The 288,358-nt window shown below is 39.9% G+C and overlaps 1 protein-coding gene and 2 pseudogenes across 3 annotated transcripts; 2 read left to right on the top strand and 1 right to left on the bottom strand.

The window, feature by feature from the left end:
- Positions 1-9,276: 9,276 nt before the first annotated feature.
- Positions 9,277-9,880, bottom strand: LOC149164026 (gamma-glutamylcyclotransferase 2-2 pseudogene; annotated as a pseudogene).
- Positions 9,881-104,903: 95,023 nt separating this feature from the next.
- On the top strand, positions 104,904-108,471 carry LOC149164025 (uncharacterized). 3 transcript variants are annotated; one of them, XM_089431926.1, is made up of 4 exons: positions 104,904-105,166; positions 105,494-105,792; positions 105,991-106,387; positions 106,520-108,471. In XM_089431926.1, exons 3-4 carry the CDS (start codon positions 106,094-106,096, stop codon positions 108,122-108,124), a joined length of 1,899 nt encoding a protein of 632 aa, XP_089288052.1. In that variant the 5' UTR covers positions 104,904-105,166; positions 105,494-105,792; positions 105,991-106,093; the 3' UTR covers positions 108,125-108,471. The 3 variants fall into 3 exon arrangements, with proteins under 3 accessions (XP_089288052.1, XP_089288053.1, XP_089288054.1); XM_089431927.1 differs by having other exon boundaries at positions 105,494-105,916; positions 106,108-106,387; positions 106,520-108,470; XM_089431928.1 differs by having other exon boundaries at positions 105,494-105,921; positions 106,108-106,387; positions 106,520-108,470.
- Positions 108,472-114,868: 6,397 nt separating this feature from the next.
- Positions 114,869-224,412, top strand: LOC149164024 (sucrose synthase-like; annotated as a pseudogene).
- Positions 224,413-288,358: the final 63,946 nt, after the last annotated feature.

The following is a 288,358-nucleotide window of genomic DNA, read 5'->3' as shown; positions in this document are numbered from 1 at the left end:
TTCTTGGATAACTTTAGCATTGGAGGAAAGAAGGGAAAATAAAGACAAGGAAGAAAGAGGAAGCAAGTATCAAGTAAGGAAGATCATGATGATGCGGCTACAGTGGAATTACTTTCAGGTATCGAGCTGCATGTACGATTTCCTTGCTAGTTTTGGTATGCATGGTACATGCATGTGTGTTTATGGTTCTCTTGTTGTCACTAGCATGGCTTTTTCCTGGTGTGATAGTGTATTTCATCCCTGCCTTGCCATTTTCAGATAGTCATGATGTGATGCAGTTCTCTTTTTTGGTTGAGTTGTATTTTTGGATGGATTCAAAGTTGAGTGGGGTGGTCTCAGGATTAATCACAAGGCCTAGGAATCCATTAGTGGGATATGTGATAAAGCCTAGTTGTGAGCACCCTTGATTAGGCCTAGGAAAACCTTGACCAGTAATGGCAGGATACACAATAAAGCCTAGAGGTGGAGACAAACAAATTTCTCATGGTTTAGGTGGAGAGATCCAGATGCATCCATACTTATTTAGGGCCTAGTGATCCCTTAACCATTATATGGTGGGTTTCCGGTAAAGCTTGAGGTGTATATTCATTATTTGGGCCTAGGAATCCCTTGGTGGGATATATGTAAAGCTCGAGCAAGCCTTGATTGGTTTTGTTGTGAGTCCCACATTCATGCTTGGAATATGGCACGAGGGTGATTGACTGAAAGAAACATTTGGTTCAACCCAATCTATGGTCGGGTAGTTCATGGAAGTCCTTGACTTGGTTGGCTTATGCATACATTAATAAGAAATCCTTTTCCTTTGTGTTGTAATAGCTACAACCACCCTCCAAAATTTTTCCTTAGCTTCGTTTTGCAGCCTCCATACCAACCATCCTCAGCAACATGTCTTGCACTGTCAAGCACATCAGCTTCAGTTGTTTCATAGAGTCTTGTCAGTCTGTGCATGCAAATTTGTTTCACCCCCTTCATAGGCTCCTTTCCGGACTTAGTGTTATTTGCAAGTTGAGCAGATCCCTCTGGGAATTATCCAATTCTAGAGGGGAACTAGCCTTCCCTCTAGAAATTTCGCAAACCCAAATGGACACCCAGCTGGGCTTCAGAATTGTGCAATTCATCCTAACAGTATTCATCTCAAAAATTGTGTAAGTCATCCCAAGAAAGCTACTTAGCCTAGGAATTGTGCAATTTTGGGTAGCAGCTACCTGCTGATCCCATAAATTGCGTAGTCCCTCTAGGACAGCTAGCCCAATAGCTAGCAGAAATTGCACAAATCTAGCCAGGTAGCCTGCTGGGCTCAGAAATTGCGCAATACAATCAGATAGGCTTCCTTGAGAAAATTGCGAGGTCTGAGCGAGGACAATTGCTCAACTCAAAAATTACGAGATACAGTCAGACAGGCTTCCTCGAGAAAATTGCGAGGTCTAACCCAGGACAACTGCTCAGCCCAGAAATTGCACAATCCTAAGAGACAGTCACCTGTTCCTCCCATAAATTGCGCAGATTTTCATCCCAGGCTCGTAGACCGATGCATGTGCCTTCAGGTTGACCGGTTCCCTCTGGGACCGAGAAAAACTAATTTGCAAGCATGGATTGCTTCTCCCAAGGCAGCATGCAAAAGCATCCCTTGATTCAGGGATCTATTTTGAGCAGCTGGAGGGTACATGCAATGATCATTTCAAAAACCTCCTGTCAAGATTCACTTTTCCTAGATTTGTGGCATGCACGTCATAACCTTGATTCTATTAAAACTCATCAACCGAAAGGTGTAGATTTAATTCTTCACATCAACTTTGTAGCTCTGACATCCCACATTGCATCTAGGAGTCGTTAGCACATTCAACTCAGTTGTTTCGGGGTAAGCCTGTTTTTCATGTCTTTCATTTTGTTTCTTTAAATTTTTATGTTTCGCTTTGTGTGATTGTTGTCTTCTTGATTTCAGTGAGCGCTTGCTATCATTTTGATGTATGTTAGCTTGTAGAAGCACCATTTCAATTTTCGTTTACATCTCACTGTTGTCGCATGCATGACATTGTTTTTGCATGAACGGTCATCGTTGCAGCGACTCACTTCACACACATGCATGATTTCATGCTTTCTGAATCCTACACTTGCTTTTTTCATGTATGATCATTCACTCTTGTTTGCACTCAAATCATCATGCATTTGAACTTCTCATGTTTTTAGTCGCCTGTCGACCAATATGGGCTGCCTTGGCCCAGACTGTGCCTTGCTCGGCTAGTACTGCGCATTTCCAGAAGCGAAGGCTCTTCCTTCCCTCTAGAAATTGTGCAATTCTGGCCCAGCACTGATCTCCAGGCTTGCATTGCGCAATTCTTAGAGGCAGTGTCCTGTTGGCCACAGAAACTGCGCAATGCAGTTTTCTGGTTGCATGTCATTGTTGACTGAAATTGTGCATTGTGCAGTTTCAGTCCTCGGCAAGCCAGGTTGGATTGTGCATTGTGCAGTCCCAGTAGTTAGTCAGCCTCCTGACAGCTTGGACTGTGCCTTGCGTAGTTTTGAATGAAATATTTATTTCCATGAGTGTTTCTATGTCTCCAAGCATCACAGGTGTTCGTCTGTCTCTGAACAGCACAAGTACAATGGCCTTCAGGAGAGCAGAGTCAAAGGACACCATTGAGAACACAATGGGGGTTATAGCCAAGCAAGTGTCTATGAGCTTGCCTACCTATGAAGACATCAAGTTGTTCGTAGACAAGAACATCAATATAATATGGTAGTAGCATCATAGCGAGCAACACCATCAGCAGTAGCAGAAGGAAGCACACCTACATGCAAAGAATGCAAGAGAAAGGTTGTTGACAACACAGAGATGGAACAAAGTTGCAAGCTCAAGAAGATCCACTTATGATGAAAGAAACTTTGGAGACTAAGGTTATGAGGTGACGGCGCGACACGAAGATCGCGCAAAGGCAGAGAAAGGAACAGAGAAGGAGTTGCATGTGTTGAAGCAGCAACTCAAGGAAGAACTGAAGCTACACAGATGAGAGAATGAGTTGCAGTAGGAACATGTACAACAAGGGGCACAACATGCACAGACGGATGAAACTGCACACACACAAGCTATAGATCCATCCTAGCAGCTGGCACGGAGCAGACAAGGTGAGTAGTGATGTTGATCGCATGCAAGGGAATTTAACAGCATGCATGTCATTGTGCATACGCATACGATCCCACACATTTGGCACACTCACCGAGGTGAAGACAGGAAGCAAGTCTGACTGGAGTTGAACATGTACTTCTACAATTTGATGTGCATGGTCTCTAGCACACACTTGGAGATCAGCACAGACACTATGCATTAGTATGTTGCTGGTCCAGCCACACTCAAGATGATGATGTGCATGCTATCAAATGAGTTGGACTGAGGGGCCATATCAGTGTACCTAGATGCAATGGAGGCAAGAGTTCGCTTTTAGCAGGATGTCACCATTGAGCGCACAAACACCATCATGGACGACCAAGCTTGGCATCAGTTCGCCACCATCGACCATCACAAGGATGTCAAAGAGTTGGTCTCACCACAATGGTCCGAGTGTTAGTGATGTCTTGCATGGCTTGCTCAAGCTATTTTGTCTCACATGGGTACATGTGCAGATTGTATGTAATGTCTTGTCAAGTGGAAGTTCAAGTGTCGATAGTTGAATGTAACAGTCATAGAGTAGTTGAAGAGTCATGAGGATAGACGAATGGTCACAAAGAGGAATGTCAAGGGTCACCCCACCCTTTGCTAGAAATAGAACCTCATAACTCATTGTAAAGAATTTTGGTTAGCCAAGCTTCTGATAACAATATCTTAGAGAAAGCTTGGACAATATTATAATGAGCTTTGGCGTCTCCATTGTGTAGAGCTAGTATATCTCTTTGGAGGAGCAGGCGGTTATGATTGTAACGTTCTGCTATCGGAACTAGTGGCTAGACATGGATGTATTGTATGATTAGAACTTACACTTCTTAATATAACAGAGCCAACACATTTCATGCATATGTTGTATTGTATTCCAGCTATCTTGTTACTCTAAATGATATATGTATCTTTTTGCTTGCACATGCATGTATGGACTATTTTGTATGAGTATGTATGAATCTTACTGAAATGTGTTGTTGGTTTAACCATTGCTTTGGATTGCTTGCTAACTTTCTTTCTAGTTTGTGACGCATCTTTGCTTGTGTGTTCCCTTCCAAGCCATGTGTTATCACAGGTTTCCAAGGGCCACACTCACCTCACTTTCCGTGTGTTAGAACCGTTCATGCACCTTCCTTGACTTGCCGCAGCTTTCACACCCTTGCTACCAATAGGGACATCTTACTTGCCTCTGTGCGAAATGACAGTGAAGGCAATACTGCACTGGGACTCCTACACCAAACAGTCTGAGGTCTAATTGGGAATTCTTACCAGGGAGATACCCTGACATGTTGGCGAGTCCAGCACCATCAACATTTTTGGCGCTAGAAGGAGGGCCATATGACAAGCTGAGTCCTCATCATCTGTTTGAGTCTTCGCACATCTATCATGGAGTTTGTTATAGTTTTTCATCCAAAATGTATGTCCAACGGACATATCTTTCACATCAAGAGGGAGTTCTGGGATCACTTGTCACAAATCACGTATGATGGTGAAGGCGAAGTGGCTTGGCCTGTGCACTTAAATGGCTTCTATGCGATCATGGAGGGCATGGAAGATTTTAATGAAACAAAGGTTTGTTCGCTGCTCGCACACACACTTCGCAACCACCCATCATAATGGTGTGGCACACTACCTCATAACTCTGTGCACTCATTCAAGTAGTTCGGTGACCTAATCGAATCTGTTTTCCACCATTTTGATCCTGAAGTACTTGATAAAAATTTTATAAAACAACAGAAAGCCTTGCATGAATCACTTATGGATTTTTTGGAGCGCTTCCATCTATTCATGTTTGAAGGACCGAAAATTCAAATGAAATTTCAATATCTCATGGGCAAATTTGAATATTCCCTTATCCAATCTATCAATCCCAAGAAGTTCAAGCTCAAGCCCCATGTAGGGCGATTTAATGGTATTCTAAATCCCTATTATTTAATTTTTCAAACCGGGGGTTTCATAAACTTAGAAGAAAAACAAAATATATGGGACCTCAGATGAAACTGGTGTAGGAAGCTTGTTTAGAATGTAAATTCAAATTACAAATCTAAACTATTTTGAAAATAAAATATTTAGATCTATTTTTTGAAAGCATAAAAATGTTTGATCAATGGAATTAGTTTACTTTAGAAGATAAATAAGAGTCTCTTGTTCAAGAGTCCTGGTTGTCCTTCTACAATCTTTCTATAATAACATTTCAAAACATCTAAGAAAGTTGGAAAGAAAGCATATGAATGAAAGCAAGTAAATATTGCTTTTAGTTCAGTTCTTAGCTCATGGAGAAGAGTCTCCTAACTTAGGAGGTCCTGGTTGTCCTTCTCACATAAAAACTAGTTGAAAGGAAATCAATCTTCACATAAATTTAAACTAGGAAAGCATATAAGAAAGTAAATCTTGTTTCAGTTCAATCTAGCTCATAGAGAAGAGGCTCCTAACTTAGGAGGTCCTACTTGTCCTTCTCACATAAAAAATAGCTACTGAAAGGAGATCAATCTTCACACAACAAAACGTGTCCATAACATGAATTCATACTGAGATTATCTCAAGTATTTACAACAAAGAAATAAGATGAACATCCAGAATTAAAACTAGTATATTCACAACTATGAACATTACTCTACAACAAAGTGTACTTATCTTGGTATGGGGATCCTTCTATTCCTCAATGAGCACACATGAACAACTATCACACCTTAAGAATCAAACAACACTCATAACTCATGATTTTGAGAAAATGATATTATTCATGCTGAATGAACAATCATAAATCTGAGGCTAATGAATAACTGACAACTGTTTTTTTTTCTTTGAAGGATGCTCCTTTTATTTATACATGAATTAGGGATATCTACTCAATAAATGTAGATCCCTTAAATATCTACTAGATCCATACTTGTCTCAACTTATCCCTAAATACTAGATACAAATCCCATGACACATCAAAATCTCCATGATATTTCTCTTTGGAATATGGTCCACCTCTTGAGTTGAAATTCGAATTTGATCTTGGAAGGCCAAATAAGGCTGCCTTGGAAGCTTCCAAATGATCTACACATATCATCAAACTCAATCCACTTTTAGGTATAACCAAATACATGTTATTTCTCTAAATTTTAATCATAAATTTACTCTAAATACATGAAATTAATAACTTTGGAAAATGTAAATGTGAACTCATGTAGTAATGATAATGTAGGTTTATGTAGTGACAATATGATGGAATGAGGTGACAAAATGAGGATAAAGGTGAAAGATAGAGTGAAAGTGAATGTTAATTTTGGAACCCCAACATACCCCCCAACTTAAGTTATTGCATGTCCTCATGCAATCTATTGCATTGATTCACTTTATCATGATTTAATATTTTTGCATTGTCTTGCTTTTATATGAACTTTGGCTGATATCAATTTTTTTTAACTTCACATATTTTTCTTTTTGACAATTTTGTTCTTTTTGCAAAGTGTTCTTTCTGAAAAACATTCGATTGCAACATATTATTTTGGTTGGTTCTTGTGTGACAACCAAAATTTGATTAGTATTGGTTCTTGTGTAACAATACTTTTGTTGTTTTTTTGTTGCATCAAAATACTTTGAAAACATTTAATCAACCATTCATTCTTCGATCATTATTTGCAAAACATGTAACGTTTGAATCATAATGCAATAGTAGTTGTTTGGAAAAAGTATGTCGGTTAGGATGACATCTGCATAAAGGACATATATGACATATGAAATGTGATAATGGAATATGAATGCAATATATTTATAACGAAATGTGAATATGAGGTATGAACATGAAATTGCTAAAGCATTTTCCAAAAATTATAATTTTAGTTTTAAAGGAATTGTATGGTAAAAAGCTATAAAAGAACATACGCTTACTTACCTAAGTGAACAAACTGTGTATATGTAGAAAAATGTATCTCCTGCTGTTGAAACATGGAATGAAGAATACAAGAATGTGATATGTGTCTTGCTTGTATACATGATGAATGAAGTCGTGAATGTGGATCCTTTATTACTACTACTGAATCTATTCCAAAGTATAAAATACTATTGAATCTGCTACCGAACCATATAGTCTTCATGTCGTCCCCTATCGTGGCACAATTCTTTCCATGTGAATAAATGTGTCTATGTTGAACATGGAAAGAATTCATTGGATTACCGGTCATTGATGAATGTCATTAACCAATGAGAGGCAAACTCACCATTAATGTCAATGAGTGCCAAGGTACCTAAGTACATCTTGCGAAGTGCGAATACATGAGCAGACGACGAGCCACTTGCAAGATCCAAAAAACAAGGGACATCAATGTATTCCCATTGTTTGTTGGCAAGAAGACTTGCCATTAAGGCATGCAAGCCTCAAGATACTAATAATGACTCTAGTATTTACCCTAGATAAGGCGTTGAGGTCGATGGGTCAAGACTTGTTGATAGGTTGTCCTTCAGGAATCCCACATCAGTCAACATGAGTTCGCATAAAATGATTGATAGGACTATAGATAAAAGATGTCACAGTCAAATAGATTTTATGGCAAGGAAAACAAGGGAATGTAGAGAGATGGATGGTTTATTCGTGAGGCAAAAAGATGAACAAAAAAGTAGGAAAAAATGTATGCGACTTAGAAAAGTAGACATATATGAAGTCATGATGGATAAGTCAATGAACCAGTGGACTCCAAAACAGATGATTGGTGAGGCTTTGAAGGAGAAGTGTGGGTAAACATATCATGACACAAAAGGTTTCTGTCTAGCGGCAAATGTCATGACATATGTAATTAACTCCTTCAAGCTTTCAATGATGAATGTGATTTCTGGAGATCACATTTGCATGAACTTGGATCGTCTGCACACTTGTAAATTCTTAGTACAAATCCTGCATGAAAATTGTGAGAGATTTTTGAAAGACATAAAATGCAAGCATCAATGCTAGCAACGAAATAAAATAAAATGAATTTCTTTTACCTATTGCCTTTGCGTGCAAGTTCCTTTGAAGTAACTCCAAGAAAGCAAGTTAGCATAAATTGTTTTCAAGAGTTATGAAATGTCCATTTGCAATTATTATTATTATTATTATTATTATTATTATGATTATTAATTTTTATTTGTTTTTAGTTGTTTTGATTTTATTTGTTTTTAATTTTTATTTGTTTTTAATTGTATTGATTTTTAAATATTTTTTTAACTGTTTTGATTTTTAATTTTTTGTCATGCTTTAAGATTTTAATCCCAAATTAATCATATTCAACTTAGTATACATGCTAATTTTCCATTTATCTTGAATTTTTGAAAGAAATTTAATGTAATATAAGGCTAATTATGATGTTTTATGTTAAGTAACAACTAGAGCAACTAAAATACATGGAATAGGAGGTTATATTTGTTTTCATTCTAATAGGTGATAAGTGTACAAAACAATTACAACTAAACGAATATGATTTCTTCTGAAAACTTATTAACAGGTAAGGTTTGTGTTAAGTGGCCACGCAGACAGAAAAACCTAGAACCGACATCACACTCCGCATTGGACAGTCCAGATTGTTTTCATTCTCTTTCTCTTCTCTCTGTCGTCCGATCGATGGCTATGCAAGGCTAAAAGTATGGTTGGTGTCAGTCAAAGGCAAAGCAAGAAATCTCATGCCTCACTCTCTTTCTGTTTTGTCGTAGCCTTCTCTTTCTCACGCTTCACTCTGCTCTTCAACGGTTATGACAGGAATAGACTCATCCTCGGGAGGCGCACGCATCTGCTCCAGAACCTGGGAAGTATCCTCATGGCCTAATGCTTCTTCAACGGGATTCTCTATGATGTTTTGAACATCTCGGGCCTCAGCACCAAAAACATTAGTAACTGATTCGCAAGCTTCACCATTTTCATCATATAAAAAATTCTCTAATTCAATTTCTTCTGATTCTTCTTAAGACGTTTCATCCTTATCAAACATTTGTCCAAACACATCAAAATAATCATCTAACTGTTTGTGTAAGCCATCAACAGTGTCCACCTGAGCCAAATCTAGAGACCTACATGTTACCGCCAGCGCATTACCAGCTACAAAATCCATTTCTTTTGAAGTAATAATACCTCTGAATTCCCAACCATGGGAAATTGTGGGATGCCAGAGCTATTAGTATTCACGTGATAGATGTAAAACGTCATGAAAGCCTCCAAGAATTTTCCTCACTTCATTTGCAAGCATTATCACTCCCTGGTCTGCATGGCCAATGTTGTTCATGGCCTGTTCCAACTTGAAAACATAGTCATGGTTATTCCCACATGGGCCAATAGCTTTAGCAATTTTCTGTGCCATTTCTTGTAATGGGGTTGGGCCCAGATAGTACTTGTCTATGCTTTCATTTGGAGTTGATATGAATACTAGGACTCTAGTCAGAAATGAGGTTGCGAATTCTCCTTCCTCTATGTAGAAATCTACAGAGGCCTTAGGATCATATTCACATTCTCTTCTCTCCAGATACTCCAAAGCCAATCTTTCCTTCTCTGGCCCTCCTCCCATACAGTAAGCTCTACCCCAAGAAATCACTCCTTCTTGTGCTTCCAATGTACAGGTCCGAGTTGGAGATTGTGGAGTCCCACGGTGAAAAGTACAAGCTAAATAAAAAACTCTTCGGTAACCCTTGATGTATCCAACGAATTCTTCATCAGCCTTAAAGCCTGGATTCCACACAAAGAACCCATAGCCAAAAACCCATAGCACCATCTTGGAAAATAGAGGAAGATCATTTTCTCCCAACCCTGAATAGTATCTTCATTCAAAGCAGGTCTTTTTTTCAAGTCGATGGTCCAAGCTTTCTTGCTACTTCTCCCAAAAGGACCTAATAGATAAAATACGTTGGGATTTGGGGATACAGGAAATCCTGTGAAATCGGCAGGAGATCATAGGAAATCGAGAGGCCGACTTTACATGAATTTTGAGGATTTTTCTCTAATTAAGTTTAGCAGATGCGTGAAAAATTGTGGGCAGTTGAAACCGTCATAAAGGAATTTTCAATAGACAGATTGAGATCAATGTTGTCGTGTGGGTTCTTCGTGTGAGGAAGGCCATTCCAGTAGCGTGGATGGTTTAGTGGGACATTCTTGCTTTCAAATCTTGCTGACTCGACAAACAGGCAACCAACCGCTTCTGAACAAGCTTGTATAAAGTGGAGATGGCAACGAAACATTCATGGCTCGAAAGTAGGTAGCCACCAAAAATCTGAATGGATGAGGCCCTGTGATAATTTTTAGCGATCTAGAGGGCAGATTGTTGAGATCCTGACGTGGATCCGAGCCCATCATCTGAGATATCAGTCAGACCATAGATTATTATTTCTTACAGGTTGAAAGAAGAAGAACCCGAGCAGAAATCCAAAATTGAATTCCAACTTGCAATTTCGCATGGTTTTTCTTCAACGGATTTTCTCCAGCACTATGACGTTCTCTGTGCAGCACAATTTTCGATCCTTGTTCAATTTTTATGCAATGGATTTTTACATCAGGTTGGGTTGCATAGCGTTGTTTTTTTTATTATGTAGTATTTTGTTGTTTTTTTTTTTTTTTTTTAAAGAATAAATTTTTTTTATTTTGTATGGTATAAAAAATACAACAAATTAAATCATATTCTTAATTATTATTTTTTTTTAAATTAAAATATTTAAAATGAATTTAATTAATTAATTTATTTGTTTTGTATTTATAAGTAGAACTTCGGCGTAAATCACATAAAGAGAGACATTTTTCGATGCGTTTTGAACCAACCAGTGTGGCTCATCATCAGGACAAGTTGAAGAAACAGATCCAAGTTGAAGAAACAGATCCAGCTTTGCATGCTAAATAGTCTGAGCAGAGCCTCCAATGGCTATCTTGATGAACGACTAATTTTGAGTTATGGACTGTAGTCAAAAAGTCAAAAATGATAATTTAAAGAGAGTTAGTTAGATTATATAAGAAAGAGATGATGATTACACTATTAGTTTAATAAAAAACCGTGACTTGTATGGGAGTTAGTTAGATTAAGGACCTGACTTATATCATATATATATATATATATATATATTAAATAAATATATAAATAAAAGTTAGTTAGATTAAGGACCTGACTTTTATATATATATATTAAATATATTAAATAAATAAATAAAAATTAGTTGAAAGGTATGTTAGTTGAAAGGTATGATTTAAAAATAAATTGTTTTGTATTGTTATTAAAAATTTTATAAATGAAATTTATTTTGTATTGTTTTTTTAAATTAAAATAAAATTGACTTTTTTTTTAGCGCCAAAATGTAGGGCGATTTAACTGTATGCTAAATCCCTGTCATTTAATTTATCAACCCAGGGGTTCGTAAACTTAGAAGCAAACCAACATATATGGGACCTCATATGAAATTGGGATAGAAATTTTGTTTAGAATGGAAATGCATATTACAAATCTAAACTATTTTGAAAAGAAAATATTTAGATCTATTTTACGAAAGCATAAAAATGTTTGATCAATGGAGTTAGTTTACCTTAGAAGATAGAGAAGAGTCTCTTGTTCAAGAGTCCTGGTTGTCCCTCTACAATCTTTCTATAATAACATTGCCAAACATCTAAGAAAGTAGGAAAGAAAGCATATAAATGAAAGCAAGTAAATATTTTTTTAATTTCAGTTCTTAGTTCACGGAGAAGAGCCCCCTAACTTAGGAGGTCCTGGTTGTCCTTCTCACATAAAAACTAGCTACTGAAAGGAAATCAATCTTCACCTAAATTTAATCTAGGAAAGAATATAAGAAAGTAAATCTTGTTTAAGTTCAGTCTAGCTCATGGAGAAAAGGCTCTTAAATTAGGAGGTCTTGGTTGTCCTTCTCACATAAAAACTAGATAATGAAAGGAGATCAATCTTCACACAACAAAACATGGCCATAACATGAATTCATACTGAAATAATCTACGAGTATTTACGCCAAAGAAATAAGATGAACATCCAGAATTAAAAGTAGTATATTCACAACTATAAACATCACTCTACAACAAAGTGTATTTATATTGGTATGGGGATCCTTCCATTCCTCAATGAGCACACATGAACAACTATCACAAGTTAAGAATCAAACAACACTCATAACTCATGATTTGGAGAACATCATATTATTCATGCTGACTAAACAATCATAAATCTGATGCTAATGAATAAATGACAACTGTTTTTTTTCTTTGAAGGATGCTCCTCTTATTTATACATGAATTAGGGATATCTACTCAATAAATGTAGATCCCTTAAATATCTACTAGAACCATACTTGTCTCAACTTATCCCTAAATACTAGATACAAATCCCATGACACATCAAGATCTCCATGATCTTTCTCCTGGGAATATGGTCCACCTCTTGAGTTGAAATTCGAATATGATCTTGGGAGGCCACATAATGGTTCCTTGGAAGCTTCCAAATGATCTAAACATGTCATCAAACTCAAGCCACTTTTAGGTATAAGCAAATACATGTTATTTCTCTAACTTTTAATCATAAATTCACTCTAAATACATGAAATTAATAACTTTGGAAAATGTAAATGCGAACTCATGTAGTAATGATAATGTAGGTTTATGTAGTGATAATGTGATGGAATGAGGTGACAAAATGAGGATAAAGGTGAAAAATGGAGTGAAAGTGAATGTTAATTTTGGCGGCCCAACACCCCGCTCAGCATACTTCGGTGATGGAGCTGCTCAATCATAGATGGACACGGTCATTGTCACAAGTGACCGTCCATCGTCCCCTCATCAAACAACTCCACCATCGCAGAGTGATGTGGGAGAGCATGAACACACGTATGTTCAACCATCACATCCTCCCGACATCTCTTCTTCCGATTTTCATGCAAGCTTGGTTGTGAATCCATTGGGTTATCACATGTGTTTTGTACCTCAACCTCTGTCTTTGTATTCTGATCATCCTCCGGATTGCACTATCTTATGTTCTTTTATTCCAGACTCTAAACCTATTCTGAATGAGGATCGATCTATTGAATGAGTTGGTTTTGCACAACCAACATGCGCTGTCATTCATGAAGAGTGTGACTAGGAGCTTGAAAATCCACCTGCAGGAGAGGACCATCCCTGTCTTCCCATCCCCCCTACATTTTCTCATGACATCCTTGATGATCCTGCCATCCTAGATTTTTCATGTGTATCCCTGTCCATGGATGCACCCATTGTTCATAATTCACAGGACACACCGAATGTCAGTCCATCAACCGACAATGGAGAGGACCAATCATTCTTTAAACATCCACTTGATTTTTCATCTATCTTTTATCGAAACACAGAGGATGAACATTCTTTCTTCTCATCTACCCCTCTGTGTGATTCATCGAATCATGAGGATGTTGACCAACATCCTGAATTTTCTGATCTTGGTTGTCGTGATCTCTTTACCTCATCATCTGATCACAATGTTGATTCACTCGTTGTTAATTCGTCTAAACTATAGGTCTATGGTGATCCATCTATCAACAAAGTCGAAACCCCCCAGACTATCAAGGCACTTCAGCCCAAGCTGATGGTTATGTCAGGCCCTCGCTCTCCTAAGGTTGGTTTCACTTCTGATCAGGAAATTGTCCCAAGGCTCTTCATCACTCATATGTATGCACTCAAGAAAAATCCAACACTCAGATTTCACTTCCTCCACTCGAACTACACGATCCCATTGCTCATGCATTGGAGGAATCTTACTTAGCAAGCACACTTGCACAACATAAGTGGTCTACCTTCCTAACATGTTCTTGCATTTCATAGTCAAGAGTATTCGTGTGCTCAGCACCTGCACGTAGGGTCACACATCATCATGATATGTCCACAGACTACAGTTCATGCACTTCCACTTGTTTTTGTTCTGTGGACTCATTTATGCTCAAAGTGTGTCTGTCTTCATTGGTGTATCTTTCACATCTGTTGGTTCACACAGCTATGTTGTTCGCGAACCATGCCTTCACTAACATGGGTCAACCAATGCACCAATGGCTACATTGGAAATATCACTTCACATGAGACGACCCATGCACTGCTAGCTTAGGAGTAGGAGTAATGTTTTATTTTTGAGTTGTTTGCTTGCATGCATGTTTGCTTCTTTCTTTGTGTGTTTGTTTGCTTGCTTGTTTCTTTTCTTAATCGCTTTGCTTTCGCATTTTCTTCTACTTCTTACTTTGCTTTTTGGTTTGTTTGCTTGTTTATGTCCATAGGTTAGTTTCACATGGAATGTGTGTGACTCTTGAAACAATCCTGGGTAAAGTACAAGAGGACATGTATAGCTATTAACATTTGGTTATCTGTTGTCCACTCTCTCATGAAGAAATTTCTACTTTCAGTCCATGATACATGTTGGCTACATGGGACCTGACCCAGGTTCAGTAGTAAGTTTAGACAAGCAAATCCTGGTACTACTGGCCCTTTCGGCTTCAGTCCGCCAAGCGTGGACTGAGGTCTCACCCGAAGTAGTATGGGAGGGTGTTGGAACCAGGTCTTACACCCTAGGGATGTCTTGATGAAGGTTTTGGAGGTTCGTGATCATATCCTATGCGTTGCGCTGCTCCACGCAGCTTTCTATCCTTCGCAACCCGTGCGCACCTTTGTAAATACAGTATTATTCTGATATGATCTTTACTGTGTTATTGTATTAGTGATTAACTTAGTTTGTGCGGGCCCAATATTCTTATTACTTATTCAACTTTCAGATAAACGTGTGTACTCAAAAACAATATAGATGCATAAAGATAACCAGAACATATAAATACAGATCTACAAACAGATGCACAATATTCTGAATCAATCTTTTATTAATACTCAAGTTCAGTTACAATCCTGACTCCGCCCTATGCACTTAGCTGCAAGGGACCACACACTCAGCTGCAGACTCTAGTAGGCCTCTGTGCACTCAGTTGTAGAGCCTGTACCTACTACTACGACCCACTACCTTCAAATCCACTTCTATCCTCTAACCATGCCTTCGCATCTATCTATTACTTGACAAAAACTCAGAATTCTCTTTACACTTAGAGTCTCGCTCTATTTATACAATCCAATGGTCCGTGGACCATGGGTAGGCTGACATGACTTTACATTAAATTATATTATTTTAGGGCAGACAACCCTATGACTCATCCTATGCTTTCGCACTCCGCGCTCGTGCTTTGCAGAGTCTTTACATTACATTGACCAAAACTCAGGATTTAAGCCCCAAAAACATGTTGTGGGGGGATCCGCTGCCTAACAGGCCCCCAACACAATCATCGTGACTTGTTCCGAGTCACCACTAGTGCTATGATCTTTGCACGAAGCCCCTCCAACTGTGTCTGTGCTGTGCGAAGGTTTGCAGCGCACTCTTCTGCCTTTTGCTGGATCTGCTCTACTCTTTTGGTCGAATGCTCGCTTTAAGGGGAAAATCCCTGTCTTAAAGCATGCATCACCTTCATTTGTGTGATCTTTCATTCGATATCGGCACTGATGTGGAAAGCCTCATCAATCCAATGTTGGATGCATGCTTTAAGTACAACCTCTTTCTGTCACGCAACATCCAACTGTTCCTTCAATGCCTTCGCCTGCTGTAGCTTCGCCAGCCACTGGGTTAGGACAACTGTCTGCGTCGTTCCACATGCACTGTCATACTGTACTTGAAGCTCCCACACCTCTGTTTCCAGGCGTTGTATGGTGGGGTCCTCCTGTAAGGAAGTGAGGACCACGAAGGATTCTTCCAACATACCCGTACAGGTCTACACTGCCTGTCTTATTTCCTCCAACCCTTTTTGGATAGTGTCAGCGCGCTGTTCTCGAACTTCCAGAGGCGTGGATGATTACGCCTTTAATCGCAGTTCAACAATCTATAGGTTGAGGTCCATCTGGATCCTCGTTGCTTCCTCCTTTACCTCACGGAATCCACTGGCCAATTTGTGGATCCGCAGCCCTACTGGTAGGTCTTTCGCAATTTCCAGCTCTGGGGCACAGTGACATGCTTCCTCTACAATCTGCTCCAGCTGCTGGTTAGATCCTTGTCGTACCGTGCTTAGTTTCCTAGTGCACGATAGGACAATCGTCCCCACACAAAGATCCTTGTACATGGCCCTAGAGGCCCATCGTACCGTTGGTACGCACAGGTCCCAATCAATTCGTCTGGCCTGGTTAACCTTGTTTAGGATCCCGCATACCTTCTTGAATGCTTCTACGTGGAACGCTTGTGGCACACGTCGCTTTTCCTGCTGCTGTGTCTGGTTCTGATTTTCAATCCTTAGTCGGGGGTGTGCTTGTGTGGACTGTACAACACACGTCTCCTGGTAGTTGTCGTCTTGTTCAAGTTGTCTATAGTTGTTCGCGACTTTGAAGGCTCAAACACCGCTTGGTGCTCAACACTATGGGCTCTCTGTAACAGCTCAAATCTCAAACAAACAAGTGTTGTCTCATGGCCAACCTTGGTAGTTTTATAGCATCTTTCAAATTTGAATTTGACTGTTCCCCCCATTTCTGAGTCATTAATGCATTCTTGGTGGCAAATCATCCCAATCTAGTTCCGACTCCATGTCTTAATTGCCCGCCGCCTGCTCCTTTTTGTCTTAAATTGGATATCTTGTCATGAATAGTGACACCAACAGTCACTTCCCAGCCTACTTGTGCGGCAGTGCAGCCCCCTATGCGCGAGCGCGACCCCTATGACATACTAACCCTACGCGTAACCCCCTTATCGCGCAGTCCCCCTATAGACTCTTTTATAGTCTCGCGCTTTCTTTCAACTGCTTGGAGCACTGAGACTGTGCTCCATACGAATAGTCAGGTAGTCGCACCACTTATGCGAGGCTTCAATTCAATTTCCAGCCTAGTGTTTAGTCAATTTAGTATGTCCTAAATTGCTACATTAATTATCAATCTGGGAGTCGTAAACTGATGAAGTGTGGCACACTATATGTGCAAGACAACCTCTTTCTTACTTTTTATCAATTTTATCTTGTTTTTGGGGGTTTTATCTCAGTTTGTCTCCTAATGCAAATGATAATCCTATTCCTAAGTTTTAAGAATACTTTAGAAGGCAAGTTTGGGTATAGATTTTAAGGCAATTATGTCCTCTATAATGATTTCCAGAACTTAACACTTCAGAAGGTCTTAGAACATACTAGTGATGAAATTAATACTTGAACAAGAATGAAAATGTGCTGCTATTCAAATCAAACAAATAATGAACTACTGATCATGAAATCATTATCTCTGCTGCTTATCTAAATACAGAAAGAAAAATGAGTTAAGCTACTGCACCCAACAAATCAAAAAACTGCAAGCTAATAAAAGTAAAATCAAATCGCATCATTCATAGTCTGATAGCTCGCCAAGTAGTCTAAGCTATGGCTTTAGGAGATAACGTCAATGATATGAGCAGTTTGATATCTAATTGCAGAAAAGTAAAACTAAAATCAAATCACATCATTCATAGTCTGATAGCTTGCCAAGTAGTCTAAGATATGACTTTAGGAGATAACATCAATGATATGAGCAATTTGATATCTAATTGCAGAAAAGTAAAACTAAAATCAAATCACATCATTCATAGTCTGATAGCTCGCCAAGTAGTCTAAGCTATGGCTTTAGGAGATAACATCAATGATATGAGAAATTTGATATCTAAACTAGCTAACAAAGCAAGTGAATAAGACTAAAATCAAAGCATAATTGGAATTAAAAAAACTAAGAAAAGCAAAGTCAGCAGAGAGGCTAATCCCATGTCACTAGTTATTGCAAAAATTGTATGAAAATGCCCGGGCCTACTCTATCCTAAAACACACACACACACTGATCAGTGTTAGCAACAATATACAAATCTTGAAAAATCATGTACAGGAATGAAATTTTAATACCATAACAAATGAAATATACACAGGTGGATAACTATGAAATATGTGCAATGGAAATCAGGAAACAATACATAAAAACTTTATAGAAATAAGGAAAACAAAACCTCAGCGTGCAGGGGCCCTCTGCACGGCCTTGGTCAACACGTTATCAGTCTGGAATTACACCCACACAGTCATATAAAACAGAGTCTTGATATATTGCAAAACAGATGGAGACTCCTCTTGTTACAACAGCAAGACCAGTTCACGGCACAGTACAACGACTAACAGCAAAACGACATCAAAAAACTAACTAGTTCTATGCATATGCAAATGCATTATTTATAGGGAAAATTACATAACTGTTTTCTTATGAAACTACTTCAACAGAGGACACGTAAAAGGACAGCGTCCATGAGTTTAGCATAATGGTTGCCAAGATTATTCAATCTATCGAAAGTGGTTGTTGGATTCGCATTGTGGGGCAGTCTACAACTGTCAACATGACCCCAGGGATCTAGGAATGGCCACGAATCCTTCGCATGTTTGAAAACAGAGTCCTGTTGCCATAGGACTCCTTTGTTAGACCACCATTTGACCACCATTGACCACGGCTTTCCTTAATGAATCCGGCTAAACCAATAGGACTTGATCCATGTCCAGGTCATTCTTGAATTGCCCACATGTCCTGTTTTTCCTGATGACACCTGCAACCTATAGTTTAACAAAAACAACTGCAAAAAGTTGAATCAGCGGCAGAAAGTCGCTGCATTCCGCAGCTAATGAGAAAAATCTAATTCAAATAGAAAACAAAAAAACATAGTTAGAAAGCCACTTAAATTCTCTTTTAGAATCAATATGCAATGAACTTTGATAGTTTATGGGGTACTGGTGAGGGGAAAAAGTCTAGGAAAATGTGTAGGAGAGATGTAGTTTCAGAGCTCAACACCTAGTCTGCGGGCACTCCTCAATTTCCCTCGCGACAGTGAGCACCACGTGTTCTTCCTTATGCAGTGCGCTCCCCAGGTTACTTTGTCTAGTAATGTGCAATTGCAGCCATGGTAGTAGAGCCACAAATTCTCAGCGGAAATCTTCTAATGCAATAATATTTCAGCCCATATCTTTCCCGGTCATTCTTAGTTTATTGACGCAGCATGCTTGCATGGATTCGGTTTCCAGTTCTTTGATTTTTGCATCCATTAACACACTTTTCTTCCTCAGTCGTACCCAATCTTTGAGATCGAGAAACTTAAGGTTCCCCCAGCGAATGGCTTCCTAATCCTTCATATGTTCAACCTCGCACGGCTGCATAATTCCTTCGTCCTGGTCCTCGTGTATTGTTCCAACTATGTGAGCATACCTTCCTCCCAAAACTATGGCCTCGACTCTGTCCGTCATCTTCGGGATCATCCCCACGCTCAGATCCTTGTACATGGCCCTAGAGGCCCATCGAACCACTGGTATGCACAGGTCCCAATCAGTTCGTCTGGCATGGTGAACCTTGTTCAAGATCCCGCATACCTTCTTTAATGCTTATACGTGGAATGTTTGTGGTGCATGTCGCTTTTCTTGCTGCTGCGTCTGGTTCCGATTTTCGATCCTTAGTCGGGGGTGTGCTTGTGTGGACTGTACAGCACACGTCTACACCCAGCGACCCAGGTGGGCACGCAAGCTACTTCGTCCTAGCTGCCAGACTCTCATTCGACGCTGGGGGCTTCCAAACTGTAAGCGCATTTGCCTTCTACATTCACACCAATTTACAATGGTCTCCTGATGTGTACTCCACCATGCATTGTACCGCTACTGTTCTAGTACTGTGCTTTCAAACTTGTCCAAGAATTCATCCACCGTTGTCACTCCATCATATGTTGGTAGTTCCCTGGCCTTTGTTGTCACGCAACACAGTGATCTAATCATCATGTTGCAATTTAGTGTTGTCACTTCGTGCAACTGGTTCTGCCAGTGCTCTACTTCTTCGTCTGAGTTCGAAGCACAGGAGCTGACGTGCTCCCACGAGATTCTCCCATCTGCAGTCGGGTTCACCCGATCCTGGTGCTGTGCTGTTATCTAGTAAATACAATCCAGTTCATCGTCGTGCATTGGTTCAATGTACCGCGCTCCTTCGGCTGGGTCTAGCGGGACTACTACGCATAGGGACTTCTTCTCGAAAATCATCTTCAGCTTCTTCAGGTTGATGACTCCATTCATATCAGTGGCCCAGTTTATTCCTAGCAACGCGAGATAGGGATTGCTGTCATCGACAATCTCTATTATTTCAAAGTCTATCTGTTTGCTTGTGCCCTCGATATCAACTGTTACCCTTGCAACCTTCCCATGGGGAAAATATTCTGTTGGTTTTCCATTCGTAACTGAATAGGGGACCACTACAACGCGGGCCTAACCATGCATTCCCATGTTTGATTCGGTAACACATTTGCGTCCGATCCCAGATCTAGGATGACTTGATCCATTTCGTACTCTCCAATCTACGCCATCAATCTCATTTCCCTCCTGGTGCACAATGCATGCTTTCCCAGTTTCCGAACTACCTGCGCTTCCCCTGACCTTGTGCACCTGGTGATCAACTCGTGTAGTCCCTTAACTGCCTTATTGTCGCACAACAGTTTCATGCATGTCTCCAAAAAGGTAGTGAGCATGGAAGGATATATTCTTGTCTCTGGTTGATCCTTACTACCTAAAGTGGAGGCCTCTGTGAATCTCTTCTTAGCTTCCATGAATGTCTCCTTTGCGTGTTCTAAGTCAAACTCAAGTTCCTTTCCGGGAGCCTTACAAACCCATGTATCTTGCTCAGGCTGCTTCCCCTTATCTTCCCCTGTGGTCGCACCGCTTCTGAGCATCATGTTCACATTTAGGTCTTCTTCGTGTGGTTCAGACCTCATCATTTGGATATTCTAAGTCGGAGGAGGCTGGAGTACCCCTTTCTCACGCATATGTGCGATCAACGTAGGACAATCCATCATTTCATGATCAAACTAGGCACAGTATGAACAGGATGTTCTTGTTGAGTTTGTACAATTGCAGGTGTAGTGCCCTGGTCCTCCGCAATTGTAACAAATTAACTGTCTGCGGCCCCTTCCTGGTCCCATTCCTCCTCGCCCTCGACCTTGCCCATGAAATTTAGCACGCGCCATCCCCGCAACTGGGTCGAGGGCTCATGTTTCTATTTGCATCCTATAGGCTGCGGTATGATCCATCATTAAATCGTAAATGCGACAAGTGCGCTCGTCGTGGCCGAATGACCTGCAAAAATTACAAAACAACTGCTGGGGAGTCTGTGTATACTTCTGCAAAGAATGACAATTATACGTCATGTGTTTTCCTCCTATTTGATAGATCGCACACCATAACATGGGTGTCGCACTCGGCCCTGCCTATGCCTCTAGTCTCAACGGCATTGGCCCCCTTCCTACCAAGTAGTTCGCGAATACCGAACAGTGATCCTTGTCATGGCCCTGGCCCTTGCATTTTATGCACCATACTTCCTTGCGCGCCTCTGGCCGCAGTGCCCTATCCTGCTTCAAGCTCTGCATTTCCAGGCAGAGATTCTGTAGTTGCACGTAGATTTGTTGAACCCCCAACCCAGGATCTTGTATCGGGGTCTCATGCAACCTCATCACCATTTCCAATGCTTCGGCCTGGGTTGAAAACTTTTGTTGTGACAGCGTCGTCCTCAGGTGCGGTGTCAGAGATGCCATAAACCATGCATGGTTTTGCGCATCCATTAGCATCATATTAGCCTCAAGGATCGTACTCTTCAGCCGCTGATCCAGATCCCAGGGCGTCTCGCCTGGAAGCATCGTGATCTCTTTAAACCCAATAATTAACTATTTCTCTAATTTTGGCCGGCTAAATTCTTTGTTCAACGCATTCTGGATCTCTGCTATCCCTGCGTTTGGGTGGTCATTAGAGTGCTTGATATACCATGTCAACGTGCGATTTTGCAGCGTGCTCACCAATGTATCCTTCTTAATGTTGTCGTTCGTGACCCCTTGCGCTTCACACGCTTCTCTTACCATGAACTAGAGCTAGTCTGGATCTTCAATCCCTACTCCTCTGAATACAGGTAGCTTGATTGGGCTCGCCATGCTAAATTGCGGGGTTGGTGGAGGTGGAGTGGGTGGGGATGGAGGTGAGGGAGGTGAAGCGGGTGGTGGCATGGGTGGAGGTGGTAACTACAGAATTCGCTGCCTTATCAAACTGATGCACTTCTGAGAGAAACCCGAGTGAGCTCTTCCTCGCTCTCTCGCAAAGGTGAAATTAATGGGTTGTTTGCTAATTCCCCGCTACCTTTGTAGATATTTCTTCTCTGCATCATCCCAAACATTAATTTATTTGCGTAACCCGTTTTTCACATAACAGCATCTTAATCCAGGTATTCAATGATTTAATATACTTACCTTGCGGTCCCTTGAGAAAACATCATTCTGCCTCGATGTAGCTCATGGTCGTGTCCACGGTAAACTTAGTGATAAATCCCCCTATTATCCAGTCGAGCCAATGGTCCACAGCTCGCGCGATATTGTCTTCTGATGCCTCTAATCTGTGCACTAATTCCGGAGTCCACACTATCGGTTGGTCGAGCTTACACCTTCCCTGGCTATTGGCTAATCTCGCAATCCACTCATACATTTCATAGGGAAAGGATGCAAAGAAAATCTCGTGGATCTCTATATACACGTAATGATCCAGTAGCCTTTTCTCAAATACCTGCGGAGTTCTATTTTCCTGTGTCGCGAACTCATGAATCTTCTTGTCCAACCACTCTTCAATTTCCTTCTTTGTTGGGTTCTAATGGCACGACATTAGACATCCCTTAGGCAGATCCCGGTCCCGGCAATGGAACCATTTGTTGGCTACGTGGGGCCTGACCTAAGTTCAGCAGTGAGTTTAGCCAAGCAAATCCGGTACTACTGGCCCTTTCAGCAACAGTCCGTGGAGCGCAGACTCAGGTCTCACCCGAATTAGTATGGGAGGGTGTTGGAACCAGGTTTCCGCACCCTAGGAATGTCTTGATGAAGGTTCTGTCACGATCCTATCTTGCGCGCTACGTTGCTCCGCATAGCTTTCTAGCCTTTGCAACTCGTGTGCACCTTTGTAAATACAGTATTATTCTGATCTGATCTTTACTGTGTTATTGTATTAGTGCTTAACTTAGTTTGTGCGGGCCCAAAATTCTTATTACTTATTCAACTTTCTGATAAACGCGCATACTCGAAAACAATATAGATGGCTAAAGATAACCAGAACATAGAAATACAGATCTACAAACAGACGCACAATATTCTGAATCAATCTTTTATTAATACTCAAGTTCAGTTACAATCCCAACTCCGCCTTGTGCACTCAGCTGTAGGGGTCCACACAATCAACTGCGAACTCTACTAGGCCTCTGCGCACTCAGCTGCAAAGCCTCTACCTACTACTATGACCCACTACCTTCAGATCCACTTCTATCCTCTAACCATGCCTTTGCATCTATCTATTACTTGCCAAAAACTCAGAAATCTCTTTACACTTAGAGCCTCGCTCTATTTATACAATCCCATCGTCCACGGACCATGGGTAGGCCGACACGACTTTACATTAAATTACATTATTTTAAGGTGGACAACCCTATGACTCATCCTAGGCTTTCGCGCTCCGCACCTGTACTTCGCAGAGTCTTTACATTACATTGACCAAAACTCGGGCTTTAAGCCCCAAAAGCATGCTGTGGGGGGATCCGCTGCCCAACAATACATCAATGGAAAATATGTACTGTTCAAAGTGAACCTTGGTGAAAACACAATGCTTGCATGCTAACTAGTATCACCTACTCTAGTCGGTTGCCTTTGGGTTAATCCTTGTCAACTCAGTCAAGTAGAGAAAGGTGAGGGGGAAAACCTTAACAAGCACGTTGGAGATATATATAAACTGCTTTGAAGGAACAAACTCTTCTGCTCCCAATAAGTCAGGATCCCTCTTCCACCTCTGAAATGAATAAGTGCTATGCACAATTATGAAAATGAAAAATGAAAAAGTGAAAAAGTGAAAAATTTTGAAAAAATGAAAAATGAATAAGGCAAAAGAATAGAAAGGCTTCCTGCGCAGAGAGGTGATACAAGTAACTCCGTCGGGGTACTGACCAGGCTCGCTGGTAGCAGAGTGATGCTTGTGTTTCTGCGTGACTCCGCTGGGGTACTGTCCAGGCCTACTAATAGCAGAGCAACACCAGAGATGAAAATAAGACTCTGATGATTATACTGCTTGTGCACCAATATACCCCTCATGATCTAAAAATTGGGCTCTTAGGCTTCTCGTCTAACTTACAAGAACCTCTCCCACTTCCAAAGCTTGAATGTTCCCAAGTCCATTGATTAACCAATGAGGAATTGAGAAATGCTTGAAAATATAGGTGTAAGCTTGTATTTGTTTTAACTGATTATGTAATTTAAAATCTGTTGTTTGTGCTGATATGTGAATGTGATTAAACTGATATATAAATGCATATAATAGTGAATAATGCAACAACAAAAACAAACACATAGAAGCAGCAATTTAATTAGGAGTTCACCCACAAATCTTGGGTGCATCTCCATGAGCTCTTGTCAATTTGACTTGGCTCTCTGGGATTATGGTGTAAGTCTTTTTACAAGCTATTTGGCTCAACTCCTACTGTTCTACACATAAACAGTGGGTTCAGACACCTTTTTATCCCTTGGTTCTTGAAGTTCTGGCTTTTGGCTATGGCTCTTGGCCCTGGCTCTTGGCTCTGGCTCTTGGCTCTTGGTTCTGGTTCTTGGCTCTGACTCTGGCTCTTTGGCTCTGGTTCTAGCTCTTGGCTCTGACTCTTGGCTCTTTGGCTCTGGTTCTTGGCTCTTGGCTCCTCTGTTCTGGCTCCTTTCTACCTTCTGCAACCTTCAGCTCTCTGGCTTTCCCCTTAAACTTCAAGTGGCCCCAAAGGCTCCCTCAGCTGCTTTTCACTTCTCTACTGCCATTACTTTCAACATTTAGCAACAAACAACAACTTGGTCACCAACAATAACTCAGCGGCTCTCTGTCTTTGACATTTCATGGCTTTAAAGCCAAATCGGTGTTGCCCGTTGGTTTTTCCTTTTCAGGCTCTCGGTCTTTGAGCCACTATCCCTCGATTTTCCTCCTATGAGCGTTAGCAGTCATTGCTAAACGCTTCCTAGGATGGATGCCACATATTTGGCAACAGACAGGGAAATCGGCGCTTAAAATTCCTTTGGAACAGTCGTTTTCTGCTACACAGGAAAACGCTGCAAACACACGGGAAAAATCCGTAGAACACACAGTTCTGGACTTCAAAGTTTTATAATCCTGTTTTATATCCCTATCGGGTCCACTTGGGGATTTCTTATCGCAATCGCAATTGGCCTGCCCCTTTGTTTTTCGTTTAATAAAAGAAACAGGCAAAATACATTAAAAATCGAAATTTGGCGGATTCCAAAATATATATGTTTCCATTTCAGAACCCTATCAAGTCTAGGCATATCGCATTGCTAGTCGCAATGGCCCTTTGGCTTCCCCTTTGGTATCACCGACACTGATTCGCTGATATCAGCGATTGCAGTCAGACTATCGCACATATACATATAATATGACCGCTCCATTGTTCGCCGATTTCGGTGATCGCTCCATCACATTGCCCCTGTCCATCGCGCCATGCCTCCACTCTGACCCGCCAATCACTGCCGATGCGATATGCTGATCATATCTGGACCGTTGATCAGCTAGATCCGACGGCCCCTGTGAAACCACTGTTCAAGCCTCCAATTAGGCTCATGTCATGGTTTTCTTATGTTTTTTTTAAGGCTCGATAGTGTAATGTGATAAGTCCAAGACTTCTCCTCTCTCGGTGGTCTCGCCCTTTAGGGAGATTTGGAAGACTTAGAGGGTTTCTAGACCCATATTTCAAAGGATTTTTGCCTCTTTTTCCTTTAAAAAAGGGCAGCTTCATTTTATGGTAGCTTTCCCATCTGAAGTCTGTTTTCGCCCATTTAAGTTGTGTTGGATTTAGAATGGAGGGATCCCTGCAATGAGACTATTTCTGAGAGTAGCCTGTGACTTTCATTTTCCTCTTATTTACAAACGATAAGTACCATTTGGCACTTTTCACCTCTTGCATGAAGTCTTTTAGACTTAGAGGTTTATCTAGGATCCATTTTTGGATCACACCTTCCCATTAAAAGAACTTTTGGTCTCCAAAATACTGATATAGTGATCTGAACAGTAAATGAGAGTGACTCACCCTCTTCTTTCAGCCTCCCTACACTTGCCTTTGCATAGTGCCTCTGAACCAAATTTTTTGACCACTTCCCTCCTTTGGATGGGTTGGTCTTCCTAAGAAGAACTCTCTTCCTCCTTGCCTTCCTACAGAACTTCTACTGAAATGGCCATAGAAGGTGGTTTGAGCTTATTTTGCCTTGATCATTGATCCATGGTGGCTCAAACAAGTGTGAAGTACATATGCTCCACAAAAATTTCATTTGTACCTATTTGACAAGCTGCCAACAACAACTATTAACAACAATAGGCATACAGACAACAACTAGATGGACTAAACTCTTGCTTCAACAAAAGAAACAGATTTTCACAACTTATGAACACCTCCATGTCTTATATCTGCATACAAATGATGGACTAGATAACAAGCCCACAAAACATGCCTTTAAACAAATGACCCTTCAAGTCAAGCATGTAGAAAAAGACCATTAGGACTCTTTTTCCAAAAGATGAAACTTTCATCTTTGTCTCCATTTGGAGACCAAGTTAACTTCTTTCAAGTCAACATGGAATCACATGCAATGCATGCATTTCATCCCTCAACTTTCACTTAAGCACACTGTACTTTCAAAGATGAAATGAAATATAATGTAGATGCATCAATAGACATGCAATCTCAATCGGATAAGAATTCTAACTGTTCCTTACCAATCCCTTTCAAAGGTACTACCTTTGCCTGCACATCAGCATCATCATGTGAATCATTTTGAGACACATCATTCATGGAACCTTTACTTCCATTTTTGCCATCTTCTCTTTCCACTTTCTTCAGCTTGGGTGGAAGCATTGTTGGATTTAGTGTCCAACACTTTGCAGAAAGATGTCCTTGCTTATGGCAGTAAGTGCACTGCATGTGCATCCTCTTGATAGCATGATTTGCCTTGTCCAATGGACCTTTGGCTTCTTGCTTCTTTTCCTTCTTCTTCTTCCTGTATGCAGCCATTTTCTTCCAACATCTAGAAACATCATGGTTATCCAAACCACAAAAGGAACATGCAACTCTTTGCCCATACATATGTGGAAATTCATCGTGCTTTGCAAAATCAAAAGGAATGTGTTTAGAAACAGATTTATACCTGCCTCTTTCACCTTTATTGCCTTCATGAGGAGGTGAAGCAAATGAAGAAGTGGCTCCCTTTGGAACACCATAAAACTCTTCAAGGCTGTTAGAGTCTCCCCAACTCTCTAGTTCAAGTGTGTGCTTCTGAACACCTGCATCCTGCAATTGATGTTTCAAGCTATTGTATTCCTCTTGGATACAACCTTCACACTTCTGAGATAGAGGACATGAAATGAAACTCCTTCTTGGGACTGTTTAAATGGCTTTCATGGCAGCTTTGGAATTCTCTCCATAAGACTGTCCATAGCTAAGACCCAAATATTTAGGCCTTTCCTCAACCATTATTGGTTCAACAATACCTTGTGCATCCTTTCCCAAGCCCTTTCCTTCATAGCCCATCTTGGACATTATCTTGGAACCTATGCCTTTAGTATGTTTCTCAAAAGAACCAACATAAGCATTCTCAGAGGAATTTGATTGGGATGGCTTACCTCTTCTTCAAGCTAGTACTTGACTAAGGCTTCTTGGGCAACAAATAGTTGTGTTTCCAACTCATGCATCCTCTTCAGGTTCATATTTGCAATACGAAGTTGCCTCTGCATTTCTTGCAATTTGTTAGCAAGCAACTACTTCTCTTCCTTCATGGAATTCAGTTGCTTTCTAAGCATGCTGCTCTTTCTTCCATCCTCATACATTTCTCTCACCATATCCATCATGGTGGAAAATTCTTGCTTCATGTCTTCATCAAAGGGTCTTGTGAAGAGAGTAGAATTCGAGGACTCATTTGTAGAAGTTTTCATTATGCCAATGACTTCTTCTTTCTTCTTGTCCTTCTTGGACTAAGCTGTCAATAGCTTTCTCTTCACCTCTGTAAACTTAAACAATAGTCAGTCTGCAAAACAAGCATACAATCAACCTCTGGCTGTTTAATCACCTTTTAGACAAGAAATCTTTGCTCTATCAATCAAGCATTCTGATATAACCTTCTTTGAAGGCGTGGTCAATCAAACATAAGCTTGATACCACCTGATCTGAAAATGGGGCTCTTAGGCTTCTCATCTAACTTACAAGAACCTCTCCCACTTCCAAAGCTTGAATGTTCCCAAGTCCATTGATTAACCAATGTGGAATTGAGAAATGCTTGAAAATATAGGTGTAAGCTTGTATTTGTTTTTGTGCTGATATGTGAATGTGCTTAAACTGATATATAAATGCATATAACAGTGAATAATGAAACAGTAAAAACAAACACACAGAAACAACAATTTAATTAGGAGTTCACCCACAACTCTTGGGCTACATCTCCATGAGCTCTTGTCAATTTGACTTGGCTCTCTGGGATTATGGTGTAAGTCTTTTCACAAGCTAGTTGGCTCAACTCCTGTTGTTCTACACATAAACAGTGGGTTCAGACACCTTTTTATCCCTTGGCTCTTGAAGCTTTGGCTTTTGGCTCTGGCTCTTGGCTCTTGGTTCTGGTTCTTGGCTCTGTTACCGGGAAAAGTGTCTATTTAGAACTGCTCTATCCCACTAAGGTGTGACAGCTGCCTTAGAAACAAACAGAGAAAACTATTTTTGTATTTCCTTTATGAATTAAAGATAGAGGGGGATAGAAAGAACCGACGTGTTTCTTGCGCTAATCCTTTGATCCAATCCCTCTCTTCTTCGACAGCTACCTGATCCCTTACTTGCCCAGCTTCACCAAGTACCTGTAAGATCACAGAAGAAGGAAACTATACAAAGACATGGATCTATATTCATAAACAGCTTAGGATCAGATTCAAGCTAACCATACAAATGTAACAAGCATCAATGATACAAAAGCATGGAGGAGAAACTCAAATAGTTTTTATTGATATACAAGAAGATCCAGGAGGAGTTACAACCGATGATTCCTAACCCAGCATCAACCTCCCAGCAAAGAAGCCCCTCTTCACCTCCAACAAAGCATAAGTCACCCAATACTCTGATCTCTGTCTCAAAACCAACAACAATTCCTTACAATGTGCAAAATTCTAGCCTCTGGATCTCTGGGATGAGGGATCCATATATAGATGTATGCAAGGAGGATGAGTCAGCTTGTGATTTGACTAGTGTCTTCTCTCTGTCAGTTCTTGCTTCCACTTGGAGACTGAAAGCCTCTTACTCATCCTTGGTCGAATTCAGTGAGGCAAGTGTCATAGGAGAAGATTCTGGAAGCTTCCATTGTCTTTCCACCTCGCGGAATGGCACTGCCATTTGTCATTTCTCGCTCAACGCACCCTCATAGTGCATTTATGTGCGTTGCAACGCACCCAGCTAGTGTGTTTAGGTGCTATGCAACGTAGCTAGCCAGTGGAGCAGCTGAAATGATCCTGTTTTGACTTATTCTGAGCAGTTTCTGGTGGAGAACTTCTGGGAGAAGCTGTAATTTGTTGACCTTGTTCCTTTAGGGGTTGGAACAACACTTTTAGGGACTTAGGAGCCCTTGGTTTATGGACATTTCATGCTTGGAGCTGCAAGGCACAAAAATGTCTATAACAGTTGCCCCCTAAAGTATGAGGCCGTTAATCAGGTGAAATGCTTTATTATGAGGATCCGAAGTTCTTTCAATGCTGGGAGGAGACCTGTAATAAGATACAATACAATACATTATCTTCATACTGTTTTTCATGATCTAGCTGAGGCGGGCATTCCCATTCTCAGCTTTATAAATTCATTTTCATGTACATAGGACAGACAATCGTCTGATCGTAGACAAATGATTCTGATAGAGGCACCATCCTTTTGGTAGGATGATTATCTGTGCTGCAATGCTGTACATTTAATGTCTTTATTTCCCTGAATATATATCGCAGCCCGGATGGATGAAACTAGATCCAGGGTCTTCAATCTCGTCCGATCTTCACTCGAAGTACAAGTCGATCCATGTGAGAAATGTTTTGAAGTCGAACATGGAAAGACATCGCTTGATTACTAGTCAATGATATAAACTGTTAACAAGCGCGAGAGGAATCACCGATAATGATAATGACCCTCAAGGTACTATAGTAAAATTCACGTGGTGTGAATAAAGGACTTGGCGTCGAACACCACACAAAATCTTTCGGTCGAAGGCCATTGATGTAAACCTGTCGCTGGAAGTGAGAAACTTGCCATTAAGGCATGCAAGCTTCAAAGTACTGAATGGGGTGTTCCTAGACCATCTTCTTGGATAATGAGCTGATGTCGACAAGAAGTGATCCGTCAAAGGAGGGCCTTAATGAATCCCACATCAATGACACGGAACGGAGCAAATGATTTTGATGGAGGTGAAAACAATCTGATGATATACGATTCAGGGTGGCGGTCATGAAAGGATGGAGTATAATGTATGGTAGTGGGTGGGACACAGGTGACTTCTCTGGATGACTTCTCTTGAACATGTCGGCGACACTTATGTGATGGATTGGTAGCATTAACCCCAAATGTGGATGGTATGGTGTGACCATGGCGATGTGACCGGTGAATGAAACAACCCAACCCGACTCGGACACCGAGTGGAAGTGTCATGTTCAAGAGCGACTTGCTACCAATAAAGATTCTTTGAGTTTTCTTCCCAATTTTTCCCCAGTCATTGCTGACCAGTACCTCTTCATTTTTTTCAAGCTTGAGGAGGATAACATATGCTTGTTCTATAATTTGCCCTTCGGGCAAACCCATCGCTATGTTTTAACGAGCTTAGCGATAGTGAAACTCGTTCTCGTCTAAAGACAAGTTTGTCACTATTAATATTTTTAATGAGTTTAACGACAAAGATAACTCGGTCCTTTTCATTTTTAGAGAGTCTGAAAAGGTACGTAAAGGTAACTCCAAAATTCCTTTTTCGTCATCTAATCCCTTAAGCCAGAAAAAGTATAAAACAATACAGAAGGGATGAATTTTCGATAGTTTTAACGAGCCGAACAAAACAAGCACTCGATCTTTTTGTGTAATAATCCCTCGGGTCCAAAAAGATTAAAATCTAGAGGAGGGATAGCACTTCCTGTCCCTTTAACGAGCTGGAGAGGCCAATGGCTCGGCAATCTTTTCATATTTTACGAGTCAGTTGAAAAGAGCTTAAAGGAGACTCGTCTTTTGAGGAACGAGTGATAAAATGGGTAGCAGTTGATTCCAGGTAAGGCTTGGAATTTTCCAATCACGGCAGTGTCACAAGGATGGCTAGTGAAATCACTCTTCGCAGCTGTTCCTCAAAATGGGTAAACAATCAAATGGAGGTGAATGATTAGCCAATGAAAAAGTGGAGGTGACGGTGCAAACACGACCAAGGCTTTAATGGCTGAAGTACTACATTCACGGTGGTTATTTACCGGGGAATAGTTCATTTTTTAACGAGCTTAAACGCGGGTGGAAACATTTGCTCGGTGCGGGTTTATTTTTTAACGAGCTTGAACCTTGCGGTAACACTGCTCGATTAATCCAGTCGTATGATAAGAATGTCTCATATAAAACGGCAATTTTTAGAGTTTTTCCCCACATCCTTTCTTTATGCAAGTTAGGAAACGACTAATCCTACGGGTTTAAAGGGTTAGAGGTCCTAAAAATTTAAAAAATAAATAATCGATCTTCGCTTGCACGCCAAAAGGCTTACATGCCCCCAGGTATAAAACAGGGTTTCAAGGTCACCCTCTATTCGAGCTGACAAAACATTCGTTTTATCAGGAAGGGTAAACCTCTTACAGGTTACCCAAAGATTGTTCTATTCGCGGCGCAAACAAAACACTTCTTCGGCGATGTCTACCAAGGTAAACAAAGGTGAACGGATGATATAGTGAGACCATCCCTAACATAACTTTGACAAGAGGATCCTGTACTAGAATAACCCCCTCTTCCACTCACGGACGGGGGTACAGACTAGGCATATTCTCCCGCGGAAACCTGCTCTATACTCGAAGTTTTCCTGCCGAAGCAGACCAGGATGCATGCCCCCTGGGTTTCCGTCATATCCCTCCGAATTACTCGCATTCATCGGGAGGACGGACTGGAGATTGAGACAATTCTTGCGTGAAAAGACCATTCAGGGATGGTATATGACTATTTGCTATGCGTGATCCGGGAAATGAAAGTTGGTCTACGAGCTTGACCACTCTTCCTTTGTGTGGGAAACACATTATTCTAAAGAGTGAGGAGACAATTGCTCCCATGCAATAAATATAGTCTCGTCCAAGGAGTAGATTGTAATCCAAGGGTCCTTGAACTACCATTACGTTCATTTGAACTGTTTTCCCTCTCAATGTTATGGGCACATCGGGAAGGATCCCTAAAGGTCGACTGGTTCCTTTATCAAAGCCTGTCAGATTTCTCATCTCAGGCAAAAGCGATGGCAAACCAAGCACTTTCCAAGAAGTTGAGGAAAGGATACTCACAGAAGCCCCCTCATCTATGATGGTACCAGCCATAACCATTCTATATATTTGGACGATAATTCGGAATGGTATGCTTGCTGGTAAACGGGGTCTGCCTAGTTGATTCCAGTCGAAGGAGACAACTAGGTTGCTTGGAGGTGGGACCGAATAGACGGCCGGGTACGACTCTGACAAACTTCCTTCCTGCGGTAAAGGAACGGGTGAATTTCCCTCATGTTCGTTGGAGTCTGTGCTTATGAAGAGAATTTGGACGGTGTCATCCTTGTTCTCTTCAGTGACTGTATCATTTGAAGATGAAACCTCTAGAGGCAAGACCGGGTCAACTGCCGCCTCGACCTTTTGACTTTCGTCTGGTATGGGTCCAGATGGTTTATCTTCAATGATAGGTGCTTCAGCCGACCACCTGAGCGGGCCAGCCGGATTTTCAACTAGTGATGGACTCGGCAAGAGTTTTTTATATCCAGGAGGAAGTCGTAACGGTGAAACCGGACGATCATCCAAAACTCTTTTAGCTTCGTCTAAGAAGGGACAACGGTGGACGGCATGATCGCCTTCACACAGTTTACAAGGAAATCTATATTTTCCTTTCTGTCCTGGGACTTCACTTTCACTAGTCGACGATGTGCTTTCAACATGATTATCAGAGGTTGACGACACCGGGTTGTGCAATCTAGGAGGCCAGTCCCTTAATATCTGGGGGATGCAAGGACAATCTCTGTGAAAGTGGTCTCCTTTGCAAATGACACATGGCGATTTAGGATTGGTCGGTGCAGTGTGTGGATTTTCGTTAGACGACACTCATTTTCCCCCATTCGCCTTTGGCTCCTTCTTCTTCTTCTCTTTCTTCTTCTTTTCCTTCTTCTCCTTAGGAACTTGACCTTTGGCTTTACCAGCCCCATCAAGCGAAGAGGAAGGAGGAGAGGAAGAATTAGAGGAAGTAGAAGGTTGGTGGGAAACTCTGGACTCGTCTAATTACTGATTCGATTGTTCAGGAATAGTGGTGTTCTGAACGACAGAGGTAGAGAAGAGCCATACAGGCAAACCAATTGTCAGTCCTGGAAGCGACAATGTGGCCATATGGGGCGCACCAACATCTCCCCAAGAGGAGAAGGGACTAGGATTTCCTCCAAGGGGAATTCCTTGGTTGGTAGACTCCATTTTCTCAACCCAAGATCAACGTAGGAAAGGGTAATGAATATTTCGTTTAAAATAAATTTTTAGACGCTTTGACACAACTTGTTTTTTCAGTTTTTAAGAGTCGAGAAAAAACAAAAGATGACTCTAGTCTCCTTCGATTTTTAATGAGCCTAAAGTGACAAGTGCTCAGATGGACCTTTTCCGTTAAAGAGTCTGAAAAGGAACGAAAGGGACTACTCTGGAGATCTAGGTAGAGGGAGTACCAAACCAATCACAAAACTGCAGAAAACTTTTTACGGTACGGCAGTCAATCTTCCCGAATGCTGTGTTCAGTGCATTGCGATCGATAGGGCGGCAGACACGGCTTCCTATGGATAAAGGATTTAAGCCTATAGGGGTCTCCCAAAATATACTAGACGGTATGTGGGAGCACAAGTCCGTATTGGCACTTATCATCTCAAAGTGGAGGAATCACCCAACCATCAGTGAGGAAAACAGTTACCAAGCTTTACGACGCCGGAATACGTCTCTATCCTAGACCTCTAAATGTTGCGCGTTAAGTTCCAAAGCGTTGTTAGATTCATTGAATTTATTTTAAGTTGATATTTCTTATGAAGTTTTCCTTTTGGGTTCACCACGAGATGTAGATGTAATTCCTAAAATGCAATCTAAAGATGATAAACAAACTTTTATCTCTTTTCTGCAATGAAAATCCTAGCTACTAGGGGAAAAGAAAGACACAATCTTTTCACAAAGAGCAAAGAGCACACTGTAAATGCACTTTCCTAAATCAAGCCAAACAGACTGTCAATATGCAAATGCACATGTGCATGTATTTGTTTTCGACTTTCTTAGTATTGATGCTAAAAAGAAAGTTGATGTACAAATCTGAATTTGCTTTCAAGCGACAAACACAAACAAGATTCTTTTCGAAATCAAAAGATAAAGACGATTACGACACTTTAAGATTTTGAAATAAATACTCGTTTTTGACACTAGAAAGTCACAAATTCAGACCAAAGGCAATAGTAAAAGTATAATCGACCATCAACAGTAATCAAACTTTCTCCTATGATCGAAATCGACACTTGCGACAGATCTAAATCAAAGGACGATAGTACGACTATTCTACTATTGCAATGGAAAACTGTAAACGACTCAACAAACACACAAAAACATCTACAGTTCTTTTGTACAAAGGAGGCGGAATAACAGCAAGGAAAAGGGGTTTTTAAACAAGCATATATTGATCACAGGCTACAAAAATCAGAGACAAAACTGGAAAGAATGAAACACAAAAACCTCAGCTGCACAGGGCTAGTCTGATCAGCGCACCTGCAACACAGAGAAACTGGATTGCAGCGCAGGTTGCCCTTTCGGGAAGTGCGCTGAAATGCAGGAACTCTTAACAGTACCTGCGCTGGGCCAGAAACGAGAATCTGTCCGGGTTCTGGGTCACGGTTTGCATTTTAGTCTTTGGTTTTTGGCCGAGTAAAAGCAATCAGTAACGCACAATTAGGGGTAGATCTATGGAGGGTCTAAGAGCTATCACAAAGGGCAATCAGATCATTTGTGAATCAGCTATTCAAATCATAAACAAATCCAGTGAATGGATTGAAGCAGCAGATGTCTACTTTGCATTTGTTATGGAAAATGCAGTTCAAATGCTACTTATAAGTTTATGAAACAAACAACAAAAGATACACAAACAAACTAATTAGACAATCGTCCCCAGTGGAGTCGCCATTTTGTTACCGGGAAAAGTGTCTATTTAGAACTGCTCTATCCCACTAAGGTGTGACAGCTGCCTTAGAAACAAACAGAGAAAACTACTTTTGTATTTCCTTTATGAATTAAAGATAGAGGGGGATAGAGAGAACCGACCTGTGTCTTGCGCTAATCCTTTGATCCAATCCCTCTCTTCTTCGACAGCTTCCAACTACCTGCTCCCTTACTTGCCCAGCTTCACCAAGTACCTGTAAGATCATAGAAGAAGGAAACTATACAAAGACATGGATCTATATTCATAAACAGCTTAGGATCAGATTTAAGCTAACCATACAAATGTAACAAGCATCAATGATACAAAAGCATGGAGGAGAAACTCAAATAGTTTTTATTGATATACAAGAAGATCCAGGAGGAGTTACAACCGATGATTCCTGACCCAGCAAAGAAGCCCCTCTTCACCTCCAACAAAGCATAAATCACCCAATACTCTGATCTCTGTCTCAAAACCAACAGCAATTCCTTACAATGTGCAAAATTCCAGCCTCTGGATCTCTGGGATGAGGGATCCATATATAGATGTATGCAAGGAGGATGAGTCAGCTTGTGATTTGACTAGTGTCTTCTCTCTGTCAGTTCTTGCTTCCACTTGGAGACTGAAAGCATCTTACTCATCCTTGGTCGAATTCAGTGAGGCAAGTGTCATAGGAGAAGATTCTGGAAGCTTCCATTGTCTTTCCACCTCGCGGAATGGCACTGCCATTTGTCATTTCTCGCTCAACACACCCTCATAGTTCATTTAGGTGCGTTGCAACACACCCATCTAGTGTGTTTAGGTGCTATGCAACGCAGCTAGCCAGTGGAGCAGCTGAAATGATCCTGTTTTGACTTATTCTGAGCAGTTTCTGGTGGAGAACTTCTGGGAGAAGCTGTAATTTGTTGACCTTGTTCCTTTAGGGGTTGGAACAACACTTTTAGGGACTTAGGAGCCCTTGGTTTATGGACATTTCATGCTTGGAGCTGCAAGGCACAAAAATGTCTATAATAGGCTCTGACTCTGGCTCTTTGGCTCTGGTTCTAGCTCTTGGCTCTGACTCTTGGCTCTTTGGCTCTAGCTCTTGGCTCTTGGCTCCTCTACTCTAGCTCCTTTCTGCCTTCTACAACCTTCAGCTCTCTGGCTTTCCCCTTGAACTTCAAGTGGCCCCAAAGGCTCCCTCAGCTACTTTTCACTTCTCGACTACTATTACTTTCAACATTCAGCAACAAACAACAACTTGGCCACCAACAATAACTCAACGACTCTCTATCTTTGACATTTCATGGCTTAAAAGCAAAATCAGCGCTACCCATTGGTTTTTACTTTTCAAGCTCTCGGTCTTCCAGCCGTTGTCCCTTCATTTTCCTCCTCTGAGCATTAGCAATCATTGTTAAATGCTTCCTGGGATGGATGCAACCTATTTGGTAATGGACAGGGCAATCGGCTCTTAAAATTCCATTGGAACAGTCGTTTTCTACTACACAGGAGAATGTTGTAAAACACACGGGAACAATCCGCAGAACACATAGTTCTGGACTTCAAAGTTTTATAATCCTATTTTATATCCCTATTAGGTCTGCTTGGGGATTGCTTATCACAATCGCAATTGGCCTGCCCCTTTGTTTTTCGTTTAATAAATGAAACAGGCAAAATACATTAAAAATCGCATTTGGCGGATTTCAAAATATATATGTTTCCATTCTGGAACCCTATCGGGTCCGGCCATATTGCATCACTAGTCGCAATGGCCCTTTGGCTTCCCCTTTCGTATCGCTGATGCCGATCTACCGATATCGGCGATCGCAGTCGGACTATCGCACATATACATATAATATGGCTGCTCCATTGTTCATCGATGGCGATCCACTGAATTCAGCGATCACTCCATCGAATCATCTCGATCCATTACGCCATGCCTCCACTCTGACCCGCCGATCACCGCTGATGCGATATGCCAATCGGATCTGGACCATTGATCGGCCAGATCTGACGGCCCCTGTGCAACCACTGTTCAAGCCTCCGATTAGGCTCATTTCATGGTTTTCTTATGTTTTTTTTTTAAGGCCGATAGTGTGATGCGATAAGTCCAATACTTCTCCTCTCTCAGTGGTCTCGCCCTTTAGGGAGATTTGGAAGACTTAGAGGGTTTTTAGACCCATATTTCAAGGGATTTTTGCCTCTTTTTCCTTTGAAAAAGGGCAACTTAATTTTATGATAGCTTTCCCATCTAAAGTTTGTTTCACCCATTTAAGTTGCGTTGGATTCAGAATGGAGGGATCCCTCCAATGAGACTATTTCTGAAAGCAGCCTGCGACTTTCATTTTCCTCTGATTTACAAAGGATAAGTACCATTTGGCACTTTTCACCTCTTGCATGAAGTCTTTTAGACTTAGAGGTTTATCCAAGATCCATTTTTGGATCACCTCGACACCAATCGAAACAACTATATTGGCTTGTATTGGAATGTGTGTCAATCAACCAAGATCTTGGCAGATGCTGCATCTTACAATCAAGCAAGTGTGGAAACCAAGATGGAAAGAGAACTAAAAAATGCTTCCAGACGTGTTAGACTTGTTTTTCATGAACAAGGTCCATTCATAGAGCTAGAGTTCTCCCAGTGTGTCACCAAGTGTTGTAGCGGCTACAACCACCCTCCGAAATTTTGCCTTAACTTCATTTTGGAGCCTCCCTACCAACCATCCTCAGCAGCATGTCTTGCACTACCAAGCACATTAGCTTCAGCTATTTTAGAGAGTCTTGTTAGCCTGTGTATGAAAGTTTGTTTCAACCCCTTCATAGGCTGCTTTCCAGACTTAGTGTCAGTTACTGGTTGAGTAGCTCCCTCTGGGAATTGTACAATTCTAGAGGGGAACCAACCTTCCCTCTAGAAATTTCACAAACCTAGTTGGACACCCAACTGGTCTCTAGAATTGCGTAATTCTTCCTGATAGTCTTCCTCTCAAAAATTGTGCAAGTCATCCCAAGACAGCTACTTAGCCCAAAAATTGTGCAATTATGGGCAGTAGTCACCTGCTACTTCTAGGAATTGTGCAATCCCTCTAGTACATCCAGCCCAACAGCTAGCAGAGATTGCCCAAATCCAGCTAGGCATCCTGCTGGGCTCAGAAATTGTGCAATACAGTCAAACAAGCTTCCATGAGGAAATTGCGAGGTTTGACCCAGGACAGCTGCTCAGCTTAGAATTTGTGAGATACAGTCATATAGGCTTCCTTGAGAAAATTGTGAGGTCTGACCCAGGACAACTTCTCATCCCAGAAATTACGTAATCTTGGAAGACAGTCACATGTTCCTCCCAAAAATTGCGCAATCCCTTTGCGAAAACCATCTTTGCTCAGCCCAGAAACTATGCATATTTTCATCCCAAGCTTGCAAATTGATGCATGTGCCTTCAAGTTGCTCATTTCCCTTCGGGATCGAGAAAAACTCATTTGCATGCATGGACTGCTTCTCCCAAGACAACATGCAAAGGCATCCCTTGATTTAGGGATCTATTTTTAGCAGTTGGAGGGTACATGCAAGGATCATTTCAGAAACCTCTCGCCAAGTGTCGCTTTTCCTAGATTTGTGGCATGCTCATAACCTTAATCTATCAAAAATAATCAACCAGACACTGCAGAGCTCATTCCTCACATTGACCTTGCAGCTCTGACATCCCACATTGCATCTAAGAGTCGTCGACACATTCAGCTCAGTTGTTTCGGGGTAAGCCTGCTTTTCATGTCTCGCATTGCATTTCTATCTCTTTTTGTGTTTGACTTCATGTGATTGTTTTCTGCTTGATTTCAGTGGGTGCCTTCTTTCGTTTTGATGTATGTTAGCATGTAGAAGCACCGTTTCAGTTTTCGTTCACATCTCACTATTGTCGTATGCATGACACTGTTTTTGCACAAATGGTCACCGTTGTGGCGACTCGCTTGACACACATGCATGATTTCCTACTTTTTGAATCGTGCACTTGTTGTTTGCATGTATGATCATTCAATCTTGTTTGCACTCATCTCATCATGCATTCGGACTTCTCATGTTTTCAGTCGCTCGTCGTCCGGTTTGGGCTGCCTTGGCCCGAGTCATGCCTTGCCCTTTTAGCACTACACATTTCTAGAAGTGAAGGCTCTTCCTTCCCTCCAAAAATTGTGCAATTTTGGCCCAACACTGACCTCCAGGCTTGCATTGTGCAATTCTTGGAGGCAGTGTCCTGTTGGCCCCAGAAACTGCGCAATGCAGTTTACTGGTTGCATGTCACTATTGACTAAAATTGTGCATTGCGCAGTTTAAGTCCTTAGCAGGCCAAGCCGGACTGTGCATTGCACTATCCTAGTATTTAGTTAGCCTCCCGACAGCCTGGACTATGCCTTGCATATTTTTGGCAGTCAGTCTCTCAACCTCCCGGCAGAAATTGCGCAACGTTCATAATCAATCACACAAGTATGTTGCAAGTCAGTCCTCAAGTTTGTTTTTGTTTTCAACTAACAGATTTCTTTCCATGAGTGTTGCTATGTCTCCAGGAATCACAGGTGTTCATCTATTTCTCAGCATCACAAGTACAATGGCCTTCAGGAGAGCAGAGTCAAAGGACACTATTGAGAATACAATGGGGGTTGTAGCCAAGAAAGTGTCTATGAACTTGCCTACCTATGAAGACATCAAGTTGTTTGCAGACAAGAACATCAAGATAATATGGCAGCAGCATCAAAACAAGTAGCACCATCAGTAGCAGAAGAAAGCAGGACACCTACATGCAATGAATGCAAGAGAAAGGTTGTTGACAACACAGAGGCGGAAAAAAGTTGCAAGCTCAAGCAGGTCCACTTGTGATGAAAGAAACTTTGGAGACTAAGGCTATGAGGTGACAGTGCGACACGAAGATCGTGTGAAGGTAGAGAAAGTAATAGAGAAGTATTTGCATGTGCTGAAGTAGAAACTCAAGGAAGAACAGAAGTTGCACAGACGAGAGAATGTGTTGCAGCAGGAACATGTACCGCAAGGGGCACAACATGCACAAAGAGATGAAACTACACCCACACAAGCTATAGATCCATCCTAGTAGCTGGCACGAAGCAGACAAGGTAAGTAGTGTTGTTGATCACATGCAAGAGAATTCAGCCATATGTATGTCATTGTGTGTACACATGCGATGTCACCCATTTGGTACACTCACCGAGGCGAAGACAAGAAGCAAGTCCGACAAGAGCTGAAAATGTACCTTGACAAGTTGATGCGCATGGTCACCAACACACACTTGGAGATCAGCATAGACACTATGCATCAGTATGTTGCTGGTCCAGCCATACTCAAGATGATGATGTGCATGCTATAAAACGAGTTGGATAGAGAGGCCATATCAGTGTACCCAGATGCAACGGAGGTAAGAGCTCACTTTCAGTAGGATGTCACCATTGAGCACACGGACACCATCACGAACGACCAAACTTGGCATCAGTTCACCACCATCGACCTGTTGACATGGCGAATTTTTGCTATACCAACAAGGGGAACTAACCCAATCACAAGCCCCAATTAGGCCTGCTTTTGTTTGGAATGGCTAGTTCCAACGGGTTTTAAGGGACCCCATAAACTGTTAAATGAGTTGAAAGATTTCTTCTGGGAAGAAGGCTTCAATTATATCAACAAAATAAAACAGCTAACCACTATGTATTGAATCCTATCTAGACTTCTTCTAACTACTATAGTCTATGTGCTCACTATCCTAAACTATCTTGCAGGAGCATGACAAAGAGAGGTTAAACATCATATATGAATTCCAAGTCTAAATGAATCAATTACTAGTTCATATAAGAACAATGCTACATTAATTCTTAATTGCAATCCAATCATTCATACAGGAATACACATTGCATTTTATGGAAGAAAATCTCGCAACTGATGTCCAACATAGTTTCGAATCAGCAACCTTTCATGATTTAACCATGATGTTGAATCATATTCAAATAACCAAGCATAACCATGAACTGTAAGTTATCAATATGCACAAGAAAACAAATATACATTTGCATTTATGCCAACAACAACATTCTGATCAAAACACATAAGAGAAGAGGAAAATCAATCTGAAACATAGGCTCCTCATTGAACCAAACAGTCTTTCTTTATTCACAATAAATCAAAGCTATTCTTTCCAAACAAAAAACCCTTCTCTCCTATCCGGAGGTAATACTTATGCAGTCGTGAATGACCCTCGGTCTTCCATGACCTTTCTTTTCCCCTCTTTTCATTACACAAATCAGCATATACAGATGAGAACGGTCGGTGACACTACTGACACGCCGAGGTCACCTTTGGTGGAGCATTATACTTCCTGGGGAATGAATGGATGCCTTTGGAATAGAGAATGACTGCATATCATTCCTTTGCACCTGTGTGGAGTGGCTATCATTCTTTGTCATTTCCTGAAGGAAACTGAAGATGCTGCGCTCGTCATCCCACATCTGGCATGCTTTGTGATGTATCTAGCAGTGATGACATCTTAATGGAACAACACTATCATGAGTGCTTCAACTGAAGATAGAGAGTGCCTCCATCATGCACTATGGTAGTCCGTATTCCCTTTAGCGGAGTGTGTTTTGCAATACTGACACTGGTGGAGCAGAGGTGTCATCATGACATAACTCACATTTATCCATTATCGGGTCTTCTCGGATTTGCTTGCAAAAATAATTCATATCAGCTATGACTGTGAGAAATATGGAAAACATGCCTACAAAACATGAATCTTGCGTTTACAACATCAAATGTGAAAGAATCCCCCCTTATTTTTAATTTATGCATTGATTAAGTCCCGTGAATGTAAATCTGATTTACATTGAAAATCCTCTCAAAACACTTAGTGAAATCCAAAACCCGGACTTGAAATACTATAGGCAGGAACCTATACCCTATCGATTCCGTCATATCACATCGCATCGTGCCATGTGTTTGGGCTTAAAGCTATGCTGATTGTGCCTTTCGGTTGGTCGGACCCGACATACATATATGTCATGGTTCATAATTCCTTCGAGTCCATCGCATAAGGCTTCCCTTTGTAGAACCTGGACTCTAGCGTATTATCGCAAATACAAGGGAAAACATGGAAAAACACGTGGTTGGCTGTAAGGCCGGACTTCAAATATTATGTAATCGGGCATATAATCATCGCCGGGTCTGGCTATCACCCCTCCGCTAACTGCATAACCCTCAAGATCCACCGATTACGATAAGCGATCGGGGTAGGCAGACCCAAAATATATATATATATATATGACACTTAATAGTCCTGGCGGGTCCGCAATGTATGATTTCCCTTTGAAAAGTCCCAACTTCAATGTTTTTCGAAAACACAAGAATATATGGGAAAACCCCGTGTTCGGCCATAAGGCCGGATCTGAAATGTTATGTGCTCTAGTCTATAATTATCGTTAGGTCCGGGTGGTAGCGGTATGTCTTATATAAAAACCCCAGACCTTGTCGATTGCGATATGCGATGGGGAAGCAGACTCGAAACCCACATATGTATTATGCTTGATAAAGCCATTGGGTCTGATTATCGCATTGGCCTTATGTATGGGTTCCAATCCGAAATGTATATGAAACATGGTCAATAATGCCATCGGGTCTGGAGTATAGTGGCACGCCCTATATATAAATCCTAGGACCCCACTGATAGCGATATGCGATGGGGCTCCGGACCCGAAATATATGCATTTGGGTTAATAAAACTGTCAGGTTCGGAAGCCATGTATGCGTTGTGTTTTAGTGTTGATTACGGTTAAGTGAAAAGGGGTGATTTATGCATATTGATGAAGGATTTTCATTACAAATAGTTATAATGTAAATGAGGTGCGATAGAAGGTTTTGGAGGGTTAGGAAGGGTTACAGTGGAGGTAATGAATGGAGGGTTTGGAAGGGCTAGAAATGAATCATGTGGCAGATTTTTAAAGAGGGGTTTAACCATTAGGAATTGGAGATTTGGCTCGGCAACAAGTTAAACTCTCTGGAATAAAATAGATCATTCGGAGAGGTGGAAGATCAACTTTAGGGGACCCATTCAAAATTGCTACCAAGGCAGGTTTTGATAGGGTGGTAGTTGTGGCCACAACAAATGGCGAACCACTAGGCGAACTAGTTATCTTTGTTTCCAAATAAACCTCAGATCAATAAAACATCAGGGTGTTAAGATAAACTTGAAATGCAAACTGTACAGATGAACATGCATGGGTTCCACTTCAACATTAATTGTTTCAGGCGGGATGAAGACAAATAGCTTATTCTTACTGATAAGGTTTTGACAGGCATTCTCCAATGGTTATATTATGGGGTTTATTGACCTTCCTTTACATGTTTCCCACTTTCAAAAATCATTTTTGGGCCATCATTGGTCTGTCCATACCTATTTAGGTGTATACCTCAGCTCTTTATTGCTCATCAAGCTTGATGTGGATATGTTTATCTGCACTTTATATAAGAATTTCAGTGCTATATTTTCATATGGTTGAATGGGGCGCAGTCATGGATCATGCCATATTTTTAAACCACTTAAGCAAGGTTAGGCTTGCTGTGTCAACCGATACTCTGAGCCCAACAATAGTCCCTACTCTAATCAGCTTCCCAAACAACCTGTCCTTCCAGGTTGGCACAAGGACTTGAAATTTCATTTTCTTTTAAATAAGTCCTTCCAGCTTCAGGCACAAGGACTAGAGCACAATTGGATTTGCCACAGGGTATATGATAGTGAGCTCAGCCCATGAAAGGAGGTTTACTTGTACATAACAGGTATTGGACAATTTAGTGTGGTGGATGGGGCCAATGGAGAATGACTGTAAACCTTACAGGCAAGTATAGTGTTATGAAACTAGCTCAAGAAAAGATAGAAAAGATAGATCAACGCCTTAAAATTCAGCCTCTTCGAGGGGGCAACCTCCTTTACATTACATAAATGAACAATTCTTGGATGATACAAATGAAAAGACCTCCTTTCTATATATAGGAGTCTAAGGGGTCATAACATAATCAGAGCTAGCATAACAATAATAATGTAAGGGCACAATAATAACAATAGTGGGCTTCTATAGGGCACAATAGTAACAATATGGGTACTACATGGGTACATCAATATAATAAGTGGGATGTACTAATAACAATAAGGGGTTACACTAGTAGTATAGGGGCCTAACATGCCCCTCTCCTTCAAAAAGCGTTGTCCTCAACGCTTGAGTAGTTCTTGATGCTTCTGTATAAAATTCTTGTCCTCCCTTGTGGAATCTTCAGCAGGTAAGTTCTTCCAATTGATGAGAAACTCTGAAATTGATCGATTTCATAGTTGTCAAGTTCTTGTTTCTGTGACTGCTCCAGGTTCCAATATGATTTTTCCTTCCTCTTCAATTTCTAGCAATATTGTTTGAATTGGGATCTTTTGCAACTTTTGAATAAGTGGCCATACTTCTTCGTCCTTCTTCCATTCATCCCTTGCTTCGTTTATCCAATCTGGTTGGATAATAGAAATAGCACAAAACAATGCTTCCACATCCTCATCCTTGAAGAGTCTTCCCATTCGGTAAGGTCACCATTTTTTAAGTGCATGTAGTATTGCCAACATTTCCTTCTCATAAATAGATTGCTTGAGATGTAGCAATAAAAATACCCAATCACCTACATCAAAACATTTTTCACTACGATGTTGACCTACCTGTTGCTTCGTTTGATTTTGCACCGAAGTGGTGTTATCCTTTAAAAGTTGGAGAACTTCTTGTTGATGCTCGATGTGATCTTTCACTGCTTGAACCTTTTTCTTCTTGATATGTCCTTCTATCTCTAGAGTTTGAGGAGTGGCAATTTCTTCCAATCCTTTACAAGATATGGTCGGATTCATTTCTTGATGCTCGATGTGATCTTTCACTTCTTGAACATTTTTCTTATTGATATGTCCTTCTATCTTGATAGTTTGAGGAGTGGTAATTTCGACCAATGAATTACAAGATATGGTTGGATTCATTTCTTCTTTCTTGATGTGATCTTTCACTTCTTGCACCTTTTTCTTCTTGATATGTCCTTCTATCTTGAGAGTTTGAGTGGTAATTCTTGCCAATGCTTTACAAGATATGGTCTGATTCATTTCTTCTTTCCCTGGGGTGGGGTCCTGGCATAGATCCTCTTCTTTTGATGTTTTTTGATCATTTCTTCCTCCTCTTCATATTCTATGTAAAATAATTTCTTCTTAGCACATTTATGACCTTTAGTGCATTTTCTATAACAATTGTAACAAAGCCCTTTTTCTCTTTTTTCTTCCAATTGTTATGGTGTAACCCTTGTAGGTTATGGAAGGCTAGGAGAAACAACACTTCCATCTTTATAGTTTTGAGGGGTATGCTTCCTGGTTTCCATGATTTTTCTTTCCACTATGTCACAAAGCCCTTTTACTCTTTCCAATTGTTGTGGTGTTGCTCTAAAGAAGGTGTTGCTCTTTGTATCCTCATAATGTGCTATCATTTCCTCCGTGAAAATTGACCACGTAACAAGTCATTTACGAGAACAAAGCCCTTCATACCATAAAAATTGATCAGGTTATAAATATGAAGATGCAATACATACCTTTTGTAATAGTGGTACACCATGTAGATCAAAATATTGCTCCATCTGAAGTATCCAATTTACTGGATCCTTGCCATCAAACTTCCTCATCTTGCTTTTTCTTGATTTTAGGAGCTCAATCTTGAAACGATTGTAACTCTGTACTTTCAGATATTTAAGTTCTGAAATTGTGACTTGCAGTAGCCCTCTGTGTCCTCTTTCCAATGCCACCAGTTTGATCCAAATTGGATTCTCCAAGAAAGAGTTATGTGAAATCTCCCACAGTGACTTGATTATAGACTAGTTTAGTAAAGCGAACTTGTACGACATGCCACAAGTCACTGTTTCGACCTTTGGATCTGAAAAATGCATACAAGAAACTAAAGTCTGTCCTCTTTCTGTACCTTCTTATGAAATTTCAATCCGATCCCTAGAGAGAAAGTTATGACGATTTTCCCCAGGTCACCTGTTTGGAATGTAATTCAGGAGTCTGCAAAAAGACCAACTTCCTCAGATCATATCTCCACAAATATAGCTCAAAAAGCTTTGAAATTCGGAACCGAGGTTCAGTGCAATTTCTTCTCAAATGGGTTTTTTTTGCAACTTCTGAAACATCCCAGAAAAAAAAAAAAGTTATAGTGAAAATGCCACGATGACCTGTTTGGAGCAGCGAAACCCTAGAATCCAAAGCTCTGATACCAAATGTTATGAAACCAGCTCAAGAAAAGATAGAAAAGATAGATCAACGCCTTAGAATTCAGCCTCTTCGAGGGGGAAACCTCCTTTACATTACATAAATGAACAATTCTTGGATGATACAAATGAAAAGACCTCCTTTCTATATATAGGAGTCTAAGGGGTCATAACATAATCAGAGCCGACATAACAATAATAATGTAAGGGCACAATAATAACAATAGTGGGCTTATATGGGGCACAATAGTAACAATATGGGCACTACATGGGTACATCAATATAATAAGTGGGTTTTACTAATAACAATAAGGGGTTACACTAGTAGTATAGGGGTCTAACATATAGGCTAGGTCTGAGTGGGATTTACTTGAAATGCAGCGTTCCTCCATGCCAGTCCAGCTATAGTTACACATTTTTTGTTTTATAAACATGCCCCGACATGCTCCTGATATCCAAGTTATCAACAGATCTCACCTAGTTCCCAACAGATGCCAATGAGTGGCTTTGGTTTGAATTCCACTGTTGATTTACAAGTTCTCATGGGCTGATTGAAAATTTGTTTGACTTGCAAGGTAATGATGGATTTAGGATTAGCAGACTCATCAACAAGTTAAGGAGGAAGGGAAAGGCTGAAGGTGGTGAATGAGGGCAAGTATGAGAAAGGAAAAAACAAGACGAGAGGACCGAAATCAGTTGGCTGAAAAGGACTGCAATTCAAAACAACAAGACAATAAACTTTGCAGAAAAACGGAAAGGAAAAGACAGAAGTGCAAGTAAACTAACGACAAAACTAAAATGAATTCTAACCTACTCAGGAGGTAACCACCATGTGGTGGCTACTGGAAGTATCTCTTCAGATGTTGGCCATTAACAGGGAGTTTTTCAGTCTCTCCCTATAAATTTTTCAACCTGTAAGTTCCTTGGCCAATTTTTTCCACAACTTGGAATGGGCCCAGACATCAGTGTTGGAATTTCATGTGTTTACCTTTTGGCTCATTTAACGTGTCCCATTTCAGGACTAGCTCTCCTACTTGGTAATCTTTGTCTCCTATTAGATGGCGATCAAACCACCTCTTTACAATCATTTGGTGATTTTTGAATTTAATTCTAGTTTTATCTCTCAATTCCTCCAACCTCATTAGTTGGTTGATCCTTTCTTGAAGCAAGGCTGAAGGGGTTCCTCTTGAAGCCTGGGAGAGCTGTAAGGAGGGAAGGGTAACGTTTGGAGGCAAGATGGCTTCCTGTCCATAGACGAGGAAGTATGGGGAGTTTCCTAAGGCCACTTTAGGGGTGACCCTATCGGCCCAAAGGGTATTAGTTAGAGCATTATGCCAGTTCCTCCAGTTGTCAGTGACAGATTTATGTATTATGCGTATGAGGTTCTTATTTGAGGACTTTGCAACTCCATTTCCCTGGGGATAATAGTTTGAGGCATACCTTATGTGAATTGATTTATCAATAGCAAATTCGGTCAATTTCAATGAAGAAAAGTAAGAGGTATTATCAAATATAAGAGCGTCAGGAATGCCATACCTGTTGATAATGAATTTCTCAATAAATGATATTACCTCATCCTTGTTCACCTTCCAAAGCGGGATGGCTTCAGTCCATCTGGTGAAGTAGTCGGTCGCTGTGAGTATATACTTATGCTGCTGTGAGGATTTTGGAGTGATCTCGCCTATGATATCTAGGCCCCACTGCTGGAATGGGCGATAAATCATAACGGGCTTGAGGGGAACAACTGGCTTTCTTTCTCGTCCTACGGCGGTTTGACACACTTTGCATTTGCGAGCATAGGCATGTGAGTCTCTAAACACTGTGGGCCAATAATATCTAGCTCTTAATATTTTGTGAGCAGTGGTCTCTCCGCCGTAGTGACCACCTGCTGGGCCATCGTGCATTTCTTTCAATACATGGTCGGCATCATCCTTTTCCAAACACCTCAGCTAGATTCCATCATAATTTTTTCTGTATAATGTGTCGTTGGCCAAGTGATACTGATTAGATTTCAATCTGAGTGCTCTCCTCTGTGATGCATCCATGTGTTTAGGACATGATCCCCATGTGAGATAGAAGCGTATGTCGTAATACCATGACTCAGGATCCAAAAGGGCTTCTGACACTTCGTGTTCATATATCAGCGCTTCATTAATCCATAGGGGCTCCTCCCTACGTTCTACTTGTTCATTTTCAATGTTGTGTGCTTTTGGTTCTTCGGATACCCCTTCTCTATCTGCCAAGGCTTCTGCTGCTAGCCTGCACAACCCCTGCCCTCGAACTATCTTTGCTGGCTTAATCTCAAGGTTGAATTCTTGAAGTGCGGTGATCCAATTCCCTCTCCATTCACCCATTTCTTTCTGCACAAAGAGGGATCTCACAGCAGGGTGGGGAACGATTACTTTAGTCCTACCCTTTAATAAATAAGGGAGGAAATTTTTTATGGCCTTAAAAACCGCAAAGCCTTGTTTCTCCATGTCTGGGTAGTTTAGTTCTGCTCCTTGGAGATTAGAACTGATGTAAGAAATAGGGACTTCATTGCCATCATCATTTTTTTGAGCGAGAATTGCGACATATGAAAGATCAGAAGAAAAGGTGTACAAGAAGAATTCCTTGCCGAAATTGGGGTTGACCAATGCAGGAGCTTCTACGATGGCTTCTTTGATTCGTTGAAATGATTTCTTAGCTTCATCACTCCATTTATACACAACGTCTTTCTTCATCATCAGCTGCATGGGGCGCACTATTTCCGCGAAACCTGAGACAAATTTTCTAACGAAATTGATCTTCCTGAAGAAAGATCGCATGGCCTTCTCATTTGTAGGGGGGTGTATTCTCATGATGGTCTCTATTCTTTCAGGATCAACAACAATCCCTTCTTTAGAGAGGATATGACCTAGTAGTTTCCCTTCTGTGATTGTGAAGACGCTCTTCTTGGGATTCAATGATATTCCATACCTTCTGCATCTTTCGAAAATCTGTCTCAGGTGATAAATATGATCCCTTTTGTGATATGAATACACAGTGATGTCATCCATGTAAACCACTACTGATCTGTTAATCAACCCTTGGAAGGCTATGTCCATAGCTCTCTAGAATGTGGCACCCATGTTAATAAGTCCAAAAGGAATTTTACGATATGCGTAGGTGCCCCATTTAGTGTTGAAGGTTGTCTTCAGCTGATCCCCACTAGATACCAACACTTGATTATATCCTGAAAACCCATCTAATAGGGACAACATTTCAGACCCAGAAATGCACTGAAGGATGTGTTCCATAGAGGGGACAGGATAGTTATCCTTTTGTGATGCTTTGTTTAGGTTTCTGAAATCGATACACAGCTTGATATCTCCATTTTTCTTCCTTATTGGCACTAGATTGGCTACCCAGCGGGTGTGTCTGACCGGAAAGATGATTTTATCATCCAGTATCTTGTTTAGTTCTTTATTCATCAATGGTTCTAGGCTTGGATGCATCTTGTGAAGCATTTATTGGTAGGGCTTAGCCTCCTTTTCTAAAGGAATCACATGGTTCATAATGCTGGTATCAAAGGTTTTTAGGTCTCCATATGTCCATGCAAAGACGTCCTTGTATTATTTAAATAGCTTGACAAATGCATCTTTTTCTTGTGGAGAGCACCCCAAGCCCAAATTAACAGTTTTTGGGTCTTCTTTGGTCCCAAGGTTGACCGATTCGTACTTCATGGATGAGCTATGCATTTTGCAATTTGTTGGCCTTTTGAATTTATCATATAGGTCATACAAGTCCTCCATCTTAACAAATAACTTGGGAATTGTATTGAACTGATCCTTTTCCTCACCTTCCCTCTCATTCATAAGCCTGTCATGCTCCTTTTCATCAATGACTGCATTCTTGAATGTCTTCTCATAGTGTAAGAACTCAAGGATTTTCTTGTCATCTTCGAACACCTACCAATTTGAGATGTTATCAGGCACAGATGGTCTGAAAATCAATTCAACAAAACATTTATTTTTCTTCAATCTAAAATCAGGAAAAGGTGTAGCATCCATACTAGCCATCAGATCAGCATCTTGGTTTTGCCCTCGAGGTATGTATGTGATATTAAAAGAATCAAAACTGTCAATTAAGTTCCATACCTCATGCTGGTACCTTACCAAGTGTGGTGAATTGTAATGTATCCTTTTCCTTACCTGATCCACGATTATCTGTGAGTCACCAAAAAATTTTAGATTTTTTACCTTCATATCAATGCCTTTCTTCAGGCCCTGCAGCAAGCCTTCATATTCCACTGTATTGTTGGTGCATGCAAACTCTAACCTGCTGGCCATCAAATGTTAGTTCCCTTGCGGGTCAATGAGAATGCTCCCAGCACCTGCACCTTCAAGGCAGTTAGAGCCATCAAAATAGAGTGTCCAAAATATAGAATCTAATGTTACATCAATTGAACTAATAGCTAAGAAATTAGTCCTATCATCTACTATAATACAAGATAATTCATTAGTTGGATTATGGGAGGGAGCTTCCAACTCTGTGTATGTCAAAGTTTCTTCAACTGTTTCTACATGGAATTCTCCAAAACAGGTTTCTGTACCATAAACATTGAAACTGTAGTTCCCAAGGATGGAGTTGGTAAAAATTACAAGTTCATTGGGACCATTTAGTTCCGTTAGCACATACTTCATGTATCTTTCTCGATCAACTCTCAGCATATCACCTTTTCCCTTTTGAGGCAGCAAGAGATGGGACCAATCAATTGAGAAATATCCATTGAGTTTTTCTAACCAATCCCTACTAAGCAACATTCCATAAGCCTCAGGTATATTGACTACCACTATATCAATAACTTATGTGTATTGTGGTTTGGCAGCCATCCGAATCAACACATCTTTCAGTTCCCAAATCACTTTCACATTTGTCCTGTCGAATTGCATAATTTGAGTCCCAGTTTTCTTGGGTATCGCATGTATCTTTTGGAAACAACATAAGGCATCACAGTGGATGAGGCACCGGAATCTACCAAGAAATTGTGTATGTTCATGTTGAGGATTTCAAATGTGATAAGGAAATGTGGAGTCATGGATTTTGATTTCCTCCCTATCATGGTTGCACTTACATCATGGTTTCGATTCATTTTAGACAGAGTGGCTTCCATAGTTGATGGTATTTGGGTTGTATTGGAGGTGTTGACAGGTCTGGACACTGACTTCTTGGTTTGGCTACTTGGGATGGTGGGACTTTTGCAATTTCGCTCATTCATAGCTTTCAAGAGCAGATCTCTTTGTTGCATTAATTTCAGCAAATCAAAGTATGTGATATTGGCCCTAGATTTCTTAAGATCATCCACAATATTGTAATCACTATTATAAATAGGATAGGGTAGAGTAAACATACCAGTTTTGTTGTTCTTAGGTGGGAGTTTATCATTTGGAGTCACCTTCATTGCAGTGGGAGCTGTGTTCTCTTTCTTTGGATGGTTTTCCACTGGGGTATTCTTGGACTGACCACTTGGTCTACCCTTCTCAACAAGAACTTTGGGAGCAGGTGCCTTCAAAGGGTGGACATATTTCTTTATTTGGTCTACAGGCTTCATCACACGTACAAGCGGCCCCTTACTTCGTGTGCGGATTTAATTAGTGTGGATTTCTGCCATACTATCTCCCTTGTCATCATCATCCTCATTTGTATAGAAATCCCACAGTACGTTGATCTAAGATTCTTCGTCTATGGGCTCTTCTACTTGGTATTCCTCCTCATTTTCTTGTTCTGGCTCCAGCTCCACTATAGGTTCTTCTTTGTTAAGGAGTGATCCAATAAGAGCCAACTCCTCCATATTTAGGTTCCCTTCATTGGGTGGAGTAGGCAACATAAGTTGACCATGACCACCTTCTGTCTTCTTGTGAAAGAAAGGTTTGAAGGGTTTTATGTTGTTATACTCTCCTCCACTCTCTCCAGAATTCCTTTTCATATCTATGACTGTGTTTGTCAATTTCTTAATGATTCGATGCAAACCTTCCACATCCATGGTGTCCCTTTCTTTGCCCTCAGCCACTTTGTTATCATTCCCACTACTTTTCTTGGATGATTGAGAGGCTTTCTTTCCTTCAGTCGTATGATGACATGTTGTGAGACTGATCATTTCATTCTCGACTTTTATTGCTTCATCGATAGCACCTTGTAAGGTTTGTGCGTTACTTCTCTTGACCCACATCGCAGTAGGGACAGGGAGAGCAGAGATGTAGAATTCCATGAGCACCTCATCAGTAGGTCTAGCGGTAGCCAGGATTCTATTGAACAAAGTATTGAACCAGATGTTAAAATCCTTGACCCTTTCTTTGGTGTCCATTTTCAAACGGGATAGCTCTAAAACTAAGGCCACAGGTGTTTTGTAATTTCTGAACTTGTCTAGAAAGGCTTGCTGAAAGGTAGCCCACGAGGTGATCGACTCTATTCTTAGGCTAAAGTACCATGTGGAGGCTGCACCAATCAGAGTAAACGGGAATAAGCGACATATCACATCCTCATCGACTACCCCCAACATGCACATGACTAGGAAGAAAGAGTGAATATGGTTATCAGCAGTGTCTCCTCGGTCAGGGTCGAATTTAGGCAATACTCTTTCTACGTTCTTGGGTAAGGGATGTTGCTACCCAAGTACCGCCATGACATCCTGTGCAAGCCAGGGAGGGAGTGCTCCTGGAGGTGGTGGAGGCTGATTCCCACCTGGAGGGGGAAGTAGTGGTTGATTCCCACCTGGGGGAGGAACATTAGCCATGTTATAGATATGGAGGTTCTAGTTGAGGGTTTCTTCATTAGGATTTTCCAAATCAGGCTAGGGATTTCCTTTAGAATGGGAATCCTCAGGAATTTATTCCCAAGGAGAGTCGATACTCTGCAAAGAATCAAGCACAATATCTTCAAGAGAAGGGGCTGCAGATGTCTCTTTGTTTATGTCATAAACCCTTGCCTTTCTTTTTTCTATCGGAGGTAAAGACTGAAAGATAGGGAGCTGTGATAGGGAATGAGCACAAGCCCAAGTAAGTCTTCTGACTGGTTGTTCCTGAGTGAAAGGGTACTCCCACAGTCTCTCTTCCTTGGGTGACCCAGAAACATGACTTAGAAGGGTCTTTGTTTCCTCGAAATGAGGCTCTTTCACATGGGAGGAGTGGTCTTTACGACCTCTATGATCCATACATTGATCCTTTTGAATCCATGCGTGGCACTTATAGATGAAATCTTGAAAAGCTGTGGACGGCAGTTCAGGCCCTCCTTCTAGTGCCAATTTGTTGACATGGCGAATTTTCGCTATACCAACAAGGTGAACTAACTTGATCACAAGCCCCAATTAGACCTGCTTTCCTTTGGAATGGCTAGTTCCAACGGGTTTTAAGGGACCCCGTAAACTGTTAAATGAGTTTAAAGATTGCTTCTGGGAAGAAGTATTCAATTATATCAACAAAATAAAACAGTTAACCACTATGTATTGAACCCTATCTACACTTATTCTAACTACTATAGTCTATGTACTCACTATCCTAATCTATCTTGCAGGAGCATGACAAGGAGAGGTTAAACATCATATATGAATTCCAAGTCTAAATGAATCAATTAATGGTTCATATAAGAACAAGGCTGCATTCATTCCTAATTGCAATCCAATCATTCATATAGGAATACACATTCCATTTTATGGAAGAAAAGCTCGCAACTAATGTCCAACATAGTTTCGAATGAGCAACCTTTCATGATTTAACCATGATGTTGAATCATATTCAAATAACTAGGCATAACCATGAACTATAAGTTATCAATATGCACAAAAAAGCAAATATACATTTTCATTTATGCCAGCAACAACATTCTGATCAAAAAACATAAGAGAAGAGAAAAATCAATCTAAAGCATAGGCTCCTCATTGAACCAAACAGTCTTTCTTTATTCACAATATATCAAAGTTTTCCTTTCCAAACAAAAATCCCTTCTCTCCTATCCGGAGGTAATACTTATGCAGTCCTGAATGACCCTCAGTCTTCCATGACCTTTCGTTTCCCCTCTTTTCATTACACAAATCAGCATATACAGATGATAACGGTCGGTGACACTGCTGACACGCCGAGGTCACATTTGATGGAGCGTTCTACTTCCTGGGGAATGAATGGATGCCTTTGGAATAGAGAAGGACTATGTATCATTCTGTTTCACCTGTGTGGAGTGGCTATCATTCTCTATCATTTCCTGAAGAAAACTGAAGATGCTGCGCTCATCATCCCACATCTGGCATGCTTTGTGATGTATCTGGTAGTGATGACATCTTAATGGAACAATGCTGTCATGAGTGCTTCAACTGAACATAGAGAGCACCTCCATCATGCACTATGGCGGTCCGTATTCCCTTTAGCAGAGTGTGTTTTGCAATAGTGACACCGATGGAGCAGAGGTGTCATCTTGACATAACTCACATTTATCTGTTACCAGGTCTGCTCATATTTGCTTGCAAAAATAATTCATATCAGCTATGACTGTGAGAAATATGGAAAAAATGCCTACAAAACATGAATCTTGCGTTTACAACATCAAATGTGAAAGAATCCCCCCATCTTTTTAATTTATGCACTATTTAAGTCTCGTGAAGCTTGCCATGTGTTTGGGCTTAAAGCTATGTCGATTGTGCCTTTTGGTTGGCTAGACCTGACATACATATATGTCGTGGTTCATAATTCCTTCGGGTCTGCCGCATAAGGCTTCCCTTTGTAAAACCCGGACTCCAGCGTATTATCACAAATACAAGGGAAAACACGGAAAAACCCATGGCCAACCGTAAGGTCAGACTTCAAATATTATGTAATCAGGCATATAATCATCACTGGATCCGGCTATCACCCCTCTGCTAACTGCATAACTCCCGGGCTCCATCGATTGCGATAAGTGATCAGGGTAGGTGGACCCGAAATATATATATATATATATATGACACTTAATAGTCCTGGTGGGTCTGCAATGTATGATTTCCCTTTGAAAAGTCTTGACTTCAATGTTTTTCGAAAACACAAGAATATATGGGAAAACCCCATGTCCAGCCATAAGGCCGGATCTGAAATGTTATGTGCTCTGGTCTATAATTATCGTCAGGTCCGGGTGGTAGCGGTATGTCTTATATAAAAACCCCGGACCCTATCGATTGTGGTATGCAATGGGGAAGCGGACCCAAAACCCACATATGTATTATGCTTGATAAAGCTGTCGGGTCCAATTATCACATTGGCCTTATGTATGGGTTCCGAACCCGAAATGTATATGAAACATGGTCAATAATGCCATTGGGTCCGGAGTATAGTGGCGCGCCCTATATATAAAGCCCAGGACCCCGCCGATAGCGATATGCGATGGGGCTCCAGACCCGAAATATATGCATTTGGGTTAATAAAACCGTCGGGTCCGGAAGCCATGTATGCGTTGTGTTTTAGTGTTGATTGCGGTTAAGTGAAAAGGGGTGATTTATGCATATTGATGAAGGATTTTCATTATAAAGAGTTATAATGGGAATGAGGTGCGATAGAAGGTTTTGGAGGGTTAGGAAGGGTTACGATGGAGGTAATGAATGGAGGGTTTGGAAGGGCTAGAAATGAATCATGTGGCAAATTTTTAAAGAGGGGTTTAAACATTAGGAATTGGAGATTTGGCTCAGAAACGAGTTAAAGTCTCTGGAATAAAATAGATCATTCAGAGAGGTGGAAGATCAACTTTAGGGGACCCATTCAAAATTACTACCAAGGCAGGTTTTGATAGGGTAGTAGTTGTGGCCACAACACGACCATCACAAGGATGTCAAAGAGTTGGTATCACCACAACGGTCCAAGTGTTAGTGATGTCTTGCATGGCTTTCTCAAGCCATTTTGTCTCACATGGGTACATGTGCAGATTGTATGTAACGTCTTGTCAAGTGGAAGTTCAAGTGTCGATAGTTGAATGTAATAGTCATAGAGTAGTTGAAGAGTCATGAGGATAGACGAACAGTCACAAAGGGGAATTTCAAGGGTCACCCCACCCTTTGCTATAAATAAAACCTCATAACTCATTGTAAAGGCTTTTAGTCAGCCAAGCTTCTGATACGAGTATCTTAGAGAAAGCTTAGACAATATTGTAATGAGCCTTGGCTTCTCCACTGTGTAGAGCTAGTATATCTCTTTAGAGGAGCAGGCGGTTGTGACTGTAATGTTCCGCTATCAGAACTAGTGGTTGGACATGGATGTATTGTATGACTAGAACTTACACTTCTTAATATAACAGAGCTGACATGTTTCATGCATATGTCGTATTGTATTCCAGCTATCTTGTTTACTCTAAATGATATATATATATATATGTTTGCTTACGTATGCATGTATGGACTATTATGTATAAGTATGTATGAACCTTACTGAAATGTGTTGTTGGTTTAACCATCACTTTGGATTGCTTGCTAACTTGATTTCGAGTTTGTGATGCATCTTCGCTCGTCTGTTCACTTCCAAGCCGTGTTCTATCATAGGTTTCCAAGGGGTGCACTCACCCCACTTTTCATGTGTTAGAACCGTTCATGCACCTTCCTTGACTTGCCACAACTGTCACACCCTTGCTACCAACAGGGACATCTTACTTGCCTCTATGTGAAACCATAGTCAAGGCGATACCGTACAACCCACTGCTGGGACTCCTACACCAAACGGTCTGAGGTCTAATTGGGACTTCTTACTGGGGAGATCCCCTGACATGTTGGCGGGTCCAACACTGTCAACACTTTGGTATTTGATGATGTGTAAATGTACATGTTAATATGTGGTTTTTGTGGTTGTTCTATCTTGGTTATTTTTTTGGTTATATGTTGGTTATATGTTGGTTATAAGCATGGTTTGTGACATAATTTTGTTATGGATCCTATCATGCTTTGATTAGTACATGCAATTTTAATGAATATATGACCTAATAGATGATAAAATAACTATTGTGATAAGGCATCAATTCTTCTTGACGATTCTCAGATAAGTATGAGACACCTATGCTTAGATTTGTCATTATGACCTGTAGATTACATGTTAATAATATGTTTGACGAAATGCCTGTCATGGCTAGTAGGGTTTAGGTCAAGTCCTTGTACCAATGTTTTCATTATTAGCCTTAATTCATTGTTATTTATCATTTCTAGAAGTTTCATGAAGTTTTGCGCAAAGGCCTAAGACCTAACCCTAAAAAATTAGCAGAAAATATGGGGTCATTGGCTCAAAACTTCCTGTAAAAGACCATAGTTCCATGCATGCTTTGATGTGGGAGTGATTGGAGGTCTAGCTTAGTAAAATGGAAAGTTGTCTCAAGGGTTAGGAGCCTGGAAGGATTTGTTGTCTCCTAAAGTTTCTCTAGATCCTAAGGAAGGTCATATTGGTCTTTTCTTATCGTTCCACTTCCTTAACTATACATGGGGAGTTGAATCACATCATAGAAAATCGTCATCACATTTTTACCCCATTGGACTGATTAGCTTGGGTAAATGTGGGAGGAGGGTATTACATCCTTCCATCCCCAGACTGGTGGCGAAACAAAGGTCATCAACAGGTTGATAGTGCACATACTTCACATGTACAACTCCAAGCATCCATGAACCTAGGATGGCATCCTTTCCTATGTGCAACACAACTATAACAAATATCTCCATAACTCGACTGATCGCAATCCCTTTCAAGTGGGTCTGGGATTTCAACCATTATGTTTGATTGATGATGCCATGCCTCATGCGACTACATAGACATAATCCACACGTGTATAATTTGAGGCTGGTAAAGCATCCAGGTTTATTAAATTCATCCATCACATCTTCCACTAGGTTCATGACATCTTGGAGAAGTCCAATGCCAAGTACAAGCAATGGCATCATCAACATAATGTGCCACATAAGTTACAGCTAAGCAACAAAGTCTGGTTTCATTTTCATAAAGAATGCCTTGCCAGAGCTCATCAGATGATTCAACCACTATGATATGGGCCTTACACAATCACCAAAGCTATGAGTGACAATGCTTTCTAGCTCATCATTCCCCCATTCCTTGTCCCGCACCCAGTTTTCAATGTGGATTGCCTTCCACTATACTTTCCACTATTGTTGGATGCATCAGACATTGCAGAACAACTAACACCAACATAGCTCAACCTAGACTGCATGGAACATGCCACAACTGATTAGATTATGGACACATAGATCAAGACCATTAGCCAACAGAAGATCCAACTATATTGGGTTATTAAAGTTGGCCAACTCCTGCACCAAGGCAAGTGGCTCACTACGGACCAAGTTCAACAAAAATTTCCCCATCTCATGGAAGCACTCAACGTAATGGGGACCATTTCTTCCTAAGCAGGGAGGACTAATCCAGATGGATATTGGTGGCCACCCTCCTATTCCACTTGGACCCCCACCATTGTTTCTTTCATTTTCCTTAATTGTACCAAAACTTACTATTTTTGGTAGTTTTCTAGTCATAAACTTCCAGAGTCATTTTGAGGGCCTAAAAGACATATTTTTTGTTAGAAAAATGGAGATACTAGAAATGTGTAAGACCAATTTATTGGTGTTTCTTGGCCTCCTCTTAGAGATCTTCGAAACAAGGTATAATGATAGTCAAACAGAGATTGTATCCCAAAGTTACGACCTTGGGAAGTTGACATTCCAACTAACCCCAATGATGCCCACAAACTTTTGGCGCTTCATCTCCTAGGGTTAGGTTTTTGGATTTTTCGGGTTTCCCATTGTTTCTTAATGATAAAAAAATCCTTTGATCCTCATTGTAACATAGTTCATAAGGCATGTAGCCACCATATCTGTTCTCAGAGATAAGCTACCATCACCCGAACTAGTTTATTTCCTTTATGCATGTAAAAAATTTTAGTACTTTGTTATTAATGAATTAAAGTTTTGTTTTTGTTGTATCTTTGTGTTTTTGTTTATCTCTATGTTTCGTTTGGTTCCTACATAAATCCGTATGACCTTGTGTGTGAATTTCATACATTCATGACATGTAGATCTGACCACATGGTCCCGTGTGACTGCAAGATGTAGTGGACCAAGCCATTATAGAGTGTGAATTCCATCATTTGGTTATAGGTATGCTAGCTAATGGTGGATAAATTTGGTGTGGCTTCACCTTGAGTCAATCAGAGGGTACTCGATATTTAACGACTAGTTGAGGCTTGTGTTAGGTCGACAAGTTGGGACTCGTGTATGATGGAAATGTGTATGATTTCCACAATGAGGGTTTCGTGCTAGTTTGGGGCCTTGGCGGGAGGACCCAGATTGTTGGGAACCTAATGATGATGAAGTAGCATGTGCGGTGTAAAAGTCCTTGAAGTGCATGTAATACCTTCCTTGTTGACAACATAGATGAATGTTTCAACTAGTTGTTAGCATTAAGTTCCATTGGCCTCGAATAGGGTACTGTCCAGTTGAGGTAAGTCGATAGGTTGAGATTTGACTAGTTTTTCTAGTCAAAGTGAGTCAAATAGCTAGGTGGGATCCCCTAATGTGGGTAAATTTCCATGGCCAATATGTACTAGAAGGAATCTAGAATTAGATAAGTGGTGCACAATTTTGTTCATGCCAAAGCCCAAAAACAACTTAAGGGAAAATCTTCTAAGTTGAGACACACTCATAATATAGGTCGAGAATTGCTTGTGGGAAATTTCGGGTTGGGGTCAGGATAGTCATCTAGATCAGGTAAGTTGGGACTGAAAGTGAGTCATACTTGTTTTTGGCTTGATGGGCCCTAACCCAAGTTCGGCGTTAAGCAACCAAGCAAATCCCTACACTACTGGCCCTTTCGGCATCAATCCAAGGAGCGCGGACTGAAGTCTCACCCGAAGTAGTATGGGGGGATGTAGGAACCAAGTTTCCGCACCTTGAGATGGTCGTGATGTCGATATTATACCCTAACCCCTATCTTTGTGCAGATCGATAAGCCCTTAGGGCTTATCGATGTTCCTTCTTCTCCGACCTTCAGAACCTTCGCGAAGGTATACGACTGACCTTTGTACAGCCCTAACCAATGATCTAGGCATTTACGTGACTCTGTAACTACGTATGGTTATAAGTTCCCAAATTACCTTAAGGGTTCTCCAATTTTAGCATGCAATTAAGGTTATCTTCCGCATAAACATATATTCTTACTTGCATTTAAATAACAGATAGAAACAGATACATTTGCACATCAAATTAGCATTATAATGTAAATCTGGAACTTAACATAACATAAATGGATGCAATAATTAGAGACAAAATACACAACAATTTCATAATACTTCTCTTTATTGATGATTCAAGTTCCCAATACAAACTGTATCTGCCCTATGCACACAGCTACAGGGGTCCGTGCACTCAACTGCGGACTTCTACCCTAGGCCTCTGCGCACTCAGCTGCAAAGCCTCTACCTACGCTAAGACTCTTGCTCTTAGCTCTCCTATGACCCGAAGAACTTAGAACTCTACTTCTTTCTCTACTACTTTCTTTAGAACTTACTTTCTTAGCTTCTTTTTATACAATCTCTTTACAGATGACATGATTCTTTACAAAACAAGGGTAGACAACCCTTAATGACTCTTGACATCTTCGCGCTCCGCGACCACAAAATGCGGATACTTTACATTTCTTTATACAAACTTTGGGCCTTCTGCCCCAAAACTTGGGTTTTTAACACCAAAATTGAGCCCCAGGGGACCCATTCCCAATCAGCCCCCAACACAAACATGGTGACTCTCCTTGAGTCACTCGGCTGGTGTGAAGATCTTATTGCGAAGACCTCCCATCTCGGCTTGGACAATTGCTACCTCGACGGTGCACTGCGCGACTACCTGCTTCTTCTCCTCGACCAACTGCTCGGCCACTGGCCCTGCGGTATCAGCCTAAAGCTTCTACTGAGTCTCCTGCAGACTAGCCAACTTACCTTCAATGGAGGCCATGATCAAGTAGGCCTCATCCAAACAAGGCTTCAAAAGAGCCTTCCACACTGCCTCCTTGTGAAGAGCTGGATCGACCTGTTCTTTCAATTCCTTGGCCTCTTACAGCTTCGCGAATCTCTGCGTGATGATGACAGTGCGTGTTGTCACTTTAACCTCGTCCTAGTGCTGCTATAGTTCCCGTGCTTCTATCTCCAGCCTCTACACATTGGGGTCTTCTTGCAAGCTGGTGAGACATCGAGTGACTGCTCAAAAAGCATCGTGCAATCTGTCATTGCACTCGCTACTGCCGCTATTACATCTGTCACGGCAGTCGCGCGCTACTCCTTGACTTTTGGCAGAGTCGAAGGTTGGGCCTTCAACTGTAATTCTGCAATTTTGAGGTTCAACTCCAGCTGAACCTTTTCCAACTCTGTGCGTGTGTCGCGCACTCCCGCAACGAGTTTCTGAACCCGCACATCTACTAGCTCAGCCTCGGGAATGGCCAGCTCCGGGACAGTTTTGCATGCCTCATCCACAACCTTGATTATGCATTGATTTTTTTTGGTTAGGTATGTCACAAGGTTAACAATGGAGTCTCTTTGCACAGTCATCTGACCATTGTTGACCTTTTGCTCGCTGATCACCTACAAAGCGTGCTTTTTGAGGGCCCAAAGTTTTGATTTCACACCATCCTGCAGAAGGTGAAGCACCTTGCTAGGAAGCACTGCCAAGTTAAGTCCCACTCCCTTGAGGGCACTAATAACGGTCCTATTAGCTTCAGTCTCTGTCGTCAATGCTCCATCTGGCAGCACTATGGCCAAGGGTCCCTTGCGTGCAACATCCGTGTGGCTTCTGAGGTGCCAAGGGCCAAAGTAGTGGATGTCGCGCTAGTATGAATCTCTGATGCATGAATCTACAGGTCAGGCAGACCCGTCTGAATGGCCACCAACTCTTGCTGTTGCTGCTGCTCGAACTGTTGCAGCAGTTCAGCGGTGGCATCCTACAATACATCCCCTATATCATTCAGATCCCCCTTTGTTAGGGTGATTGGATCCAGAGACGTCTTACTAGCCTTGGACTTCTTCTATGGCCCTACCTTTTCTGGTCCTCTGGTGTGTTTGATACGGAACAGAGTAATCTCTAGGTCTGCTCCTCCCAGCTCTGTTTGCTCATCCTCTTCTTCGTCTATTTTTGGTGAAGGCAACTTTTGACCTCCATCAGATCTGCGCTCCTCTTCTCCTGCCTGCCCACCCGACTACTGCGTGGCAGTGCGCTCTACCTTATTCTTGTCGTCGGCCTCCTTTCTCTTTTTCGTGGCCAGCTATTCCATCTTCAGCTTGGCCTCCTCCTTCTTGCGCTATGTGGCGGACTTACTCGATTCGGCGACCAAGTCCGAGGAAGTGCGCCACTCTACCAGCCAAAAGTCAAGGACCGCGTCGATCATGTCATCTATTTCTAAGTAGGGCAATTCATGTCACTTCTTCTCAGGGTCCTTCCGTGCCCATATTGAGACGTGGTGGAAGTTAGCCTTGAATTCCACGTATTCCTACAATCTGTCAAAATTGGTAAGCGACAACCACGGCTTGCAGTTGATGGCCATATGCACATTCATCTCCATCAAGATCTAAAAGATTTTGTTGTCCTTTATCCGCTGAGGATCCTTAGTCACCCACAGCGAAGCGTACTTCGCTGCCTCTGGTAGGTCTGACACAACTGGAGGAAACTGACTGTCTTTGGGTAGCTCCCATGCTACCAACACTATGGACAGCAAGAGCCATGCATAGTGGAATGGCTTGCTGAGATCCTGTGCCTTGCGGCAGTTCATGAGGAACTCACCGCAGAGGTAGCGCGCCTAATTAAATTGAACTCCCTCCACGCATTGGGCCGCCAAAGCTATGACTGGTGTCGACACTTCATCTGCGCAACACTTCCGCATGACCTTCCCTGCCAAGATTTGGGTTGCCACTTTAACCACAGGGTCAAAGATACTCATAATGGCATAGCCTCGTGGCTTCTTTACTAACTTGAACTTTTCCTTCATGGCCTCCGTGAGGGCATGCTCGCCAGCCTTTCCGCCAAATGTCATGGCCAGATTTTCCCTTGTATATGGCAACTGCATGATCCTATGGATTAGCATATCAGTGATTGGTATCAGCTCCTCTAGTCATAGACACCCATCATGTACCAAGCACATCAGTTGCTTGATTACCACCATTGTGATGGGTGCGCGGTTGTAATACGGCACCCATAGCAGGTTGAGTAGTCATACCTTATCCACGCCTTTCAGCAACTTCCTCAGCTCCAACGTGGTTGCTCCAGTATTTTTGTGGAACCCCAGGTGCATAAGTTGGTCTGTTGCTAAATGATGGAACCGCTCTATGTCCGCTAAATCCCAGTCTTCTAATTTTAAAAGGGGGACACGCCCCAAGCGCGGTCCTTCGAACACAATTTGGTCCAGTAAGAGGGGTGTGTGCAGGGTGACCTTACTCTCATCAATGTCTTTGGGCACCTTGGTCTTGCCCTTATGCAGAGGAACGTACTCAGGTAGCTTAGTGATGGGGTCAGACCCCTCAATTTCAACATCCTCTGTTTCCACCCCAACATCCTCATCATCCATTGGGATATCCTCAATCTCTTCTTCTTCCGGCTCTAGGTTAATCATCTTGCCCTTTTCCTATGCGGTGGGCTTATCCTTCTGTGGGTGTTTTCAGGGAAATTCTCACACCAACTGCGATGTCATGGCCTGCTTACCCTTCTTGTTCTTGGGACCCTCCTTGGTTGGGGTAGGCCTTGGTCTAGGCGACCGTGGAGACTTCGGTACTTCAGCTGGTATCTCTGCAGGCGCAACCTCTAGGGCATTTCCTTTTGCTGCCATAGCGACCTCCGAAACAGCTCCCTCGGCTGTCATTGCTTCAACATCTCTGGCTGTTGGTCCTAGAATAATGTCACAGATGATTTTGCGGTTAGTTTTCGAAAATCGATCGAACACTGGGAAATCAAGTAGCTCTTCGAAAAATGTGTGGTTCATGCACAACACATAGCACAACTCACAATTTCTCAATATGCAAAGTGTTTTCTGCTATGTGGCCACATGTAATTTATAGGCCATTTTGAATTCAAATCTGATTGTTCCCCCCAAAATCGGTTCATTAATGCTATATTGGTGGCAGATTTTCAAAGATCTTGCCCATAAATTCCAACTTAAATGCCGCCCCCACACTCCATTTGGCTATTTTTTCATCGTCAAATCATTAATAGTGACTTTAACGCTCACATTCCATTTGCTCTGCGCAGTTTCTCCCTTGGTAGTGCAGCTCTCTGGGTGTTGTTATGGACTATGTGACATTCCCTCGTTCCACGCAGTTCTCTCCTCACGTAGCTCTGTAACCAGGGCAGTGTAGTTTATAATCTCATGCCTCCTTTCAGTTTCCTGGAGCACTAAGACTATGCTTCCCTCATATAGTCACCTAGCTGGATCACCAGTGTATGGCTTCAATCGGTTTCCATTCACCTTCCCTGGGAAGGGTTCTCCATTCAATTTAACCGGCTGAACTACTCCACCATTGGTAATCTCCTTGATGACATATGGCCCTAGCCAGGGCATCTTAATTTTCCCTGGAAATTTATCAAATTTACTGTCATATAACAAGACCAGATCATTTACCTTGAAGGTGCGCAGTTTGATGTGCCGATCGTGCCATGCCTTTTCACGCTCCTTTTAAACTTGTTGATGAAATCCAGCTAGAAATTGATCCTCCTCAAGCTCTGCTAGCTGCGTGAGCCTCTCTTCCAGGGCTCCACGGTCTACCATTCCTGTGAGTGCTGCCTTGTGCAGACTAGGTACAATGTATTCCATTGGCATCACAAATTCTACGCCATACACGAGTCTGAAAGGTGTTTGCCCAATCAGCTTCTTGCAGGTCGTTCTATAGGCCCATAGAACCGCGGGTATGCGCACATCCCAGTCATTTCTCTGAGCATTGCAGATCTTCGTCAGTGCGCTCTCTAGTATCTTATTGAATGCTTCCACCATCCCATTGGCCTGCGGATGATAAGGCATACTTTTCTAATGATACACTTGAAATTCTTCTGTCAACGTGCTAATTGTTTCGTTAAGAAAATGTGTACCTCGATAGCTCATCAAGATCTTTGGACAACCAAATCTTGTCAACACATATTCAAAAATAAAAAAATTTGTTGTTGTGCCTATACAGTCCTTCATAGGATGTGCCTCCGCCCACTTGCTCAAGTACTCAATCGCGGTGATGATGTACTGTGCACCCGTCCTCTTTCCTTGAGGCTGAATTGGACCCACAAAGTCAATCGCCCATTTCTTGAATGGTTGCAACATCACCTGCAACATTAGAGGCAGTTCATCGCTTTGCGAAGGCCTGCCAGTCCTTTGACATGTGTCACATGCCCTACAATATGCTTTCGAATCCTTATGCAGGGTTGGCCACCACAACCCAGCACGTAGAACCTTCTGTGTTGTTGCTTTCCCTGCATAATGTCCTCCTGCAGCTCCTCCATGAGCCTCAGCAAGGATGCTACTTCATTCAAATTCAAGCACATAACATTGCAATATTTCATCTGACCCCATTTTGTACAAGTGCCCTGCAATGATAGAAAATTCTGTCGTGCGCACTACTAGTTCCTTCTTCTGTTGACTTGTATAACCTTCCGGAGCCGATCCTGTCATTAGGAAGTGGATGATATCTTCAAAGTGACTATCCATGACACGTACTGCAAAGAGCTGTACGTTAGGCAGCCCTTCCTCCAAATTAGTAGGTTCCTCTCCCATTTCAATGCGCGACAGATGATCAGGTCCCGCATTCAGTCGTCTTGGATTCACAATAACTTCAAAGTCGTACTCTTGGAACAACAACAACCACCTACATATTTCTCCCCCCAACACAGGTTTTTTGACCAGGTACTTCAACGCGGAATGATCTATATACATCTTAAAGTGTCCGCCCAAAAAATAGTGCCTGAACTTCTCGAGTGTGTACACCATAGCTAATCCTTCATGCTCTGTGGTGGGCTCCAGTATTGTAGCAATAATGCTACAACTCCTGGAGCTTCCTTCTCTAATTTTATCAACCCGGTAGTTCGTAACAAAATTGGAAGCGACGGTGTTGTATGCACAAGTACTAGCTCTTGTCGCAGCTGTCACTTGGTAAACTGGCACAAGTCCGCTAGGGCTCAAGCCAACTTCTATATGTTCTCAGAAGAAGCCTTTTAATTGATGAACGAAAGCTATCTCAAAGGAAATTATCCTACTTTGCAAGAATGAACTGAAAGCCAACAAAACATAGAAACCCTAGTAAACCCTAATTTGACCAGCTTAATCCTTATGACGCAATGGTGGGAATGCAACCTCTAAAAGTGATGCCATTACTTATATTGAGATGAGATGCATGGGTCTAAACTACTTTTCATCTGAAGAGAACATGTTTTTGTACTTTTGTTCAAGTGGTTGGAGTTATTATGACTGTGCTTCTTACTGGGTCTTGACTGTGCAGGGGTAGATCAAGGGGAGGAAGGCTTGGAAAAGTTCAGGAGGACTTCTGAGAGGATCTAACGGATCCCTTACATCATTCCACAGAAGTTCACAAAGTTCAGATGCCTGGAAACCGTGTTTGCAAGCTTCTACAGGATGTCTGCAGGGGATTCTACAGGAAGTTCAGGATTTCTACAGGAAGTCTGCTAACTTCTACAGGATGTTCTGCAATAGGATTTTTGGGTGATGGGTGAGTGAATGAGCTGTAGGGGTGGATAGAGAGGTAGGAGGGGAGCTTGTGATGGCTTATGGACAGAGAGATGAGATGGAGAGGGAGTGTGTAAAGCTGGTTGGTCTAGAGGAGGGTAGGGGCAATGGAAGGCCGAAAAGATAGAACAACGTGGAGGATAAAAGAGTTGGGAGGCAAATGATCTAGCTGGGAGATAAGTAGATGGCTCAAGCACGGCTCAGAAGGATAAGGAAATGATAGAGTGGTGCTGCGCAGTGTAAATGAAACAAATCACCCGTGTCTTGCACAAAACTGAGAATTCATCAACCTATTCTAACTGTTTTATTAGAACCCAAAGAACAGCAATGTAGTTTAAGGGAAAATCGTGCATGGTGCTGAAACAAAGAGTTATTCCACAAGATCTAAATGCATGGACACTTCTTCAACTGAAAATATTATGTTAAAGCTTGCATGAACATACAAAACTGTGTTTTTGGTGGGTGGCACGGGCTGCACTTCCGGTCCCCAAACAGAGGTGAAAGTGAGGGTGCATTCAACCCCTTTTTTGGAACTCTGATTAACTCCAATCCTTACTCTAATCTAAACTACTGAAAGCAACCTTGTTCATGACACTAACCTATGTAACCACACCAAGAAATCTGAATCAGTAAACTGTGTTTCCAAGTGTATGTAAAGGAAAAGAAATATAATGTTGAACGAAAGAAAAGTAACAATACAAAGAAAGGAGGCCTATTGCTCTCAGGTTGGGCCCAACCCTGAGAGCTATAGCTCCTCTAAGAACTCAGAGCTGCCTCAAATCTGTCTACTTATTCATTAAGAGATAATAGTCAAAAGTCTGATAACATGCCAAAAATGGCTTACAAAAAGCAAAGCAGAGCTATCAGCTCGTAGTCTAGAATGAACAACAAAGTTTCAAAAGTTCCCATCGAAGGCTACAACCTCAATATTTATACATTATGAGGGCCAAGCTGGCCTCCTAAATTAGTGGGGCTTGGCTGACCAACTAAAAGTAAACTGTTGTTCCCTTAGAATCCGTTGGCTGCCTTCTAGCTCGGTGGTGATAGCTGTTGGAGCTCGGAGTTGAGGTGGAGATCACGAGGAAGGCCATTCAAGGCTGTGGACAACCTTCCTACAAAACCGCAATGCCACCTTGGCTGTCTCCTTGCCTCCATCTGCGTGGTTTTGCTCCATTTAATGTCAAAAAAACCTGAAATAAACATGTATTAGCCACCTAGGAATAGTGACTGCCCTCCTTCCTACAAATAACATGAATATACTAAGAAATGATGCATAAGTGATAAAAAATGAAGGGTTGAGCAAGAGTAAGTAGGCCAAATGAGCCCAAAATGTTACCAAATTTGGGGCTCATCATCACCCCCCAGCTAAAATATTTGCTCATCCTTGAGCAACTAGTCCAACTCCTCATCCTTCATTGCCTTTACTGCCACCCTTACATCCCAAGCCTCTGTAGTAGTGTCCTCCTTGCTGATATGGAATCCAGCCTTTCTGTTCACCTCTTCCCACTGTTCATTATCATCTTCCTCTGTGTTGCCTTCCATTAATCCTAGCAGCAGTGGTGGGCTTAGTTTGAGGCCAATCCAGCTGGCCTGGAGGTTGTGCATGGATTTCTTATAGAGGGCCACCCGTACTAGAGCTTCCCTCATCCGAGTTGGGGTATGATACTCTCTGATTTTCAGACTGTGGGCCAAGGTATTCCATCTGCGGGTGCAAGCTTGGACAGCGTTGTCTCCTAACAGTCTCTCCATGTCCTAAAAATGTGCTATGGCTTGGGCCTGATGATCCATATATCTCGATGAAGCTTGAGGGTCAGTGGACAAGTGTTGGTGTGCCGAGATTAGTGCAACTGGATCCCCTGGTTCTGCTCGAATTAGCAATGGCTCATTCAGCTCCCGGTTCATGAACGCTTTGGCTTCTGCTACTCTTTTGTCCTCATGGTTCAACCATGAGGCAAATGCCATTAATTGCATATCTCCTAAGGCCGTATTGGGATCCCATGAAATTACATTAGGCAGGTCAAAATTATGGAGGTAGAACTCCGCTAATTTGGCCTTATCCTCTGATGAACTAGTACTGCATACTTCAGTGAATTGTTGTGGGTCTTGGAGCTGAGAGATACCTCTTTGCGCTAAGGTATTAATTTGAAATTGCAGCCATTGGTCTTTCAGGTACAGGCCATAGGATTTGGCCGGCTGTCTGCATTGTATAGCATCCATGGCCCAACTGGCCATGCAGGCCAATTGTGCCTCTTTCTGCTGCAACTGTTGTCTGAGAGCTTGCACCTCAATTTGTGCTTGCTGTTCTGCTTCCTGTAGATGTGTGGTTGGCTCCCCAAGACCGGTTTGTAGTTCCTTTTTGCCTTGTTGTTCTGTTGTGGTGTCATTGGAGGGTGTACCTGTTCCTGTCCTCAGCTCCTGTAGCTGCAATCTAAGCTTTTCGTTTTCTTCCTGTAGGAACACTCTTTGGCAATTTGCCACGTGTTTAGCCATGGCTAATTCACTTCTGGCCTCCTTGAGTTGCTCTTGCAAGGGGCCTATGTCCGCCACACCCTTTGACTTGGCTATTTTCATCCACGTGTGTGTACGTACTCTCTCTTCCTCCAATGCAAAGAACAGTGGCACAGTGAATTTCTGAGGTATAATTTTGCCAGCCTCTAAGAAGTTGTAATATGAACTCAAACTTGGCGGAGGGCTAGGCTCTGGAATGTGCTCTTTTTCTACTTCTCTTGGTGGCTCTACTTCGCCCTCCCTCGGTGGTGATGAGGGTGCTTCTCCTTCCATTCTCTCTGTTTCTTTAAGCCTGGCTAAGGTTTCCTTTAGAGCATCCTCAGCATCCTGTAGCCGAGCTTTTGAAGCCAATTGGTCTAACCTTTCTTTCCAAGTAGTTTTCTTCGGGTTCCCCCTCTCATAGGTGACTGATATCCTTGAGGGGGACCTCTCCTTGGGTGAAGTAGGGGCATCATCTATAGTGATTGGGCTGCTGGACAGAGGCTGTGGCTTGCCCGTCTTTATTCTCACACTTCTCCTAGCTTTAAAATATAGAGGGGTCTCCCTCTTTCTCTTCTCCTTTGGCTTAGGAGGTGTGCTGAGGGCGGCCAGCACAGCTGCTGCCTCCCTTGTAAGAATGTCAGCTTTCTTCTCCTCGGGTTTCGCTTTCTCAGGGCTTCCTGTAGAAGACCCGTTTTCGGTTGATTTTGGGCTTCCTGTAGAAGGCCCTTTTTCAGCTGATTTCGGGCTTCCTGTAGAAGCCGGTTTCGGTTTTCCTATAGAAATAGGTGGCACCACTTTAGATTGCTTTGCTGAGGGTGTTTTACTTTTCGACTTGGGCAATGCTGCTGTTGAGGTGCCTTTGCTGACGTGGACCTGCTCAGCCTTGTCCACTCTGCTTTGTAATCTTTTCTCTCTTGCCGTCAAAATGGGTGTGTCATCCTTCTCTTTGGCACCCTTTTTCTCTTGTTTCTTCTTTTGCTTTTCCTTCTGCTCTGTGGTCGTGGTCTTCTGGCCTTTTTCTTTCTTCCCTGCAGGCACTGACTCTTTCTCCTCACTGCTGGATGAATCGAGCTCTTCGGTCAACATCTTTACATCACCATCCTTGGTCAAATTTCTGAAGGCTTCCCATGAGAGAGGAACCTTGTATGTGTGGAGCGCATCCTCCACGAGGAGTTTAATGAGTCCATGGTGTGCTACCTGGTCTGGTGTGCCTTCTTTTAACTTGGTGGCACATTCAATCATAGACTGTAGTAGAAAGTAGGGGATACTTAGTTTGTTTTCTACAGGTAGGTCCATCTGGTGCCTTAATTCCGTGAGTAACCGAAAATGGTACCCATATACAATGCTAAAACGACCTTCGCAGGTGATGTACTTCATAATCTGGAGGCTAACTTCACTCCACAGTGGCAGTAAGCTGGTTCTATGAACCCCATTTTTATATTCTGAGAATTCCTCCTATGGTGGAAAGAATTCTTTCTTAGCCTGTTGGCCCAATTTCCTTTCTTCTTTATCCCATGGTAATCCCATTGGGAGCTCAGTAACTCGGCTGATGAATTGTGGAGTGAGTCTGAGACTCAAACCCCTGAAGTTAATGGTGGCCAATGTTTTGGATTTCGGCTTCATAGCTTGCAAAAACTCCTCGACCACCTCATCGTCATAGCCCTGCAATTTGTCGCAGAATGACATCCATTGCACTTGCGTGAACAGCTCCACCACCTCAGGATTCTCTCTTAACTTTGTTGAATCAGTTGGTTCCCTTTTGATGAACCCACCCGGCATGGTGAAAAGTTGTTGCGTTAGCTGGAGGTGGTGGGTGCGGAAGAAAATTGGCCTACTGGGACAGAGCGTAGAATTACACCTCTGCCACGCATACAATTCCCAAAAACTTATCTCCCGAGGACCTTAACACAGCTTAATTATACTGACATCCTGTAGGATGACAATTCATGCAACGACAGACAATACTTGCAAATTTTTTTACGACCAGACTGTAGAACGTCGACTCTGCCACCCTCGAAACCAATTGCATGGAAGGTTCAGGCTTACCTTTTTAATCCGCCACCTTTTGACGTGAGGAATCCAATTTCCTGTAGAAGCAACGCACGAATTCTGGAGGATACTATAGTGGGTCTGCGCTCTCTGTGCTGCTTAACAGGCGTTCGAATGGCCAAAGACTTAGAGTGTCGAGCTTCAGAGGAATCTGGATGCTCACTCGACTTTCAAACGACGAATGATAAATGCGTGGGGTGGCAATCTAGCCGATTAGATTTGAATCTGGCGGAATCCGTGGCTCGGGGGTGAGCTGTCCCTACCGGACCGTTGGACGATGTCACTCCATCATTCTTCTGCAAGTTCCCTTACTGCCGCATCATTCCCCGCAGATCCGCCGCCGTCATTTCTGTTACTACTCATTTCTCCCCGATTGGATGGCTCTCACGTGTGAACTGCCCATTCCTTTTGCCACGACCACCGCTCAAACATCCGACTAGACCACTGACTGGTCGACGTGGCCAGTCGAATGGCCATACGGCCGCTCAACCCATTCACTTCACACTTCGCAAACATTTTCAAAGTAAAATTCATGCAATTCGACGGAAGAAAGGGTCAAGGCACTTACCTGTGCGGCTGCGACACGATTCTTCAGGCTTTTGGACGACGATGAGTAGATTTGTTTGCTGCTGGTGGATTGCACAGGCCCGGTGGTTCCTCTTCACAGGCCGCTGACGATTTTCTTATGATTCAGCTGCATGTGCCTGCGTTATCCTTGCATGTTGCAGGCGATGGAATGGTGTACACTCTAGTTAGCTTAACTGCTACGATACTCCTCCAGGATGTCCTGTATCAGTTTTTCCTCCTCGGGTGCATGCTGCACGACGAAGACAGTGGCCTCACGATCACGCTCACAGAGATCATGGATGGCTGGGATGGATATGGTATGGCATCTCAGCGTTTTTTTTCATTTTAAAAATTGCTTTCTCTTGATAACTCAATGATCTACTTTGATGGTGCAGGTATCTTCATTGCATGTCGACAGGGGTGGTAGAAAGAGGTGACAGTAGTGTGTGAGGGAGAAAATGGTAGCTTGGATGCGTCCATACCGGACCTTGGTCGTTAGATCTCCTCATATAATCAGTTCTGGTCCGTCCCAAACTTCTACAGGAAGTTTCCTGTAGAAATACAGAACTTCCTATAGAAAGTCTGCACCTTCCTGTAGAAAGTCTGCACCTTCCTGTAGAAAGTTTGTGCCTTCCTGTAGAAGACTTAAGCTGTGATGAAATTGTGCCCATACCTTGGAGAAGATGAGTATTCTTGGAGGAGGTGCTAGTGAGGTCTCCTGGCAGCATGATAAGGATCCTTGACTTTGAGTTGAGAGACCTCCTCTCCTTCATAGAAAACCTGCAACCTGCATGCATTTCCACACTATAAACTTGATGTCCCTGTCTTTTTTGCTTCTTATTTTTCTTTATTTTCTCTTTTTTTTTTTTTTTTTTTTTTTTGAAAGATAGCAGGGGCGCCTCAATGAGGTTTTCACCCTTGCCATCTGCCTTAAGCGCCTCAGAGAGGTTTTCACTCAAGGATCTTTCTTCAAATCTTTTTTTTTTTTTTGAAAGACAATAGGGGCGCCTCAATGAGGTTTTCACCCCTACCACCTGCCTTGGGAGCCTCAGAAAGGTTTTAACCCAAGGATCTTTATTATTATTATTATTATTATTATTATTGGATCTTTCAGGGTATGCCCAAAGCAGAGGCAGAACCCCTCTCTATGACCAACACTGATTTCTCCACAGTTTTGATGAACTCCTGTCTTGAGAGAGGTTTCCTATAGATCTTCAGTCGATGCCCATTGACAAGCATGGGGATGGACTCCTCATCAATGGTCCGAATAAGAACAGATCCATTGTCATGACATTTTTCCACTGCATATGGTCCCAGCCATCTGGTTCTCAGCTTCCCCTTGAAATCTTTGTGCCTGGAGTCATACAACAGTGCCCAATCTCCTGGCTGGAATTGCTTGTCACTGAGGTGTTGGTCATGCCACACCTTTCTCTGAAGTTGAACCACTTCTGAGTGAAGGAGGACCTGCATTCGGTGCTCGTCCATTCCATTCAGCTGCAATAACCTTTCTTGTTGTGCATGGCTGAGATCTAGGTCCAGCTGAGCTGCCATCCTCAAAGTGTTGTATTCAAATTCAATGGACAGCAAAGCTTTCTTCCGATAGACCAGCTCATAAGGTGTGAAGCCGGTTGTGGTCTTCCAGGTGGTGTTGTAAGCCCATGTGGCCTCAACCAGGCGATCTGCCCAATCTTTCCTACTGCTGCTCACCACCTTAGTCAAAATCCCTTCCAATGCTCTGTTGGTGACTTCCACTTGCCCATTTGCCTGTGGATGATAGGGGGTGGAAGTCCTATGCTTGATTTTGTGATGAGCTAGTAGGTCTTCAATTAAGTTGGATGTGAACTGGCTTCCTTGATCGGTGACTAGCTCTCTTGGGTAGCCAAATTTGTATAAGATGTTCTCTCTTAAGAACTCAGCCACCTTTCCTTCTGTTGCTGCTTTGATTGCCTTAGTTTCTGCCCACTTTGTCAGGTAGTCAGTGCACACAATGATGTAAGACCTTTGCCTCGAAGGAGGGTTGATTGGACCCACAAAGTCCATACCCCACTTCTCAAATGGCTCAAGAGTCACTTGAGGTTGGAGAGGCATCTCATCCCTTTGATTCGGTTTCCCCATTCTTTGGCATCGGTCACATTGGCTGATATACCTTCTGACATCTTGATGAAGTGTGGGTCAATAGTATCCTGCCTGTAGGATTTTGAAGGCAGTCCTCTTTGCTGCAAAATGTCCTCCACAAGGCCCATCATGACAGGTGACAAGGATATCAAAGACTTCCTCCTCCCTTACACAACGCCTTAAGATATGATCAGGGCAAAGCTTGAACAGGTTGCCCCCGATCCAAGTAAATGAGGCACTTTTTCTGATGATTCTGCTCTTCTCTCTTGCGGATAGGTGCGGAGGGAACTATGCTGAAACAAGGTAGTTTGCTATATCAGCAAACCATGGAGAGAGTACTGAGATAGCAAACAGATGTTCATCGGGCATCTGGTCATCCACTGTTCCATCCTCATCTGCAGATAGATCCAATCTAGATAAAAAGTCAGCAACAACATTTTCTTTACCTGGTTTGTCAACAATGGTCAAATCAAACTGCTGCAACAAAAGTAACCATCTAATAATACGAGCATTCACATCTGGTTTATTCATTAAATATCTAATTGCAGCATGATCAGTATGTACAAATGTTTGATAGCCAGTGATATAATGTCGGAACTTGTTCAGTGCATGGACCACAGCCAAGAATTCTTTCTCGGTTACAGTGTAATTCAGTTCCGCTTTGGACAAGTTTTTGCTAACAAAGTAAATGGTGTTATAGACATTTTTTTTCCTTACAGCATTGAGCATGAAATGTCCATAATCTAAGGGATCCAAATTCCCTAAACATGTTGTTCCTACCCCTAGAGGAACAAGGCTAACAAACCACAGCAACTCACAAAAGTTCTCCACCTGAAACTGCTCAAAAACAAGTCAATTCAGGATCATGTCAACTGCTCCACTGACCATCTGCGCTGAATGTCAATGGCTCCACTGGCTACCTGCGCTGAATGTCAACTCCAACACTGGCTACCTACGCTGAGCGAGATTGGGCAAGTGGCAGACTCATTCCTCAAGGTGTCAGAACCCAGGAAGCTTCCAAAATGACACTTGCCTCAGGGAATTCGACTGGTGATGAGTAAGAGGTTCCAAATCTCCAAGTGGAAGCAAGAACCTCCAAGTGGACTCAAGAACTGATAGAGGGAGAGGACACTAGTCAGATCTCAGGCTGACTCATCCTCTCTCCAAACATCTATATATGGATCTCTCCTCCATGAGATCTAGGGGCTAGAATTTTGTAATTGCAAAGAATTGTTGTTGGTTTGGGACTGGAAACATTGGGTTCTTAATGCTTTGAAGGGAGCTGAAGAAGGAATTCCATTCTACTGGGAAGGAGATGCTGGATTGGAGCCCTCTGGGTTGTATCTCTTCCTGAACCTTGTTATCAATTAATAAAGCTATCTTGGTTTTCTCCTATATACTGGTGTATTTGTATGATTGCATTAGTGTATTTGATTTACTTCTAATCCTGAATCATTTATGAATATGAATATTTGCCTTTGTGTTGTGTTCTTCTCTTGTCGCAAGTAGCTGTTCTCTTGTCACAGGTAGCTGTTCTCTTGTGATCTCGTGGGAATCAAGTAGCTGTTCTCTTGAGCAAGCGAGGAGGCAAGTAGCTGTGGACACCCAAAGAGAAGAGGATCTAGATTGAGGGACAAACGGAAGACAACGGTAAGTCTATCGATCTCCACTCTTTCACATTTCATAAAGGAAGAAACTAGTGTAGCTGTATTCGTTTGTTGCTAAGGCACTGTCACACCTTAGGTGGATAGGATTGTCCTGCATAGGCATTTTTCCCCACAACAAATTGGCAACTCCGCTGGGGACAATTTGTTTATTCATTTATTTTGTGTTTCTGTCATTTGTTTACTTCATAGACTTGACAGCAACTATCGAACTGCATCTTTCCCGGATGCAAAGTAGAAAGTTGCTGCTTTGATCCAGTTGCTGGACTTGTCTATGATCTAAACAATGGATCCACAAATGATTTGATGATCCTTGTGATAGTCTTTAGTACCCTCTCAAAGCATCCCTCTGTTTATACCTTGCTTGTGTTTCTGATTTGGCTTGAAACAGTTAATTTTTGAGCATTTTGTGACCCAGAACCCAGGGGAAACGAGAGTTTCTCCTTCAGCGCAGGCACTGTGAAGGCAGTCTGCATTTCAACGCAGGTCCCGTGAAGGCTACTTGCGCTGAATGTCAACTCCACAGTGTTGGACTTACGCTGAACTAGTTTAGCCTTGTGCAGCTAGGGTTCTTTGTTGTCTGTTGCCCTGTTTTGATCTCTGTTTTTTGTAGCCTTTAACCAGCATAGGTACCAGTCTGATAACTCCTTTTCTTTGCTTAGATTCTGCCTCCTTTTGTACAAAAAGACTGTGAATGTTTTTATGTGTTTGTGGCGTCATTTACAGTTTTCCTTTGCATGAGTAAAGTAGTCATTCTGTAGCCTTTGATTCAAATCTGATTGTTTGTGATCTTAGAAGAGAGTTCATTGGTTGTTTGCAGATTGATTATAGATTTACTTTTGCTTATTGGTTTGAATTTGTCTCTTTTGAAGTGTCAAAACAAGTCTTTATTTCGAAAATCGTTAAGTAGTGTAATCTCTTCTACCTTCTCTGATTTCAAAGAAAGTGAACTTGTTTGTATTGATCATTTTAAAAGCAAATTCAAAGTTGTGCAAAAAGCTTTCTTTGTAGGCATTTATACTAAGAAAGTGGAAAACAAACACCTGCATTGTGCATTTTGCATTTGATAGTTTGCATGTTGGATTTAGGGAAAGTACATTAGAGTGTGCTGATTGCTCTTTGAGAAAAGATAGTGTTTTTCTTTTCCCTTAGTAGCTAGGATTTTCAAATTTGAAAAGATAATAAAGCTTGCTTATCATCTTAGACTGCATTTAGGAATTTGTATCATACATCTCGTGGTGAACCTTGAAAGGCAAACTTTAAAAAGATCAACCTAAAATAAATTGAATGAACCTAACAATGCTTTGTAACATAACGCACAACATAGAGGTCTAGGCTAGAGACGTGTTCCGGCGTCGTTAAGCCTAGTGACTATCGATCTCGTGGAAGGTGGGTGATTCCTCCTGAGGGACGATAGCACTAGTACGGATTGTGCTCCCACGTACCGTCGCGTATATATTGGGAGACCCCTATAGGCATATATCTTTTATCCTTAGGAAGCTGTGTCGGCCGCCCTACTGATCGCAATGCAGTGAACACAGCATTCACGAAGATTGACCGCCCGTACCCTAAAAAGTATTCTGCGGTTTTGCGAAAAGTTTGGCACACCCTCTGCCTAAAACTCCAGAGCAGTTCCTTTTGGCCTTTTTCAGACTCTATAACGGAAAAAGTCCCTCCGAGCATTTGTCACTTCGGGCTCGTTAAAACATCGAAGGAGACTAGAGTCATCTTTAGCTTTTTCTCGACTCTTTAAAATTGAAAAAGCAAGTTGTGTCCAAGTGTCGTTAAAATTTATTTTAAACGGAATAATCATCACCATTCCCTCGTTGATCTTCGAAGTTAGTCTACCTTCATCACAAAGTTCTTGTAGAATTGCCAGAAAATCTTTTGGATAGACTAGATATGTCTGAACAACCGTCGACATCCAGGACTGTGTCATCCGACACAGCAGCGGCAGAGCCTCCTGTCGCTACTCCAACGATGTTCACTGGTATACCATCTGTCCCGGAAAATTGTCAACAACAAGCTAGAGTCCAATCAGAGACTGTTTCGACGACATGGTTAGTTCCTATTTCTTCATCCGGATTATCATCTGGTATTTCTTATGTTGAAACTCAACGAATTGATCCGATGTGTCTTCAAAGGCCAATCTACCCTTTAAGTACTGGATTGCCAACATATGGAGGACAGTATGCCTTTTCATTGTTCCCCCCCAGAGAACAACCATATGGGAGTTTACAACAAAATTCAGGTCAAACTGGAATTACATCCAGCGGATGGGTACCAATACTGCCTCAACAACCAAGGGTTGCATATTCAATGCAACCAGTCCACCCTGTGTCGAATGTTGCCACTATACCTAGTATGGTGATTGCGTCGCAAGTACAAGCGCTACCTGTGGCATGTCAACCCCAAGTTTCTCAGGTTGCCATACAACAGCCCCTTGTCTCGACAACTCAATCGCAACCTCCGGTTAGTGCCTCCTTATCTGGAGCGACTCAGGCTCAAACAAGTACTATGACTCCTCATCTTGGTCAATCATCCAGTATTGGACAACAGCAAATGGTCCAACAACCAGAGCTAGTTCAAACTTATCAACCCCCATTCCAGTAATCATATCTAGGACCTGAGCAACAAGTCTTTGTAAGTAATGGACAATCGCATTTCCAAAGCGGTTATCAACAACCATATTATAATGGTTGTGCCCATCAACCTTGTCAAAGTTGCCAGCATCAAATACATTATACTGGTATGCAAATACCCACTGCTCAGGCGATTCCATCTTATCCTGGGTATGCTTCGCCTAACCTGAATCAACAGTTGCCCTTTGTAGCAACTCTAGAATTACCAGATCTAAACCGGCTGACGAATGATCCAATTGCTTATGCCCCTTGGTGGCCAGCGATTCCACATAAACTTCCATCAGATATTCCTAAATTTAATGGAAATCCGGGTGAAGACCCGTCGAATCATGTGATGAAATTTCATCTGTGGTGTTCATCAAACACACTGAATGATGATTCGATAAGGCTTCACCTTTTTCAGAGGACGTTAACCGGTCCAGCGGCAAAATGGTATATTGAATTGCCTAGAGCTTCGTTCGACAACTTCAGTACCTTAGCCACAACCTTTTTAACCCATTTTCAATTATCGATAAGGTATGAAACAGGAACGGAACTCCTAACCAACTTCAAACAGACAACGGCCACTCACATATCTTATCATATACATGAGTGGCGACGTCGTCGTAGGATGGTAAAAACGTACGTTCCCGATCAGCTATTAGCTGAATGGTTTATCAAGTCGTTACTTCCTGCTATAACGGAAGATGTGGCAAAGGGGGGAGTCGTAACGGAAGAGCAAGTTATCGCTCGTGTGCAATATCTAGACTTGGTCTATACTTAGTCTGGCACGCTCTACGACAAAATACCTGACGCCCCTAGACCGGAATTCTCAATTCCTCCTCCTCCTAAATCAAACAGTGACTCTCACGCCGGTGATGGCGTGATTGGCACGACAAACGCGAAATCGACAAAGGCTACGTCCAAGAAAGCCCGTAAGATTTCAGATCAAAATGCAAAAGACGAAATTCTTGCCTCGGAAGTAAACGCCATGTCGACCGACAAGGGCAAAAAACTGAAGCAGCCAGGGGACAAGAAGAAAAAGAAAGGGAGAAAAAGGAAACCCCCTGCGGGGTGTCATATATGCGATGAGGATCATTGGACAGCAGATTGTCCATACAAAGCTGAGCTTAAAAGATTCTTTAAGAGTTCGAAAACCTCAGCTGTGTTGACTGATCCGTTTCCAAGCCCGGGAACCGAACTGGTTGCTAATCAAAATGCTTCCCGATCCCAAGTGCTTATGTTGTCTGTATCAAAGCGGCAAAATGATGCTTTGACGAGGAATAAAGATTACAGGAATCCAAAGCTGTCGAACAACAAGGCTAATGAACAACCTAGTATTTCGACGACAATTTTAACCAAATTTGTGCCACCCATCATTCCTGAACCAATGATAAAGTCGCCAAAGGGAGTAGTACACAAATCGACATTTAATCCTCATGCCAAAGTAGCACAGAATTATAATATAGTAGAGGACCTGGCCCAATCGTCGTCCGCTATGTCAACACTTGAGGTACCGCAAAATTGCCTCTCCCAAGAGCAAGCTTTATTATCAGCAATAGGTGGGATTGGCCCAATAGATTCCAATCTTGTGGCCTTTGATCATAAAGGATATGACCCTCAATTACCAGCTCAACTAGCTTTCCTTATTCAAGTGAAAGCCCTCAACAAAACTGTTCATCGAACAATTATTGATGAGGGGGCATCTACATGTCTTATGTCGATGAGTTGCTGGAAAGATTTAGGCTCACCACCCTTGTCGAAATCGTCAACGACGTTAAAAGCATTTGATGGACGATCATACACTCCATACGGGATTTTAAGTAACTTGCAAGTTTAACTGGGGGGCAAAACAGTAGGAATTGATGTTGAAGTAATTGATGGAAACCTCGATTACAACATCCTACAGGGAAGGCCCTGGATCTATGCCATGGCCGCGGTTGTGTCGACCTACTTCAGGAAGATTTCATTTCCCTTCCAAGGAGGAATTACAATCGTCGACCAACAAACTTTTCTCCACAACAGTTCACAAGTTACGGGAAGCATTCCAATGATCCATGGAAGCAATAATTCGCTCCAAAATATCGGAGTAGGTCTCCTAAAAGACCCTGCTTTAATGGGTACTTTTTCCCTACTGCCTCCAAGTAATCTGGCGGAAGTGGCCACAGTGGAATATGAAACCTTCTACATCTAATGGATTTGGACTCCGAGGACAGTTCTTATCTCGTGTCAACCTCGTTAAAAAATGAAACAAGGAGTCATGAGGATAGTTCTTTTACTGTGTCAACCTCATTAAAAAATGAAACAAATCCCCTTTCCAAGTCTCAAAGGTAAACCTTCATTCCAACCACCGAGTTGAATGCAATGAAGCTTGGGGGGCATGCACCTCGATTTGCGTTATTATGCTGGGGGCATGCAAACTTATCATCGAGCAATTTTAGCACAAAGTTCATGCTCGTTAAAAAATAAACGCAAGATCTGAGCAGTTTTAACGCGGAATTCATGCTCGTTAAAAAATAAACATAAGCTTGAGCAGTGTTTTGGCGCATTCAAGCTCTTTAAAAAATGAACCTATCCCGGTAAATAACCACTGTGAATGTAATATCATCAGCCATTAAAGCCTTGGTCGTGTTCGCACCTGCCACCTCCACTTTTCATTTGGCCGATCGTTCACCTCCATATGATTGTTTACCCATTTTGAGGAACAGCTGCGAAGAGTGATTTCACCTAGCCATCCTTGTGACACTGTCGTGATTGGAAAATTCCAACCTGTACCTGGAATCTGCTGCTACCCCTGTTTATCACTCGTTCCTCAAAAGACGAGTCTTCTTTAAGCTCTTTTCAATTGACTTGTAAAATATGAAAAGATTGCTGAGTTTTGGCCTTCCAGCTCGTTAAAGCGACCGGAAGAGCTATCCCTCCTCTAGATTTTAATCTTTTTGGACCTGAGGGATTATTGCACAAAAAGATCGAGCGCTTGTTTTATTCGGCTCGTTAAAACTATCGAAAACTCATCCCTTCTGTATTGTTTTATACTTTTTCGGACTTAAGGGATTAGATGACGAAAAAGGAATTTTGGAGTTGACTTTATGTACCTTTTCAGACTCTCTAAAAATGAAAAGGACCGAGTTATCCTTGTCATTAGACTCGTTAAAATTATTAAATAGCGACAAACTTGTCTTTAGACGAGAACGAGTTTCACTATCGCTAGGCTCGTTAAAACATAGCGATGGGCTTGCCCGAAGGGCAGGTTATAGAACAAGCATATGTTATCCTCCTCAAGCTTGACAAAAATAAAGAGGTACTGGTTAGCAATGACTGGGGAAAAATTGGGAGAAACTAAAGAAAACTTTGATGGTAGCAAGTCGCTCTTGAACATGACACTTTTCCTCCGTGCCACAATCGGGTTGGGTTGTTTCATTCACCGGTCACATCACCATGGTCTCACCATACCATCCATATTTGGGGTAATGCTACCGATCCATCGCATCAGTGTCGCCATATGTTCAAGAGAAGTCGTTCAGAAAAAGTCAACCGTGTCCCATCCACTGCCATACATTATCCTTCATCCATTCATGACCACCACCCTGAATCATATGTCACAGATCGTTTTCACTTCCATTAAAATCATTAGCTCCGTTCCGTGTCACTGATGTGGGATTCATTAAGGCCCTCCTGTGATGGATCGCTTCTTGTCGACATCAGCTCATTATCCAAGAAGTTGATCTAGGAACAACCCCTTCAGTACTTTGAAGCTTGCATGCCACAATGGCAAGTTTCTCACTTCCGGCGACAGGTATACATCAATGACCTTCGACCAGAAGATTTTGCGTGGTGTTCGACGCCAAGTCATTTATTCACACCACGTAAATTGTACTGCAGTACCTTGAGGATCATTATCATTATCGATGATTCCTCTCGCGCTTGTTAACGGTTTACATCATTGACCGGTAATCAAGCGATGTCTTTCCATGTTCGACTTCAAAACAATTCTCACATGGATCGACTTGTACTTAGAGTGAAGATCGAACGAGTTTGAAGACCCCGGATCTAGTTTCATCCATCCGGGCTGCGATATATATTCAGGAAAGATAAAGACATTGACATGTACATCATTGCAGCAGATAATCATCCTACTCAAAGGATGATAATTTCATCAAAATTATCAGTCTATCATCAGACGATTGTCTGTTCTATGTACATAAAAATGTATTTATAAAGCTGAGCATGGGAATGCCCGCCTCAGCTAGATCATGAAAGCAGTATGAAAAATAATGTATTGTATTGTATTGTATTACAGGTCTCCCTCCCAGCATTGGATGAACTTCGGATCCCCCTGATAAAGCATTTCACCCGATAAACAGCCTCATACTTTAGGGGGCAACTGTTATAGACATTTTTGTGCCTTACAGCATTGAGCATGAAATGTCCATAATCTAAGGGATCCAAATTCCCTAAACATGTTTTTCCTACCCCTAGAGGAACAAGGCTAACAAACCACAGCAATTCACAAAAGTTCTCCACCTGAAACTGCTCAAAAACAAGTCAATTCAGGATCATGTCAACTGCTCCACTAACCATCTGCGCTGAATGTCAATGGCTCCACTGGCTACCTGCGCTTAATGTCAACTCCAACACTGGCTACCTGCGCTGAGCGAGATTGGACAAGTGGTAGACTCATTCCTCAAGGTGTCAGAACCCAGGAAGCTTCCAAAATGACACTTGCCTCAGGGAATTCGACTGGTGATGAGTAAGAGGTTCCAAATCTCCAAGTGGAAGCAAGAACCTCCAAGTGGACTCAAGAACTGATAGAGGGAGAGGACACTAGTCAGATCTCAGGCTGACTCATCCTCTCTCCAAACATCTATATATTGATCTCTCCTCCATGAGATCTAGGGGCTAGAATTTTGTAATTGCAAAGAATTGTTGTTGGTTTGGGACTGGAAACATTGGGTGCTTAATGCTTTGAAGGGAGCTGAAGAAGGAATTACATTCTGCTGGGAAGGAGATGCTGGATTGGAGCCCCTGGGTTGTATCTCTTCCTGAACCTTGTTATCAATTAATAAAGCTATCTTGGTTTTCTCCTATATACTGGTGTATTTGTATGATTGCATTAGTGTATTTGATTTACTTCTAATCCTAAATCATTTATGAATATGAATATTTGCCTTTGTGTTGTGTTCTTCTCTTGTCGCAAGTAGTTGTTCTCTTGTCACAGGTAGCTGTTCTCTTGTGATCTCGTGGGAATCAAGTAGCTGTTCTCTTGAGCAAGCGAGGAGGCAAGTAGCTGTGGACACCCAAAGAGAAGAGGATCTAGATCGAGGGACAAACGGAAGACAACGGTAAGTCTATCGATCTCCCCTCTTTCACATTTCATAAAGGAAGAAACTAGTGTAGCTGTATTCGTTTGTTGCTAAGGCACTGTCACACCTTAGGTGGATAGGATCGTCCTGCATAGGCATTTTTCCCCACAACAAATGGCATACAGAAGTTTTTGTTCAACTTGTCCTAAGGCTGCCCCTATGGCTTTGTTCGAGGCATCAATGTGGATGTGGAAAGGTAGGGCCCAGTTGGGACCTCTCAAGATTGGGGCAGACACCAACTTGTCCTTTAATTCATTCAAAGCCCTCTGACAATCGTCAGTCCATTTAAACTCCACATCTTTTGCCAACAAACCAAACAATGGTGAGGCTAGCTTGCTGAAGTCTTTAATGAATCTCCTGTAATACCCCGCTAATCCTAAGAAACTCCGAACATCCCTTACCTTTTGGGGAGGTGGAACCTTCTTGATGAGAGCAATTTTGTTAGGATCCACCTATAACCCTTGGCAACAAATGGTGTGGCCAAGCACGGTCCCTTCAGTCATCAGGAATTCACATTTTTCAGGACTAAGGGACAGGTTCATCTCAATGCATTTGGTTAGGAATTTTCCCAGATTGGACAATGCTTCCTTGAAGTTGGACCCATAAGGAGTGAAGTCATCCATATAGATTTTCACCGCATCATGGACCAGCTCAGAAAAGATGCTCAAGACGGCTCTCTGGAAGGTAGCAGGAGCATTGCATAGCCCAAAGGGAAGAACTCGGTAGGCAAAGGTACCCCAAGGACAAGTGAAGGTGGTTTTATCTTGGTCTTCCGAGCTGATTTGGATTTGGTTGTACCCGCTAAACCCATCCAGGAAAGAGAAAAACTTCTTTCCTGCCAATCCATCCAACACTTGATCTATGAAAGGTAGAGGGAAATGGTCTTTCTTGGTAGCTTTGTTCAGTTCTCGGTAGTCCACACAGATTCTCCACTTCCCATTTTTCTTGGGAACCAACACCAGAGGGGACACCCATTCGCTATCTGAGATGGGGTAAATGAATCCGGCATCCAACAGTTTTTGCAATTCTTCCTTGACAATGTCCTTAAGGGCTGGATTCATTCTCCTCTGGGGTTGCCTAACCGGTTTACAATCCTCCTTGATGTAAATGTGATGGGTACAGACCGAAGGATGGACTCCTTTCATCTCCTTATAGCTCCAAGCAAAAGCATCTAGATGACTGGCCAACAGACTACACAGCTCCTTCTCCTGGGAAGGAGATAGGGAGGAGCTGATCTTTAACGTTCTCTCAGGGCCGAACTCCACATTCTTGACTCTGGGAGTGACAGGGTTGGTTACACAAAGGTCCACTAAGGTGCTGGCTTGGGCATCCTCCACCAATTTCTCTAAGGATAGTGCACTGGGAGGTGGATTCTGGATCAAGGTCTCAATCAAGTCATCCTCGGTTGGGGGGTCTCTTCTAGTGGTGTCTAGAGTGCACACAGGTGCTGAGTACACCTCATCTTCTTCTCCTTCCTCCAACCAAAGTGGTAAGCCATGCTCTAATGAGGGTTGGGCAGGAGGGTATAGGACTAGCTGCTTGGACATAGGACCATTTTTGATGGTCATGTTTCCTGCACGGCAACTTATGTAAGCATCTGCAGTGGCTAACCAAGGCCTTCCCAAAATAAGAGGATATCCAGTGAGCTTTGCCTTTGGTTGCAGCACCAAGAAATCTGCAGGATATTCCCAAGAGTCAACAGAGACCAAGACATCCTCCACAATCCCTTCGGGAGTCACGGTGGAGCGATCTGCTAGTTGCAGGACTGTCGAGGTCTTCCTCAAGGAACCCTGAAGGTTGAGTTTGAGCATGGTATCCCTGGTCATTACATTAATGGCAGCCCCTAGATCAATCAAGGTGTGAGGTATGATGGTGCCATTGATGTGGACATCTACTACGGGACTCCCAGGATCTAGGTACTTTGGGCAGATGACTTGTCCTAACATAAGGTCAGATAGTTGTCCTAAGACCTTGATGGTTGAAGCATCCCTCTTTCGCCTGCCTGGGTGTTTGAAACACTTTTCCTTAACCATTTTGTTGTATATTGGCACATCCTTGATGGCTTGGAGAAGTGGTATTTTCACACACAACTGCTTGAGCTCTCCCAGAAGCTCATCCTCCTCTGGGTTGGGTTGTGTGGTGGCTGTTAGTCTCTCAGGAAAGGGTGGAATAGCCTTTGGTTCACTTTCCTGTTTGTCTTCCTCGTCCTCTGGGGGAGGAGGTTGGCGCTCCGGAAGAGTCTTTCCAGATCGAAGATTGATCTCCTAGATCTCCACAGCATAGGTAGGGCATGATGTTTCCCCAGTGTATACCTGCTGGGCCTGTCTGTTGTTGGGGTTTGGGTTCGGTTGAGCAGGCATTTGAGGTTGCCTTGGAGGAGCAGGAGGTAATGGTTGAGGTTGAACTGGTGGTGGAGGCAAAATGGCGGGAAGAGTGTTGTACTAGGGCCTCCACCCCGACTGAGGTGCATTCCACTGAGGCTGTGGCTAGGCATGTGAGCGATATGAATGAGTAGTGGGTTGAGTATGGTACTGAGGTGGATAAGACCATGGAGGAGGCACAGACCAGGAAGGATGAGCAGGGGGACCCCAGGAAGGCATAGGAGTAGATTGGTTGGGGCTGTAATAAGCTTGGGGTGCCCCTTGCATCCCCTTCTGGTAAGGTCTAGGTCCTTGTGGCCTCCTTTGGTTGAGGAAATAGAGAGGTTCAATGGGGGCTTCTGTCCCTTGGTACATGGCTTTAAGCCCAGGTAAGGTTGGACATTGATTTGTGGGATGGTCCTCCTCACAAACGAAACATACCTCAACCGAATGTAAGGGGCATTCGTTCTTAGGGTGTCTCGTTGTACACCTAGGGGAGAATATAGCCAAGGCCCTCTCATCTTCTTCCTTCTTCTGCCGGATCCTGAATGTATCCAGTTGCATGGCAATGGTCTGTCTCACCTCACTTTTGAGATCCTCTAATTGATTCGCAAACTCATGTTTGGAGAAAGGAATACCAGCTGAGAGGAGGTTTCCTCTACCTCGTTTCCGGGCTACCCTAGAGTGGTTTCTAAACACAATCTTTATGTCCTCATAAGGCAGTTGGTAAATATCTCCTCCAGCTAACATGTGAAGGGTATCTAAGAGGTCTTCGGGGACTCCTCGGAGTAGGAACCTTTCCTCATAATCCTCTTAGGACTCATCATTTCCCATGGTCATCCGAAAGATTTCTCCCTTGGTTTCCTTGGACCTACAGTAGTCCCGGTACTTGGTATTGAAAGCTTGCTGCATCTGAGCCCAAGTGGTGATACTATTCCCAGGTAAGCCCATGAACCAGCGTAATGCTGCATCCTTAAGAGTTGAAGGGAAGAGTTTCAGCTTCTACTCATCTTCAGTATAGTCATAGGTTCGACAAAGGACAACAAACTCAAACAGAAAGGTATCAGGATCTTCAGTAGTCAGTCCATGGAAGTGAGGTAAAGCGAAGGGGCTAATGTTCTTCATTTTCATGTCTCCATTGGTCTCTCAGATGGGGAAGGCACCTTCTATTCTCTCATCTTCCCCTCTATTGTCAGCCATGGCTTTAGATGGAATGGTTTCTAATTCTTCTTCTGCTATAGGATCTTCGTATATCTCAGGAGGTTCACCTATAGGTTCTTCTGGATCACTGTCACCAAAGAAGAGAGAAGGGTGACTCAGTGATGTGGTGGGGGTGTTGGGTAAGAATTTGCCTGTTTTATCTCGCTTCCTACGAGGCATGAAATGGAAATACTTTTGATTGCTTTTGTTTTTTTTTTCTGGTACCTGCAAAAACTGAAACAGATTGATCTACAACTAGCTATCTTGCTGAAATGAAAATGCAGAAGTGAAATGAAAGCAGGAAAGAACTAATCTACTTTGCTCAAAGGAAATTGCAGGAATGGAAATGCTAGTCTACGCTTGCAGAATTGAAATGCTAACCTATGCTTGCAAAATTGAAATTGCGGAATTGAAATGTTAATCTATGAAAGCAGGAAATGTCTATGCTACTTTTGCAGAATGGAAATGAACTAAACTACTTGGCAGAAGGCGAGAGTAGGAAAATAGAAGAAAAGAAACAATTACTAATACTCTGACGCTTCCCCGGCAACGGCGCCAAAAAGATGGTGGGCTCCAGTATTGTAGCAATAATGCTACACAAGGATAATTTTAGGGGCGAATGTTCGCCCTTTGGCGAAATTAAGGGGTTTTAAATTTTAGTGGGCGAATATTTTGTATCATAGTACATTTTTACAAATCACCTCAAATAGCCCACCTTATTTTAAGGGAGAGGGTAAAAAAGGTAAATTTAGCCCTTGAAATTAGGACTTACAACCTTCCATTCGCCCATTTTCAAGAATAGGTTTTCTTTAAGTGAATCCATTCGCCCATTTTCAAGAATAGGTTTTATTTAAGTGAATCCTATGGGCCAAATACCATATTTATAAAAGAGGTACGGTAAATTAATAAAAATATAAATAAATGAGAGGCATGGTAAATAAATAAAACATTTTTTATATTTACTCCATAAGTCACCTTATATACATGTAAGGGTGTAAACAAATAAAAATATAAGTAAAGTGGAGGTATGGTAAATAAATAAAACGTCTTTTTATACTTACTCAAAAGGTATGATAAATAAATAAAAATATAAATAAACTAGACGTATCGTAAATAAGTAAAACCTATTTTTATATTTAGTCCATAACCCTCGTTCTATTTATGAAGGCTCAAGAAAGAGGTTTTATTTAAGTGAATCCTCTGGGCCAAATACCATATTTGTAAAAGAGGTATGGTAAATTAAAAAAAATATAAATAAACGAGAGGTATGGTAAACAAATAAAACATTTTTTTATATTTACTCCATAAGTCACCTTATATTTACGAACACTCAAAAAATGGGTTATATTTAGGTGAAACCTATGGCCAAAATACTATGGGACAAATACCATGGACTATATTGTTATTAATACCATGCAAAAAACCATTATTAACCCTAATATTAGAATTAATAAAAATAAAAATGGCACATGGTATTGACCCATGGTATTCACCAAAATGGCACATGGTATTGACCCATGATATTCACATGTAGCCTATGCTAAGATTCACTAGGAATTTACAAAGTTTTATTATTTAGTGAAAGACACGCCAAGATATTACAAGATTTTATAATTGAGTAAAATATTCGCCATGCCTGGTGAGAGATTCGCCAAAAAATTATATATACATATTATATTATTGATAAAATCGCCTTTCATTTTTCCTATATACCATGGAGATTCGCCCATTTATTATATTTATAAATTTAGGGGGGGTTCTTAAAATTTTCCCTGATGCTACAACTCCTGGAGCTTCCTTCTCTAATTTTATCAACCCGGTAGTTCGTAACAAACTTGGAAGCGACGGTGCTGTATGCACATGTACTAGCTCTTGTCGCAGCTGTCACTTGGTCAGCTGGCACAAGTCCGCTAGGGCTCAAGCCAACTTCTATATGTTCTCAGAAGAAGCCTTTTAAGTGATGAACGAAAGCTATCTCAAAGGAAATTATCCTACTTTGCAAGAATGAACTGAAAGCAAACAAAACATAGAAACCCTAGTAAACTCTAATTTGACCAGCTTAATCCTTACGACGCAATGGTGGGAATGCAACTTCTAAAAGTGATGCCATTACTTCTATTGAGATGAGATGCATGGGTCTAAACTACTTTTCATCTGAAGAGAACATGTTTTTGTACTTTTGTTCAAGTGGTTGGAGTTATTATGACTGTGCTTCTTACTGGGTCTTGACTGTGCAGGGGTAGATCAAGGGGAGGAAGGCTTGGAAAAGGTCAGGAGGACTTCTAAGAGGGTCTAAGGGATCCCTTACATCATTCCACATAAGTTCACAAAGTTCAGATGCCTGGCAACCGTGTTTGCAAGCTTCTACAGGATGTCTGCAGGGGATTCTACAGGAAGTTCAGGATTTCTACAGGAAGTCTGCTAACTTCTACAGGATGTTCTGCAATAGGATTTTTGGGTGATGGGTGAGTGAATGAGCTGTAGGGGTGGATAGAGAGGTAGGAGGGGAGCTTGTGATGGCTTATGGACAGAGAGATGAGATGGAGAGGGAGTGTGTAAAGCTGGTTGGTCTAGAGGAGGGTAGAGGCAATGGAAGGCCGAAAAGATAGAACAACGTGGAGGATAAAAGAGTTGGGAGGCAAATGATCTAGCTGGGAGATAAGTAGATGGCTCAGGCACGGCTCAGAAGGATAAGGAAATGATAGAGTGGTGTTGCGCAGTGTAAATGAAACAAATCACCCGTGTCTTGCACAAAACCGAGAATTCATCAACCTATTCTAACTGTTTTATTAGAAACCAAAGAACAGCAATGTAGTTTAAGGGAAAATCGTGCATGGTGCTGAAACAAAGAGTTATTCCACAAGATCTAAATGCATGGACACTTATTCAACTGAAAATATTACGTTAAAGCTTGCATGAACATACAAAACTGTGTTTTTGGTGGGTGGCACGGGCTGCACTTCCGGTCCCCAAACAGAGGTGAAAGTGAGGGTGCATTCAACCCCTTTTTTGGAACTCTGATTAACTCCAATCCTTACTCTAATCTAAACTACTGAAAGCAACCTTGTTCATGACACTAACCTATGTAACCACACCAAGAAATCCGAATCAGCAAACTGTGTTTCCAAGTGTATGTAAAGGAAAAGAAATATAATGTTGAACGAAAGAAAAGTAACAATACAAAGAAAGGAGGCCTATTGCTCTCAGGTTGGGCCCAACCCTGAGAGCTATAGCTCCTCTAAGAATTCAGAGCTGCCTCAAATCTGTCTGCTTATTCATTAAGAGATAATAGTCAAAAGTCTGATAACATGCCAAAAATGGCTTACAAAAAGCAAAACAGAGCTATCAGCTCGTAGTCTAGAATGAACAAGAAAGTTTCAAAAGCTCCCATCGAAGGCTATAGCCTCAATATTTATACATTACGAGGGCCAAGCTGGCCTCCTAAATTAGTGGGGCTTGGCTGACCAACTAAAAGTAAACTGCTGTTCCCTTAGAATCCGTTGGCTGCCTTCTAGCTCGGTGGTGATAGTTGTTGGAGCTCGGAGTTGAGGTGGAGATCACGAGGAAGGCCATTCAAGGCTGTGGACAACCTTCCTACAAAACCGCAATGCCACCTTGGCTGTCTCCTTCCCTCCATCTGCGTGGTTTTGCTCCATTTAATGTCAAAAAAACCTGAAATAAACATGTATTAGCCACCTAGGAACAGTGACTACCCTCCTTCCTACAAATAACATGAATATACTAAGAAATGATGCATAAGTGATAAAAAATGAAGGGTTGAGCAAGGGTAAGTAGGCCAAATGAGCCCAAAATGTTACCAAATTTGGGGCTCATCACTCTGTAGTGGAATAATTTTTCTCTACTTTAGACAACTTCCTACTTGTGAACTCTATAGGGTGATCCAGTTCTCCCTCATCAGTCTGTGTTAGCACGACCCCCAGCGCAATACATGATGCGTCCATGTGCACATGAAATTCCTTCTTCCAGTCTGTGAAGAGTAGGATTGGCGCAGTGACCATTTTATCTTTCAGCACGTCCAATATCTTTTGACATTCATCATTCCAACAGAACGTAGCATCCTTTTTCAACAATTTCTCCATATGTGCGGTGATCTGGGCATAGCTCTTGATGAACTTCCTATAGTATCCGGTATGCCCTAGAGTTGCACGCAACTATTTCACATTCCTCGGCGCCTCCAAGTTGATTATCACCACGATCTTCACGGGGTCTACCATCAATCCTTTTCTGCATACCACATGACCCAGCAAGATCCCAAAGGGGACACAAAACAGACACTTCTTCAAATTGAGCGCGATTTGGTATCTCCGACATGTATCTAGAATCAAGCGCAGACTTGCCACATGGCGCTTGACCAATCCAAACACTATCCAATCATCAAAGTATACCTCTAGAAATTTATGAATGAAGTCTTTGAATGCCACAATGACTACGCGCGAAAAGATTGTTGGCACATTCTTCAGCCCAAAAGGCATTACGGTGTACTGAAAACATCCCCATTCAGTCACGAAGGTCGTCTTGCTTCTATCCTCAGGCGTGATTTTGATTTGATGGTACCCAGAGAACCCATCAGTGAAAGAGTATGCTTCTTGGCCGCCTACATTATCCAAGACCTCGTCAGTGAACGGGGTCAGGAAAGGATCATGCACACAAGCATCATTCAATTTCCGGAGATCCACGCATATCCTTATTTCTTCTTTTTGTTTCTTTTCCTGAACCACTATCGGGCTTACCCAATCAGATTCTTCCACTGGTTCAATAATTCCTGCCGCGAGCTACTTACCTAACTCAGTGCGGACCCTTTCCTTATACTTTAGATTAAGGTGGTAAGGTATTTGTTTTATAGGTTTTGCATCTGGTTTCAGGGTGATCTTCATGACACCTAGGTCTCCTATTATTCCCTTCAGATCAGAAAACTTTGTGGGGAACAAATCCTGATATTCACGGAGGAGCTCAACGACCTTGTCTACTGTCGCATCATCCCAATAGTCCCCAATATTTGCAAATTTCAGCTCTGCCTCTATGCCAATGTTGACCTGCCTAGTTCTCAGCAGCGGGATTATGTCTAGATCCTCTATATGCAGACCTTCAACATTGTGGTGACCCTTGATTTCCAGAATATTAACCTTTCTGGGATCCTCGTCTTCTTCTTCAGCAGTCACGTTATAGCATTCCAACGCATGGTTCAGCTAGGTAGTCCAATCAGGTTGAATCATGTCCAAAGGATCCTATGGTAAGATCATTGCTTTAACCTCCTGTAGCACTGCGTTAATACAGTCAAACCCATCCTCGAAGTTGAACATCATTATAAACCCCTAGCACAAGATGTCCCATTCTTCAGCTCCATGGCAGAGCTCTGTTTCCAAGTACCAATTCATTGGTATGACATCCAGTGTATGACAAAACAGATGCACCCATTCAGGCTGGGGCTCCGCTCCATAAGTCTTAGTCCATTTGGTCAGGTGTTCATGCTGATCATCCCTTCCATCATACTTGTTTGTCATCCGCACTTTCGGTTGTCCAAAACGTATTATCATCATCCTCCTATAATCGCGCCAATCACTAAAATTATCCTTGTGCGTACCCCACCATCTTGCGAGTGTAGCGCGTAGTACCCAGTCCAAGGGCTAGAAGTGATGCTTCTCCAACATTTCTCTCTCAAATGCATACAAAAAGCGATCAACATCAGTTAGCTCATTATAGTGAGGCAAATTCCTTACTTCTGATTACACGCAGCACAATGACTTGGTAATCATATTACAACGCAGCGTAGATACTTCATGTAGCTGGTTCTGCCAGTGCTCTAATTCTTTGTTCAAATCTGATGTGCAGGGCTCTCGCGGTCCCATGTGATACAACCGTATATTTTCGGATTTACCCAACCTTGGTCTCTCCACATTATCTTGTAAATCTGGTCCAAATCGTCATCACTTTCATAATCGCGGACTGGTTCTGTATAGTGCGGTCCTTCTGCAGGATCCAGTGGCACCACTACGCGGAGCGATTTCTTTTCAAATATCATCTTTCGCTTCTTCAGGTTGATTACCCCATTCATGTCAGTGGCCCAATCGATTCCAAGGAGCGCAGGGTAGGGATTGCTATCATCCACAATCTCTATTACCTCAAAATCTGCCAGTGCGCTCACGCCTTCGATGTCAACTGTCACCCCTTGCAACCTCCCCATCGGGATAATTTTTTGTTGATTCGCCATCCTTAACTGGATTGGAGACCACTGGAGCGCAGGTCTCCCCATTCTTTCCCATGTTTGTTTTGGAAAAATATTCGCATCGGACCCCAGATCCAAGATAACTTGGTCCATTTCATATTCCCCTATCTGTGTGGTGAGCCTCATCTCACGCCCAGTTCATGCCTTATGCTTGCTAATCTTTCTGACTACGAGCATTTTTCTAGTAGCGTCGTCCTTGCCAGCGCACCGATTGATCAGTTCCTACAGGCCTTTCACAGCCTTACTATCATGGAGCAGTTTCATACAGGTCTCTAAGAACGTGGTAATCATGGATGGGTCCATTTCTTCAACTGGTTTCTCCTGACTTCTAAGGTAGAGGCCTCATTGAAGCTTTTCTTTGCTTCCATGAATGTTTCTTTTACGTGCTCCAAATCAAACCCAATCTCCTTTTTTGGTGCTTTGCGGACCCATTCACCTTCTGCAAGCTACTTCCCTTTATCCTCCCTAGTCGTGGTTCCACTCCGCAGCATAATGTTTACCTTAGGGTCTTCCTCGCGAGGCTCAACCCTCATCATTTAGAGGTTCTGCATTGGTTGCGGAGGTTGTGCCCCCTTTTCGTGAATCTTAGCCAACAATATAGGGCAATCCTCAATCACATGGTCAAACTGAGTACAATAGCAACATGACAGTCGTGTCGAATTCGGACAGTCCCTCGCGTAGTGTCCTGGTCCTCCACATTTGTAACAAATAAGCTGCCCTCAGCCTCTACCAACCCCCCTCCACCTCAGCCTCGACTGCACCCCTGATACTCACCTCGTGTTCCCCCAATGCCTTGGTCTTGAGGCTTTGTTTCTACTTGCACCCTGTATGTAGGTGTCCTGTCCATCATTAATTTGTAACTATGACAATTGCACTCGTGATGTCCTACTTATTGAAAGAAATTGCAGAAGAGTTATTGTGGTGTCTGTACGAATTTATGCAGCAAATGGCAATTTTCAGTCGCATGTTTCCCAGCCACCTGGCATATAGTGCACCATAGCGCAAGCCCTGCACTTGGCCCTGCCGCAGCCTCTGGTCGTAGAGGCATTGGTCCTCTTGTTGCAACATAGTTCACAAAGACTGGATATTGATCCTTTTCATGCCCTTGACCTTTGCATTTTAGGCACCAAACTTCTTCACGCGCCTCTGGTCGAGCTGCTCTGTGCTTCTTCAGACTTTGCATTTCGAGGAAAAGGTTCTACAACTGCGCATGAATCTACTGAACCCCCATGTTAGCATCCTGCATTGGTGTCTCATGCAGTCTCATCGCAATTTCCAGAGCTTCTGCCTAGGTCTCAATCTTTTGTTGTGATAGCGCAACCCTTAGGTGGGGCAGGAGCGAGGCCATGAACCATTCGCGATGATGCACATCAGTTAGGTTCATGTTGGCTTCATGGATTGTACACTTCAATCTTTGATCCAAATCCCATGGAATCTCCCCAAGCTTCATCATGATCTCCTTGAATCCCACAATTGCTTGTGCTTGCGACTTAGGTCTACTAAATTCTCTATTCAGTGCAACCTAGATATCTGCCAATGCAGACGTTGGGTTATCAGTACTGTACTTAATGTACCACGTTAGTGTGCGGTCCTGCAAAGCACTAACCAATGTGGATTTCTTAATTTGGCTGTCCACGATACCCTGAGCTTCCCATACAGCCTTCACGACGAACCAAAACTGGTTCGGATCTTCATTTCCTACGCCCTTGAATATAGGTAGCTTTACAGGGTTCGCCATTTTGAATAGTGGGGGAGGTGGGGGTGGTGTGGGCGATGGGGTGAGTGGTGGGGTTGAGGATGGAGGCGGTGTGGATGGATGGGATGACGATGGAGGTGGTGTAGGTATTTGAGGGAACCCTTGTCTTATCAGCTGAACAACGCTCAGTGGAGAACACTGCATTGCTCCTTCGTTGTCACTCAAAGGACGCTTGATTAGCGGGCTATAATCAGGACCTTTTCTTCCTCTGTCCCTGAAATAATTTCCACTTCGCATAGCTCCAAACATCAAGGTAACCGCATGACTTGATTTTCACATAAGAGCATCTTAATCCAAGTATTTAGTGATTTCAAATACTTTCCTTGCGGTCCTTTAAAGAATCGGCACTCTGCTTCGCTGTAACTAACAGAAGTATCAACCGTGAACTCTGTCACAAATCCTCCTACGATGCAGTTGAGCCAATGGTCGACAGCACGCGCGATCTTATCTTCAGAGGCTTCCAATATCCGTACTAACTTCGGTGTCCAAACAATCAGATTGTCAAGCCTCCACCTTCCTTGGCCATTCGCCAAATTCGCGACCCACTCGTATAACTCAACCGGGAAGGAACAAAATAAGATTTCTTGTATTTCTGCATACAAATATCTTTCCAACCACTGTTCTTTCGTCAATCGCGAATTCTTGTTCTCTTGCGCTGCAAATTCGTGGATCTTTCTATCCAACCAGTTTTCGATCTCTTTCTTAGTCGAATTCCAATGATACAACATCACACATCTCGTTATGCAGATCTAGGTCCCGGCAACAGAACCATTTGTTGGCTTGATGGGCCCAAACCCAAGTTTTACATTAAGCATCTAAGCAAATCCATACACTACTGGCCCTTTCGGCATCAATCCACGGAGCGCAGACTGAAGTCTCACCCTAAGCAGTATGGGGGGATGCAGGAACCAAGTTTCCACACCTTGAGATGGTCGTGATGTCGATCTTATACCCTAACCCCTGTCTTTGCGCAGATCGATAAGCCCTTAGGGCTTATCGATGTTCCTTCTTCTCCGACCTTCAGAACCTTCATGAAGGTATACGACTGACCTTCGTGCAGCCCTAACCAACAATCTAGGCACTTATGCACCTCTGTAACTATGTACAGTTATAAGTTCCCGAATTACCTTAAGGGTTCACCAATTTTACCATGCAATTAAGGTTATCTTTCACGTAAACATATATTCTTACTTGCGTTCAAATAACAGATAGAAACAGATACATTCGTGCATCAAATTAGCATTATAATGTAAATCTGGAACTTAACATAACATAATCAGATGCAATAATCAGAGAAAAAATACACAACAATTTCAGAATACTTCTCTTTATTGATGATTCAAGTTCCCAGTACAGACTTTATCCGCCCTGTGCACACAACTGCAGGGGTCCGCGCACTCAGCTGCAGACTTCTACCCTAGGCCTCTGCGCACTCAACTGCAGAGCCTCTACCTACGCTAAGACTCTTGCTCTTAGCTCTCCTATGACCCGAAGCACTTATAACTCTACTTATTTCTCTACTACTTTCTTTAGAACTTACTTACTTAGCTTCTTTTTATACAATCCCATGGTCCGCAGACCATGGGTGGATATTTATAGCCGACATTATTCTTTACAAAACAAGGGCGTACAACCCTTAATGACTCTTGACATCTTCGCGCTCCACGACCACAAAATGTGGAGACTTTACATTTCTTTATACAAACTTTGGGCCTTCTGCCCCAAAACTTGGGTTTTTAACCCCAAAATTGACCCCCAAGGAACCCATTCCCAACACTTGTTGACTTATCACAAAGAGTCTGCTAGTTGTGGTCAGGTCAGTAACCTAGTTGGGCTTGTTAACCAATTGACAGGTCAAGGTCGGGGCTTTGGAAAGTGTTATGTATGATGTTTGGTGAGATGGGTCAATTGTTGACTGTCCACAAGCACCATTGCTCCTTGTGAGTCTAACCACAGTGGTAGAGTGGCCACTCTGGCACCATGTAAGAATCTATCACTGATGTGGTAGGCTTAATGGGACTAACACTAAATAGCCATATCTGTCGACCTATAAGTCAGGTCTGATCAAAGTTTATATCACCAGGAAGGTCTCAATGAGACCAATGTGACAATAATGTTTGGCTAGAGTTAAAGAAGTTGAAAGAATCAGGAATTTTTATGACCCCACTCCCATGATAGAACTAACTTCCATTGAGCTAGTTTAGGCTAGGTGGTGGAAGGGAGCATTATATATTTGATAAATATACTCAAATAAATGCAACAAGTTAGAACTTCAAATTTGAGCAAAGCAAACACATTTATTGTAATTTATGACCCTCTAATATACTATGACCTCAAGGCTCATTATAGTTTTTATGACTCTCTTACAAGTTGGAGTTCTCATGTCTTAATGATTTGGGGTACGTCCATGACAACCTCCGACTATGGATGAGACAAATTGATAGAACATCGGATTTGGATGTCATTTCCTTAGACAATATTGATGTATTGTCTAAGTGTAGGGTGAAGTCTAAGTAGCCTATCATGGAGGAGCCACTTAGATGGTTAGTGTAGGGACAATAAGAAGAACATGAGGAGTCAAAGGAGGAGGAGGATGTAGGATGCGGCAATATCAACACCACGTTTTATAGAGATTGATGAGCCTAGTTCTACACCCACCAATCACCATCAGACACTTGTCGCAGTGTCAGTACCTTCTGATGTTAGGGATAGGCCTGGAAAACAACCCATTATCTTTTCCGGTGAAAGGGGAAGAGGGTTGCTAGCTGAATGCTAGTTTTGTTTTCGTTGTTATTGTACATCTACTTCATTATGATGAACTACATTTATATATGTCATGTCGTTTTCTATTGGGTCTTTATTTTTGAGCCCTTGATTGAACAACTATCAAACTTTATTGTTGCTTTAGTTTTGAGTCCTTAATGGTTGCTTTATATGTTTAGAATATAAAAATGAAAATAAATATATATTATGTATTTTTTTTATATTTGCTAATTTTTTCAAGATTGAAAATCATATTATCAAAATATTCATAATTAAGGATTTTTTTTTTTAATTTAAATAAAATATTAGTGAAAAAATTGAATTTATTTAGAAAAAGAAATTAAGTTTATTTTTTTTATTAATTCGGTTGAGTTTATATTTGGGCCCATTCAAATATTGAATAAAAAATACTATTCTCAATTAAAAAAATTGTCATCAAAATTGTGCCAAAAATATTCATTTATGCTCTTTAATAATATTAAAAACCTTTTTCTTAAAAAAAAAAAAAACTAAATTTTTTCAAACTAAATAATTAATAAATATTTTAATTTATTTATTTTTATAAAAAAAAACCTAATGCTTTTATGGTGTGTAGTAATATTAATGTAATATAATATTTATTTATTTATTTTAACTATAATCATTATAATTTATATTTAAAAAAAAATGTTTTTGTGAAAGTCATTACAATTACAAAGTACTTATTTATAGTTTCAAGTAGAGTTCCTCTAAAGAGTTGCAATAGAATAAATTTAAAATTAACTTTATTTTATACGATTTATACTTGAAAACATCGAACTTAAAAGAATAAGTATAAAAACATCGAACTTAAAAGAATAAATGTTGACTCTGAGCTTTTTCTCCGATGATTACTTGGTGTCAATTAACCAATTCAACATTGCCCATTTCCAAGAATCTTGTTGACTAACATGCAGCCCCACTTCCAAACACATTGAAGCCACAACAACATCCTTTTTAATTTAATTTAATTGCAAATTAGAGGGTCTGGTAGGAGTCTTGTTAACCAATATGCAACAACAAATCTAGAGTAATCTTTAAAAGAGAAAAGCTAAACATTTTGGAATAATTCCACTTTAATTTCAACTTTGAGATAAATAACATTTTGGAATAATTCCACTTTAATTTCAACTTTGAGATAAATTTTAAGTGCAGTGAATTTTAATTTAATTTTAATTCTGAAGAGAAATGAAGAAGTACAAATTTATGATGAGATAATATTTATTTTTAAATTATGTTTAATTAGTGATTACTTGGATTATTATAATATTAAACTACGTTAAATTAGTGATTGATTAGATCACTATAACACCAAGAATATATCTAACAATTCACAAGTTAGAATTGAAATATCCAAAATATATAACTTGAATTCATTATCATTAAATAAATTAATGATAATATTTATTTATAAATTATATTGAATTAGTGATTGGTTGAATTATTATAATACTAAACTATGTTAAATTAATGATTGATTAGACCACTATAACACCAAGAATATCTCTGACAATCCACCTGTTAAAATGGAAATGTCCCAAACCCTACCCAGAAAAGGAAACTTACTCTTCAAACTTATTAAGATGTTCCTCGCTACTCAACGAAAACCCAGAAAACAAAATCAATTAAAACCAAGCTCTAAAGAATGTGGGATAAATATTAAAACCAAGGTCTAAAGAATGTGGGATAAATAAAGAGTCCCGCCAATCAAATTAAAAACTCATTACCACTTGTTGTTTATATCCTCTACCATTAAATAAATCAACGATACCATTGCTATAAATTGAAACAAAGGTCCACGGATGTGGATAAACAAAGAGTCCCCAATTTAAAGGGAAATTGTTTGTTCCTTATGCAGTTTTTGGTTCGCTCAACATAGGGGATATTATATACCTTCGAACATTCTTTTTATTTCAATTTAGAATATCTTATGAAGCCTTTTAACTGGAAATTGTTTGTTCCTTATGCAGTTTTTGGTTCTCTCAACACATGGGATATTATATACCTTCGAATATTCTTTCTATTTCACTCATTTTAAAGAGGTGTTTCTTAAGATTAACAATTTAGATTTTGATTGATTTCTTAAATGCCAAATGATTTTGTTGATTTTATTTAAATTTGAAATCTTGAATATGTTAAACGGCATTAGTGTTTTTGGAATATTAAAGTGTTAATTTCTTATTTATGTAATATTTATTTTATAATTTTTTTAAAATTAAAATTTAGTTATTATAAAATTTGGTTATAGTCATAATTATGTTTTACAATTCAATATGGAGTATATGTTAAACATAAATGTTTAATATTTAACATATAATAAATTTAATCTAATGTTAATGTCGACCAGTATAAGGGTTTGTGTGTAGGCATAAATGTTTAATATTTAATATTTATATGTCCACTCAATTAAAAAACAAAATATTAAAAGTAATAAATAAAATGTTAAAAATAATATAAATCTTGTATATATTTAAATGTTGGCTCAATTAATAATAAAAATTTAAAGTTAAAGTCAATTTGTTATATTTTGATTTTGTTATTAACTTGTGAATAGGTTTTGTTACCATACCATGGGCCAATACTATGGCTTATCAATACCACATGCCCAAAAACCATAACTTTTTTCACAATCAAAATATTTTATAACAATATGACATGATTATTAACCATGGAAATTCACCCTACTTTACCATGGATATTCACTCCCACTTTACCGTGGATATTATTAAAATGTAAATAGGCTTTGTCACAATACCATGGGCCAATTCCATGGCTCATCAATACCACATGCCCAAAAACCATAACTTATTTCACGATCAAATATTTTATTTTAATTTAATTTTATAAGATTTTTTTAACTAAATCTAAAAGGAAAAAGGTTATCGTTACATTTGAGATATATCTAAACCCTCCATCATCACAACGACGAAAAAGATTCTCATAGAAATTAAATAAAAGTTTCAATAAAATTAAAAATAAGAATATTTATATATATAAAGATGCAAAATATATAATATAAATAATATTACTAAGAACAAGCATAGATTCATCTTAATTGAGGATCCAAGCAATGAGAACAAACAAATTGATTAACAATAATAGAGGAAAGATAATGCATTATTGTTTTAAGTTTTTTATTATTGTATTTTCTTTGACATGGTTGATCCAAAACATAGGTTTAATATTTTACAACCAATTGAGTTTTTATAATTTAGATAATTTCTTAAACACAATATCATGGAAACAAATTTAAGAGGGACAGGGGGGGGGAGATAGTGACAAAATGGGAGGGCAAAGAGAGAGAGAAAGAGAGGGAGAGTGATGGGCAGAGAAAGAGAGGGAGAGAGAGGAAGGAAGACAGAGAGGAGGGGAGAGAAGGGAGAGAGGGAGAGAAAGAGAGATGGATTTGGAGGGGGAGAGAGAGGGAGGAAGGAACAAAGACATAGAGAGATAGAGGTGGAGAAAGAGAGGGAGGGACAAGAGAGAGATGGGGAGAGAGTGAGGGAGAGAGGAGGGAAGAAAGAGGAGATGTGAGAGAGAGGGAGTGAAGGGGAAGAGAGAGAGAGGGAGGGAGATAGTGATAGAGTTAGAGGGAAGAGAGAGAGAGAGAGAGATGGTGGGGTGGGGAGGAGAGAGAGAGAGGTGGAGGTGGGAGAGAATGAAAAAGAGATGAAGGAAGAGAGAGAGGACTCAATAGAGAGAAGGAGAGAGAGAAAGAAAGGGAGAGAGAGGTGGAGTTGGAGGGGGAGAGAGAGGGAGGGAAGAAGAAAGACACAGATGGAGAAAGGTAGAGAGAGAGAGAGAGAGAGAGAGAGAAAGAAAGGAAGAGAGAGGTGGAGTTGAGGGGAGTGAGAGAGGGGGAAGAAGAAAGACACAGAGGGAGAAAGGTAGAGAGAGAGGGAGTGATAAAAGAGAGATGGAGAGAAAGTGAGGGAGAAAGGAGAGCGGGAGGGAAGAGGGAGCGGAGAGTGAGGGAGAGAAGGGGAAGAGGGAAATAGAGAAGGAGAAGAGAGAGACAGACATATAGACAGAGACAAAGGGAGAGAGAGATGGATACAGAGAGGGAATAAGAAAGAGACACATAGATACAAATATAGATATTATATAGTATTTTATAACCAACCTAGATCCATCTTAAGCCCAGATCTATCAAGCATAGAAAGCAATCAAATCTCTTGAGGTGCAAATCTTTCCTCAATTTTTGCACTCAAAAAAGAGGTTTGCACCTCAAGAAATTTGATCCCTCTCGGCGCTTGATAGATCCTAGGTTAAGATGGATATAGGCTGGTTATAAAATTTAGTTTTAAATTTTAAGAATGAGACAAATTTTGGTCATAGTTATAAGTATAAAGTTTAGTCTTAAATTTTAAGAAGGACAAGAAAGTAGACACTGATTCACTTATGTTTTTATGGACAAGAAATAAGACATTGGTTCACTTATGTTTTTATGATGGTACTAAGAGTTAGATATCTTTATGAAAATTGTGTCTTACTTATTAATGACAAAATTCTATTTTTCACTAATAAATTAAAATTTTGGCAATAGCTCAAATAGTTGAGATAATAGTTTTCCATCCCATCTACCTGGGTTCAAGTCTTCGGTGACATGGCCAGTCATAGTAAGACTAAAAGAATAAGTGTCATGTTGGAGTCTCAACTTCGACGTCTCGGCCCTAGCCTGAACTAGTATGAGTTTCTTATAGTGTTTAAAATATTTAATTAAAAAATGTATGTATAGTCTAACTAATAAACAAAAATACGTCTTTTAGTGAGATTAGAAACCAAGTGGAGAAGATAACATCTTATTGTACCAATCACTTAGCCATCCCACAAAGGGACATGCCATTTTTTTGTTTAAAATGTACTTTTGAATGCATGAATGGATCCAACACCCTAGCAAACCCACGAGGCACTTGAACTTTGTAAATTAAACAATTTAAATTTATCACTCTTAAAAATATTTACAAGAATTTGAGCAAAATTGATGAAAAAAAATGCCCAAAAAAGAGTCATTTCATCTATTAGCTTGACTAAGTATATACCATATACATGTTCTTTATTGTTCAAATTTTATCTAAAACTATACATCCAATCATTAACAAATTACTATTTTAAGTGATGCGTTTTTCTTTTAAAATAATAATGAATAACTTATATTTATAAATAACCATCCCATATTAAATGTCTTACTATTGGTTTGAAAACTAAATTATAATATATTTTCTCATTATTTTAATAAAAATAAAATTAATTAATATGAATATTTATTTATATGTTAATTATTATAAGTAATAGAATCTACAATTGGATGATTCTACCCACTACTAATATAATCTCGAGATTTCATCTACTATTACTATAACTACTACACAACTACACATAACAATGGATTAATCCATTACCACTAAGTGTGAAATAAAATTCCACTGCCACTGTAATTGCCAGTCTACCCAGCTGGCCCTCTAAAATAAATATAGATAAATAAAAATGATGTGAAATGAGAATTTATTTCATAATAACATGCTTAATAAATTTTAATCTTTAAATATTGATTTTTACCTAAACAATTATTTATAAAATAATATTAACAGTAAAAAGTAAAATTTAATCAAAACTTTAAATCCGATGTTAACACAAATTTTAATCTTTAAATATTAATTTTACATTAATAAAATAAAATTTAAGCTAAACTTTAAATCCAACGTTAACACGAGTGGCTTCTGGCAGAGCAGACTTCGTGTTGTGTTGGTCAAATGGAACGCGTTAATACGTTAAAGGTTGAGTCGTTGGATAACTTTTATCGAGAAAACGCTGTAAAGCATATCGCACGGGATAAGAAAAGTAAATATTTAAATAGAGTTTAATACTAAACTTGAAAAGTTAGGCACCCGTTATTCGGGGATTTTTCTTTCCCCAGATTTAGCAGTTATTGACTTAGCGCGAGGCGGTCGATCGCTTAGCTGTGATGGATATTTTTGAGTTCAGTTCCGTGTGGTAGCCAATTCAACACCTCCTTTAAATTAGCGAAATTACTGAAAATTTAAACACAACAATTTATTAGAAGGGAAAAGAAAAAGAATTGATAATAAACGATGGAGAGTACTCGCTCTCCATCGTCTGTTTAAGAGATAATCGCCACCTCGTTTGTTTATAATTTTCTTGTTGTTGTTGAGAATGCCAGTACTCAACCAAGGCAACGCAAGCCTGGACCGATGGCAGGAAGTCATGATGGAGCCGATGAAGGCCGAGGATTTCATTGAATTCGTAGAAACTATGGGATGATCGAATAGGTCAGAAGGACAGAAGTGGTCTTCCCGCTAAATTTGCTGGTAAATTCATCGAGTTCTTCACTTTGAAACGATTCGTTGATAATTCTCGGTCTGCGAGGATTCTTGTTTTTATTTTTCGGGTCAAATAGGGATTATTTTGTTCAAGACTGTGTCTGAGAAGATCACTTTTGTTAAATTTACCAAAATTTTGCATGAAGATTCTTTTTGCGGCATTATAGAAATGGTTTTGGCCTTTCAGGTTTCTAATTCCGGCCATTTCTGGTGGATGAATTTGTAGTAGTTGGAGTTTTATTTTCCTTTGTCGATTTATGCATCGAGCGCCGCGTTTCTCATGTTCTTTTTGATAAATACGCCGAAAAATTGCAGGACACGGACTGCTTTTTTGGTCTTGATCGGAAGCAGTGGAAGAATATCTTCTTGCCTGCTTCCGGTGAATGATTTTGCGATTTTCCAAGGCAAATGCTCCGGTGGATTCCGTCGTCTGAGCGAAAATCTTCGATCGGCTACAAAATTTGCAGAGAACATTAATGATCAGCATGCGATTTGCTTCCTAGTGGCCAGCGTGCAACAGGTCGTTTCTGTAGCGGGTGATTTGCCAGCGGTGTTTGCACTGCTGATCGTGTAGAGGCAGAGGCACTGCATGCGGTGGATGAGGTGTCAAATTCGTAAGGAAATCGGATTTCTTAGTTTATGCCGTTAAAGGCGTTCCAAGGGCCACTATAGAGTGAACATTTTCATGCGGTATTTGAAATCCCTGAGTAAATGATCTCGGGCTTTTCATTCTGAACGGTTAAGTATGCAGTCGCCATTTTCTTTCCAAAGAAAAAATGGTCATTTAAAGCTTATGTTTTATTGAAATGCAGGGCGTGTGTATCCTTTCCTGTTATAGCCTTCATCCAGCTTTAAAGGCTTATTGATTCGGTCTGTTTTAGGAATTGCGGAGGTGAGTTTTGATTTTTTCTGGCAATGGATGATTCCAGGCTTCAATGGCAGAGGAGCTTTAAGTCTTTGTTGTTTGGAGAATCCAGCTTCGGTCACAGGTTCCATTCTTGGCCGGAACATCTTGTTCGTGAGAGAGATCGTTTAAATAAAGATGCAACGAATTATTCGCACCCTCGCCACAACGATATTTGTCAAGGGATCGAGTCCTGGGAGAATAATTCATGTGAAAGATCATCAAGAAGATTAATTCTGCGAAAGAGGAGGAGATTTTCCTTAGGTCACCCTTTGAATTGGATGAAGTGCAATTTCTTGAGCTCTGTAAGTCTTTATAATCCTTTAAAATCTGATTCTAGCCAGCATTCTTGTTTTAAGGTTGTTCCCAAACATGAGGTCTCGCGTTCTTTTCAAAAGATTAAACTCTGTGTTGAATCTGATGCAAAAATAACTCAGGTCTCAGGCGAACTGGGATCAGATTCTGCATTGAAAAATTCTGAGGCCGGTTATTGCAGTGAGGTAAATTCGCCTCCTCGCGCCATGGGTTGTGTTAATGATGATCATAGAAATGAATTTGCGACTTCGTACTGTCCTGGCGAAGAAGTTCGTCATGCTGATCACCGCATTGATGAGGAAGAGAGCTGTGGTTACAGAGGCCATCGTCATGCCGTAGGGTATAATTGTCGTGAAAAGGATCAACATGATGAGGAAGATGAGCTTAACAAAGATGAATCTGTTCTCACAGGTTTTGATGTCAAAGAGGCTTTCAGTAATGGAGAGGATTGCGAGGAAGACGAGGAACGATATGACGAAGAAGAATCTTCATGGGCGAGCCTTCTTGCGGGTGTAGGCAATTGCTCTGAACAATATGATGAAAATCACGACGATGATAAAAGGGATTCTGTGCGCGCAGGCCTTCAAAGCGGAGAGGCTTGCCGCTTTGTTCCGCGCGGAAAAGACGATGAGAAAGATGAAGAATATGGCAAAGATGCTGCCAAACAGGGGAATGAAGAGGGCTCTCTATGTAGAAGGAGTCATGAGATTAAAGCTGACCCTGATGAACAGTGCGGGGATGATGATGATGCAGATGAGAATGATGAAGACAACATGGAAGGTGAAGGTCTTCTTCCTACACAGGATGGCAAAGATTGTCGAGAAGAGTATAATGATGAACAGGGGGACTTTGTATACAGAGACCTTCATGCTCGCTTCAGTGGCGAACGCGCAAGGCAGAGGAAAAATGAATTATTAAGGAAGTTCCCCCCTCCCCTTACTACTCTGGTGAGGACATGTAATTTACCCTGCCATATGCCTTGGGTTCTCCGAAGGTCCTACCGAAGCGATGGGAGGCTGGTTCTACAACATGTCAAGGTACAGCATCATGAATTTTTCCGTGCGGTACGTTCCAATGGGCGTTTGACTCTGCATTTAGTAAGGCATGATCAAGAAAAGGCTCGAGCACATCAAGCCGAAATGTTCAATGCAGAGGTCCACGAGACAGTTGGGCAGGATTTCCATCCAAATAAAGAGGAGAGAACCGCGGTGGATGAGGTGCACGAGGAAGAAGTCATTAAGGTTGGCAAAGATATGATCAGGAAAGAAAGCGCTGGTAAAAGTTCATCTATGGGAAAAAATCATGGTAAGGATATGGAGAGGCTGACTATTGAGGTTTCCAAGCCATGGTCCCCTAGTGTGTTGAATAGAGCTGAAACAGCGCCTCGTGATTCAGGACACATGCAGAGGCCATGCTTCTCTCACCCAGCTAGTCTCCATTTACAGGGCAGGTCCAGCGCAATTGAAATGGGCAGTAAAGGTGTAGGGAGCCCCAACGCATGGTCCCCTAGGCTGTTGTTGAATAGAGGAGAAGCAGCGCTCCGTGATTCAGGACAGATGCAGAGGACACTCTTCTCTCACTCTACTAGTCCTCATTTACAGGGCATACCTAGCCCAATTTCAACGGGTAGTAAAGGTGTAGAGAGCCCTGCGGGATCACGTTGTCCGCCAAAATCCAATCCCTTGTTCGGAAGGTCATTACCAACAATTAGGCCAATCCTTGGTTGAAAGTTTTGGCCATCAGGTGATATAATTTTGTTCTCTTCGTTTGCATTCTTTACCTCACAAACTCAGGATAATATTTGCTTATTAGATGATTTCCTGCGTATACCTATATTTTTTCAGACATATTTCAGAGGATGCTTGAGCTGTCCATAAATGTTGAGATTTTTATGTTTTTAATTTGCAATGTCCAAACTCTGTTCCGGGATGATATTTGCTGTTTTATTGAATTCCTTTCCCTTTTTATCTCCATTTGATGAATATGAGATCAGTTTGTTGGGAAGACCTACCCAAGTTTTTCCTTCAATATCAGGAAGTGTTGAAAGTTTCTCCAGCTGTATTTATGTTTCCTTGAGCAAGTTTTTCCTTAAATATCAGAAATTTTCTCCAGCTGTATTATGTTTCCTTAGCATAAAATGAAAATCTCAGAACCACCTTATACCTATCTAGAGAGAATTATTTCCCTGCAGAGTAAAATCAGATTCACTATTTCCTTTAATCTTTCCAGCAGAAGGTGTATTATTTCCTTGCAGAGAAAATCAGATTCCTGTTTCCCTTGCTATTTAGCGTCAAAACCCAAGCCTCTGTTTTATGTACTCTCATATACAGTAGCAAAGTGAAATATTTCTTCTTTCATGTTTTCTAACACAAATTTGTGCCTTTTTTAAATTTAAAACCTGGAATGTGCCGAAGAATCTGTGACATGTTGAATACATATTTTAAAAGAAGGCAAATATGTGGCTATAGGAATGTAAGCCAACAGCGTAGAGATTCGGAAAACACAGGCGTCTTACACAAACAAAAAGCACAAAAGGACAAGTAGGTTTTTTTGCCAACCGAGCAAGAACCTCAAAAGCTTTTCCACCGCACAAATTTCCCTCATTATTGTATCAACGCCTCACAATGTTAATGGCTGCCAAGTGTTCGGCGTGGGCGGCGTTGTGTCCGTTTCTTTCGGCTTTACCGCTGGCGTCATCATCAATACATGCTGGCAGTCTGAATAAGCAGCCTTAGACTTTCCCTGGTTATGAAGTTTCTCGCATGCATTCCATTTTGTTAAATTTTCAATAAATCGTTTTTTAGATACAATTTTTTAAAGCGTTTGTCCTAATTATCCCAGGGTTTAAGTAGAATAAGCATCTACTAATTTATTTTTTTAAAGACATACTAACCCCGGTCCCACAGCCTAATTCGAAGTCGTGTTCCTTCGCTGGACTTTGATTTGAAGTAGAATGGAAGGCGCTTGACTATGAGTTGAGACGGTCTGTTTAAAGGCCACATTGCTTTCCTTTAAACCTTTGCGTGAATTGACTATGATCGCGCTGTTACTTTGATTTTTCCATCAATTTAGTTTCCTTACTGCCACGTGATTATGAGTTGAGATTAAGTCTAATCATAACAATGACTGGCTGCTTTTTTCCATCAATTTAGTTTCCTTACTGCCACGTGATTATGAGTTGAGATTAAGTCTAATCATAACAATGACTGGCTGCTTTTGAGGAAAATGCATGTATCCTATCATATATGAAAAAAAATTAAAAAAATTACACCAATATAATTTCTTATAATTAGATTCACAACGATTAATTCAATTTCATTTACTTTTAATAATTTTGTTAAATTGCAACGAATTTATTATCAATTATATAGAAATTATGGAATTAAAAGTATGATTAGAAATATGAATCTAATATGATGATGCATGACATTTATTAATATGAATTAGAGTTCATCAAATGATTCTGTCAAAATTGTATTTATTCAGTTGAATAATTAATAAATTAAATAAATAAATTTTCAGATGAAAATAAAAAAATCCCAAATCCCCATGCATTAAAGGATTTGCTCTCTATTATTATTCCCGACTTCCCGACTTGCCGACTTCCCGACTTGCAAGTTCCTGACTTGCGCATATTATTATTCCCGACTTGCCCAAGTTGCCATGCTTAGAAAACCAGGAAACCAAACAGCTATAAATAATAATAAAAAAATTCCATTGTCGAGTAAAACCAGGAAACCAAGTAATTATAAATAATAATAAAAAGATTTCCAATTGTAATAAGTAGCTATAAATAATAATAAAGAATTTCCATTTTATTATTAGTTTTGACGTGTACGCGGGTTTGGAAAATCATTGTAATAAGTAGCTATAAATAATAATAAAGAATTTCCATTTTATTATTAATTTTGACGTGTTAGCGGTTTTGGAAAATCATTGTAATATGTACTTAAAAATAATAATAAAATATTTTATTTTATTATTAGTTTTGACTTGCAAGTTGTTTTGGAAAATCATTGTAGTATGTAGCTGAAAATAATAATAAAATAAAATAGGGTAGTATGCAGGTAAAAATAATAATAAATTATTTTATTTTATTATTATTTTGAGTAAATTGCTTTGAAATGTTAAAAATAATAATGGGGGATTTCGACAATTCTATTATTATAGAATAATAGCATGATACTATGGTAATAATTTAATAATTTAAACAGAAAAGTTCAAATAAACTAAATTATTTAATAATTTAAACAGAAAAGTTCAAATAAACTAAATTTATATGGTGAATTTCTTTATTGCATTGTTAATATTCTTATTTTTATATTTAATTAGATTTATTTTGTATTTTTATATTAGAATTTGTGATATTAGAATGATAAAATGAGAATGAAGAACATTTTAATCAATTATTTTAATGTTATTTGTTTTAATTGTATCTTAAATTATTATTATTGTAGATATATGTGGTTTTTAAGCTCTTTCATATAATAGTGTAGTTTGAATTTTTTTATCTATTTGAGTGCAGTTTGGACTTTTATCTACTTAGGTTATGTTGTTAGGTATGTTTAACAAAAAATTATAGTGGCAAAGTTTCGTAACACAACTCCAATACTATTACGTTCATCAAGATTACTAAACTAAATGAATAATTCCATTTTTCATAACTTTTAAAGACTCTTATTCCTTGAAGAATTAATATAAGTTCTAGTCCCTCTACTAACCCAAACTAAACCCTATGTCATAATAGCAGTTGTAAATACTCTACATACTATGTTATTTCGAGGATAAAGATAAAATAGAACTATTTCTACTAACCCAAACTAAACCTATGTCATCATAATAGTTGTAAATACTCTACATTCTATGTTATTTTGACGATAAAGATAAAATAGAATGAAAATGATTAGATCCTCACATATAAATGAAATCTATGAGGCTTCCAACATAAGGATCTATCGAAATAAGTTTTTCAAAGAAAGGAAAGCTTCCTGATCACTCTTTCAAATAGACACCTACATGCAACTTTCAAACTATAGATTTTGATTTTATTGAATTTATTGAATCTAGATTATACAATTTCACAGGAAGTGAAACAGTGGAATTATTCAAATACATAAATCTCTTTAGTTGCTTAGAAATTAGATAATATTGCTAGATATATCATTTCTTTAAAAGATCAAAATGGAAACATTCGAGAAGTTACCAATAATGTCTGTAGAAAAGTACAACTTTTTTGACATACCTTAGAAGAATGGGAGGAGTTGAAATCAAAGTTACAACAACTAAATTTTATAGATCAAAAGTTTTGAGATTAAGAAGATGTCATGAAAATGGGGTTAGTAGTAGTCAAAAAAGAAACTTAGGATTGTTTATAATTTAGCTAAACTATGTACCAATCAAGCTTTAATGGAAAAAAATTATAAAGACAAACCTTTAAAATATAAAATTTTGATTATTTAAGATCTAAGAGAATATGACCATTGGATCCCATAGAGAGAACATAAAGTTGGAGATTTGTCCTAGGGTTTCACCAAAAATATAAATGCCATTAAAGTAGAAATGAAAATAGAAACTTTCGATTATTGAGAATATAGGGAGACAAAAGAAACACTATAAGAAAATACTTGTCCACGAAAATCTAATTGAAAAAATATGAGAAATTAGTAGTTGGTTGCAAATTGGTTTGAAAGCATGGTCCTCCACTATCACATAGGCCTTCATCTCCTTTCCACTCTACAATGACTTCTCTCTTAGATGCTTTCACTATGATAGATTTAGATTGCAATAGTCCCTTAGAAATAAAAAGGACTTTGCATGCATGTGAAGGTTAGGCTAAAGCACAAAAGGCCTTTTCACATAATAGATTCACTAATAAAGAGTTATCATTAAGGATAACTTTGGGGTTCACAGGGATCCTAGCAAATTGGTGGTTCCAACAATGAAAAACCATTAGATATATCTTATTGATGGTGAAACTCCTTTACAAAGTTTACTTTTATTAGTAATTAAAGCATTTTATGGAACAAACATAAATAATAACAACCATAATGATAGTTTACTTTTGAATTAAAAGTTGTCTAATTTGTAGTTAAGAGAACAATATTGTTAGAAACCTAATCCATTAGGGTTGGTGTGAAAGAATATAGACCGTCATCAAGTGTCCAAGAGACCTTATAAGTTGAATCCAAAGGTCATAAACATTGTATTTATATGCCTATCATCTTAATAAAAAAGTATTCTATGCTTATCATTCATTCCAACTCCAACTATCACGCCCCCAATTATTTTTTCGTTAAATTGGCTGGGTGCGGCACCGCCTAAGTAATTAACATCTTCCATTGTTATCTTACTTTACGAACTACGCCTTAACATTCATCTTTATACATGAATAACATATTAATGTGCGGAATCCATTAATATCATAACAATATAGAATAGCAGCATGAACACATTCATATGCAAGTAAATCTTTTATTATATGAGAGAGAGTTTTTACAAATGACCAGGAGTATAACTCGACCGGCGTTACACCCGAGTCGGGTGCCTACCTGTGCAAGACTGCACGGTGGTCTCACCACAACCCAACAATATACAACACAAGTTTCTTTGCCAAGATGGGTGGGCGTACACGTGCACGACGCTTGCCCAAAATACAACCCAAACTCATTCACAAGACTTGGTTGGCAGGTGCCTTAGAATGCCCTCCACCCGCACCTTCAATCGCTTCCAACTTCGTGCAAGACTTGTGTAACCTGCCTGGAAACTGGGCGCATGATCTGCGCCTTTGCTGTGGCTATACTCCTTTACTCACACCCTTGTTCGTTGGTTGAATACCAATGCCAAGTTCGATGTCAAATGTCAAGCCTCCACCACGTGTTTATATGCTACCTCCGTGTAGCATTATGCCTTCGGCCGACCCTTCGTTTATTCCTTCCAACCACGCGCCCTCAAATGTCACAACGCCTTTGTGTGGGTTGGCCCGCCCATGGCACGGGACCACCCACCAACATCACTCCACGTTGTCTTCGCTCCTCTGTCGGCTTGTGTGACGAGCTCCCCAACTCGCCATATAAGCCGATTGAGGAGCAAAGGCAATGTGGAGCAATGTTGGTGGGCGGTCTCGCGCCATGGGCGGGCTGACCCACACAAAGGCGTTGTAATGTTTGAGGGCGCGCGATTGGAAGGAATAAATGAAGGTTCGGCCGAAGGCGTAATGCTACACGGAGGTAGCATATAAACACGTAGTGGAGGCTTGACATTTGACATCAAACTTGGCATTGGTCTTCAACCAACGAACAAAGGTGCGAGTAAAGGAGTATAGCCACAGCAAAGGCGCAGGTCATGCGCCCGGTTGCCGGGCAAGTTACACAAGTATTGCACGAAGTTGGAAGCGGTTGAAGGTGCGGGTGGAGGGCATTCTAAGGTGCCCGCCCGCCAAGTCTTGTGAACGAGTTTGGGTTGTATTTTGGGCAAGGGTCGTGCACGGGCACGCCCGCCCATCTTGGCAAAGAACTTGTGTTGTATATTGTTGGGTTGTGGTGAGACCACCATGCGGTCTTGCACGGGTGGGCGCCCAACTCGGGTGTAACGCCGGTCGAGTTATACTCTCGGTCATTTGTAAAAACTCTCTCTCATATAATAAAAGTTTTACTTGCATATTGTTGACACCTAATCTTCATAATTGGGGAATTTGTAAATAAATAAATCAGGAATGTGAACAGTCATCAGAAGATGAACTGAACAATCACTCCTAATGTATATAACAATAACCTACCTATGGAATAATCAGACGAATAATTTTTTTCTGCCTTTGGAGAGTTACTGCCTAGCCTGACATGGTATCAAATCCAGTTCTAAAAATAGTTGTAACTCCCTTCATAGTCTGCCACTGCCTCTGTTCTGAGCACTGCCACTGCCTCTGTCCAGAGTGTTGCTCTGCCTCTTCCTCTGCCCAGAGCGTTGCTCTGCCTCTGCCTCTGTCGCTCTCTGAACAGTCAGAGCCATGTCATAAACGTTTCAAAAAAAAAAAATGTTATTCTATGTACATTCCATTGGAGAAACGGTTTCCTCTTCCACTGCGCTACATCAATGAATCGATTTCAGAGCTGTAGCCCTGAGCATTGAAGCGTGCAGGCCATTCATTATTAGTAGAAGAAAAAGAAATAGAGGGTTTCTTTCTTGTACTTGTTTTTGACGTATGACTGTGATGTGCACTGGTCCGACCTGCATACTCTCTGTGCGCTGGTCAAGTTGGCGTTCAGCATGAAGCTCTTTGCCGTGTATTTCTACCACTACGTCTATTTTTCGTTTCAATGACCTCAAGTTGGCATTCAGCATGAAGCTCTTCGCCGTGTTGGAACTCTGCGCCTTCATAAAAATCTACGACAGTCAAAGGGGTTGCACAGAACCGATCTGCATCCAATCAAACACTTTTGCTTGGCCTTTGAGTTCTCGTCTGCGTTGAATTGGATATGGTAGGTTTCTTTATGGGTTCCTCTTCATTCGAATATTTCTGGCTTTGTGGTCTGTCTGTCTATTTCTTGCCAAACGGCCCATCTTTTAAGCTTGATTGCAGTTGTGGTATCGATAATATTCCAGAGGTCTCCACGGATGCCCACTAACCGTTGTGACACTTTCTAAACTTCAACTAAAGGGAGAGCAATTGTATGAATACGTTTCAATCAGTTTGCACAACCTTTTAGTGCTCGATCGGTGCCCGGATCCACCTAGGCTGCGCTATACGGTCTTTTGTGGTGTGTTTTCGCGCTCTGGGAGTCCAGGTGTGGGGAAACCCCTATATTCTTTTTATATCCCTGAGTCTGTTCAGTCCTATAACTAGGAGCTGCAGTCGATAATTGCGACATCGATTTTGTTTTTGTTTTTTTCAAAATTGTAAAAGGAAGTTTTTACTATCAGCTGCATATATAGTAAACGATTTTCTGCGCCTCTTGAATAAGCGGGGCCGAGGCTGGGGCTCCACTGCATGGTATCATTGTAATAAGTATAAGGTGAAACCGAGTTTGCATCATTGTAATAAGTATTCAGATAATCTTGTAAGCATTGAAGTTATGTATGGATGAACAGCTGGTATTATTCTGGATGCTTTTATCTAACATTAGAGGGATTTAAAGAAAATATAGTGCATAAAGTTGTAGCGTAAGGAAGAGATTCAAATCCTTTGAGAATGCCTTTTTGAGTGCAATTTCACTTTTTTATCAGCAAAAGTTTTTTATCAACAAAAGTTTTTTTATCAGCAGAAGTAATTTTTTACAGAATGCATTCAATCATCTCTATGGTAGGAATAGTTTTCACTAGCAAGGAGAACTATCCTAAATGGTCCCGAATGATAAAACACACCCTCATCTTCAATGAGTTGTGGAAAGGAGTGTGTGTCGGAGAAGGAGACAATGACCCAGTGCAGCCTACATCAGACAAAGAGCTCATCATTTGGGAAAATAAGAACAGCAAAGCCTATGCATTAATCGAAACATTTGTAAATGAAGAGGTGAGTCGCCATATTTCATCGTATTCAACCTCCTTTGAAGCTTTACAAAAGCTGAAAGAACTCTATGACTCACATTCTGCACTTGAAGTTGTTCAGCTCATGATTAAACTCTTCACTCTTGAACTGAAAAATAATGATCCTCTTGCTCTTGCATTTGAAGTAAAGTCTATAATGCATGATATCAAATCCACTAAGGTTGAGCTGGATATCCCTCTTATTGCTTTTCTCAAGGCACTCTATCCTACCTACTCCAATTATCTTGAGTCTTTACAAGCAAATGGAAATCTTAAAGATATAGCCTTTGACTCTCTTGTGAAAAAGTTTGCTGAAAGAGAGAAAGCCTTTGGAAAGAAGACAACCCCTAAATCTTCTGAAGAGACTGTGTGCCTTGCTCATAAAGAAAAGCATCCTGCTCAAGATTCTACAAGAGGAAGAGGTGGACGAAGAGGAAGAGGAAGATACTTCAGAGGCAGGGGGCAGACATTCTCAAGGAGAAAAGGCAGATCTGCATTGCATTCACTGCAAACGAAATGGATCACATGATGCTTCTACATGCAAGCTACCATGGGACATGTTAGCTACCTATACCAATAGGTTTCATATTTCATGATTGGCAATGAAAAGGTCCAAATATGCTCTGCTTTGATGATGCAAAGATCACATATTTCCAAGAGAATACAATCTGTGCTTGTAGCTTGATGTGGACTCAATTTTGATGGATGGTCCAACAATCTAATCTGGATCATGCCATGTTTTAAATTTTCAGTTGTAGAATAGAGAAAGAAGTCTGTCCAAACTGTGTAATCTTGGCAGACAAGTAGTTTAGGTAGAGAAGAAAGGCTCCCAACTGCTTAATAAGGGACCTTGGAGGAAATAAGGGTAGAAGTAGATAGAAAAACAAAAGGAAAAAGCCAAAGAAAAGAAAAGGCAGATAAGGGTCTGCAAGTCCAAGTGCACCCTCCAAGAAGAAATAAAAAATGCTAGGCAAGTAGATGGGTAGGCAGTTGGGGTTGCAGAAATGTCACTCCTTACAAGTGAAGGTATGTTAGCTTTGTTCACAAAGCAAAATCAATGAAGTGAGAAGGTGTTCCTCTCCATCAGGTTGCAACAAGAAAAGAAGCATGTCTAACTTCCCAATATTCCCCTCTCCATTCATTTCTAACATCCCCTCGTCAGTTGATATTCATGAAATAATTGGTGGTTTTTTGTGGTTCTTAGTCCTATTAGAAGCCACATTTCTTGTCTAAAACTCTTTTCATTTTGATCTACTCCTTAAGCTAAGTTATTTTCAAATAAACTTAGTGTTATCTCCCCTCATCAACTCCTTTCATCCATATTAACCCTAACTCTATTATATAATTCCCCTATGATTCCCTTTCCCCTAGTATTATAACACCATGGTGTATAAACCCCAAGCATTGTATAAATATCCCTCCCCTTGGCATTATAGCCAATAAATCCTCTGTCAGGGATCAAATTGGCATCTGGTCACTTTGATGAACCTAAGTCTAACACCCTCCCCTCTTCTGAATTCATTTGGCCCCTTAAAACCCTCATTTGCCAAAGAAAACCTTATAAAAAACCTTGCTCTACCTATACCCGCTTTGATTTGCAAAAATAAACAAAAAACCCATTTTTTTCATTTATCCAAAGTATGGGCGCCTTGTTATTTTTATGTTAAAAGGGCATTGAAAAACCTTTATAAATCCGCCAATACCAAAAGGTCTCCGCCAAACACAGATCCCGAAATAAATATTAAAATAACCCCCGCCCCCTTCCGTAATGTCCGATCATTTCACTAACCCGACAACCGTCGGATCAGACCCCTTTGATACGACGGTCCTCATTCATATCGGAGTAGCCCCGACGTCCGACAGATATCTTCCGATATCTGTCAGAAGGTGACGTCAGGCCTCCGCCACCCGTCATCCCCACAGCTCATCGGAGGTACGCCTGACAAATCCCTCTTCCGTATCATAAGCGGTGCGATGAGAAACCGCTAACCGCTCCCGGTTTTCGGTCGATCCGCCCAGCCAACGTCACCACCACGTCACCACCACGTCATACCCACGTCAGTGCCACCCCGCCGTCGCGTCAGCCCCTTCGTCCACCCCCGCGCTGATATGTCTGCCACCTCATCATATCCGTGGACCAATCACAACCTGCCACCTCACCCAATGACGTCACGCTGACGTCATCCGACCTTGACCCCACCTGATGACGTCATGCTGACGTCATCCAAAAAACGCGCCAATATGCCAAAAATCCATATTTAGGCAAATTTTCGCGTTTTTTCATACTTTTTGCCGCAAGAGTTGTTGCTTTCTCTGCATGATTTTACGTCTAAAATTGCACCACCTTTGCTGAAATCAATTCGGGGACCTCCGGCGCGCCATTTCCTCAATCGTTCGTGACCATTGCTCGCTCTTTACCAGGTATTTTCCATTATAAATCCTTCATATGCCTACTTTGTCTGTGAATTCCCTCAAAATAGCTTAAACGACAAAAAACTCGCAAATTCACCGGCGAAATCTTGGTGCCTAGCCCCCATTTACAACTGTGAGCTCGAAAAACACCAGCTGAGCCTTGTTTGCCCACATTTTCACAAAAAACTATACTTTGTTCGCGCAATCGCGAAACAGCTTACTCAAACTGTATCTACCTGTTAAAAAAGACAGATTGAGACCACACATTGGTCTTATTGGCACTTCAAGCAGTATTTCAATTGCTGCAGCTATCTCACTCACCCTCTGTTCCATACAATTCACCTTTTTCGTTGAAGAAAACTCTTTGTGTTGCTCTGCATAGCAACTCCATCCATAATCTTAGGAGAAATCATGGATCCACCAGTAGCTCCAATAGCATTGAACGTTGCTCCATTAAATGCCCCTCAGAGACAATTGGAATGGCAGTCTCTGGCAGACATGGACTATCAGATTTCAGAGGAAATGCTGATGAAGACTAAGTTCCACATCCACCTGCTCAATGAATTGAAGGCCAAGCATGAGACTGGAATAGATGTGCTAGGCATATGTGACTCATTCCTTCCTATTTTTAAGCTCCCTCAGGTCAGACAATTCCCTGATTTGATCCATCTGTGTGCTGAAAACTATGACCCCACTCAGAGGGCAGTTCTTGACCCTTCAGGATCAGCTGTGTTTTATGTCACCCCAGAAGCTATCAAGGATATGCTCTGCTTCAGGACTGAGAAGAAACTGGTCCCTCTATCACTTGTAGACCTGATAAATCAAGGAGCCAGAATGACAGATGCTCAGGTCACCAAACTAAACCACCTATACATTGGCTCTGACTCTGTGAAGTATCCTCCTATCAATCAAGTATACCTCAATCAACTGGGCAGAGATCTGGAAGACATGATTAGTCCCATTTTGGGCTACAACTCCATTGAGTTTGTTGATCAAACTGTGCTGGTAATCATGCTCATGTTTGCTCCTGGCAAGTCTCCTATCTGCTATGACTATGCCACCTATATAGCAGACAAAATACATGAGCAACTAATGAACCTGGCAAGAGAAAGAGTGTTCAGATATACCTCTTACATTTACCACTTGATCTTATATCATCAACATCAGAAATTCTCTTTTCCAATCAAAAGAGAGGATGCCCAAGGCAATCCAAGATCAGTGGTCTATTGGTCCTCTGTTTTCCACTGTAGATTTGAATCTCCTTATACTTATTGTGAGTTCATAGATCAATTCATCCACCCAGCTATGTCAATGATGATGGGCTCACCTCCTCCGAGGCTCACTGATGAAATGCAAAGGATCATGGAGTTATCCAAATCATACAGCATTGGGGACTGGTACTTTTACCAACACCACACCGTCATCAGGATGTATGGGTGTGAATTGCCTCCCTACAGACTACCCAAATATGTGCCTATGAGGCTATTTGCCCTAGAATACTTCAGGCAGTTTGGCAATGTTGATGTGCTTCACTTTTCAGGAAAAGGCAAGAAAGCACAGTTGAAAGTCAGGAACCAACTTGGCCGCTTTGTCTATAACCAAAGGGAGGAAGGTTGGAGAGAAGCAGACAGGATGCTTGAGTCCCTTGGCCTTCAAACCAGTTTCCTCTGGAAACCTTATGACCCCAACCACTTCATCACTTTGAGAAGGCTCAAATATAAGCTCTCTGGCTATGATCATGTAAAGATCCCTCACATTGAAAAACATGCAAACCAAGCAAAATGGAGGAGAGGAACCCTAGAAGAGCCGGTTACACAAGAAGAGCTGAATCAAAGAGCAGTGAGGAATCTAAAAAAGATGGCTGACCTTGAACTTTGTTCACAGGTGTTTTCATTGCCAAGCACACAAGTGGGAGCAGTTTCATCCTCCTCGACTGTAAATCAGCAAGCACCCAAAGCCACTGAAGATATATCTAGCAAGGGCAAGGAAAAAGAAATGGATACTGAACAACCACTGCGTGAGAAGGTGCAGCAACAGCACCAGCAGGTAGAACAACAACAACAACAGGAATTGCAGCAAGAAGAAGGGCAGCATGACAAAGATCAGCCCCCACAGCAAGAAGGGGCAGTTGAGGCCCCAATTTTCATAGAACAGCAGGCACAAAATACGGTGCCTCCTAGGCAAGAAACATCAGTTGATGCATCAATCCTCCAAACTCCACAAAAGGAGGATACTAGCAGAAAAAGGGATAGAGAGACTCCCTTGACCACATCAGAAAGTCATGGTGAGAAAATACAGAGATTGAACCCTTTCTCTGATGAGGAAATGCCAACAGGGCAGTCTCTGGGCATGGGCCCACCTAGCAGGGAAACATCTGCAAGTTCCTTCCAAGAGGAACAGAACATAACTGTGGGAGGAGAAGTCAGCTCCTCTAGCCAACAGAGGGAGGGTGAACTGAGCATCAAACAGCAGTTCATTGACATAAAGAAAAGGAATGAGCCCATAAAAATATAGTTGTACAATCATTTGCTGAAGATGGCTCCCACCAACCAGCAAAGACTGATGTCTGCTTTTGATGTCAGTGAAGGCAAGATGATCATGAGTCATTTCTTACCAGCTGTAGCACAGCCCCAGTCTCATGCAGATTATATAAGGACCAATCTTGAGGTCCTTGCCAAAGACATCCACCCAATGGATAAAATTGAGTTGCACAAACAAACAGGTGAGATGGTCTATGCCTCCTTGGCAGACAAAACATTGGACAATTATAGGCTGGAAAATAGCCTTAATAATACAGCTGCCCAACTTGAATTGGAAAGGGCATCCTCACAAGCTAAGGACAACAGAATAAGGTCCTTAGAAGATATAATTATTGAGATTGGGCATGATCCCAAAGATATCAAGGGCATCCAGGAGATATTGAAGTTAAGGGATGCAGACATGGCTGCTTTGAAGAAAAAGATCAAAATGCCAGCCACAATTCACCCTCAAACAGATGAGGTTGCCCAGCAGAGGCATGATCAAGAAGCCTCAGCCTTGCTGGTATCCCTATACAAGCAGTTAATCCAGACACAGGAAAAGTTGGGAGAATCAGAGGCTGCATAGGCAGCACTACAGGCAGCTTTGAAGCAAAGAGAAGAAGGTCAGACCTCCCAGCCTCCTCCTGAAGTAATAAACCTTGAGGAAACTGCTCCAATTACTGTTCCTCCTCCTCAGCAAACAGAACAAGCAGCAACATCCACCTCAGCAGCACCACCAACAACAGAGCAGGCCCCAAGCCTGGACATGCAAAATCTGAGGAATGAGATCCAAGCCTTGGAAGCACAAATGACAGAATTGAATGAGGCCAAGGAAAAAATAGCCAAGGTCAATGAAAGATATGACAAATCCAAGCAGTCTGTGGCAGAAAAGGGCAGGGAGATAAAAGCCCTCAAAGACAGGATCAAAGAGCTAGAGAATGAGCTCAAATTAGATAAGGTTGTGGCTGAGCTTAAAATAGTGCTGTGGCCTAACATTGGCCAATCTATTAATGAGCAATGGCAATATATTGAAACAATCCATGAGCAGTTAGAGCTCATTCCAAAAGCACAGACTGAGATTCAGAGATCAAGAGCTGCTCTAAGCAACATGCCTGAGATAGCCACCAGGATGATTATTGTGCTTAACAATAGGACAAGCACTCAGTTGGCTGCCATGGGAATTTCAAACAGAACTGAGCACATTCAGTTAATCAAGAGGGTTCTCACACTGAGAAACTTAGTGAAGACATTGGAAAGAAGAACACAGGACATGCAGACTGAGGTGAACAGGTTTATGGAGAAATTTCAGGTGTTAGAAAACAGAGGGCTCTCTAGCTTACTGAACAGCGCAGGGAGATTGTTCACACATGACCAGTATGCAAAAAGGGTTAATACATTTGCCACTAGTCAGATCAACGAGAAGCCCAGCACCTCAGAAGAAACAGGGCCAGCCACAGGACAGACTCTCTACAATAGAGTAGAAAGTTTATTTTTTATAATGAATGAAATCAAACACCTGTTTGAGGTGCCTCCAAATTTTTACAAATATACAGAGGCAGAGGAGACCATGGATGCAATTCTCAGGCATCAACTACCTACACTAGAATGGTGGACCAAGGCCATACAGACGATTTTATAAACAGGATGCCATTCAACAAATTTTGTTCATGGAAAATGCAAACTGTCATACACAGGACAGTTTAAAAAGAATCAGCATACATTAAAGATAAAGGCTGAGCCAACTCAGCAGAAATTTCGGCCAACAAAGCAAGGTAGGGAGCTACAGGTGTCCAAGCCGAGAAGCTACAACAGGATAGCTCCAAAAGCGCATTTCTCAGCATTAATGCAGATCACTCCAACCGACTCAGTGGCCTCCAAAGGCCAAAATATCTTCTGACAAGCATAAAAATACATTTACTTTGTATTAAATGATGTAATAACTTTCTTATCAAAATATCTTGAAAAGTTGGTGAAGATATTTCATTTCTCAGATGACTCAACGCCTGAGATATTTTGTAATACTGTTTTGTATATATTTGCCCCTCGCACAAGCTTGGAGGGGTTGTTGTTGTTTCCTCTTGAAGAAGTTCTTATGCTATAATCCTTTCAGAGTTTAATAAAGAAAGTGATGGAATTTCTCGGAGTTCTGAAGTGTTGAATGCGTTCTGGTGTCTGTTAAAAACTGCAGGATTCCTGTGTACTTCACAATACAATAAGTTTCTGTAACTCTCTTTGTTATGTGTCTTCAATCTTTTACAATCCATATATGTTTCTAATTTCTAAGTGTTTGACAACTAAGAAAAAGAATAACCTTCAGGACTTATTCATGCAATACCCTGAGTTCAATCTATGGTGTTAATGGATGTTTTTCTTCAGCTATAATCTTGATAAGTGTAATTCTTAATTGCTGCGCTTTTAGAATATATCTTCCACAGTGACCTTTGTTTCAGGAATTCAAGTTTGCTCCTGTGCAACATGTTTCATTTTCACATCACCAGCTTAATAGAGAATTCTTAATTGCTTTCTGTTGGCTGACCATACATCACCACTTAAGTTTAAATTTTGTTTGTTTAAGATACTCAATAGGCCCTGCAGTCTGAACATCATCAGTCCAGCATTTCATAACATTTCACAGCTCTAGACTCCATTGCCCAATGATATACTACTGTCTGAACATTACACCTTAAGCACTGAAAGAAATCCTTCAACCAAAATATAAACCAAAACCTGAGCATAATAACTAGCCTAAAATACTATCAAAACAGAGACAAATTATAAAGAGAGAGCCCTCTCTGATTACAGTTTGGCTAGAAACTGTAGTCCAAAGATTGGTTAGTGGTTACCCCGGCCGTATTCCCTTGGGAGTCATAGGGAAAAACCTGGGTGTTAACATAATTGGCGACTCCGCTGTGGACCTCTTAGGATTTTCCAATTTCTATACATCTCTCAAAGCTATAAATCAAGCCTGAAATCAGTCAGGAGGCCTTCAAAACTGTTTCTGTGTCACATTGACAGCTTTAGGGAAGAGCTTTTTCAGTGAGTCTTTATCTCAGCTTTGAAAAATATATAGCCATTTCAAAATCTTTATCCAGTCCTTGCAGATATAAAAACTTCCTATAAAATCCTAAAAAACAGTTAGAAGCTGGCTCCCAAGAAAAATCCATGGCATACTAGGGCAAATCCCGACCCTAATCCACCCATCATTGTTGATAATCCAAATACCATCCCTAGAAACATTAGGAGGTAGCAAAGGCAGGAGCAGCCTGCTGATTTAACCTCAGATTCAGATCATCCCAGCCTTATCTGTACTCCATGCAAGGTCCTTTTCCGGTCTACCCCTAGTTCCCCGAGTTCACCATCCACATCTCAAAGTCCTCCTCTCACATCTTCATCCACTGCACATATCCCCTTGACCAACACTGTAGGTTCACCCTTACCTATTACCCCTGTGGTACCCACTGTTCCTATTATCTCAGCTGCCCCTGTTAATCCTCTAAACCCTGTAAATATGGCTAACAGATATGCACCCTTGCAAATACCAGCTAATGCTGCAGCTCTACCCCAATATTACCAAACAAAAATCTCATATTTTGACTCCAATGGCCCTCTGACAGCTGTCCAGCATGCTAAGAGGATGCAAGACCATTTTGAGACCTATGAAATAGATGATGACAACGTCAGAATGAGGATGTTTGTTCAAAGCCTAACTGGGGATGTAAGAACTTGGTTTAGATCCCTGAATGCAAATTCCATCACAACTCCTGATGAACTGTATCAAGCCTTTACTAGCAGATGGGAGAAGAAGAAGGATCCTCTGCACATACTTGGGGAATATGACACTATCAAAAGAGGTCCCCAAGAGACTGTTTTGGAGTATTGTGCAAGATTTAACAATGTATATAACGCAATCCCACAAAATTTAAGACCCCCTCCTGGTTTAGCTTTGTACAAATTCCCTGATGGTTTTGACCCTGACATGGCCTATCAGTTAAAGGAAAGAGATCCTCAATCCCTTGCAGAGGCCCAAAGGGTTGCTGTTACAGTGGAAGCCAACCTAATTGCCAAAAGAAACAGAGCAAGGTTGGAAAAGAGGACTGTTTTCAAAGAGGAACCCTCTGCCTTTGATCAAAAGCTGGATGCAATACTCACTGGAATGAAAAGATTGGGTGATAGGGTGGAATCGGTTGAGAGAAAATCATCATGGGAAGCACCACAAAACAACCCTCCTAGGAATCCAAATTTTAGGAGAACTCAAAACCCAAACGTTGGCAAGACCAGTGCTGACCAAGACATAAGATCCCCTTTCCAAGAAAATTATGCAGAAACGTCCACATCAACTGAACCCAATGAAGATTCTCAAATTAATTTAATGGGTCTAGATGGTGAAAGTCAAGTTTTCTTAACACAAGAAGACCATGAGGATGATGAAATCAAACTGTTCCAAACTAAATAAGGTGAATCCTTTGACTTTAAACAAGGCTATGACACTGTTGTTTATGAAGTCCATAAACAGTACAAGCTAAGGAGCCGAACTGTGAATGTAAATCAGCCTGAAAAAATAAAGGATAATCAGCAGCCTAAAAGAACCACAGTCACAGAGCCTAATGACAAAACAAATTCACCTGCAGAAGAGGAAACAAATTCACCTGCAGAAGAGGTAATTATTGAAGAGATCACTGAACCACTGTCCTTAAAACAGCAGCCTGTGGCTACTTCATCCTCTCACCCTACTTTAAATGTTACTCCTCAAGAGATGAGTAAAAAAGACAAGTCCCAAAATCAGGATAAGAATCAAGAAGAAGATCTAGTGAACAAGGAAAGGACTGTTATCCATAACCCCAAGACCCAATCTGAAAAACCCTTTGACCTAGAAATTGAAATTGGCAAACTAAAGATAGAAATTCCTCTCTCAGAACTAGCGAAGCATGACATCTATAAAATACAGATCAAGAAGTCCCTTCAACTCACTAGCAACAAAGATGATGTCAATGTGCTGGATGACACCCTAGAACTGCTGTTTGGCCCAGAAGTGAATGGAAAAATAGTAGTCACAGGGGTACTACCTTTCTATGTCAGCTTACATATTCATGATAAAATATTACATAATGCAATGTTTGACTCAGGTGCCTCTCACAATCTCATGCCAAAAGCGGTCATGGAGAGATTGAATCTAGATATAACAAGACCTTACAAGGACCTGTTTTCCTTTGACTCCAGCCAAGTCAAGTGTTTAGGTCTCATAAAAGACTTATGTGTGTCTCTGGTTCAATACCCAAACAAAAGAATTCTGATGGATGTTGTAGTTGCTGATATCCCACCTAAATATGGGATGCTGTTATCAAGATCATGGGGAGCTAAACTCCAAGGTTCCTTACAATTAGACATGTCATATGCTACCATCTCGGTTTTTGGGCAACCAAAAAGACTATACAGAGAAACACTCATGAAATACATGGTCAGCAGTGAAGAAAAGCCTCAGAACTTTCCCATATATGCTGTCCATTCAGACATAGACTCATACATTCTCTTCAATGACAGCACAATTCTCTCAAAAAATGATGTTGAAACCAAGATACTCATACAGGAGGAAGACTCTAATGAAAGAATTACCACCCATGAAACAACAGTCAATCAAATGCTAGACACTGTTGTTGCTCTAAATATCAAGCATACCCAATCAAATGATGAAACTGTCCTAGAAGACAAGCCAGATGAAAAACCAATACTTCTACTTACATTGCCAGCCCATGAACAGATCATTAAATCTCCTTCCCAACAGGATATTCTATGGTTCCTTGAATTTGATGGCTCAGTCAACAAATTAGGGGCAGGAGCTGGAGTTTGGGTACACAATAAAGAAAATAGTCATGCAGAAGGCAGAGCCTATAGATTAAACTTCAGATGTACAAATAATATGGCAGAATATGAAGCTCTTTTACTAGGCCTCAAGTTAGTAAAGTTCTTACAAGCTGCCAGGGTTTCAATCATGGGTGATTCAGATTTAGTTATCCAACAAGTGAAGGGAAATTTTGTCACCAATGACAAAAGACTAAGGTCTTATAGGTCTGCTGTTGCTGAGTTACTAAACTTTTTCTCTGAATTCCAAATCACTAAAATTCCTAGAACGCACAATCTGCATGCTCATAGTTTAGCCACATTTGCTAGTACCTGCAAGCTGCCTTTTGAGCCCCATCATTGTTTTACAGCTGAGGTAAAACATAGACCCTCCATTCCAAACAATATTAATGATTGGCAAGTATTTGAGGATGACATGCAAATGAACCATTTTTTAACTCTGCAACAAGAATTTGCAGGATTAAATATTGACACTGATACAACAAGTCAATCACAAATACTTGATACAGCAAGTCAATCACAAATACTTGATACAGCAAGTCAATCACAAATACTTGAAGGAGCAAGTCCATCACAAATACAGTTTCAACAGATTACTCATCCAATATCACTTAGAACAGCAAAACAAATGCTAAACCCAACTATTTTCAACAAGGAAAGCATTCAACAAATTCAACCAATCAGTTGTGAAGAAGTAGCCAATGCTGAAACTGAAATCATAGAGCTGAAAGACAACTTTCTGCCAACAGGCCTAACTCCACTAGAGGACATCTTTGATTCAAATGATATTCCCAAAAAACCAAAAATGCAGCCCTTAAATGCATCCATTGAAGAATGCAACATTGGTACCATTGACAAACCCAAAATAATAAAATTGTCTGCATCTCTACCTCCTGATCAAAAGCCTAAATACATTGACCTCTTTAAAGAGTTCCAGGATGTCTTTGCATGGAGTTATGAGGACCTAAAATCCTATGATACCTCTGTTATCCAGCATACTATCCCTCTCAAGCCTGATCAAAAACCCTTTAAACAAAAACTGAGGAGAATCAATCCAATGCTTCTCCCAGCAATGGAACAAGAGGTACAAAAAATGTTCAAGGCAGGCATCATAGCACCAATCAGATTCTCTGAATGGATCTCCAACTTAGTCCCTACAAGAAAGAAAACTGGTGAAATAAGGCTCTGTGTGGACCTAAGAAATCTGAACCAAGTATCCCTCAAAGACAACTATCCCTTACCCAAGATGGATCACATTCTCCAAAGAGTGGTAGGGGCCTCAAGGATCTCACTACTGGATGGATTCTCAGGCTTCAATCAAATTCTGGTGCACCCTGATGACCAAGACAAAACATCATTCACAACCCCATGGGGAACTTTCAAATATGTAAAAATGCTTTTTGGATTGAAGAATGCAGGGGCAACATTTCAAAGAGCAATGGATATTGCTTTTGCCAAGGAGATTCATGACTTTTTAGTCATCTACTTAGATGACCTCACACCTTTTTCAAAATCTGACCAAGAACATTTAAAACACTTAAGGCAGATTTTCCTAACATGCAGGAAATATGGAATTTCCTTGAATCCCAAGAAATCCATGTTTGGTTTAGAGGAAGGTAAACTCTTGGGCCACATCATTTCTAAATATGGCATTAGAATTGATCCAGACAGGATACAAGCTATCCTACAAATGCCCCACCCAAGAAATATCAAAGAACTGCAAGGATTCTTGGGAAAAATCAATTTCTTGAGAAGGTTTATCCCCAACTGAGCTGAACTAATCAGATTACTAAATAACATGCTAAAGAAAGATTCAAAAATGAAATGGACAGTTGAGGAAAATCAAGCCTTTGAAGGTATAGAGCTGGCCCTTACCCAAACCCCGGTCTTGACCAATCCTCAATTTGATAGAGAATTTATCATTTTCTCTTTTGCCTCCCAGCATACCATTGCTGCTATTTTGTTACAGAAAGATGACCAAGGAAATGAGAAGCCAATTGCTTTCTTTAGCAGAGCTCTTAGAGATGCACCTTTAAAATATCAAATCATGGAAAAGCAAGCTTATGCTCTGGTCAAAGCTATCAAAGACTTTAGGATTTACATCCTTTATTCACATGTTATAGCCTATGTACCAAGTCCTATTGTTAAAGACATTCTCACCCAAGAGAATTTAGAGGGTAGAAGAGGAAAGTGGATTGCCAACATTTTGGAATTTGATATTGAGATAAAACCTACAAAACTAATAAAAGGGCAAGAGTTGGCCAAACTAATGACAGAAGCAAATTTCCAAGCCTTAGACATCAACCAGCTGGACAGTGAACCGGTGTTGGCGACTCCAAAGATCAATGTAGCCTTTGAACAATCCCTTTGGTACTCTGATATATGTTATGTATTGCAAAACCTGTGTGCTCCCCCAGGATTGTCCAGAATTAAATGTAGGTTCTTAAAAATGAAAGCTTCTAAATTCTGCGTTATGGATGGAAATTTATTTTGGAAAAACCATGAAGGGATATTGCTGAACTGCCTAATTGAGAATGAAACTGACAACATCATAAAAGAATTTCATGTAGGTGACTGTGGTGGACACTTGTACTGGAAGTCCACTGTAGATAAAATATTAAGGGCTGGTTACTACTGGCCCACCATGTTCTCTGATGTCAAGAAGTTTACAACCTCATGTCATAAATGTCAAGTGTTTGAGGGAAAGAGATAGTTACTGCCACTTCCCTTAAGGCCTATTGCAACAGAGAGACCTTTTCAACAATGGGGCTTGGATTTCATTGGGGAAATTCATCCCTCATCTTCAGGCCAACACAGATGGATCTTAACAGCCACAGACTACTTCACTAAGTGGATTGAAGCTGTTCCATGCAGACAAGCAAATGATTCCACTATCATTCAGTTCTTGGAGAACAACATATTGGCTAGATTTGGATGCCCTGACAAAATAATAACAGACAATGCTGCTGCTTTCAGATCCAAGAAAATGGTGAACTTCTGCCACAAATTTCACATTACCTTAGGCCATTCTACTGCATACTATCCCCAAGGTAATGGCCTTGCTGAGTCATCAAAGAAAAGCCTGGTAAACATCATAAAGAAAGTGCTAGAAGAGAACAAAAAGAATTGGCATAAGAAGCTTGGAAATGCTCTATGGGCAGATAGACTAACAACCAAGAGATCAATTGGGACCAGCCCATATGAGTTGGTTTATGGATTGGAAGCCAAATTTCCCTCATCACTAGGGGTACCTGTTATGAAACTTCTTCAAGAAAGCCAAGCTGAACCAAATGATATGCAAAGAAGGATCAATCAAATAATATGTTTACAACAAACTAGGGACCAAGTTTTCAGTAGAGTTCAAGTTCTACAAGAAAAATTAAAGAAGGCCTTTGACAGAAGAACTAAGGCAGAAGATTTCAACATTGGTGACAAAGTCCTCAAGTGGGATTCAAGAAGAGAGGATAAGGGAAAACATGGAAAATTTGATTCCCTTTGGAGAGGACCATTTGCTGTCCAAGCAGTACAAGGAAACAATACTTATTTCCTTAAAAGTCTTAATGAAACTGATTTGGATGAAGGTCCTGTGAATGGCAGGATGCTGAAGCACTATTTTGACAACTACCCATAAGTGCAGCATGAGTTTCCATTGTACATATCAAAGTGTAAATATTACTTTCTGAAAGAATGTAAAAATGCAGTTTTCCAAGTTTATTAACTATCAGCAAAAGGAAAATAGGTTTAGAGGTCTACCAAGAAGGGAAGTACACAATTTTGGCATTTCAAAGCAGCAAACTTCAAAATTTTGATAAAAACAGTCAAGGGCCAAGGCAATCTGACCTGCTGTTCTTGGTCTTTCAAAAGAAAAACCATCCCCATGTGGAGCCACTGTTAGCTACCTATACCAATAGGTTTCATATTTCATGATTGGCAATGAAAAGGTCCAAATATGCTCTGCTTTGATGATGCAAAGATCACATATTTCCAAGAGAATACAATCTGTGCTTGTAGCTTGATGTGGACTCAATTTTGATGGATGGTCCAACAGTCTAATCTGGATCATGCCATGTTTTAAATTTTCAGTTGTAGAATAGAGAAAGAAGTCTGTCCAAACTGTGTAATCTTGGCAGACAAGTAGTTTAGGTAGAGAAGAAAGGCTCCCAACTGCTTAATATGGGACCTTGGAGGAAATAAGGGTAGAAGTAGATAGAAAAACAAAAGGAAAAAGCCAAAGAAAAGAAAAGGCAGATAAGGGTCTGCAAGTCCAAGTGCACCCTCCAAGAAGAAATAAAAAAATTCTAGGAAACTAGATGGGTAGGCAGTTGGGGTTGCAGAAATGTCACTCCTTACAAGTGAAGGTATGTTAGCTTTGTTCACAAAGCAAAATCAATGAAGTGAGAAGGTGTTCCTCTCCATCAGGTTGCAACAAGAAAAGAAGCATGTCTAACTTCCCAAAATTCCCCTCTCCATTCATTTCTAACATCCCCTCGTCAGTTGATATTCATGAAATAATTGGTGGTTTTTTGTGGTTCTTAGTCCTATTAGAAGCCACATTTCTTGTCTAAAACTCTTTTCATTTTGATCTACTCCTTAAGCTAAGTTATTTTCAAATAAACTTAGTGTTATCTCCCCTCATCAACTCCTTTCATCCATATTAACCCTAACTCTATTATATAATTCCCCTATGATTCCCTTTCCCCTAGTATTATAACACCATGGTGTATAAACCCCAAGCATTGTATAAATATCCCTCCCCTTGGCATTATAGCCAATAAATCCTCTGTCAGGGATCAAATTGGCATCTGGTCACTTTGATGAACCTAAGTCTAACACCCTCCCCTCTTCTGAATTCATTTGGCCCCTTAAAACCCTCATTTGCCAAAGAAAACCTTATAAAAAACCTTGCTCTACCTATACCCGCTTTAATTTGCAAAAATAAACAAAAAACCCATTTTTTTCATTTATCTAAAGTATGGGCGCCTTGTTATTTTTATGTTAAAAGGGCATTGAAAAACCTGTATAAATCCGCCTATACCAAAAGGTCTCCGCCAAACACAGATCCCGAAATAAATATTAAAATAACCCCCGCCCCCTTCTGTAATGTCCGATCATTTCACTAACCCGACAACCGTCGGATCGGACCCCTTTGATCCGACGGTCCTCATTCATATCGGAGCGGCCCCGACGTCCGACAGATACCTTCCGATATCTGTCAGAAGGTGACGTCAGGCCTCCGCCACCCGTCATCCCCACAGCTCATCGGAGGTACGCCTGACAAATCCCTCTTCCGTATCATAAGCGGTGCAATGATAAACCGCTAACCGCTCACGGTTTTCGGTCGATCCGCCCAGCCAACGTCACCACCACGTCACCACCACGTCATACCCACGTCAGTGCCACCCCGCCGTCGCGTCAGCCCCTTCGTCCGCCCCCGCGCTGATATGTCCGCCACCTCAACATATCTGTGGACCAATCACAACCTGCCACCTCACCCAATGACGTCACGCTGACGTCATCCGACCTTGACCCCACCTTCCAAAAAACGCGCCAATATGCCAAAAATCCATATTTAGGCCAATTTTCGCGTTTTTTCATACTTTTTGCCACAAGAGCTGTTGCTTTCTCTGCATGATTTTACGTCCAAATTATACCACCTTTGCTGAAATCAATTCGGGGACCTCCGGCGCGCCATTCCCTCAGTCGTTCGTGACCATTGCTCGCTCTTTACCAGGTATTTTCCATTATAAATCCTTCATATGCCTACTTTGTCTGTGAATTCCCTCAAAATAGCTTAAACGACAAAAAACTCGCAAATTCACTGGCGAAATCTTGGTGCCTAGCCCCCATTTACAACTGTGAGCTCGAAAAACACCAGCTAAGCCTTGTTTGCCCACATTTTCACAAAAAACTGTACTTTGTTCGCGCAATCGCGAAACAACTTACTCAAACTGTACCTACCTGTTAAAAAAGACAGATTGAGACCACACATTGGTCTTATTGGCACTTCAAGCAGTATTTCAATTGCTGCAGCTGTCTCACTCACCCTCTGTTCCATACAATTCACATTTTTCGTTGAAGAAAACTCTTTGTGTTGCTCTGCATAGCAACTCCATCCATAATCTTAGGAGAAATCATGGATCCACCAGTAGCTCCAATAGCATTGAACGTTGCTCCATTAAATGCCCCTCAGAGACAATTGGAATGGCAGTCTCTGGTAGACATGGACTATCAGATTTCAGAGGAAATGTTGATGAAGACTAAGTTCCACATCCACCTGCTCAATGAATTGAAGGCCAAGCATGAGACTGGAACAGATGTGCTAGGCATATGGGACTCATTCCTTCCTATTTTTAAGCTCCCTCAGGTCAGACAATTCCTTGATTTGATCCATCTGTGTGCTGAAAACTATGACCCCACTCAGAGGGCAGTTCTTGACCCTTCCGGATCAGCTGTGTTTTATGTCACCCCAGAAGCTATCAAGCATATGCTCTGCTTCAGGACTAAGAAGAAACTGGTCCCTCTATCACTTGTAGACCTGATAAATCAAGGAGCCAGAATGACAGATGCTCAGGTCACCAAACTAAACCACCTATACATTGGCTCTGACTCTGTGAAGTATCCTCCTATCAATCAAGTATACCTCAACCAACTGGGCAGAGATCTGGCAGACATGATTAGTCCCATTTTGGGCTACAACTCCATTGAGTTTGTTGATCAAACTGTGCTGGTAATCATGCTCATGTTTGCTCCTGGCAAGTCTCCTATCTGCTATGACTATGCCACCTATATAGCAGACAAAATACATGAGCAACTAATGAACCTGGCAAGAGAAAGAGTGTTCAGATATACCTCTTACATTTATCACTTGATCTTATATCATCAACATCAGAAATTCTCTTTTCCAATCAAAAGAGAGGATGCCCAAGGCAATCCAAGATCAGTGGTCTATTGGTCCTCTGTTTTCCACTGTAGATTTGAATCTCCTTATACTTATTGTGAGTTCATAGATCATTTCATCCACCCAGCTATGTCAATGATGATGGGCTCACCTCCTCCGAGGCTCACTGATGAAATGCAAAGGATCCTGCAGTTATCCAAATCATACAGCATTGGGGATTGGTACTTTTACCAGCACCACACCGTCATCAGGATGTATGGGTGTGAATTGCCTCCCTACAGACTACCCAAATATGTGCCTATGAGGCTATTTGCCCTAGAATACTTCAGGCAGTTTGGCAATGTTGATGTGCTTCACTTTTCAGGCAAAGGCAAGAAAGCACAGTTGAAAGTCAGGAACCAACTTGGCCACTTTGTCTATAACCAAAGGGAGGAAGGTTGGAGAGAAGCAGACAGGATGCTTGAGTCCCTTGGCCTTCAAACCAGTTTCCTCTGGAAACCTTATGACCCAAACCACTTCATCACTTTGAGAAGGCTTAAATATAAGCTCTCTGGCTATGATCATGTAAAGATCCCTCACATTGAAAAACATGCAAACCAAGCAAAATGGAGGAGAGGAACCCTAGAAGAGCCGGTTACACAAGAAGAGCTGAATCAAAGAGCAGTGAGGAATCTAAAAAAGATGGCTGACCTTGAACTTTGTTCACAGGTGTTTTCACTGCCAAGCACACAAGTGGGAGCAGTTGCATCCTCCTCGACTGTAAATCAGCAAGCACCCAAAGCCACTGAAGATATATCTAGCAAGGGCAAGGAAAATGAAATGGATACTGAACAACCACCGCATGAGAAGGTGCAGCAACAGCAGCAGCAGGTAGAAAAACAACAACAACAGGAATTGCAGCAAGAAGAAGGGCAGCATGACAAAGATCAGCCCCCACAGCAAGAAGGGGCAGTTGAGGCCCCAATTTTCATAGAACAGCAGGCACAAAATACGGTGCCTCCTAGGCAAGAAACATCAGTTGATGCATCAATCCTCCAAACTCCACAAAAGGAGGATACTAGCAGAAAAAGGGACAGAGAGACTCCCTTGACCACATCAGAAAGTCATGGTGAGAAAAGACAGAGATTGAACCCTTTCTCTGATGAGGAAATGCCAACAGGGCAGTCTCTGGGCATGGGCCCACCTAGCAGGGAAGCATTTGCAAGTTCCTTCCAAGAGGAACAGAACAGAACTGTGGGAGGAGAAGTCAGCTCCTCTAGCCAGCAGAGGGAGGGTGAACTGAGCATCAAACAGCAGTTCATTGACATAAAGAAAAGGAATGAGCCCATAAAAATACAGCTGTACAATCATTTACTGAAGATGGCTTCCACCAACCAGCAAAGACTGATGTCTGCTTTTGATGTCAGTGAAGGCAAGATGATCATGAGTCATTTCTTACCAGCTGTAGCACAACCCCATTCTCATGCAGATTATATAAGGACCAATCTTGAGGTCCTTGCCAAAGACATCCACCCAATGGATAAAATTGAGTTGCACAAACAAACATGTGAGATGGTCTATGCCTCCTTGGCAGACAAAACATTGGACAATTATAGGCTGGAAAATAGCCTTAATAATACAGCTGCCCATCTTGAATTGGAAAGGGCATCCTCACAAGCTAAGGACAACAGAATAAGGTCCTTAGAAGATATAATTATTGAGATTGGGCATGATCCCAAATATATCAAGGGCATCCAGGAGATATTGAAGTTAAGGGATGCAGACATGGCTGCTTTGAAGAAAAAGATCAAAATGCCAGCCACAATTCACCCTCAAACAGATGAGGTTGCCCAGCAGAGGCATGATCAAGAAGCCTCAGCCTTGCTGGTATCCCTATACAAGCAGTTAATCCAGACACAGGAAAAGTTGGTCAGACCTCCCAGCCTCCTCCTGAAGTAATAAACCTTGAGGAAACTGCTCCAATTACTGTTCCTCCTCCTCAGCAAACAGAACAAGCAGCAACATCCACCTCAGCAGCACCACCAACAACAGAGCAGGCCCCAAGCCTGGACATGCAAAAGCTGAGGAATGAGATCCAGGCCTTGGAAGCACAAATGACAGAACTGAATGAGGCCAAGGAAAAACTAGCCAAGGTCAATGAAAGATATGACAAATCCCAGCAGTCTGTGGCAGAAAAGGGCACGGAGATAAAAGCCCTCAAAGATAGGATCAAAGAGCTAGAGAATGAGCTCAAATTAGATAAGGTTGTGGCTGAGCTTAAAATAGTGCTGTGGGCTAACATTGGCCAATCTATTAATGAGCAATGGCAGTATATTGAAACAATCCATGAGCAGTTAGAGCTCATTCCAGAAGCACAGACTGAGATTCAGAGATAAAGAGCTGCTCTAAGCAACATGCCTGAGATAGCCACCAGGATGATTAATGTGCTTAACAATAGGACAAGCACTCAGTTGGCTGCCATGGGAATTTCAAACAGAACTGAGCACATTCAGTTAATCAAGAGGGTTCTCACACTGAGAAACTTAGTGCAGACATTGGAAAGAAGAACCCAGGACATGCAGACTGAGGTGAACAGGTTTATGGAGAAATTTCAAGTGTTAGAAAACAGAGGGCTCCCTAGCTTACTGAACAACGCAGGGAGATTGTTCACACATGACCAGTATGCCAAAAGGGTTAATACATTTGCCACTAGTCAAATCAACGAGAAGCCCAGCACCTCAGAAGAAACAAGGCCAGCCACAGGACAGACTCTCTACAATAGAGTAGAAAGTTTATTTTTTATAATGAATGAAATCAAACACCTGTTTGAGGTGCCTCCCAATTTTTACAAATATACAGAGGCAGAGGAGACCATGGATGCAATTCTCAGGCATCAACTACCTACACTAGAATGGTGGACCAAGGCCATACAGACGATTTTATAAACAGGATGCCATTCAACAAATTTTGTTCATGGAAAATGCAAACTGTCATACACAGGACAGTTTAAAAAGAATCAGCATACATTAAAGATAAAGGTTGAGCCAACTCAACAGAAATTTCGGCCAACAAAGCAAGGTAGGGAGCTACAGGTGTCCAAGCTGAGAAGCTACAGCAGGATAGCTCCAAAAGCGCATTTCTCAGCATTAATACAGATCACTCCAATCGACTCAGTGGCCTCCAAAGGCCAAAATATCTTATGACAAGCATAAAAATACATTTACTTTGTATTCAATGATGTAATAACTTTCTTATCAAAATATCTTGAAAAGTTGGTGAAGATATTTCATTTCTCAGATGACTCAACGCCTGAGATATTTTGTAATACTGTTTTGTATATATTTGCCCCTCGCACAAGCTTGGAGGGGTTGTTGTTGATTCCTCTTGAAGAAGTTCTTATGCTGTAATCCTTTCAGAGTTTAATAAAGAAAGTGATGGAATTTCTCGGAGTTCTGAAGTGTTGAATGCGTTCTGGTGTCTGTTAAAAACTGCAGGATTCCTGTGTACTTCACAATACAATAAGTTTCTGTAACTCTCTTTGTTATGTGTCTTCAATCTTTTACAATCCATATATGTTTCTAATTTCTAAGTGTTTGACAACTAAGAAAAAGAATAACCTTCAAGACTTATTCATGCAATACCCTGAGTTCAATCTATGTTGTTAATGGATGTTTTTCTTCAGCTATAATCTTTATAAGTGTAATTCTTAATTGCTGCGCTTTCAGAATATATCTTCCATAGTGACCTTTGTTTCAGGAATTCAAGTTTGCTCCTGTGCAACATGTTTCATTTTCACATCACCAGCTTAATAGCGAATTCTTAATTGCTTTCTGTTGGCTGACCATACATCACCACTTAAGTTTAAATTTTGTTTATTTAAGATACTCAATAGGCCCTGCAGTCTGAACATCATCAGTCCAGCATTTCATAACATTTCATAGCTCTAGACTCCATTTCCCAATGATATACTACTGTCTGAACATTACACCTTAAGCACTGAAAGAAATCCTTCAACCAAAATATAAACCAAAACCTGAGCATAATAACTAGCCTAAAATACTATCAAAACAGAGACAAATTATAAAGAGAGAGCCCTCTCTGATTACAGTTTGGCTAGAAACTGTAGTCCAAAGATTGGTTAGTGGTTACCCCGGCCGTATTCCCTTGGGAGTCATAGGGAACAACCTGGGTGTTAACAGGACAAAATTGAGCAGAAAAGAAACCAGAAGAAAGGTAAAAATGATGATACAGACAAAGGTAAAGCATCTGAATCCGCTCACTATATTGAGGCATAATGTAACATTGGAGTAAATGAAGATTTGTTTAATGCTTCACTTGGTTCTTCAAAAAATGATTGGTTGCTTGATTCAGGAGCAACTTGTCACATGACTCATAGAGAAGAATTTTTTTGAACATTTCATTGACAATCTTGATGGAGCGGTATACTTTGCAGATCAGTCAAAAATCAAGCCATCAGGGCTTGGCACAATCAGGCTTAAACTGCCTGGTCTTCCAGACTTTCTTCTGGATCATGTTCTATATCTCCCACATCTCTAGAGAAACTTGCTATCCTTGGTCCACATCTGCCAGCAAGGTCACTCCATTCATATGTTTGATGGCAAGCTTGAGGTAAGAAAAGCGTCTGACCACTCACTTGTCATGAGGGGAATAGAAGAAGAAAGACTTCTCAAATTGCAAGGAACCTTTGCTCATGCACAACATTTCTCATATATTTCTCATCATGAAGAAGGTACACTTCCATCAAGTTTATTATGGCATGCTAGATTTGGACATTTAAACTATGACAGTCTCTGCTTATTGAAGAAAAATGGTGTTGCTGGTTTGCCTACAATTCCTAGGAAACATAAGCAATGTGATGCTTGCATTCTAGGAAAGCATAGCAAACAGTTCTTTCATGATTCACATTCAAGAGCACATAGGAAGCTTGAACTCATTCATTCAGATTTATGTGGTCCAATGCCTGTTCCTTCTGCAAATGGAAATAAATATATCATGACATTTATTGATGATTACACCAGAATGTGTTGGGTTTATTTATTGAAGAACAAATCTGATGCCTTTCAAACATTCAAGAATTTTCATAAATGGATTGAAAATGATGCACAATCTCATATTGGGTCTATTCGCACTGATAATGGAAAAGAATATACATCAAATGAATTTGAAAACTATCTTCGCCAACATGGGATCAAACATCAAACAACTGTGCCTTATAATCCCCAACATAATGGTGTAGCTGAAAGAATGAATAGAACAATCTTGAATATGGTATGATCCATGCTTTTCTTCAAAAATGCAAAGATAATGTTTTGGGCTGATGCTGTTCTATGTGTTGCATATATAAAGAATAGATGTCCATCTAATGCTATAAGAAACAAGACTCCTTATGAATTGTGGTATGGACATGTTCCTTCGGTAAAACATCTCAGGATCTTTGGTTACACCTGTTATGCTTTGATACCAAAGGTACATAGAAACAAACTTGGTGCTAGGATTCGTAAGTGTATCTTCCTGGGGTATTCAAACACCTCTAAAACATACCGCCTCTATGATGAAGTAAATAGAAAGTCTGTTGTATCTAGAGATGTCATTTTTCTTGAATCATCCAAATCTGACAATGTTGTTGAGTGGCAACTTGATCACTTGGATAGATTCGCAAAAACGAAATCATTTCAAGAATTTGATAATCAGATTCCACATCTTGAAGGGGGGATTCCTATACTAGATCAACATGTGGAATCTTCTTCTGAAGAACAATCTCCTCTGCATGAAACTCCAACAACGGATGATGATTTAAGTGATGTAATTGATAGAATTGGGAGACTCAATCTTGATTCAGTCCCAACTCAATCAACAGAGCAGCCTGGACCATCTCAGAAAGGTCCCCCAATGTGGCTGACAAAGAAACTTGAAAGTGTTCATCCTGATGAAATTGGAAAAGCAGGAACCAGAAATTCAAACCGACAAAATGGAGGTGATGTAGATGACTCTAATTCACCTGTTGATATGGATGTTACTTATGATTGTGAATTGAACTTGTCTACAGATTTTGAACCAACTTCCTTCAAAGAAGCTGCTTCTCATGATGAATGGAAATAAGCGATGCAAAAGGAGTATGATGCCCTCATAAAGAATGGCACTTGGAAGCTAGTTTATCCTCCATTTGGAACCAAACCAATTGGCTGCAAGTGGGTCTACAAGAACAAGTACAAAGCTGATGGCTCACTTGACAAGCACAAAGCTAGGCTTGTGGCAAAAGGTTTTGCACAAAAGGAAGGGGTCGATTATGAGGAAACTTTTGCCCCCACAACAAAATGGGCCACCATCCGGACACTCTTTGCAATAGCAGCTCAGAACAGTTGGAAAGTCCATCAAATGGATGTAAAAACTGCATTCTTGAATGGAGATCTAAAAGAGAATGTTTTTATGTTCCAGCCTGAAGGATTTGCTGTGAAAGAACATGAACATAAAGTATGCAAACTTGTGAAGTCCTTGTATGGCCTCAAACAAGCACCGCGAGCCTGGTATGAAAAACTAACTAAGCATCTTCTGAAACTCAACTTCAATCATTTTGATCTTGATGATGCAACTTTATTTGTCAAGAAAGTTGGAAAAACAGTTGTGTATCTTGTGGTATATGTAGATGATCCTTTAATGACAGGGAACAATGAAAGCTACATTGCATCCATAAAGAAGGAATTGGGGAAAAGTTTTGAAATGACTGATTTGGGCTATGTTCATTACTATCTTGGCATTGAAGTAACCCAACATCCAACATCCAAAATCCATATTTCTTTCTCAAAAGAAATACATTGGAGATTTGTTAAACAGATTTGGCATGACAGAGTGCAATCCTCTTTCTACTCCAATGGAACAAAACTTAAAGCTCACATCTATTGAAGGAAAGGAATTTGAGGATGCAACAAAGTATAGACAGCTTGTAGGAAGTCTCATCTACCTCACTACTACCAGACCAGACATTTCATTTACTATTGGAATCCTCTCTAGGTTCATGCAAAAGCCTTGTGAGGGACATTGGTCTGCTGCAAAAAGAGTTCTAAGGTACTTGAAGGGACAAGTACAATCAACTCCACTCATGATTGATAACACATCTGCAATAAAGTTTGCCAAGAATCCAAAGTTCCATGATCGAACAAAGCATATCAATACTAAATATCATCTGATTCAACATCATGTTGAGGCCAAAACAATCCATCTCCGTCATTGTTCCACAAATGAGCAAATTGCAGACATCTTCACCAAAGCACTTGGAAAGGAAAAGCTTGAACGATTCAGAATGATGCTTGGACTCACCAACATCCCTTCAGATTAAGGGGGGAATGTTGACACCTAATCTTCATGATTGGGTAATTTGTAAATAAATAAATAAGGAATGTGAACAATCATCGGAAGATGAACTGAACAATCACTCTTAATGTATATAACAGTAAACTACCTATGGAATAATCAGACGAATCAGTTTTTTCTGCCTTTGGAGAGTTACTGCCTGGCCTGACACATATGAATGTGTTCATGCTACTGTTCTATATTGTTATGATATTAACGGATTATGCAAATTAATATGTTATTCATGTATAAAGATGAATGTTAAGGTGTAGTTCGTAAAATAAGATAACAATGGAAGATGTTAATTACTTAGGTGGTGCTGCACCCGGCCAATTTAACGAAAAAAGAATTGGGGACATGACAGTTGGTATCAGAGCAGGTTCACAGGGAGTGAAGCCGGTGTATGATGATAGACGCAGGGAACGGACATGTATGCAGGGAAAATTTATGGAGAAACCATGGATGAATAGTCTGGGTTTCGTGGACTTGATGGTTCATGGCAAGACCATTCAATCTCTGGTGGACACAAGGACCACTCATAACTTCATGACAACACGGTTGGCAAAATAGGTTGGACTGATGATCTTCCCGTCGAATGTGGAAGTCAAGGGAGTGAACTCTAGAGCTAAAGTGGCCGGTTTGGCACATGAAGTGCTTGTGTAGATAAAAGACTGGAAGGGTCAGTTGGACTTTACAATGATGGAGATGAACGACTTCAATATGATATTGGGGAAAGATTTCTTGAAGGGCAACAAGGCAATTGTTGTCCCCTTCTGTGATGAGGTGGTTCTGGTTGGACAATCACAAACTTGGACTTTGCCCACTCATAGGCAAAGGAGGGAAGTCAAGGTGCAACATGTTTTTCCATTGAGTTTGGAGAAGGCTATGAAGGAGTCAAATATGGAGACACATGCAGTGATGTTCAAGGATGTTGAAGGTGATGGAGTGGGGACGCCTGTTCCAGCCGATATTTCTGATGTACTGACCAAATATGCAGATTTGATGCCTGATGAGCTACCGAAGAAACTTCCACCAAGGCATGTAGTGGACCATAACATTGAGCTTGAGCCAGGAAAGCAACCCCCGGCTAAAGCACCTTGTCGGTTGTCAGGACCTGAGTTGGAGGAATTGAGACGACAACTGAAGGAGTTAGCTGATGCAGGTTTCATTAGACCTTCATGGTCCCCCTATGGTGCTATGGTATTGTTCTAGTGGAAGAAGGATTTGAATGACCTACGGATGTGCTATGATTATCGTGCATTGAACAAGCAGACGGTAAGGAACATGTATCCTTTGCCATTGGCTGCTGATTGCTTTGATAAGCTTGTGAAAGCCCGAGTGTTTTCCAAGCTGGACTTGAGGCATGGGTATTATCAGGTGTGGATAGTTGAAGGAGACGAGAAGAAGACCACGATAGTAATGAGGTATGGTAGTTTTGAATTCCTTGTTATGCCATTTGGGTTGTGTAATGCTCCTGCTACGTTTTTCACTTTGATGAATGATGTCCTACGACCATACTTAGATTCGTTCATAGTAGTATATTTGGACGATATAGTGGTGTTCATTGACAACATGGAGGATCATAAGAAGCACTTGGCGATGGTGTTCGAGGAACTGAAGGAAAATCAGTTGTTCTTGAAGAAGTCTAAGTGTGTGTTCACTTAGACTGAGATTTTGTTCCTTGGGCATATATTTAGTCAAGGGTACATATAGATGGAGCCGAGTAGAGTGAAGGCGATCGAGGATTGGGTTGAACCGAAGAATGTCCATGAGATGAGGGTGTTTTTGGGCATGACCAACTACCAACGGAAGTTTGTAGAGGGGTACTCCAAGGTAACATCATCACTGACAGACCTATTGAAGAAAGACAAGAGATGGAGTTGGACGGATAAATGTCAGGTGGCATTTGATGATTTGAAGAAGAGGATGGTTACAACACCGATACTAAAGTTTTCGGACTTCGAGCGACCGTTTGAGGTATAGATAGATGCTTCAGGTTTTTCCATAGGAGGGGTTCTTATGCAGGATGGGCATCCAGTGGCATACAAGAGTCGGAAGTTGCAGGATAGAGAATGGAGGTATCCGGTCCATGAGAAGGAGATGACTGCAATCATTCACTATTTACATGTGTGGAGGCATTACCTAATGTGGAATCCATTAGTTGTCAAGACGAACAATGTTGCAGCAAGTTATTTTGCATCACAGCCGAAGCTTTCTGCGAAGCAAGCTTGTTGGCAGGACTTCTTGGCAGAATTCAACATGACTATCGCATATAGACTAGAGAGACACAATGCAGTAGCAGATACCCTTGGAAGGAAGGGACAACTTGCAACATTGGAGGAAGGAGAAGATCGGGCAGCTAGGAGTAGGAGTCAAGTTCACATGTCAAAAGAGATGCAGAATAAGATGAAGGAAAGTGTTGAGACCAATACTTAGGCGTAGATTATAGTGAAGTAGGTAAAGGAGGGGAAGACACAGAAGTTCTTTCTCCGAGATGGATTCTTGTTCTTTGGAAACCAGCTTTATGTTCCAAAGTCATCTAGGCTTAGGAGGCACCTTTTGAATGAGTTCCATGACTTGCCATGGGCTGGCCACCTAGGGATGCGTCGTTCTTTGGCATTGTTGGAGAGAGGATTCTTTTGGGAGAAGATGCAAGAGGATGTAGAGGAGTATGTACATACGTGCATCATTTGTCAGTAGGACAAATCAGATACTCAGAGGCAAGGAGGTCTGTTGCAGCCTTTACCGATCCCTGAGAGACCATGGATGAGTGTCTTAATGGACTTCATCACTCGTTTGCCACAATTTCAGGGATATAATGGGATAATGGTCATGGTTGATCATTTTTCCAAGTATGTTGTCTTTGTTCCAACAAAGATACCTTGTGGAGCTGAGCGGACTGCGGAGTTGTTCTTTAAGAACATAGTGAAGTATTGGGGGATGCCACTAAGCATCGTGTCAGATAGAGATCCACGTTTTATAGGAAAATTTTGGACCACATTGTTCAAGTTAGTCGGGACAGAGTTGTTGATGAGTTTGAGTTACCATCCATAGACAGATGGGAAAATCGAGAGGATCAATGCATTGCTGGAGGATTACTTGAGACTTTATGTGATGGCTGATCAGAAGAATTGGCCTGAACTCTTGGATGTTGCTCAATTCAGCTACAACATTCAAGAGTTCCCCGACGGGGTACAATCCATTTGAGTTGGTGAATGGAAAAATGCTAGTCACACCACATACCATAGTGATAGGAGGTTTCTTAAGGAGCCCTAATGTGAAGAAGTTCATGAAGGCTTGGGATGAGACCTTGGAGCTGGCACGGTTGCACTTGCACGAAGCTGCAAGGAGAATGAATAAATGGGCAGATAAGGGAAGACGGGATGTGCACTTCAGTGTGGGAGATATGGTGTTTCTCAAGATAACAGGAGAGTAGTTTCAGGTACCTAAGGGGACTACGAACAAGCTAACATGGAAGTATGAGGGGCCATTTCGAGTAAAGAAAATAATTGGGGGCGTGACACTAATAGTCTAATAGTGGTATAAGAGCCTAGGCACTCTCCAAAGGCTGTCAACTTTGCGCCTATTAGCTTTTCCATTCCATGCCAATTTCAACTTTTCTCTATCAAGAAACTCTCATTCTAAAAACCCTACTAATATCTTTGCATTAATCTAACTAGTAACAACACACTTTCCACCTTGTTGTATTATACCATGCGAAATTTACATAATCTTGAGTCCTGTCGCTGCTTCTTAGGTGTTACCTTACATTCTCCATGTGGAGTAGTATTACACTAATCTTGTGAGTTTTATCCTACAAATAGCCTCTCCATTCACGTTTCTACACTCATCATATCTACATTGTGTGCTTTGAACCATTGAAATTTCAGCAAAGTTTGCTTTCTAGTTGTGAAATTGGTAGTATGCCTACAAATTTGTGAAACAATGAAGAAACACAAAGCTAAATTTGGCTTTTCCTTGTCCTCAAAAGTTTACTCACTAACAAATAGAGAATCGATACACTTTTCCACTTATTTTGTGGTTGTTGATGGGTCCCATCAATAAGTATATTTTGAGGTTCATTGCGCTATCCTCCAGCCCTTAAAACTCTAATTTCCTCACATTATTTCACATGTTTAGCCATAATATTCTTTTTGAGGAGATTAAAGGGTGTTTGTAATATTGCATGGCCTAATGTGATTAATATGCAGGAAAAAAAGCATTTTTGGAGATATTTACCATGCAAGGGATTGATGGAGACAACCAAAGAGAATATAGGAGGCTTGTCCACCTCATTAACTTTCCAAATTAGCTTGAGATTCAAAAAAACTCACCAATAGCTCAAATTCATTAGCAGCCGAGGAAATCCAAGTACATATGAAGATCCAAGGGAACTAGATCCACAAATATCGAGATTTTGGAGAGAATCACTCCTCTTTTCATGGGAGCTACCCTCAACTACTTTTTGTATAAATAAACTAGCCAAAAGGCTCATTAGGATTCAAATTTTTGTTGTAGATAAGAGTAGTTACTGAGAGCCTAGTGCTTGAAATTTTTATTCTCATATTCATATGATGTTTTTGACTCTTATTTTCTATTAATGGGAAGTTCACTATTGGTTTTCATATGCGTTAGTTTTGGAGGGTTGAAACCCTTGGGTTTGGGCTCAACCTAGAGGCTTCAGTCCCTCTCTTGTATTTATTCCTTGCTCTTCTTCAAGTCATTGCAATTATTTATTTATTTTGTTATTTTGTAATTTTTTTTTCTTCTTCCATTAGGTATTATATCATAAAAACTTGTGATTGCAAGTTTTCCTATCACCTCTCTTGTGGGAAGAGAGATTAGAAGATCTACAATAAAAACTGAAAAATGTGTGTTTATGATTTCTTGGAAATTGTTAAGTATTGGATTGCAATCCTTCTGCATGTTTAGTTCTGCAACTTAGAAGTTAGCAACATTGGTTTGGAAATTTGAGTTTTGTTGCAGGGTAGAGTAGATTTTAATAAAATTCAACTCAACTTTTCCATGTTAATTTACTTTGTTATAATAATGATTATTTGATGCATGTGTAAGACTGGTTTGCAAGGATTTTGTTGACCTGTAGGGGTGGGCCCATCTTTCTACATTTACCTAGGCCACTCTATCTCTCCCCTAGACACCTCACATTGCCTCCAAACTCTTCCACTTAGATCACTCTGCTAAGGTAAATGGAGGAGACTGTGGGCACAAACATTGGTGCAAGATAAACCTCTGAGGGGTACTAGGCTTGGACAAGGGGCTCCCAAATCCTTCACTCACTTTATTTTACTTTCATCCACCTTCTTCTACCTTCAATACACCATTATTTTCCTCAAAAATCTCTTGGACCCCTCCTGTGGCAAAACATGCCTCTTGTAGCAATATAGGGCCTCCCGTAGCACTTCCTATAGTAGACCTGTAACATTGTTTTCTTCAACCATATTCACTCCAGATTTCAGCCCTTGGGTATTGAAGTTGAATAATGCCCCATAAGCCTTGATTTCATGATCTGGGAAGATTCTAAGACTACTCCAACCCCATTTTCTCCTCACTGCAAACATAAGACAACAAATAGAATTAGAATTAGCATTTTTTTTCATAATTGTGTTGAAGGTTGAATTTATCATTTTCAAGAAAGTGAAAATAGATAGATGATTCATGCAAGGATGATGTTACATTAATTAGGTTTGAAAATATAATAACATGGTTTACTTATACACCTAGACTAACCTTTTTTCTTTCATGTAATTTCAATTCAACATTTACATTGAATGACTGGCACTTACACTACTATAGTTAGAATCATGCTCCTCTCCTTGCAATTGTGACATGTTTTTGTCTTTGAAGTTAGCTGAAGGAGTGGTATCTAAAAACATTGATTTGATCTCATGACTGAGGGTGACATGAGTAGAACATAACCTGTTGTGCATATAACACTATCACCTCTAAGTTTTTATGAGCCGCAGGTTGATAATTTAAGTTGAGAAGCCCTTGGTAGTTGCCACATCCTTGGTGCAATACTAAGGCTAATCACTTTTTGGCATCATTGCTGGGGAGGTGTCTAAGTAGGTGTTGTTTCTACTTAAGAGTAGCTTGTTTTTTTATGTCTTGCATCAGTCTTATTGTTTTGAAAAAAAGTTAAAATTTCAAAAAAACTAGTTATTTCATGCTTTGTAGGAGTAGGGATAACCAAGGGAAATTCTTACCAAAAACTCCCACCCCCTCAAGTAGTCAACCTTCATTCTTCTTTGGTGATTATGAACTTCACTCTCTAACTACAAGGGAGCTAGAAGACCCCCTAGTTGAGTAACCTGAAAATTTTGAGGAACCCATGGAGGAAAAGGAACCTATCTCACCTACCCAAACTGTGGCTAAAAGTAGGAACAATGATATTTTCCGCATCAGAGAAACCAATGGAGATGCCAAAATGAAGAATATAAGCCCTATTTCCCTTACAAATTTTCATGGCCTAACCTCTGAGGATCTTGACACCTTCGTGTTTGAGTTTGATGTTGTTTGTAGGACCTATGACTATGCCTATGATGAGCAGAAGCTAAAGTTGTTTCCTTATACCCTCAAAGATGCAACCTTGCATTAGTTTATGAGCTTACATGGAGGTATCATCATTACCGGGGCCCAAATGCAACAAGCCTATAATGAAAAATACAAGAATTACTATAGGTCCAATGAAACAAAGGAAGAAATCATTAGGATGACCCTTGGACCTAATGACTGCTTAGAGGATTATGAGGTAAGATTTCAACTCAATTATAGGAGGGCCAACTGCACCCTTGATCTTGAGTCACTCAAGCTAGTTCTTCTCTGAGGGATCAAGGAGGATGCAATGGAAACCCTCAACATGCTATCTGGAGGATATATCTACCAATTTCCTTATGATGACATCAAAATTGTATTCAAGAATCACTCTAGGGCAGTTAGGAAAAAGGGCATATCTAGCCAAAGCCTAGTTAGTTCCTCTCCCTCTACAACAACCATCAGGAATGAGATAGAAGTATGTTTGAATATTTTAAGAGTGAAATGTTACATACTTTTTCCCTGCAAATTGATACTATGTAAATCAAAAGGAAGCAAGAGGAAGTAGAAAGGGCACTAGCTATCTTTTGCCTTAGATGTACTAAGAGACATCCTAAGAATGAGTTCCCATTGAATGTCATAGAATTTTGCTCAGTCTGTGAAGAGAATCATGCAACAAAAAAATGTCCCTCTCTACCAGGTCTAAAGGTTGTATAACAAGGAGAGGTGGAAGGCGAGTTAGAGAAGTTGTGCTTCATTAACCAAAGGAGGCCTCCAGGTCCTCGTCCATATCAACAAGGCATGCAAGATTCACATTATCCTCGTTACAATCCAAATCAGAATGCACCTTTCCAACCTTGGTACCCTTCCACTCATCCATCATGGTCCACACCTCCTCCTTAGCCTTATGCTCCTCAATATCCTCCTCATCTTATCAACCCTTCTTTTCAGCCATATCAACCCTAATCTTCCTAATGGGGCAACCCCTCACTAGGGTGGAGGCCTCAAACAACCCAACCTCTTGCTTTACTGCCTCCACCTCAACCTAAACCAAAAATTCCTCACCATACTCCACCTAAGAAACCTCAAATTCTTGCCCAAACCAATCTGAACCCAAACAATAAGGGGGCACAACAATTTTACAATGGGGAGACATCCTATCCTTCTTATTTTATGGAAATCCAAGAGATCAACTTTCGGTCTAGGAAGGTGCTCCCAGATAATCACCCACATTCTCCACATGGAGAGATTGAAGAGGAGAAGAAAGAGACTACTCTTCAAGCCAATGGACCTCCTTATCTTGAAAGGTTGGTCCACCCTAACCAACACACCAGGAGAGGCTACACTTTTGGGAGAATTGAAGAAATTGTGTGTCAAGATACCCCTTCTCCAAGCCATCAAAGATTTTCTCATTTACAACAATATTACTAAGGATACATGTTTCAAAAGGCCTAGGAGGAGAATAAAAGATACCCCCACCATAAATGTTTTTGGAAAACTATATGATTTGATGCTTGGAAGAGTAATCTCCATGAAGTACTTGGATCCTGGTAGCCCAGTAATGGGTGTGCACATTGATGGCATTATGGTCCCTAATACCTTGATTGATCTTGGGGTTGTAATCAATGTGATGACCAAGGAAACTATGTTGAAGCTCAATCTCCAAGGGGATTTGAGGAAGACCATTAAAGTGCTGCAACTTATAGATAGATCCATAGTAGCTCCTGAGGGAGTTACTGAGGATGTCACGGTCTCCATTGACTCCTAGGAGTACCCCATTGATTTCCTGGCCCTCTAGCCCAAAACCAAGTTTAATGGTTATCCTCTCATCCTAGGAAGACCTTGGTTGGCCACTATTGATGCCTACATTAGTTGTAGGGCTAGGAACATGACTATTAAGAATGGACATTTATCAAAACAACTTGTGTTGTATCCTCCTACTCAACCCTCTATTGAGCATGATTTACCCTTATGGTTAGAGGATGAGGGAGAGGAATTTTTTTTACCATGCATCCCTCTACCCAGTCTATACTTTAGATACTATTATACGAGGGGGGAAGCTTGATGAAGATGATCTTATTGACCATATCCTACAGAATCATCCCCCCACTACCATACTAGTTAATGAACTGATGAGGTAATATGAGAGTAATCATTGGACATATTTGTGATATGTTGAATCTAGCCTAGAACATTCCAAAATTGTAGATATTGGCCCATACATAACTCTAAATATAAACCCATCTCTCAGCTGAGAAGGAAGAACAATTATGCAGCGTTCTGAGGCAAAACCTAGATGCTTTTGCTTGGGATCATAAGGAAATGAAAAGCGTGCATCCCTAAGTTTGTACTCATAATATTTACATCAAAGAGGGATGCAAACATGTGCATCAACCCCAAATAAGGATGAACCTAGATCTTAAGGACATTGTGAAAGAGGAATTACAAAAGCTACTCGATGTAGGGTTCATATATCCCATTTTAGATAGTGAGTGGGTGTACCCTCTTGTTTTAGTCCCAAATAAAAATGGGAAGTGGAGGATATGTGTTAACTATTGAGAGCTTAACAAGGCTACTGTTGGGTGTAGTATAGGGCTTATAAATGTACCAACATTTAATTTGTCAATCCGGAAAGTTTGTGAACTTCGAGACGCAACACTGGAAATGCTAGAGAAATCCCCTGGAAACTTGTAAAACAAATGCTACTCTATCTTGCTTATTAATCTCATCAATAAATGAAACCTTGCACTAATAGAGAATTCGAGAAAACACCAATCCAAACAATTAAATCATGCGAGAAATAAAAGGAAATTAACAATATGAAATGACATTCAGAAAGGAAATCATAACTGGAAACCAAACAGTGTCAACACAATATTGAGAGACTGTAAATGCTGGAAGGAATTCAAAAGCAATTGAAAATCATTCTGCCTATACTAATTTTGTGTGAAATTAACTTGAAAGCATCGACAAGTAAATATAATGCGTAAATAACTTATGAAAGAAATTAAATTAGTATGAATCTCTCGCCTTCCTTGTCCCTGAAAATGAATAATGTAGAATTGTCCTGAAGTTAAAGGGCAACTACAATACTAATTAAACATTATCATAGTGCAATATCCCTTTTATACATGTTGGCTTTGCATTATAGAAAATCAAAACTTTGGATAATATAAACTTATATGTGATCCCTGCTTAATGATGCACGCGTCAATGATTAAATGATTTCACCATTTCATAATTATTCAAATGCATAACATGAAACCGATCAAATCACAAACCCGTCGATTCTCGACTAGAGCAGAGAATTCTTATTAAAACTTGTAAAGGAAGGATGTTGCAGCATAAGCCAATATTGTAAGTTCGGATAATCTGGAGGAAGCAATCATTATTTAAAATATTTCAAGTGAAAATATAATTAACAATGTAGCAAACGAAATAGTGTGTAGAGGAACAACTTACAACAAACTAACTTTAAAGCAGAGAATAAAAGATTGTAGCAAATTGAATTAATTCTGGAACTAGAAATAAAACATCTGCAATAAATTAGATAACATCAATTGAAGGCAGAAAGAAATTGTAAATAAAAAAATAAAATTCACAAAAAAATAAGAATTGAAATGCTATTTAGTTTGAAATATGAGAGCGGTGTCGAGCTCGTTTGGCAACCAACCCAGCGAGCGCGCACCCTCTTTGAGTGCCTAGTTCACACAGAAATTAACACCATTAGATGCATAAAATAAATAGACAGTTCATGGATAAAAATTTCTTCAATTAACTCCTGAAAACAATATTTTACATGATGCAGACATCGGCTTAACTCCAGCAAGTAGGAGAAGCGATCCACAACTAGAATCCACGTGATGCTACATGGGGACAACTTCTCCTCCCTTCTACGCTTCCTTCAATCCCTCTGCCTGTCTGGAAAGCTCTCTTAATCGATTAGTTAACTAATTAAGATCTTATTTTCTGCTCCAGGAAATCTATTTTATATGCATCAGATTACAATTTGGGACTCTTAATTAGCCAATTAAAAACACAAGAGACAGATTATCGATCATAACAATTTTCCGTGAATAAAATTAGTTTGCAACTGAATGTCAAAACAGGGATGATTCTGGCGAATCATTCCTCTTTTCCTAGAACGGTGTTTTTTATGGACTCCACGTAGGATGGGTGAAATGTTGCATCATAACCACTTGGCATAGATGTGGACATGGCATTGCATTGACTCCAGTGTTGATGTGGCTGCCATTCTATAAGCATCAGTTTTGATAAATTCACTAAGGATCTTAGCTTCAGTATATTGAGGGTAACCAAAATCCATCATCTCATCTAATAATTCATACACAATGACAAATTTATCTCTCAAAGACTCTTCTTCCAGCTCCTCAAAATAGTGCTTGAACATGTCCATGACCTGGTGAAGAAAGAGCAGTAGGATGGCCGCATTGCAATTTTGTCTTGAAGCAATCATTAAATAAACATTGTTATGTTGAATGAACATGTAATTAATTCCATTGTCATGAACCACCGGATTGTGAGATGTAGGATCGACCTCTTTTTCGATGAGTTTGGAGAAGAATCATTCAGCATCAGATGAAGAAATGTCTCCATGGTATTCCCTCCACACTAGTACTCGCCCTTTCATGTCTAATAAAAACAAGGATGAGGCCGCACCTGCCATTATATAGTGATTTAATTGAAGTCATGAATGATCTAGTCTTATGAAACTTTGAATATTTAGGGATCAACAATAATTAGATAGAGAATTGTTCGTTATTTAAAATATTTCAAGTGCAAATATAATTAACAATGCAACAAATGAAATAGTGTGTAGAGGAAAAACTTGCAACAAATTAACTTTAAAATTGAGAATAAAAGATTGCAACAAATCAAATTAATTCTAGAACTGGAAATAAAACATCTGCAACAAATTAGATAACATTAATTGAAGGCAGAAGGAAATTGTAAGTAAAAAAATAGAATTGACACAAGAAATAAGAATTGAAATGCTATTTAGTTTAAAAGATGAGAGTGGTGTTGAGCTGGTCCAATGGCCAACCTAGGGAGCTCACACCCTCTTTGAGTGCCTGGTTCTCACACAGAAATTAACACCATTATATGAAAAAAATAAATACACAGTTCATGGAAAAAAATCGCTTCAGTTAAGTCCTAAAAACAATCTTTTACATGATGCAGACATCGGCTTAACTCCAACAAGAAGGAGAAGCGATCCACAACTAGAATCCGCATGCTGCTACATGAGGACAACTTCTCCTCCCTTTTGTGTTTCCTTCAGTCCATGTGACTGTCCTTAAATATCTCTTGGTCGATTAGCTGACTAATTAAGCTCTTCTTTGCCACTCCAACAATCTATTATATATGCATCAGATTACAATTTGGGACTCTTAATTAGGAAATTAAAAACACAAGAGGAAAATTATCAATCATAACAATTTTGCATGAATAGAATTAGTTTGCAACTGAATGTTGAAACAGGGATGATTCTAGTGAATCGTTCCTCTTTTCCTAGAACAGTGTTGTTGTTGGACTCCATGTAGGATGGGTGCAACGCTGCATCATAACCACTTAGCATAGATGTAGACATGGCATTGTGTTGACTCCAGCGTTGATGTGGCTTCCATTCTATAAGCATTAGTTTTGATAAATTCACTAAGGATCTTAGCTTCAGTATATTGAGGGTAACCAAAATCCATCATCTCATCTAATAATTCACACATGACGACAAAGTTATTGACGAGCCCCAAAAATGGATAATTATATGGACTCATTCAACCTCCTAATTTGACTTAATTCACCATTCTCATTAGTTTATTGCATGTTTTTGATTATATTTATGCTAATAGAGTGAATTGGGTTAGTCATTATGCCAACAAGTCTAATGTGTGCTTTGTGTAGCCTTTTTGGTCAATTTGGAGACAAAATCAAAGGTTTAAATGAGCACTTGGTAGCTAAATTCGTGGAGAGCATTTTTAGGAAGGTGTTCCCTTCATTTATGGGCCCTTACCTTGAATTCTCCACCATCAGCTCGGAGTTCAAGGGCCACCAAATCGATTATCACAAGGGCAGCCAAGCAAGTCAAGTAGGACTGCTGTTAACTGCAAGTTTTGGGTAGCCGAGTCCCTAAAGTTTAGGAGGACTATTGGGGTCCTCAATTTGTATAAATAAGAGGGCTTAGGGCCTCATTTCAGTCAGTCACTTTATAGTCATTTGGTAGTCATTTTTTCAGTCATTTTTACGCAGTAGATTAGCTTTGCTTTCAGCACATTTTCAAGTTCCCCTTGTGGACAGTTTTGATGTAACTCTTCTTTTCTTGCTCAATAAGGATGAATCCAGCTTCGCACCAGCTCTAAATCTCTATTAGGAGGCTGTAGCTCTTGGGGTTGGGCCCATCTCAAGTGCCCAGTACCTCCTTTGTTTACTTTCATGTGTCTTTGCTCCATTCTTAGAATAAAATCTGCTATTTAGATTTAAATATTGTGTTGTTGTTTAGGTTGCTTTTGATGATTAAAAAGGTTTTTCATGTTTAGATTTACTTGATAGGTTAATCATAGAGAAGATCTTCAGAAAAAGGCTACCAAACACCTTGGATCTCACCTCCCCCTCAGTGGAATCATGAGTTGGGACCAATGTGACTTTACTGCCAACAAAAACGCTGTTTTGCTTTGTCATGTAATTCTTAGTGTTGGAATCCTATTTTGTAGATGCTGATATTAGTAGTGTTTAAATTATTTAGTTGATGATTTCTTAGTGGCATAAGTTATTTCACGCATTTCATTTCGAATAAACTGTTGTTCATTTCCTTTTGTTGTTACTTAGGTCAGAAGAGAGTAAAGTAACTAGGTCATAGGTTTTATAAGTGTTTGTTTGTTCAATTTGAAAAACCACTTGCAGAGTACCTATTACCCTTCCTTACCTGCACATACTCCATCCAACCTACCTGTTTCATCCCTCACTTAGAACCCTTACCTTACATTTACCTCATTCGCTTACTTTGCCATGATTCTCATCTCCTTGTGCAACATCATTTCATCCCTCCTTGAACAAATCTCACCATCTGTGCCACTCCTCGGCTCCATCCTCCAAGTCTTGAACTCCCCTACACCCCTATTTCACCTCCATACTCATTCCTCCACCTTTTTCCCTCCATCCATTCTCCAAAATCCTCTTTTCGGACATCCTGTAGAAAAATTACAGAACATCCTGTAGAAATTCTTGAACATCCTCTAGAACCCCTGTAGACTTCCGGTAGAAGCTCACGAATGAGGTTTCTTGATAGCCAAATTTTGTGAAACTCTCTGGAAGGGTGTTAGGGACCCCTTAGGCCCTCTCCAAACCTTCCCAACCTCCTCCAAGCAGTTCCTCTCGCCAATCCACCTCTGCATAGTAAAAAACAGTTAAAAGCACATGCATGATAATTCTAATAACTTATTCAAAAATACAAAAATATGTTTTCCTCAGGTAGAGGTAGTCTAGACACATGTATTTTACCTTCATAGAAGTAATGGCATCCCTTCCAGTAATTTTCATTCTCTCCTTTGCATCAGTAGCACTAGCTGGTAAAATTAGGGTTTGCTAGGGTTTGAGTTACTTTTTGGCTTTCGGTTTCTTTCCGCAAGGATATTAGCTTCCTTTGAAGTTAGCTTTCATCCATCAGCTAAAAAGCTTCTTCTAAAAGCTCATAGAAGTTGGCTTAAGCCCCTAGCGGACTTGTGCCAGTTGACCAAGTGACAGCTGTGGCAAGAGCTAGTACTTTTGCATATAGCACTGTCGCTTCCAAGTTTGTTACGAACTACCGGGTTGATAAAAGTAAAGAAGGGACTCCCAGGAGTTGCAGCATTATTGCTGCAATACTGGAGCCCACCATATTTTTGGCGCCGTTGCCGGGGAAGCGTCGGAGTATTGGTGATTGCTGCTTTTCTTCTATTTTCCACTACAACCTTCTGCTAAGTAGTTTATTTCATTTCCATTATACAATTTCGTTTCTGCAAAAGTAGATTAGCATTTCCTGTTTTCATAGATTAGCATTTCAATTCCGTAATTTCATTTATGCAAGTGTAGATTAGCATTTCAATTCCACAAGCGTAGCCTAGCATTTCATTCCTGCAATTTTATTTGAGAAAAATAGATTAGTCATTTCTTGCTTTCATTTCAATTCCGCATTTTCATTTCAGCAAGAGAGTTGCAGTTCAATCTATTTTAGTTTTTGGAGGTACAAGAAGAAAAATACAAAAATCAACAAAAAATATTACCTTTCATGCCTTGTAGGAGTAGAGATAATTCAGAAAAATGATTGCACAACACCCCCACTGCTTCACATAGCCAACCTTCTCTCTTCTTCGATGGCTATGATTAAAGAACCCTTAGGTGGACAACAAGACATATTTGAAGAACCTCAAGGGAAGAAGAAGAAGAAAACATTCCTCTGAAGCAAATGGCTACAAGCAGCAATGTTGGGAGTAGTATCTTGTCCAAAAACGAATTTGAAAATCAGATGGAAGATTTCAAGAGTGATATGAGGCAGTTTCTTGCCAAGAAATTGGATACCCTACGGATCCAAAGGAAGCAAGAGGAAGCCAAGAGGGCTTTGGCCATCTTCTGTCCCAGGTGCACTAGAAAGCATCCTAGGAACGAATGTCCATTTCACTCCATAGAAGTGTGTTTTGTTTGTGAAAGAGACCATCCTACGAATCAGTTCCCTTCCTTGCTCGGAATCAAAGCTGCCTATCTGAGGGCTAAAGGAACCACTGAACCACTCTATTATATGAACCAAAGGAGGCCACATGGACATAGATCTTACCAGCAGGAACTGTAAGGGACATCCGAGACCTATTATGACCCTGTTGTGGCCACCAACAACCCCCCTCCTTGTTTAGTATTAGCAATAACACTAAACAAGTGGGGACCCTTAGTAAAAAATTCAAAAAAATTTATAATTTTTTTTTGTATTATACTGAAAAATACATCGCACAGAGAAGAGTAAAACATTTCTTTATGAGTACAATAAAAAACTATGAAGAAGCGACGCGAGATTCATCGCATCGCATACATTAAGAAGTGCCCATAAATGAAGATCTTAAGAAATCTCCGATGGCCGATATGCAACATCGTATATCGCAACATCGCATAAACAACACACAATAACTTAACAAATTACAGCGATCTGTGATCTGCGATCTTGTAATAAACGCGATGCTGCGATCTTGCGATAACGCGATAGCGTGATTCTGTGATAAACTGATCAGGAAACTCTGCGATGACACATCTTGATAATGCGATCCGCGATGCTGTGATGCAAGTCGCAGAAATCACCCATCACAAATTTTCCTCGGCTCAACATTCAAGAAAAGTTGTCCCTAAACCAAAAATTGGCCACGTGCCTTAAAGGAAATTAATGAATGTACGCCAAAGTATTCATGAAGGACAGTTTTGTGTTTTTCGAAGAGTCAGTTCACTATGGGTGTCATGATTTTATACATTCGTAGAGCTTAGAGCTTTAGTGTCAAAATTTATTATCATTACTCTTTTCCTTTGCGTGAACTGCAGGAATGAAAAATAGGAAACAACATGAAGCAATGTGCAGGAAAGATCTAAGGAAAAAGGGAAAGCATCAATGCTTGGAGAACAGAGAAGAGATGTCCTCATAAACGGATATCGCATGCAACAGAAATGCAGATTTCAGAGTATTACTGAACAAATGTTGATATCAATAGGCGATTCGACACTCAAGGTCAAAAGCTCACAAAAGCAACACATTTACAAAATTCTGAAGCTTCTGCCCGGTAAAGGAAAAAGCGCTAAAGGTGGAAAACGCACCAGAAAGGCCCGGATCAAAGAATGGAGGCAGTTTTTGATCGCTAAGAAAATTGTTCAGAAAGCAAAGTCTTAACTTGCTTAGTCATCCACGAGTCCGGAAACCGAGATAGCAAAAGCAGAAGCAATTTGAGGGAAATTTGGGTTGTTACCAAGTATATACGTAGTAAATTCACCCAGCCAGAGGATGATTCCCAAAAATATCTTCTAGTTTACTAAAAAAGTGGTGCCAGCGCTTGTCATTTCTATTTGCGTAGCTCAAGCAAAAGCAGAAAACAACCAGCCGACTCTTCCCAGGCAAATGTTGAATGCTCACAACATTAAGGAGCAAATGCAGAAATAATTAGGAATTAGATTCAATTTTTAGAAATAAGTTTTCTTAGATAAAGGGCGGTCATTTAAACCGTATCCTAAATTTATGTAATTAAGTTATTTAGTTAGCAGTATTTAAACCCTTCTCATGCATTTAGAGCAGGGTCCAGAAATTTGTCAAAAACTTGTCCTCAGAACATGCACTTTTGCACCCTCAGAGGTGGTTTTGGTGAATGAATGGATCAAGGTTTATTGATGTTTGCATTTGATATCTGCTACTGATGTTGCACTTCTGTACTCTTGGTAGATATTAGAACAAGGAGAGATAAATCATTGTTGCTTGAAGCTTATGAGTAGGACCAGTCATAAATGGTACTTTTATCTCTTGACCATTTCTGCTTATATTCTTAAAGTGATATACAATTTTTAGTTGTTTATATGTTATTGCATGAATGTTTGAGTTACCATTTGGCACTTTTGTACGGTGGAGCCATTTATTTATGTTTGATATATGAATAACTTATTATGCGATATGCTGTTCACAACTGCTTTGCCTAACTTTTTTATGAAAAGTGGTTCATCTTAATTGATTTCCATTCTTATGATAGCTGAATGATCTTTATTACGAGTTATTATTTGAAATCTCTTTAGATCACATAATAGAAGAAATACATCCCGGGTTAGCATAGATTAGATGTGCTGTTTTCATTAGATTACAATAGCATAGAATTAGATTAAAGTAGCTTAGATTAGAACTCTTAGATCAACATCATCCAACTCTGCACACACACACACCCTTAGATTGGGAAACTGGTCCCATTATCCCCAGTCGGACCCGCTATACCAAACGGATAAGGAGCTGTCAACCAAGGTCCAGACCAGGCGGGTATCCCCCTTGTTTTCGACCCGATTTTCGGGGCTTCAACATATTTTGCGCTAGAAGGAGGGCCTGAACTATGAATGGCACCTAAATCAAAATATAAATATGATTCTGAGAGTAAATCGCCCTCATCATCTCCCGCGACTTCTCCAGTATATTTAAATCCAGAGTCAGAAGTCGCTTGAGTATCAATCGCTGCTACACACCCTGATATTTCAGACCAATCTACCATTAAACCTCCTGGAGTTGAATCTTTGATTCACAAACTTCGGGGATTTTCCATTTCTCCTCAGAGGTCTGATAAATCTCAGAGCAGTGTGACTTCGCAGTACAATCTTGCTCATCCCCTAACCAGGTTAAAGAGTGAAAAATTTGGCATCCAGCCAACTGAGTTGCCTCTTCCCACTAGGAAAAGAGTGAGGAAATCACCACAAGAGTCTGACAGTGAGACTCTTTCGTCTACATCGCCCATTTCAACTACCTCACCGCGAAGTCAACCACCCACACCTCCATTCCAAACCATCATCCATCTGTCTATCGGAACTCCCACAACCCCTCTTCAATCATCTACGATCATAGTATCCTCATCTTCCCAGCCACAGAGATCATCTTCTGCACTTTTCTCTACTAGCAGCTCAACGATGGCCCAGTCTCCATGGAACAACCCTAGGGCAGTTTTAATGCCTGCGCCCTTGAGTCAAATACCAGCCCATCCTGAGAAATGGCTGCCCAAATTCAATCCAGAAGTAGGCATGCTAGCAGAAGAACACATAAACAATTTCATGCTTTCTATCAATCTCAACGGAGTTACTAACGAAGATGTTGTTGTTAGGCTTTTTCCCTATACACTGCAAGGGACAGCCGGGTCATGGTATTTTTCATTACCCTCCGGGTCTATCACAAGTTGGGATATCTTCCAGAATCAATTCCTTATCAAGTTTTGTGATGACAGATCAACGGAAATATTAATCAATGACCTATCCAATCTTAAGGCCCAAGCTAAAGAACCTATCAAAGATTTCAATTTACGGTTCAATAAAATTCTCAACAAAATTCCCACTACTTCCCAACCCAGTGAAGAAGTACGATGTGAATGGTATATTACTGCTTTAACATCAAACATAGCAATCTTCGTGGATAGAGAAAATAAAACAACCTTAATTGAAAACATGACAAAGGCGATAGCAGCAGAGAAATGCGTAATAGCCTTGAAAAAGAGATCCGTGATAGAGGAACACAAGTCTAAAAAAGCCACCTTCAAGGAAGACTCCAAGAAGAAACAAACAAAAGACCCTTTCGATTTGGAAGGATTGTAGAAAGTATTAAAGACCATGTCTAATGAGATGGTTGACATAAAAAAACAAGTAGCAGAAACTTCTTTAAAAAAGCCCTACAGAGCTTTTAAAAGAGGTCCTTCAACGGATGCAAAACCACCCAATGCGATCTCCAATGCTGAAACTGAGGAAGAGGAAGAAGAAGAAAGTGTCATTGAAGGGCAGACTGATGACGAAGAAGTTGTGGAATTACAAGGAATGTGGGATTTCATCCTCCCACAAGAAGAAGATCAAGAAGTATTTCCAGTTAGCACACGAAGCAAAAATCAGCTTGATCCTCCCCAAACTACCCCTAAGCAGAAGAGCGCAAGCCCTACAACAAAAGATAAAGTCGCAACAAAGAAAACAACCACTAAAGTGACTCAATCTAGCCTAGTCCAAGCAGATCAAACAACTCCATCAAAAACACTGATAGTGTCGGATGAAATGGAGTACAATATTATTGATGACATGAAAAAGACTAGGGCTAATATTACCCTTTATGAATTGAGCAAATTGAAGCATCAACAGAAGATAATGATGAAAGAATTACATGCCATGCCTATTGTACCTTTGCCTACCGTTGTACTCTCTCAAGCTTCCCACAACATGGGAAGACCTCCAACTAACGCGATCAATAAGATTGATCCAAATGATATCGCCTTGATTGGAGGAAGATCAAGATCTCACATTCCCCCGTTTCTTCTCACTTATGAAATTTTCAATAAAAATGTGCACAATTTTTTGGTAGATTCCAGTGCTTCATCGAATATTTTACCCTGATTAATATGTGCTAAGTTAAATGTTCAACCACAAAAATCTGCAATGCGCATAGTTCAGCTTGATCGATCTCAAGTCGAAGTGATTGGTGAAATTAATCAAGTAACCATAAGATTGTCATCTAACCCCAAGGTATGTCAGGTTATTGACATTCTAGTGGCTGATATCCCAGAATTCTATGGCTTAATTCTTAGCAGGGATTGGTCCGAGAAACTCCATGGATACTTTGCAACCGACTGGTTGCACATGTGGTTACCCTACAACGGTAAACCGAATCAAATAAAGGTTTAACGAGAGTTACACCAGAAGTACATAGTAACAGAATTAGAGGGAGAAAATGAAGCAGTATCGTATAACAACAGTATCATAGGCAATTACTCGGTAGATTCTTTTCTCAGTAATTTCAATGCTCACAGATCACCTTACTTAAAAAATTTAGTATTGTTCCAAGTCAAAATTCTTTCCCAAACTGATAGTTCAAAGTGTGTTAATTTTGTAGATAAACCTGTAAATACATCTTTGTTTTGGAAATTATATTTCGATGGCTCTAAATCTAACGAAGGAGCAGGAGCAGGATGCGTTCTTATTAGTCTAGAAAGAAACAAGACCATGCTTACGTGCAGACTCGAATTCAATTGCACAAACAATACAGCAGAATATGAGGCCTTGGTGCAAGGCCTGTACAAAGCAATCGGGTTAAACGTCAAGTATCTTCAAGTCTTCGGAGACTCTGAGATTATCGTCAAACAGGTACATAACACTATACATTGCCTATCAGGTCATTTAAAACACTATCAATCTTTAGTACAAGATCTGACTGAGCATTTCATAGCATTTAATATTTCTTCAATCCCGAGACTCCAAAATGCAAGTGCAGACCTTTTGGCTAATGTAGCCTCTAGGCTTATTCCCTCCGAAGATTTTAGTCCAGATAGATTCTCAATAGAATTAATCTTTAGACCGTCCATCCCTGACAACGTTACAAATTGGAGAGTATTCAATGACGATCCTGATATTGTAAATTTCCTCACTTCTGAAGGATCCTACTCCAATCAGATAATTGACGAAGACCATCACGATCGACAAATACAACAAAATAGCACTGATAATGCTATATCGAAATCGGTGGTTAAGTTAGAAGACTTATACAATTTGAAAAATCGGTTTAAAAGGTCTACCAATTCAAAGCTCTACAGTCCAACTCTGAACTACGAATTAGTAAACCTAGGAACCGATGATAAACCACAAAACGTTAATCTAGGCATCGGCTTAGTCCCTGAAGAAAAACTAGCGTATATTCGTCTTTTGAGACAATATAAAAATGTTTTTTCTAGGAATTACGATGAGCTGAAGACGTACGACACTTCTATCATTCAACATACTATTCCTATGATTGACAACAAAAAACCTATCCAACAGAAACTGAGAAAGATCCACCCCAATTTAGAAAATCAGAAAAAAACTGAGCTAAATAAGTTATTAAAAGCCAGAATAATTTTCCCCGTCAGACATTCCAAATGGGTCTCCACTATGGTACCCGTTAGAAAGAAAAATGGAGATATTGGAATCTGTATCGATTTTCGGAATCTTAAAAAAGCCTATCAAAAAGACAATTTTCCTCTTCCACCTATGGAACAGATATTACAGGTAGTAGCAAGGTCAGAACTGATGTCTTTCTTGGACGAATTTTCAGGATATAATCAAGTGCTGGTGCATCCCGATGATCAGTTGAAAACCACATTCAGAACTAAATGGGGCACATATGCATATTGGAAGATGCCATTTGGTTTAATTAATGCTGGCGCTACATTTCAAAGAGCCATGGACATCACATTTAAGGGTTTAGTCAATAAATCTGTAGTAATTTATTTGGATGATATAACAATGTACTCCAAGAAGCGAAGCGACCATCTCAAAGATTTAAAACAAATCTTTCAACGATGTTTAAGGTATGGGATTTCACTTAACCCAAAGAAATTTTTTTTCGCATTAAGTGAAGGAAAACTTCTAGGATTCATAGTGTCAAAATCCGGTATTCACATTGATCCTCATAGAATCAAAGAAATCTCTGAAATATCTCTACCTCGTAATAAAAAAGCCATGGAATCTTTCCTTGGTCAAATCAATTTTGTAAAGAGATTTGTCCCAGATTTTTCACGAATTGTGTCTCCTTTGCAAACCACGATTAAAAAGAATTCAAATTTTAAATGGGGTCAAGATGAACATGAAGCATTCAACCTGATCAAACAAGCTATTATTAATGCTCCATCTTTAGCAACCCCGAATTTTTTAGAATCTTTTGTTTTATACACATTTGCCTCAGAGAAATCATATGCTGCGATTCTAACTCAAGCAAATCAAGAAAAAGCGGAAGCTCCAATTGCGTTTTTTAGCTCAAATTTACAAGGTGCTGAACTCAATTATTCAGACGTGGAAAAACAGGCCTATGCTGTTTTCAAAGTGGTCAAATATTTCAGACCTTTCTTACTTAAAACCCATACTAAGATCCCAGTACCGTTTCCAGCGGTAAGAAATCTTCTAGTACAGAAGGATATGGGCGAGAAAAGAGCAAATTGGATCACTGCTTTACAGGAATACGACCTTGAGATCAAACCAGCAAACATTGTAAGAGGTCAAGGCTTCTGCAAAATGTTGGCTGGAGCATCGCAAATCTCTGAAATTTCATCTGAAGAGATACAAATGTATGAGGTAAGCGTAAACGATGTAGAATCATTGTATGTTGATATCATTTATTATCTTAAGAACGGGTATGCTCCATCACACCTGGATCACACTAAGAAAAGAACTCTGAGATTGAAAGCTAAACAATATCAGCTCATAAATGATATTCTTTTTAGAAAGAATTATGATTCTGTTTTTCTTAGATGTCTTGAAAAAATTGAAGCGAAAAAAGTTTTGCAGGAACTCCATGATGGACCAGTAGGCGGACACTATGCTGGAGATGCTACTGCACATAAAATTTTATGTGTAGGATATTACTGGCCTACGCTGTTCAAAGATTCACACAGTTACGTGAGGAAATGTCAAGTCTGCCAAACTACTGCTGGAAGACAAAAGAAGCCGTCCCTGCCACTATAACCGGTAAACATCGAGCAACCATTCAGTCAGTGGGGCTTGGACATAATAGGTGAGAACATTCCTCACTCTTCTAAGCAGCATAGATACATCCTCACGGCAACAAATTATTTTACTAAATGGGTAGAAGCAGTTCGTCTCAAGACAGCTAATTCTGAAAATATTATTGAATTCATAGATCAATTTATAATCACTAGGTTTGGATTGACAACGGATTTAATGTTTGATAATGCATCATAGTTTTCTGGAAATGTAATGACTGAGTTTGCACTTAAAAGAGGGTTTAAACTAAAATATTCGGCCAATTACTATCCGCAAGGTAATGGGTTAGCTGAGTCAACAAATAAAAACCTAATCAGGATTATTAAAAGAACAATTGACTAGAACCAAAAGAATTGACATAAAGCTTTGGTAAATGCTTTATGGGCAGATAGAATAACAAAAAAAGCTTTGATCGACACTTCCCCCTTTAATTTAGTTTATGCGAAAGACATGGTTCTTCCAACTCACTTAGTCATTCCCTCTTTGTCTTTAATACAATACATTGATGAAGTACCTACTTCCTCCATACAACTAAGACAAATGGAAATAATTAAATTAGAAGAGCAATGAGAACAAGCTAAGAAAACCCATGCTCATCATCAAGCGCTAATAAAATCCTCTTTTGATTCAAACATAATGACCAATTTTTTTTTTTTCAGATGGGAGATTTAGTTTTAAAATGGGATAAGGCTCATGAAGAAAAGGGCAAACATACAAAATTTCAAAAGATGTGGCTTGGTCCTTTTCAGATTGTTGAAGTCATAGGTCCATCAACGTTTGTCTTACAAGATTTAGCAGGTAGAGGGATTCTTTGCCTGTTAATGGACAAATCCTTAAAATATATTTTCCATAAAAGATTATTCTTCTATTTTGTAGAATAGTTTTATTTTTCTTTTCTTTTTTCATAATAAAACCAGTTGTAAATGGTTGCTACCGGTATTCACGAAAAATTCTCTTTCAGATTTTGAGCTTTTCGTTTGTATAAATAGAAATTTTTTGAAAATCTGATCTTTATTATTGATAGATACAGTTAAAAACTTTAGCCTAGATATGATACTAGTTTCAACTTCAAAAAATTTGATGAAATCAACCTGTAGCGAAGAAATTCTTTTATATCAGCACAATGAAAGGTATCAATAACAAAATAAAGATTCTCTGTAAAACTGCTGTTTTCAAACTCTATTATTGTCGTCCAGATCTTTCTTAACGAAAACAATAATTTCCTCCCTGTTAAAGAAAATCACAACATTCAGAGGGAGAATCCAAGAAACACTATATCTCAAAGAATAAGAGGTCTCATCACGAGCCGGATTATCATGATCACAGATATTATAAATTTGCTGACTTTGCCAAACACTGTCCATCAAAACAGGGCAATGACTCAAGATTGTTGAAATCAAAAGACAAGGGGTCTCATCACGAGCCAGCTTGTTCAACAAAAGCGTAAATCAAGTGAATGACTGTGTCATAATTTGGCTACCAAACCAAGACATTGTTCTTTAAGAATAAAAAAGGAAAAAGTGTCAATGTGGATTTTTCTTTTAAGGTTGTAGATAACCTTAAGCAGGATAAAGGATCATTGCTGGGTAACAGGTAACCCTGTCGAGGCTATGGACGCCTGCTGGCAGCAGAGGCTCTACTTACGACAAATGAGCATATTTTAAAGCTAGCACACAGAGAAGACTTTATTTTATCTTTACAAGACCAAGTAATGGCTGATATAAATACAAGGACAAGCCTGAGGAAGCAAACAATTAGAATAGAAAGAGGTTGAAACAAAATATCATTGATAGAATAAGGCATAATGTATTCTATCTGTCCATAACAAAGTTTAGATTTATGAAATTTTTTCCATTTTGGAAGTATAAAAAATTCAATAGAAAAGCAGAGATAACGGGTTCTTCCAAGTGAATCGCCATTGTTGTGGCCACCAACAACCCCCCTCCTTTTTTAGTATTAGCAATAACACTAAACAAGTGGGGACCCTTAGTAAAAAATTCAAAAAATTTTATAATTTTTTTTTTGTATTATACTACTTAAAAATACATCACACGGAGAAGAGTAAAACATTTCTTTATGAGCACAATAAAAAACTGTGAAGAAGCGACGTGAAATTCATCACATCGCATACATTAAGAAGTGCCCATAAATGAAGATCTTAAGAAATCTCCGATGGCCGATATGCGACATCGCATATCGCAACATCGCATAAACAACACACAATAACTTAACAAATTGCAACGATATGCGATCTGCGATCTTGCAATAAACGCGATGCTGCGATCTTGCGAAAACGCGATTCTGTGATAAACTGATCAGGAAACTCTACGATGACACATCTTGATAATGCGATCCATGATGCTGCGATGCGAGTCGCAGAAATCAGCCATCGCAAATTTTCCTCGGCTCAGCATTCAAGAAAGTTGTCCCTAAACCAAAAATTGGGCGCGCGCCTTAAAGGAAATTAATGAATGTATGCCAAAGTATTCATCAAGGACAGTTTTGTGTTTTTCGAAGAGTCAGTTCACTATGGGTGTCATGATTTTATACATTCGTAGAGCTTAGAGCTTTCGTTTCAAAATTTATTATCATTACTCTTTTCCTTTGCGTGAACTGCATGAATGAAAAATAGGAAACAACATGAAGCAATGTGCAGGAAACATCTAAGGAAAAAGGGAAAGCTTCAATGCTCGGAGAACAGAGAAGAGATGTCCTCATAAATGGATACCGCATGCAACAGAAATGCAGATTTCAGAGTATTACTGAACAGATGCTGATATCAATAGGTGATTCGACACTCAAGGTCAAAAGCTCACAAAAGCAGCATGTTTACAAAATTCTGAAGCTTATGCCCGGTAAAGGAAAAAGCGTTAAAGGCGGAAAACACACCAGAAAGGCCCGGATAAAAAAACGGAGGCAGTTTTCGATCGCTAAGAAAATTGTTCAGAAAGCAAAGTCCCTAACTTTCTTAGTCATCCACGAGTCCGGAAACCGAGATAGCAAAAGTAGAAGCAATTTGAGGGAAATTTGGGTTGTTACCAAGTATATACGCAGTAAATTCACCCAGCCAGAGGATGATTCCAAAAAATATCTTCTAGTTTACTAAAAAAGTGGTGCCAACGCTTGCCATTTCTATTTGCGTAGCTCAGGCAAAAGCAGAAAACAACTAGCCGACTCTTCCCAAGCAAATGTTGAATGCTCGCAACATTAAGGAGCAATTGCAGAAATAGTTAGGAATTAGATTCAATTTTTAGAAATAAGTTTGCTTAGATAAAGGGCGTTCATTTAATCCGTATCCTAAATTTATGTAATTAAGTTATTTAGTTAGTAGTATTTAAACCCTTCTCATGCATTTAGAGAAGGGTCCAGAAATTTGTCAAAAACTTGTCCTCAGAACATGCACTTTTGCACCCTCAGAGGAGGTTTTGGTGAATGAATGGATCAAGGTTTATTGATGTTTGCATTTAATATCTGCTACTGATGTTGCACTTCTGTACTCTTGGTAGATATTAGAACAAGGAGAGATAAATCATTGTTGCTTGAAGCTTATGAGTAGGACCAGTCATAAATGGTAATTTTATCTCTTGACCATTTCTGCTTATATTCTTAAAGTGATATACAGTTTTTAGTTGTTTATATGTTATTGCATGAATGTTTGAGTTACCATTTGGCACTTTTGTACGGTGGAGCCATTTATTTATGTTTGATATATGAATAACTTATTATGCGATATACTGTTCACAACTGTTTTGCCTAACTTTTTTATGCAAAGTGGTTCATCTTAATTGATTTCCATTCTTATGATAGCTGAATGATCTTTATTACCAGTTATTATTTGAAATCTCTTTAGATCGCATAATAGAAGAAATACATCCCAGGTTAGCATAGATTAGATGTGCTGTTTTCATTAGATTACAATAACATAGAATTAGATTAAAGTAGCTTAGATTAGAACTCTTAGATCAACATCATCCAACTTTGCACACACACACACCCTTAGATTGGGAAACTAGTCCCATTATCCCCAGTTGGACCCGCTATACCAAACGGATAAGGAGCTGCCAACCAAGGTCCGGACCGGGCGGGTATCCCCCTTGTTGTCGACCTGATTTTCGGGGCTTCAACAGACCCCTATCAAGCCACTTTCATGCCTTCTTGGGGTCCCTCTTCTCATCCTTCCTGGTCTACACCTCCTCCTTGGTCATATCCTCCTCAATATTATGCCCAACTAGCTGCTCATTCGTTTCACTCTTATGCTCAGCCACAACCTCAATGGAATGCACCTCATCAGGGGTGGAGGTCCTAGTACAAATCTCCTCCCACTCATTTTCTTCCACCACCTGCCCAACCAAAACCCCATCCACATCCATCTCAAATACACACCCCCACTCAAGTACCCATGCCACCATTTGCAAACCCGCACATTGAAATCGCTCAATCCAATTGCAATGTTGATACACAACATGTCCAAATGACTCCTCTTGATCCGAATGGAAAATGGCATCAACCCATGGTACTCATCCACCCATATTATTCATCGACCCATGGAATTTACCCATGGTATTGTAAATGGCATCTGCCCATGGTATTGTAAAATCCACCCATGGTATTCATTCACCCATGGAATTTACCCATGGTATTGTGAATGGAATCTGCCCGTGGTATTGTAAAATCCACCCATGGTATTCATTCACCCATGGAATTGACCCGTGATATTGTAACTGAAAAAACTATAAGTAACAAGTCACATTTTGTAAAAGGACAGAGGGTCCGCCACAATGTAGCCCTTACAATTATTATCAGTTTTAATAAAAAGTTTCTTTGTGGTTTTTGTTTATTGGGCATTCTCCTATTTTTTTTCTTCTCGTAATTTCAATCTTTTAGATCTTGGGGGCCTTTCCCCTAAGATCCATTTCAAGTTTCAGATCTTGGGGGTGTCTCCTCCCAAGATCCATTTCAATATTTTAGATCTTGGGGGCCTCCTCCCAAGATCCGGATCAGTGGTATCAAAGCAAGTTATGATTCCATGGGAATGAGGGTTTGATGCATATTTCAGTTTTAAATTTTGCATCAATATTCAACAAACTTCAGGCATGTGCTACAACCTCCATAGAGCACTTTCTTGGGTCAAGAAAGAAGAATTTTTCTTTTCCATTTTTTTGCAGGATTTTTTTTTTGGGGCGGCGACTTTGCAGATTAGATCTGAAACATTTGGTTCAAAATTTACAAAAACAAATACCAGATCTGGATTCCTCTCGAAAAATCACCCAATTTCAAAAAACAAATGGGTCGAATCGGAGTTCAGATGTGGGAGATATCGCTGATTTAAAATCAGTTATTTTATCAGAATTTTTGTGACAGCGGAACTGTTGCAGCATGAATCTGAGATCTTAGAGTGTCCAGATAAGGATTTCAAAGTCATGGGAAGATGCAAAATGGTCCTTCTGCTTCTAAAAACAGGTTATAATAAATATTCTGAGTTATATTGATTGAGTTATGCCCATTTTAATTCTAGAGCAGCATTCGAAATGGGTTCCCATTGGAGACGTGCCCTCCCACCCCACTTTAGTAGGCACCTGCTTCACATTCATTAGTTTCAACATAGCAGCATTCGGCTTGGGTTATTTGGAGACGTGCCCTCCCACCCCAGGCTATGTAGGCACCTGCTACTTCATCAACAACCAACATCACAGTTATGGGTCATCCACAAACCCACACTTTATCGAAGTCCATTTGCTAGGCTGCACACTGTCAGAATCACAGTTGGTCACAAGCATTACAGGGTATCTCTATCATCGGATCTTCGTTCATTATGGTTATGGGTTAACCACATAAAACCCTTATCTTCAGTGGTTCTTCATATTCAACAAAGGCTCCGCAGGAGGGAACTTTACGCAATGGGGACCATTGCTTCTTAAGGAGGGAGGAATGATCCGAATGGAAAATGGCATCAACCCATGGTACTCATCCACCCATATTATTCATCGACCCATGGAATTTACCCATGGTATTGTAAATGGCATCTGCCCGTGGTATTGTAAAATCCACCCATGGTATCCATTCACCCATGGAATTTACCCATGGTATTGTGAATGGCATCTGCCCGTGGTATTGTAAAATCCACCCATGGTATTCATTCACCCATGGAATTGACCCGTGATATTGTAACTGAAAAAACTATAATTAACAAGTCACATTTTGTAAAAGGACAGAGGGTCCGCCACAATGTAGCCTTTACAGTTATTATCGGTTTTAATAAAAAGTTTCTTTGTGGTTTTTGTTTATTGGGCATTCTCCTATTTTTTTTCTTCTCGCAATTTCAATCTTTTAGATCTTGGGGGCCTTTCCCCCAAGATCCATTTCAAGTTTCAGATCTTGGGGGTCTCTCCTCCCAAGATCCATTTCAATATTTTAGATCTTGGGGGCCTCCTCCCAAGATCCGGATCACCTCTTGAGCTCAATGATCTCCACAATAGCTCAGGAAGAGTGTTGCAAAGCAAAGATTATATTGACAGCACTGAAGGATCACATCTAGCAAAAGAAGATTCAAAAGAGGAGATCAAAGAACCATGGTCTGCACTTGATGAAGAGAAGACATCAGAAGCAAAGATCAAGAAAGCTCCTTCATGGGTACCATCAAATCCTCCATGTAGTCAAGAGAAAAATCAGCACAAAGAGGAAGATGTGAAGGTCATGATAGGAGAAGATATGGAGAATGACATAGATCAACAAAAGGACCAAGGATATCAGAGCTATATTGAGATATGGTTTCAGATGGTCACTAAGTTGTAGCGGTACTCTCTTCCTCAGCTATGTTTGATCCCTTCAAAGTCAGATCATTTGGTCTCTAAAATCTGGATACCTGTCAAAGCATGCATCTCGAGCCTTCACATCATCTTGTCTCTAATCTCGATGTGCACATGGATCCATTGGAAGTATTCTTACACTTGAAAACGATTTTGTTTTTCAAGTAGGGTAGGGTAGAAAAAAAAGAAGAGAAAAGATTACAAAAAATGAAAATAAGAAGAAAAATAAAAATCTAAGGTGAAAACCTCCTCGGAGGTACCTTAGATTGGCTCATTGATTGAAAACCTCCATGAGGCGGTCAATAGGTTGGGAAAAAAGAGAAAAGAGAATAAGATCTCTAGGTGAAAACCTCCTTGGAGGCGCCCAGGGCAGGCAATTAGGGTGAAAACCTCCATGAGGCGCCCTAGTTGTTTTTCAAAAAAAAAGGAGAAAAAAGAAAAAGAAAAATAAACCTAATTTCCATTGGATAATTGCAGGTTGCAAGGAGGACATTGCAGATCAGGAGGATCACTCAAAACAAAGACAAAGGAATTTTTGTGCCTTCTACAGGAAGTTCTGTATTTCTACAGGAAACATCCTATAGAACCTTCAGGCGAGCCAAATTCGATTTTGGAAGGGAATCTAAAGCTTGGAATCTATTGGTTATGCCTACAAGCATCCATGTTTCCATTCCTCACCCTTTCCCATCATTTTTTCCACCTCATTGTGCTTCTTTTATGAAAACTGTGTTTTCTACAGGAAGTTCCTGTAGAAATTACAAGAAGCTAAAAATGGATTGCAAAAAGGTGGTTTGGCGAACATGATAGCTTCCGCAAGGGTTCAAAAGTCCTCCTGCAATCTTAAAACTCCTCCTCCATCATCTCCATGCCTGCGTCACAATCCAAGCTCAGTTTTTCTTTCCATACAAAAACTTGCAGAATGCTTTGAAGAAAAAAATACATAGAACAGAATTTGTTTTTGCCCTAACTTGAAAACCATGCATCCATTTGAAAAACCATTTTATAGGAAATTGTATAGTGATGATGGAAACACGCCCGAGCATTTTCAGCCCATTCTGATGCATGATTTCCAAGAAATCAGCCTTCATCACCTTCAGCCATTTTTGCATTTTCTCCATATCCATGCATCCGTTTCAAAACTTGTTTCATGGGGATATGCATATGGGTGATAGTAGCCTACCCAAGAAGTTTCAACTGATTCCGATGCAAGGTTTCCGAGAAATTGATCTCTAAAATATTCAGCCATTTTCCATTTTTCTCAAAATATGTGCCTCCATTGGTCGCAATTTTGCTATGGGAGGTGCATAATGATGATAGGAACATGCTCAGCAAGTTTCAGATCGATCTGATCTATCGTTCGGGAGCAATGGGGAAAACAAGTTTTGGTCCTCTGAAAATTCAGCAGCAACAGCTTGAGGGTGCAGATCTGAACATGGAAACGAACTCCTGCAGCTTAGATCCAGCTAGATGATACCTGCACAAGCAAAATAACCACACATTAGACAGCAAAGAGCTTATAGCACAAAGGAGCCATCATGCAACCACTGAAACAAATGCATGCAGCAGCAAAAAGCACCTCACAGCAACCATTTGACTTCAGGTATGTGACTTAAACTCATTCCTCTGATTGCATGAATGTAATTCGGAAATAGCATGAGCAATGAGATGGTTGGGATTACAAAAATCGGTGGCTAGCTAACTGGCCACCCTCATCCAGTTCAACAGCACACGGTGGGTGAATAAGACACGTGCGCTTAGCCATCTCAGGAGGAAATTGGGAAACAAGTAATGGTGACTGTTTGACCTTCAACATGATTGATGGAGTGATCACAGGTAGGAAATATGATGATTTGTGACAGAAATTTCGTTTGCATGGCCAGCACATGTTTTTTCACCTCACCACAAATCACGCAACAATTAACGAACGCTCAGCTGAAACTCCCAGACTGCTGTTAACTTGCACTTGCAAAATTTTCAACTGAAGTATGCATCCTCTGCTTCCACAAAATGATTAACCCATTGTCCTCCATTGAGATTTGTGGCTTGGTTCACAATTTTCCAGTGTATCAGGCTCACTCAGAGGCGCAGGGGCGTTCTACAGGAAGACGTCCTATAGGAAAGTATAGCAAAGCCGTCCAGAGCAGAAAAGCCTGAGTTTTTTTTCATCAAATTTGGAGCCTGAAGAGAGATATTTAGCACAAGGGAAGAATATTTTGCAGCCTCATCATTTATTAGATGGGCTAACAGAGGTACTGGGAGAGAATAATGAACTTCAAACGCTCAAAGATGGGCTATTTGGAGATGTGTTAAGGTCCACACAGGAGGCCATCATTCTTCCACCATGGATTGTTCTTGCAGTACGACCAAGGCCTGGTGTGTGGGATTATGTCTGTGTCAATGTTGATGAAATTGATGTTGAACAACTTTTTGTGGCTGAATATTTGGAATTCAAGGAGCACCTTGTGGATGAAAGTGTCAAGGATAAATATGCATTGGAGCTAGACCTTGAGCCCTTCAATGAATCTTTTCCTTGCCCAACATGGCCATCTTCCATTGGTAGTGGAGTTCAATTTCTCAAGCGGTATTTGTCCTCAAGATTATTCCATGATAGAGAAAGCGTGCATCCCTTGCTAGATTTCCTTCGAGCACACAGCTACAGTTCTTTCAATTCGTTGATTGCATGTTGTACCATAGGCCTCAGGAATAAGCTGAGTCACCACAATAATTTCAGGTTTGATGTCCAATCCTTGATGTTTTATTCTCAGCAACATTTCATTCTCCAATGCACGAACTTGATCAAGTATATACACAACCTATCCACCAGTATCTAGCATTCCTAAAACATTTGCTTGGCCACAATAACCTTGAGGTGAAAGAATCACAACATTCAAGGATACTCCGAGTACCCTTTAGAACAAAAAAAGGAGTTCTGTAGGAATGGGTTTCTCGATTTTATGTTTGGCCTTACTTGGAAAGATTTTCAGAGGATGTATTAAATGAAGTAACGGTAGAGCTAAAAGGTCGACCTGATTTGATCATTGGAAATTACAGTGATGGAAATTTAGTTGCATCTCTGATTTCACATGGACAAGGAATCACTCAGTGCAACATAGCCCATGCTTTGGAGAAGACCAAATACCCAGATTCAGACAAGACAATACCATTTCTCTTTGATGAAGAAAATACCATTTCTCTTTGATGAAGAAAATACCATTTGGTATTTTCTCTTTGATGAAGAAAATACCATTTCTCTTTCCAGTTTACTGCAGATCTAATTGCAACGAATCATGCAGATTTTATTATCACCAGCACATATCAAGAGATTGCTGGAAGCAAGGATACTGTTGGAAAGTTTGAGAGCCACACTGCTTTCACCCTTCCTGGTCTTTATCGTGTGGTTCATGGAATTGATGTTTTTGATCCCAAATTCAACATTGTTTCTCCTCGAGCAGACATGCAGATTTATTTGCCTTATACAGAGAAGCGGAATCGTCTTACTGCTTTACATGGTTCAATTGAGGAACTCTTGTTCAATACTGAACATACAACTAAACACGTGTATTTTGAATGACCGTAAAAAGCCCATTATCTTGTCTATGGCAAGACTCGATAGAGTGAAAAACATGATAGGACTGGTTGAATGGTTTGCAAAGAACAAACACGTGAGGGATATTGTCCTCCACGTTCTGGGGAGGAAACCATACACAGAATTCCCATTCTGATTAGTGCACAAGCCAAAACAGAGCCTGAGGAAGAAAGATATTGAGGCAGAGAAGAAAAATAAGGGTAAGGAAACTAAGGGAAAGAAAACCTAGGGCAAACCATCACAGGAAAAGCCGCAGGAAAAGCAAGAAGGAAAAAGAAGGAAGAAACAGAGAGGAAAAAACCAAGTTTAATCCCTGGAAATTGTTGCAGGTTGCAGGAACACAATGTGGAAAGGGGGTCTCCCAAGACAAGAAAAAGGGTCCCTACCAAGTTCCCAGGCATCCTCACATCCATCCCCTCCATGAACACTCATTTTTTTATTGTTCGGACACAATCTAGTCATGGTTCAACCTTCTACAGGAAGCTACAGGACTTTCTACAGGAAGTTCTGTATTTCTACCAAAAACATCCCGTAGAGCCTTTGGGCAGGCCAGAATCGATTATGGAGAGGGATTTGAAGCTTGAAGTCTATTGAGGAGGCATGCAACCACCCTTTTCTTCCATCCTCCACTGGTTTCATCTCATTTCACCACCATTCCCACCATCTGATTGAATATACTTGCACAATCATACCAAAGCTGAGAATTCTCTAGGAAAAGAAGTAGGCAGTGGGAAGAAGCAGAGAGAAAAGCATGGTTTCATGACCGAGAAGAGGACATCACTTCAGAAGCTTGGCATGACAGGGAGGCCACCAAGGCCATCAAAGATGAGGAGATAGATTGGTTGCTCAGAGGATGAGCAACACTTTCAGTAGGGGGTGATGATGAGCCCCAAAAATGGATAATTATATGGGATCATTCAACCTCCTAATTTGACTTAATCCACCATTCTCATTAGTTTATTGCATGTTTTTGATTATATTTATGCTAATAGAGTGAATTGGGTTAGTCATTATGCCAACAAGTCTAATGTGTGCTTTGTGTAGCCTTTTTGGTCAATTTGGAGACAAAATCAAAGGTTTAAATGAGCACTTGGCAGCCAAATTCGTGGAGAGGATTTTTAGGAAGGTGTTACCTTCATTTATGGGCCCTTACCTCAAATTCTCCACCATCAGCTCGAAGTTCAAGGGCCACCAAATCGATTATCACAAGGGCAGCGAAGCAAGTCAAGTAGGAATGTTGTTAACTGCAAGTTTTGGGCAGCCGAGTCCCTAAAGTTTAGGAGGACTGTTGGGGTCCTCAATTTGTATAAATAAGAGGGCTTAGGGCCTCATTACAGTTAGTCAATTTATAATCATTTGGTAGTCATTTTTTCAGTCATTTTTAGGCAGTAGATTAGCTTTGCTTTCAGCACATTTTCAAGTTCCCCTTGTGGACAGTTTTGATGTAACTCTTCTTTTCTTGCTCAATAAAGATGAATACAGCTTCGCACCAGCTCTAAATCTCTCTTAGGAGGTTGTAGCTCTTGGGGTTGGGCCCATCTCAAGTGCCTAGTACCTCCTTTGTTTACTTTCATGTGTCTTTGCTGCATTCTTAGAATAAAATCTGCTATTTAGATTTAAATATTGTGTTGTTGTTTAGGTTGCTTTTGATGATTAAAAAGGTTTTTCATGTTTAGATTTACTTGATAGGTTAATCATAGAGAATATCTTCAGAAAAAGGCTACTAAACACCTTGGATCTTGCCTCCCCCTCAGTGGAATCATGAGCTGGGACCAATGTGACTTTGCTGCCAACAAAAACGCTGTTTTGCTTTGTCATGCAATTCTTAGTGTTGGAATCCTATTTTGTAGATGATGATATTAGTATTGTTTAAATGCTTTAGTTGATGATTTCTTAGCAGCATAAGTTATTTCATGCATTTCATTTCAAATAAACTGCTGTTCATTTCCTTTTGTTGTTACTTAGGTCAGAATAGAGTAAAGTAACTAGGTCATAGGTTTTATAAGTGTTTGTTTGTTCAGTTTGAAAAACCACTTGTAGAGTACCTATTACCCTTCCTTACCTGCACATACTCCATCCAACCTACCTGTTTCATCCTTCACTTAGAACCCTTACCTTACATTTACCTCATTCGCTTACTTTGCCATGATTCTCATCTTCTTGTGCAACATCATTTCATCCCTCCTTGAACAAATCTCACCATCTGTGCCACTCCTCGACTCCATCCTCCAAATCTTGAACTCCCATACACCCCTATTTCACCTCCATACTCATTCCTCCGCCTTTTTCCCTCCATCCATTCTCCAAAATCCTCTTTTCGGACATCTTGTAGAAAAATTACAAAGCATCCTGTAAAAATTCCTGAACATCCTGTAGAACCCCTGCAGACTTCTTGTAGAAGATCACGAATGAGGTTTCTTGATAGCCAAACATTGTGAAACTCTCTGGAAGGGTGTTAGGGACCCCTTAGGCCCTCTCCGAACCTTCCCAACCTCCTCCAAGCATTTCCTCTCGCCAATCCACCTCTGCATAGTCAAAAACAGTTAAAAGCACATGCATGATAATTCTAATAAGTTATTCAAAAATACAAAAAGATGTTTTCCTCAGGTAGAGGTAGTCTAGACACATGTATTTTACCTTCATAGAAGTAATGGCATCCCTTCCAGTAGTTTTCATTCTCTCCTTTGCATTAGTAGGACTAGCTTGTAAAATTAGGGTTTGCTAGGGTTTGCGTTACTTTTTGGCTTTCGGTTTCTTTCCGCAAATAGATTAGCTTACTTTGAAGTTAGCTTTCATCCATCAGTTAAAAAGCTTCTTCTAAAAGCTCATAGAAGTTGGCTTAAACCCCTAGCGGACTTGTGCCAGTTGACCAAGTGACAGCTACGGCAAGAGCTAGTACTTGTGCATACAACACCGTTGCTTCCAAGTTTACGAACTACCGGGTTGATAAAAGTAAAAATGAGAGTCCCAAGAGTTGCAGCATTATTGCTGCAATATTGGAGCCCACCAGTTATCTCTTAGAGAATCTTCTTCCAGCTCCTCAAAATAGTGCTTGAACATCTCCACGACCCGGTGAAGAAAGAGTAGTAAGCTGGTCGCATTGCAATTTTGTCTTGAAGCAATCATCAAATAGCCATTATTATGTTGAATGAACATGTGAGTAATTCCATTTTTGTGAACCACAAGATCATGAGATGCAGGATCACCCTCTTTTTTGATGAGTTTGGAGAAGAATCATTCAACATCAGATGAAGAAATGTCGCCATGGTAGTCCCTCCACACCAGTACTCGGAATTTCATGTCTAATAAAAACAAGGAAAAGGCTACACCCACCATTTTATAGTGATTTAATTGAAGTCTCGAATGATCTGATCTTCTGAAACTTTGAATATTTAGGGATCAACAATAATTAGATAGAGAATTGTTCGTTGGGTCCTTGAATGTTCTAGATTGGGCACTGTCCAATCTTTGGGCCAATGAATGCCATCGACCATTCATGTGCCAGCCTCATTCTTTAGAATGGAAGGTTCAAGTATAGGCATAGAGATCTGAGTGCAATCTAGGAATACTTCAGAGTGCAAGCAGGTAAATGGTGCAGGAATCCATTGCATGGTGTAGGCAGGTAAGTGCAATGGTGCAGGCAGGTAAGTGCAATGGTGCAAGCTGGTAAATATAGGTTCAAAGGTTGTATAAGACATGATCGAATTAATGTTTATACCTACAACATACAAACCTTAATTAATAATGTTTTAATCATGTTAAAAAAATAAGTAAAATACTATTCGAAAATAATCATTTAGCTAATCGACAACATGAGAGAAATAAATAAAAATAAGACAAATTGGAAGCCCAACAACCCCCCATGTTGACCATCTTGCATGTCCTCATGCAAGGAAATCTGGAATTGTCACTTCCTTGTGAAAAAAACAAAATTAAAAACATTTGTAGGTATTCAAAATGATGTTCCTACAATTTTGAGTGATCACACTTCTTGCACTAGTTAAATCTTGCTCTAAAAATAGAGTGTCCACTGGACTCTTTATTTTCTTAGACTAATTTCAAGAAAACCTAAAACGAAAATTTCCATAAAACAAATTGCAGGGATGGTGTTATTACTTGAATAAAATAGCTAACTTTAAAAATTTCCAAAAGAATATCTCAGAGGCATCCCTTATCAAAAGTTTCACTTTTAATATCCTCGTTGTAAATATGAGTGACATGATTTAAAAGCCATGGTGTTAAAAGTAGACATAATAATACCTTCCCACAGTGATCATTTGATCATTATCCATGTATATTTTAAGCTCCTCTTTTCTAGGCACAGTGAATTACCTGCACTAAGGGTCCTCACGTCCATAAGAAAATCATTTCAAAAAGATAGAACTCCAAGGTATAACAACAGAAGGATTTTAAAGCCATTCTCAAAGAGATTGATAATGAGTTCAGGGAAAGAAAAAACAACCAAGTAAATTATAGTGTAGAGTTAACTTTAATACCACAGGCATGGCCTTGCTGCCAGCAGGCATCTATAGCCTCGACAGGGATACCTTTTAACCTTATGAAATGATTTTGTCCCACCTATTAGATATAGATTCAGAGTTGTTTAAGAACATTTTACTTTTTCTCTTTTTAGAAGTTAATTGAAAGCCATTGTCTCGACTTGGTAACCATGACAGTGCCATTCACGAGAACTAACAAGAATGAACAAGCTGGCTCGCAATGAGACCTCTCGTCTTCCATTTTTTCAACTGAAAGCCATTACCCTGGCTTGGTGACCAGTGTGGTAATGTCATTCTCCTTAGGACCCATGATCATAGTAGGTCGGCTCTCAATGAGACCTCCTATCCCTCAATTAATTCATTTAAGTTAAAAAAAAACTCTGAGTATGATTAACCTCAGATGGGTTACTTAATAGGTGGGGAAGCAAATCTACTCTTTAAGAGTGCAGGATGGCGTGAAAAGTTCTTAATTACTATTCTTTCTTGGTTGGTCATGCTACCCTAAGAACTTATTTAAAAAAAATCTCAGATAATGATCGAAAATATTCCTTGAGTTGATCATGTTAGGCTTCTTTATGAAAGCTTATTAGAGTTTTGTAGGCGTGGTCCAGCATATGATGTTTTTCATTGGTTCCTTTGAAGAGGAATTTGAAAAGATTTTCTGGATGATAGTTTGTTAGAATAGGAAAAATTATTACATGTAACTTAAAAAAATATCCTTGACTGACATGTTAATCCATAATCAAAGTCACTTTAAAATATGAGGTATTAAGTGTAAATTTATTCTGGCAAGTCTTACCATGAGAGTGCATGATAATAGAAATTTCTAAAAGTTTTTCTTTTAGGGAATCACAAGTTCAAGAGTGTTGTTAAACATCTTTATTCATTATTCTCAAATTACCCTACCCTATTTTTAAAGAAACAAATATCACCTTTAAGTGAAGGCGTACTTAAAATGAAGCCATGTGCATATCAAAATGTTGATTATACTCACACTTGGTTTTAAAGAATAGACTTCAAGACATACTAAAGCATGAGAAACCAATTGCTTCAATTGACATGGTACCAAGAGTTTCCAAATGATGAGGAAATAAGGTTGCTTGATGATTGCTTGAAACCAAGATTCAATGGAATCCACATATGTATGATTCTCCAACTGATGCAAGTCTTCCCCAGTTTGATAGTCACTCTCTTGGAGGCACAAAGAATTTGGTGAAAGACAAAAGATAAATCCCTCAAATCTAGGCTCAAATATTTGATTTTTAGATTAACAAGAATGTTTGAGAGAGGTTCTACAGTTTTGAGATTCAACAAAATTTTGAGAACAAGTTCCAATGAAAGATTGCTCCTCTGGTGGTCTTTGAATTATATCTTCCCGGGGTGAATGCTCTGTAGTAATGGCAGAAGTTTCCAAATTCATTCTCTTTCCAAACATGGAAGATGTAGCATTTTGATTAATGGGAAGAATAGGTGTTTGAAACTATTGTGCAACTTGATGGTTTAGATTAGTGTTTAGAAGATAGTTTTGGCTAGGGTTTTGGTTAAATCTTGGACTAAGCTTTTGATTTGGATTGGGGTTAGGCTTTGAAATAGGTTTAGATCTATGGTAGGGATTAGGGTATGGACTACGGTTAGGTTTAGGACTAGGGTATAGATTAGGGTTATGGTATGGATTAGGGTTAGGTCTAGGGTATGGAATAGGGTTGTTGTAGATCTAACCCAAGAATATTATAGATCTGATATGAAAATATGAGATAATGCAAATAAACCCAAGAATAAGATGAAATGATTCTTTATTATCAAAACCCTTAAGGTAGGGCAACACCATACATTCACTCCTTAAGGAAGGAGAACACTCCACAAGCCATATGCCTGTTCATACAATAATACTTCTCTTCATATTCATATCTCTCCATGTGGAGTCTCTAGCCTCTATATAGGCCTCATACATACAATACCATGCATCATTACCATGGTTCCCTCATACCATCAACTAATACCATGGGCCCATTACATTATTATTAACTACTTGTGGTCCCTTACATGACATGGGTTAACCACCTTATTTATTACTATGGCCCATCCCATTATTACCTAATTACCTTGGGTACCTCCCTTGGTACCCCATATTATCCCCCCTAGGTATATAACATTCCACCCCCCTAAGCATGTTTCGTCCCTGAAACATGGGAAGAACACAAATAATAAGATCTACTCAAAAGAGTAGTCCACTGATACCATGCACGTGCATCTAGCCATCCAAGAGAAAGGTGAACCCTCGATCTCGCTGGTGCCTCGCTCGCTTGAGATGGAAGTTGACCGTGGCAGTTCTTCTGTGTTGATGTGTAGTAGGTGGATCGTCTCTCCTTTCTATCCATCATGTGACTACTTGGTTTCCATCTTGATGGTTGTCTTGTGGGGTGATGTGGGTGATGATATGTTGAAGTTTTAACCCACGATGACTTTTGCTTGACTTCACCCTATTGTGGTGCCTGTTGTGGTGTCTTCCTTTTCAATATGACTTCAACCACTAAGCCCTCCTCTGATGTATCATCACCTGTAACCTTTTCTTCTGCAGCCTCTGTTTGTGTTTGATTGTCGATCATCACTGACTCATCATCAGATGTGTAAGTGTCATTAGAGCTTTGTGCTTCTGCCTCCATAGTCTCTGCTTGGGTCTTAATGGAAATATCATGCACTGTAATTTTCTTCTTTTTATACCAGAGCTTCAGGAATTTCTTCTGCACATTAATATTAATAGTACCCACGGATTCCATCCAAGGATATCCCAAAACAACATCCATATTATCCATCTCTGAAGTATAAAAATCACCATGCAACACATACTTATCTATATAAATCTTCAAATCCTTATACACTTGAACATCCTCATCCTCCACCTGTGTGTTTTTAATATTTTTGGCAGGAACTTGCAATTTTTTTGCCAAATTAACATGGATGAAATTATGCTTGCAACTAGGATTTATAGAAACAATGATCTTCTCTTTCTGAATCAATCCATGAACCTGCAATAAGGATATACCAGTAGGAAATAACCCCACATGTTTCCCCTTATCTTGTTTTCTAGTCTGAGACCATTTGTCCATAAGGAGTTTTTCCATTTCTTCATTCGAGATTTTGGTCACGGCTATACTGCCCAGTGAGTTCCACCATATGGCGGCCTCGTCTTTCAAAAAAAGTCGTACCATAAACCTCCAGTTCTCCTCTTTATATATTTTCTTTAGGCTTTGTATGAATTCTTCAATAGTAGGGCTATCATCTTTTCCAGCAAAATATTCCATGAAGAGGGTTTGAAAAAAAAAATTCAGTTACTTTGGCGAAAATTTGTAATTTTCACAGTTTCGTCAATATTGCTCAGAATCTCTATTATAACCTATTTTTGGAAATGAAACAACCATTCTGCATCTGCCCGTGTGATAGAAATCCTGATTCAAACACTGGAATTTCAGATCTGCGCTGCTACTCTCCCGCCGTCACCCAAAATTTCTGAAAAAAGAGCTGATTTTAAATCAGCGATATCTCCCTCATCCGGATTCCGATTCAACTGATTTTTTTTTTGAAGTTAGGTATTTTTTCCCAAAGAATCCAGATCTGCAATTATATTTTGCAGACCTTGTACCAGGACGTCTAGATCTGCTCCGCAAAATCACTTCCCTGAAAATTGTCTGCAACCCCACTGATTTTTAGATCAGTGATATCTCCTTCATCCGGACTCCGATTCAACTGATTTTTTTTTTTTTGAAATAGGCTATTTTTGCACAAGGAATACAGATCTACAATTAGATGCTGCAGATCTTGCACCAAAACGTATCGATCTGATCTGCAATTTCGCCACCCAAAAAATCCCTGCAAAAATGAAAAAAAAATTCTCCACGGTTTGCCCAAGAAAGTGCTCTGATACCACTTGTTGTAGCTCTGATACCACTTGTTGTATCTTTGATACCAATTGTTGTAGCTCTGATACAAATTTTTGTAGATCTAACCCAAGAATATTATAGATCTGATATGAAAATATGAGATAATGCAAATAAACCCAAGAATAAGATGAAATGATTCTTTATTATCAAAACCCTTATGGTAGGGCAACACCATACATTCACTCGTTAAGGAACGAGAACACTCCACAAGCCATATGCCTGTTCATACAATAATACTTCTCTTCATATTCATATCTCTCCATGTGGAGTCTCTAGCCTCTATATAGGCCTCATACATACAATACCATGCATCATTACCATGGTTCCCTCATACCATCAACTAATACCATGGGCCCATTACATTATTATTAACTACTTGTGGTCCCTTACATGACATGGGTTAACCACCTTATTTATTACTATGGCCCATCCCATTATTACATTATTACCTTGGGTACCTCCCTTGGTACCCCATATTATCCCCCCTAGGTTTTGAACTAGGTTTAGATCTATGGTATGGATTAGGGTATGGACTACGGTTACGGTTAGGACTAGGGTATAAATTAGGGTTATGGTATGGATTAGGGTTAGGTCTACGGTATGGATGAGGGTATGGAATAGGGTTAGGGCAAGGATTAGGGTAAGGTTGCACATGCAGCTAGGACCATGGAGGAGGATGAATTTATGGTGCATTGGAAAGAAATTGTGGTTGTTGTTGGTGCTCAAGTAATTGAACTGGCATGGGATATTTACCTAGAGAGAAGGATCCAAATGGTTCTTGAGGCCATGGAGATATCTGGCTCAAGGATGAGGTCCAAGGAGAGGGCCATTGCGACCATGAAGTAGGATATTCAATTAGAGGAGGATTAAAAGTTTTCCATGAAACTGCAAGATTATAAACATGTTGAGGAACCTACTCAAGATAATAAACATTATTCCAAGTATCGAATAGTGATGTGTCTTGGGTTATACATGGTAGTCAATTTGATTCCTTACTTGATTTCCTGAGTACCTGCAGTAATCTTGGTAGTGATGGGCAACATTTTGTTGGATGATCCTCTTCACAAATTTTGGAAATTTTTAGACTACTAAGTGGACACTTTCCAAGGAGATGTTTCTTTCTACAGTTGGCGCAAAATATAAGTGGTGGGTTTTCATCCTGCTCCCACTCTTCCTGCAAATCATCCAATTTCAAAATCAAAGATTTAATAATATCATCTTTATGTTTAATCAAAATATTAAATTTTTCACTTGTGAATTCTTCGTTGCATGAATTTTATGTCTCTGTAGGAGCATAAAAAATCCTCATTAGATGATTCCTCAAAATACCATTTTCCTGTTTTTAACAAGCCAATTGGTACATATGTTAGCACATGAATGGTGTGTGTATGCATATGTATATATATATATATGTAGGGTGGGGTGTTATTTCAACATCAAAGAAAATGAGAAACCTTAAAGAAACAATGTAGGAAAGAAATAAATTCAAAGAACATAAAATTGCAAGAGAAACTAGGTGAAGGAAAAAAACAAATGCATCAGGTCACAAAGGTAAATCCCCACACCAAAATGTTGGGTGCAGTATAGGGCTTATAAATGTACCAACATTTAATTTGTCAATCCAAAAAGTTCATGAACTTCGAGAAGCAGCACTGGAAATGCTAGAAAAAGCCCTTGGCAACCTGTAAAACAAATGCTACTCTATCTTGCATATTAATGTCATCAATAAATGAAATCCTGCACTAAAAGAGAATTTGAGAAAACACTAATCCAAAAAATTAAATCATGTGGGAAATAAAAGAAAATTAACAATGCAAAAGGACATTCAGAAAGGAAATCATAACTGGAAACCAAACAATGTCAACACAATATCGAGAGACTATAATGCTGGAAGGAATTCAAAAGAAATTCAAAATCATTCTGCCTATACTAATTCTGTGTGAAATTAACTTGAAAGCATCGGCAAGTAAATCTACTGTGTAAATAAATTATGAAAGAAATTAAATTAATATGAATCTCTCACCTTCCTTGTCCCTGAAAATGAATCATGTAGAATTGTCCAGAAGTTAAAGGGAAACTACAATACCAATTAAACATTATCATAGTGCAATTTCCATTTTATACACGTTCGCTTTGCATTATAAGAATCACATTTTTGGATAATATAAACTTATATGTGATTGTTGCTTAATGATGCACAAGTCAAGAATTAAATGATTTCACCATTTAATAATTATTCAAATGTATAACATGAAACTGATCAAAGCACAAACTCGTTGATTCTCGACCACAGAAGAGGATCCTTATTAAAACTTGTAAAGGAAGGATGTTGCAGCATAAGCCAATATTGTAAGTTCAGATAATCTGGAGGATGCAATCGTTATTTAAAATATTTCAAGTGCAAATATAATTAACAATGCAACAAATGAAATAGTGTGTAGAGGAACAACTTGCAACAAATTAACTTTAAAACTGAGAATAAAATATTGCAACAAATTGAATTAATTATAGAACTGGAAATAAAACATCTGTAGCAAATTAGATAACATCAATTGAAGGTAGAAAGAAACTGTAAATAAAAAAATAAAATTGACACAAGAAATAAAAATTGAAATGCTATTTAGTTTAAAAGATGAGAGCTGTGTTGAGCTGGTCCGATGGCCAACCCAGCAAGCTCGCACCCTCTTTGAGTGCCTGGTTCACATAGAAATTAACACCATTATATGCAAAAAATAAATAGACAATTCATGGAAAAAAATCACTTCCGTTAACTCCTAAAAACAATCTTTTACATGATGTAGACATCGACTTAACTCCAACAAGAAGGAGAAGCGATCCACAACCAGAATCCGCGTGCTGCTACATGGGGAAAACTTCTCCTCCCTCTATGCTTCCTTCAGTCACTGTGACTGTCCCTAAAGCTCTCTTGATTGATTAGATGAATAATTAAGCTCTTCTTTGCCGCTCCAGGCAATCCATTATATATGCATTAGATTAAAATTTGGGACTCTTAATTAGCAAATTAAAAACACAAGAGGCAAATTATTGATCATAACAATTTTGCGTGAATAAAATTAGTTTGCAACTAAATGTTGAAATAGGGATGATTCTGGCGAATCGTTCCTCTTTTCTTGGAATGGTGTTGTTACTGGAATCCACATAGGATGGGTGCAACGCTGCATCATAACCACTTGGAATAAATGTGGACATGGCATTGCATTGACTCCAGCGTTGATGTGGCTGCCATTCTATAAGCATCAGTTTTGATAAATTCACTAAGGATCTTAGCTTCAGTATATTGACGGTAACCAAAATCCATTGTCTCATATAATAATTCATACACGATGACAAATTTATCTCTTAGAGACTCTTCTTTAAGCTCCTCAAAATAGTGCTTGAACATCTCCACGACCCGGTGAAGAAAGAGCAGTAAGCTGGCCGCATTGCAATTTTGTCTTGAAGTAATCATCAAATAAACATTGTTATGTTGAATGAACATGTAAGTAATTCCATTGTTGTGAACCATCGGATCATGAGATGCAGGATTGCCCTCTTTTTCAATGAGTTTGGAGAAGAATCATTCGGGATCAGATGAGGAAACGTCACCATGGTAGTCCCTCCACACCAGTACTCGGCCTTTTATGTCTAAGAAAAACAAGGACAAGGCCACACCCACCATTGTATAGTGATTTAATTGAAGTCTCGAATGATCTGATCTTCTGAAACTTTGAATATTTAGGGATCAATAATAATTGGATAGATAATTGTTCGTTGGGTCCTTGAATGTTCTAGATTAGGCGCTATCCAATCTCTGGGCTAATGAATGCCATTGAACATTCATGTGCCAGCCTCATTCTTCAGAATGGAGGGTTCGAGTATAGCCACAGAGATGTGAGTGCAGTCCAGGAATCCTTCAAAGTGCAAGCAGGTAAATGGTGCAAGAATCCATTTCATGGTGTAGGCAGTTAAGTGCAATGGTGCAGGTAGGTAAATATAGGTTCAAATGTTGTATAAGACATGATCGAATTAATGTTTATACCTGCAGCATATAAAGATTAATTAATAATGTTTTAATCATGTTAAAACAAAGAAGTAACAAATACTCCTGGAAAATAATAATTTAGCTAATTGACAACATGAGAGAAATAAATGGCCCAACAGCTAAAAAGAGGGACTATTTTCCTTTTCCCTTCATTGACCAAGACCTGTATGTCCTTACAGGGAAGAAATTATTTTCCTTCCTGGATGGATTTAGAGGGTACAATCAAATCTAGATCAGCCCTGAAGACCAAGATAAGACCACATTCACATGTACTTGGGGTACCTTTACCTATAGGGTCCTTCCATTTAGTCTATGCAATGCCCCTGCTACTTTCTAGAGGGAAGTTCTAAGTATATTTTCTCAACTTGTTCATGAAACCATCGAGATATACATGGATGATTTCACTCCTTATGGATGTGACCTATAGGGAGCTCTTTATAATCTGTGAAAAGTCTTAAAGAAATGTATTGAAATGAATCTTTAATTGAGTCCTGAGAAATTTGAAGTTTTTATGAATGCAGGGACTATCCTTGGCCATTCTATATCCAAGGAAGGGATACAGGTTGACCCAAACAAAATTTCCATAATCAAAATGGTCCCTATCTCTCAAAAAATAAGAGATGTCAAGAGTTTCCTTGGATTAACTGGGTATTATAGAAGGTTCATTAAGGAATTTAGTAAATTGGCTTCACCCTTGTTTGGACTACTGACTAAAGATTCAAATTTTTGTTGGAGAAACAACTGTCAAGAAACCTTTGAGGTACTAAAAGACATGTTGACCACCACACCCATCCTTAGAGGTCCCAACTATGCATAACCTTTCCACATACACACAGATGCCTTAGATAAAGCTGTAGGGGTAGCCTTAGGACAAGTGGAACACAAATTTCCTTATGCTATCTATTTCATCAGTAATAACCTTTCTAAAGTTTAGCTAAATTATACTTTCACTGAAAAAATAACTTTTGGCTATGGTACATTATTTGAATAAGTTTAGGCATTATGTCACTGATTATCAAAACTTTTTTCACACTGATCATGCAACCATTAAGTATAAACCTGATGTCAATTCTAGGATAATTACATGGTTGTTATTATTACAAAAAATTGATTTGACTATTATTGGAAAACCAGGGAAATAAAATGTGGTTGTAGATTTCTTGTCAAGGCTATCCCTGCTTGCGGAAAAGGAAGATATGGTGGATGATCAAATCCCAAATGAAAACCTATTTTCCATCTCGGTGCTTCTTCCTTGGTTTGTTAATATAGCTAACTAATTGATTTCTAGGAGGTTCACTCCTAATTTATCCTCCAAGGAGAAAATCAAGATTGTTAGGAAAAGTGTCCCATTCACTTTTCATTGGGGGAAATATTTTCAGATTGGGGATGAATAAGATCCTGAGGAGATGCGTGAGAGAAGAGGAGGTATTTGACATCCTCTTAGCATGCTAGGATGTACCATGTTGGTACCACTTTGCTTCTAATAGGACAACCTTCAATGTTCTACAAGCATGTTACTACTGGTCCAATTTACATTGAGATGCAAGGAGGTACATCACCAGTATGATTAGTGTCAAAGGATTGGTAAGCACACACCTAAGGATGAAATTCACTTACAACCTCAAGTGACTCTAGATCCATTTGATAAGTGGGGAATGGAATTCTTTGGATCTATTGATCCCCCATCAGGCCAAAAGAAGTATATCATTGTGTGCACTGATTACCTGACTAAATGGGTTGAGAAAAAGACAATTAAGGAAACAACTGAGAAAAAGGTGGGGGAGTTTTTGAGGTAGAACATCTTCTAAAAGTTTAGTTTTCCAAGTGAATCATTCACTGATCAAGGAGCACAATTCACATCAAATCTGATCGAAGATCTCATGAGGTAGGACCGCATCAAGCACAAGACATCCGCTTCCTATCACCCTCAAGAAAATGGACAAGTGAAGATCACAAACAGATCATTGGAGAAAATTCTAACCAAGGTTGTTAACAACAACATAAAATATTGGGAAAATAGATTTGTAGAAGCCACTTGGGCCTACAACATAACTTGGAAGACCACCATTGGATTTACTCCATTTGAACTAGTTTATGAAAAGAAGGCCCTATTTTCCATTGAATTTGAATACAACACCTTAAGGATGGATTTTTAGTTAGACTTAGATCTCACTAAAACAAAACAATAGAGGCTGCTCCAACTCAATGGTTTAGATGAATTTAGGTTATAAGCTCTCTTATACACTAAGATAATTCAGCTACAAAGGCATATTTGGCATGACAAACACATTAAGGAGAATAATTTTCAAGAAGGTGATTGGACCCTACTGTATGATTCAAGATTCAAGTATTTCAAGGGAAATTTAATGACAAGATGGTTGGGTCCCTATCTAGTAAAGAGATGTCATGAGAATGGGTCTGTCCAAATCATAACAATTGATGAGGAAGGGATTCCATTACTTGTCAATGGTTATACGTTGAAGTTGTATAAATGTCCCATGTCCAAGAAAGATTTTATTAGTTCAATTAGTAGAGAATTGAATGTGATTGGGAGGCTCACAACCCTCAATCCACAAAGCTTCTAAAAAGAAAGGAAAAAATAAAGGGCCTAGGTGAAAGCCTTTGTGAGGCGTCTAAGGCCAACTCTAGGGTTGAAAACCTCTATGAGGTATCCTAAGAGAAAAAACAAGAGAGAGAAAAACATAATCAAATGAAAATGAAAATATCTCCATGTGAAAACCTCTTTTGAGGCTCCTAGGGTAGGCACATAGGTTGAAAACCTATAAAGAGGCAATTTGCATGTCTCGAAAAAAAATAGAGAGAGAAAAATAAATAAGACGCAAAGGAGGAGTCCTTACACCAATCTGGTTAATATATCTCTTTTGCAAGACTCCAGACACTCAGAATACTGATGGCTACAAAACAGGTTCCACAGATTCATTTCTCCATTCCTTCCAGATATCCATTGCATTTTCACCCTCTTCATTCACCTCCCTACCTCTCTCCATCATTTAGCCAACAATTGGACCATGTTTTTCCTCCTTCCTGAAGTGCTACAGGAACAACCTGAACTGCTACAGGAGCAACATGAATTTGTACAGGAGCAACTTGAATGGATGTAGGAGAAACCTAAATTACTATAGGAGGTAGATCCAATTGGAGAAAGGGATCAAAATGTCATGTTTTCTTGAGAAAAAGTTGAGAGAGGTACACCAAAATCCCTCCATTATTTATCCACTCCATTTGGCCTAAATTCATCCTCAAGATTCCTCTCTACCATACATAAATGAAAAACCAAAAAAAAAACTATGTCTTCAACCTTTTCACCGCATACACCACTCTCTAATGTTCCAAATTCCGTCCTCATACCTCCTATGCTTGGTCTAAGTTCTCAAATGTAATATGAGGTACTGAGGAGGGATGAGATGATTGCTACAGGAAGGGGATGACTCATGTAGAAGGCTACATAGTTACAACATAATTATGAACCAATTTTTTTACAACCCCATATCAGAAGATCCTGTTATCCTCCACAATATCCCAAGGCTGAGAAGGGGGATCGAATGAGGTAACCTCAAACCACTTAGGGTTCAGCAGCTAGCCCTGCTTAACTAGAGAGGGATCTCTCTATGAATTCACAGCCAATGATGACAAGAATGGGAAAAGATGTTAGGCTAGAAATTTTTAGCTTGAGGGTTTTTAAACATTTTAGGGTTTTTCTAGATCAGGAGTGAAAATCAGGGAACTAGGTCAAAAGATCAAAGGTCTCAGCTGCAAGAGATATAAAGGAGTAGGGTAGGTATGCTTTTTTGATATTTGGGGTTTTTTTCGATGTAGTGTAGGGTAGAAAAGAAAAGATAAAAATGAGAATGGGAAGCAAAAATTTATTTATCATAAGACAAGTGACATAAACATGAAATTTCTAACAAAACAGAGCTTAAAACTAAGAATTATGTTTATAACCTTACAGGAAAATCACTGAAAAACATGGGCATGGAAAGAGAATGGAATTATAATTAATATAAGACTATAAAAGAGATAAAACATGATCCAGGTGGATGTTGGTGGCCACTCACCTATCCCACTTGGACCCCCACAATTGTCTCTTTCAGTTTCCTTAATTGTAGCACAATTTACTATTTTTAGTAGTTTTTCGGGTCCTAAACTTCCGGAGCCGTTTTGAGGCCCTAAACGACGTTTTTCTGGCAATCTTGTTTTGGATATTTTCTATCTAAAATAATATTTTTCATCGTATTCCTCTGAGAGATATTTCCAATGAGGTATCACGCGCGTCAAACAGAGATAATATGACCAAGTCACGACCCTGGGAAGTTGGCTGTCCAACTAACCCCAATGGGGCCCATAAACTCTTAATGTTACATCTCCTCCGGTTAGGGTTTTGGTTGTTTAGGGTTTGCTCTTATTATTAAATAATAAAAAGGCCCTTGAGCTTCATTGGAATGCAATTCAAAGGCATGTAGCCATCACATCTCTTCTCAGAGATAAGCTACCGTCGTCCGAACTAGTTTATTTCAATTTTTGTTTGTAAGCATATTTTAGTATTTTACATTAATGAAATGAAGTATTATTTCTGTCGCATCTCTGTATTTATGGTTATCTATGTAATTTGTTGTGTTCCTGTTTAAATCCAGATCAGTGGTATAAGAGTGGTCTACTTTTTCCCTGTTTTTCTTTGCATGTCGCCAATGAGGTCAGGATACAAGGAGTTAGGTCTTGAACTGGTCCAGCCTTTGCAAGACCAGCCTCACAAATCTCGATGGCCTCCCATGGCGGATGAAAATAAATATGAGGGGGCAAGAGTTCCTATCAAAATATTGCTTGAAGAAGCCCTCGAGTGAAAAATTAACATGGTGATGGAGAAATTTGCCGAGATCCTTTAGCGACTACCTAAGGGTGACACATTTACTTAATACCAACAACTACTATGGAAACACCACACCCTTTAATGTACAAGTTAAATTTGAAATGAACATATTAGAGGGTTAGATAGATGCAGATGCCATAGATAAATGGTTAAATCTTCTAGAAGGGTATTTTTATGTTCATGATTTTTCTAGCTGAGAAAATATCACTTTTTCACTTCTTAAAGCCAACCTCCACGTCAAGGACTGGTGGGAAACTGAATGCGAGAAGAAGGATGAAAGTACGAGCTCACTGTGTTCAGTTGTACCTACATGGAATTCATTCCTGGATGCCATCAAGGAGCAGTACTACCCTTTCAGAAGCTATGAGGATAAATACATACAGTGGACCACACTGCGACAGGCAAGGGACCAAGACGTGCCATAGTTTACCAATATTTTTCATACCCTTCGCATAAAGTTGGGTATCAAGGATTCTGAGTGGCATTTGGTACTCAAATACTGTGGCTTCCTACATAGTTACATCCAGGATGAGATGGAGATCTTGGGCATCACCTCGCTCGACACGGCATACCGATACGCTGTCAATATCGAGCATAAGTTTAAATAGAAGAAGCAAGACTTTGGATCTGTGAATCCGAAGCAAGGGAAAGGCTTCCCCAAACCGGAGAACCAAGGAAAAAGCTAAGATGGTGTGACCCAAGAAAACCCATCGAAGCTGCAAGGAAAGAAACATCACCATGAAATCAAAGAAGGACACAGGAAAGTGGTGTGAATTCCATAAGAGCCCCACTCACAACACAAGTGAGTGTCAGACCAAGCAGTTTCTAGTGGCCGAGTTGAAGGCTTCAGAATCAGATGCATGTTCTTCCCTGAGTAAGAACTCGACAAGAGGAATGAAAAAGGGAAGCAGATCATTGATGCAGAGCCCAATGCCACTATTTCCACCGCCAAGATCTAGAAGAATGAGACAAAATATCCAGACGAGGGGTAGCACCTTTTCCACTCACAAATGTGGGTGAAGGGTTCATAGCTATGATGAGCCTCATAAATGGGTAATTATATGGGCTCATTTTACCTCCTAACCTAGTCAAATCAACCATTCTCTTAGCTTATTGTATGATTTTCTGATTATATTTATGCAATAGGGTGAGTTGAGTTAGTTATTATGCCATGTGGTCTAACTGTAGCAATAACTCAAAGTAGATAGAGGAGAGGAGTTATAGGAGGGAATCCCCCTCATTTATTTCTCCTCACTTCGAATTCTCCTTCATTCAGCTCAGAGTACAAGCATCCGAATCATGCACTAGAAGGCAGTCGAGCAAGTGGAAGATGAGTGATAGTTATCTCGAGTTTTGGGAGCTAAGCCTCTGTGATTTTAAGGAAACTATTGGTAGCTTCAAATGTATAAGTAGAGAGGCCTAGGGCCTCACTAGGGTCGACCTTTTTGCTTATGTGAACTCTGCTCAAATTTCAAGCTTACTATTTTGTGACAGTTTTATGTAATCTTGCTATTTTTTGATAATGAAGATGGAATCCTTTTTGAGCTAGCACTGAGTTACCTCAGAGGGTCGAAGCTCTTAGGTTAGGGCTAAATCCAAGTAGCCAAGCTCCTCTTTACTTGTATTTGTATGCTTTACTTCAGTTTGTAGATTAGTTTGCTGTTAGATGTATTTCTCTTATGGTTAATAATAGGTTGCTTTTGATGATTTAGTAGCTTGCTTCCATTTGTGCTTTCTGCAGCAGGCTAAGCAGTGACCAGAGAAGATTAAAAAGGCTATAAATAGTGCCTTGGTATCTTTTCCTCCCTTTGAGAACATGATTTGAGGCAAAGACTCTCTTGCTGCCCCAAAAAACATAGATTTTCCTCATTCCTAGGACTTCTAGTGTTTGCAGCACTCTAGTAGGTTGATAGTCCAGTTTTGCTTTTCTTTAGATCTTATTTATCATGTTCACTTCCTAATTTGCAATATTCATTTTGCATGCTTTCCTTTCCTACAACATTTCCCAGCATTTCCTTTTATACATCATAGTTCAAGCCATTTTAATGCAAAACTCTATTTTTCCTAGGATGCACTCATTTCATTGGTTGCTTGATTTTCTTGGTTGATTGTCAGTTTCTATGTAGCAGATCTCTTCCAGAAGTAGGCCATATTACCAGAAATCTCACCCTCCATTTGATCCATTCCCTATAGATCTCCCAAATCTCACCTCAATTCTGCCCTAGCTTCCTTCATTTTTCATAGAACTTCTTCCTCTCTCCTTGAGAAAACCCAATCATCTTTCTCTCTCTTGGTGATCCATGGTAGACCTTAGGCACCCTAACACCTCATTCCAACCTTCATCCACCTTTTCCACCCACTCTCACACCCTAAAAATAGCAGAAATTGCTCTCGGCCTCCTCCTGTAGGCCTGCTGTAGTTTCCCTGTTTTCCTTCTGTCGTTTTCTTGTGTCCTCATGTAGTTTTTCCTGTAGGCTTTTGTTTGAAGGCCGAGTGTGGGAAAAACCTACAAAAGGACACCTAAGACCTCGTAGGACCCATCCAGACCATCCTACATTCTCCCAAGCTCCAAAACCTCCCTTTAATGCCACCTGTTCGCTACCACACTCACACACAAATAAATTAGATGCACATTAAATTCACATAAAAATACAAAAACATGTTTTTTGATTATTTACTTCCAGAAATAGCATGGTTAGATTTTTTTTACTTCCTTGAGTAGGTAATTGCATTTCTTTCATGGTTTTCATAGTGTTTTTGGCAAAAGTAGAATTAGCTTGTTAATTAGGGTTTACTAGGTTTTGCTTTACATTCCAGCCTTTCTCCTTTCTGCACTTGGAATATAATTTGTAGATTAATCTTTCTTTCTTTTCATCACACATAGATCTTCTTATGAAATCTATAGAAGTTGGCTTGAGCTCCTATTTATCTCGCGCCAGCTGACCAAGTGACAACTTGCAGCGAGAACTAGTACTTGTGCATATAGCACCGACGCTTCCAAGTTTATTACGAACTACCAGGTTGATAAAAGTAAAGTTGGCAGCCCACGAGTTGCAGCATTCTTGCTACAATACTAGAGCTTACCACTCTTTGGTTCCATTTCTGCGGAAGTGTCAAAGTATTCTGTGATTACTGCTTTCTTCTATTTCCTATTGCAACATTCTGCTTATTTCGGCAAAAGTAGACTAGTCATTTCTTTTCTTTCAGTTTTGTATTTCCTTGCTTTCCTTGTCAATTCTGTAAATTTCCATTCAGCAAGTTCATTTCAGCTTGTTGCAAATTTTTTTGTTCAATCACAATTTCAGTTTCTGTAGGTACTTTCAGTGTGAGGAAAAAGAAACAAAAAACTAACCAAAAATACTTCCTTTCATGCCTCGTAGGAGTAGAGATAACTTAGGAAAATTTTTTCCCAACACCCCCACTGCTTCACACAACCAATGTTCTCTCTTCTTCGATGGCTGTAATCAAGAAGAACCCTTAGGTGAACAGCCAGACATATTTGGAAAACCTATAGGGGAAGAAGAAGAAGAAAACATTCCTCTAGAGCCAATGGTCGAAAACAGAAATGCTAGGGGAAATGGGGAGAGAATAGAGGGTACCTTCCCCATTCGGGAGACCAATGGGGACACCAAAATGAAGAATATAAGTCCTTCAACCTTACCTCACTTCCATGGTCTGACTACAAAAGATCCTGACACCTTCTTGTTTGAGTTTGCTGTCATCTGTCGAATTTATGACTATGCGGAAGATGAGAAAAAGTTGAAACTGTTCCCTTCTACTCTCAAGGATGCAACACTGCGGTGGTTCATGGGATTACCTGGAAATAACATCACAACTTGGGCTCAGATGTAGTAGGCCTTTAATGACAAGTATTGTGACTATTGTAGGTCAAAAGATACTAAAGAAGAAATCTTCCGAATGACCACAGGAAGTGATGGGTCCCTGGAAAACTATGAAGAGAGGTTCCAACTCAGTTACAAAAGGGCTAGGTGTACACTTGACCCTGAGTCTCTGAAGTTGGCACTGCTTAGGGGAATTAGGGAAGACCTTTTAGACACCCTCTATCTATTGGCCGGGGGAGACATCTACCAACTATCCTATGAGGACATAAAGACTGTTTTTAGAAACCATTCTAGAGCAGCCAGAAAGAAAATTAGGGGGAGTCAACCCATAGCCAGTACCTCTTCTTCCAACTCATCTATTAAAGGTGAAATTGGAAACATATTGGAAGACTTCAAGAGTGAGATGCTATAGACTCTTTTCATGCAAATGGATACCTTACATATCAAAAGAAAAAAAGAAGAGGCAGAGAGGGCTTTGGCCATTTTTTTCCCTAGATGCACCAGGAGGCATCCTAGGAATGAATGCCCATTGAACTCTACAGAGGTTTGTTCAGCGTGTGAAGAAGATCATTCTAAAAATAAGTTCCCTTCCTTGCCCAGACTTAAAGTTGTATACCAAGGGGCTGAAGGAGTCACTAAAAAGATTTATTACATAAACCAAAGGAGGTCGCATGGACCTAGACCATACCAACAGGGGATGGAAGGGACATCTTAGGAATACTACAACCCCAACCAAGTCACCTCCATACCTTCTTGGGGTCCCCCTGCTCATCCTCCCTGGTCCATGTTCACATCTTAATATCATGCTCAACCAACCACCCATTCATTTCAATCCTATGCTCAGCCGCAACCTCAATGGAATACATCTCATCAGGGGTGGAGGCCCCAATAAAACTCTCTTCCCACTCTTCTACCTCCACCACCTGCCCATCCACAACTGTTATCTTCTGCTCCACCAAGGGAACCCCAAATTCCTGCCCAGCCAAATCCGAACCGAACAACAGACAAGCTCAACAAGTGTATAGTGGGGAACCATCATGCCCAACTTATGTTATGGAGATTCAAGAAATTAACTTGTGATTCGGGAAATTTCTCATAGATAGCCAGCCTCCACCCAGGGAGGTTGAGGAAGATAAAGAGGAAAGCGAACCTAAAACAAATCCACCCTTTCTTAAGAGACTATCCATGACAATCCAACCTACCTTAGAAGAAACTGAACTCTTGGGAGAATTGAAACATTTGTGTGAAGATACCACTTCTCCAAGCCATAAAAGATGTGCCTATCTACAATAGGTTTATCAAAGAGAAGTGCTTTAGGCATCCAGGAAGGCGCAAGAGAGATGCCCCACCCATCAATGTCATAGGAAAACTGTCTGACCTGATGTTGGGGCAAATAATTTGTCCAAAATATCTGGACCTTGGAAGCCCAGTGGTTGATGTCCACATCAATGGCACAATGGTCCCACATACCTTGATTGATCTAGGACCTACCATTAATGTGATGACAAAGGACACAATGCTCAATCTTAACCTCCAAGGCTCCTTGAGGAAGACCACGACAGTGCTGTAGCTAGCAGACTACTCCATAGTGACCTCTAAGGCGATTGTGGAAGATGTGATGGTCTCCATTGATTCTTGGGAGTACCCTGCTGATTTCTTAGTCCTTCAGCCAAAAGCAAAGCTCACTGGGTATCCTCTCATTCTGGGAAGACCCTGGTTGGCTACAGTCGATGCCTACATTAATTGCCCAGTTGGGAACATGACCATAAAGAATGGGCACATGTCCAAGTAGGTAATCCTATATCCTCCTGCCCAAACCTTGGTAGAACATGATATACCTCTCTGGTTGGAGGAGGAAGAGGAGGATGAAGTTTATTTTGCACCACTTTGTACATTAGAAATTGCCATGGGGGGAAAACTACAAGATGAGGATAATATGATTGAAAATTTGATTCAGAATCCACCTCCCAGTGTACCACCATTAGAAGACATAGTAAGAGAAACCCAAAACAACCCCTCGAATTATCTCTATGTGACCGATCCCACTTCCCTCCGTGTTAAAAATATAGAGTTTGGCCCAGAAAGAACATTGAAAATCAATCCATCCCTATCTACTTCACAGGAGAAGGAGCTATGCAGCCTACTGGGAAAAAATCTAGATGCCTTCGCCTGGAGTTATAAGGAGATGGAGGGAGTGCACCCTTCAGTATGTACTCATCATATATACATCAAGGAAGGTTGCAAGCCAATAAGGCAACCTCAATGGAGGATGAACCCGACACTTAAAGATATTGTTAAGGAAGAACTTAAAAAATTGCTTAATGCAAGATTCATCTATCCCATCTCTGACAGCGAATGGGTCTCTCCTTTGGTGCTAGTGCCAAAGAAAAATTGTAAGTGGTGAATCTGAGCCGACTATCGAGAATTGAACAAAGCCACTAAAAAAGACCATTTTCCTTTACCTTTCATAGATCAAGTGTTAGACGGTCTGGCAGGGAAAAACTTTTTCTCCTTCCTAGATGGGTTTAGCGGGTACAATCAGATTCAAATCAGCCTGAAAGACCAAGATAAGACCACTTTCACTTGTCCTTGGGGTAACTTTGCATACTGGGTCCTTCCTTTTGGTTTGTGAAATGCTCCAACCATTTTCCAAAGAGCGATATTGAGTATATTTTTTGAACTGGTTCATGATGCAATAGAAATATACATGGATGATTTTACTCCTTATGGCTTTGACTTTTAGGAAGCTTTATTTAAACTAGGAAAATTTCTAGATAAGTGTATTGAGATGAACCTATCCTTTAGTCCAGAAAAATGTGAATTTTTGATAACTGAAGGGACCATGCTAGGTCATGTAATATCTCAACAATGACTGCAGGTGGACCCCAACAAAATTTCCATCATCCAAAGGGTCCCACGTCCTCAAAAGGTGAGATATGTCAGAAGCTTCCTAGGCTTAGCTAGATATTACAGGAGATTCATTAAGGACTTCAGCAAGTTAGCCTCTCCTTTGTTTGGCCTCCTAGGCAAAGATGTTGAGTTCATATAGTCGGAAAACTATCAAGAAGCCCTAGATACCTTGAAGAGCAAGCTAGTGACTGCCCCAATTCTTAGAGGCCCAAACTAGATCCTACCCTTTCACATTCACACAGATGCCTCGAACAAAGCAATAGGAGCAGCCTTAGGACAAACTGATGAAAACTTACCTTATGCCATACATTTTATAAGCAAAAACTTGTCAAAGGAAGAGTTAAACTATACAGTGACTGAGAAGGAACTCCTAGCTGTCATGCATTCCTTAAACAAATTTAGACATTATATCATAGGCTACCGAACCTTTGTGCACACTGATCATGCTCAATTAGATATTTAATGAACAAACCCGATGTGAATGCTCGCATTATTAGATGGTTGCTTTTACTGCAGCAGTTTGATCTAGCCATTTTGATAAGCCTAGTAAAGAGAATGTTGTTGCTGATTTTTTGTCTAGACTAAGTTTTCCTGCAGATGAAGAAGGAATGGTGGATGACCAAATTCCAGACGAACACCTATTTTCTATATCAGTACTCTCTCCATGGTTTGCTAATATAGAAAACTACCTGGTTTCAACACGGTTCCCACCACACCTATCCTCAAAAGAGAAGAGCAAGATAGTAAGAAAAAGCACCCCTTTCACCTGGATTGGAGGCAATCTCGTCAAACTTGGCCCAGACCAGATCTTGAGAAGATGTGTTAGGGAGGAGGATGTCTTTGACATCCTCCTGACCTATCATGATGGGCCTTGTGGAGGTCATTTTGTAGCAAAAGTAACCACCTTCAAGATATTGCAAGCAGGCTACTACTGGCCCACTCTTTATTAGGATGTGAGGAGATATACGAGCCAGTGTAACTAGTGTTAGAGGATGGGGAAACCCACTCCAAAGGATGAAATTCCTATGCAACCTCAAGTGACCTTTGAGCCATTTGAGAAGTGGGGCATGGATTTAGTGGGTCCTACCAACCCTCCTTCAAAGCGGAAGCAGTACATCATTGTATGCACCGACTACCTGACAAGGTGGGTGGAGACAAAAGAAATCAAAGTAGTGACAGAGGAAAAAATAGTTGAGTTTTTGAGGGAAAACATATTCTACAAGTTCGGGTATTCGAGAGAGTTGGTCATAGACCAAGGTAGTTAGTTCACTTCCAACCTAATTGAAGACCTGCTCACACATCATAAGATCAAGCATAGGACTTCCACCCATTACCATCCACAAGCCAATGGACAAGTGGAGGTCACTAACAGAGCATTGGAAGGGATCATAACTAAGGTAGTGAGCAGCAACATAAAAGACTGGCCAAATAGATTAGTTGAGGCCACTTGGGCCTAAAACACAACATGGAAGACAACCACCAGGTTCACACCCTATGAACTGGTCTATGGGAAGGAGGCTTTGCTGTCAATAGAGTTTGAATTCAATACCCTAAGGATGGTAACTCAGCTGGACCTAGACCTTAGCCATGCACAGAAGGAGAGATTACTTTAGCTCAATGGATTGGATGAATACAAATTGCAAGGCCTTCTCCATACAGAGGTAGTTCAGCTTCAGATAAAGATATGGCATGACAAAAATATCAAGGAGAAGCAATTCCAAGAGGGAGATTGGGCACTACTCTATGATTTAAGATACAAGGATTTCAAAGGAAAGCTGAAGACAAGATGGCTGAGACCCTACGCTGTGGAGAAATGCAATGATAATGGTTCAGTTCTGATCAGAACCATTGATGATGAATTGATCCCCATGCTTGTAAATGGACATCGGTTGAAAGTCTACAAGAAACCCCTCTCCAAGCGAGAGTTTATTGAAGATTTGAATAAAACGATTATGGTAGTGGAGCATGTCTTAGCTTCCATTTCACCCATTCATTGAAGAGAAAATAAAACATAAGGACTCAAATGAAAACCTTCATGAGGAGCTTGAGTCCCATCACTGGGTTAAAAACCTCTTTTGAGGCGGCCTAGTGATGTCAAAAACAAAAAGGGAAAAGAATAAGATCCCTGGGTGAAAACCTCCCTTGGAGGTCCCTAGGGTAGGAAACTAAGTTGAAAACCTCTCTGAGGCACCCTGGTTGTTTACAAAAAAATTAAAAGATAAGAAAGAAAAAATGAGTTTTTATTGCATTGCAGGTTTGCAGGAGGACTACAGTGAGCAGAAGAAGGTGCCAAGGTGACCCTGACATTCATATCAACATCCATCTCATCTTCCCCACACCTTCCTCCACATTTTTTGCATCTCTTTCACCCCATTGTACCTCTTCTTCCAAACCTGTGTTTTCTATAGGAGGCTTTGTTTTTTCTACAAGAGGCTCCTATAGGAAATACAGAGAGCTAAAAGTGTCTACAGGAGGCAGTTTGAGGGACAGGAAAGGTTTCATGAGGAACTTATAATCCCTATTACCATCTTCAAACCTCCTTGCCATCATTTCCAAGCCTACATCACACTCCAAGCATGATTATCATTTTTTTCTCTTTCCAAGAAAAAACACAGAAAAATAGTTTTTCAGTTTTGAAAAAAAAAAAAAGGAGGAAAAGGCACCACCAGAAGCTTACCTACTATCCCTCCATCATTCATATCCACCTCTGACATCATTCTTGAGCTCCAAGCATAGGGAAATAGATGAAGTTTCAAGGGGAGAATTAGCTACAGGAGCTCCTATAGGAATTCCTGTAGTAGTTAATCCCATTGAAGTCCATAACTAGCAACAAGGGACAACACATCTGAAGGTTGAAAAGGCACATGCAGCTCAACTCCAGCAAAATAAGAACCTATAAAAACACACAACAACACATTAGCAAGCAGAGACAACATGCATGAAGGAAAATGAAGGCATGCAATAGAGAAAGCCACAACACCTCACAGTCGATGGCAGCAAATATGCTTGGATTACAAGTAAGTAGCTAAGTCACTCCTCTATCTGCATTTTTGTAATTAGGAATCATACGAAGGCAATGAGATGGTTGAAATCGAAAGAGGGAAAGGTGGCCAGTTAACTTGGCCACCTTCATTTAGTTGACTCCACTTAACCAAGACATCACCCACACGTGCACACATTCAACTCAAGCAAAATATGCGAAGGACAGGTAGTGGGAGGAAGAGTTAACTCTGATGCAGTAATAAGGGGATGATTACGAGGGGGGTCATGATGACCAAGTAGGTGGGGATCAATGGTCCTAATTTGGGAAACATACACCTTGCTAGCTTAGCACTCATAACCAAAAACAACCATAAAAGGTAATGAGCACTCCTCCCCGCACATTCTCACCACCTTTTCTTCAGTTTCTCCTCGTAATTCAACCACACCACAGTCTTCTTATGCCCCACAGCCTCATATCCACCATCCTCCATCGATTTCCTCCATATTTTTTCTTTTGGCATCTTCTACAGGAGCCCTACGGGTTTTCTACAGGAGCACTTATAGGAAGTCTATAGTAGGGACAATGGGCTTCTACAGGAGGGGCGGTGAGTCATTTTGAAGGGAGGAAACGTGATTTTTGGCACGAATTTCAGTCTAAAGAGGTAGGGTTCATGAATGCCCTCTGTTGAATACAAAAATTTGAAAGGGTTGGTCTCAAACTGAAGAGAAAATGACTCTTTAAGAGGGTAGAAAAACATAAAAAAAAATTGTTCAAAAAAAAAAAAAAAACATGGTCCCCTCTGTTTTTCTATTTCACTCAAAATTCTTTGTCTCCACCTCCATATCTAGTTTTTTAAAAAGAAGTACAGGCAGTATGACAGGGGGTTTATGAGGAAAGAGCCCACTAACTCCACTAGACTCCATGCACATCCTCAAGTGGTGGAAATATTTACAAGGGCAAACTGGATGAATTTCTTTGAGAAGTTCAAAGGGTTTGATGATGTAATTGCCCATGAATTTGCTCTCTCTCTGGTCCCTAATATAAGAACTCATGCTACTATAACCATTAGAGGCCTCTCCATTGAAATAACCCCTGAATTCATCAGTAGGGTCACTACCCTTCCTCTTGGGCTGCCTTGGAGTAAAGATGAGAAACCAATTGGCCACACTGCCAAGAGGAAATTTTTCCAAGATAATGAAACCCCTGTTGAAGACAAAAATGGAATGAGAATGGCTAGTGTACCATATCCCTGGGATGAGGTTAGCTACCAAGTGATCAAATATATTTCTTGTGAGGGGAGGCACAACATTGTTTATGGGTATCATTTCAGAATCCTCCAAGAATTGAGATATGGCATGGATACCCTAGCACATAAAAAGTTTAATATCCCTTACTTTCTCCTTCAATCCCTCATTGACTCTAGCACCAAGGTACAAGAAGGAAATTCACAATAGCTAGCTCACCATGGCCTAACCAAGATCCTAGTAGAGGAAGCCCTCCATACCCTTACACTCCCTATAACATGGGAAGTTTTCAGAAATATGACAGTTGAGGATGAAATCAAGGCATTAACCTATGATGTTAGTCCTAATGTTAGTGAGGAGGGAGAAAAACAAGGAGGAGAAGATGAAGCCAGTGGTCACATAGCAGAGCAAGAGAGGAAGGAGGAGGAAAAAGAGACAAAAGAGGGAGAAAAGGAGGTAGAGGTGGCAGAGCAAAGAGAAGAGTCCCCTGAAACTCTGGAAAGAGAAGCAGCAGCTTCCCTCATTGCCCTTAGTACACCAAGCAAGAAAAAGGAGAAGAGGAAAAGAAAAACCCCCATGTATTTCAAGGAAAGCAAGAGTACCAGAATTAAAACAAGAAAACCTCAACCCTCATCAACAACTCCCATTCACATTGAAGATTCACCATTTGCCAAGGTGAAAGAATCTCCTTCCAAGACACCCATAACCTATGAAAGGGGGACTACAAGATCTTCTACATGGAAGGGGAAGGAAATTATACAAGACCCCAACCAGACCTACAGGAGGCTAAAACAGTCCTACAGGAGACACTATCCAAACTATAGGAGACACAAAAGCTTGAGGAAAATATAGGAGGATAGCCAGAGGTGAAAGAGGAAGCACAAGAGCTACAATAACCTGACCCCCAGCCTACTCTTGACTCCTATTATAGAATAATTGAGGGAAGCAAGATAATCCCATAGAAATTTGCAATTCCACTATTTTTTTAATTGGAAAAAGAGAGAGTGAGAACGCATAGGTGGATGCAGATAGCCAAGTCTAAAGGAGTTGAGGATATTGGCCATATGGAAAACAAACTTAGGGAAATGGGTAGGGAATTGAGTGCTCTCCAAGGCAGAGAAGCCATTACAAGAAGCCACCTTGAGAATGAGAATGAATTACTAAGGAGGCAGTTGTAGGAGAAAGAGACTCATTTGGCATACATGGCAGCTTATCCATAGAGGCATTACAATGTAGAACACCAGCCAAATCTTATGGCCTCTATCTGAAGGATTACTGGATTACTGGATTACTGGCACTGTTGGCGGACTCGAAGATCTCATCCTTGGTGAAGCCACCGGATACTGTACGGTTGCGGGTGTGCTGTAGTCGGTAGGCCCAACCACTTCATGACCTCAATAATGACACCTAAGGGAATATGCAATTGATGTTTTTGACGTTGAAACACGACTGACCATGAGATGAGACTGAGATGGTGACCAAGAAATTTACCGATGACTAATCATAATGAGTAATGACACAACCAAAATGGAAATTTTGGTCACTGTTTAGACAACCTAAACAGTGACCAAAATTTATTTGAAAATATAATAATCTGACCTAATAACCTTATCAACAACTTTGAAAGAGTACATTTGATCACCAAGGACTGGTAGGTTTGACAAACACTAACATTAACTCCAGCTACAGATGGCCGCTCCTTAAGGAGGTGTCGAGAACACTGTAGACCAAGTAGCTTGATCTATTGGGCATGGAGTAAAAAAAAAGATCAAACTCAAAATTAGAAACTGACTAACAAACTGAAGTAACTTGACACACTGAAAAACTAACTTAACTCTAAATCTAACTACTGACTGAAAAACTAACTGAAAATGTGAATTTACAACTTAAAAAAAAAAGAAAACAACAACTGATCATAGAAGCCTTATGGCCTTCTCCCTGAGCTTCAAACTTCTGATGATAACTGCCAACTTGTTGAAGATGTATATATAATCATGTGAAATGATCACTCCAGTGTGTGTTTCTTTACTATGTACTTTTGTAACTTACAATCCGACAGTCACGATATGTAGTGATCTGAAGCTTCATTCTCTCCTCTGCATTACCGACACTTGATCCATGGCTTAACACCCGATTGGTCCATGATATCTATTTAAAGAGCATGGAGGGTCATGTGTAGGGTAACCGTTCATGATAAAGGCTTATGTAAATTTTCATTATTTTATTAATAAATTGCTTGAAGTGGCTGCATTGGCACAGGCTGTGGACGGTTTCCCTTTTTCAGGGTTTTAACCACGTCAACAATACTGGCGTATTGATCTTTGATCTATTTGTGAGTGGTGTCCTTTGGTGTTTTTTCTGAGGAACTTACCCTGTAAATTCCTACATTGTACCAGAGCTATTTGAGGTTCGCATCCATTGGTGATCCAAATCTAAAGCCGGCAGAACTGCATTTGATTGTTGTTTCCTAGATCTATTGTTTCTAACTACTTTGGGGCCGAGAGGACTGCTCTATTGTGTTAGGAGCATCTGTTCTAGTGATAAATCCCTTTCGTTTCACGTGAAAAGGTTTCTGGTAGACCTAGCTACGTCATTTTTAAGATTTGGAGATATACAATGTTTATTTGCAATTTCTAGTTATTTTCTCTCTGTTTATTTTGGTTTATTTATCTCTTTGTTTATTTTTTATTATGGGATCTATACCTTTCATTTCTACATATGCTCTTTGCCCCGTGACTCTGTGCGATCTGGGCAAATTAGAAATAGAGAGGAAGGTTTTTTCTCATGCGTATTCTCTTTTTTGCTGCACCTTACTGTGATCTCATAAAATCATAAACATTGAGGAAAATATTTAGTTTCCGGATAAAGCTAAATTCAAGCAGTAAGGTTTGTTTTTTTATTTTTGTATGTCTGTGTTAGGTTTTGTGATTTTTGTTTTGTAGGGAAAAAGGAGCCTTCTCAAGTAAGCACACAACCCAAAGATTCAGTGACTAAAAAAACAAAACAAAACAAAACAAAAACAAAAACCTCCCCTTCCTCTTTTCCAAAACTTACTACCCTTTTAATCTAGCTCACCTTGTCCAAATACTTTATGAGAATAGAGGTCTTGAGTTCAAGTCCTTCTTGGTCCAAAGCTACTTTATTAGATTATGTTTGGAAAGGGGGTAGATTTTTTTAATATAAAATTCATTCATTTCCACACATTCCCGCACTTTGTCGGCATCTTCAACATTTTTTTTTTAAAAAGCCATAACTTCTTCATTCAGAAGCCGTTTTCAGAGCCATTTTTTTTAATCAGCCTAATCTTTTGAGGTCTTTCCATTGGAACACTTAGTTTTAGAATCTATAGCTTCAATTTTTGTTAAAATGGAAAGTCCATGCCAAGTTATTCTTGACAACACCAACTACTTCCAATGGTGGTCCTACATTGTGGATTTACTTAGAAGTAAAGCTCTTTACAGAATAGTCTTGGGCAAAAAAACCAAACCGAAAGATGAAGATAAGGCAACCAAATGGGAAAATAGGCAAGATCAAGCACGTGGGTTGATAGGGATGTCTATTTCTCCAGACTTTAGATTCCATATGATAGAACTTGATACTCCTGATGAAGCAATGAAACAGATCACTAAAGTTATTGGAATTAAAAATGAACTTAGAGCCCATCAACTCAAAAATGAGTTGCTTACATTGGACCCCAATAATTTTTCTTCCATTGAATATTTTTTGTCCCAGTTCAAGACGCTTAGACTTCTCTTGGAAGGTGTTAAGGTTAAGAAAGAAGATGGTAACCTTATCTACTCCATTCTTACTAGTTGGGACCAGCCTTCTCTATGTTTGTTTCCACCTTCCATTCTACAAGAGAAGCCTTAATTTCTCAATGACAAGTCTACAAGTCCCCTTCCTTTGATTCCTTTTGTGATTCTTTAATAACAAAACAAGAAAAAGTCTTACACCTTGGTTTTCTTACTATTGGAAACTCTTATGAGAAATCCTTAGCTGCCCAACAACAACCACATTCGAAGAATCCTAAGAAGCCATATCCTAAAAAGAATGGTCCTAAACCAAACAGGGGTCATAAGCAATTTCAACCTCAAAATCAAAAAATCATTTCAACAAAATGATAAGGCAAATAAAAACAAAGGGAAGAAGACTGATAGACATTGCCACTTTTGTAATTGAGATGACCACTTAGAATCCAAATTCTTTAAGAATATGGAAGCCTTGGAAGTAGCAATGAAGAAGAATAACATCCATTTTGAGCACTCTTCAACTTCAACTTCAACTTCATCTTCAGGAATAACACTTTCTGCATGTGCTTGTCAAACATCTTGGTCTGGATATGCACTAAATGTATCTTCTTCTTCTAATTCTCATGAGTAGCTCATTGATTCTGGAGCTTCTTATCACATGGCCAAAAATCAAGCCATGTTTTCTTCTTTAAATGATTGTAGCACCAAAAATATATATGTTGGTGATGATAGATCTCTTAGTGTTGGGGGAACTGGAACTGTTCATATAGACAATGGTCAATTTAATGATGTATTATTTGTTCCAACCTTATCCTGCAACCTTATATCTATATATCAGATAACTCATTCAGGTGAAGGTAAAATCTTTGAATTTTCACCTCACGATGTTGTAGTTAAGGACATAAGAGATCCTAGACATATTTTAGCTATTAGCATTGCTAATGATTCTACAAGGTTGTATAAGTTTAACAACTTTGGGTCATCAAATCTTCCCTCAATATTTGTTTCTCATAATGATGAAGTGAGCAAACTTTGGCATGAGCAATTTGGTCACTTAAACTATCGCTCCCTTCAGAATCTATGTAAAGAAAATATGGTGACAGGTCTTCCAATGGTATCTTGTAGAGATGGTGTTTGTTCTGGATGTGTACTTGGAAAACATCACTGAGATAGTTTTGAAAAATGTGCCTCTTGGCACGCCTCACCCCCTTTATAGCTTGTGCATAGTGATTTATGTGGTCCACTTCCAGTTGTTTCATTCTTTGGCTACAAGTATTTCTTAACATTCATTGATGATTTCTCCAAACGCACTTGGGTATACTTCTCAAAACTCAAGATTGAAGTATTTAACATGTTTTTGGCCTTCAAGGCCTTTGTTGAAAAACAATCTGGACATCAAATTCTTAAGATAAGATCTGATAATGGTGGAGAATATGTTAACAACAAATTCATCAACTTTTGCACTGAGAATGAAATTCAAATGCAACATACTGTTCCATATACTCCACAACAAAATGGTGTAGCTAAAAGGACGAATCACACCTTAAAGGAAATGGCTAATTGTATGCTTAAATCTAAAGGACTTAGTCTTAATTTTTGGGCGGAAGCAATTAGCTGTGAAAATTACATAATAAATCACAATCCTACTAAGGTTTTAAAGAATATCACTCCAGAAGAGGCATGGAGCTCAATTAAACCAGATGTAAGTCACTTTCATGTTTTTGGAAGTGAAGCATGGGCCCATATTCCAGATGAGAAACATAAAGCTTTAGAACCTAAGAGCGAAAAATGTATTTTTGTTGGATATTCTAAAGATGTCAAAGGATATATACTTATTCCACTTAAGTCCAAAAATGTTATCATTAGAAGAGATGTAAAGTTTGCTGAAAATATATCGGCATACGAGCCTAGTTCAGTGGATTTGCCACCTCTCTCTATCTCTTCTACTTTTGAAAATATTTCTTCTTCAGATGATGAAAGCGAGGATGAAAATCCTCTCCCACCTTCTCAACATCCTTCTTCAGCTCCTCAGCATCAAAAATGGGTTTGTGCTACTCAGGATGCGGTAGGCACTCTTGCCGGTGATCCTACATATCAGTGACGTACACGTTCTGAGTTCGACAGAGCCTCTTCTTTACTGGCTCAAGCTTCAATGAATTATGATCTTGAAACCTTTGCAGAAGCTTTAGGACATCCATATTGGGATGTAGCTATGAATGAAGAATATCGTTCATTATTAGCAAATGATACATGGGATCTTATTCATCTACCAAAGGGACAAAAACTTGTTTGATGCAAATGGGTTTGCAGAACCAAGTATGCACCAGATGGGAAAGTTGATAAACATAAAGTTCGTTTTGTTGCTAAGGGTTCTTCACAAGTTGAAGGCATTGACTATATTGAAACCTTCTCCCTTGTTACCAAAATGAACTCTATCCATGTTGTTCTTTCCCTTGCTGCCTCTTTCAAATGGGAAGTCCATCAGATGGATGTTAAATCCGCCTTCTTGCATGAGGACTTGCATGAAGAAATCTATATGGAACAACCTACTGGCTTTATACAAACCAAATCCAGCCTTGTATGTTGGCTTCAGAAATCCCTTTATGGTCTCAAGCAAGCTCCTCAGGCTTGGTATGCCAAAATGGACAGCTTTCTTTTAGAAACTAGCTTTTCTAGGTGTCACTTTGACAATACTATCTACACCAAGAAAGTGGGAAAGTCTCTTATCATTCTTGTTCTTTATGTTAATGATCTTATCCTCACTGGTAGTGATCCCAAACTTATAAACCATGTGAATTCTAGCTTTAAAAATAAGTTTGAAATCACAGACTTAGGACACTTGCATTATTTTCTTGGTCTTCAAGTCTGCAATCCAAGGAAGGTATTTCCTTTTCCCAATCCAAGTATGCCAGTGATATTCTACGCCATTTTCACATGGAAGACAATAAGCCAACCCCTTCTCCCTTTGAGTATGGAGCGAAAATTTCAGTCACTTGTACTTCCCGTGAAGTTGATGCTACCTTATACCATCAAATTGTAGGAAAACTTTTGTATTTGACCCATACTCGTCCCGACCTTTCCTTTTTTGTTGGCCTGATTGATTGGTTTATGCAAAACCAACATGAAAGCCATTGGAAAGAAGCTAAGAGAATACTTCATTGTGTTCAAGGTACGGTCTAGTTTGGGATTCATTATAGTGTAGAAGCATTTCCTATATTGGTTGGTTTCACTGATTCTGATTGGGCTGGTGACCCTAATGATCGGAAGTCTATTGCAGGTTATGTGTTCACTCTTGGTTTAGGACCTATTACATGGGCTTGCAAGAAGCAAAATGCCATTTACCTTTCTTCAGTAGAAGCAGAGTATTGTGGTGCCCTAAAAGCTAGTAAGGAAGCCCTGTGGCTTCATCAAATCCTATCAGAGTTTGGCTTTTAACAGCAACATCCGACTACACTTTGGTGTGATAATCAAAGTGCGATTCAACTATGAAAAGATCTAGTCCAACATTATTGTAGCAAACACATTGAACTTCACATGCACTTCATGAGAAAGCTCATTCACGACCATGTTCTTGAAGTGAAATATTGTTCAACAGATGATCAAGTTGTAGACATCTTTACAAAGGCTCTCATAGAGGCGAGTTTTACTAAACTTTGATTTATGGTTGGAATTCAGGAAGTTGTCAATAAGGAGGGATGGGCTTCAGTGCCTCCTTCCTTCTCCTATTGTGTCATATTTTTAAATCCTTCAATCATATCACAAGTTGTTCTTCAAGGGGGATGTTAAGATATTCCGACACATAGGAAATATTTAAGTATAACTTGGTCTAGTGTAGAGTTAGGTAAAGTGTGTTTCTTTACTATGTAGTTTTGTAATTTACAATCCGACGGTCACGATATGTAGCAATCCCACGGTTCATTCTCTCCTTGGTATTAGCGACACTTGATCTGTGGCTTAACACATGATTGGTCCATGATCTCTATTTAAAGATCATGGAGGGTCATTTGTAGGGTAACTGTTCATGGGAGAAGCTTATGTAAATTTTCATTCTTTTACTAATAAATTTCCTGAAGTGGCTACATTGGCTCAGGCCATGGACTGTTTCCCTCTTTTCGGGTTTTAACCACGTCAAAAATACTGGTGTATTGATCTGTGATATGTTTGTGAGTGGTGTCCTTTAGTGTTCTGTTTGAGGAACTTACCCTGTAAATTCATGTATATCTATATAGAAATTGTAAATAAGAATATTTTATTTTATTTAAATTTTTAATTGAGCACTTATAGTAGGGATATTATATAATGTAATCATAATAGTGGTAAAATAAATATTAAAAATAATAATAATTAATAATAATACTAGTATAACATTTTATGTTTTGGTGTTAAAAATTGTAAGCAAAAAGCCAAAATTTTGAGAGAGTTTGGTTGTTGGTATTTAGCTTGTATTCATATTTTTGTTAAATGGTTACAAGAAATGTTCCATAATAATATCTAACACATGGTCAGATATTTTTAAATATATTATAAAAAAAAATCTAACTTATAGACTAAATAGATTTTTTCACTGTGTAAAACAATTTCAAAAAAGATTGTGAATTTTTGTCATTTATAATGCATAGATGGATTTAACATTTTGAAAAACCCATTAGGGCACCCAAATTATGCAGATTAAACAACTTAAATTTAACTTTTTAAAAATCTCCACGTGAAAAAGGCCATTTTGTCTATACCTTAGACTATGCCATAAAATAATACTTATTATGAACTTAACATTTTATATGGAGAATTAATAATTGAGTAACAATTTTTGGATTTTTTGGTGGATTTATGGCCCAAATCCACTTAAAACATTTGTGGTTAGAACTTGATTTCTGTTGTTTAAACTAATTTTTTTACTGCAGATATCGATTCAACACCTTGAATAACTCTAGGCCACTTCCATTGTCTAGATTTCACCCACAAAACTTGTGATTTCAATGAATCCCTACCTTATTCAACACAAATTAGATCAAAAATATAAATCAACAAAACTTTTAAAAAGGTCAGGCTTAAATACAACTGTATTAATGGTCCCAGAGGGATTTTCGTTTTTCCCATTATTAATTTAGCATTCACCAATTCAAGCTATAATATTTAACTTTGAAAAAAAAAAGAAATCAATAATATTGCAAGAGAAAAATTGAAACATTTGATTGGACCATAATTTGAAGGTATTATCATAGCTTTTATGCCATGTGGATAACTCCCTCATATTTTTTCCTTAATTTTTTTGATGTAGATGCAATATTTATGCGTTGAATTTATATATTTGTGGAGGGATTTTCCTTGATAAAGATTTATATGAAAACAATCAAAATTAGAATCTTTGAAAATATATCATACTCACATAAATAATATAATTTAAGAAAGTATTTGCATAGAAAATGAATACGATGTAAGTTGTACACTATTATTTATGTGTTTCTTTAGCACTTCAATAAGTAGAAGGGAAAATGTAAATCTGGAGACTTACTACCGGTTACTACCCACCCAAATTTATGGAAATCCTTTCCCCTTAGTTGGCAATTAATTTTTCGACTTCATATGTCAATTTTCAATTTTTATGAAAGCATAATTTTCACTTAAGTGTCAAGGGCTAAGTTTCACTTGAAGACTTGTTATATATTATGTTTTTTAGTTACAATAAGATTTTATTATAATTTTAATAAATGTGAGATTTAATTTTAGGATTTATTTTTGAATTTTATCCTTATCCTAACATTTGGAAGTAATAATATTTTTGATGTTTTCATTATTATCCAAGATGTTCTTCTCATTTATCCCTTTCCTTGCTTGACCCAGACATTGGTATTTTGGCTAGAGTTATAAGAAATCTTCGGTTGTAAATCTTCTTCTTATATGTCGTATATCTAAACATAACCATGCTAAATTTCAATAAACATACCTAAATTTCCATTTTGTCTTTTATTATAGAGTTTGATTACTGGATTATGAAACCAACTCAACTATTATCATTCACCAAGTTTCTTAAAATTCTAATTGTTTGCAATTCCAATTCATCAATGATTTTTGTTATTCTAGTGTCCTTTTTAATATGTAAAAGATGTTGTAATGTCATCTCCCGTAAACTTTTTGACTTCGTCAAATTACATAAAAATATAAATAAAAATTAAACTAAATTAAATTAGAATAATAATTAATTAAAACTTTTGACTCTACAAAAATACATAAGAATATTTTAATATGACCATTAATAACTCTATGGGTAATATGAGTGAATTCTAACCAAATCTACTATGTCCACTATAACACTCAACTCCATATAAACAATATATCACTATAACACTCAACTCCATATAGACAATATATCACCAAATTTTAAAGGTCTTTTGCTATTTATGGTTTTCACTCTTGCACAAAAATACATAAAACAAAAAACTTAATTTCACTTTTATGTATTTTTCTTAATTTAAAAACGATCAAATCGAAAGTCATTTAACTAGATTTTATTTTTTTTAATTATTCTAATTTAAAAAAAAATGATTTAAGTTATAATATTAATGATTTGACTTTATAATTTGAGTTTAGATAATAAAAATTAGATAGATAGTATTGATTTTAGAATTATTAAAATATTTAACTAATATAATTTAAATATGTTTAATTAAATAATAATATTTAATTTTTAAGATTAATGATTATCTTAGATTTATGTTCAAATTTGATAAAGTAGTTTTTGTTCTAATATTATTAAAATAATACTGTTAGATAAAAGTTTTAAATGGTAAGACCAAGGACAATGATTTAGATAGGAGAAAGAAATTGCAAGACCAAAGACAATGATTTAGATCGGAGAAACAATTAGTTTGTAGAATTTGTTCACATAATTGGGGAAGTTCAAAATTGTTAAAATTAATAGTGATTAGTGGTATATTATAGAAATAAAATGCTAAAAAATTAAATTAATTTTTCATTTTCATAAAGTTTAATATACCTTATTGGTCTCATTGAATTTTAATTATCATGAATATTTTTATCACATATAGATTATATAAAATAATATTATAGTTATCGAATTATGTTAAAATATTTATATTATTTGTAATTTTATATATATATATATATATATATATATATATTAAAGATGATATTTTCTATTATATTTATATATTATTATAATTATGTTTTATTAAATATAATATTATAAAAATAACTAGTAAAAATTATATTAACCCCACTAAAAATAATAAAATAAATATACACATTGAATATAATCTGTATAACAAATCAAAGTTGAAAGCCAATGCTTGGAAATAACTAAAAGTTTGTTAGAGGGAGTCAAATGCATTGCAATAAAGCAGAGGTGAGTTGTATTACTACAATGTAATTTAACATAGCCAGATATCTATTTAGTGTTCACTATAGTATTTTTTTCGATGTGGTTCACAAACACCTTGGTCAATGGGTAGTCACTAAAATTTGGGTTGATCGACCTAAAGAGAATCTAGCTACATCTGGGTTGATCTACCCTGAAGGGAATCTAGCCTCGTGGCCCACTAGCAAGGCCTAACCCCAAGGGCTTCGGGTATAATGGATCGTGTGACCTCCCGATCAGGGAGGCACTAGCCCTGTGACCCACTAGCAAGGCCTAACCCCAAGGGCTTCAGGTATAATGGACCATGTGACCTCCCCATCGGGGAGGCACTGATTTTGACCAACTGAGCTAACCCTTGGGGCTGTGTTCACTTTAGTTAATATTAGAGAAGTACTATTTAAGTGTCACATTTTGTAGTTTTAGGTGGATTTTTGGTTTAAATTTGGTGGAAAAAATTGTGTTCAATTTTTTATTTGTGTTGTTTAATTTGTTTTTCACTACATATATAGATTTAGCACCCTCAAAAACTCTTTGAAGGTGCTTCAGTTGTGAAGAATTGATGGGTCAAACTTGTCATTCCAATAAATCCCTAAAAAATAAAAATAAAAAATTAGATTTGATAAAAAACCAAAAACATTGCAAAAAATGAAACTTGAAAACTACTGAAATATTATATTATATTCAACAGCTTAACATGACAACTAACCTTGCATTCCACATTATACGGAGAAACGCAACTTTGATCCACACAACTTCAAACTTGATCACTCTTCGGCGTATATAAATTAATGCACCTTAGTCCTTTGTGTTAACATGACAACTATATGAATATTTCCCCGCATTACGTTCCAGTGGGCGTTTAACTCTCTATTTAGTAAAGCAGGATACAGAAGCTGTGCCTTCCTCTCCCAACTAGTCTATTTTAGTCATGTTTAGTAGTAAAACTTGTGAAAAGTGCAATGGTTTCGATTTGTTCGTTAAAACTATATTTCTGTTTATTGTTTAAGTGATCTGTTTTCCGTTTATTTATTGTTATTATTTATAAATCAATCAACCAAATAGTCGAAAGTTATAATATATTGCAATCTTGCAATTTTGCTATGATGTGAGCTGAGGATTTCTTACAATTTTTGCTACGATGTGAGCTGAGGATTTCTTACAATTTTGTTATAGTACAAAGGGTTTCTTTTGTTATTAGATGATTTCCTTTCTGTCTAGGGAGGGAAAGATTAAACTGTGCAGAAATATTGAGGGTTTAATATATTGATTTGCTATGATCATTTGATTCCAATCATCATTCGCTTCGGGGATGATATTCTCTCTTGAATGAGTTCTGCGCTTCGTCAATATGGATTCAGTTTCTAAGAAAGACTTACCACAATTAAATCAACATGGATCCAGTTTCTCGAGAAGGCATACTATAGTTTATCTAAAACTTCAGAAATTTTATTTAGCTGTATCATGTTACTTTCACGGTGCCTGTTCTAAGTTGCTTTTCATTGTATTTTCTGTTGATGAGTGGAATATTGCATTGCCGAATAAATTACGTTGAGCGCGAGGAATATTAAAATATAAAATCTCAAAGTTGTAGACAAATAAAATTATAAAATGACATGGCTAAACCTACTGCGGATATTTCCAGACTTTAAAGATTTTAATGTGAGCTTAGATATTGGAAAGAAAAAGCAACTTTATAGATTTTGCAGGATGTACGGATATTCCGAGATTTTAATGTGTGCTTAGATATTGGAAAGAAAAAGCAACTTATAGATTTTGCAGGATGTTATATCGGTCTTCATTCATTGCAATTGCAAATTTAACTAGACTTTCAACTTTCAAGAAATATTAGTGTTTTATATTTAAACATTTGACTTGTCAAGACCAATGTGTCACAGTTTACTTAGAGCAGAGCAAGGGAGAAGTAAAATCCAACAAATGAGTTTTTGATAATTATGTATGGACCAGTGTTTGTATGGAAACATGTTGATGTAGAAATGCAACACGCCTCCATGATAAGATAGACAACAAACACGTGACACCCAACACCATTCACTGCATAATCATTGAAATGTCTTGGTCTCACCAGAACGTGATGTCTTTGGTTGTGTAGTGATAGAATTTAGACCTCCTTATATAGAACCATCTTTCTAGTGTGATTTATCTCTTATGTTGTTGTCGGACAACGTTAGCTTTAGTGTTGTTAGGGAGTCAACACTAGCTAGCCAGCCCACTTCTATGAGCTATGGCTAGGCCTTAACATTTTCATTTGATTTTCTCTTAATGGTTTCAGACATAATCATATTCTCCTCCTTTCCTGGATTTATAGTGGTGCTTTCCATCTGGCTTCCTCGCTTGTTGGCCCATACATGATGTTTCGTTTTCACAACCGATTAAATATGCATTCAAGTGAGCATGTTGGACACCACCTATTGTGCTAGTCAGACCGCTGCAGTGAATGTCACCACTATAGATAAAAAAAAGAAATTCTTTTTTATGTTTATTTTCTTTTCTTCTCCTTTTATATTACAACTGATGCTATGAGAGTTGTCCCCTTTATGCATTCACATCTAATGTTTTGCATGTATTGCAAATTATGTCTATATAACATAAGCTAGGTGGGGGATACCTAGTCATTTCTCCTCCTCACCGCTTGTGAAATATGTTCAATTTCCTGGTTTAAAGGTTATGGTACCATTAATACCATTATGTCTTGGAAGCTTTTGATAACCATTACGTAGTCACTAAGTTTATATCACAATTAATTATATACTCATGGTACTTTGCATGTGCACCTTGTTTATGATTTGAATTTCACATTATATTATATTAATTGTCTTCAATCGCTTTGGTTGGTATGTTAATAAGGTCACATTGCGCCTGTTTGGAGACAAATTAGTCCAAATTATCTTTAACTCCTAATGCCATTGTTTATCATTCCTAGGTTATTGTGTTTGTGTGTCGATGCCACGTAACCTCTACCGATGTGATGGGAGGTGAATGTTCACATTTTTGTTTATGACACGTTGCCTTTGCCCATGTGATAGTAGATTACTGCCCTCTATTTCCCACGAACAGTCACCGTGATGGAAGGAAGGATTGACGGCTTTAAAGAAAAGCCCCAATATAAAACCCTATCTTCCCAGTTACCTTGGTATTTATCCCAGTTTTTCCTATCCTCGCTCGCTAAACCTGACTGTACACCCTACTACAAATTTCCTCCCAATACTCGATGCTAACTCCAGGAAGCATATGCATGAATATGATTTCCATCGCTAGTTATTCCAACTGTCTCTTCCTACCAGAATTGTTCCATTGAATAATGGTAGATTTGACTGTACTTATTATCATTGCTTAGCTCTAAATTTAGTAAATGAGTTTCATTTGTTTGTATTTTTCCTGAGTTTTTCTTACCTTCTGCTTTTGGGAATTTCTTGTGTAGCGAGAATACGTTCTTGTGATACTTTTGGCTTCCTTTCATCCTCGCTACACACTTACAAGTAACCTATTATGTTTTGTTTACCTTGTTTCAATCATGGGGAGGAGCTTTTTTATTTTGCATGTTGTTTTGTCTGGTCCGCTGCAAGTTGCATTTCCTCCAGATGCTCTGGTGTAATATAATGATTTTGGTGGCCACAATAAACTAGCCTCATTCGGTGGTCTAGAATAGAGGCTATTCCTTACCCTAAAGGTATATACTATGAATTTCATTCAACATTGTGGTTTTTGGTGATGCAGCTGCATTTATTTTATGCTACATTAATTTTATAACTTCTCTCGTGAATGTCCCATAGGGCGTAGTAGTACTGATTATTCAATCAAGTATGACCTACTATTCTTTTTAATCTCATGCGTCTCTATTATCATAAAGTTTGACTAGTCACTGGTGGTTTCTCTTCTAATTTCATCCATGGAATTTGCCTCGCAGGTAAAAAGGGCTTCTTTTTCAGTAATTTGGGTGGTAGTGACTCCCTTGAATTTCAACTAAGTGGAAATGATTATAACCCTCAATCTAACTGCCACTCTAGGTTGGTGACGCTCATTTCGTCATCTCTGTCAGATGGGATGCCTCCATTCCTAGTTGCATGTTGCTATTAAATTAAGAAAATGTAATGGGTATTTGTTTACGAGGCATATGTCGCCTCGTTTAAGATATACTGACTCTAAGTTTTCGTCCCCTATGACGATAAGGGTTACAAATGAGTCTTTCATGTATTTCTTATTTGTTTGGTTGCTGCGAGTTTGTTTAAACACTGCTTTATTTTTTTGACTGAAATATAATAATCATATTGATTCAAAACATTGATTTCAGTTTCCTTCAGTTTCTCTAACCTAGAAGACAAATAGAAGGTATATGAAGATGGCCCTTATTTCTTCAATAATGGTAGATTATTTATGCGCCACTGGGAAGAATGCTACAACCCGGATTAGGAAAAAATGTTGGCCGCACCAATCTGGGTTCACCTGTTCGGTCTCCCAATGGATTTGTGTGACCTGGAAATAACTAGATTGGGACCTTCGTCAAGGTGGCTAACACTACAAGAAAAGGAAGGCACACTTCTTATGCCCAGATTTGTGTTTATATAAACATTAGAGAACCTCTCCTTAATTGCATAGAAGTAGAATATCATGATGAAATCTAGGAACAACCTCTGGATTATGAGCACATATCCTTCTGTCGTAGATGCCATGAATATGGGCATCTATTCAGATCTTGCCCTTCGAACTTCCTAGAGCCCACTCAAGGAGGCAGGAAGGAAGAAGGATTTGGTAAGGAAACAGAAGGGGGATTCTAGAAGGTCCACAGAAGGAAAAGGACCCAAAAACTAATGAGTAACCATAAGAACCCAATGAAAAAGAAGGAACAAGAAAACTAGAACAAATTTGTTGTGCTACAGAAACAGGAAATGGAAGAGATCAATGAGGAAAGAAGTGACGAACCAATAGAGCCAATACAGAAAGATAAAGGGAAAAAGAAAGAACAGATCAAAACAATGGAAGAAAACAAAGGGGAATTAAATAAAATATAGATGGAGCAAAGCCAGCTGAAAATAGACCTACAGAAAGAAAATTTTAGCCAATAGGAACAAGTGATGAAAAGATTACTACAGGAATGGAGACACCTAGACGAGAGGTTCATCCGAGAAGACAAAAAGCAACTATATAAAGAAATGTTTCAACAATATAAACTGAAACTATGAACGATCATGATAAGTTAACCTGAGCATATAGGATCACAGGGGAGATGGGGTCAGGAAGTAAGAGTATTAGGAAAATGAGGGGAAAAAAGGGGGAGAAGACCCATGAGTGAATCCATCCAAATGGTGGGATAAATGCTTGTTAACTCACGAATAGTGGTGCCATAATCATTGGAATTCCACCAACCAACCAAACTGTTAAAATGATAATCATGACATGGAACATAAGAGGTCTCAATAGTAAAGGGAAACAGAGATATCTCAAAGAAAGACTGAGGAAAGATAAACCTAGTGTGATGTTACTTCAAGAAACCAAGATCAATGAAATAAAACTGAAGGAGATAATGGGAAACATCAAGTCCAGGTATGAGATAGTAGGACAAGATGCTATAGAAAGTGAAGGAGGTCTAGCCATACTTTAGAACCCTGAAGAAGTAAGATTTGAAGAATGAGTAAGTATGCCAAGAATCCTCTCTGGAAAATTTAGAAACATTGGATCCAAAGAATGGGTTCTCCTCTCAGGGGTCTACAGTCCTCATATCCTAGGAGAAAGAAGGACATTCATCCACAACTTACTAAATGTGCGAGGTCTGCACCAAGATACACCATGGATTATAGGAGGGGATTTCAATATGATTACATACTTGAATGAAAAAAGAGGAGGTGTAAGAAGAATAGATGGAGATATGGAATTGTTTGTAGATACCATAAATGCCAGAGGCTAGTGGATATCCTAAATAATAATGGGATACACAGCTAGAATAACAAAAGAGGAGGGAAGCATCAGATTTCCTCAATATTAGATAGATTCCTAATATATGAGAAGATTATGAGTAGACACATTTTTGTGGAAGCGATCATATTACCTGGGATGGGGTCGGACCACTGGCCCGATAAATTAGAGATAGATCTCAAAGCCAGTCCTAAAAATTGACCATTTATATTTCAGGGTTTCTGGCTCAGAGACCCTAAATTTATAAACAAAGTAAATGAATGGTGGAAGTGACGTGAACAAAGAAGAAGAAACAGAATGTAAACGTTCCATCTTAAGTTGAAGGAAATGAAGAAAAAAATCAAGAAGTGGAACCAACATGAATTTGGAAACATAATACAGGACCAATAATAGTTAAATGAAAGGATGATGGCAATACAACAAGAAATGATAAGGGAAGGGCATAGTGAAGAATTAGCAGCAGAAAAAGGCAGTCTGGTTAGCCAAATAGAGGAAAGAAGGAGACAGGAAGAAATCTTATGGAGGCAAAAGTCAAGAGCGAACTAGCTCGGGGAGGGAGAAAAGAACACGAAATGTTTCCACAAAGTGAAGTTACAGTACAAATAGAGAAACATAATCTTTTCCCTGAAAAATGAAGGAGTCCGACAAACTCGGCATGAGGATATGGAGGAAACCCTGGTTAGACATTTCAAAGATCTTCTAACGGAACCATAGGAGGAAAGGTAAGAAGCAGCTCATAGAATATGCATCCAAATCCCCAATATGATTACCAGAGATCAAAACCTTGCTTTAGTGAGAGCAGCTACAATAGAGGAGGTTGAGGAAGTGGTGAGAGGACTGAAGGAAAATAAGGCCCCAGGACCGGATGACTTTATGGCGGGATTCTATCAAGCTACATGGAAGTTCATAGGCAGTGATATCCTGGAGGTGGTGGAAGAATCTAGAAGAAATCAAAAGGTATGGCCACATTTAAATGCCACTCTCCTCTCTCTTATCCCTAAAACCTCTAAGCCAGATGACCCCCAGGGCTTTAGAACTATTGCCCTTTTTAATGTTATTTATAAAATTATCTCCACTCTGATAGTTAAAAGACTGAAACTGATTTTTCCTACTATTATATCCCAAGAACAAACAAGGTATGTGGAGGGTAGACAGATCTTAGATGGACTGATAGCATCCCAAGAACTCGTGCACTCGCTAAGAGAAAAAAATATGGCTGCAATTATGATTAAATTGGATCTATCGAAATCCTATGATAGATTAAATTGGGAATACCTGAGGAAAGTTTTGGAGGCCTTTGGTTTCTCGACAATGATATCCACCCCGGTCTTCTCAATCCTCTTAAATGGAACCCTGTCATCCTCCTTCAACACCACCAGAGGTCTTAGGCAAGGGGATCCCTTATCCCCATTCATTTTCACTATTGTTGTAGATGCGCTAGGAAGGTATATCAAAAAGGAAGTGTAGGAGGACAGAATCCAAGGGATAAGGGTTTAGGGGAATGATCTCCCGATAACCCACCAGCAGTTCGTGGATGATATCATGATATTTTTTGTTGTATCTCTCAGGGAATTTAGAAGGATGAAAGACATCCTTGACCTCTTCGTGGAAGCCTTAGGCACTCAAATTAACAAGGAGAAATCATGTGCTTACTTCTTCAACGCAACTGGTAGTGTAAAAACTTACCTTGTAAAAATTTTGGGATTCAAGGTAGGAGAGTTACCCACAAAGTATCTACGAATACCCTTGGCAATCAATTCTCTTAAGATGGAAAATTGGCAGCAGGATATACAGAAGATCATAGGAAGGGTAGCCAACTGGTCTTTCAGATCCCTAAACCTTGCAGGAAGAGTAGTCCTGGTAAAAGCAGTCCTATAATCAATACCAATTTACCAACAATCTGGGATGACAGCTATGAAAAGGGCATGCTCCAAAATGGTGGAAATATTTAAGAAATTCATATGGAGAGGGCCCCGATAGTGGAAAAAATGGGCTTTGATTTCTTGGCAAGGATTGACCAGCAAAAAGGAGGAAGTTGGCCTAGGGCTAAGGGATCCATACCTCATCAACCAAATTATGGGAGGCAAGTTGTGGTGGAGATGGATGGCAGGAGGAGGAGACCTCTGGAAATGAATATGGACGAAGAAGTATAATATGACAAGGAGAGTAGAAGATATATTACGGTATGTAGAACAACTAAGAGGATCTAGCATTTGGAACTTGGCAAGCCAGAACAAGGACATAATTACAAACCATGCTTTCTGGGAAATACGAAATGGAAAAACGACAAAGTTCTGGGATGAGGCTTGGCAACAATGAGAAAAATTAAATGTAAAACAAGAATTCATAAATCTTCTACAATTTTGAAAAGATGTAGGCCTAAATCAAGTACAAGAGTTCTGGAAAGAAGACCACAATGAGGAGGATTGGAGAGTTTGGAAAACCCCAGAAGAATGGGGTCAAAATATAGAAGAAGAACATAGAGAGCATTATGCAAAAGAAATGGGAACAATAAAGATATCTATTAGAACATGACTTGATACTTGAGATTGAGACACTCTATGAAAGGGACTTTCATGGTCAAAGCAGCATATGATTTAAAAACTGAGCAGAAACAAGAAGGAATCCAACATCTATGGAAACAAATCTGGCATAGAAAATGGTGGCCGAAAGTCGCTCACTTCCTTTGGTTCACATGCAAAGGCCGAATTTTGACATGGGACCTATTATCACTCAGGTTTTTTCATTAGAAGTTATCAAAGAAGGAATAGCCTGACGTAACCACAAACCAATCTTTTAGACTAAGGTTCTAGCCAACCTAAGTATAGAGATGGCTCTCTCTTTATAATTTAACTTTGCTTAAATAAGATTTCAGGCTAGCTCTTAATCTTTAGGGTTGTTTGTTTTGATTGGGTGGTGGAATTAAAAGGATGTATGGGCAGAGAAAATATTTAGGCCATTGGGCTATGGAATCAATCAAGAAAGGCTTAACTGGATTTGATTTATCACTGAGGTAAGAATCTACAGGGCAGGCTAACGCAGCAAGAGCAAATTTGCATGTTTAAATGGATGAAAGTCCTAACCAGGGCTAAGGGAAATGAAGAATCCTTAATAGTTATTAAGATGAGGAAGGGAAGAGTGGCCAGTAACAAAGGGTAATGAAGAATCCTATACTATGGGCCAAAAGGGGGATAAACTATAGAAGTAAGGAGGCAATTAAGAATCTCTAGACCAAGGCAGTTTAGAAGAAAACATAAATAAAACAAACAATTAAAACAGATAGCATTTAAGCTAATTCTAATGATATCATTCCTTGTTTTCTTTTAAGATTTTATAAGAAACACATACGAATTTTTATGACATAAAGAGAAAACGATATTTAAACATGAGAAAATGATAGTTATTTGTCCCAAATGTGCACAAGAACCCAGTGAAATGTCCTCGGTTTTATTTCATTTCCAGCAAAACCAGTCCAGTCTTGAGTACAAAGCTCCTTGGCTCAAAAATGATATGTCTACATAAATTTATTTTAATCCACACTAATTACTTCGTTTTGTGAAGTATTTATACAAAATTTGATACAAAATATCTCATAACTATATGATAATTATTCTAAGAAATAGAAAATATAATCAACATGAAGATAGAGATAGATGGAGAACTATTTGTTTGTTGCCCCTTCAATTGTGACTGTGTTGGTTATTGTTGCTTGGATTTGGCTCTTGCAGTTTGCCTTGTAGTTATGTGTTGGAATCACTTTTATCTTTTACCTACTGATGCTCTTTACATATGATGTTTCATCCTTTCTTTCTTGTTTTACCTGGTAGTTACCTTTTACCTTATAGATTTACTATAGTAACTTATAGTAAATCAGTCAAACTTATCCACCATTCACTATTAGCTAACTTTATTCTTATCATTTTCCTGTAAACTTCATCAGCTTTGGTGTACTTAGCAAAAATTGTATTTCTTGTGAATAATTGCTTGACTTCATGCTCTACATAGAACATATTCTCAAGGCCATAATAAAGTACTCTTCTAGTGGGCAAAGATTTCACCCTTCAAGTACTAGCTTGGCTTATGGCCATCTTGTTTATTTTAGCAATGTAATCTTCCTGGGTCATCAACTTATCATGTATTATCATAGGACTGGGAAGTCCCTTTTCCCTTAAGATGCCAAAGTTCAACATGAAGTTGTCAATGTCTGCTTAGATGCTCTGACATCTTTTGTCTAGGTTTAGCATTAAGTTCCTTTTAATGAGGACCTTTCTGATTTCTATGATTGTTGCAGTTCTATCCTCTATTTCCAATTCATCCAGTTCATATTTGTTTTTGCTGTTCAAAAAGGTGATCAACTGATTGGCTTCTTCTGGTTTACTTACCAATTCTTCCACTGTCTTGTGGATTTCCTCCGTAGCTTGACCAATTTTGTTTGCTAAAAAATAATCTGAATAGAAGGCCAAACATCATTGATGGAATCAATGATGTTGGCCCAAAGGATTTCTCTCATGTCTCCCAATGGTTTTTGAAGTGTTAAATCTTTTTCTAAGGCTTTGATCCTTTCTTCCATCCTTAAATTCCTCTGAGTTTCTTCTTTGTTCTGTATTTGTACAAGTTTACAGTTGGTTTCTAAATTTGACACTTGTTCTCTGAGATTCTTAAGCTTAGTGGCCTGGATACTCATTTCTTCCATGGCTTTGATCAACTTTGTAGATTTCTCTGTTGGTGTCTCTGTGCTGGTTGACGTACCTGTGCCTGTTGTAGTACCTGTCACTGGTAATGTTGTTGCTAGTGGAATTTTTGGTGCCAATGCAGCTGCCAAGGTGGAGGGCACTGCTGTGGAAACTGTAGGAATTACAGTCTGAGGAGCGGTGGCCAACTCACTCTGTTTGGACTGTATCAAGTTGTCCAATTCTTTCTTAGTCTCCTTCAATTGGTTATTTAACTTAAGGACCAGGTCCATAAGTTCTTCCTCCCTCTGTGTCTCCAAAATTTCAGCTGTTTGAGGATGATGAAGAGGTGGAATCTTTAGCTTCTTCTTCAGTGCAACTATGTCATCATTTTTCTTCTTTATCAATTATTCTGCTGCTTTAACATCCTTGGGATCATGTCCCAGCTCTATGACCAAGTCCTCTAAGGACTTTATTCTAATATCTTTGGCCTGAGAAGAGGCCTTTTCCAATTGGAATTGGGCTGAGATATTGTTCAGTGAATTCTGAAGTTGGTGAGCTACTATGGCCTTACTGGTCAATGTGGAATAGACCATTTCTCTAGTTTGTTTATGCAACTCAATTTGGTCAATAGGATGGATATCCTTTGCCATGACCTCAAAATCTGTCTTAAGATAATCTGCCATTGTTTTAGGTTGTTGTATGGTTGGCTTGAGAAAGCTCATCTGCATCTTGCCTTCTTTTATATCAAAGGCTGACATTAGCCTTGTTTGGTTTGTTGGGGCCATTCTCAGATAATGTGCATAACTCTGCACCTTCAGCTTTTCATTCCTTGCCTTGATTTCTTTGTATTTTTCTTTGATGTCTTGGCTCTGTCCTATGGGAGCCGTGAATGAGGATACTTCCACACTTTGCTGCATTTGAAACATTGGATTTTGAGAAGTCGAAGGTTATAGTGTCCCCCGTGAAGGAATGGTGTAGCCACCTTTTCTCCTCTCTACTCTTGAAGTCCATGTTGTTTCCTCAGTATATTCTTGCTCTGATATGCATTTAACCTCTGCCTTTTAGCAAAGGTTTGAGCAATAGGCATGCTGGAAAGAATGGCCTCCTCTGTATTTCTTTTAAGGTTTCTCTCCTCATTTAGAGGAGTCTACAAAACAGGAGGATTTCTCATGATTTCTTCAGGTTGAGAAATTTCCTTTGAGATTTGTGGCCATTCAGATTCCTCTTACTGTTCTGAAGATTCTAGTTGTTCTGATGATCTTGCCTCTGTTGATGGACCTGCTTCCTCTGTCTGCCCACTGTGGCCTTGTGCTTGTTCCTGAGGCTGAGACTCTTCTGGAACCTGTACAAAGGAATCCTCATCAAGTGTTGCCTACCCACTATGGCTTTGTGCTTGTCTCTGAGACTGAGACTCTTATGGAAACTGTACAAAGGAATTCTCATCAAGTCTTCTGTCTAAGTCCATTAATACATTATCAACAACAACCTCTGTACTATCTCAATCTATAAAAGTGCCTTCCACCCATTCAGATTGATTAGCATATTGTTCAATTTCAGGGATTTTGTGGTGGATGTAAGGATACAATTTGTTCTTTTGGCTCCTATTACAAATGAAACTGTAGGGGTCATAAGTCCACATGAAACTCTATTTCAGTTTCAATATTCGGAGGATTTCATCTCCCTCATTTCTTGCTTCTCTATTGTTACAAATGAATGGGCCTAGCTGATCTTTTATCCTATGTTGGGCTTTCTTCTTAGCTTTTACAAAGTGCACCTCATCTGAATTGATCATTTGTCTATAATACTCTAGAGAAAATAATATTATGGGGAGATACTTTGGAAATTTGTAAGGTGGCAATTCACATCCATAAATTCTGATTTCAATATGTTTTTGGTACAAGTACCAATCCCCTACTTTGTACTGCTTTGACAATTATAGGACCTTCCTGATGTCTACATTGATTCTGGGTGGAGGGCTTCCTAGAACCATGGTTTTCATAGGATGAAAAAGGAGGTCTATGAAGTCTATAGAGGAGTATTGAGAATCAAACTGATAAATTAAAGAAGTCCAGAAGATCAGTGATATGGGGTTTCCTTTAGTATCAAGCTTTTGGAGGGAAATTGGAAACATATCGACTTGGTAGTACAAGAAAAATTGATACATAACTGAAGAATACTTGAAAACTCTTTCATTTTCTAACCTCATGAATTGATCGTGCATTTTTTGAGTAATAAACTTTGCATAGTCAAACATGATAGCTGGTGGTTGGTTAAGAGAGTAGATTGACATGATATCTATTATGATCTCATCAATATATTTACTTGTGGTGCAGCCTAGTATACTAGATATCATATCTATCATATCCCGACCAAGGTTGGAGAATATAGTCCATAGATAAGGAGTAGGGTCCCTTGGGATATATTGCTCTTCTCTGATAAAAATTTGGAATAACTAGGCTAGTTTGATAGAAGAGAGAGTAGGGTATCTGTTCAACATGTCTCCAATGGAAAGAGGGGTTCGGTTTTGGCTTAGCTGCAATTGAAGCATCTGGTTGACGGATTCAGTAGTGATAGTAAACACAACAGACTAGTCAGGAGTTCTTACTACCCTTTGGATAGGATCATAGTTCATGTTGCAGTAATGTACAATTTCTAGGAATACATGCTGTTGTTGGGAAAAGTATCCAATACGGAATGACCCTATCCCACTCTAAGGGTGATAGTACCTCAGCGACAATCAAAGCAAAGCTATTCGAGATTACTTCTTTATGAGATGTAAGAGAGAGGAGAAAGAGATCCACTAACCGTTATCTTCCGCTAATGATTGATCCAATCTTCCCTCTTTGCTGCTTGCTCCCAGCTCCTTGCTCTTTTACTGGCCCAGCTACACCAAGATCCTGCAAAATGACAAGAGAGGGAAACTACAAGAAGCATACATTCATAATTGATTCAAGGATTAGAATAAATCAAATATACAAGCATCAATACGCCATGAAGACACATGCATATAGAAGAACCTCAAATGCTTTATTAATGGAAGAAGTAAAGTTCTGAGAGTGTTACAACCATAAGAGGCCCAATCCAGCAACACCTCCTAGCAGAAAGAAATCTCCTCTTCACCTCCTTCAAGAAAATCACCTAATAGTTCTATACTCAAACCAACAACACTTCCTTACATTCACAAGATTCCATCCTCCTTAGACCTCATGAGAGAGCTCTATATATAGGAGTTTTGGAGAAAGGATGAGTCAGCTTGAGGCTGGCATGAAGCTGACTAGTGTCCTCTCCCACTTCAGTTATTCTTCAGTTCTTGAGTCCACTTGGAGTTTCTTGCTTCCACTTGGAGATCTAGATCCTCTTACTCATCACAAGGTGAATTCCCTGATCCAAGTGTCATTTTGGAAGCTTCCTGGGCATTTGACACCTTGAGGAATGACTGTGGCACTTGGCCAATCTCGCCCAGCGCAGGTAGCCTTCATTACTGTTGACATTTAGCGCAGGTACAGAGTGGAGCAGTTGACATTCAGCGCAGATGCTCAGTGGAGCAGTTGACATGATCCAAAATTAGCTTGTTTTTGAGTGTTTTCAGGTGGAGAACTGATATTTAGTGCCGTGGTTTGCTGACCTTGTTCCTCTAGGGGTAGGAACAACATGTTTAGGGACTTTGGATCCCTTAGATTATTGACATTTCATGCTTCATGCTGTAAGGCACAAAAATGTCTATAACAATTGCCCCCTAAAGTATGAGGTCGTTTATCGGGTGAAATGCTTTATCAGGAGGATCCGAAGTTCATTCAATCGTTGAGAGGTGACCTGTAATAAAATACAATACAATACATTATTTTTCATTCTGCTTTCATGATCTAGCTGAGGCGGGCATTCCCTTGCTCAGCTTTATAAATTCATTTTGGTACATAGAACAGACGATCGTATGATGGTAGACTGATAATTCTCTGCTGAAATTATCATCCTTTGAGTAGGATGATCATCTGCTGCAATGATGTACATGTCAAATGTTTTTATATTTCCTGAATATATATCGTAGCCCGGATGGATGAAACTAGATCCGGGGTCTTCAAACTCGTTCGATCTTCACTCTAAGTACAAGTCGATCCATGTGAGAATTGCACTGAAGTCGAACATGGAACGACATTGCTTGATTACCGATCAATGATGTAAACCGTTAACAAGCGCGAGAGGAATCACCAATAATGACAATGACCCTCAAGGTACTGCAGTACAATTCACGTGGCGTGAATAAAGGAATTTGCGTCGAACACCATGCAAAATCTTCTGGTCGAAGGTCATTGATGTATACCTGTTGCCGGAAGTGAGAAACTTGCCATTGAGGCATGCAAGCTTCAAAGTACTGGGGGGTTGTCCCTAGATCAACTTCTTGGATAATGAGCTGAAGTCGACAAGAAGCGATCCGTCAAAGGAGGGCCTTAATGAATCCCACATCAGTGACACGGAACGGAGCTACTGATTTTAGTGGAGATGACAAGAATCTGTGAAATATGATTCAGGGTGGCGATCAAGGGTGGATGAAGGATAATGTATGGCAGTGGATGGGACACGGTTGACTCTTTCTGAACAAAATCTCTTGAACATATAACGACACAAATGTGATGGATCGGTAGCATTACCCCAAATGTGGATGGTTTGGCGAAGACCATGGTGATGAGACCGGTGAATGAAACAACCCAACCCGATGTCATACAGAGGACAAAGTGTCATGTTCAAGAGCGACTTGCTACCATTAAAGCTTTGAGGTTCTCCCAATTTTTCCCCAGTCATTTCTGACCAGTACCTCTTTATTTTTGTCAAGCTTGAGGAGGATAACATATGCTTGTTCTATAACCTGCCCTTCGGGCAAGCCCATCGCTATGTTTTAACGAGCCTAGCGATAGGGAAACTCGTTCTCGTCTAAAGACAAGTTTGTCGCTATTTAATCATTTTAACGAGTCTAACGACAAGGAAAACTCGGTCCTTTTCATTTTTAGAGAGTCTGAAAAGGTACAGAAAGTTAACTCCAAAATTCCTTTGTCGTCATCTAATCCCTTAAGTCCGAAAAAGTATAAAACAATACAGAAGGGATGAGTTTTCGATAATTTTAACGAGCCGAATAAAACAAGCACTCGACCTTTTTGTGCAATAATCCCTCAGCTCAAAAAAGATTAAAATCTAGAGGAGGGATAGCTCTTCCGGTCACTTTAACGAGCTGGAAGGCCAAAACTCGGCAAACTTTTCATATTTTACGAGTCAGGAGAAAAGAGCTCAAAGAAGACTTGTCTTTTGTGGAACGAGTGATAAACAGGGATAGCAGCAGATTCCAGGTACAGGTTGGAATTTTCCAATCATGGCAGTGTCACAAGGATGGCTAGGTGAAATCTCTCTTCGCAGCTGTTCCTCAAAATGGGTAAACAATCATATGGAGGTGAACGATTGGCCAAATGGAATGGAGGTGGCGGGTGCTAACACGACCAATGCTTTTTATGGCTAATAATTTTACGATCACAAATGGTTATTTACCGGGGTATGTTCATTTTTTAATGAGCTTGAACTGCTCAATCTTATGTTTATTTTTTAACGAGCATGAACCATGTGCTAAAACTGCTCGGATCTCGCTTTTCTATTTTTTAACGAGCATAAATTCCGCGGTAAAACTGCTCGATATACCAGTCATAAGATAAGAATGTCTCCTGCAAGATTCCATTTTGTATAGAGCTCGCACCTCACATAAGCTATGCTCCCTATTTGGCAAATTTTTACCTTTGCCCCACATCCTTTCTTTATGCAAGTTCGGAAACGATTAATCCAAAAAGCAGATAAATAACCGCTCTTAGCTTGCACTCCGAAAGGTTTGCATGCCCCCAGGTATAAAGTACAATTTCAAGGCTGCCCCTACTTATGCAATAAAACATTTGTTTTAAAGGGTGAGGCTTGCCTCTTTCTGGTTACCCAAAGATTTTTTTGTTAACACCATCAAACGAAAACATTTCCTCGGCACTGTCTACCGAAGTAAACAATGGTGAATGACCTTTGTCAAACAAGTAACCTTGACAAAAGAATCCTGTTCTAGAACAACCCCTCTTCCATCCACGGATGGGGTATGGACTAGTCATACTCTTTCGTGGAAATTCTACCCTATACCCAAGGTTTCCTCTGCCCGGAACAGACCAGGATGCATGCCCCCTGGGTTCCAGTCCCATCTTTCCGAATCACTCGCACTCATCGGGAAGGAGGACTAGGGGTGGAGACATTTCTTGAGTGAATAGACCATTGAGGGTTGGTATTTGACTATTTGCGATGCGTGATCCCGGAAATGAAAGTTGGTCTGCGAGCTTGACCATTCTTCCTTCGTGTGGAAAACACATTACTCTAAAGAGTGAGGAGACTATAGCTCCCATGCAATATATATAGTCTCGTCCAAGGAGTAGGTTATAATCCAAGGGTCATTGAACGACCATCACGTTCATTTGAACGGTCTTCCCTTTCAATGTAACAGGTACATTGGGGAGGATCCCTAATGGTCGACTTGTTCCTTTATCAAAACCTGAGAGATTTCTTATCTCAGGCGAAAGCGTCGGGGAACCCAGTGCTTTCCAAGCAATAGAGGAAAGGATACTCACAGATGCCCCTTCATCAATGATAGTTCCAGCCATTACCATTCTGTAAATTTGGACTATGATTCAGAATGGTATACTGGCTGGCAACCGGGGTCTGCCTAGTTGGTTCCAATCAAAGGACACAACCAGGTTGCTTGGTGGTGGGACCGAATACACTGCTGGATATGACCCTGACGATGTTCCTTCTTGCGATAAAGGAATGGGCGCATTGCCCTGATGCTCATCAGAGTCTGTGTTGATGAAAAGAATCTAGATGGTGTCATCCTTATTCTCTTCAGTGAGGGTGTCATTTGAAGATGAATCTTCAGTGACGGTGTCATTTGAAGATGAAACCTCTGAAGGCGGAACCGGGTCAACTGCCGTATCGACCTTTAGACTTTTGTTTGGTCTGGATTCAGTAGGTTCATTTTCAATGACTGACACTTCAGCTGACCACTTGAGCGGGCCGGCTGTATTTTCAACCAACGAAGGACTTGGCACGAGTTTTTTGTATCCAGGAGGAAGTCTCAACGGTGAAACCGGGCGATCTTCAAAAACTCTCTTCGCTTCGTCTAAGAAGGGACAACGGTGGATGGCGTGATTTCCTTTACACAGTCTGCAGGGGGATCTTGCTCCCCCTCTTTGTCTTGAACCTTCACTTTCGCTGGTTGACGGTAAGCATTCAACATAGCTATCAGAGGTTGATGCTCCCGAATTGTGCAACCGAGGGGACCAGTCCCTTAGTATCCAGGGAATACAGGGACAATCTCTATGGAAGTGGTCTCTTCTACATATGACACATGGCGATTTAGGCCCGGTCTGTGCTGTGTGTGGATTTTTGTCAGATGTCTTTTGCTTGCCCCCAGTCGCCTTAGGCTCCTTCTTCTTCTTCTCTCTCTCCTTCTTCTCCTTCTTCTTCATGGGAGCTTGGCTTTTGCCGGCTCTACCATGCGAAGATGAAGGATTGGAGGAAGAGTTATAGGAAGTTGAAGGCTGGTGGGCAGCTCTAGACTGATCTAACTGTTGACTCGAGTGTTCAGGAACCATGGTGTTCTGAACTACATTGGTTGAGAAAAGCCAAATAGGCAGGCCAATTGTCAGTCCTGGAAGCGACAATGTGGCCATGTGGGGCACACCAACTTCTCCCCAAGAGGAGAAAGGACTAGGATTTCCATCATGTGGAATTCCTTGGTTGGGGCGTTCCATGTTCTCAACCTACAGATCAACGCGGGAATAGGAGGTGATTATGTTCCGTTTAAAATAAATTTTATAACGACGCTTTAGACACAACTTGCTTTTTCACTTTTTAAGAGTCGAGAAAAAGCTAAAGATGATTCTAGTCTCCTTCGATGTTTTAACGAGCCCGAAGTGACAAATGCTCGGTTGGACTTTTTCAGTTATAGAGTTTGAAAAAGGCCAAAAGAAACTGCTCTGGAGATCTAGGCAGAGGGTGTGCCAAACCTTTCGCAAAACCACAGAATACGTTTTACGGTACGGGTGGTCGATCTTCGTGAATGCTGTGTTCACTGCATTGCGATCAGTAGGGCGGCCGACACGACTTCCTATGGATAAAGGCTTTGTTCCTATAGGGGTCTCCCAATATATACGCGATGGTACGTGGGAGCACAAGTCCGTATTGATACTTATCGCTTCACCGTGGAGGAATCACCCAACCACTCAACGCTAAGATATCACGTTTAATGACGCCGGAACACGTCTCTAGCTTAGACCTCTATGTGTTTGCGTTATGTTTCAATGCGTTGTTATGTAAATTCAATTTATTTTAAGGTTGATCTTGTTTAGCAGTTTGCCTTTATGGATCACCACGAGATGTATAGTAACACTCCTAAATGCAGTCTAAGATGTTAAGCAAGCTTTTCAATCTTTCAACTTTGAAAATCTTAACTACTGAGGGAAAAGAAAGACAACATCTTTTCACACAGATCATAGAGCACACACTAATGCACTTTTTCCTAAATAAACATGCAAACTGTCATAATGCACATGCACAATGCAGGTATTTCTTTTCTCTTTCTTAATGTTTGTGCGATACAAAAAGAAAGCTGTTGTATAACTTTGAATTAAATTTCAAGTGAAAGAAAACAAGCTTGTCCAAAATCAAAAGACACCTTAAGATTTACTTGTTTCGACACTAGAAATATATAAATTCAAACCATATGACGAAAGCAAAAGCTCAATCAGCTATGAACAACAAACAAACTAACTCTTAAGATCAAAACGACACTTTATCACAGGTCTAGATCTAAAAGGCCACAGCAAGATTGATTCACTTTCGTTATCGGAAACTGCAAATGATATAAGAAATACACTAAGAACAAATACAGTTTCTTTATACAACCGAGGCGGAATAGTGGTAAGGAAATTTGGTTTCAGATAGGTACATTGACTGGTAACAGGCTGCAAAAACAAGGGTGAAAACAGGGCAAGAAACAGTAGGAAACCCCAATAGCACAAGGCAAGACTGGTTCAGCGCAGGTGGTACACTGTCAGTTTGACCTTCAGCGCAGATAGCCCCTTCGGGAGCTGCGCTGAAATGCAGAAAGCCTTCACACAGCCTGCACTGAAGAACGAAACTTTCGCTTCTCTTGGTTTCTGGGTCACAGATTGCTCAAAAATTCACAGTTTTTGGCCAAATCAGAAGCTATCAGTCAAGTACACACTAAGAGATGACAAGGAGGATGAAAATCTATCACTAAGAGCTTATTAGAGTCCTTGTGGATCAGCTCATCAAATCATAAACTTGCCCAGAAACTGAGCTAGAGTAGCTGCCCTCTACTTTGCATTTGAAAGATCCAAATGCAGTTCGATTCGGTACTCCCCGTGTTTATGAAATGAATAGCAAAAACACAAACAACCAACAAGATACATTCCCCAGTGGAGTCGCCAATTTGTTGTTGGGAAAAGTATCCAATACGGAATGACCCTATCCCACTCTAAGGGTGATAGTACCTCAGCAGCAATCAAAGCAAAGCTATTCGAGATTACTTCTTTATGAGATGTAAGAGAGAGGAGAAAGAGATCCACTAACTGTTATCTTCCACTAATGATTGATCCAATCTTCCCTCTTTGCTGCTTGCTGCCAGCTCCTTGCTCTTTTACTGGCCCAGCTACACCAAGATCCTGCAAAATGACAAGAGAGGGAAACTACAAGAAGCATACATTCATAATTGATTCAAGGATTAGAATAAATCAAATATACAAGCATCAATACGCCATGAAGACACATGCATATAGAAGAACCTCAAATGCTTTATTAATGGAAGAAGTAAAGTTCTGAGAGTGTTACAACCATAAGAGGCCCAATCCAGCAACACCTCCCAGCAGAAAGAAATCTCCTCTTCACCTCCTTCAAGAAAATCACCCAATAGTTCTATACTCAAACCAACAACACTTCCTTACATTCACAAGATTCCAGCCTCCTTAGACCTCATGAGAGAGCTCTATATATAGGAGTTTTGGAGAAAGGATGAGTCAGCTTGAGGCTGGCATGAAGCTGACTAGTGTCCTCTCCCACTTCAGTTATTCTTCAGTTCTTGAGTCCACTTGGAGTTTCTTGCTTCCACTTGGAGATCTAGATCCTTTAACTCATCACAAGGCGAATTCCCTGATCCAAGTGTCATTTTGGAAGCTTCCTGGGCATTTGACACCTTGAGGAATGACTGTGCCACTTGGCCAATCTCGCCCAGCGCAGGTAGCCTTCATTACTGTTGACATTCAGCACAGGTACAGAGTGGAGCATTTGACATTCAGCGCAGATGCTCAGTGGAGCAGTTGACATGTTCCAGAATTAGCTTGTTTTTGAGTGTTTTCAGGTGGAGAACTGATATTTAGTGCTGTGGTTTGCTGACCTTGTTCCTCTAGGGGTAGTAAAAACATGTTTAGGGACTTTGGATCCCTTAGATTATTGACATTTCATGCTTCATGCTGTAAGGCACAAAAATGTCTATAACACATGCACTTTAGGGAATTGGTACTTAAGAAAACCCGATTCCCGAAGTCCAATGCAGTCAGCTTAGTTTAGGTACTGGCCTTTATATTTGCAGAAGAGTTTCAGAGGGGATTTTGAGATTGAGGTGTATTTTATTTAGAAATATTTGCCAGCAAGTGGAAGATGGTCTAAGTCCCTATGGGGAGTCGTGATGGACATGACATTTAGTGAAATTCGGGATTCCATCTTCTTGTGGCTTCAAGGACGGGGCAAAAGGTTTCGGGGAAATTGGGGACAATTAGCCTATTTCAGAGTATTTCAGGATTACCAGGTGGCTTAACTGACTAAATTACTTAGCATTTAAAGAAATTTAGTGCAGGTTTGGCAAGAAACCAGGGCTTTTTAGTCGGAAATGGGGTAAATACCTAGTTCTGTTGTTTGAATGGTGAAATGATGAATGTGCACGGTTTGCAGGAAGCACGCAGGTTGTCAAGGTGGTCTGGAGCTAAGCGGTTGTGAAAAGTTGATGGTTGATAGCAAGTTTGCAGTTGAACGTGCTTTGTGCTTTGCATGGAAGCCAAAACATCCTTTTCACGATAAAAAACAAAAACAATGAGTTTTTGGCTTTATGTGTATAGTCAATGATATTGGTGAGTATAATGGGAAAACGACAATTGGCACCAATTGGAGGATGTGATACTTTGTTGTGTAGCGGAGGTGGTAAGCAGGATTCATCGCAACACTTTTTGGGAAAAATGGTTTTGGAGGGAGGCCGCCCGATGCCATTCATCGGGCACCACGTAGCGGCGGGGCAAATAGTGAAACCACTCACATCGGGTGGGTAAAGGTTTGCCTTCAGAGGCCACCCAATATGAGTGTGAGCTGTTGGATCTAAAGGGGTCAGATTGTATGGTGATCGGGGGTGTGATATGATCGGGGAGTTAATGGATGGGCCTGACAGGTTATTAACTACAAGTTAGGGTGGCTTGATGACATCAGGGGCGATATGATTAGTAGAGTGGGTTATTAATTAATCATAGTTTGATTAATTAACCCATTTTTATTTGGCGGAAGGTTATGGGTCTTAATTAGTCACGGCTCGACTAATTAATCCATTTAACTAACTTAGTTAATAAGTTTTATCTTTCAAACCATAGGGGCAGGATATTACCATATGGGATTTTAATAAAATTTATGAGAAAGGGGGTTTTTCTTTTCGGGAGTTAAATAAATAATAAAAATTAGAGTTAATATGAAGCGAAAGAGGGAAAGAAAATGCACTAAGTAAAATGTATTGGTATTTATTTTTATATCCACATCTACACATCATAACTTATGCTAAATGATTTTTGTGGATTTTTGTGGGAAAAGTTGTTTTGTGCATAGGTTTAATTACTTTCCCTAGGTAAATGATGATTTGATTTTAGAAAAAGGGATTTTTAGATGAAATGGATGAATTATGGAGGGGTGAATATTGGGAAGGGGGTTTTCAATACTTAGACCTTATAAGTTATTGGGCTAAGGGTGTGTTGTGCTCTACAACAACCACCCATTTCATATCATTATTATTCACAAAACTATCATATGAAATGGGTCCCTTTAGATTTTAATTGGTATCAATATTGTATTATTCAAAAGGGTTCGAAAACCAAATGAAAACATTATAAAAAACCTTTTTGAAAAACCCATTTTGATCAAATAAATCAATCTTTTATCATCGCGATAAAGCAATCGCAAGATCGCATATCGCAATGACATAAGGTACATAAGTAAGTGGCACATTGGTTTTCTCCGATGCGATATCGCTATCGGCTATCAGAAATACTCTATGCACATTTTTAAAGTGCCCCCATGCCATTCCCCCGATGCGATGCGATATCGCTATCGGCAATCGGCGATTTAATATCCATGTCTCATGTAATGCCAATTCCCCTGATGCGATGCGATATCGCTATCGACGATCGGGGTTTTCAAAAGGTGTCAATATAAGAGGTTAAGCTTTCCCCGATGGCCGATTGTGATAAAGCGCAGATTTCAAAAAAGCCGTTAAAATGAAGGGATATCACGATCAATTCATATTAAAGGCTTGATCTGTCCAACAATGATTCACCTGCGCTCAACTGCCAAAACATCTGCAACACTCTAAAACGAATCATTCGGCCGATTAATGATATAATGGGCATTTAAGGATTGGCAGGTTTTAAACAACCATTTAATGTAGTTATAAGTCCTAAAATCTTCCCATGGATTGTATCCGCGACCATTTTAAAAGTTAATCTCTTACTACGCATCGGTCAATATATCTCATCACATTGAAGTTTTCATTGCCAATTCTCTGTGTTACGTTTATTTTCGCTTCTGTACAGAATTCATCCAAAGGAGAAAACCCAAGAAAAATGGGGAAGAAATCTAATAAGACCACAGGCGCTTCCGTTGCGCCAGCCACAGGACAAGCTGTCACTGATCCTTCAAACAAAAAGAAAGGATTGATCTCGGATACTACATGTTCTGGTCTCGGCAGAACTACTTGGCAAAGTACCTACAACTTGATTGAAGTCGAAGAACCTAAAGTGACAACGGTACAAGCTACTGCAGATTCAACTCGTAAATCTGATGGTACTCTTAAGGACTTAGCTGACTCCTTCCTTCACCGGATAGCAGCTAGGGAACAAATTCTCCCATACACAGATGTAGTGCGGTGGGCAATTGAGGAAATCCCAATCCTGGATAGAACCTTCAGCACCAGAGACGAGAGAATTTTCTGGTCGTTCAAAGCTGATGATCTAAGGCAAATGTATCATTTGCCTGAGCCAGAGAAGACATACAATAAGGCGTTCTTGGATAAATTCCGAAACGAGAACGAAGTTGAATCCGAACCCATCCGGGATTGCAGACAAAATCCGGCAAAGCACAAACATGAATCTTCCGGTAAGTACTCGGTTGATTCCTTGGCTTGTCCTTATTGCGACGCTGGAATAATGATGTGTAGATTGTGGGGATTGCATGACTCTTCTAATTTTACTATAGAAATGGTTCCCTTAATGGAAGCTGCATGCAACAGTATAATAATGGATTGGGCCACTATTCTCTCAGATAAACTAGCCAAAGCTGTTCTTGAGTTTAGGAATAAGACTCGCATCTCTGAAAGGATAATTCCCCCATTCTATTATAGTGCCTATATTTTAGATACCTTGTGTTTTAATTCTGAATTTCCCATGCTCGGCTGGAGGTGGACGGCACAAGACCCCATGCCTATTCACATATACCACCAGAAATTATGGAAATGCTCTTATAAGCATCATCTGTACCAAGTCTGCAATGGCTTTATGTTGCCTATTTATTATTCTATTTTTGATAAACCCATTCCCAGGATTTCCTACCAAGCTAGGATTGATTTAACAGCAGTAGGGAGCTGGTTTAGAGAGGAGAAGTTCACTTATTAAGAGTTTTCGGTAGCCAAGCCAAACCTCATGTCCTCCCTTTATACATACCTGATAAACTGCTGGCAAGGGAAATCTCTTACCAGATTATTGCTGAGAGTGTTACACAGACTCTCAAGAAAAATAAGAAGCAGGGCTGGCCCTCTTTTCCTTTGAGATGTGGTGTCTATACCTTGCATGATCTCAAACATGCAGAAAAGGAAGCTACAAAGATTAAGTCATTAACTCTAGCAACTCTTCCAAAAAGGCAATTTGATCCAAACAAAGTTGCCTATAATGCACTAGAACAGGCCAAATTGTCAAAATTTGATCATAAAGAAGATATGTTTCACGACCTGTTCTATTCAGCTAAGTCAATAATGCAGGTTAAAACATTGGCCAAAATGAAATATCATGATGAAGGGTTGACTGAATTTAACAGACTTACAGAACAAAGGTTGCAAACTCTGCCTCTAGATCTATTAGCGACAACCCCAGCGACATCGTCAAGCGAGCCTGATTGGCAACAACCAAAAGAACCTCCAGTTACAACAAAAGAACTAGAGAAGCCACAGGTGGAAAATCAGAAGAAAGAGCATGAAAATCAGCAGAAGAGAGAACAAGAAAAAGTGCGGGAGGAGACCCAAACTAAAAAGGAAAAACAGACCACCACTGATGTCAATGTGGATACTCATATCGATCCTAAATTTCTCCAGGAATGGAAGCAATTTGATTCCATTATCAGTGGTTTGGAATGTTCAAAGGACACTGACACTTCAAAGGCAACAGACACACATGAAACCACTTCATCACAGGTTCTAAGTGGAACCAGCGGCCCACCCATTTCTAAAGAGGTAGAGATAATACCAAAGGACCCCTCCGACCAAATCATTTTGCAGGTAGAAGAGATTCCTCCCCTGGATGTCTTCTACAGCCCAAGGCATAAAGTTGTAGTTAAACGACAAAGGAAAAGAAGAAGGACTGATCAACCTTCCCTTTTTCCAGAACAGACGGTCACGGGCAATGTGGTTTGGAAGGGGGAATTTTACCCCTCCGATGACCTAACAAAACTGTCACAATATGCCGGAGCTTATTCGGCAGCGACAATAGATAAGGCATTGGAGATAAGCCTTTTATTGAAAACAAAGGATCAGGAGATTTTCTTGTTACAGGCACAGTTGAATGAAGCAAAGCAGAAAGCGGAGTAGGCAGAGCAGCAATTGTTGATGCAGCAGAAATTAAATAGTCAACTAACTCAACAATTGCAAGCAGAAAAGCAAAGGATTGACCACAACGCAATCCAAAAGTAGAAAGAATTGTTGGAGGCCTTAGCGCAATTGAAGACAGTGAATGAGAAAATGCTGAAATCAAAAGATGAACAAATCGCTTAGCTATCAGCACAGATTGAAAAGACAAAGGGAGTTCCACAAGTAGCTGAATTTAGAGCAGAAGCACTACAGATAAATACTGCATTGATAGCCCAAATTAAGCTTCTATGTCAACAAATCGCCCAAGCAGAGCCACTGTGCGAATTAGCGGCATCCATAAGTAATAAAGTAGACAAGGCTAGGACTGAATTGGATCAAGCTGAAGAAACAATAGCTGCATTTCTCGACTGGCAAGATTCTGATCAAGGACAAGCGGCGAATTTACCAAGAATCTTAGAGTCACATAAAGATATACTCTTTACAGAATGGCAGTCCCAGTTAATGAAAGCAGAGAGGGCGGTTTCAAGATGCAAATCAACTTCGAGCAATTTAGTTGAATTAGTCAATAACACTCTCTACTTATCAAACATGATCTCCCAATGCACACCAGGAAAATTAACAACAATGAAAACATTGGAGCAATCATGTTACCCCGATCTAGAGGAAAAGGGGAGATTAATTGCTGGGATTAACAGTTTAACCTGGGACACCTATTGGTTCTTCTTGGTAAAGCCGCACACATAGAGAGCTGCCCTCAAATGCCTTACGGATGCAATCGGGTATATTATCCCTGATATTCAGGATGCCACCTATGCCGCTCAGCTCAGTTCTCGCCTCAACAAACCACCTGAAGTGGAGCCAATGCTTGCGATAAGTCAGCTTAGATTTAAAGGAAAACATCCTACTTGATGATTCATGCCGCCGACTGCCAGATTGCTGAAGAAAATATGATCAAAATCAATTGATACCAATTAAGTAGGATTTCTGTTTTATAAATAGTTAGATTAATTAAGTATTTATAGACCCTTTCATTGTTTTGGAAAGGGTCGTAAAGTTTTGTACTTGACTTAAAGACTGAAGTTGCACTATTGCGCTTCAGCCGTATTCTTTTATTAAACTGGACCAGTTATTCTAAATTTGACAAGGAAGCTTTTATGCAATTGTGCATTGTTGTCTTTGTTTGAGAGTGTTTTTGCGTTGAAGGAAGAATGTCAAGTAGCGATTGATATTGGGAGTGTCTAGCAACTCATATGGTACTTTTATCTATGTCTGAATTCATTATTTTCGTATGAATCGTTATTTGATTATCTTTGCTATTATCGAATATATGTATGTGCGTTAACAACAGTTCTGTATTTCTTCCACTATTGGATGTTTATGGTGTGCTTTCCTTTTAATCATATATGTGTCGATGATATAAATGACAAGTGTAGTAATATTTCCTTAATCGCTTTGCTTAAATATTTAAGTAAAGTAATCCTTGAATACATTAATGTCCATGTCTGTTAGATGGAGTCATCTATATGCCTGTCCATAGAAACAGATCATCAAGCGCTACACTTCAAAGCTCAATAGTTCTCGGGATAAGTCATAGTCCTTTTATTTTTGTTGATAGATTTAGCTATTCGCCTATCATTAGATTAGTCAATCAATTATCCATTCATCCTGTTTATCCATTGCTGGGAAACTGGTCCCATTATCCCCATTCGGAGCCACCATTCCAAACGGAAAAGGAGCTGTACTAAGGTCCGGATCGGGTGGTTATCCCCCAATGTTTTTACAGCGATTTTCGAGGCATCAACATTTTTGGTGCTAGAAGGAGGGCCATCAACTGCGAATGGCAAGAAAACCCAAATCTGCAAGCCATTCTAAGAGTAATTCTCCCTCCGTATCCCCTCGACCTTCCCAATTGCATGCTGGTTCTCCAGTATCCAAACAACAAAAAGAAGAATCAACTACCACTGCTCAAACCCATCATACTCTAGAACAATTAAGTCTTGAATCTCCTGAAGTCCAGTCTCTTATCCACAAACTTCAGAGCTTCTCGATTCCACCACAGAAATCTGAGGTATCAAAAAGCGGTGCGACTTCGCAGTTCAGTTTACCTCACCCTCTCACCAGACTTCAGAGTGAAAAGCTCGGTATTGAACCCACTGAGTTCCCTTTACCCAAAATGAAAAAGGCAAAGAAATATACTGAAGGATCTGACAGTGAAGATTTTTCATCCACATCCTCCATTTCATATTCCCCTCTGCAAAGTCAACCATCCACTCCCCCATTACATATTGTTGTTCATCAGGGATTAGGAGCTTTAACATCCCAGCCTGCTCACTCCTCAACATTATTTCCTTCTCAGACATTTGGAATTCCAACAGTAGTATCAACCACTACTGCTATTACAATGGCAGATCCATGGACCAGGCCTGGTGCAGTCAACATGCCTGCACCATTGTATGCATTACCAGATGCTCCTGAAAAATGGCTACCCAAGTTTAACCCAGATGATGGGACCCAGGCTGAGGAACATATTAATAATTTCATGTTGGTAGTCAACTTGAAAGGAGTAACAGAACAAGATGTTGTTGTTAGACTTTTCCCTTACACCTTGCAAGGATCAGCAGGATCCTGGTATTTTTCTTTACCCTCTGGTTCCATTACGAGTTGGAACACTTGCCAATAGCAGTTTCTTACCAAATATGGAGATGAAGGTCCTTGGCTACGCTAATAAACGACCTCTCCAATCTTAGGATAGAGCATAGGGAACCAATTAAGGAATTTAATGCTCGATTCAATAAACTCCTGAATAAAATCCCGACGACGTCCAAACCAAGTGAACAAATTCGAAGCGAATGGTATATAACCGCCCTGCCTGCCAATATAGCCATTTTTGTAGATAGGGTTGGGAAACCTACCTTATCCGAAAACATGAGAGAAGCACTTGCTGTGGAGAAACGTATCAATGCCCTAGAAAAGAAAGCTGCTCTGGAAGACAGAAAAGCCAAAAAAGTCTCTTTTAAAGATGACTCAAGGAAGAAAACCCCAAAAGACCCATATGACATGGAGGGTTTGCAAAAAGTCCTAAAAACTTTGTCAAATGAAATGGTTGAAATAAAAAAACAGGTAGCCGAAACCTCAACCAAAAGACCCTTTAGGACTTATAAGAAAACCAAATCAAAGCCACCGAATGTCATATCTAATGCAGATTCAGAGCAAGAAGAAGAGGAAGATGAAACAATCTCACCAACTAATGCTGAAGAAGAAGTAGTTGAATGTCATGGAATGTGGGATTTTATACTCCCCAACTCTGATACTGATAATGAAGAAAAAGCGTTCCTTGTCACTACTAGGAGTAAAAGTACTTCCGAACCTGTTCAGGCAATGTCAATGAAAAGGAGTGCAGGCGCTGCTACAACAAAGGAAAAAATACCTGCAAAGAAATCCCCTGTAGCAGCCCCCCAAGACTAACCTTCAACTTCTAATACTCATTCAACATCTAAAACGTTAGTGGTATCCGATTCAATGGAGTACAATATTGTTGATGACATGAAGAAAACTAAAGCAGACATTACTATGCTTGAACTTAGTAAATTAAAACTTCAACAGAAATTGCTTCTCAAAGAATTGAATTTTGTTCCTTCTTTACCTCTTCCCAGTGCTAAAGCTACTAATGATTCAGGGAAACCTCCTCCCGGTATGGTTGAAGCCACCGATGCGGTTCTGATTGGAGATAGATCAAACTCTCATACTACACCTTTCCTTCTAACCTATGAGATTTATAACAGAAACCTGCACAACTGTTTGATTGACTCAGGGGCATCTTCTAACATAATGCCAGCTTCAGTTTGTTCCAAACTGAGCATTGAACCCCAGAAGTCTGTTATTCATATTGTACAGTTGGACAGGACCAAAGTACAACTTGTAGGAGAGATTAATTCCGTAACTATCAGGTTATCTGCTGATCCCAGAGTAGTACAAAGGATTGATATCCTAATAGCCGATATACCTGAATTTTACGGTTTAATCTTGAGTAGGGACTGGTCTGAAAAACTACATGGGTATATTTCTACTGATTGGTCACATATGTGGCTTCCCTATTGTTGTTGGGAAAAGTATCCAATACGGAATGACCCTATCCCACTCTAAGGGTGATAGTACCTCAGCAACAACTGAATACAAAGCTATTCAAGATTACTTCTTTATGAAATGTAAGAGAGAGGAGAAAGGGATCCACTAACCGTTGTCTTCCGCTAATGGTTGATCCAATCTTCCCTCTTTGCTGCTTGCTCCCAGCTCCTTGCTCTTTCACTGGCCCAGCTACACAAAGATCCTGCAAAAGCACAAGAAAAGGAAACTACAAGAAGCATACATCCATAATCGATTCAAGGATTAGAATAAATCAAATATACAAGCATCAATACGCCACAAAGACACATGCATATAGAAGAACCTCAAATGCTTTATTAATGGAAGAAGTAAAGTTCTGAGAGTGTTACAACCATAAGAGGTCCAATCCAGCAACACCTCCCAGCAGAAAGAAATCTCCTCTTCACCTCCTTCAAAGCAATCACCCAATAGTTCTATGCACAAACCAACAACACTTCCTTACATTCACAACATTCCAGTCCCCCTAGACCTCATGAGAGAGCTCTATATATAGGAGATTTGGAGAAAGGATGAGTCAGCTTGAGGCTGGCATGAAGCTGACTAGTGTCCTCTCCCACTTCAGTTATACTTCAGTTCTTGAGTCCACTTGGAGTTTCTTGCTTCCACTTGGAGATCTAGAACCTCTTACTCATGACAAGGCGAATTCCTTGATCCAAGTGTCATTTTGGAAGCTTCCTGGGCATTTGACACCTTGCAGAATGACTGTGCCACTTGGCCAATCTCGCCCAACGCAGGTAGCCTTCATTAGATTCGACATTCAGCGCAGGTACAGAGTGGAGCAGTTGAAATTCAGCGCAGATGCTCAGTGGAGCAGCTGACATGATCCAGAAATAGCTTGTTTTTGAGTGTTTTCAGGTGGAGAACTGATTTTCAGTGCTGTGGTTTGCTGACCTTGTTCCTCTAGGGGTAGGAACAACATGTTTAGGGACTTTGGATCCCTTAGATTATTGACATGTCATGCTTCATGCTGTTAGGCACAAAAATGTCTATAACAGTTGCCCCCTAAAGTATGAGGTCGTTCATCGGGTGAAATGCTTTATCAGGAGGATCCAAAGTTCATTCAATCGCTGAGAGGTGCCCTGTAATAAAATACAATACAATACATTATTTTTCATTCTGCTTTCATAATCTAGCTGAGGCGGGCATTCCCATGCTCAACTTTATAAATTCATTTTGGTACATAGAACAGACGATCGTCTGATGGTAGACTGATAATTCTCTGCTGAAATTATCATCCTTTGAGTAGGATGATCATCTGCTGCAATGATGTACATAACAAATGTCTTTATATCCTGAATATATATCGCAGCCCGGATGGATGAAACTAGATCCGGGGTCTTCAAACTCGTTCGATCTTCACTCTAAGTACAAGTCGATCCATGTGAGAATTGCGCTGAAGTCGAACATGGAAAGACATCGCTTGATTACCGGTCAATAATGTAAACCGTTAACAAGCGTGAGAGGAATCACCAATAATGACAATGACCCTCAAGGTACTGCAGTACAATTCATGTGGTGTGAATAAAGGACTTGGCGTCGAACACCACGCAAAATCTTCTGGTCGAAGGTCATTAATGTATACCTGTCGCCGGAAGTGAGAAACTTGCCATTGAGGCATGCAAGCTTCAAAGTACTGGGGGGTTTGTCCCTAGATCAACTTCTTGGATAATGAGCTGAAGTCGACAAGAAGTGATCCGTCAAAGGAGGGTCTTAATGAATCCCACATCAGTGGCATGGAACGGAGCTAATGATTTTAGTGGAGGTGAAAACATTCTGTGAAATATGATTCAGGGTGGCGATCATGGGTGGATGAAGGATAGTGTATGGCAGTGGATGGGACACGGTTGACTCTTTCTGAACAACATCTCTTGAACATATAACGACACTGATGTGATGGATCGGTAGCATTACCCCAAATGTGGATGGTTTGGCGAGGACCATGGTGATGAGACTGGTGAATGAAACAACCCAACCCGATGTGATACAGAGGACAAAGTGTCATGTTCAAGAGCGACTTGCTACCATTAAAGCTTTGAGGTTCTCCCAATTTTTCCCCAGTCATTTCTGACTAGTACCTCTTTATTTTTGTCAAGCTTGAGGAGGATAACATATGCTTGTTCTATAACCTGCCCTTTGGGCAAGCCCATCGCTATGTTTTAACGAGCCTAGCGATAGGGAAACTCGTTCTCGTCTAAAGACAAGTTTGTCGCTATTTAATCATTTTAACGAGTCTAACGACAAGGAAAACTCGGTCCTTTTCAATTTTAGAGAGTCTGAAAAGGTACAGAAAGTTAACTCCAAAATTCCTTTTTCGTCATCTAATCCCTTAAGTCCGAAAAAGTATAAAACAATACGGAAGGGATGAGTTTTCACTTAATTTAACGAGCCGAATAAAACAAGCGCTCGACCTTTTTGTGCAATAATCCCTCAGGTCCAAAAAGATTAAAATCTAGAGGAGGGATAGCTCTTCCGATCAATTTAATGAGCTGGAAGGCCAAAACTCGGCAAACTTTTCATATTTTACGAGTCAGATGAAAAGAGCTCAAAGAAGACTCGTCTTTTGATGAACGAGTGATAAACAGGGATAGCAGCAGATTCTAGGTACAGGTTGGAATTTTCCAATCACGGCAGTGTCACAAGGATGGCTAAGTGTAATCACTCTTCGCAGCTGTTCCTCAAAATGGGTAAACAATCATATGGAGGTAAACGATCGGCCAAATGAACGGTGGAGGTGATGGCTGCAACAAAACATGACCAAGGTCTTTTTACGGTTGATCAGGGTACATTCTTAATGGTTATTTACTGGGAAGTTCATTTTTTAACGAGCTTAAACTTGCTCAAAAGCTTATGTTTATTTTTTAACGAGCATGAACTATGACGCTAAAACTTCTCGGATCTCGCTTTTCTATTTTTTAACGAGCATAAATTCCACGGTAAAACTGCTCGATATACCAGTCATAAGATAAGAAATGTCTCCTGCAAGATTCCAATTTTTATAGAGCTTGCACCTCACATAAGCTGTGCTCCATCTCATCCTTTCTTTATGCAAGTTAGGAAATGATTAATCTCAAAAACAGATAAATAACTGCCCCTAGCTTGCACTCCAAAAGGTTTGCATGCCCCCAGGTATAAAGTATAATTTCAAGGCTGCCCCTACTTATCCGATAAAACATTTGTTTTAAAGGGTGAGGTTTGCCTCTTCCTGGTTACCCAAAGATTGTTTTGTTAACACCATCAAACGAAAACACTTCCTCGGCACTGTCTACCGAATTAGACAATGGTGAATGACCTTTGTCAGACAAGTAACCTTATCAAAAGAATCCTGTTCTAGAACAACCCCTCTTCCTTCCACGGACGGGGTACGGACTAGTCATATTCCTTCGTGGAAATTCTACTTTATACCGAAGGTTTCCTCTGCCCGAAGCAGACTAGGATGATGCCCCCTGGGTTCCAGTCCCATCTTTCCGAATCACTCGCACTCATCGCGAAGGAGGACTGGGGGCGGAGACATTTCTTGGGTGAATAGACCATTGAGGGTTGGTATTTGACTATTTGCGATGTGTGATCCCAGAAATGAAAGTTGGTCTACGAGCTTGACCATTCTTCCTTCGTGTGGAAAACACATTACTCTAAAGAGTGAGGAGACTATAGCTCCCATGCAATATATATAGTCTCGTCCAAGGAGTAGGTTATAATCCAAGGGTCCTTGAACGACCATCATGTTCATCTGAACGGTCTTCCCTTTCAATGTAACAAGTACATTGGGGAGGATCCCTAATGGTCGACTGGTTCCTTTATCAAACCCCGAGAGTTTTCTCATCTCAGGCAAAAGCGCCGGGGAACCCAGTGCTTTCCAAGCAATAGAGGAAAGGATACTCATAGACGCCCCTTCATCAATGATAGTTCTAGCCATTACCATTCTGTAGATTTGGACTATGATTCTGAATGGTATACTGGCTGGTAACCGGGGTCTGCCTAGTTGGTTCCAATCAAAGGATACAACTAGGTTGCTTGGTGGTGGGACCGAATACACGGCCGGATATGACCTTGACGATGTTCCTTCCTGCGATAAAGGAATGGGTGCATTGCCCTGATGCTCATCAGAGTCTGTGTTGATGAAAAGAATCTGGATGGTGTCATCCTTATTCTCTTCGGTGAGGGTGTCATTTGAAGATGAATCTTCAGTGACGGTGTCATTTGAGGATGAAACCTCTGAAGGAAGAACCGGGTCAACTGCCGTATCGACCTTTAGACTTTCGTCTGGTCTGGATTCAGTAGGTTCATTTTCAATGACTGACGCTTTAGCTGACCACTTGAGAGGGCCAGCTGTATTTTCAACCAACGAAGGACTTGGCACGAGTTTTTTGTATCCAGGAGGAAGTCGCAACGGTGAAACCGGGCGATCTTCAAAAACTCTCTTCGCTTCGTCTAAGAAGGGACAACGGTGGATGGCGTGATCGCCTTCACACAGTCTGCAGGGGGATCTTGCTCTCCCTCTTTGTCTTGAACCTTCACTTTCGCTGGTTGACGGTAAGCAATCAACATGGTTATCAGAGGTTGACGCTCCCGAATTGTGCAAACGAGGGGACCAGTCCCTTAGTATCCGGGGAATACAGGGACAATCTCTATGGAAGTGGTCTCCTCTACATATGACACATGGCGATTTAGGCCCGGTCTGTGCTGTGTGTGGATTTTTGTCAGATGTCTTTCGCTTGCCCCCAGTCGCCTTAGGCTCCTTCTTCTTCTTCTCTCTCTTCTTCTTCTCCTTCTTCTCCATGGGAGCTTGGCTTTTGCCGGCTCTACCCTGCGAAGATGAAGGATTGGAGGAAGAGTTATAAGAAGTAGAAGGCTGGTGGGAAGCTCTAGACTGATCTAACTGTTGACTCGACTGTTCAGGAACCATGGTGGTCTGAACTACATTAGTTGAGAATAGCCAAATAGGCAGGCCAATTGTCAGTCCTGGAAGCGACAATGTGGCCATGTGGGGCGCACCAACTTCTCCCCAAGAGGAGAATGGACTAGGATTTCCATCATGTGGAATTCCTTGGTTAGGGCGTTCCATGTTCTCAACTTAAGATCAACGCGGGAATAGGAGGTGATTATGTTCCGTTTAAAATAAATTTTTATAATGACGCTTAGACACAACTTTCTTTTTCACTTTTTAAGAGTCGAGAAAAAGCTAAAGATGACTCTAGTCTCCTTTGATGTTTTAACGAGCCAGAAGTGACAAATGCTCGGATGGACTTTTTCGGTTATAGAGTTTGAAAAAGGCCAAAAGAAACTGCTCTGGAGTTCTAGGCAGAGGGTGTGCCAAACTTTTCGCAAAACCACAGAATACGTTTTACGATACGAGTGGTCGATCTTCGTGAATGCTGTGTTCACTGCATTGCGATCAGTAGGGCGACCGACACGGTTTCCTATTGGATAAAGGCTTTGTTCCTATAGGGGTCTCCCAATATATACGCGACGGTACGTGGGAGCACCAGTCCGTATTGATACTTATCGCTTCACCGTGGAGGAATCACCCAACCACTCAACGCTAAGATATCACGTTTAACGACGCCGGAACACGTCTCTAGCTTAGACCTCTATGTGTTTGCGTTATGTTTCAATGCGTTGTTATGTAAATTCAATTTATTTTAAGGTTGATCTTGTTTAGTAGTTTGCCTTTATGGATCACCACAAGATGTATGATAACACTCCTAAATGCAGTCTAAGATGATAAGCAAGCTTTTCAATCTTTCAACTTTGAAAATCTTAACTACTGAAGGAAAAGAAAGACAACATCTTTTCACACAGATCATAGAGCACACACTAATGCACTTTTTCCTAAATCAACATGCAAGTTGTCATAATGCACATGCACAATGCAAGTATTTCTTTTCTCTTTCTTAATGTTTGTGCGACACAAAAACAAAGCTGTTGCATAACTTTGAATTCAATTTCGAGTGAAAGCAAACAAGCTTGTCCAAAATCAAAAGACACCTTAAGATTTACTTGTTTCGACACTAGAAATATATAAATTCAAACCATATGACGAAAGCAAAAGCTCAATCAGCGATGAACAGCAAACAAACTAACTCTTAAGATCAAAACAACACTTTATCACAGGTCTAGATCTAAGAGGCCACAACAAGACTAGTTCGCTTTCGTTATGGGAAACTGTAAATGATACAAGAAATACACAAAGAACAAACACAGTTTCTTTATACAACCAAGGCGGAATAGTGACAAGGAAAGTTGGTTTCAGATAGGCACACTGACTGGTAACAAACAACAAAAACAAGAGTGAAAACTGGGCAAGAAACAGCAGGAAACCCCAGTAGCACAAGGCAAGACTGGTCCAGCGCAGGTGGGACACTGTCTGTTTGACCTTCAGCACAGGTAGCCCCTTCGGAAACTATGCTGAAATGCAGACAGCCTTTGTACAGCCTGCACTGAAGAACGAAACTTTCGTTTCTCTTGGTTTCCGGGTCACAGATTGCTCAAAAATTCACATTTTTTGTTCAAATCAGAAGCTATCAGTCAAGGGCACACTAAGGGATGACAAGGAGGATGAAAAGCTATCACTAAGAGCTTATTAGAGTCCTTGTGGATCAGCTCTTCAAATCATAAACTTGCCCAGAAACTGAGCTAGAGTAGCTACCCTCTACTTTGCATTTGAAAGATTCAAACACAGTTCGATTCGGTACTCCCTTTGTTTATGAAATGAATAGCAAAAACACAAACAACCAACAAGATACGATCCCCAGCGGAGTCGCCAGTTTGTTGTTGGGAAAAGTATCCAATACGGAATGACCCTATCCCACTCTAAGGGTGATAGTACCTCAGCAACAACTGAATACAAAGCTATTCAAGATTACTTCTTTATGAAATGTAAGAGCGAGGAGAAAGGGATCCACTAACCGTTGTCTTCCACTAATGGTTGATCCAATCTTCCCTCTTTGCTGCTTGCTCCCAGCTCCTTGCTCTTTCACTGGCCCAGCTACACAAAGATCCTGCAAAAGCACAAGAAAAGGAAACTACAAGAAGCATACATCCATAATCGATTCAAGGATTAGAATAAATCAAATATACAAGCATCAATACGCCACAAAGACACATGCATATAGAAGAACCTCAAATGCTTTATTAATGGAAGAAGTAAAGTTCTGAGAGTGTTACAACCATAAGAGGTCCAATCCAACAACACCTCCCAACAGAAAGAAATCTCCTCTTCACCTCCTTCAAAGCAATCACCCAATAGTTCTATGCACAAACCAACAACACTTCCTTACATTCACAAAATTCCAACCCCCCTAGACCTCATGAGAGAGCTCTATATATAGGAGATTTGGAGAAAGGATGAGTCAGCTTGAGGCTAGCATGAAGCTGACTAGTGTCCTCTCCCACTTCAGTTATACTTCAGTTCTTGAGTCCACTTGGAGTTTCTTGCTTCCACTTGGAGATCTAGATCCTCTTACTCATCACAAGGCGAATTCCTTGATCCAAGTGTCATTTTGGAAGCTTCCTGGGCATTTGACACCTTGCAGAATGACTGTGCCACTTGGCCAATCTCGCCCAGCATAGGTAGCCTTCATTAGATTTGACATTCAGCGTAGGTACAGAGTGGAGCAGTTGACATTCAGCGCAGATGCTCAGTGGAGAAGCTGACATGATCCAGAAATAGCTTGTTTTTTAGTGTTTTCAGGTGGAGAACTGATTTTCAGTGCCGTGGTTTGCTGACCTTGTTCCTCTAGGGGTAGGAACAACATGTTTAGGGACTTTGGATCCTTTAGATTATTGACATTTCATGCTTCATGCTGTTAGGCACAAAAATGTCTATAACACCTATAAGGGTAAGCCAAATGAAATAAGGATTGATCAAGAAAAACATATGACCCATACAGTTACTGAATTTGAGCAAGAAAACCAACCGGTAGCATTTAATAACAACATTTTGGAGAATTATTCATCTGAGTCATTCTTTGGCAACATTACTGCCCAGCCATCCCCTTTCTTAGTAAACCATTTTACATCTCAAATTGAGAATTTCTCACAAACAGATAGGTCTAGATGTTTCAATGATACTGAGAAAAATGTAAATAAAATTGTTAATACTTCTTCATTTTGGTCGTTATATTTCGATGGGTCCAAATCTAGTGAGGGCTCATGAGCAGGATGTATTTTGGTTAGCCCACAAGGAGAAAAAACAATGCTGTCTTGTAGGCTGGAATTTGAATGCACTAACAATACAGCCAAATATGAAGCCTTAGTCCAAGGACTGTATAAAGAAATCGGCCTTAAAGTGAAATATTTAAAAGTATTCGGCGATTCTGAAATTATTATCAAACAGGTGAGAAATATAGTTCATTGTCTTTCAAATCATCTTAAACATTATCAATCGCTAGTACAGGAACTCACCTCACACTTTTTGGCATTCAATATTTCCTCCATCCCTAGGTCTCAAAACTCGGCAGCCGACCTGCTAGCGAATGTAGCTTCCAAGCTCCTACCTTCTGAAGACTACAACGCAGATAGATTTTCAGTAGAATTGCTTTTTAGGCCATCAATTCCTGACAATGTCACTAATTGGAGAGTATTCAACCATGATGAGGATATTTTACAATTCTTAACTTCTGAAAAGTCTTATGATAATCAAATTATTGAGGAAAATGAGCATGACTTTCAAATGAGCGAAACACCTCAGGAAAATTCAATCCCTAAGCCTGTGGTAAAGCTGGAGGATCTTTATGACATTAAAGACAGGTTTAAACCTGTGACTAATGGAAAGCTCCAAAGCTCTACCCTAAGGTTTGAGTTGATAAATCTTGGTACCGAGCAAGCTCCTCAAAACATTAATTTAGGATTAGGACTTTCCTTGGAAGAGAAAGAGGCATTCATTAAACTATTAAGGAAAAATAAACAGGTTTTTGCTTGGAAATATGATGATTTGAAGACATATGATACATCCATTATCCAGCATACCATTCCAGTGCTTCCTGATCAGAAACCAATTCAGCAGAAGTTAAGAAAAATACATCCAAGCTTAGAGAGTCAAATAAAAACAGAACTTAACAAACTCTTGAAAGCCAAGATTATTTTTCCAGTCAGACACTCAAACTGGGTCTCCAATATGGTGCTAGTTAGAAAGAAAAATGGCGACATTCGGATTTGTATAGATTTCAGAAATTTGAACAAAGCAAGCTTAAAAGACAATTTCCCATTACCTACCATGGAGCAAATACTCCAATCAGTAGCAGGCTCTGAACTAATATCTTTTCTAGACGGTTTCTCAGGATATAACCAAGTTTTGGTTCATCCTGATGACCAGCTTAAAACCACATTCAGAACAAATTGGGGAACATATGCATATCAGAAAATGCCCTTCGGAATTATTAATGCAGGAGCGACATTCCAAAGAGCAATGGATACAACTTTTAAAGGGATGATTAATAGAACAGTAGTCATCTATCTAGATGATATTACTATATTCTCTAAAGAGAGGTCCAATCATTTGCATGACCGAAATCAAATCTTTCAACGCTGCAAAAGATATGGTATTTCTCTTAACCCTAAAAAATCTTTCTTTGCTCTTGACCAAGGAAAGCTCTTAGGCTTTATTGTGTCTAAAGATGGCATTTATATTGATCCTGATCGGATCAAAGAAATCTCTGAAATCCCTTTCCCACATAATAAGAAATCCATGCAGTCATTTTTAAGCCAAATCAATTTTGTTAAAAGGTTTGCTCCAGATTTCTCTCAAATTATTTTGCCACTTCAAACTATGATCAAGAAAAATTCAGTCTTTAAGTGGGGATCAGCAGAAAAAGAAGCGTTTGATTTAATCAAGCAATCAATAATCGATGCCCCAGCCTTAAATACTCCCAAATTTTCTAATCATTTTTCATTATACACTATCGCATCCACTTCCTCTTACACAACAGTACTCACACAACTCAACGATCACAATTTGGAAGCACCCATTTCATTTTTTGGTTCAAATCTTCAGGGTGTTGAATTTAATTCCTCCGAAGTAGAAAAACAAGCCTTTGCTGTATTTAAAGTGGTCAAACATTATAGACCCTTCCTTTTGAAAACCCACACAAAAGTTATAGTTCCTTTCCGAGCAGTTAGGAAACTATTAATTCAAAGAGAACTAGGTGAAAAAATGGCAAACTGGGTCACAGCGCTTCAAGAATATGACTTAGAAATTAAGCCAACAAAGATTGTTAGGGGCCAAGGTTTTTGCAGGTTATTGGCAGGAGCATCCAACATTCCAGAATCAAGTGATACAGATCAAACTGAAGAAGTTAACCAGATAAGTGTTACTGATTCTGAGTCTCAATATGCATATTTAATATTTTATTTGAAAAATGGTTATGCACCTCCTAACCTGTCTTACAAGAACAAAAGGGCCATTAGGTTAAAAGTGAAAAATTTTACAATTATTGATGATGTGATTTTTAAGCAGAATTATGATTCAGTCTTATTAAGATGCCTTGAGAAACCTGAAGCACAAAAGGTTTTGTAGGAGTTACATGATGGACTAGCAGGAGGACATTTTGGAGCTGACACAACAGCTCACAAAATTATTCATGCTGGATACTATTGGCCCACTCTGTTTAGAGATGCCCACGAGTATGTAAGGAAATGCCTCAATTGTCAAACTTCTAGTGGAAGACAACGTAAACCAGCTTTCCCTCTGCAACCAGTCAACATTGAACAACCATTTGAGCAATGGGGATTGGACATCATTGGGGAAATTACTCCACCTTCTTCCAAACAGCATAAGTATATCCTTACTGCTACCGATTATTTTACTAAGTGGGTTGAGGCAATTCCTTTGAAGACAACAAATTCTGAAGCAATCATTGAATTCATAGATCAATTCATCATTACCAGGTTTGGTGTCCCAAGTGCTCTTGTTTTTGATAATGCATCTTATTTCTCGGGCAATGCTATGTTTGATTTCGCTATTAAAAGAGGATTTAAATTGAAATATTCTGCTAATTACTATCCCCAGGGTAATGGTTTAGCAGAGTCTACTAATAAAAATCTGATCAAAATCATTAAGAGAACTATCGAACAGAATCATAAAAACTGGCACAAATCCTTAATGTTTGCATTATGGGCTGATAGGATAACACAGAAAGCTTCTATAGGATCTTCTCCGTTCAACCTTGTGTATGGAAAAGAAGCAATACTGCCCACAAATCTTGTTCTTCCTTCTCTAGCCCTAGTTCAGTTCATTGAGGAAAGTCCTTCCTCTTCTATTCAGCTTAGACATGATCAAATTTTAAAACTAGAAGAGGAAAGAGAAAAAGCCAGGGTTATTCATGCCAAACATCAGCAAATCATCAAGGCAACTTTTGATTCAGTCTCATCCGGTTCAAAACAATTTCAAGTCGGTGATTTAGTTCTGAAATGGGACAAAGCCCATGAGGACAAGGGAAAACACACCAAGTTCCAGAAGATGTGGCTTGGACCATTTCAGATCTGCGAGAAGATAGGCCATTCAACCTTTATATTGCAAGATTTATTAGGTTTGAGAGATTCTCTCCCTGTTAATGGCCTTATCTTGAAGAAATTCTTTAATTGAGGAGGTAACCCCTTCTCCTTTTTAGTGTACTAGAGTTTTGTAGTTTGTAGGATCTTTAGAAAATAAAGTTGTAAGGTATCCTCGATTGACCTTTGCTGTGTTTGAAAACTTGATCCACAGAAGTAGTATGATATTTGGTTTTAAAATAATAGAAGTGTTAACCAAAAGGGATAATTTCTAGGAAACTAGGTATCATTGTATTCTGAAACCACTCTTCAAGTTTTGTGAACCCCTCTCAAAGTTTAAAAGTATTGTAAATAATTTTCTGTTTTCAAATTGGTCACAAAAGGTTATCAATATCAAGATAGAAGCTAATCCAACTTCAGCATCTTCAAATCTTACCCTGTCATCCATCTACTCTTAAGGAGAAAATTGTCCATCCCATTCACCAAATTTTATGATTATTCAGAGTGTAATTCTAAAATTTTTTGATATAAAAGATAAGAGGTCTTATTACAAGCCTGCTTACCATGATCATAGGGAAATAGTTTAACCGACATTACCAATATTGCAAACCATAATAGGGTAATGGCTTAACAATAATAAGACAAGGGGTCTCATCACAAGCCAGCTTGTTCGGTTAGATTACTACCAATGAATGGCATTGTCAATAGCTGGCTACCAAACCAGGACAATGGCTTTTTATCTTATCAATAACAGAAAAAGGAAAAGAAATACAAAATATGAAAACATGTTTTGAATTCATTCTGTTAATCACACTCTTAGTTGGATGGGACAATGAACAATAACATGGTTAAAAGGTATCCCTGTCGAAACTATGAACGTTTGCTGGCAGCAGAGGCTCTACCTATGACAGATGAGTTCACTATAAAAGTTGAGTTGGAAAGGTTTTCTGTCTTATCATTATAAACCAATAGAGGCCTATTTAAAACTTAGAATGTATCTATTTTCTTAAAAAGAGAGGAAATTGGCAAAAATAGTTTCATTTTACTCGGAATACATATATACATAGTTATATTAGAATTTTCCCCTTTGATTAGAACTCTATTTTGAAAAAGTTTAAGTATTTCTATACTTTTCAGAGATAACTGTTTCTTCCAGCGAATCGCCAATTGTTGTGCTCTACAACAACCCCCCATTTCATATCATTATTATTCACAAAACTATCATATGAAATGGGTCCCTTTAGATTTTAATTGGTATCAATATTGTATTATTCAAAAGGGTTCGAAAACCAAATGAAAACATTATAAAAAACCTTTTTGAAAAACCCATTTTGATCAAATAAATCAATCTTTTATCATCACGATAAAGCAATCGCAAGATCGCATATCGCAATGACATAAGGTACATAAGTAAGTGGCACGTTGGTTTCCGCCGATGCGATATCGCTATCGGCTATCGGCAATACTCTATGCACATTTTTAAAGCGCCCCCATGCCATTCCCCCGATGCGATGCGATATCGCTATCGGCAATCGGCGATTTACTATCCATGTCTCATGTAATGCCAATTCCCCCGATGCGATGCGATATCGCTATCGGCGATCGAGGTTTTCAAAAGGTGTCAATATAAGAGGTTAAGCTTTCCCCGATGGCCGATTGCGATAAAGCGCAGATTTCAAAAAAGCCGTTAAAATGAAGGGATATCATGATCAATTCATATTAAAAGCTTGATTTGTCCAACAATGATTCACCTGCGCTCAACTGCCAAAACATTTGTAGCACGCTTAAACGAATCATTCGGCCGATTAATGATATAATGGGCATTTAAGGATTGGCAGGTTTTAAACGGCCATTTAATGTAATTATAAGTCCTAAAATCTTCCCATGGATTGTATCCATGACCATTTTAAAAGTTAATCTCTTACTACGCATCGGTCAATATATCTCATCACATTGAAGTTTTCATTGCCAATTCTCTGTGTTACGTTTATTTTCGCTTCTGTGCAGAATTCATCCAAAGGAGAAAACTCGAGCAAAATGGGGAAGAAATCTAAGAAGACCACAGGCGCTTCCGTTACGCTAGCCACAGGACAAGTTGTCACCGATCCTTCAAACAAAAAGAAAGGATTGATCTCGGATACTACATGTTCTGGTCTTGGCAGAACTACTTGGCAAAGTACCTACAACTTGATTGAAGTCGAAGAACCTAAAGTGACAACGGTACAAGCTACTGCAGATTCAACTCGTAAATCTGATGGTACTCTTGAGGACTTAGCTGACTCCTTCCTTCATCGGATAGCAGCTAGGGAACAAATTCTCCCATACACAGATGTAGTGCGGTGGGCAATTGAGGAAATCCCAATCCTGGATAGAACCTTCAGCACTAGAGACGGGAGAATTTTTGGGTCATTCAAAGCTGATGATCTAAGGCAAATGTATCATTTGCCTGAGCCAGAGAAGACATACAATAAGGCGTTATTGGAAAAATTTCGAAACGAGAACGAAGTTGAATCCGAACCCATCCAGGGTTGGAGACAAAATCCGGCAAAGAACAAACATGAATCTTCCGGTAAATACTCGGTTGATTCCTTGGATTCTCCTTATTTCTACACTGGAATAATGATGTGTAGTTTGTGGGGATTGCATGACTCTTCTAATTTTACTATAGAAATGGTTCCCTTAATGGAAGCTACATGCAACAGTATAATAATGGATTGGGCCACTATTCTCTCAGATAAACTAGCCAAAGCTTTTCTCGAGTTTAGGAATAAGACTCACATCTCTGAAAGGATAATTCCCCCATTCTATTATAGTGCCTATATTTTAGATACCTTGTGTTTTAATTCTGAATTTCCCGTGCTCGGCTGGAGGTGGACGCCACAAGACCCCACACCTATTCACATATACCACCAGAAATTATGGAAATCCTCTTATAAGCACCATCTATACGAAGTCTGCAATGTCTTTATGTTGCTTAGTTTTTATTCTATTTTTGATAAAACCATTCCCAAGATTTCCTACCAAGCTGGGATTGATTTAAAAACAGTAGGGAGCTAGTTTGGAGAGGAGAAGTTCACTTGTATAAGATTTTTCGGTAGCCAAGCCGAACCTCATGTCCTCCCTTTATACATACCTGATAAACTGCTGGCAAGGGAAATCTCTTACCAGATTATTGCTGAGAGTGTTACACAGACTCTCAAGAAAAATAAGAAGCAGGGCTGGCCCTCTTTTCCTTTGAGATGCGGTGTCTATACCTTGCATGATCTCAAACATGCAGAAAAGGAAGCTACAAAGATTAAATCATTAACTCTAGCAACTCTTCCAAATAGGCAATTTGATCCAAACAAAGTTGCCTATAATGCACTAGAACAGGCCAAATTGCCAAAATTTGATCATAAAGAAGATATGTTTGATGACCTGTTCTCTTCAGCTGAGTCAATAATGCAGGTTAAAACATTGGCCAAAATAAAATATCATGATGAAGGGTTGACTGAATTTAACAGACTTAGAGAACAGAGGTTGCAAACTCTGCCTCTAGATCTATTAGCGACAACCCCAGCGACATCGTCAAGCGAGCCTGATCGGAAACAGCCAAAAGAACCTCCAGTTACAAGAAAAGAACTAGAGAAGCCACAGGAGGAAAATCAGAAGACAGAGCATGAAAATCAGCATAAGAGAGAACAAGAAAAAGTGCGGGAGGAGACCCAAACTGAAAAGGAAAAACAGACCACCACTGATGTCAATGTGGATACTCATATCGATCCTAAATTGCTCCAGGAATGGAAGCAATTTGATTCCATTATCAGTGGTCTGGAATGTTCAAAGGACACTGACACTTCAAAGGCAACAGACACACATGAAACCACTTCATCACAGGTTCTAAGTGGAACCAGCAGCCCACCCATTTCTAAAGAGGTAGAGATAATACCAAAGGACCCCTCCGACCAAATCATTTTGCAGGTAGAAGAGATTCCTCCCCTGGATGTCTTCCACAGCCCAAGGCATAAAGCTGTAGTTAAACGGTAAAGGAAAAGAAGAAGGATTGATCAACCTTCCATTTTTCCAGAACAGACGGTCACGGGCAATGTGGTTTGGAAGGAGGAATTTGACCCCTCCGATGACCTAACAAAACTGTCACAATATGCCGGAGCTTATTCGGCAGCGACAATAGATAAGGCATCAGAGGTAAGACTTTTACTGAAAACAAAGGATCAGGAGATTTTCTTGTTACGGGCACAGTTGACTGAAGCAAAGCAGAAAGCGGAGCAGGCAGAGCAGCAATTGTTGATGCAGCAGAAATTAAACAATCAACTAACTCAACAATTGCAAGCAGAAAAACAAAGGATTGACCACAGTGCAATCGAAAAGCAGAAAGAATTGTCGGAGGCCTTAGCGCAATTGAAGACAACGAATGAGAAAATGTTGAAATCAAAAGATGAACAATTCGCTCAGCTACCAGCACAGATTGAAAAGACAAAGGGCGTTCCACAAGTAGCTGAATTTAGAGCAGAAGCACTACAAATAAATACTGCATTGATAGCCCAAATTAAGCTTCTATGTCAACAAATCGCCCAAGCAGAGCCACTGTGTGAATTAGCGGCATCCATATGTAATAAAGTAGACAAGGCAAGCACTGAATTGGATCAAGATGAAGAAACAATAGCTGCATTTCTCGACTGGCAAGATTCTGATCAAGGACAAGCGATGAATTTACCAAGAATCTTAGAGTCACATAAAGATATACTCTTTACAGAATGGCAGTCCCAGTTAATGAAAGCAGAGAGGGCAGTTTCAAGATGCAAATCAACTTCGAGCAATTTAGTTGAATTAGTCAATAACACTCTCTACTTATCAAACATGATCTCCCAATGCACACCAGGAAAAGTAACAACAATGAAAACATTGGAGCAATAATGTTACCCCGATCTAGAGGAAAAGGGGAGATTAATTGCTGGGATTAACAGTTTAACCTGGGACACCTATTGGTTCTTCTTGGTAAAGCCGCACACACAGAGTGCCGCCCTCAAGTGCCTTACGGATGCAATCGGGTATATTATCTCCGATATTTAGGATGCCACCTATGCCGCCCATCTCAGTTCTCGCCTCAACAAACCACCTGAAGTGGAGCCGATGCTTGCGATAAGTCAGCTTAGATTTAAAGGCAAACAACCTACTTGATGGTTCATGTCGCCGACTGCCAGATTGCTGAAGAAAATAGGATCAAAATCAATTGATACCAATTAAGTAGGATTTCTGTTTTATAAATAGTTATATTAATTAAGTATTTATAGACCCTTTCATTGTTTTGGAAAGGGTCGTAAATTTTTGTACTTGACTTAAAGACTGAAGTTGCACTATTGTGCTTCAGCCGTATTCTTTTATGAAACCGGACCAGTTATTCTAAATTTGACAAGGAAGCTTTTATGCAATTGTGCACTATTGTCTTTGTTTGAGAGTGTTTCTGCGTTGAAGGAAGAATCTCAAGTAGCGATTGAACACTGGAGTGTCTAGCAACTCATATGGTACTTTTATCTATGTTTGAATTCATTCTTTTCGTATGAATCGTTATTTGATTATCTTTGCTATTATCGAATATATGTATGTGCATTAACAACAGTTCTGTATTTCTTCCACTATTGGATGTTTATGGTGTGTTTTCCTTTTAATCATATATGTGTCGATGATATAAATGACAAGTGTAGTAATATTTCTTTAATCGCTTTGCTTAACTATTTAAGTAAAGTAATCATTGAATACATTAATGTCCATGTCTGTTAGATGGAGTCATCTATATGCCTGTCCATAGACACAGATCATCAAGCGCTACACTTCAAAGATCAATAGTTCCCAGGATAAGTCATAGTTCTTGTATTTTTGTTGATAGATTTAGCTATTCGCCTATCATTAGATTAGTCAATCAATTATCCATTCATCCCGTTTATCCATTGCTGGGAAACTGGTCCCATTATCCCCAGTCGAAGCCACCATTCCAAACGGAAAAGGAGCTGTACTAAGGTCTGGACCAGGTGGTTATCCCCCAATGTTGTTGCAGCGATTTTCGAGGCATCAAGAGGGTGATGTTAGCCTCCTGTTGCAACAGGGTTTCATCTTTCATGATTGACATTTTTACATGCCAAATATGTCATACTTTGCAGGCTGCAGTTTTCCATATTTCCACAAAATGCCATGAAGTGTGCCAGTCCAAATGGCATTGTTGTTTTCCAATTTTGAGGGGTTTTTCCAGTTTTGAAGAGTTTTCATTTAAGGGAGGTCCAAACAGTCTAACCTTGGTCTCCCTAGGTTTCAATTTCCTATTTCAGAATATAGAGAATGCATCTGACCAAACAGTTTAATCTTGGCAGATCTGTAGATAGGTAGAGAATCAAAGGGACCCAACTGCTTAATCTGGGCCCTGGAAGAAATAAGTGTCGATTTAGATAGGAAACATTCAAAAAGAAAAAAAAAATTGTAAATCTAGGTCTGCAAGTCTAAGTGCACCCAAATCAAAAGAAGAAAAAAATGTTAGGTGAGTAGGCTGGGTAGGTAGCTGTGAGGTTGCAGAATGATGATTTATGATCAATTTTGTGTTACAAAGTGCTTTATCTCTTCAGATCACAGTTGCAGACAATTTTTCATCTGAAGGAACTCAAGCTGGACATCACTAAACTCCCCTTCTTCTAAATTCCCCAAGTCAATTACTAATTTCCCAAAGAGGTCAAGATCTGCTTGATTCCTCTTAGTTTCATCATTTTCCATGTCATTTGTCCTGGTGAAGATCTGCTTCACTCAAGGATTCTTTATTTCTCATCTATAAGTCACTTTTCCCTCGAGGATGAGCCTAAGGTCTCTTACCTTAGTGCCTGCTTATCATCACCATATTAACCACTAACTCTACTATATAATTCCCTATCAGTTTTCCCCTTCCCCTACTAAAACTATGTATATAAAACTCCCCTATGTAACTATCCCCTCCCTGGAAATATAGCCATATTTCTTCTAAGTCAGGGAAAAAATGGTCCATCATGGGTTGTTTTTAACCCATCCATGTCATAGCAGGAGTTAGATGACACCTGGTCATGCTAACAACCTCTCTCCTAGCCCTAAAAACCCTCAAAAACCCACATTTCCGCCCTTATCCTAAAGTTTTGTGCATAAATCGTTAAAACCCCACTCATAAACCCTCAAGAAACCCATGTTTTACCCCTTATGCTAAAGTCCCGAGCTTAAATACATTAACCCGCCCGTTTATGACCCCATAACCCACACAAACCATAGTTTTACAGCCCCGCCGTGCCATATTAAAACTGGAATATTCCATGAATATTCCTGCCCCTTATCCCTCCATTGCCTCGTCCTCCCCGCCAACCGTTAGATCGCCCGCCCCACAGATCTACGGTGGGCAGGCCTTCCTGTCCCCTGACGCGCCCTAAGGTTAGCGTCCGGGAGATGGGCGGTATTGCCGCCGTACTCCCGCCACGCGTCACCTCCTGGGTTGTGGCGGAGCCCCCTCCCCCGAAACCACCTTTGTCCAAAGGCGGTGCGCCCAGAAACCACTTACTGCCCTCCCCCTATGACGTAAGCCCCACGTCACCTGCCGCGTCATCCACCTGCGTGGCCTCCTGCCACTGTACTGCCGAGTCACCCTGCCACGAGTCCTGCCACCGTGTCCCCTACCGTACTGCCACGTCACCTCTGTATGTGATGACAAGATCATGCTGACGTCATCCCGCCACGTCATCATGCTGACATCATCGCTGACGTCATCCACCGTACGAAGTCCGTCATGCTGACGTCATCAACAATTTTAGCATGAAAGGCAAAAATCGCACTCTGGAGCCCCGGAATCAGTTTCTGAGGCAGTTTTTGATGCACAATTTGCGCCACATCGCAGGATAAAATAGGCCTGAATGGAAATCTTTTCATCGCGCAGCCCTCAACAAGCCCGAAAGGCGCCGAATGACCCATTTTTCTTCGTGAAGCTTGCCGAGAGGAGCAGAAGACAGTTCTAAAGGAAACAGAGCTCGAACAACGGCCATTAATTTATGATTACACCCACAGCAGAGGAGAAAAGTTACCCAATTCATTTGTCAAAGAGTATCAGATGGAGAAGAAGAGCCAAATAGTATCAGCCAAGAGTTTTTAGGGGCTCGAAGCACTTGAACATTGATGAGCCCCCCAGAAAGTCAAATCAAGAGGCGTAAGCCCACCCTTGCCCTCAAATCACACTTAAAGCTTTAAATGCAGACAGACAGCAAATAAGCAGAAACCCATACACATTTATTTCAGAAAATACTACACCAAGCCACCGAGGACAACATCATTTATTCAGTTTTGATACGACAACCCTCAGCGCAGCCCGAGATATTTTTATGCATTTATTTCTGGATAGGATTAGGTTAAAGTAATCATCTTTCTTTCAGACCTTCTTAGGTCAAGTTGTAATAAAAGCGGTTGTAAAGAGTTTTTCCCTATATATACCGCTCTCTACATTGTTTCAAAGGGTTGGTCAATTGAGAATTTTCACTAGAGACTCGCATTGTATACCTGAGTTTTTTCTATAACCAAAGATTGCTGAAAGCTTGGAGAGCAAACTGCCTGTTGTAAATGAATGTTTTGATGATATGAAGATGGAATTCTTGTGCTGCAGCCTGAAACAATAAGTGCATCTTACCTTTGCTTTATTGTTTATCACTATCTAAATAGCAGAAAGGAAGAATAGCTTAGAATTTGTTTAAATACACTCTATGCTCAATTTATGCTATTTATTTATGTTTTCCTCTGAATGAATTAGTCATGAATATGAATTCCTTCTGGCTCATATTTACCCTGATTCACCTATGTTTGCCAATTATGTAGGGATTCTTAAATGCCCCTATGTAGAGCCCTGTAACCTCCATCTGTTAAGCTGATTGAGAGATTTTTAACTGCCTCCCATTACTTAGAATTCACTCCATCATTTAAACCTGAAACATTGTTTCATGCGCAACTATCTTGCTCCACCTTCCCTTATTTTGACCAAAGGAATGCACTAGCAGTCCTCCTCCTTGACTCCACGCCCAATGGTTTGAAACCCTCAGACTATGCTCTGCCTCTCTACCTGAAACATCAATTTTTCCACCAAAAACAAAAACAAAAAACCCTCTGAACTCAATACCTAGCCTAAAATCCTTCTCAACAAAGCTAAATCAGAAAGAGAGAGCCCTCTCTGATTGCAGGTGGGTTAGAACCTGCAATCCAAAGTTGGTCTGTGGTTACCTCGGCCGTATCCTTTTCGGGAGCTTAAGGACAACCTGAGTGATAAGATAATGGTGACTCCACTGGGGAACTCCTCAGTTAATTTCACAAAGAAGGTAAGAAAGCTCCGCTGGAACCATAAATCAATCTTTCCAATTTCTGTTTATCTCTTAAAACTACAGATGAAGCCTGAATGTCAGCCAGGAAGCCTTTGAAACTGTTTTTGTTTTACATTGACAGAAGTAAATAAAAGTTGCTTCAGTCAATCTTCATGCTAGTTTTAAGCTATACATAGCCGTCCCAAAATCTGATCTGTCCCTTGTTAACTACAAAAATATTCCCATAAAAATACCCAAAAAATTATTCGGAAGATGGCTCCCAAGAAGAATCCACGACACACAAAGTCAAATCCAGACCCGAATCCACCAGCTGTTTTTGAGAACCCTAACATAATCCTGAAAATCCTCAAGAAGCAAGAAAGACAGGAAAATTTTGCTGATTTAAGTCTTGAAAAAGCTTACCCTAGCTGTATTCCGACTCCTGTCAAGATTTTGTTTCGTTCGGCCCCTGTTTCCCCTAGTTCATCATCCAAACCTCGAACTCCTTCTTCCACACCTTCATTCACAACACATACTACCACTACTATTGTTTCCTGCGTTCTAGTTGCTCCTATTATCCCAGTTATCCCTGTTATCCCTGTTGTTCCTTTAATCCCCGTTGTTCCACTTATCCCTGCCAATATGGCTAATAGATATGCACGCTTGCAACTACCTGCTAATGATGGGGCTTTACCTCAAGAGTACCAATCTAAAATCACATATTTCGATAGTACTGGCCCTTTTACTGCCATTCAACATACTAAAAAGATGCAAGACTATTTTGAAAACTACGAGATAGATGATGATAGCGTGAGAATGAGAATTTTTGTTCAGAGCTTAACAGGTGATGTAAGAACCTGGTTCAGATCACTTGCTGCAAATTCCATAACCACCCCAGATGAGCTTTACCAATCCTTTACCAACAGATGGGAGAAAAAGAAAGACCCCTTGCACATACTAGCTGAATATGATACGATTAAACGAGGTCCTCAAGAGACTGTTTTGGAGTACTGTGCAAGATTCAATAATGTTTACAATGCAATACCACAGAACCTAAGGCCTCCCCCTGATCTGGCCTTGTACAAATTTCCGGATGGTTTTGACCCTGATATGGCATACCAGTTAAAAGAAAGAGCTCCTCAGACCCTTGCAGACATGCAAAACGTTGCTGTCAGTGTTGAGGCCAACTTAATTGCCAAGAGAAACAGAGCTAGAATAGAAAGAAGAACCACCTTTAAGGAAGAACCCTAATCCTTTGATTAAAAGCTTGATGATATTATCAATGGCCTACAAAGGCTAGGAGAAAGAGTAGAAAATGTTGAGAGAAAAGCATCATGGGAAGGACAACAGTCCAATACCATAAGGAATCCAAATTTTAGGAAAACGCAGAACACAAATGCTGGTAGGTCTAACCAAGACCATGACATAAGACCCCCTTTTCAGGATAACTATGTTGAAGGATCTACTTCTAGTGAACCCTTAGAGGACACTCACATGAACCTGATGGATCTAAAGGGTGAGCACCAAACTGTCCTGTCCCAAGAAGACCGAAATGAACTCGATTACAATCAATTTCAAACTAAATCTGGTGAGTCCTTTGATTTTAAACAAGGATATGATACTGTTGTGTATGAAGTACACAAACAATATAAGCTGAGAACTAGGACCATTGACATTTCGGAACCTAGTAAAACAAAGGATGGAAAACAGCCCAACAAGACCAAAGGTAAGGCTGTCACAACAGAACCAGCTGATACAAATGTTCAAAACCGACATCAAGTGACTGTAGAAGACATAACAAAAATACAGCCTTCCAAAGACCAGCCTTTGACACCTTCTCCCTCAAAAGAAAGCTCGAACAGTGTTCCAAAAAACTTTCCTGAAACTAAAGAACTGCAAGCTATCAGTCCTCCTAACACTGATAAACAAGAGCAAATCGCAGATAATTTAAATGAAAAGGAAAAAACTTCCTTTATCAACAACAAGACTCCATTGGAAAAGCCATTTAATTTAGAGGCAGAAATAGCTAAGTTAAAAATATCCATCCCCCTCTCAGAACTTGCCAAACACGATGTATATAGGCAACAAATTCAAAGGTCACTTCAAATTCCAGAAAACAAGGACGATGTAAATGTTTTGGATGATTCCCCTGAACTGCTGTTTGGACCAGAAGTCAATGGAAAATCAACACATGGACCTGTCCCACCCTTTTATGTCAGTTTGCATATACATGACAAAGTTTTTCACAATGCTATGTTTGACTCAGGGGCATCGCACAATCTAATGCCCAAAGCAGTTATGGAAAAACTGAACCTTGACATTACAAGACCTTACAAAGACTTGTACTCATTTGACTCAAGTCAAGTGAAATGTCTAGGCCTCATCAAAGACTTGTGTGTCTCCTTAGTTCAATATCCAAATAAGACCATCCTCATGGATGTAGTAGTTGCTGACATTCCACCAAAGTATGGTATGCTCCTATCAAGATCATGGGGAGCAAAGCTCCAAGGATCCCTTCAATTAGACCTTTCCTATGCCACTATTTCAGTCTTTGGGCAACCAAAGAGACTGTATAGAGAAACGCTGATGAAATATGTGGTGAGTAGTGAGAGCAAGCCTGAAAATTTTCCCATTTATTCAATCCATTCTGATATGGATTCCTTTATTTTGTTTAATGATGATACAAATTCTCCAACTGATAATGAGCCCTTGGCTCTGGAACAACAAGCACACATCAATGAAGAATCAGTTACACACACTAGTGAAACTGTCACAACAGTTAACACAACCAGCATGTTAGAAGAACATCCCCAAATAGAAATTGCAAATCTGCCCAATCCTAAATTAGCTGAAACTCTTAGTACAAACCACAAGCAAGAAATCACTTGGTATTTAGAGTTTGATGGCTCTGTTAACAAGTTGGGAGCAGGGGCAGGTGTCTGGATTCACAATACATATAACAACCATGCAGAAGGTCATGCCTACAGACTGAATTTTAAATGCACAAATAACATGGCAGAATATGAGGCTCTGCTGCTAGGCCTTAAACTGCTCAAAGCTCTAGGAGCTGCAAAAGTGTCTATTTTAGGAGACTCTGATTTAATCATACAACAAATGAAAGGTAATTTTGTTACCAATGACAATAGAATGAGAGCCTATAGGACTGCTGCCACTAATATACTCAATGCATTCACTGAATTCAAGCTGGCCAAAATTTCAAGAGAACATAACATTCATGCACACAGCCTAGCCACCTTTGCTAGTACATGCAAGCTTCCTTTTGACCCAAACCATCACTTCACAACTGAAATAAAACATAGGCCCGCTGTCTCAAATAACATCAAAGATTGGCAAGTGTTCGAAAATGATGGCCAGATTAATAATTTCCTTACCCTTGAGCATGAGTTTTCAAATGTTAACATCGACTTGGATGCTATGACAGATTCAAAACAACAAACAAATGAAGATCAGCAAGCTATAACAGCTGCAACAACCAAGCAAATCCTGAACCCGACTGTTTTTGACAAAGAAAACATAGAACAACTGAAACAAACGCATTTGGAAGACATTTCCAAAGCAGAGGCGGAGATCATTAACTTAAAGGATAACTTTCTGTCTGCTGGCCTAACCCCATTAGAAGACATGTTCGACGCCAATGATGTTCCTAGAAAGCCAAAATTGCAACCCATTAACATTGATATAGAAGAACACAATATTGGGATGGTAGAAAATCCAAAAATGATCCAACTGTCCAAAAATTTGCCACCCGATCAAAAGCCCAAATAAATTGACTTGTTCAAAGAGTTCCAAGATGTATTTGCTTGGAGCTATGAGGATTTGAAATCCTATGACACCTCGGTGATCCAACACACAATCCCCTTAAAACCGAACCAGAAACCCTTCAAGCAGAAACTTAGAAGAATCAACCCTATGCTTCTTCCCCCAATTGAGAAGGAAGTAAAGAGGATGTTTGAAGCAGGCATCATAACACCCATCAGATTTTCTGAATGGGTATCCAATCTTGTTCCTACACGAAAAAAGACAGGTGAAATCAAACTTTGTGTAGATCTCAGAAATTTAAACCAAGTCTCCCTAAAAGACCATTACCCTTTGCCTAAAATGGACCACATCTTGCAAAGAGTAGTGGGGTCATCTAGAATATCTTTGCTAGATGGTTTTTTAGGTTTCAACCAAATACTTGTTCACCCGGATGACCAGGACAAAACTGCTTTTACCACACCGTAGGGAACATTCAAGTATGTAAAGATGCCATTCAGACTTAAAAACGTTGGTGCAAATTTTCAACGAGCAATGGATATTGCATTTGCCAAAGAAATACATGACTTCCTAGTTGTCTATCTTGATGACTTGACCCCATTTTCCAAATATGATGAAGATCACCTCAAGCATCTTAGGAAAATTTTCGTGACATGTAGGAAATATGGCATTTCCTTGAATCCCAGGAAGTCCCTATTTGGCCTAGAAGAAGGCAAGTTACTTGGCCACATTATATCAAAAGATGGGATTAGAATTGACCCTGAAAGAATCCAAGCCATCCTCCAAATTCCATATCCAAGAAACATAAAAGAGCTGCAAGCATTCCTTGGAAAGATTAACTTCCTAAGAATATTTATTCCAAATCTAGCTGAACTAACACGATTGTTAAGCAACATGTTAAAGAAGGATGCCAAGGAAAGATGGTCCCTAGAAACCAAGCAAGCATTTGAAAGTATCAAAGCTACGTTAACCCAAACCCCTGTACTCACCAGCCCACAGTTTGAGAAATATTTTATAATATTTTCGTTTGCATATCATCACTCAATAGCCGTTGTCCTTTTGGAAAAGGATGAACAAGGAGCTAAAAATCCAATCGCTTTCTTCAGCCGAGCCTTAAGTGACACCCCTTTGAAGTACCCAATAATGGAAAAGCAGGCCTACGCACTTGTTAAGGCCATCAAGGATTTCAGAGTGTACATTTTATGTTCACATGTGATTGCCTATGTCCCACATGCTGCTGTAAAAGACATATTGACCCAAGAGGGATTAGAAGGCAAAAGAGGCAAGTGGATTGCAAGCATCCTTGAGTATGACATAGAAATAAAACCAACCAAGCTGATAAAGGGACAAGGTTTAACTAAACTGATGTCCGAAACAAATTTTCAAGCCTTAGACATTAACCAACTGGACAAGGAATCGGAGCTGGCGACTCCACAAATCAATGAAATATTTCTGCAATGCCCTTGGTACACTGATATTTGCTTTGTATTGTTAACCCTGTGTGCTCCCCCAGGATTGTCCAGGACCAAGAAAAGATTTTTGAAAATGAAGGCTTTAAAGTTTTGTGTTATAGATGGTGCATTATTTTGGAGAAATCATGAAGGTATATTGCTTAATTGTTTAACCATGAATGAAACTAACAATGTCATGAAAGAATTCCATGTAGGTGACTGTGGAGGAAATCTATATTGGAAGTCCACCGCTGATAAAATTCAAAGGGCTGGTTTCTATTGGCCCTCTCTTTTTGTAGATGTAAAAAAGTTTTCCATGTCATGTCACAAGTGCCAAATCTTTGAGGGCAAGAGAAAGCTATCACCCCTGCCCCTTAAACCTATCTCAACAGAAAAACCTTTTCAACAATGGGGTCTTGGCTTCATTGGAGAAATCCATCCCTCTTCCTCAGGCCAGCACAAATGGACCCTAACAGCCACTGACTATTTCACCAAGTGGGTTGAAGCCATTCCCTGCAGATAAGCCAATGACACCATCATTATCCAATTCCTTGAGTGCAATATCCTTTCTAGATTTGGCTACCCTGAGAAAATCATCATTGACAATGCCGCTGCCTTTAAGTCCAAAAAGATGATCAATTTCTGCCACAGATTTCATATTACCTTGGGCCACTCTACAGCCTATTACCCGAAAGGTAATGGCTTGGCCGAATCATCTAACAAAAGCCTCATCAAAATCATAAAGAAAGTGCTGGAACAGAACAAGAAGAACTGGCACAAAAAGCTGGTAAATGCCGTATGGGCAGATAGACTCTCGAGCAAGAGATCCATTGGGATGAGCCCTTATGATCTAGTATATGGCATGGAGGCAAGATTTCCTTCATCCCTGGGCATTCCTACTATCAAAATGTTACATGAAATTCAGGCTTAACCAAATGACATTCAAAGAAGAATCAATCAGACCATTCATCTTTAGCAAACCAAAGAACAAGTTTATGATTGAGCTCAAATTTTTCAAGAAAATATTAAAAAGATGTTCGATAGAAGAGCTAAGGCTGAGGATTTCAATGTTGGTGACAAAGTTTTGAGGTGGGACTCAAGAAGAGAAGACAAGGGAAAACATGCAAAGTTTGATTTTTTATGGAAAGGACCATTGGTTATTTCTGTTGTTCAGGGAAATAACACTTATTTTCTCAGATCTATAGAGGACAGCACTACTGAAGAAGGCCCTGTCAATGGCCGTATGCTGAAACATTACCATGACCCCTTTTAAGGGACACAATGCAGTTTTGTATATATCTTTGTACAGTCTTATTTGTATATATCAGCACTCTGTTTTTATTTTTGTATAAGTAGGCTGATTGTTTAAGGAAAAGCAGTAAATTTGTGAAAGACACAGTTTTAAAAGCTCTGTCTCTACACCAAATTCAGCAAAACAGCAAGAGGAAAACTGTCACATTACAAGCAATTCATGGTAGAAAAGAATTTTTTGTAGTCATTGTGCATAATTATCAAGCACGCAGAAGAAAGCAGGTGATGCTGCACAGTTCACAGTAATTCAGTTGAGGAGGAGGTTGTTCATAGTTCAAATTTTTACATTTTTTAGCAGCCAGAACAAATGTTTCCAATCTACAGCAACCATAGAAGATCAAGGCAGTCTAACCCGCTGTTCTTGGCTTTTCACAAGGAAAAGCCATCCCAAAGTGGAGCCATTGTTAGCCTCCTGTTGCAACAGGGTTTCATCTTTCATGATTGACATTTTTACATGCCAAATATGTCATACTTTGTAGGCTGCAATTTTCCATATTTCCACAAAATGCCATGAAGTGTGCCAGTCCAAATGGCACTGCTGTTTTCCAATTTTGAGGGGTTGTTCCAGTTTTTAAGAGTTTTCATTTAAGGGAGGTCCAAACAGTCTAACCTTGGTCTCCCTAGGTTTCAATTTCCTGTTTTAGAATATAGAGAATATATCTGACCAAACAGTTTAATCTTGGCAGATCTGTAGATAGGTAGAGAATCAAAGGGACCCAACTGCTTAATTTGGGGCCTGGAAGAAATAATTGTAGATTTAGATAGGAAACATTCAAAAAGAAAATAAATAAATTGTAAAGCTGGGTCTACAAGTCTAAGTGCACCCAAATCAAAAGAAGAAAAAAATGTTAGGTGAGTAGGCTGGGTAGGTAGCTGTGAGGTTTCAGAATGATGATTTATGATCAATTTTGTGTTACAAAGTGTTTTATCTCTTCAGATCACAGTTGCAGACAGTTTTTCATTTGAAGGAGCTCAAGCTGGGCATCACTAAATTCCCCTTCTTCTAAATTCCCCAAGTCAATTACTAATTTCCCAAAGAGGTCAAGATCTGCTTGATTCCTCTTAGTTTCATCATTTTCCATGTCATTTGTCCTGGTGAAGATCTGCTTCACTCAAGGATTCTTTATTTCTCATTTATAAGTCACTTTTCCCTCTAGGATGAGCCTAAGGTCTCTTACCTTAGGGCCTGCTTATCATCACCATATTAACCACTAACTCTACTATGTAACTCCCTATCAGTTTTCCCCTTCCCCTACTAAAACTATGTATATAAAACTCCCCTATGTAACTATCCCCTCCCTGGCAATATAGCCATATTTCTTCTAAGTCAGGGAAAAAATGGTCCATCAGGGGCTGTTTTCAACCCATCCGTGTCATAGCAGGAGTTAGATGACACTTGGTCATGCTAACAACCTCTCTCCTAGCCCTAAAAACCCTCAAAAACCCACATTTCCGCCCTTATCCTAAGTTTTTGTGCATAAATCGTTAAAATCCCACTGATAAACCCTCAAAAAAACCATGTTTTGCCCCTTATGCTAATGTCCCGAGCGTAAATACATTAACCCGCCCATTTATGACCCCATAACCCACACAAACCATAGTTTTACACCCCCGCCGCGCCATATTAAAACTGGAATATTCCATGAATATTCCCGCCCCTTATCCCTCTGTCGCCTCGTCCTCCCCGCCAACCGTTAGATCGCCCGCCCCACAGATCTACAGTGGGCGGGCCTTCCTGTCCCCCGACGCGCCCGAAGGTTAGCGTCCGGGAGATGGGCAGTATTGCCGCCGTACTCCTGCCACGCATCACCTCCTGGGTTGTGGCGGAGCCCCCTCCCCCGAAACCACCTTTGTCCAAATGTGCTGCGCCCAGAAACCACTTACCGCCCTCCCCCTGTGACGTAAGCCCCACGTCACCTGCCGCGTCATCCGCCTGCATGGCCTCCTGCCACTGTATCGCCGAGTCACCCTGCCACGAGTCCTGCCACCGTGTCCCCTGCCGTACTGCCACGTCACCTCTGTACGTGATGACGTCATCATGCTGACGTCATCCTGCCACGTCATCATGCTGACGTCATCCACCGTACGAAGTCCGTCATGCTGACGTCATCAGCAATTTTAGCGCGAAGGGCGAAAATCGCACTCCGGAGCCCCGGAATCAGTTTCTGAGGCAGTTTTTGATGCGTGATTTGTGCTTAGCGCAAATCGCGCATCGCTGGATAAAATAGGCCTGAATGGGGAATCTTTAGGGAATCTTTTCATCATGCAGCCCCCAGCAAGCCCGAAAGGCGCCGAATGACCCATTTTTCTTCGCGAAGCTTGCCGAGAGGAGCAGAAGACAGTTCTAAAGGAAACAGAGCCCGAACAACGGCCATTAATTTATGATTACACCCACAGCAGAGGAGAAAAGTGACCCAATTCATTTGTCAAAGAGTATCAGATGGAGAAGAAGAGCCAAAGAGTATCAACCAAGATTTTTTAGGGGCTCGAAGCGCCTGAACATTGATGAGCCCCCCAGAAAGTCAAATCAAGAGGCGTAAGCCCGCCCTTTCCCTCAAATCACAGTTAAAGCTTTAAATGCAGACAAACAACAAATAAGAAGAAACCCATACACATTTATTTCAGAAAACACTGCACCAAGCCACCGAGGACAACATCATTTATTCAATTTTGATATGACAACCCTCAGCGCAGCCCGATATATTTTTATGCATTTATTTCTGAATAGGATTAGGTTAAAGTAATCATCTTTCTTTCAGAACTGTTTAGGTCAAGTTGTAATAAAAGCAGTTGTAGAGAGTTTTTCCCTATATATACCGCTCTCTACATTGTTTCAAAGGGTTGGTCAATTGAGAATTTTCACTAGAGACTCACATTGTATACCTGAGTTTTTTCTATAACCAAAGATTGCTGAAAGCTTGGAGAGAAAACTGCCTGTTGTAAATGAATGTTTTGAAGATATGAAGATGGAATTCTTGTGCTGCAGCCTGAAACAATAAGTGCATCTTACCTCTGTTTTATTGTTTATCACTATCTAAATAGCAGAAAGGAAGAATAGCTTAGAATTTGTTTAAATACACTCTATGCTCAATTTCTGCTGTTTCTTTATGTTTTCCTCTGAATGAATTGGTCATGAATATGAATTCCTTCTGGCTCATATTTACCCCGATTCACCTGTGTTTTCCAATTATCTAGGGATTCTTAAATGCCCCTAGGTAGAGCCCTGTTACCTCCATCTGTTAAGCTGATTGAGAGATTCTTAACTGCCTCTCATTACTTAGCATTCACTCCATCATTTAAACCTGAAACATTGTTTCATGCGCAGCTATCTTGCTCCACCTTCCCTTATTTTGACCAAAGGAATGCACCAGCAGTCCTCCTCCTCGACTCCACGCCCAATGGTTTGAAACCCTCAGACTATGCTCTACCTCTCTACCTGAAACATCAATTTTCCCACCAAAAACAAAAACATAAAACCCTCTGAACTCAATACCTAGCCTAAAATCCTTCTCAACAAAGCTAAATCAGAAAGAGAGAGCCCTCTCTGATTGTAGGTGGGCTAGAACCTGCAATCCAAAGTTGGTCTCTGGTTACCTCGGTCGTATCCTTTTCTGGAGCTTAAGGACAACCTGAGTGATAACAGGTGCGATCCATTCAGAAGTTAGAGAAATGCTCAGAGCCCCTTTAACTTAAGGTTTTAGGTCCTTTTGACTTTATTTATGGGAAATTAGTAAAATTAGAGGTAAAATTAATGGAAAAATTAATCACTTAACTTTGTGTAAATGCCCAAAGATCATCCATACTTTAGTAACGTGACGATGAAAGTAAATGATATGATTTCAAATAATCATTCATCATAATTCTGCAACCATCCAACTATTTACCCATCTACTCATCCTACAATTTTTTCTACTCTTTATTAGGGTGCACTTAAGCTAGCAAACCCTTATCAAAACTTTTCTTTTCTTTTACAATGGAAGTCTATTTAAATCTATCCTTATTACATCCTAGGGCTTAGATTAAACGGTTGAGCTCCTTTTATTTACTCTACCTATCTACTTATCTGCCAAGCTTAAATAGTTTGGTCAGATTTTATTCTCTATCTCTAAGTGTGAAATTCAAATCATGGAGTAACCAAGATTAAAATGTTTGGTTACCATGGACTGTGGCATAAAGAACAAGTTGCACACAATCATTATTATGCAAAAATAAAATAGTAGTGGCATTTGGACTTGCACACTTTCATGGTCTATTTCTTTTTCTTAGGGTTCTTTTTTCATCTTTTTTGACCTTTATTCATTCTCTTTGTCCATTGATTTTTCTTTTGGGACATACCCTCTTTACATTTTTTAATTTTTATTTTTTATTTTTTGCAAATATGGAAAACATTTGCAGAAAGCAAAGGTATGTACATATTATGGACTTGACCTCAGCCATTCAAAAATTATGACACCTATTGGTATAAGAACATAACAGTGGCTCCAGTTGGGGATGGAAATTACTGGGGAAATGTCAAGAGCTTGTAGATCAATGGCCTTTTGAATTTTTGTGATTTTATTCTGCAATTTTCCCTTTTACTTTGCTGCATTATTGATATTTACTGACAGTGAAACTTTTGAAGCTTAGGTCCTTTCCTTCGGGCTTGAACTCCAAAATTTACCATCCAATCCAAACTAAACTTTGTGAAGGATAAAGTATGTACAAGTGGTTAGTAGAATCAGTTACTGGGATCTATATAGTGCTTAAGCATTCGACCATTGACTGGTCCTCCTTCTACTTCTGCACCATCCAATTCTTTAAGGAAATAGGCACTATTGCCTCTAAAAGCATAAATAATGTAAGGGCCTTTCCATAGGAAGTCAAACTTCCCATGTTTCCCTTTATCTTCCCTTCTTGAGTCCCATTTCAAGACTTTATCTCCCAGATAGAAATATTTTGCCTTGGTTCTCTTGTCAAATGCTTTCTTAATTTTCTCTTGCACCACATGGGACCTGATGTAGACTTGTTCCCTAGTTTGTTGCAAATGAATAGTTTGGTTGATCCTTCTTGGAATATCATTGGGTTCAACCTCTGCTTCTTGGAGTAATTTCATCACTGGAGTTCTCAAAGAAGATGGGAAGACAACTTCATTCCATAGACTAACTGATAGGGACTGGTGCCAATAGATTTCTTTGTGGTCAGTCTGTCTGCCCATAAAGCATTCACTAGTTTCTTATTCCAGGTCTTCTTCTTGTCCTCCAATAATTTTTTGATAATATTAATTAGGATCTTATTAGATGATTTTGCAAGTCCATTTCGCTAGGGATAGTAGGATGTGGAATGGCCAAGGGTTGTGTGATACTTATTGAAAAAATCAATCATCCTTTTTTATTTAAAGGCTACAACATTGTCTGTGACGATTTTAGTGGGACAACTGAATCTAGACAAAATGTTAGCCTCGAGAAAACCTATTATGACGGTATCGGTGGCTTGTCTTGAGGGTATGGCTTCTATCCACTTTGTAAAATAATCTGTGGTAGTTAAGATCCATCTATGTTGGGCAGAGGAAGGGGGATGAATTTCACCAATGAATTCAAGACCCCATTGTTGAAATGGTGTTTCAGTTGATATAGGTTTCAAAGGTAATGGTAGTAGTTTTCTTTTCCCTTCAAAAATCTAACATTTGTGGCATGAGGTTACAAACTTTTTTACATTAGAAAACAAAGTGGGCCAGTAAAAACCAACCCTTAAGATCTTATCAGTTGTTGTCTTCCAATAGTCACCTGCATGAAACTCTTGCTAAATTTTATCAGATTCCTCCTTTAATAAACAATTTAGAAGGATGCCTTCATGATTTTTCCAAAATAAAGCATTATCGATTATGAAAAACTTCTAAGATTTCATCTTTAAGAACCTACTTTTAATCCTGGATAGATCTAGAGGAGCTTGAAGGTTTTGTAGAACGTATATTATGTCAGCATACCATGGTGAATCTGTAAAGGCTTGGCTGATCTGTGGAGTCACCATCTCCTCTTCGTTATCCAATTCTGCAATAAAGTTTATGTCTAGGGCCTGGCAGTTTGATTCGGTCATGAGCTTAGCCAAACCTTGGCATTTGATCAATTTTGTAGGTTTTATTTCTAAATCATACTCCAATATGGTAGCTGTCCACTTCCCTCTCTTTCCATCAGGTCCATCATTTGTTAGAATGTCCTTGACTACAACATTGGGAACATAAGCTACTATATGAGAGTACAAGATATAAACTCTGAAATCTTTAATAGCTTTAACTAGAGCAAAAGTCTACTTTTCCATTATGTTATACTTTAAAGATGCATCTCTCAGGGCTTTACTGAAGAAGGCTATTCGCTGCTCAAAATCCTGATCATTTTTCTGTAAGAGGACTGCAGCAATGGTGTGTTCTGAAGAAAAAGAAAATATGATGAATTCCCTATCAAACATTGGACTTATGAGGATTGGTGTTTGTGTCAAGGCTAGATTTATATTTTCAAATGACCTTTTAGCCTCTAGAGTCCATTTAATAGTCAAATATTTCTTTAAAATGTTGTTTAGTAATCTAATTAATTCAGCTAAATTAGAGATAAATCTCCTTAAAAATTTTATTTTACCTAAAAATGCTTGAAGTTCTTTGATATTCCTGGGATGTGGTATCTGCAAAATGGCTTCAATTCTTGTTGGGTCAATCCTGATACCATCTTTGGAGATAATGTGACCTAGTAATTTCCCTTCTTCCAACCCAAATAGAGACATTTTAGGATTCAAAGAAATTCCATATTTCCTGCATTTAGTAAAGACCTGTCTAAGATGATCCAAGTGTTGTTGATCTAATTTAGAGAATACTGTGAGGTCATCAAGTTATATTACCAGGAAGTCATGGATTTCTTTAGCAAAGGCTATGTCCATTGCTCTTTGAAAGGTGGCCCCTGCATTTCTTAACCCAAATGGCATTTTCACGTACATGAAAGTACCCCATGGAGTTATGAATTCAGTCTTTGCCTGATCATCTGGGTGGACTAGAATTTGGTTATAGCCTAAGAACCCATCTAGTAGTGAGATTATGGAGGAACCTATTACCCTCTGTAATATGTGATCCATTTTCGGAAGAGGATAGTTATCCTTAAGTGAAACTTTATTCAAATTCCTAAGGTCAACACACAACCTAATTTTGCCTATTTTCTTCCTAGTGGGTACCAAATTGGAAACCTAGTCTGAGAACCTGATAGGTGCAATAGTCCCAACTTCATACATTCTTTTGATCTCCTTTTCAATAGAAGGTAGTAGAACAGGGTTAATTCTTCTAAGCTTATGTCTAAAGGGCTTTTGATCTTCCTTTAAGGGAATAATGTGTTGTATTATGCTAGTATCATAGGATTTCAGGTCCTCATAACTCTAGGCAAAAGCATCCTGGAATTCTTTCAGTAGTTCCATATATTTCAATTTTTCATTGGGAGGTAATGATTTCGATAGTTTTATCAATTTGGGATTTTCTTCAGATCCTATATTGCATTTCTCAATGTCTGATTTCAAGGGTTCCATTTTAGGTTTTTTAGGAATATCTTTCGAATCAAATAAGTCCTCCAAAGGAGTCAATCCTTTGGGTAGAAAATTGTCTTTAAGGTTTATGACTTCAGTTTCTTCATCAATGGCTTCATCAATTTCCATTTGTATTAGATTTCAAATATCCAGTTTTGTAAACTTTGTAGGATGAAATCTATCTATCTGATCATCTTCTACTTTGTTAATTTCTATTTCATCATAGCTATCAAAATCTAATGTTATGTTTGTGTCTATGTTGGTATTTAAAAACTCATTATCTAAAGTTAACAAATTATTAATTTGCTGATCATTGTCAAATAATTGCCAGTCCTTTAAGTTGTCAGGAATGGAAGGTCTGTGCCTGACCTCAGTAGTGTATTGATGGTTGGGCTGAAAGGGTAGCTTACAAGTACTAGCAAACATGGCTAAGCTATGAGCTTGCATGTTGTGTTTTCTTGGAATAATAGCAAGTTTTGTTTCTAAATAGGTATTTAGTATCTCTATGATTGTTCCTCTATAAAATCCTAATCTAGGGTCCCTAGTCATATAAACAAAATTAATTTGTTTGATCACTAACTTAGAATCTCCCATGATAGAGACTCTAATGGCTCCTAACCTTTTGACTACTTTCAGACCTAACAAAAGTGCTTCATATTCGGCTATATTGTTTGTGCATTTAAAGTTCAACCTATATGCATGACCTTCTGAATGATCATTTTCTAAGTTATAAATCCATACACCTACTCCTGCACCCAGTTTGTTGACTGACCCATCAAAATCAAGATGCCATAGGATTTCATGCTCATAATTTTCATCTGTGGTAGTGGAATCCTTCTTGACTAAGGTATCTAGGTCATCTTTTTTATCTGAAATTTCATGAATTTGGACATTTTTATTTTCTTTTAATATTGCAATATCTTTTGGTTCTATTGTTATACTGTTTATAGTATCTTCTTGATTAGTTTCAACATTTTAATGTATGAAAGAATCAATATAAGAATGTACTGAATATATGGGAAAGTTCTGAGGTCTCTCCTCAGTACTCACTACATACTTCATCAGAGCCTCTCTATACAGTTTCTTGGGATGTCGAAAGACTGATATGGTAGCATAGGACATGTTTAGTTGCAGAGATCCCTGGATTTTGGCACCCCAAGATCTAGAGAGCAGCATGCCATGCTTAGGAGGTATATCAACAATAACTATGTCCATAAGTATGGTCTTGGCTGGGTACTGAACTAGGGAAACACAAAAATCTTTTATGGGACCTAAGAATTTAACTTGGCTTGAATCAAAGGAGAAAAGATCGTTATAAAGCCTGGTGATATCCAAGTTAAGCTTTTCGATTACAGACTTAGGCATAAGATTATGTGAGGCCCTAGAGTCTAGCATGGAATTATGAAGGATTTTATCATGGATGTTAAGGCTGATGTAGAAGAGAGGTATCCCTCCTTCAACTGCCTTTCCATTAACATCTGGTCTAAAAATTAACTCAGTTGAGTCATCAAATAGATTCACAGAGTCTTCATTCTCACGGAATTTTAAAGATTTACTAATTTGAGATCCGTAAGTTTCATGTTTAACCAATTCTATCAGAGGCACTGAGATTTTGAGTTTGGCCACCTCTGCTCCAAAATTGAAAGGCAGAGGGGCTTGGTCTGTTTGAATACTTGGAATTTTAGAGCCAAAGTTCTGAGTAGTATATTTTTCTTTTTCATTGTTTAGATTGTTTTTATCTGGATTTTCTAATATGATTTCTGGAGGTTGTTCCATTGTTCCCTTGAGAGGGACTGAAGTGGAAGGTTGCTTGTTAGCAGGTTGGTTATCAGATCCATCTTCAATGGTGGGACTGGGAGGATTTTGATGTGGTATAGATAGAATTTGTAAGGTTGTCGTAACTTGAGGATTCTGATTTGAAGCTTTCGCTTTCTTAGACTGGTTAGGCACTGCTTTTTTTGTTTTGATCAGGAACATCAGTGTTCTTCTTGCTTCTTAAGTTGTACTATTTATGAACTTCGAAAATAGCAGAGTCATACCCCTACTTATAGTCGAACGACTCTCCTGTTTGAGTTTGTAACTATTGAAGCATGTATAATTCTTGATTGTCCTGAGTTAGAAAAACAATTTCTTCATCATCTAAGCCCATAAGGTTGATCTGAGTGTCTATCTCGAGGTCTTCTTGGTGGGAAGTTTTAGCATAATTTTCTTGGAAAGGTGGTGTGATGTTCTTATCAGGCCCATTTTTACCAGTGTTTTGGTTATGTTTTTTCCTAAAGTTTGGATTCCTCAATGGATTAGCCTATTGGTTATCCCAGTGAGGTTTCCTATCAATGACTTCTATTCTATCCATCAACCTTTCCATTCCTTTAGCCAAAGCATCCATTTTTCGATCAAAGGGTGAAGTTTCATCTTTCAAAGGTGTTATTGTCTCCTTTATAACCCTAGCCCTTTTGGATAGTAGATTAGCTTCTATGCTAACAGTTACACTCTGCATATCTTCAAGTGTAGGGTGATTCCTTTCTCTAAGTTGAAAAGCCATATCTGTGTCAAATCCATCTAGAAACTTAATTAGGGCTAAACCAGGTGGAGGCCTAAGGTCAAGAGGGATTTCATTATATACATTATTAAACCTAGTACAATAGTCTTGAATAGTTTCATTTGGTCCCCTTTAAGGTTTTCATATTTAGATAGAATTTGAAGGGGGCTTTTCTTCTTCTCCCACCTATTAAGGAATTGTTGGTAAAGGACTTCTAAAATATCTATAGTCTAAGGGGCAAATATCTAAACCATGTTCTCACTTCTTCAACTAAATTTTGGACAAAGATTCTCATTTTGACATCCCCTATGTCAATCTTGTGCAGTTGGAAATAATCAGTCATTTTCTTAGTGTGCTATTGTGCTATGTATGTTCCAATGCCATCAAATGAGGTAATTTTACTTTGATAATCTACTGGTAAGAAACCTTGAGGAGAAAGAATTACAAGGGGGGCATATCTGTGTGCCATAGCTCTGAGTTGTACATGATTGAGAATAGGTGTTGGGGTAACTAGGGGATTTGGGACAAAAAGGGGAGTTGGTGTAACAGGGGTGATAGGTGTTTGAGGGGTAGTGATAGGCTAATGGGGGAGTGAAGGTATGAATGGAGATGAGGGATGATCTTCATAGGTGTGGGGAAATGATGGTGAGCTAAAATATGTTGAAGCTGACACAGAAAGTTCAGGGATTCCGTTAGTGGTGATGGATGACTGGGGGGAGTTCAGACAGTTCCGGTTAATTGACAAGTTGGCTCATTGGGTTTCAAGTTCTCTGGTAAACTCTAGATCTAGGACTCTAGATTTGGTTCTAAACAAAGATAGGTTAAAATACTCGTCAAAAGGGAGGTCTTCAATGAATAACCACTCAGCAGGGCATGAATTGGATCTAAAAAGAGGTCTAGGGCTTAATGAACTTTCCTGTCTTCTGATTATTCTTGGAATGAGGTTGGGTTTTTCAAATACAGGGGAGGATTTGGATCAGGGTTGGCCCTGGTATAATGAGTTCTCCATGAAGATATATTTAGAGATTTTTGTGATTGTTTTAAATTTTTATGAACAATTGGAAATAACTTCTAATAAACCTTTAAGATGCTTATAAATTAAAACTTGAATTCCTCAAAGGTTTATTGAAACTGAGGGTTTTGATTCCCCAACGGAGTCACCACTATGTTATCACTCAGGTTTTTTCCGTAGAAGTTATCAAAGAAGGAATAGCCCGAGGTAACCACAAACCAATCTTTTAAACTCAGGGACTAGCCAATCTAAGTCCAGAGAGGGCTCTCTCTTTATAATTTAACTTTGTTTAAATAACATTTCAGGCTAGTTCTTAGTGTTCACAGTTGTTTGTTTTGATTGGGTGGTGGAATTAAAAGGATGGATGGGTAGAGCAAATATTCAGGCCATTGGGCTATGGAGTCAATCGAGAAAGGCTTAACTGGATTTGATTTATTACTGAGGTAAGATTCTACAAGGAAGGCTAACACAGCAAGAGCAAATCTGCAGGTTTAAATGGATGAAAGTCCTAACCAGGGCTAAGGGCGATTGTTTCCAGGAAAACTAGTGTCTTTTTGATCTACTAGTCCCACTAGGATTGGTAGCTATCTTAGAAACAAACAATCAAAGCAATTTGCGATTTCCTTTATGTATGATAGACAAGATAGGAGCAAAGGGACCAACCTGGATCTTCTGCTTGACTCCTTGCTTGATTTCTCTCTCCCTTGATAGAGCTTGCACCTCTTCTCCTACTTATCCTGCTTAATGAATACCTATAGAGACAAAGTAACAAAACACCATCAAGGCATATCGATCTATTATATAGAAACAATGCACAATCAAAAATACATTGATCATACAATGGCATTCACAAATAACAACATTCACAAATACATGATTGTATGGAGGAAAACTCAAAGAAATTTATTAATAATAGAAGGGAGAATTACAACCCAGCTGTCTGATCTAGCATCATCCTCCCAGCATCAAAGCCCTCTTCACCTCATGAAAAGCAAGATCACCCAACAATACAATGCCTTTTCTCAAATACAAATTATCAGCACTTCCTTACAAATTACCAAATTCTAGCCTCTAGATCCCTCAGATGAGGGATCCATTTATAGATGTCAACAAGGGTGTGAGTCATCTCTGGGTTTTGATTAGTGTCATTCCACTTGTTGTTCTTGGTTCCACTTGGAGATTTCTTGGATCTCTTACTCATCCCTGGGCAAATTCAGAGAGGCAAGTGTCATAGGAGAAGTTTCTGGAAGATTCCATGAGCATCCACTTAGAAAATTGTCTTAGACACTTGTCCATCCTCGCTCATTGCACCCCACAAAAGGCCTCTTCAGTATGCATCGCACCTAGCAAGTGCATAAGTTAGTATCCATCGTACCTTGATAGTGGGGCAATTAGTATGGTCCATTTTTGGCTAGTTCTGAGTGGTTTTCGAAGTGGAATTTTTGGGGAATGATATAATCAGTTGACCATGACCTTTTACAGTATGAAACAACACTTTTAGGGGTTAAAGAGCCCTTGGTTTATTGACATATAGGATTGGGGTTGCAGTGCCCAAATATGTCTATAAGAGTTGTCCCCTAAAGCATGAAGTAGTAAATCTTTTAATGTTGGGTGAAATGCTTTATCGAATTGGAAGGTGGCCTATATAAGATACAATACAATACATCATCATCATATTATTTTCATAATATAGATGAGGCAGGAAATCCCATGCTCAGCTTAATAAATTCATTTTCATGTACATAGGACAGATAATTGTCTACAGTTGCAGACTAGTTCTTCTTATGAAGAGTCATCTTCCTTGGCTTACATGACTATCTGTGTAGCTTCTGTGTACATTTGATGTCTTTATATCCCTGAATATATCGCAGCCTAGATGGATGAAACTATATCCGAGGTCTTCAAACTCGTTCAATCTTCGTCCAATGTACAAGTCGATCCAAATATGTCCTGAAGTTGAACACGGAAATACATCGCCTGATTACCATCAAATAATGTAAGCTATTAACAGGCACGAGAGGAATCACCGATAATGATAATGAGCCTCAAGGTACTATATTAAAATTCACATGGTGTGAATATATGTTCTGATGTCGAACACCATGCAAAATCTTTCGTTCGAAGGCCATTAATGTAAACCTATCACCAGAAGTGAGAAACTTGCCATTGAGGAATGCAAGCTTCAAAGTACTGAAAGGGTTGTTTCTAAGTCAACTTCTCATATAATGAGCTAATGTCGACAAGAAGTGACCCATCATAGGAGGGCCTTAATGTATCCCACATCTACGACATGAAACGAAGCAAATGATTTTCTGTTGGTGAAAACGATCGACGACACAAGGTTTAGGAATGGCGGTCATGAAAAATGGAGGTTGAAGGTATTGTAGTGGATGAGGCCTTGACTGGATGGTGAATTCTCTGAATGACTTCCCTTGAACATATCGGTGACACTGAGATGGATTGGTAGCATTAACCCCAAAAGATGGATGGTGTGGAGGACCAATGGTGATATGACTGGTGAACGAAATAACCCAACCTGACTCAATCATGGTGATGGAGTGAAAGTGTCATGTTCAAGAGCAACCTGCTACCATAAAATTCTTCAACTTTTCTTCCCTTTTTCCCTATTCATTCCTGACCAGTACCTCTTTATTTTTGTTAAGCTTGAGGAGGATAGCATATGCTTGTTCTATAATTTTCCCTTCAAGCAAACCTGTCGCTATGTTTTAGCAAGTCTAGCGGTAGTGAACTCATTCTTGTCTTGGTGGACAAGTTTGTTGCTATTGTTTTATCGAGTTTAATGACAAAGATAACTCGGTGATTTTCATGTTTAGAGAGTTTGAAAAGGGACGAAAAGAAAACTCCAGTAGTTCTTTTTCGTAGCATGATCCCTTAGGTCCAAAAAAGATTAAAATAATACAAAAGGGATGACTTTTCCGATCACTTTAGCGAGCTGAAAAAGACAAGTGCTCGAACTTTTTCATGAGATAATCCCTTAGGTCTAAAAATTTTAAAATATACAGGAGGGATGGGGCTTCCAATCACTTTAGTGAGCTGGAGAGGCCAACTGGTCGACAATATTTTCATATTTAGCAAGTCTGAGAAGGGTTTAAAGTGGACTCATTTTTTGAGGAATGAGTGGTATTCAGGGTAGCAACTGGTTCCGGGTAATCTTGGAACTTCTCAAAACATGGTGATGTGAAGAGGGTGGCTAACAAGACCACTCATTGTAGCTATTCCTCAAAATGGTAAACAATCAAGTGGAAGCGTATGATCAGCCAAACAGATGGAGGTGATGGAGGAAACACAACCAAGGTTCAAAAGGCTGATATAATTTCAATCACAAGGGTTATTTACCAAAGGTGGATTAAATTTTTAACAAGCTTGAACTTTGGTGGAACATATGGTCAGTGGTAGGTTTATTTTTTAACGAGCTTGAACCATATGATAACATTGCTCATAGCTTTTTTATGTAGGCTAGAAACGACCAAACTACAAAGCTAAAAACACTAAAAAGCTAAGGAACTACTGAGGTTAGGTAGGATGGTTTCATCAGCAAAACCCTTCCTTTTCCTTGTCTGCAGCGCAGACAATGGTGAATGGTGGATTCGACCAATCACCTAACCTAGGGAGTTAAAAAACTAAAAATCTAAAACAACTAAAATGCTAAAAATTGAAAATGGTCATTTTTTGCTTGCATAAAAAGGTTTGCATGCCCCCAGGCTTCATAAAGAGAGTCTCCAAGTAACCATATGGAAATTTGCTGTGGTTAAGTAGGATGATTTTCTATCTGTGGTTAGACAAAACACTTCCTGCACTTTGTCCGCAGAACAGATGAAGGTGAAAGGTGTCAGAGACCAATCACATAACTCAGAGAGAAACTTATTTTTTCGACTGGGTTCTTCCACCAAATAGACAAGGGTGCATGCCCCCTAAGCTTTGTTTCATTCACCAGAATACACACGGTAATTAGGTGGATGAAATGAAGGTTGAAGAGAAATTCTTGATGCAAAAGGACCATTTAGAGATGATGTTTGACTTGAAGTTGTGTTTGAACCAGGAAATGAAAGCTGGTCAATAGTGACAATTTTGCCTTCATGCAGGAAACACATCACTTGAAAGAGTGTTGAAACAATAGCTTCCATGTTGTAAACATAGTCACATCTGAGGAGTAGATTGTAATCTAATGGTCCTTGGACTACCATCACGTTCAAGTGAACAATTTTCCTTCTCAAAGTTATCGGCAACTTGGGAAGGATCCCTAATGGTTGAGTGGTTTATTTATTAAAGCTTGACAAATTTTGTGTAATAGGCATAAGCGATGGTGAACCAAGCTCTTTCCAAGCAGTTGAGGAAAGGATACTCACTGAATCCCCTTCATCTATGATATTTGAACACATGATCATTTTGTAAACTTGTACTATGATCCGGAATGGTACATTATAAGGAAGGCGAGATCTTGCTAGTTGATTCCAATCAAAGGAAGCGATTAGACTGCTTGGAGCGGTACAGAATAAACAGGTGAAATAACCCCTTTAGTAGTGGGAACTGGGGGATTATCTTCCTGTTGTGAAGGAATGGGCAGATTTCTCCCAAGTTCATCGGACTCCGAAGTGACAAAAAGAATTTAAACAGTATCGTTCTCACTCTCTTTGGGAATGATATCATATGAAGGTGGATTTTCTGAAGGCAAAACTGGGTCGACTGCTATTTCGACCTGTTGAATTTGGTTCGATATGGACTCAGAAGATTCACTTTCAATGCTAGGTGTTTTGACTAATAGTTCAGTTAAGTCAGTCATATTTTCAAGTGGTAAAGGACTAGGGGAGAGTTTATTGTATCCAGGTGGAAGTTGTTGCAGTGAAGCGGGATGGTTATGCAAGACTCTTTTGGCCTCACCCAAAAATGGAAAACGGGGAATTATATGGTTCCCTTCACATAACACACATGGAACTTTGACTTTCCTTTCATGTCCGTGGACTTCACTATCACTAGTTGATGGTGTATTATCAACATGATTAGCAGAGGTTGATGACACTGGTTGGTGCGAACGGGGGGACCATTCTCTCAAGATCCGAGGAATGCATAGACAATCTCGATGAAAATGGTTTCCTTTGCAAATTACACATGGATATTTAGGAGATTTAATGTGCGTATTTTCACCAGCTGATGCGTCCAAATCTATGGTTGGTTGGTTGCCCCATTACTTAACTGACTTCTTCTTCTTCTCCTTCCCTTTCTTCTTCTTCTCACTCACCCGATTACTAGTATCGCTACTTTCACCAAGCGAAGAGGAAGAAGGGGAGGGAGAAACAAATGAAGAAGAAGGTGAGGGATAAATTTTAACATCAACTGGTTACTGATTCGATTGTTGAGGAATCACATTATTTTGAACCACACAAGTTGAGAATAGCCATACTGGCAGGCCAATAGTAAGTCCTGGAAGGGACAAAGTGGCCATATGAGGTGCACCAATATTACCCCAAGATGTAAAAGGAATAGGAATCCCCTCCAAAGGGATTCCTTGATTGGTGGAACCCATTATCTCAACCTAATACCAATGAAGGAATAGGGATGTTATTCCGAATTTAAATAAATTTTAATGACGCTTTGACACAACTTTTCTTTTTCAATTTTTAAGAGTCGAGAAAAATCTAAAGATGACTCTAGTCCCCTTCAATTTTTAATGAGCCTGAAGTGACAAGTGCTCAGATGGACCTTTTCTTTTAAGGAGTTGAAAAGGAACAAAAGTGACTACTCTAGAGATCTATACAGAGGGATTACCAAATCAATCAAAAAACTGGAAAATACACCTTCGTGATAAATTAAAGAGAAATTACCAAGGACTTATGTACGACATTCAATCTTCTCGAATGTTGTGTTCAGTGCATTGTGATCGATATGGCGGCAAACATGGCTTCCTATGGATAAAGGATATAAGCCTATTGTGGTCTCCCAATATATACTCGATGGTACGGGGAACACAAGTCCGTGCTAGCACTTGTCATATCAAAGAGGAGGAATCACCCAACCTTCAATGAAAATAATAGTTACTAGATTTTACGATGCCAGAACATGTCTCTAGCCTAGACCTCTAGATGTGTTGCGTTAGTTCCAAAGCGTTGTTAAGTTCATTGAAATTTATTATAGAGATGATCTTGCTTACAAGTTTGTCTTTCAAGGTTCACCGCGTGAAGTAGATGTAAAATTCCTAAATATGCAATCTAAAATGATAAACAATTGTTGTTTATTTTTAGCAATGAAAATCCTAGCTACTAAGGAAAGAAGTTACGATTCTTTCAAACAGAGAGCAAAGAGAACACACTAAATGCACTTTTCCTAAATCAT

This window comes from Pinus tabuliformis, chromosome 5_1 (genome assembly GCF_031772625.1).
Source record: "Pinus tabuliformis cultivar Carrire ecotype Pingquan chromosome 5_1, CPIR1, whole genome shotgun sequence".
NCBI lineage: Eukaryota > Viridiplantae > Streptophyta > Pinopsida > Pinales > Pinaceae > Pinus > Pinus tabuliformis.
The sequence above is the reverse complement of the archived record's forward strand: the minus strand, read 5'-3'. Positions and strand labels throughout refer to the sequence as shown.

Bases quoted from the DNA above. Each gene is read 5' to 3' on its own strand.
- LOC149164025 (XM_089431926.1), top strand. From the start codon at position 106,094: ATGGATGATTCCAGGCTTCAATGGCAGAGGAGCTTTAAGTCTTTGTTG. The intron at 106,388-106,519 runs GTAAGTCTTTAT...AAAATAACTCAG, and splicing joins AGTGCAATTTCTTGAGCTCT to GTCTCAGGCGAACTGGGATC.